Here is a 288358-nt window from a genome sequence, read left to right as displayed (position 1 = left end):
TCTGAGATTCACAGATAGTCAAATACACCTCTACTAGAGCAGGCACTGTTGTTGTAACAACATGGTCCTCAAATGCAGAAATTTCATACGTGAGCCCATGATGGACCAGAATTTCTGACAGGACTTATAAAAGCCATTAATTCTTAGTTACCTCAAGGGCCAGAACTCATTCAGCATACTGACAATAAACACATGGTGCAGCCTGATGAAATTTCTTCTAGTGGCCAAAGCCTAAAAGGCATCCCAGAAAGTTCTCTCTGATGAACTCATGGTCAAGGGCAGTGGCATCCCCAGAGTCAGCTGCCAGCTCAGCAAGGCACAGACATTACCTGAGCTGCTCCATTCAGAGTGTGTTTCTGTGGCAGATATGCAATATATTCTTTGATCTCCATGTGATTAGCTTCCAAGAATATTAGAGGTATTTTACTGAATGTTAACCTTCAGTTATTAAAGCCAGTGATGCTGCCTGCTCTGTGCATGACACTACCACCACACTGTATAGACGATCTCATCTTTCAGGGACTTTGCAAATCCATCCCAACCACCAGGGACCACTGGGTCCCTGCAGCAAATCAGAACGAAGGGGAAGCTCACTGGCTGGCTCTTCCCTTAGTGTCTGTCCCCTGGACATTTCAGTGTGTATTGAAAGAGCAAAATTGGGCAACCAGGCTCCAGCTGGCTCTGCATTATTGTAAACAGGTATTATGGAGGCAGAGGAAGACACACATTTAGCCAGAGCCACACAGAAATGCAGTATTTTTCTTTTTAAATATGCATAGACAATTTTAAAAGAAAAATACCATGATTGCTTCAGGACTGCCTTTGGCTCTGATTAGAAACAGCTGAGCAAAGCCAAATGCTCAGCTGTTTCTGCAAAGAGATTAACACCTGTTGAAGATGGAATAAAAATATGTGACAGAGTTAAAGAGCAAATATCAAAAGATCATTATTATAAAACTAACAGAAACATTGCATCCCCACCCTGTCACACTGCATCATTCCTGGGAGGGAAAAAAGCACTTAACACATCTATAGCACATAAGCAACATGTGCATCGTGTGCATGTATTTTCAGCTCTTCATCCACAGCTGGGAGAATGGCTTCTTGACCCTGTTATCCATAGAAAATTTACAGATGGTATCAGGTTGTCATGAAATAACATCTACTCAGGCATGCCATGCAGGCTTGAGGCAGACAGCTGTATTACTGCCTGTGTTGTTATAGCTCATGCTAGAGTCCCATCTGAGGCAGGAGGAGCATTCTTAGTGTTTGTTCTACAGGGCAACCCTTGAGGTACAGACTGGGGAACAAGAAGTTGGAGAGCAACTCCATGGAAAAGGACCTGGGAGTCCTGGTCACTGGCAAGTTGAACCTGAGTCAGCAGTGCCCTGGCACCCAGGAGGGCCAACCCTGGGGGCATCAGGCACAGCATCACCAGCCAGGCAAGGGAGGGGATTGTGCTGCTCTTCTTTGAGCTGGGGCAGCCTCACCTCAAGTGCTGGGGGCAGTTTTGGGGGACACAACATAAGAAAGACATGAAGTAATTAGAGAACATCCAGAGATGGTGAAGGACCTTGAGGGGAAGCTGTATGAAGAGCACCAAGCACTTGGCTTGTTCAGCTTGGAGAAGAGAAAACTAAGGGGAAACCTCACTGCACTTCCCTCACGAGGGGAAGGGCAGGCACTGATTACACCACAGAGTAGCAGTATTCTCTCCTCTGTGGTGGCCAGTGCCAGGAACCAAGGGAATGGCCTGAAGCTGTATCATGGGAGGTTTAGTGTAGGGGGATAGAACATAGACTGTAATCTTACCCCCTAAGGAGTTGCAACTGGGCCAATTACTAAGGGTTAGGAGCAGGCCTGATTTTAACAGGCCGCGGCTGTAGCCAATAAGAAGAGTGTTATAAAAGAGTGGGTTGGTTGGTTGAGGGCTCTGGAGTCAGTTGGCTGCTGTGAGGATGAGGAAGAGTGAGTGCCTAGAGGAGCTGCCTACAAGGAACATCAAGGAGGTGCAAAACTCTTGCAATATGGAACCCTTGCAATGTAATGACAATAGGACTTTTGCAGTATAATGACAACAGTTTAGGATCTTCACCCAGAGGATGGTTGGACACTGGAACAGACTCCCCAGGGTGTGATCACAGCACCAAGCCTGACAGAATTTGGACAATGCTGTCAGGCACATGGTGTGACTCTTGGGGTGTCCTGGGCAGGGCCAGGAACTGGACTCAATGATCCTTGTGTGTCCCTTCCAGCTCAGGATATTCTGTGATTCTGTGTGTGATTTCCCACAATTCTATTCCCATGTGCTGCAGGCACCTGTTGTACCTCCCTTTCTGCAGGCTGAAGGCAGCCTCCTGCCTCAGGGACCAGGGCTTCCCCTTGACCCCACAATGCCAGCCTTGCCCCAAACAGTACGAGAAAAGAAGGCCTGGCACTGCTGGAGCTCCCCCACCACTCTCAAGGGCAGCAGAAAAGTGCCAGGCCCTGAGTGCTGCTCAGCAAGCTCACTGCATTTCTCTACAGCTGATGCTGAAATTGAAATAAGTGACCTCGCATTTTGACCACAAATCAGAGTTTCTTTCCTGATGAAGGCCAGCTGCAGGACACTCCAGATCACAGTGTGCTCCCCAGTTCATCAGTGTGGAACTGTGCAAAGTAGGGGCTGTCAGGCTCACCCCAGGGTGTGGGGTTGCCCCCCTTTCCAGGAAGGGAAGCACACCAGGCAATGCAGAAGGTTTCACTCGCAGGCTCACTGAGAAGATGCCTCAGGAGTGGTGCAGACACACACCAACATGCACCACACTGCAGCTGTGGGCATGGTTCTCCTGTGCCCTGAGGTAAGGAGCCCACAGCTGTGACCTGTGGGATGGTGGTGGTGGGGACACATCCTGGGGCTGCACCCTCTGGGCACTGGTTAGACCTTCACAGCCTCAGGCATGTAAACTTTCATTTACTCCCTTCAAGAGTAAACCCTGCAATTGTACCTGAGCCGCATTTGGGTGTGTTCCAAAGCTGCCCATGGTGATGGAGAAGATGAGCCCTTGCCACCCAGGCTTCCCACTGGCATCTTTCCTCCCACTGCTAGAGATTGCTGCCACCTCTGGTCATGTAAAACCTGGCTGAGGCACAGGCCACTACTCCTGGCTTTCCTCTCCCTGCAAACTGACAAATTGCAGCTTTATTCTCTCCTGCATATATGTCATCCTTCAGGCTGGAAAAGCTGCTGAAATGGCTGTGTCCAGTGCACGCCCCTGCACAGGTTCCCCACTCCCAACGGAGGCAATGGCTCAAAGATTTACACCAGCCAAAAGTTTTGAGGCATGTCTCCTGAAAGCCAATTTATTTTTATTCCAGAAGGTATTAATAATAGAAAAGCCTGGGTTCTGTTGGTTGATCTTTATTTTTTTTTTCCCTGGTCATTTATTGCAGCTCCATTTATTTCTTCCTCTGATTTCAATTTCTGTTCTTGTTTCATTTTGATTCTAGCTTCCTCAAATATTATGCACATAATTTAAGTAGTCAGAAAAAAACCCTGGGAGTCACCTGTGTAACCCAGAAGCTATGAAAGGATGCAAAATGCAGACGTCACAGAGAATGAGAAAAAAATACTGACATTTTTATTCTATTTTCTTTCTGTGTTGTATATGGAATGTTGTATTCCTCATATTATTTTTTTTAAATGTAGATATAGGAAGGGTTCTGAAAATATACTTTGAAAGGATAAAGAAACTGAAAGACTGTCCAAAAGATGACAGACTGCAAAGATTTACAGAGAGAAATGAAAAAGATTATATGCAATGGGCATATCTAATAATGGATTTTTAGAGAAAGCAATTCAACACATCTTTTTGCTGTGCAAAAAGGGAAAGATGCTACCCCTTTGGACTAGAATTTCTTTCAAGGCTTGGTGAAAGTCTATTTATTAATTTAAATTGTCAAATTTTCACTAAGTCATTGGATAGGTCTAAAAGGAATTCAGAATAAATATCCATACATTATTCTTAGTGAATTGTTAAAGAATTGATTGCTTTATACTGTTCACCTTGAAATATCTTGCTCATACCTCTGGAACATCTGATATTATCAGCTTCATTGTTAGTAGCTGGACTAGGCTGACCAAGAATGGAAATATTGGGGTTTCTGTAATTGTGCACACTTCTCCAGGTCCAAGTGAGAAGAGTAAAACCACCTATTTATTCTTAAATGCAGTAGTTCATTACTTGGAGTACTTGGTTTAAAAAACTATAACATTTTGCATGTCAAATACTGCAAACTAAAAAAGTAGTAAAAAAAGAGGCTACTGAAACTAAGACAAGGTTAATAAATCTTTTTAATGCTTGAATAGCTAACAAGGAAGGGCATGCAAGGACAGACTTAGTGATATAATCATTACCAAAAAAGGATTTTGTGTCACCTACTACAGAAGCGTAGAATTTAAAACATTTGAAATTATTGCCTGAACACGAATTTCCTTGGGCCAAAATACCATATTTCTGGTAATTGCTTAATGCATTATCTGCAATCACAAATTATTTCACTCTGCCATTAACATGAAAATAATCCAAGGACTGCTGATGCAAGTTCAAACCTATTTTTTCTATGGGCTGTCACTTTCAGGTGAATGTTGTAGAACAGCGTTTTTCACTGCCAGGTTCCCTCAACCATATGGGTCTGCAGCTACAGAGCGCAGAATCAGAAATGGTAGAACCCTCTGTTACAGCTTTTAATGGCTCCTTTACTTCTATAATTAGCACTGTTTATAAATGAAGGTAATTATTTACCTCTCACATCCCAGTTTTAAGGGTCCTCCATTTTAGGAATCATCAGATCTCACTGCTAGAAGAGGCAGTCCTGGAGTTTTCCTTGCTGAAACCAAAAGTTACTGTATCAGACAGAAATTGCCACCTACATTGATATAATAGTGTTCTCCCTAAAACGAGTCTTCAGAGCGTCGTTTCTGTACAAAACTTGCACAAAGTAATCAAAATGAAACTTCTGTTAATTGCTGAAGCCATCCAAAGTTCCCCAGTAATTTGACAATAAGCAATTAGCTGCATATTTTCCAGAGGGACACTTGGAGAGGGAAAACAAGGCACGGCGAATGAGGTATCCTGCGGAAATGCAAGATTGCGATGACTTGCATTTTCTTGGATTTATGGATATAACCCTACAAATGTAGTTTGAGATTTTGTTACTTGCTTGTGACAAAAGCCTGTGTGTCCCATAATGGAGGATGTCTTTAGATCCCTGTTTGAAGCACTGCTGGGCAGGCAGCCACGGCAGCAAGCTACCCGAGCTCTGCAGCTGCCCAGGGAGCCAAAGGCTTGCCAAGACCTTGGCTGTGGGCTACCACAGCTACATTATCATCTGTTTCAAGCCAGGTTGGGAGTGTCCACATGAACATCAGGAGCAGTTTTGGCAAGAGAGCACACGTGGCTACACGGCTCCATATTTTCTCTTTAAAAACACACTTGAGTTATAAAGGCTGAAGCTGAAAAACATTGATCCTTTCTGACCATGCATGAAAGACAGCACACGGCAGAAGTTATTGAATCCACATGTGAAATGGAAGAAATTGAGCCCATTTCTTTGTGAGCTGGCTTGGTTATTACAGAAGTAGTCCACCAGGCAGAGCACACAACAGACATGGCTGGAGACAGTATAGTAACCTGCCAGCCCATGTCCATGATGCAGAGAGAGGGGCTCAGGTAGAACAACCTTCCCACAGAAGGCTGGGGGTGGTCATTAGAAAGCCAGCAATAGCTGACATCTCCTTTGAGAACAGCCCAGTGAAAATCCAGGATTTTTTCCCCATGCACTCAGGTAACAAGGTAAGCATCTTGGCAAGGGAAATCACATTTTTCTGAAAAATAGTTATGATCTCATTGCCAAGAGTTGGAGTTTTTCTTTGATTTTGTCTTCTTTTTTTCCTCATTTGTTCAAAGCAGAAATCAAATGGACAGGTTTAATAATTATAGGCAGTGTGCTCTGGCAAGCTCACTATCTCTTTTCAAGTAGTGGCAGCTGAATATAGTAGGCAATTCCCAACCTCCTGCCCCAGAGTGGGTAATCTCTGTCTTCCTTTGCTGTGTATTTCCTCAGCTGCCAAGTACTAAACAAACATAGAAGGAATGCTGTCAGGTCACATTGAGACCTGAAAACTTAGAATTTCTGCCTACCAGCATGAACAAGACTGCAGACACCAAAGCCTTCACTTTTACCTCTGTATTTAAAAAAAAAAAAATTTAGTTAACATGTAAGGTTGAAACCTCCATATTTCAGTATTGCAGAGGTTCATCTCTGCACAGGTTCACTTGTGCAATTGAATAAATTGCCAAAGAGAATTTAGGTCTCTCACTGTAACTAGAAGCAAGGGAATTGGGGGAGAGGGGGGAAGAATACAAAAAGGAAAAGTAAATTATGTTTTTTTAAATCCCTCCATATTTCAACCTGGGGAGTTTGATTTAATGTGGTAGGTGTTCTTGGAAGTGAGCATTCCAGATTTCATGTACTTTTTGAGCTTTAATTAAATAATTTGAAAAAGAATACCATATGTGCACAGACTTCTCAAGGGATAAGCATGTAAATTTCTACGTTGATATTTGCAGACTGTTGAGCACATACCAGCATGGAAGGAGGCTTAGGGATTTTTCATTTCTTCCAAATAACTGCCTGAGCAGCTAGGAAACTAAGTGGGCATCTAGTAATCTTTGTCACATTCTCCAAGGTTCAAGCTCCCCAACAAAGAAGCTACTGCATTACTGAGAAATTTTGCCAGAAATAAAATACACCTTTATGAGTGTTTTTGTTCTCCCACAGTAATAAGAAAAAACCATTAAAGCACACATAATGCAGCAGTCAGTACCTATTCTAGCTGTGCAGTAAAAAGCAAAAGGAGCCCGGAGGAACAAAGGGAAGGTGTGAATAAGTGCTAACACAGGCACCAGGTGGAGCGGCACGTCCGTACCCGGACTGAGTCACTCACTCACCCGGCTTGTTTTTATGTACATCAGCCACAGGACAAACTCCACTGTTATGTGCAGCTTCGATAAAACGTAATTAGCTGGTGATTTAGCAACGGTGGAAAAAAAATAGGACAGTAATCATGGCAGGGCAAAAGCATGAAACACCACAAAAAGGAGCTGAATTAGCCCCTGCAGCCAGCAATTTTTCGAACTCTTTGGGTAATTTGTCAGACTGTAACAATAGAAGTGATTTTGGTAGGAGCAGTTGATAAAGTGGCAATGCTGCTGATTGACATCCCTCTTCCAAACTAAAAAATGCTTGTGAATCTGCAGTATAGAACTCTCTTAAGAAAATATTTTAAAACCTCAATAACTCCTGCAAGTGTTGTTTCTCTGATCAGAAGGATGAGGTGAGCAACACCTACACAAATACACAAATAGAGGTACAAGGAGGCAGGAGACAACCAGACCTGAGGTTTAATTCTGAGAGAAACTCCCAGCTCTCTCATCAAAAAGAAAGCTCATCTCTATGCCTTCTGCTGAATAAAAATACAAGTATTGAAAGCAACAAAAATCAGTCCCAGACCTCATTGCAGCCAGTGTGGAACAAGCCACCAGCATTAACTGATGTAAATACCTGCTGAAATCCTGCTATTAAAAAGACAGGAAATATTTTCTGTTAGGAAGAAAGCACTGGAATTAGCCTTTGCATTCATTAGAGGTACATATTACAGGGATTCTGCATTTATTAAAATATGGAACATAATTGCAGATTTAGGAAAAGGCTCTGAGGGCTTGCAATGTGATTCCATTTTTTTAGTTTGTGATCTCTGCGATCACAAACTGGGAAGAGAGCTTTCACCCAGTCACTTTAACATCCATCTCAGCTGCCTCTGCCATAGTGGAAATTCATTCCAAAAAAACTAACCTGAAAGCTCCAATTTAACTTGCTGCTCTGTATTTATGCTTAATATGTTCCCTTATAGAAAACTGGTTTTGAACAAGCATTTTACACACTTTAAACACAGAATTTTATGCAATTTCCTTTGCAAAATATTATGCAGGAGAAATGACAGCATCATGTTTGTAACCTTAAGACTCAATATGGGCACTATTTTGTGTTTTGTTTTGGGGTTTTTTTTTCAGCTAAGCTCTACAAAGCAAGAGACTAACTCAAGTTTTATTAAAATATAAAAATGGTGTTCTGGAGTTGGAGGCAATCCTAACTTCCAATTATCTCAGATGTTGTCTCAGAATCTTGTCCTTTTTCCCTCAAAATAATTCCAGATTGTGGGATCCCTAAGTTGGAGATGGTTTTATATTTAAAATTTTGTAACATTCCAGTGCATTCTAACTTTAATTCAATAGTAAACTCAGCTTAAGAGCTTCAGTGTGGAAGTTAAATTTTGATAAAACTTATCATAATCAAAAGATCTGTCAAGGCGGGCTTCTCTTTTCCTGGCTCACTTTAATCTTGAGTTTTCACTTAAAGAAATGAAGAAAACCTCACACTTTCCTAACTCTGAATTAACTTTATTAAAATGAACTGACCCAAAGTTTATTCTCCTTCAGCTACTCTTGCTTGGGCATAAATTCTCTTTACACTCCTTCAGTCACCCTCCTCTCTCATGTTCTGCACAGTTTTGAAAAAAAATACACATATATATATCCACTGGGAGAAAAAAAATGAAGTTAAAACCTAAACATTAATTTTACTATTAATAAAATGGGAAATACACAATGTCTTAAATCTCAAATATTAAATCAGTTGTTCTTATGAGATAAATTGTTATTGTCACCCCAGCTGCACAGACAAGAGCCATGGTTCAATGGTGTAACAATTTGTTCAAAGGGAGAAGCAAGTGTGTGTGCACTCACGCTGGCTAGAAGGGGGAGAATTTGAGCTGCACAATTTCTTCCACAGTGCTGACAGACTGTTGTCTACCATACCAAATAGAAATGGGCAAAAAAATCATAACTTTATATTTAAAAATTGGGCACACATGATGTCAAATCAGGAGGTTTTGGGAGGAACCTGAAACTGCCCTTTTGGTCATGTGTTGGTCCTTTGGCATTTTAACATCTAGCAGTGACTCTGGCAATAAAAATCAAGAGGATCAAGAATGATAAGAATTCAGAAATGGTACTGTAAAAATATGAGATTAAAATACAGTTTTAAAAAAATAGTTTATATGCAGATTGCATATAAAATGTAAGATTTTATGGTAAATTTCATATTGACAAATATTGTTGTATAAAGCATATGAAGACAAAGATTCTTGCTGAGAAGCTGTCTGGCTAAGACATAAAGCAAGAACTTCTAAAATATAGCTGCGGTGATGAGACACCCATTACATTTTCATTTCTTAATTTTGCTGACAAGCAGTATTGGCACCACTTATTGCCAAGTTGTTTTGGAGTTTATTTATCCCAAACAGCTCCTTTTAAAAACCTCTTTTGAATGTTGAGAGCACTCCATAGAATAATGACATGATGCAATCTTGAAACCTCTGCCTCACCAAAGATAACGGCAGTTCCCTCAAAAGCAGTCAGCTGTGCTCCTGCTATTTAGTGATATGTATCCATATGATGCATTTGAGTCTATTAAGGTATCCATTTCTGCGGCTTTCAAAGCACAAAATTCTTATGATTTAAAAAGGTTTCTTTCAAATGATACTTGATGTGTAAGAGTGCATTTGAGCCCTGTTACACCAAATTGCAAAGCTCATCCTTGGAAGAAAGTATTACAAATGTGATTGATGGAAAACGCTATCTGAAAATTCAAACATGCTTTGACTTCAGGAGAGAAAGTTGTATTGCTGGAAAATGACTGAAATTTAGGGTCTTCTAAAAACTCTGGCTATTTGGAATTATGGCACCAACCAGCAGCATCTGCATTTCACAAGTCTTTTCCTAAAGCAAAAGTCTTTTCCCTGATTTCAAATAGGGTTGTGACTTCTTCCATTTCCCTCTTCAACTGTAGTTCTCACCACTGTTCTACAAGTGTGAAGGAGTAAGAGAGCTCAAGGTGCAGTTACACTCCTTTGTCTTAGTCATCTAGTTTTTCTTTATTTTGTTAAGTAGAAGACATCCAGAGTTTTTAATATTCTTCCGTTTCCTAGTGCTAAAATGTAGCTTTATTTCCAGATGTGCACAAATTTCTCTGAAAAAGAGAAGAGGTGGGAAGGAAAGTTCCTGAAGCTTAAAAGTTATATATAACACTGCATAAAATTGCTCTTTAATGTATTTTCTGGGGCTTCTGTTTGATCCTGAAAGACCTGAAATTGTCATCTGCAATTTCTGGTAAATAACTTTTGACAAACTTCTGCTTGACATGAGTGTCCTTTTCTGAGACTGTGCTACATATAATGGCACTTGGGAGGTGGGGGTAGGATTTACTCATTACTGAGGACCAGGATATGAAGAAGGAAGCTAGATAATTGGCTCTGAAATGGTGGTTTCACCATAAAATAACCCAGCTCAGTGCTACATTTCTGTCTGGCTCTGGGAAAATGTGCTTTTTGAAATTCCTGGCTAAAGAGACTCTGCTTTCATAGATCGTCGGAGTTCATAAACATTGTGCGTTTTCATCAAGTTGGCAATTTGGTTTCATTCTGATCCGGTGCCACAGTCAATTTGTTGACTTGATTTTGATTTGATGTCTGTAATGCTCCACTTTTACTTTCGTGGAATATTAATGCCAGATTGGCTTTGATTTCATGGTTCTATTTTACTTCAAGTTTTTTAACAAAATATATTGAACTGATCCTTCAAATGGGATTTTCAAAAGTGCCTAATCTGCACAATTTTTTCAGTATGCAGCACCACTGCAGAGTCTTTGAAGACACGGGAAAGTATGAGCTAGCCATCCCAAAGTACCAACTAGCTCTCAGTGCAGCAAGTTTACTCAGTACAGCTGTAAGCATTTCAAAAACATCATCTAATGCAGTAGGTATTGGGGGGTGAGGGGAAAAGCTCTGTTTCCTTTTGATTTTTTTTTTCTTTTTTTTTTTTTTAAGAGTAATCTTTTTCAACAATGTGCAAGACAGAACAGAACATTCATGCTTGTATGCCATGAGCCACCCGAGGATGCTTCTGGACAGATAAAAAGGGTGTTGGCACACCCAGACGTGGCTGTCTGAAGTGTCCAGCTAGAGCCCATGTGCCACCACACTGCAGGAGCAGACTGAAGGCTGCACTCGCATTCACCACTTGCAAGAACCTATTTCTTCCACCTGTCATAGACCAGTCTGCTAAGTTATATGCCTAACACTGTGTAGAGCAAACAACCCACAAAGCATGCAGAAATGCAACTGCAATTTCTGTGTTGAGCCGAGGGGTTTCTGGTGGGAGGCAGGGATGGCTGAATTGTAAGGAAAACCCCTCATGGAATGTTTTGTGCCATTTCTTTGCTCCACAGTCCAGGGCACTGGTCACACAGAGTATCCTCACCGTGCTGGTGGTGACTGAGTTGACAGCAGGACTGCAATTCCCGAAATCTTTACCTTGTGCTTGAACTGCGAGGCAGCCTTGTCTACACTTCTGCACTGCATTTGCAAGCACCCCACAGCTAAGGCTTAATTCACACCCTCTCAACACCCCCATGCACTCCTGTCTTGACTTGGTATTTTAAAAGACTGAGAAATGTAAACGTTCATGACCTTAAAAGTGTATCATCTTTTCAGTCCAGTTGCTGTTTGTCTTTCTTCAGGCCCTAAAGAGATAGGTTTTTACTGTATTATTATGCTGAAAAGCCAAGTTAGGGCTGCCACAGGTCCCCTTCTTATCACTTAGTTTTAATCTGGACTTGTCACTCATCATCCTCAACTCAGACCAAGCATGCACTTCTCTGAGTAACAGTTACAGAACCTTGGAATGGGCAAGGATGGAAGGAACCATAGTGGGTCGTCTGGACTAACCTCGTTCCTCAAGCAGGGTCATCCTAGAGCGTGTGGAATGGGATTGTGTCCAGATGGTTCTTGAATATCTCCAGTGTGGGAGATTCCACAACTTCTCTGGGTAGTCTTCCCCTGTCGCCTGCACATTAAAGATGTCCTCATGTTCAGGTGGAGCTTCCTGTGCATCAGTTCCTGCCCATTGCCTCCTGTGCTATTGCTTGGCACCACGGAGCAGAGCCTGGCTCCATCCTGCTGGCACCTCCCTTCAGATGCTCACAGACATTGATGAGGTCCCCTCTCAGGGCCTCTTCTCCAGGCTGAACAGGCCCAGCTCCCTCAGCCTTTCCTCATTAGAGAGATGCTCCAGAGCCTCAATCATCTTTGTTACCCTCACTGGAGCCACTCCAGGGGCTCCATGTCTCTCCTGTCCTGAGGAGCCAGGACTGGACTCAGCACTGCAGATGTGCCTCACCAGGGCTGGCAGAGGGGCAGGATCACCACCCTTGATGACATTCTTATGCTGGCATATTGTCCCTATAAATCAACCAAATAGTCTCTGTGGGAAAGCAAATTCACCTGGTAAACAGAAATCACGGGGGTTAACTGATGGGGTTCATTGTAGGAAACACTTTCCTATCTACTTTGCAAATTTGAATTTGGTATGTTCAGCTTCACTTTCCTCACAACCCCATGTCCCCCTGCCTTTCTCTCAACATTTATCCCCACTGAATTCCCAGGCCTTTTTGTGCACTCCCTTCCCAGGATGCCTCCCCTCCCTCTCCAAGAGAATACTCTTTCCCAAGTATTTGCCGTATGCATGGCCCCATCAGTCAGTGCTGCACCTCTCATAAGTTTGTATTTTTCAGCTTCCACAGCCAAATGATTAGGTGAGAATCTTGGCTTATGGTTTTAAGTAAGTTTCCTAGACCTCATAGTAGCAAAGAGAAACTTAAAAACATGACTCAAGTGCACCCTAAAGGCTAAGAAACCTGAAGGTAATAAACCACACCCTTAACTTATTTTATTTTTAAAATCTCCGTTTTAAGTTTTTAACCAATCTCAAGCCTTTCTCAGGCTTTTCTTGTGATTTGTGAACATCTGGGATTGGCAATGCTATAATCTGAGCAAACAGGTTGGAAAACTTATTCCTACAATCCAGCTGCTCCCTAGGGTCCACTTCCCACTGGTCCCACCAGGCTGCATCTCCTGGAATGACCTTCCTCTGAGATGCACCAGGGACTCCCCAGGGCCACATAAGGAACCACTGCATTGCCTGAGCTTCTGCTTCCCTATTGCTATCTTTGGAAAAGTTAATGACCAAGTTGGTTTTTTGAACTACCCAGGGAGAGTAGCGTTCTTCAGGCAAGCACAGATATCTGGAAGAAGGGAAAAGAGGTGTGATCAAATCCATGTGTTTTCTGTTCCCAGAGGAGTATATATTCAGCCTTCACCAGCAAAATCCTCCTCCCTTGCTTTTCTTCTGCAAAAGAATGATTCCAGGCACTCGTTCAGCTTGGTAAACATGCATAACCAGAGGTTGTATTTTTCCAAGTAATAAGCTTTTGTTTCTTTTGTTGCAATTTCCAAACATAGCAGCCCCAGAATAAAGGTTTCTATAAGAATTGCCCATCAAAGATTATTGATTTCCTGCCTAACAAACATGGCATTTCACTGCAGCTGCTTACTCTGTTTTTCCTCTGTATCTTATTCTGCTTTCAGATCCCCCTGTCATGCTAGGCAGAAGAGCCTGCCTCCCTTATTTAATCTCTAGCCTCAGTAAGTGCTTACATTTTAAAGTTAAATTGATTTTTCCCTCTGTTCTGTGACCACTGTCACTCGTCTTCTGGCCACACCAGTCCACCCACAACAGCCAACAGAATTTGCAAAGTACAAAGTATACAATTTGTAAGAAGCCTGAAGAATGCTGAATTTTAATGAAACAAGGCCAATGTAATAAAAAGCAGTGAAATTCAGTGCCGCTGCCACCAACGTCACTGTTAGACTGCTGCAATGAGAACTGCAGGGATTACTAAGTGTGTCTTCCTTCTTAATAGCTCAGTTGATGGTTTCAGTAGTGATGCACAAGTTGCTGCCACGTGCTAGATAAAAATAACTAAATACAGTATGTTCACAACAGTGCTGATCAATGTGGGTTATGACAAAGAGTCTTTTAAAGGGAAAACTCATTTCCCATCTTTGGTCTACTACAGGTTGGCTGAAAAAGGAAAATAATTTTTTTTTTTCATTTGTGAGCAGTCTTACTGGTCATGATCCACTTCTGGAGGGCAATAGTAAATAACTGATTTATTATAAATTATTAGTATAAATATACTTGAAAAACCAAATCCCCGTTATTTCAAGATAGGGATTGGAGCTTAAAGTCACTGAAGTCTGTGGCTTTTGTTGTTGTTGGGTGAATAAACAAATTACTGGAACACCCGAGGAGGCTCCATTGACAAAAACCCAGACTGGATGGAGTCACAGAAGATAGAAGATGATTTGGGGCATCTTGTCTTAAAAAAATCTAATTTCTTGATGCTCAGACAGAAAGGCTGTGTTGAACAAAATCAGACACAAAAGCATATCAGAAAATTTGCAGGTCCTCTCCCTACCAAGGAAATGTCTAAAGTGTGCCACACACAAAGCACATTAAGTAATTAATGAAAGCATTGATTATGCTACTGACCTTGAGAAAAATATGCTTTCTGTCACTGAAAAGAAACAAACCCTGGTGAAAATTAGCTGTCCCTTCCTTCTTCATATGAGCTACAGTGACCTCCTCCTTAACTCTGTCCTTCACCAGATATAAGTGGGGATATCAGGAAATCACCTTTTTACTGTGGGTTGTCAGCCGCTGAGAAAGGCTTTAGAAGTCACTACATGAAGGCATTAAAAGCTCCTTGAAATGGAAGCAGACAGCTGAGGGAGGGATGGGCTGGGAAGGAAAGTAAAGAGAGAAATGAGACTGCAGCCTGCTCCGGTTGCTGCTTGATCTGTGAAAATTGCAGAGCCTTTTCTTAATATATGCTTCTAGGCTAGGATTGAGACACTCAATAAAAATATACCTGGAGCTAACAGACAATTAGCTTTTATTGCTACTGCTTTTTGTATGTCAGAACTTCTTGGATTAACTGCTTTGCTTTTATTTCAGTATTTGAACAAATGGTGCTATTACAAGCTTCTCCTCAGAACCAGTGAGGTGGTTTGTTTTGGTAGGTAAGAGTACATTATACCCCACAGACTATCCTCTAAGCCCTAAAAAGAATAAAAAATCCTTTGTACTGTGCTAGATATTATATTAAGCAGAAACTGAAAATTTTAGAAGCAAAACACCTATTGCAAAACATGACTTCTGCAAGTGGCGTTGTTCAACTTCATGAGAAGTTGGGTTTCCCACAGAGTGAGCTTCCAACTAATTGAAATCAGTCCAAAAAATGCACACTGGGAGTTCTTACAAACTTCAGAGGAATGTAAACCAGCAGATGCCACTATGCTGGTGAACTTGCAGCCTGAAGTGCATGTTAAGATAAACAAGTTCCTCTTCTGCTGATCTTCACCCCCTGCCCCAGAGCAGCGCTCTCACCTGGTGAAGAAGCACAGCAGCATCATTTTCCTGCTGACTGGCACCCAACGCTGCTGTCCTACAGGGATGCAAGGGACCAAAGGGAAATGGTTCTCTAGAGGGCACTGCCAGCTTTCCCAAAGTCTGAGAGTGGCAACATATGCTTACATTTTCTCTTTTTTAACTTGCAACTCTTATTCTTGCAATGCCAAGACAGAGAGGAAGATGTGAGCTCTCTCTTGCTTAATCTGAAATGCAATAGACATTTTTGCTCTCTCAAACTCCCTGGTAGCTATGCTCCTTTTTTTTTTGTTCAGAAGGCTGCCTTAGAGGAAAGCCAGGTAGTGCCTACATTTACTTGCCAAGGCTGTGATATTGGCTAGATCAAGGCCAAAATTGTGCCCACATTTTCCCCTGGTAGAAGCTGATTCACTGAGAGCTCTGTTATGTGCTCTCTGCTGTGCCACATATCATGAAGTAAAGCCAACAGCCTGGCAAGGGATCAGTATTGAACAGAGAGATGATAAAAATCACTGGGGAACTGAAATGACTCACTGACTCTGCACTCAGCTCCACACCTACAGCTTTGTGGGTATTACATTAAAAATAAATTAAAGCACTTTGTATTATCTGCTTTATAAGGTAATATTAGTGACAGCTACCAGGGCACTGTGCTTCTGTAAAACTCACACTTTACAAATATTAAATTACACAATTATTTATAAACACAGCAGTTTTATAAAACAATAGAGATATGGTAAATGCAATTAAACCAATGCACTTAAGTCCAAAAATAGATAAATAGTGAATGAAGATGTCATCCCATAATGAAAAATAACTGACAGATTAATACATTTTTCCACTCATTTCAATATATTTATCATAAACCTTCCCTACGCATTTCTAATCATGACATGTTTGGATAGGATCCCTTTCTGTTTTTCTATTGAGCTTTAGCAAGTGCTTGCTTTCCCAGAAGAATAATAATGCTGGACCAGACCAGTGGTCCACTGGGTGAAATTCATAACCACAGTTCTCATGCAGGTGTATGATGAACTTGGTCTTCAACTTTAATATCCTTGTGATTAAAGGATAACTACAAATTAAAACAAGTGTATTCATAAAACTAACATTGTCAGCAGGATATTTTCTTCCACTTACTTCTCTAGAAGTAAAATATCACTCATAATTGTGACTGGGAGTTGGTTTTAATTTGTTGAATTGGTTTATCCTAGAGTTTGGGGTTTGGTTTTGTTTACGTTTTTTTTTTCTTTTAAGATTTCTAACATATTTGTTTTTACTTTGACCTCCACTTAAAATAGCAATAACACTTTGTTCTTCCTTTCTCCAGAGTAGCTGAAGCTAATTTTTTTCCAATTATTCTTTCCATGTTCTTTACCTTGCATTACTCAGGGATATTTTTCAGCTCTCACTCTACCGTGCTTTAGCTTGCTTTTGTTCCTCCAAGTCCCTCAGACACCTCTCATCCAAGCTAACCTTGATCATTTTTCCTACTGCATGTTTTTCATCTCAGTGTTCACCTACTTTTCAAGAAAAATATACATGTAAACACATGTATGCAGAGAGGGAGCCAGAGGCACTTTAGTATTAACCTTTGCCCTTACTAAGATTTAACCATTTAATCCCACTTTAGTGAGGTTTTCTTGTTTTTCAGTCAGGATGGTGCAGCACTTCAGCTCTTCTTCCATGAAAACCTATTATACTGTCATATCTCTAATGAGAGATGAAGAATTTTCTGAAAGGAAAATCCAACTTAAATGCCATCCTGTTCTTTTCTAGATTTCTGCTAACTTATTCAAGGTGTTATTTTTTTAATACAGAAGTTATGATTTATCATATGAAACACAATATGGATTAAAAATATCTGAATATTATTTATTTCAGTATCTCTATGCGTCAGCACCCTGATCTTATAACATCCTTTGCTTTTGTTCCATATAAAGAATAGGTTACAGAAAAATATATCTGCTATTAACTCACATGGTGAAGATTGAGACAAATCTTTCACCATACTGCAGTACTCATTCTCCTCAGCTACAGCTCAGCAGACTTACAGGTTTTTATGCAGGTTTTCTGATTTCACTTTATTGAAGACTTAAGCTTTATTTGGTCTTCTTTATCTCTGGTTATTTGTGTTTCCTAGGTTTCCACATTTCTGAATTCTCATCTTTTCATCCTCTATTTCATTGTGTCTATAATTTTTTAAGAACTCCAGATTGCTTAGGAAAAACCACTTGAGCCTTGCCACTGCCTCTAGGGTTCACTCTTACTATCTTGCTTTTTGTTGTACTTATTTCTGTCAAGAAATGATGCCAGGTAGTCTTCACATTGGTTTCTAATAATTTTCATATTTTAAAGTACCTTTATTTGTAGGAGTTTTTTTACCAGATTTCTTATTACTCAAAATACTTTTCTTTAAAGCTAAATGTTAGTGTGATAATTAATTTCTATTAACTTATTTATTTGGAACACTCATCAGAGCTTTTTAATGCAAGTGTCTAAATTTAGGTTGAAAATAATTTGATTTTTCCAAAGTACTGAGCTCTCTGAAACTGAATGAAACTGCTCAGCATTTTTAAATCGTTATATTTGGAAGTAAAACTTTACATACCACTTATTTTTAAAGTTCTGAACCACATCATTTTGGAGAAAGAAAACAAACTTTACATGGCACTCCAGATGTCCAAAACAAGCAAATAACATCCACAAAACTAGTTCTGCAGCAGCATTTTAGAAATTTTAGAGAAAGCTTGCCTGGTCTGTACATGCTTTAGGGCCAGCTCATAAGCAAAACTTTATGAGCAGAAATCTGGGGACACTGTGTGCTAAAGATAACAGAGCAATTTAAATCTCTTCCTCTGGAAATATTATAAATTATCAACATTTTTGCAGCACTGCCATCAACAGAACATACCCAAAGCCCACAGAAATGATTTAGTGACCTCAGCCTTTCTTTCCTACATGCCTGTACAGATTGACATATTTTCCACAGAAGCACTTGACTTCAGTTAATGAAGATATCATTCAATAAAGGGAAATACTTGAAAAGATTCTGGTTTTGTCATTTTGCTATTTTTCCAGAATCTCCCATACACAAGACTGTTGCAAGAGAAGCATTTGCGAAGCAATTGTAAAAGGCATCCTTCTTCCACACCAAGTTAGTCTGGAGCCCTCCCTGGCTTTCTTCTTCAGCTTTATTGTCAGTAGCTATGCCAAAAAATCATAAGGCATATGAAAATAAAAGGTCAAAGTGGAGCACTGTTTTGGGATTTGTTTTTAAAATAACCAATGTCAAATAAAATTTTTTAAGTAGATTAAATATTCAGTTCAATAGGAATCTCTGAACTGATTTCTGAGTCACTTCAACCTAGCTGCCGTTTTTCTACAAGTTTCACAAGCCACTAGACTTCTTGACACTTAAAAAAACTTTTAGTTGTTTAAGAAATTCCAGAGCAAGACAAAGAAAAATACCTTAAGAAGCTGCTTCACTATTTCACATGACTTAATCCAAGTCATTCTTCTGAAGTCCCCTCCCTTAATAAATCACTTGGTTAATTACAGCTCCGCCATCAAAGATAAGTGCTGTCATGCATAGGTACTAAAGCTGTAGTTTCCCTCTGTTATTCCAAGTAACAGATTAGATAGCAATCTAATGTGAGCTATTTCAAACATAGGAAAAAGAGTATTCATTTTAATTCAGCAATAGCACGTTCATGTTCATCATTATTATTACCAGTTTGATGGCCTTCTTCCCCAAGAGGCTCTTATCTTCTTGAGACTATTATCTTCTGCTGCTAAAGAGATTAAATATGTGGTGAGATGTCACGTTTGAAAACTATAGCAAAAGCAGTTTATTTGGTTTTTTAATAGTTGTTCAAATGCCAGAAAGTGTTTCCTTACAAAACCATAAAAATGTTTCAGGTAGACTTTGGTACTGAATACACAGATGGGAGCAAGTTCTCAGGGTGGGTAAATATTATGTCCTCACCAAATCATAAGTGATTTATTCCCTCTGATGTAGCCCTGCTAAATAAACATTTCTTGGTTCCTCAGTTACTACCTGAAGTAGCAAATGATGGCTACTGCAGAAGCAGACCTCCCTCAAAACACTGAGTAATGTGACAAGTGGAATTACATGGATTGACTAACTCTGGAGATAAGTCAAAATGGAAATTCTACCAGAGAAGTGCTTGAAGACATGTTGTCAATAATTTCCTCAGTCATTAAAAGAGGAGTGCCTTCATTGCTGACAAAACTTTTGAGAAGAGATATAAATCTCTTCTCAAAAGATGTCACCCAGGCTCTTCTCTGAAGATCCCATCTGGGTTTGACAGGCATGTCACTTACTTTCTTGAGCTTCTTGAGCCTATTTATAACCCCATCTTCCTGTGTATCAAACCACAACAGGATCTTCACCTACAGCCCAAGTCCATCTCCACAATAGTCTGAACAGGAAGTAGAATCTCCTTCAAAAAGAAAACCCAAACCCACAGTGAGTGACTTGATAAGAGTAGATAGGGCATGTTTCACAGGTGGCATGTCACATAGGGTTTTTGCCTTGCCGTCCCTAATGGAACTTGCTGGTTTGTCAATACTTTTCCAGCAGCAGACTTAATGCAAAGTAGATCATTTCATCTTAACTCTAATAAGAATTAGGAGACCTAGATATTGAAAATGTGAGATTTGGCATCAAAAGTCACCTGGAAATTAATAGTATTGTAAAGCTGCCTCACATTTGTAATTTCAAAAATAAAATTCCCACCAGCTGGGACATTAATATACAAGACAAAAGAGGTGAGGGTAGACAAGAACTAAAAATATTTTCCTTCTTCATTTTTGATCTGTTTGCATCACATGTACATCATGTAGGTACATGTACCTACATCTTTTTCTCTTGGGTCAAACATCCCAGGTACACAAATTGCTGAGCAGCACAGCGTCACCCTTGCAAAGAGTAAGCTTCCCTGTTCACATTTAGTGAATATGCTCTTCAGAGTCTAGTGAGTTTAAATAAAACTGTATCCATACATCCAAATGGTTTGGGTTTATTCATCACGAATTATTGCAAATGCAGCTTGCCCATCACTTCGTGTCTTCCATATTGAACTGCTTTATGGAAAATTAAGGTAAAATAGGAATTTCCTGTGGCAAAAGTAGGGGTACTTGTGGCCAGTCCAGGCTCCTCCGGTACAGGGGTGGGTACCGGATGAAGCAGTTTGCAAGGCAGAGAGAAGCCGCAGGAGCTGTCCCACTGCCGTGGCCGCTCCAGCGGGCTGGGCCATGCCAAGGGTGGGTGCCATGTTGGGGCGCCGTTCCCGGCGGGCGGGAGCCGCTGCGGGCAGTGGGCGCTAGAGGGCACTCCGGGATCAGGGAGCGCGGCGCTCCGCAATGCCCGCGGGCACGGACGGGCTGGGCGCCCATCGCTGCCGCCCGCCGGGGGCGAAGGCAGCCTCCCTCTGCTCAGAATAAAGGGAACGGGGGGTGTTCTGCTGCCAGTGAGGAGCTGAGCAGGTGACGCTGCAGAGACAAACAATAGTCACCCCAGGGATGAAGCACAGAGCTTGGGAAGAAGCAGTATGGCTCTTCCCAAAGGAATGGCCAGTGTAGCACTTCTCTGTCACTGTGCTGGGTTTCTCTCCTCGTGGGGTAGTAAGTATTTCTTTGGCTTTGTCTTCAAAACTCTGGTCTTAAAGAAGCTCAGGTTGTGACTACTCACATGTCTTGCAGGAAAAGCCACACCTGTGTGAATGAACATCCGCACCTCCTCCCCAGCAAGGCAGGGAGAACAGCACATTTCCAGAGGTCTGCTTTACCTCAGATGCTGATGAAAAAGCCCTTTAAGAAGTGTACAGCTACTGGGCTAAAATATGAAGGAGGAGAGAGGGCTACTCGACCTCTCTCCTCCTTCATATTTTAGCCCAGTAAATATGGGCTAAAGTGACTGCAAAAGACAGTCACTTTCCAGAAGGAAGGGACCCCTCACTGAGGCTCCAAAGACAGGCCATGGCTAGAACATGAGAAGAGCCCATTCCTAGTAAGCTGCACTGTTCCTAGGAAGCTCCCCTTTTTGTGCTGGGAGACTTAAACTGACCTTAAACCATCTCCAGCTGTGCTTTAGGAAGTTTAGCCTTAGTCTCAATGATGCAAATTTTAAATATTCCCTTCATGACTAATTCATATTTTTCCTTGATATTTAATCTAATTTGCTGCAGGCAAATCCCTTTAGTTTTTGGCCTGTTGACAAATGAAAATGACTAGTCCCTCTAGGCCTGCTCATTCTCTCTGTGAATCTATGGATACTTGTTAATTTTTTCAGGTACTTTTTGTTTCTCCAACAGCTCTTAAAGCATTAAAACATCTGCTACTCTTCTCCTTCTCAGTTAAAAGAGAAGATTCCAGGTGTTCAGAGATGACTGAAGGAGACACTATCAGCAAGTTTTTGGTAAATGCTACATTCCTCATACATCTATGTGGATGAAATTATTTTGTGTCTAAGTGCCTTTAACTACCACCTATAATATTTTACTGAAATACTTCTCCCTGGAGTGTTTTCCTCCTTGCTCTTCTGGGTAATATATCAAGGTTCCTTCTTCACTGCTTCTGTTTGCTTTAGTTTAACAGCTATTACATACTTCATTAATATTTTAGGTAACACATAATAGAAACCTAATGCTCGATATGACCCTTTCAAGTGGCAGTAGGTTTGGTTTTGATCCTGGACTACAATATTCCACAGACCCACTACAGAGAGTTTCTCAGTGATTGATATGTGGCAATTTGCTCAACAAAAACTGGCATGCTATAGCCACCAAGTTTCTGTTGCCTAAGAAGACAATATCTCTTTGGCATCCTAAAGCAAGTTTTGTATTCTTTCCTTTTATATAGAAAATACTCTGAAAATTCAGACTACAAAAAAGATGGCTCAGTAGTTTTTGCAGCAATTGGGATGACAGTCCAAATTCCAGCCCAAGTTTTCATAGGCAGCCTTGGGGAGCTATTTTACCCAACCTGCATCTCTCAATTTCACTTCTATAAACTGAAGATAATGTTCCTTTCCCACCTGGGAATTGCACTGATACTAGTGAGATATTTGGATGCTATAAAAGAAGACCTAGGCAAAGCTTGTGCACAGTCAAATTATAAAAGTCCTAAAAGATAAACAAAATAAATCAGACTTAATATTCTTTGCCTTTTGTTTTCCTACCTTCAACACTAGAATTTCCCTGGACTCACTGTTATTCCCTTGTGTTGCCTTCATAACTGAAGCCTTGAGCTTGCCAGATCACTTAAACTCAGGGAAAGCTTTTTCCATGAGCTGCCTCATTGTGGTAGCTGGTTTAGGCACCTCCAGCAGTGGCTGGAGCAAACGTGGATTTCTTTTTGGTTTGGAGTAGCACACACTAAGAAACATATAATCAAATGCAACAAAACTTTTAACCTGTTTTGGCTGCATTTTAAAGAAGAAATCACTTGGAGACTAAAATGGAGAATGAGAAACTCCATGTCAACAGGCTGATTTTTGTTATAAAAACCATTCTGCCTCTCAGGAGAAAGGGAGAGGCATTCCCACCTGCTGCATATGGTGGCTGCCTGTGTCCTCTGAGGCAATGATCATCCCACAGGCCAAATTCTTCCAGCCTTGGTCTTGCAGGCACCTCCTGCATGAAAGTGCCCAGTGCTGTAGCATATCTTCTTTAAATGAAAAATTGTTAATTTAAGTATGCTACAGGGAAATACACAAAGCCATCAGAGAAAAAGGAAATCACACAAACTGAGCTTAATCTCTAAGCCCTTTTTGTTTAGAATTACTTAAACACATGAATCCAAGCTTTTCCAGATAACTGTGGAGTATTCAAGCAATATAAGGCAAGTTCAGAAAGTAATGGACACACTGCTCATGCACTGCACAGTGCCAGTGAGTGTGCACAGGGAATGTGAGGGCCTTCCTGTGAATATGTGTACACTGTGAATGTACAGGTCTGCCAGGCAGAATATCTGGCACTTGCAAAATTGTGCTCATGTATGCCAAAGGGCTGCATCACAGGGCTGGAAACCCCAGGTAAAATAAGCAGTTCCTCAGTCTTCCAAATTTTTGATGGGAGAAGAAATAATATTCTGGAGAAAATGTGCATATATCAACCCCAGTTATCAAATATTTTATTTTGATTTCTTCAACCCCCTGGGCAGCAACCATCTCTAAGTTACTACACTGAACTGGATGGAATTACTCACATATTGGCATGTAAATAGGTCTCTGCAGAATTCTGAGCCTGCTTTATGATTAAACTTCACTGCCAATGGCAATAAAGACGTAATTAGCATTATTGTAATAATGGCATCATCTTTTGTCTTGTTCTTTCCCAGTCAGGAATTAGAAAAAGGAAATAAAATGGTGTCAGTCTTCATGAGAAGAGTGCTGGACCTGCAGAGTTATACAGAGCACTGCAAGCATCTTGCTAGTGCAAACAAGAGCAACTCACGATAAAATTAAGGGAACAAACACTATCCACTCAACAGCATAGAACACAATGTTGTTCTTTATTATATTATTTAAAAGGGGCAGATTTACTTGGTCATAAATTAATAATTCAGAAGGTGTAAGAAGGCACAGCCAATTAGCTGCAGTAATTTGCATTTTTATGCTCCTTCATTAGTTTCCTAAGGTTCTTCTCTCCTATTAAAGCAATGCAAATGCCATCTTCCAAAAGGTGAATAGCCAACCTGGTTTTTGTTTGCATGGTAATGAAGCCTTTTCAATTATTGAAAGACCAAACAATTTAATAATTTTTAAGACAATTTTTTGTTGCTATAATATCTCTTCCTTGTGGTTTTTTTTTCAAGAAACATGCTTTTTAAATGTAATTTATTTTAACCTGAAGCAGGGAGTTTATCAGGTGGCTGATCTTCTGAGGTTCCTAAAATCATGCCTAGCTTTAATCACTTAAGTAAATCTGTCAAAGCAAGGTATTAAAATCCTTTCTTAATTTAGAGGCTGACAAATAACTCCGTGTATGATGCCTTTGTTTGCAGCAGAGAGTCTCTTTATCCTCTATGAAGGAATGAATTGAGAAGGGTTTTTAATACATGATTTTGACTCTTAGGTGAACTTCCCTTTCTTATGCCCATGCCCCAAATATCTGCTGGCACAATTACCTCCAAAAGCTTCCTGCAGCCTGCCCCAGGGATTTCCCTTTTGGTCATTACTATCTATGGGCACAGTCTTGCTAAAGCTGACGTCCTTAGCTTCTGAGAAATACTCCTGAGGCCAGCAAGGTTAAAGTCTTCCTGCAGTCATAACTGCAGTCCTGGTCACAGAGTGCTGCAGGGCAGCTGAGCTTGCTTGCTCTCTGCCTTCCCATGCAGGGCACCAGCAAATCCCACTGGCTTCCCAGAGAGCTGCTCCTAACCTGCAGCTGGCCTGACACGTACTTATTTTTCCATTTTTACTCTGGTATTTTCCTTTCCAAATGCTTTCCATGTGAGGCCATTTGACTTTATTTTTATAATTATTTTATTTTTAATACGGCCCCTCATTCCAGATGTAGATAGTACATACACACACTCAAACACACGTAAAAGTGAAGTAATGCTGAGGCTGCACCTTTATAGAAATGTGTCTGAGGCAGAGGGTGACCCAGGAGGACTGTACAGATATTTCAGAGGGCCAGTGGGTACTAACCTCAAAAAAGAAAAAAAAAAAAAAAAAAAAAAAAAAAAACTGGGTAGGGGGAGGGAATTAAAACCTGGGAATTAAAACCATATTCTCCTGGGATATGTTTTCTGAGGGATCCTCTGAAGGGACTTGGGTGTTCAGGTTACCCTGAATGCTATCAGTTCACTGAAGAAGACAGGAGACCTGCCCCAGCCCTTCTCCATTTACATCAGCAGAATTTTTGTGTTTTGGGATGTTGGTCTTTCTAGGGGCAACCTAGAAAGCAGTGATTTCTCCCAAGGAACAAGGCACCACACCCCAGCCCACTGAAATCCACTCCATCCTGTTCCCTGGTCGCTTCAGCCTTTCCTTCTTTTAGCAGAGGTGCTGTTCACAAACTGTACAGACCATCTTGGAATTTTTTTGCCAGCAAAGAACATACAAGAAGGCACAGTTTTTTGTCCTTTCACTGATAGTGCAGACAGCATGCCTATGACACAGACCAAATGCCTGACCATACAAGAAGCAGGGTGTGTTGTTGTGTTTTAAAAGGCTTTCTTCCTTTTTTTGTTAACTTCTCAGTGAAGGCCACATGTGAAGGCCAAGCTCTGAATCACTTCAGGCAGGAAGGGCAGGGTGGCAGAGGCTGAATCAGCTCCAGTACTCAAAGACCAGTGACATTATGCCAGTGGGTATAATGAGGTGAAACTGGTGCCAGCAGGTGCAACAAGAAACAAAATGGCTTGAGGTAATATGTAAAGTAGAAGTGGCCAAAAATAAAATAACCAAAACTTTGCAAACTATACAAATAAAGAAATCTGAAAGTACAGAGAAGATTTTCTAACATCACAGTAGTGGCAGCAGCCTCTACCTATGCCCTTACTCCAGCCCCTGTGTCACCTCCTCCCCTTGTCCCCAAGCCCAGCCCTAGCTCACATGTCCTGCAAGACCCCATGCAAGGGCACAGGGGTGGCCCATGGGCAGGCTGGGGCTCTGGGCTCTAGTCCCACAGCAGGACAGAGCCTCCTGACTTGCAGAATTAACTTCTGGAGCTGCAGTGCTTTCCTCTTCCTGCATGGACAGAAATGGGGGTCTCTGACCATGGTTATGTGGAGGCAAAAGACCAGATTTCATTATCTAGGTGTATTTCTGTTCTTTATGCCAATCAGAAAAATTAGTTCTTTATTACTTAGTGGAGAACTTCAAGATGTCATATATGTCTGCTATAAAGTTCATAAATTATTTGCAAAGTACATTTTTTAAAAAAACATCACTAAGACCTTACTGCAGATCATAACAACAGAATAACATGATCATTTCATTATTTTACTGAAATATATTAATATCAGGAGGGTTCTGTTGATTATTTAATGTGACTTCTTATATCATACATCTACAGGACTCCCCTAAATAAATATCTGTATCAAGACCAATAGCGCAGCTAAGCCAGAATAGAAATTGATTGTGGTTTCAAATTTTCTCTTCAGACAAAACCCACTGCAGGCCACAGTAAGTTTTTCCAGTGGTCAGTTCCCTTCTCTGAGGTAAATTACTTCAAGGCTAAATTTTTCTAATTCCAGGCAATGGACTTGCTAGTCTTCTCCAGAAAAATTATAGATGCCTTTGTACCATTTTTCTATTCTTTAGTAAGTCGAGACTTTGAACTGTAGTCCCTCATTTTCAGCATATTTTCCAGTTCTTTAAGCTCGACCAGAGTTACTATCTAACCCTTCTTTCTAAAGAAAACCAAATAAATAATAATGATAAAAAAAAAAAGAAATTAGAAAGGAGACCAAAATCCTTTTCCACAGGGCAGGACGAGCAGTGATGCAGCACGGGGGCAGGCTGCTGGACCCAGCTGTGAGCAGCTGTGCAGTGCCTCCCTTCCTCCTCCAGCAGAGGCACAAAGCCCTGTAGTCCCTTGCCCAGGGGCTACAGTCTGTGCAGCACTTTCCCTTTTCCCTCACAGTAAATCTTCACCTGAATAATGCAAGCTCTCTGCTTTTATTCATATTCTCCTCATTATAGTCCAATGATCATTTTAGCACTTTGGCCGTGGCGCGCCGCAGGAGCTCCACGTGTATCTGATTATCCATTATAAAATCAAATCCCTTTCAGTCCCTATTTCCCAGCATGGAGTCTTTTCCGTCCTACAAGCGTGGCTCACACTGTTCCTCACTGCACAGGCTTCCAAAAAAATAACTTTTTACATTTTTTAAAGAAAGTCAGATTGCTTTATCATTCAGCAGCCTGATTTATCACTTAATCCTCCACTAGTTTTAGTGGTATAAGAAAACTTCGTGAAGAAAATGTCATGTTTTCTTGTCTCATTAAGAAAGATAAGGTGTGAGGGAAATGAACTTCATGAGGACCAAATCCTCACCATGATGGCTCCTTATTTGCAGTTATACTTATAATATATTATATTTTAGTATACTTACATTTTCAATAAAATTCATAGGTGTTAGGTTGATTTTCTATTCCTTCATTTTCTTAACAAAATGTCTTTTGGTGTGAGGGAGAGCATGTCCTTTAAAAACTTTATTACATCAACAATACCATCCTTATTGAGAAGAACTTGTAATCTTGTCAAAAGATGGGATCAAATTAGTCTGACAAAAATTATTTTTGTGAAACTAATGTTGATGCACATTAATTGTGTTTAAGCAATCTAATCTTCATAGGCCCTTAATCTCCCGAGTTGGTCCTGTTATCATTTTTAAATATTGGTACGCTTTAAATTTTTCCCAACTTGAAAATTCCCATGTTTCAACCCTGATATCACCAAAATAAAATGCCCAGGAGGGTTTTTTTCTAGTTCTTTTAAATCTGTCTAATGAAAGTTAATTAGACATGCAGATTTCAAAATGTCTAACTAAAACAATCTGCTGTGTAACTGGTTAGAATTAAAAGGACTGCATCACCATGTTGTATGATGCTACCATCTGGCTTTCCCCAAATGCAGACTCCAAGTGACTGAGATTCTGCTTTTCATGGATTCTTGTCAGTTCTGCTATCATCATACAATCATGGAGTAATAATATTACTGGGACTCCCGGTACAACTGGGAACTCCTTTCTCTGCCTTTCCATTCTAACCAGAGATATTTGTCTTTAACATTTGGCTTCACAATCTACTTCCTAAAATACAAGAGTCTTGTTACAATGATTGCTACAGCTTTTTTTTCCATGTTTCACTATGATTTAGAGATGTTTTTCATTTTACTTTGACCCATACTGTTCTCTCCTTAAGTCACTGCAACAACATCATTCTGAAATGTGCAATTTGGGCATCTAGTAAAATGTTATTCAACAATGGACAATTATCTTTTTCATGTTTCTGTTTACATTTTCTCCGGTTGATTGTCTCAATATTACTTTCAGCTTTATGAAATTGTCCTTTTCAACCCCCTGAGACTATGAATTCTTGGCAGAACTCACAATAAAAATGTAATCAAGATAAAATCAGTTTCATCTATTTTTTCAGTTCTGTGATTAACTCTTCACTTCATAAGGTCTTGAATAGAGTTCTGCCCCATTAGAAACAATTTTTGTTTATATAGGAAACTGTTATATATAAAATTTTAAAAATTCAAAGTCTGCCTTAAAATCAGCAACATATATCACATCTTTGGAACAGATGCCAACCCATAAAAATATTTGTTCTTGCTACATATTATAGCTTAATGGTTGCACAGCCAATTTTCTTATTCTCTACTGTGTTTGTGCATTTCTAGCAGACCAAAGCCAGCAAATTCTCTTGTGCTTTGATCCTACAGAATCCTTCTTGTTTTCTATCCATGGCCTGTAATTTGAACTTGAGTGAGGCCATTTTAAAATGGAATCTCTCTCTCTCACACTGCTGCATTTGTTATTCAATTTTCTCAATATTTTTACAGCCAATAATTCTAACATTATCAACATGGGAATCTTCCTATTTGTTTTCAGAACATCTAGCTTTATGCTAATTATTGAGAAATTTCCACTGTGTATATGGCACATAATAAATGAAATGCTGTATATTTTAGAATCAAATGAGTTAAAATCTAATTAATCTATGCCATTACATATTTTTAAATTTTACTGTTAGAGTTATATTTGCCATAGACAATGTCAGGTAACTGCAATGAATCAAGTGTGAAATTCCAGGAAAAGCAGATATTCCCTATTTTCTCCTCTACATTTCATTTTCTTACAATCCTTCTACAGGTTATAATGAGTATGAAGTATGACTGAGTCTAGACAAATGTGTTGAGGCCTTCTATTAGCAAATTTCTTGGTACAGCTGTCATTATTTTTTTAAGTTGCTATGGAGACTTACAAGTTTGAGGCATCAGTGTTTCAATGATTTTCCATAGCAATGCTGCTTTGGCTCCAGTACATACCCCAAAACAACTATGAATGTCCTCCAAGACAATTTATGTCCTGTTGAACATATTAAAATATCTACACAATTGCCTAGAATATGGCAGTAGCAATAGGATGTGGAAAAATGACTGACCTACTTGCTAAACCTATTGTTACGTAGAATGACTTTCATAATTGAGATTTCAGTAAAATAAAAGTTTAAAATACATAGCTGGGAGACAACAGGAAAGGCAGAGTATTTTGTCAATTTTTTTTTCCCCCAGTATTTTGGACTTTAAACCTTAAGGCCAGATCACGCCTGGTAAACTTCTGAGAAGAAGCTAAGATATTAAACTTTTTCAGGTATATTTTTTCCTCTTAATGCTTAAACAGAAGTATCTATTTTCCTTTACCTTTTTAGCTAATTGCTGCTCTTTGGAATTGTGGAAGTAATAAATTTTAAGAACTGTGTAGCTCAATGGCAAGAGTGTCAAATGCCAAAAATCCTAAACTACCTTTATATGGACGAAGCATGTAGCTATTATATGGATGAATGAAGACCTCTCTCTGCAGACATGTAAAATACTCAGAACCTGATATGTCTTTCACCAGCTGTGCAGAGATATAAGCAGTCAGAAGTAATCAGTTTTACACCAGTGGAAGTCATAGGAAATACAAGAAGACACTTCAGCCTGGAATTGAGGAAGACCTCACCTCTCAGAAGTGATGGTCAGGGCTAAAATACACTGAAAAGTTTACTTCCCACAATTTATTTTCACTGATGCTTCTCAGCCTTTTTTAGCAGCCTCCATCCTTTGCATGATGAACCCAATACAGCCTTCTAGAGACAAAAAAAGGAGAGTAGTTCAAGAGAGAACCAAAAGCAAAATCAATCAAAGCAATTTTTGCCATTGCAGTGATACTTCAGACCACGGATGAGTAATTCAAATAACTGATACATTAAACAAAAAGGCCACAGAAAAGTTCCTTCTGTTGAGAAAGAGATCAAGGTTCTCCCTCAACCATTCAGCCCCATGATTTCCACACTCCTGGTGAGCAGCTGCAGAGGAGATGCCCTCACGCAGACGTGCAGCCCTTGAGTGGGGTTCCAAAGGAGCAAGAGCAGCCCTGTCCCCTCTTATTTCTCATCATCACCAACATCCACACACCTGCCTGCCTTCCTGAAGCTCTCATGTGACTCAAGGCTACTGCTGTATTTTCTTTTTTAGTAGCTTTTCTTTTTTAATTAGTTTTCTGAAGTCTATTAATAAAAAAAAGTAATAATGACAATAATGAAAAAGTAACACTAACAACAAAAGCCTCTTCTGTGTTTCTCTTAATAATTTTATTTCACTGTTTGAAAGGAGAAACAGGAGATACCTTCAGTTTTTTAAATGTGTTCTGGTTTTTTATTTTCCTAGCATTTCACATTGAGAGTTAATTTTGTTTGCAGCTATTTTGCTTGAATTGCTAATACTTTTTCCATTAACATACTCCTTTGTAGGCACATGCAGACCACAGGATGCTCATTTGAGAACTTCTTTACAATAAAGTTGCTGCATGGTGTGTATAACTTTGAGTTTTCACCTCATATCTTTTTGTTGAAAAAAAAAAAAAAAAAAGAGCATTTTCTTCAAACAGCTTAGAGTCTCTGCATGCTAGAGATACTGGCTTAAGGCAAGCCTGCTCTGGGTTGCAAGCCTCTGCCTGGGTTTTGAACTAGTAACTAACCGAGTGGCCAAACTGGTTCTGGGGACACAGATGTGTAAGTTAATTAAATTCTGTGACAGGGAAACAGAGCAGCACTTTCATTTATAACCATGTGGAAAAGTCTTATCAGTGTATGACATATGGCTTAATTTTTTCAGGAAACAAGCTTACATGGAATACCTCTATTGCAGTGCAAGGCAGCAAAGATACAAGATTGCAGCACCTGGTGTAAGTGGGCTCCATGCAAAGAATGTATAGGAGCAGCACACATTTCCTTAGTACACAGGATGGTGACAACATAGAGCAGAACATGCAGCAAGTAAGTCAGTGTGCTTTGATACTATAGATCTTTTTGGTGTGGAGAATGAAAACAGCCTGTATTTTAAGGTTAAGGATGGACTTGCTCCCCCAGTCATCTTAGTTGTTCATACATGGACATCAAAATGACCAAACTGTGTCAGACCACATATTTATTATTATTATTATCTACTAGCCTAAAATGGTCTCTTTAAATTCATCAAATAACCCTCTAAAGCTGTGATAATATGGCAAAATTTAGTAATATTTTATTTTGAATAAAAATAGTCTGTTATACATGACAATAATAGCACAGTTAAAGTCTGAAGTGTCTATCCATTCAAACACTATTAAGAAGTGAAGAGTGGGCTTTTGCTATTTTTTCAGCCTCTCAAAAGAAAAGAAAAACCAACATAGTTACAATATGTAAAATGGTAATTATAAGAATTGAAAATAGTTCTACATTTCTGATGGATTTCTTCCTAGCCCAGGATAATAAAAGCCTTGTAGTTAAAAAGTGGATTGCATTTGCAGCTGAGAAAAAGTGTTCTTGTCACCACGAAAATCTCTTAGGAGAAATATCCCAGAAATGGACATATGAACACTTATTTCTGTCCAGCAGCTAAAACTTGTACTTTGCAAGAAAACTTTTAATAACTGGTGTGACTCTGAATTCACACAAGCAAGTCAGAGGCAGCTGGGAAAAACACTCTCATACAGAACTGATCTGAGGCTATGAACTGTCACAGACTAATTGCACCCATGTGATTGATCCCTATAGGCACAGATGGACTCTCCCCTCCCAGACACTGATATGTGTCCCCAAAGGAAACAGGCATAAATTGAATGAGATTAATCAGCCTGTGTCACAGAAAGCTCAATGAGACTTCCATGCAAAGGGAAACGCGCCTTTAATCCATCTGAGCCAAGTATGATTAAGAAGCATGAAGAAACGGCTAAAACTCTGGTGTAATGGTATTTGAGTGAAGGTATCACTCTGCTTTCACACCCTGACTTTTGGCTATTTAACTGTGTAATTTTCTGTTTGCATAGCCCATTGCTGGAGAACATGTACTGACTCTGGCTATCAGCAAGGAATACAGCTAGGACCAGTGAACAAAAAAATTGTAACTGGTTGCTATGGTTCATTTTGAGTCCATCTACAGAATATGTGGGACCAGATTTCATTACAGTTATCTCAGGAGACACCTGAGAGCCCCCGGGCTTGGAAATGATGTTTGAGCTCTGCCCAGGATAAGGGTACCTGTGGGCATTCTGCCTTCTCCCAGCTGACCTCCACAAGGAACAAAGCCCACTGCTGACTGACAGCCAAAATGAGACATCAATCACAACAAATTGTGCAGATCCTCAATCCTACCCTTTCTTAAAGGGAAAAAAAAATGAACAAAATTAACATGAAATTACTAAAACTCCACTGAGATGAACAGAATAGTTGCAAGCTCAATAAAATTGTTCAGAAAGTGGCTTGGAATTTTTTTGCCATCTGACATCTTCATATTAAAAGAATGACATCTTCATTTATGTCAATCTTTTGTTCAGTTTTGGTTTTTCATACAGAAAATCACCTACAGAGAAATCAGTATAAATGGAAAAAAAAAAGGGGGTTGCCAAAACCCACCTAGGCTTCTTTTTCAAAACAGGTTTGATATTATTTTTAACTAAACCAGGATAATCTTTTACAATATCTACAATATCTGTCAAAAGAAACTGTAACCGAATTCTCCTCTCTTTCAGAATCTATATAGAAGAACTAAATTTGTTCTGTAATGGTTAGACTTCTAACCATTAGATTCTACATTCTAAATTCTACATTATCTTCACAGGCAAAAAAGATGTTGAAATATAGACTTCTTTAAACTAAAAGGTGTTGGAAAATGCAGATAGGCATCTAATGACATGCCGAATGACATCCAGATACACAATTCTAAGGACAGGGGTAAGATCCTTTTGCTCAGTATTTCAGGACCAGCTAGCACTTCATACTGCACCTGACACAGGGGATCCTGCATTCTGTGAGTATTTCAGCTCCCTGTGGTGATGCCATGCACTTTGCAGCATTTATTATTGAGGAGGAAATGGGGAGTCAGAGGCTGCATCTTTTGCAGAGTGAGGGGTGAAACCAATCCATCCATTTGTCCCTTGAACCCAGCAGCCACAGCATCTCAGGACAGGCTCTGTCAAATGTGGCTGTGAAGCAATTCCTGAAGCTGCAACTCAGTGTTAGCTCTTTTTCTCAAGCAGATGATCCTTTGACTATAAAAACCTATGGTTTCTGCCAGCTAACGTAGGAAATCCTTTCCTTTAAGTCAGTGGTGTCTGTGCAGTGAAATTGAAAGTCTGGATCCAAACACAGCTGATGACTCACTTGGGAAACTGCTACAGCCGCACATAGCAGCACTTGTAATACCAGCCACCTTCTTTCTTTTTGGAAAAAAATCCCAACATTTCACATGCAAAAAAGAAAGCAGATTCTCCTTAATTTATGTTACTGAGGTCTATATTCACTGTTGTCTTTTTTCCTCATAGTGAGCCTTATTACTCTAAACTCTGAAGGTGAAAGAGTAAGAAGTCATTCCCACACTCATGCTATGAATACATATTAAATTAAGTGCAAATATAATTCTTACAGTGGATGTGCATTTGGTTTGTATTAATTATACCTCTCTACATCTGCCACTCAGTTAGCTCCCAATATAGCCACACAGCTCCAGCAGCACACAACCAAAAGGAGAAAATAAATCATCACTCTAATGAGAGTCCAGACCTCCATTAAAGAATTTGCTAGAAAAAATATAAAAATAATTCAATCTGGAACAACTCTGGAATAAAAGAGAATATTTCAGTATGTATTGAAACATGACCTAAAAATGCCAGTAAAGCACTCTTCTTTTTTCTATTATTTGAACTGTGAGAAGTCTCTGTACTCTCCAGAGTAAAAATATGTTTTTACTCATGGTAAAATCACAGCATGTGGATTTTTCATTGTGCTATATTTTATCTTGCTGAACCTCAGATTTTTAAATTGTCAGTTTCATTTATAAAACATCAGAATCTACTAAAAAAGTGTTCAAAATATCAACAATTTTCCTTTAAGTATATGACCTCAAGAGCACTAATTAATCAATGTCAATCTTTCTGACCAAGATCTTATCTCTTGAGAGAGTGTGTGTGTTCTAAGATATAAGTACAGGCTGTTTCTAATCAGCTTGGCTTGAGGATAATATAGAGATGGAGGAAAAGGGAGAAGCTTTCTATGTATAAAAGACAAAAACTGATAATATGCATCATAAATCCACATTTTTCTGTATTTGTGAGCTATCAGCTTGTTCTGAGATTCTGACTTTACACTGATTGCAAATAAGCACACAACTGCAGAAGTTCCAGCTTTCCAATTGCTATTGTAAGGAAGTCAATTGTCCTACATATGTAGGGCAGCCCTGGATGGGAGTGAGATATTTGCATCCCTACTTGTGACTTTCTGAACATTGCATGATGAATGACGGTTCGAGGAATCACTCACAGCTGTTTGCTTGCTTGCTTTTGAAAAGAGAAGGCGTGTTTGACACTGTTGTTATCTCTGCAACATAGCTGCAAAGCAATTCCAAGAAGCAAGATAAATTACCTTTTAAGAGATAGTACATTCTTCTGTGCAATACACAGAAGACAAGTCACATTTCAGCTTTAAATTAGCTTATGAAACCCATCTTTTAGTTATGATAAGTAAAATTTTTAACTGCAGAAACACAACAAATTAGGAGGAGGCTACAATCACTTCTTAAGGGTTTAAAAAATTACAAGTATGAATTTGGCTTTTGGTTGCTTTGTCACATGTGTCACATGTGTGATGTGTCATTTCTGGTCATACAAAGTAGGTATGAAATACTGCAACGTAACCCTGAACTCAAGGAAAGAAACCATTAGACAAAGTATAATGTGGCTTTGCAGTAAACCAAATAATCACATCAAAAAATATCACAGGGTTCATTCTTGCTAAAGTAAGTGCTATTGGCTCAACAGTAATTTCAAATTACTGATATGGCATAAACTTGATAACACTGAAAAAATCCCCCAGTGTTCTGTACAGGATATCCAATTGATTTTGTGTTTTCCGTCATTTGTTTAAACAGAGTGGCTTACTTTTGCCCAGATAAGCAGCAGTTTCAGGTGTACAAACAGCAACACAACTGAAAGGAGCCTTATTTGCAAAGGGGTAGCAGCCAGTACGCATTGGACTAGGTCAATATATCCTTTCCAAGTTACCTTCTTATTCAAAAGAGTTCTGGTTACATCCTGAGATTATCACAAAGGAAAGAGGGATAGATTCCAAAGTCATTCAGAACCTGGGGTTAAGGAACGCAATCAACACATACATTGTTTGATGTTCATACAATAAAAACTTGGAGTGCAAGACAGAAACTCACTCTCCAAAAAATCAACAAGAGATCTTCAACTATAATGCCAAGAATGTGAAATTCATGCTTTGCTTATGTGTAGTTACAGTGAATGTTTTAGTGAACAAAAGCAACCGCCCAGAAACCAGCTGTGTGCATGTTTTTATCCCTAAAACAGCTGCTGCATTTGACTATGCCACTAAGAGAGAAAGAGTCTCCTCCTCTCCCACTGGCCACTATATTAAGTAGTTTGCTGTAATTGCAACAGAGCACTTGGCAGTGGCAGGCATGGTAACAGCATTAATAAAAGTAGGAGCTGTTTTCACAGTTGCACGTCTCACAGTCTCTCTCGTGTGTGAAACCACGTTCGGTGTAGACAAACGGGATATCCACGGCACGGACGACTGCGCGTTGTGACAGAACAAATGCGCTCAGCAAAGGGGGTGAGCACAGGCAGTATAGAAGTTAAGTAATTAGGCAGTAAGAAAATATGCAAGTATGAGGATTACTGAAATCACTACTTATGTATTTCGTGTTTCAGATCTCAGTGTTGCACTAATAAAAAATAATAACTTTGAGGGACTGTTTCAATTTAAATACGCATGCCTCAGTGCATGACAAATAATGTGTCTGTATGCATGTTTAGATAGATTTTTCCTTACACCTTCATCTGTAGGGAAGGAATGAGTCAGAGTAACCAGCATATAGCTCTATCTGTACCTGTCTATTCCCAAAATATCACAACAAATATTTCAGGATCTTTTCAACTGACAGAAGTAAAGGTCAGGGTCATAGCAAAGGGCAGTTTGTGGAGGAGGAGATTAGCATTTCTCTAAGTGATTTCTTCTTCCATCTACTTTTTTATATCCTCTGTAAACAGTCCTCTAATTTCAAACACATTTTTTGAATTCTGCAGAGAAGTCAGTTCTAAAAAGGTATCATCAAAAAAACCCTGTTTTTCTTGGCTCATTCATCAGCTATCCTGTCTTTTCTAGTATAGATATGGGTGGGAGAAAGCATATGTGTGTGTGTATATTCTGTATATAAACAAATATCGGTGTAGCCTCAATTTAGCATTCTGTACTCACACATTACTTATGCAAAGGTATTGATTGGAGAGCTTTGTTACTAGGATTTTTTTAGCTTCTGTTTCATTGAAAAATAATTATTTAATAGATTGATTAGATTAGCATTTTTCTGTTTTATCTGACTGGTAGGCTAATGCCAAAAGAAAGTTCCAGGTGCTCAGCTCCTTTACAAAATAGATCTTAATTTTGCATATCCAAACACAGGGCAGCTCTCCAGCATCCCACACACACAATGAATTCTCCTCTTTTAAGCATCTTTAAACTGTGTGCTAGGTCATCTCTGAATTCATACAGACTGCATCCCCTTTTCATTTATTTTTAAAGATTGCCTTTAGATCAGACCTTGGTAAATGGCTCTGTGGAAGGGTGACCTCTCCACTGCCACCCTCTGCCTTATCACTATCCAGCAATAACCATCTGCTTCTAAAACAAAATTAAATGCAGTGTTTCCTAAAGGCTGTGACATAGAATGCTGATTTCATTTGTGGTTTGGCAAGCAGTTTTCCAGGTTTCAGACAAAATTCCTCAGTAAATAGTTTTCTTTCTCTCTCTCAATGCGTGGCCAAAAAGCTTTAAAAAATTTGATTCTTAATAGCCTTTCAGTTCAGGTCTTCACCTACCATTTTGCAAAATGAAGACAGACAGGGAAAACAGAACCAGTGATCTGACAGCAACTCATAGGCTTCTCAGACAGGTATAATTTATTCCCATTCAAGCTGCTGCCACCAGCTGCATTCAGCCCCATCCTTGCCTGGCTCTGTGCATGTAGGCACAGCTGCTGACAGACACTGAATAAGAGACTGGAGGGGCCAGGGATGCTGAGGAAGAGAAGACTCCAGAAGCACCAGACCTGGCCCAGCACTGGCCATCAGCACTCTTGAAACAGCCATAATCCATCCACCCTGCTGGCACACCAAATGGTGGGGCTGCTCCCCAAACTCCTCCCTGACAGCACCTGTGCCGTTTCCTTGCCCCAGGAATGTGGACTGCGCCCTGCCTGCTCATGTTCCTGAGGGCTCTTGGGGAATATTTCATTCAGGCCTCCCCCAGTTTTTAGCCCTGCACTGTCTTCAACAATTGATCAGTGCTAAGCCCACAGAAAGCTCCAAACAGAGCAGTTAAGGCACAGCCCAAGGGTGTAAGAAGATTTCTCTGCACAGCTTGGACTGCACATGGGACAAAATGCATAAACATGCTGAAACACCTAGCCTAGAAAGGAAAGGAACAGACTATATCAGCTTAAAATTAAGACATGCAGAGTAGCTTGGAAATTTTCTCCTGATTTCAGGCAAAAAGGTAAGAATTCAGGACTTTCTCTCCCCACATGGTTTTTGGAGAGAACAAGGAGGGCAACTATAAAGAGGTAGAAGTCAGTTCTGGAAATGAGTTTCTGCGTTGTTTGGCCGACTTTCAAAGGATCTGATCATTTTAATACTGTATGTATTAAACTGTTCTGTTAATGATGTGTTAAGGCAGTCATGGATTTACTAGAGGTTCTAGGCAGATCAAGGTTACATCTTCCCCACTGGGCATACAAAATCTTGGACAGACATCATTTAGCTATCATTTCAATCAAGGAAAACATAGTAAGTCCTTTCTAAAGCTGAATGAATTATTAACATCAATTGTCCTTTTGTTGCACATAATTTCTGCTAGAAGGATGACTCCAGGAGTGTTTCACTGCAAATTTTTCATAGCTTTTTCATCTCTGGTTGCCTTGGTGCATGGCCCTATACTTATACTATTCTCTACGGCCTGGAGAAACAGCCAAAGGCATTTTGAATCATTTCACATTCAGAAGGAGTGGCCTTTTCCAGTGGGCTAAAACTACATAGTTTTAGCCCACTGGAAAAATGAAGGTTGAAACCTACTTGTTAGCCACAAATTTTGCTGTTCCACTGAAAGAGGATGGGTTTGAGCTTTTGAGCCTGCAACATCACCATTAATAATTTACTGAAGACAGCAATCCTGTATCACCCATCAAACAATTTAGGCAAAAAAAAACGCCGGTAAATTTCCTGCAGAGGTAAAAGGACACATCACAGGCTATCAGTGGTCTCCTCCAGATGTTGTTAGAGAGTCGCATGGATACACAGAATAAAAAGGCAAAATGGATTCTGCTTTTTAGTCAAGTTCTTAGGAACTAAGATCATTAGTTTAATTCTATGTTCAACCATAAAATCAGCCTATGCTAGCATTTAGATAAGCAGGATCTTTTACTATTTACCTTGAAATATTAAGAAATGCATTCCTAGCATGAGGAAAATCCTATACAGAGAGCAGGACACCAGCACATATGGAAAGGCAGGTTTCTCATAGTTGCACACTGGCAGAAAGAAGAACTGTGCCCTTGTCTCAGCTGTATCACTGCTTTGCTGGGTAACCATGAAGTCATTCCCTTGTCTTCTACCACAGCTTCCTCCTCAGAAAAGTATAAATAATAATTTCAGGCTTCTTGGGAAAAAATTTTGAAATCTATGGGTAGAGAGCATTGTGTAAGAGCAGGGTATTACAGGTAATTTATGTCTTGTTCAGCTGTGTACATACTGGTCGAAGGTCCCCTACAGCAGTGATCACAATAAACACTACACCCTTGGCAGTTAAAGCACTTCTCTTGGATTCACTGCCCAAACTCTTGCTCCAATTCCCCAGTCTCCAGCAGCTTAAAGGCAGAAGATCCATCCCAAGTTCTGGCCCATTCTAGAGCTGGGCCTCTCTTCATAAGTCCTGTGTACCCCAGTGCCCAACCTCCACTGGCTTGAGTGCTTCCTTTCTCATTCCCACACTCCATTATGTGACATAATGTCTCACAAGATCCATTCCTTGTTGTGTCACCTGGGCAGTGATTCCCACTGGACTACCTGCACTGCAGCAGCCAGAGTAAAAACCTCTTCCTCACTCTCTCTGTTGAGGGCTGGCACAGTTTAGTAAAAAAAAAAAAAAAAAAAGAAGAAGAAAGAAAATAAATAGCAAAGCAGCAATGTATTTTCTTGTCTGGAAGCACAGCATTTGATAAGGAAGTGCATGACTATAAGCTGCTGACAGCAAACTGGATGAATGCAGATTTGCACAGATCTCCAAGCAAGCACTCACTCTGTCAAACTTGGTTCCCCACCCCATGAGAAAAGCTTTTCAAAATAAAGAGCACTCCCAAATCCAGTAAAGTTCAAAAGTATCACTGAATTAAAGGGTTTAATTAATTAAACAGGATGGTTTGCATATCTGACCATTTTTATGTGAATTTGAGTGGAGGGGTGGGCACCAGCCACCCCAAAGACAATGGCTTCATTAACAATGTTAGAAATTTGCAGTGTTAGGATGAAGCCAATCTGGTTTACCTGAAAAATAATTTCAATAATGCACAGGATAAAGCCTTGAAATTGCCATAGAAAATACTCTGGGGAGCTCAAAACCGATGTAATAATTAGTCACAGTTTCATTAGGTTTTTCCCTAAAGTTTGGTCTCCCTTTTAAACTACTACCCTTCATACGACACAGCTTAGTCACTAACAATTGAAAATTAATTATAGGTCTGATCTAAAAAAATTAAATCTTCCATCCTGTCTTTATTAACTCCCAAGGCAATTTCTTTCACTTCTTTTCACCATAATCTGTTTTCAGCCCTACATCACCACTACCTTCAGAACTGTCATTTTACTAACACAGCATTTACATTATTTTGATTCATAACACAACATCACAACAGAATCATTCTTGGTGGTAGGTCTGTGCTGCCCTCCTCCCTATTTTTTTTTAAATCAAAACAATCCTTTACCATAGCAACTTTTCTTGGCTGACTCCTCAATCCAATAACTTGTGAGCAGCAAAGACTTGACAACACTGATCAGACCACACTGTCTCTGTGCCAAATTGAAAGGCCACTCCTCTTTGGAACAGTGAATGCAATCCCAAAGTTACAGGATGAAGCTGTTGCAGGTCTCCCAGAAAGCTTGTATTCTTCAGAAAGTTACTGAACATTAAAAGTGGGCTGTGCCAAAACTTTCAGAACTTAGAAGTAACTCAAGGGAGCAACTCCTCCCTAGCCTTTTAATTTATGATAGGAAAGGAAGAGCTATCAAAGTTTACAAACTTTTCATAAACCGATTAAGGAAAAAAGTGTTTAACTCAAAAAGTATCAGACAAGGAACAAAAGCTGCCAGAAGTCATGCTGAACCAACTTCTTCCAACAATACTTTTGTTACTGCCAGCTTGACAATAGATTTTAAAGTACATGTGAAAGGAAGAGCCTCTCATTTAATAACAGTTGTTATTTCTCATATCTAATCATAACTTTCACAATACACCTTATGTAAAAATATCACTATATTATATTTTCCTTCTAAAGTTTTCTACATAAATTTTCTTGTGACTTAAAGTTATATATTAAAAAATATAAGAATAATTTCAATATTCATACTTATGTTTTCATACTGCTAAACCTTATCAAAGCTAAAATGCAAGGAAAGGGGCTTTGATTGTTATTGAAAGATTTGAAAATTATTGAGAATTATTAATTGTATCTATAGTATCATAATTAGAAATAGCACTGAGAGTCTCAGTAAGTCATCCCATACTTCCAAATCAGCACACTTAAAATAGTTTTAAATTATTTTTATTCTGAAAAGCTTGTATTTTCCAATTAATTTTTGGTCAGAAATGTCATCATTAGTCCCTGATTGCAAACCAACAACTTCAAAAAAGATTTTACCTGCCATTAGTAAATAAATATTCAAGAATGCAACATTTCAATGTAGCCAAAAATCTGTGGAGATTATTAAAAGCGAGTCATTTTGAAAAGGAAGTAATTACTATGTAAGCATAATAAACAATAACAGCACATAAACACAGAATCCTATAAATTGTATGGCAAAAAGTGGTAGGGTTTTTTTACTGGTAGGATCTTAGTGATGCCACACATTTCCTATTTTTCCTGAAAATTACCAAGGTTTTGTAATTCTTTGAGGTTCAGCTTCTAGTCTTGTTGCCAGACATCTGCATGCACCAGACAAGTGCTGCAGCAGTGGTACAGATATAGTCACAGGATATGGAGCAGTCATGCTCCTTTTTAGAGCAACCTAGCTCTTACTGCTCAGGTCTACACCTGAAGTATTTGTTCTCTCCAAAGCCACGAAAAACAACAGCTGATTCACCTCCACTTCTGAAATAAGCCTTTCTGTCTATGCTCTTTTTTATAACTTACCATCTCTCCTTTGTCCTTTCCCTTACTAAGTCCCAGACTTTGCTCTTTCTACCTCTTCATTACCTCAGCTGGAAACTTCAGTTGTTCCAAGAACAACTGTCAGTCTCTTCATGATGTATCTTCCCAATGCCTCCAGATGCACCTGATAGTGACTGTTGCCCTGGTCCAGTATAGTTTCTCTTTTCACCTTTACTTTCGCTACTCAGACCCCCCACCATCATGTGTGAGAAAGTGCTTCTGCAGGGCTTGTCCAAAAATTCTCCAGGTCTCACTCTTCAATTTAATTTTCCTACCATAAACATAATCTCTGTTAGTTTGATTTTTTTCCTCCTGTGTAGCCCATGAATCCACCTCTGCCACCCCATTTGTATTGCTTATGTAGGGCTGCTTATCCACTCTTCTTTGGCAACCTGCATTCTCTCCTGTTCTTGAAATAGAAGAGATTTCTCCTGTCTTCTGTCCCAGGGAAAACTGCTCATTGCACATAGCTTGACCAAATCAGAATCAGTGTTTTGTTAATGACATCATTAACTGGTAATCATGACCAATATCAAGAACAAAACAAATAAACCATAATATTACATACCATGAAATGCTCATAAATACCCGCAAGTTTCTAAATCGCCTTCTACAAGCAATCCCAAGAAGGTCTATTGGCCTGTACACACAACAAAGGACACATTCATGCACACACACACACAGTGGAGTGTGGATCACAAGCTCTCCTCTCCTGGGAGTCCAGATACTTGCAGACACCTCCAGAGGGAGATGTGGATGCTGCCCCCATGTCCACTTCATGAGGAACCATGCTGCACCCTACAATCCACGATGCACCACCTGCACCTGGTGAAAAAGCATCCCAGAACGGTGCACATGTATATCCTGAGTTGCTGCACCCCACACCATCAGGCCCTCAGCTGGATGCAGGCTAAAAAGCAAGTTATTGCAAGCTTTATTTAAACTTTCACAACAGCATGGATCTTATTTTGACTATTTTTTATTCAGCATTTATAAGACTGATGCTTAGGTTATCAGGTCATGGATGCCTCCTCTGCAGCCTACAGAAGTCACCTTGTCCGATTATTCCTCAATTCAGTTTTGCATTTTGTATCCTTCTTCCTATAAAATGTGACAGCTGCACGGACAATGACCAATTTGGATAACGGCAAAAAGAGAAACAGGCTTCAATCTAAAACCTCAAAACTCTGTAAAGACCCAAATCCGTCAAATCTGAAACTTGTTAGAAGAATATAGTGCTTGTCACCCTTTTTTTGAGCTGTTCCAAAATGTGAATGCTGATTCATTTCAAACTGTTTTAGACATTCCAAAGTTGTTTGGAGTTGTTTTTCTCAGAATGACAATAGAGTATTTTGGAATGAAGCCTGATCTATTTTTCACAGGCTGAGAAATTAATAAACTAATTCAGTGAGAGCTTGCTCTTTTTTTTTTTTTTTTTTTTTTTGCAAACCTTATTTTGTTTGCATTCTCTATCCCTTTCTTAGTTTGTGTATATTTCTTGTTTCAAACAACCAGTAACATAAAGTCATTTGAACTCTATGTAATGGAAGTGGTTACATTTTATCAGTGCCCTTCAATCAATCCCCAATTTTATCTTAGTTCCAGCCTCTTCTCTGACCTGAGATATTCTGCATCCTCACACATGAGTACCTTTCATAAAAATCAAAGTCTTTTACTTCAGAAACCAAAAAAAAAAAAAAAGCATCTATATTTTCCCTTTTTTTGTCTGAGAAAAAAATATCACCTTAAATCCTAACTAAGACAGAATTTTATAAAAAAATAAGATATGCCTTTTTGCAACCAAAACTTGCTTAGTAAACAGCAATTGATTCCCAACTTTAATAACAGAAGAATCTTTAAACCACTAATACTGTTACCAGAAGATTATTTGTGAATCTATTAAAAAGACCTAAAATTAGGTTGATACAGAAAACATAAAAGTAATTAGCTATATAATATTCACAGGGACTTAGTTGCAGCATCTCCTGTCTGAAATATTTGCATTATATTTCTGTACCTTGCTGATTCACAGTTTAATTTCAAGCTCCAGAAGAAAGCTTATCTTCTGTCCTGTATCTTATTTCCTCTATGCGATGTCCTAAATTGCACTTGAAGTCTTGCTTCAGAATTTTTCTAAAGAAGTTACTTCATTTGTTTTGGCACTTTCTCCTTGCAATTTTTCCAGTTGTCTTCTTGCTTTCATTAATATTTTTTAAAACATGACTCAAAAAGATTCCATCACGCATTGCAGATGACAAATAGAGATTATATCCTATCAGATGAACATTTCTGCTGAGAGAGAGAAAATATGAATGATCCTGATTTCTTTGAAAATTTGGCTGCATCAGACCTAAAAAAATCAAAATCCATTAGCTCTCCCCACAACAAATGCATGTGAAAGATGGTGCTGTTGAATTAACTATGTTTCTTTCTCCGGCCTATTGTGTGCTATCTTTTCCAGCACATCTACGTAGAGCTCAGTAGTTCAGATTTAACTCAGTGCCAGTGTTCCTTTGTTGTGTTGCATGGCACTGCTACATGGAAAGGACAAGATTTTTTCCCTGCTATTATTCTCCTGGTCACAATTATAACATCCTTTATATTGAAATTACCATTTCTCCAGATGCCTTTGAGCCATTCTTCAGTCAGGGTACCCCACTGCAGCAGGGCAGACAGGCCAGTCACTGCCCCAGCAAGAGTTCACAGACCTGCAGTATTTGTGCACACACAGAAGACCCCTGCACTGCCAGCTTCTGGCTGCTGAAAAGGGATATCCTGGGAACCCTCAACTTTCTGAGAAGCAGCATTGTTTACCTGAACATGATCGCTAGGAGTCAAAGAAAGGGTGAAAAACAACAAGCTGCAAACCTGATCAGAATGTGTGAACCTAAGATTCAAGAGAAGTCCTTTCTTCAGAGTTTTAGTCTTTCTTTTCTCACAGTACAGGACCCTTCTCCCTCCTTAGTTTCAGCCCATACAAGAGACATGCAAACATTACATTTCTCAGCAGCAGACCCTGGCTCATTCTTCTATTGACTCCTATCAATGCCCACGACTACCTCTTACATATTCACAGGAAATCCTCTGTTTTCCTCTATTTATGCTCCCTGTTGTCCCACTGAGCCATGACAATTACACTTAGACCAAGAAAGGCCTCTAAGATAATCTCCCAGACATGATGTCTGATCTAGTATCTGATCTCCTAGTCTCATTGAATGGGAAGATTTTACTCACCATCTATTCAGTCACATGTTCACTGTTCCAACTGCTACAAACATTTGAAAGGCAGAAAATCCGGCAAAGATCTTTCAAAATTCCTCTCATAAAACAACTTCCCTTCACCTGATAGATTGAGAAGAGATGCTTCACACAGTCAATATTATGTTTGTGGACTCTGTTTATACTCTTATTTCAGTGCAAAGCAAAACAGATGAGAGCATAATTAAATAGAGAGTTGAAAAGCATCACAGATTACTATAAAATGATAAGAACTAAACAATTCAGCTTCTGTAATAGTAAACATGTCTATCCCATTAAAGTTCTTAGAAAGAATTAACACAATGATAGATACAATTAGTTTGCTCTTTGCAAGGATTTTTGAAAACCAAATCTCCTACAAGTGGCTCTTAAGAATATGTGGAAATCATTTGAGAGTGCATCTACAGCAGAGCTTTAATTCAAATCTTCCCCACTTTCTGTGGTTTGGGTTACAGTGTGGAGCTGTTTCAGAATGCACAAGAAGGTTTTTTTCCAGAAAGATCTAAATCAGAAGACGCAGGCATAAACCAGACTTGTGACACTTCAAATGCTACTGTGTACGTACACTCCAGACTGTATCAGAAGAATCTAGCTGAGAAGAATCTATCAGAAGAATCTAGGTGAGTACAAACTCCCAAAATGCATGAGGCACGTACATGACAGACTCCCAATTGCTTTGGTCTACAGAATTGCACACCCTGCAAAGTTCTGCTGGCTGATGCAGACCTAGTCTGGGACTCACACTCATCCTGTGAAAATTACTGTATCAAAACTTGTTTATCCCAGGATAGAATGTCCCTTTGAGGCAGTAAAAAATCATGTGACTAATCATCTCTCTTTTGGGTGGTAAGAGTAAATCCCTCAAAGCAACTTACTATACAGGGAGAACTGACTTGTCTTGGGGAATGTACAGTATGGAAACTGGTTGTGGGAAAAGACTAAGGTGGCTCAGCACACCAGTGGAGTGAAAGGACTCAAAAGGCAGCTAATGGGCACTGGGGCAGATGGTGGGGCTGGCAGAATTTGGAGAGACCCTGGAGTCTGAGGGTAAAAGTGAGATGGAGCAATGGACCTTTTTTGAGGTGTCTGTAAAACAGGAATTTAGCAATGCTTGTCTTATGGCAAACTCTCACCCCTTTTTCAGCCACAGAATAGAGGAGGAGGAGGAAGAGGAGGAGGGGAAGGAGGCAGGAATTTGCTGTTTGTGCAGCAAGCTCTCCCCTTACAAACACTCCTTGTGTCCTTTGGCATAGGCAAAGCTGTTGGCTACTTACTACTGCTGGCTACTTACTACTCTGCTGAGCAGCAAGCTGTCCCTGTCTGTCTTGAATGAGACACCCAAAGAACTAAGTTCTTCTCTGGTGCACCAGCTTACAAGCTGCCTGGCCAGCCTTCCTGACTGAGACAGGCTCCAACTGTGCCTACTGTGACTCCTCTCTGCCTGCAGCCATATCCTCAACAGTTTAGAGCTCTAACATTTTGATGAGGCTAATTGCAACCATCAGAGGTGACAAGTGTCCTGAGACAGTTCACTGCAATCAGATCGTATCTAGCAGCTAGTCTAAAGGAGAGAGGCTGAGAAAAAAGTATGCAAGGTCAACAAGCACACCAAGCACCCCTAATACCAAGAATTTCCAAAAGTTCTCTAATTGTTATCCTTGCATTTCTTATACTTAAAATACACTTCTCTTCAGTCATTCTCAGAAAAAAAAAAAAATGTTCTCAAGACTATAGTCTTATCTTGCACATTTCCCTGGTATTTTCTGCTCTTTGGGTGTCACCTGGCAATGCACCCTGACCAGCAATCTAAAAAGAGAATTCCAGGTAGTGTTTACACTGGCCCTTTCCTGCAGCTCTCTTTTTCCCCTCTGGTACAGCTTCTCCGTGTGCAGCATCAAATTACCATGTTGTTTTTCTACTGCCATATTGTATTGCAGCCATACAAACTATCTGCATTTAGGCCCGTTTCAATATTCCTTCAGAAGTCAATATAAACAATAGTAATCATCACACTTTTCAATAATAATTCTCTATAAAAGATTTCACTAACTGCCTACACATGCTTTGGATTTCAGCCTCGTGACTCTGTGATTATTCACAGAAAATATTTTACATCAACTCAGTATACTGTCTCACTGCTTAGAGAGAGAGACAGCAGTTGAAACAGGTCTGTGAAAAACAAGAGAATTTGTTTTGATGAGACTAACCAAGAAGCTTGGCTGAATGTCCTACATCAGAATCTTTGGCACATCTCCTCTACTTTGAGGTCCTGTGACATCAGTTATTTTTTGTTTACTGAATATCTTGATAAACCAAGGTTTATTTCCTGCAGTAGTTATTTCAGTAGGCTTGCTTCAGTGAAAACAAAGGTAGAACTTGTACTTAGTGTGCTGTGTTAGGTTCCCTCATGCTCTTTCTCTCTCTTGCTTCCTCTCTATTTTTAACGTCTCCTCTTGCTGCCTGTTCACTGAAGAAGCATAGCCAATTGCAAGGTAGCTTGCTTGCTAGCATTTGAAAAAGCAAACCTGGCTGCTCTCCAAGATTTCTTATTTTCACTTACCTGGAACATTGCTTTAAACAGAACCACATGTATTTACTGGTAGGCAACCCAATAATTTCATTCTCCGCAGGAATTTTGGGATGCATACATTAATAGTATAAGCATGGGGAAAAAAGTTATTCTGAATGAGAAACCTAGTGTTTACAAAAGTAGTGTTTGATACTTCAGGGTGGAATTTGGTTTCATTCCCCAGCATGTTAAATCATAACTAGGCATGTGTGATTTAATATAGCAGAGAGATTTCCTGATTTGTTTTTAATTGCCAGTATACACAGACTGCATTTTCAGCATGAGTTATTTTTATTTGAGATGAAAGAAAATGAGAACAATAACAAAGTCTTCATGAGAAAATACTTTTCTGCAGCACATCATTTTGACTCTGCCTTGCAAAATGTGAGTTTCAAGATGTCAAGATGCCCAGAAAAGGAAAGCATCTGCCTAAGGTCCCAGATCAAGACAGGATTTAAGCACAGCTCTAAATTCAATGTGACTTAAATAGAGGCTTTTTTTAAACACATAACTCAAAGTCTTATAAATCATACATATTTAGTAAATATATTTATTAGTTACTGTTGATTGTAATGGATTCACTAATAACAGAGCCAAGTGTAACATATACCCAACATGGTTCCCATGACATGCTGAAAGCTAAATTTTATTCTGTATATGCCCTATGGCTAAAGGTAGCTTGTTAGAAAGGGAATTGGCATTTGTTCATTCTCAGCCCTTCATCTGTATTAAAAGACTCACATCCTACTGTAACATTTTCATTTGCAACCCCTTCAGGCCAATAAAAAGCATAATCATTTTCCTACCCAGTAACTGCATGGACATCAGCTTTAATTTCAGCACATTTTTCTCTTCCTAAACCTTTTTGTCTCGTAACAGCTGGTCAATATATTTCTTCATTATGCCCCTTTTTCCAAAAACAGCCATGCCATGCTCCCAGTAATATACCTTCTTGACAACACCTTCATCCTAATTGTTTCATCCTTTGTAATTTTATGCACATCCTACTGATGGATGCAGGATGTCTGGGAGGCATACATTATAGATTCTATTTCCTCCACCATATTTATCCAGTTCCTGTGCAAAATACCTGCTATCTGCAACACATTATAAAGTCTAGAAAGCCTTTGATTAAAGTTGCCGGTATGCTGGACTTTGATAGAGTTTGTATTTGCAAATAAAATTCTGCTTAATTTTCCCCAGAGCTTTTCAAATGTATGTACAAAAGCCTTGTTTATCCATTTGATCCTGGAGATAAGCAGCAGTTCTAACATGCTTTAGTGAATGTGTCTGAAATTGTTTCAAAACAGTTGTGGACTGTTATCAAACAATTTCTTCAGATAATCCAGAAACAATCAATAAACTCCATGAGTTTTTGATATTCTGGCCAGTCAACACAAAGCTATGTGCTCGGACAAGCACCAGCTATAGCTACCTATATGACTGATTTTTAATTAATCGCTGTGAAATCTAGATAATATCTATCGCATTTATGTGTCCTGTGACAAAGTGAAGGATTAATCCACAGCAGTTATTAAAGTTACAAACTGCATTCCCAGGAAGCAGTGTATCTTCTGAAGCTGCTCTTTCAAAAGCCTACTTATTCAAAGTAATTCTGCATACTAACCCATGGAACTTTTTCAGTGCCCTCTCCTTCATGCTTTAGAAGTGCTTGAACTCTTCCAGTTCTGGACATAAGAACTCTGGCATATTTGTTAAAAGAAATATTACACTGCTAGCAGGTTGGGCATGTTAACACTGCAAAGAACCTACTAGCTATTGTCATCTTTCTCAATGACCTTTTTCCTTGCTTATGACAAATCAGAGATGATGTTTAAATTAAGGCAAACAAGAAAAATAAAATTTCCATAAAAGTGCTAAAAGACTGTCCCTTTTGACTAATGGGTCAAATACTCTCACTGGTCATATCCCCAGCAGAGAGAGAAGTAATCTTATACAATTAAGAAAAAGGTAACAAATTAATATAGGCCAAAATTACACTACAATAGCTCTTTAGGACATAATTAACCTGTCTGATTTTCTGAATCAGAGTCATAATTAAGATGTTCTTAATCACCTCTTTTAGTTAGTGAAGAAAAATTATGTTAAGACCAAATGAACTGGAGATTATATCTAAAAAAACTAATAAAAATTATGAAACTGAGTGATTGGTGAAAAACATGCATCTATATTTTAAACCATTTTTAGAAACATGTTATAGATAATTATCATTTAAATATTACAATACCTAAAACCCCCCATCCTCTTCCTACCTTCCCTTCAGGCTAGCCACCATTAGTGTAATTGGCTGATTTTCTAAATGCATCCTTCCTAGGAGGAATGTTAAGGTAGATGATCTGAAGGAGTGGAGTATGAATGGCTCTCCAAATAATTTCAAGGGAGGATCTCTATAACCACAGAGCAGCACAGAGCAGCACAGAGCAGCAGAAGTCGATGACTTCTCTACCAGAGACTGACAAATGCAAACTCTGTGGGGAGAGAAGGTGGCTGTGCAGGGAACTCTCAAGGACCCATGAAAGTAAGGACAAAAAGCACGGGGAGCCAGAGGAAGTACTGAGTTCAGGCAGGAAGCTGAGGTGGTCCTTTGAACCTTGACTGTTACTGAGCCATCAGAGTTCAGACTGAAAGAATTCTGTGCATCCTTTGCAGGCCTGATGAGAGTGTTGTCCTTTCTTCCTCTCCTGTGACAAGGACAAGTTATATCTCCTCCTCTTTGCTGTGTATAAAGAAAATGTTGAGGAACCGTGTAAAAATCTCCGAGCAATTATTTTGATTCTTGTGTTCATGATAGCAAAAAGGGCCCTGAATGCTCTCATGGGTTCTGCAATCTGTCCCCTGCTGCATCTCTGGGGTCTGGCTGCCTATACCTAAAGACAGCTACATTTTGGTGCAGCGGTGTCTCTGGTCAAACTATTGGGAAAGAGCTGTGAGAGGCCTCCATGGGGCCTCCATTCCTTGCCTTGTGAGATGCCTTCAGGCTTAGGCCCTTGCTTCTAGCTGTTGCTTTAGAGCTTTATGAATATTTGTGCCTAGATCCCATAACTATCTTCTCAAACTGAAGACAGATAAAATACTCTGCTTTTAAGACAAACCTCAAGGTGCAGTAGCTAGATTAAGGAGAACACTCAGACTGAGGACTCATCTCCACATGAATGGAGAATTTCTTGACCTCTAGCTAGTGGTTAACCCAAATACCTCCAAATGAAACTCAAAGCATTTCTGTCAGTAGAGAAAGGTGTGGCAATACATAAGGCCAGACACCATACCTCTTGAAGTCATGAGGGAGAAAAGAGACCATAAAAACAAGAACTTCTCAGGGCTCCTTTCTGGATTTGTTTTATTCAAATTATCCACAACATAAGTCGATATACATTTTTGTTTGTTGGCAGGGTGTTAGATGTGTGGTAGACAAAAACATAATACCTGTTTGTGTAATAACCCACTCAGAACTGAGTAGCTACCTCTCAACATGCACACTCACCTCACCCCCATTTTTCCACCTCTTTGATCCCTGAAAATATTTACTTTATACTGAAAGCCAAAACCTCCTTCTACCCAACTAAACTAACAGCTGCACAAACTTCTGAGAAACAGCTCTGAAGTCTTTTTCTACCAAAAAAATAATAAAAAAAAAAAAGCCCAACTTGATCTGTTTGGTAAGAATTATTCTCTATAAACTTGTCTCTGTTTATGAATCTGTTCCCTTCTGGAAATATAGGCTGCATCTCCTTGTTTGGTTGTAAAGGGCTTCTGTGTGATGAATCATTTCCATATATGAGATGTATCGAAAATTGGCTTAACACTTTGGATCAGCAGCTACAAGTTTAAGTCTGACTGGGTGCTTAATACTTTATACTTTGGCCTGTATTGTATATGTTTTGAACTACTACAGAGACAAAGATAAAAATGAAAAAAAAGCAATCACTTCAGTATGTTCAATGGCATATTTAAGTGGGCAAACTGATTCCAAATAACTAAGAGTAAAATGAGGGTGTTCAGTGCATTCTGAGCATAAATGTCCATGTCCACTAAAGTCTCTTAGGCCCGGTGCCTGAAAACAAGGCTGTGCTATCTCAATCAGCCAAAAAAAAAGAAAAAGAAAAAGAAATCCCTGAAATGGCTGAGGGACTGACTAAAAGCCTCTATATTTTGCAGCAGACAAAAAGGAAAAGAAAACCAAGATGTATCAGGAAACATGGAGAACTGAAACAAGGGATGGTTATTTTTGGTGGTTACAACAGAATTCCCACTAGCAATTTACACTTTGAATTTAATAACATAAATATAAAGCATTCATGCAGTTTCATCTGCTATGTACACCATGTGGCTGTGCTGTCAATTTTGTCTACGGAAGGGATTAGACTGGGACGCCTCCACAAGTAGCAGTGATCTCTCACTCACAAAAAGCAGCATGCAGCTTACTATCAATAGTCAAGCAAACCATGTTTTACCCTTATTTATCACAGCATGGTTCAGCAAGGAATTGCAGGTTTCAACAAAAATGAATAATTTTACCAGTAAGCAATACAAACTTGAGATGCCCTTCACCGGTCCCAAAATATCTTGTTTTCCTGGATCACATCCATAGCCTGTATGTCAATGGTAGCTGTAGTCTAGCTGAAGTGACTCAGAATCAAAGCATGAAGTGGGGGGTTTAACACAGGAATTTACACTGAACCTACGATTACTTCATTTTCACATAAACTTGCGGCATTCTGGGCGTAGCTCGGGGCCAGCTCTGATCGCGTTCGCACCGCGCTCCCTTAACGCACCCCGGGGGACACCAGTTTTAAAACCAGGGCATTACGCCGTGCTTCGAGACCCTTTGCTACGAGGAGCCCAGTAAAAATCCAGCGGGGCTGGTGGAAAAACCCCGAAGTTGCTGGCGGGCGGTGCAGGCGGGGCTCGGCTTCCCAACCCAGCTAAACAAACGGCTGATAAGGCGGCGCGGGCGGCGGCGCGGAGCTCGCTCGGAGCGGGGCCGCGTCTCTCCCAAGGTCAGCTATTTAGGGACAATAACAGGAACACGCGGCGGCGGCGACAGCGGCAACACTGCCCCGCCCAGCCTGCCCGCCGGGCCCGCTCCGCCACCTGCCGGCACCGGCCCGGGCCCCAAGCCGAGCCCGGAGCCGGAGCAGGACGAGCTGCCATGTCGCAGCCGGGCCTGCCCAGCGCCTGCTGCAGCCTGAGGGCAGCGCCCGCCCAGGCCTCCCTGCCTTCAGGGTCCCCGCAGCCCGGCGTCTCCACGGCTCTCCTGACAGGCGCATGTCTTCTTTCTTGTGAAGAAATGGTGGGTTTAGATGGATTCTCATAGGCACAGTAGTTGGCTTCAAAGAAGATGGACAGTCCCGTAAAATACCTTGATGCTGCATGCTCTTTATTGGAGTACGTGTGTTGTGCGAAATGTTGGGGGTTGGCGATCCCCCCTACAGCCCATGCACACCGTGCCCTTCCTCCCATGTGGGGCGTTCTTGAACTGCCTGCTATGTCCCATGAGTTACATGTGCTACGTCCCATGTCCCATGAGTTATATGTGCTTCCCTGGCCTGTGACTCAAAGCATTTCTGTCAGCATTTCTGGCAAATTGCAGGGGCTTGCCATGTTATACCAACTGTTTGTGTGGTAGAGGAAGCCCCTCCATGGTACTGAGCGAAAATGCGCTCAAACTCAAATGTGAGTAATTCTTCGTAACAAGAAAAACTTTGCATTTCCTGGTGAACAGGATAAGCAGAGTGTTCAAACATACTTGTTTCAAAGAACTCTGCTTAATCTTCTGAATAAATGGTTTCAGAGAATAACAGCAGTAACAATCTATTCATTTTAGTATTAAAATAGCAATAATGTATTTTAAACTAACTATTTTTTTCTGTCCCAGGAAATGGCCTGCCTACCTCCTTTTTAAAATACTATTTTTATTCTCCTGGTGGCCTGGATTCAGGATGGAGTTAATATTTTTCTCCATGACGCAGTAGGCAGAACATGCTGAAACTTTATGAACCCAGAAGCATATTCTCTGTGATAAACAAAAACAAACTAAAAAAAACTTATTTCAAGAACTCTGCATCTCATATGGCTTTTACCATCTGGCATGCAGTCCTGGCACACTGTAAATCCTTGCAAGTGGTATCTCCTTTACAGACCCTAATACATAAAACCCATATGCCAGTGGCTTGTAGAGGCCACCCCCTCAAGTTGCAGTCATCATATTGTAGCTGTGTGAGATCTTCTATGAAGCCAAAGCTTTTATGGTATTTCAGAAGGTAAAAAAAATCCATCACCTCCAAACTGTAACAGTGTGGACACTGACAGTGAGGCAACTTTCAGTCATGATGCCTTTGTTTGGAAATGTCACCAATCACAACACAGAGAGCTGTGAGTTAAGCAAAGGCAAAGCCGGAGAGGGGGATTGGATGTTGAGTGCTCTAAAGATAATTCCAGGGTTATCTCTGGAAAAAATTAAAACAACTCGCATTGAGACATTTAGTAATACAAGATACCGAGGTTACATTTGATGAATACCAACCCTAATATACTCCGTGTAAATCTGAGCTCCATGACTTTTGGCAAGGATATTTGCCAGCAGCTCAAAAGTCCTGGCACAGAATATCCACATGCCCATAAATTTCTGCAGGCACAAATACATCTGTTAAATCATTCCTTCGTGCTTCCCTTCAATATATAAAGTCCTAAGTGTTGAGCGCTTCATCACCAAGCTGTCATAGGCCATCCCTGACATCCCCAGCACAAAGGGACTGGAAGCCTGAGGGGGCTCAGGGTGCTTTCCCTGGAGCAGTATGTCTTCATCTGCAGCAAATGAAAGGATACTGAAAAGCAGAAGGTCCTTAAAAAGTCAGATTACTCTGAATGAGGGCTGTCCTCATGGATTACTACTAGATTTTGATGCCAGAAGGCATAATCAGGTCTAACTCTATGAATAATACACATGTGGTAATGGATCCAGCTCATCTCCTCACTATACTCAGGATCTTTTTGATCTGCTAAAATGAGGCTAATAAAAATAAGGAATGTCTACATCTTACTGAGACCTTGTTTGCTTTCGGTGAAGAGCTGTCATCATCTCTTACCTGAACTAGGCAAGCACTAGAACTGTAGTAGGCAAAACACAAATTATTTAATCATTTACTTGATACATAGAGACATTTTTCTCAAATGTTGAGGTCACACAGCAGCTCTTACTGATGGCATCACTGATGAAGGAACATCCTGTTAGATTGCTACTCCTGCTTCTGGATTATCCTAGCAGGTGGGTGTTGAACAACGGGGCTTCTGTGCCAAACATCAGCCTGTATGCACACAGAGGGATACACATCTTAAGGAACATGTTTAGGGTGAGTTATAATAAGAAAACAAGAATCCAGTCTGGAAAAACAGTGTTTCTTTATTCATACATACACTTAAAATCTGTAATTAGTTACATTTTTGTTCTTGGATAATTAGAAAACTTGATCTCTCCTTTGTATAAATATAAAACGTTATTAGAATTCCTACAATAATAATACCAGCAGCAACTTCCATAGCCATTCATGGCCCTTTTCTTTGACTAAAATAAAAGCTGTACCAAGAGAAGTGAAAGAAAGTCACCTCTTTGTGTTCCATCCAGTGACTTTTATCCCAAGTCCATTCCTCATCATTTGCAATTTTTGAGTACAGAAACTCTACCAATGTTTTTGTGTTATTGTAATATTTTAATTGAAAGAGAGAAGAAATTTTTGAACAGATAAAGCAGTTTTTTATTTGATAAAACATTAACATTTTTCTGGTCGCAAATGTAATACTAGGACAGTAAAAGAAGACAGAGTTTGGTTATGGTATCTTATTTTTATATGCTCAAATTAATAAGTGTTAATCTATTATAATAACTGATTTTTTTTTTTTTGCCATAGCAGCCACCTCTGTCATAGCTGAGATTTCTCTGTAGTAAGTACTGTACCATAGGAAAAAGCAGGAAAAAATAACCCATTCCCCAAAGCCTTTAAATTTAAGGGTACATACAGCAAGTCTCTTGTAGTGCAGGGGTTAAAGCAGGGAAGTTCAAGAAACAGTAAAGCCAGTTCAATCAATATGGTGGATTGACAGCCTTTGACAGAATCTGGCTGCTTTCAAGAGGTTTGCAGAAAATGTCGCCCAGGGGACTCTAAAGGAAATGTTTACAGGCAGATGACATGCTAACTTTGCACAGGTTACAGGGACAACCCATGGCCTTCTCACTATGTGAAAAGCAAACTCGAAAAGGCGTATCCAAGTGTTAACAGGTGGATGATAGATGCTAGAATCTTAATGTGACCGGAAGCGGAGGCAAGATTTTAAACCTGATCTAAAGAGATGAGTGGGAGAAATGATACGGGAGGAAGCCTGAGTGGGAAGAGCAGGACACTGCTCTGTCTGGTTGGAGAACAGGGAGGTCACATGTTGATGCACAGGAGCAGATGAGTCTGTCAAAGACAAGAAAGAGAAAACCAACCTTTGCAGCAGAATTGCCAAATGAATTGCCTTCCTTTTGTCAACCTTAGAGGGGAAAAAAGAAGTAAATATTAGTAAATGTTAAAAACAAGAATAGTTTTGAGATGTCGCAGGTGTCTCACAGGGTAAAAATGAGTGGCATATTCGGAGATGCTATAATGGAAACATTTGACCGTTTAAGCACAGCTCTACAGCACATTTTTAGAGAGGCCTGAGTGATATCAGAGGCATGTGTGATGTTGAAGTGGGGCTACTTATTGTCTAAGAAAAGCATTCTGGATAAGGATGGAGAATTACCTCTGAGCCTGAATATGGGAAGGTGGTAAGAGCTTTTGTTGAGAGCATCTTTTGCTATTAAGCATTGAACTATGAGTTCTGATATTAATAGGAATATTATATGTATCAGTATAAGTCTTGACAGTAATATCTATCACTGATATAAAGAGCATCACCATGGTAAAGTGAGTGATTGGAAACAGGAACTGTAGCTGAGGAAGTGAGAGAAGGTAAATATGATTCTGGAACCTGTGTTCAACAGATGTAGCAGAAACTACAGTCCAAAATGTTCTCTATGTCCCCCTGTCATTAAACAAGCAAGAAAAGTGAATAAAAGCCTCAGTCAGAGTTGGCTGAGAAATTTCGTATCAATATTTTTTATTGAAGTGAGGAAACCAAAGCCAGTTCATATCATATTTTTTAGACATCTTGTTGAAGATCAGTTTCATGATAAATTTAGGCTGACCTAAAACCAGCCTGATACCAAGATGAATGGTCTAGGTTTCACCACATTTCTGCTGCTTCTTTTCTATTACCAAGGTAAATCAATTTAAAGTTAACCCTGGAAAAATATCATGAGTTTTAAGCAACATTAGTGTATTGACCTGATCTCTCTGAGACTGAAGAAGTCACTGTAGCTGCTGCAAGGGAGTGGGGAGAAATGATCAGTTCTGGGTGGGATGGAGAGGGAAAAGACAGGACTGCTCTTTTCCAGGGCAAAGTATTAGATCAACTTCAAAACAGCAATGTCAAAGTCAAAGCTGGTGTCAAATTTAGATGCTCTGAATGATGATTAGGACTACCCAGGCTTTGTACATTTCTCTTCTCTCTTTAACAGCTTTACAGTAAAGGAGAATAGATATGCTATATAAAAGACCAAAGAAAAAGACATGTTCCATAAATAACGTTTTTTTCATGGAAGCTTTATTTTCCATCAATTTTCTTCCACATTTTTCATTCATTTCAGTCCTTACATTCCACAGAAGTGCATACTTATATTACAATAATTACAAAAGTTTGATTGTTGGGGATTCAAAGGCTGTAGCAAATTTTCACTTTTGACTACTTTGTCTATCCTTACTGTATTTGCAGATTTAGCAAAATACAGTATCTTAGTCTGAACAATTTAATTTGCTTTCTGGTTTTTTTAAGTATCATAAAATATTTAGGATGTTGTTCATATCTTCTGTATTCTGCCTTTTGTTTCATCATTGGTGTTTTTACCCATAAATAGCTTTGAGCTTGTGCCTAGTACAGTGATCAGGCAAAAAACGAGAGAGAAAAACAAACGAACAATAACAACAAAAATGTATCAGGATATTGTTGCAAAAACTCAACAATTATTCAATCACCCATGTTAAAAATAAATAAATTAATAAATACAGCCACAGCACATATTTTCTGGGAATATTTAGCAATTAAATTTGGGACATTTGTGTTTGCTGAACTTAAAACCTGCAGGCTTGAGCTCATAGTAGACTTTAGACCATTCATTATTTTAGTAATACCTGCTTGCATGCTCATCCTATCAAGTAACATGAATAATGTGTGACTTACTCTGATTACTCAATTAAGCATACTGGTTCATATTTTAAATGTCTAATAATTATACTTGAGTGAATTATAATTGAATTTTAAAATGCTTTGAATGCATTCTCATTGTGAATAACTTGGGGAGGGCACTCTTATTTGTTTTGGATAAATCTAAAGAAAAAAAATACATTGCCTTTTGAATTCAATGTTTATGTCTATCAAAATGACACAGAGCTGACTTCAGTTATATCCATAGATGCCAGTGAGGAACAGCATTTTCCTTTTAAACATGTTTTATCAGCTTTGATTTGCTGTCTAGTCTTAATTCTTTCCCTCTTATTTTTCCTTCTCTTTTACTGCTATATATCTATTTTTAAATATTGGTATCTGAGTTATGCTGCCCAGAGTTTGCACTATGATTTTATATTAACATAAAATATTTTTTTTTATCTTTCATATCAAGATGTCTTAACCCTATGGAGGTTTTGTGAGAACCATGACATCATAAAAATTTATCTAAATTTAATAATAGGAAACCAAGTGGGAAAAAACTTAAGAAAAGTAAACAAAGGTTTCTATTGTAGTAATTGCCATGAAAAGTTTGCAACATATCTATTCTTAATGAAACAATATGCTGCACAATGTTCTAATGACACAGGCGTACACAATATCTTTCCTATTTTAAGAATCCATGCAACATCTAAAAAAAAGGTGCTCAGAAATCAAATAAATAGATTATGTAACTCAAAAGTATGCAATTAGAAGATAAAAAGTGCTGAAACAATTCAAACATAAAACAAAGTTTATTCAAACAATTCATGTATTCAGATGGTACAAGCAACTTTGTTATGAATTCTGAGCAGAATGAGAACTAATAAAGAGCAAAACCCAAAAAGCAGGATTGTTTTTGTCATGTGCTGAAGCCAGGCACAGATGCATCTGTGGCTTTGTGTTGGCTGTTGTGTTTAGTGGTTCTGGTGGTACAAGAGACACTGTTAGACATCAGCTTGTAACTTCTGCCCTGTTCTATTTGGGAACTCAGCATATTTCAGAATATCCTGTATCCCATTGTCAGAGGCCCATATTAATTCTTACAGGCCTCCAGTTCAGGAAAGTAAACTTTAAGCATGTGCCTAATAACTTTCCTGAATCAAAACCTAGAAAATCAACTTTTTTAGTGCCATTTTAAAATTTATTTTGTTTGCAGAGCATTTTTTTATCATATTAGTAGAATCAATCCACCTTGATGCCCTTATCCTTTTTAATAATTAACATTCTCATTTGACATTTTCACAATCCTATATTTAACATGAAGATTCCTATTGGAGGTGTAAAATAGCCCTTCTGAAAGACATGGGAAGGGAAACATCCCAACACTATGTTTGCTGAAGCTATGCTGATTCTGCTTTGACATTCACCAAAGACAATGAGATACAGTTACCTACTGATTTCTTATCACTGTTGTTATTCCTGAGGTTGAAGCACTTTTTCCTCCTATAAATCTTCATGTGCATATTTACATGAAATCAATAGCTTAAAAAACCCCAAAATCCAAACCTAAGTCTTTTTATTTTTAAAGGACATTTATTTTTATGTACTGCTCATGATGCAATTCTTTGGGCTTTTGTGTGCAGGGCCAGCAGCTGGACTTCAATGACCCTTGTGTGTCCCATCCAGCTCAGAATATTCTGTGATTCTGTACTACTTGACCCACTCTATTAGACTAAGATGTTCTATCCATCAATAAAATTTGTTTTATTGCCTAGAAATTATGATAAATGCTAGGATATAGAAAAGCTATCCCATGATATGGGATGTTGTTTAATCAGTCTCTGTATTACTTGAAAAGAATAGAAGTTCACCTAAAGTATTCTGATAAAATCATCCCACTGGTCTCTGAGATTCTGATCACTTTATTATTCTCAATCCTTCAAAATGTAAGAAAAATTACATCCTTTGAACAATACATAAGGAGTGTGCTTTTCTTTTTACAGAAATTCTTGCCTGTCAAACTTTGTAAAAAGCAACAAATCATCATGCACCATCCAGGCATCTGTTGCTAAATTTGGCTCTTTTCTATTTACTCAAATGTGAGGAATATTTCTAGAGGCCTACATTTTATAGAATTGACATGCCAAAAGTTCACTGACCACACTGTCTTCATAAAAGCTTTGTTTGCTAGTTAGTTGTTTCTGAGTGCACTTATTCAAAAGGATTTTGAAGCTGCTGATGTGTTGTATTTGGTTCTTTTGAAATGCTGAAAACAGTGTCTTATTATGTTTAGATTTTAGCTTACCTTTGTAACCAGTTCTAATTGTTTAATTTACTGGCGCTCTTTTAAGGTGGACAGCAGAAAAAAACCTTCTCTTTTCAAATTACTTGAATTACTTGAAATTACTCCTTCAATCAAATGTCATTACATCGAATTAGTAAATAAATAACTTTTTTATTGAAACTAAAATTACAGCGGTCAGGTAAATGTACCCAGGTGAAACTTTAGAGTTCAGGGCTTGGCCAACATTTCCCTGCCCAGCCTAGACAGGACTCTCCATCTTCTTGCACCTAAGTTTACCCACTGTGAAATGGAAAAAAAAGTAGCTCATCTCTTAGTCCCCATCTTTGTGCATTACTGCGATTTTATGCAATGAGAATCATGAACTTTCATTAATTGTACAATAAGAACCATAATTTGTGAACAAATTTAACACATTTGTGGTTTTAAGAATGAGAGTAGTCCCACTGAGATGCTCTCTGCGTGGCCTGTCTTTACAGGGTCCTGAGGATTAGTGACAAATGATGAAGACTGCTGTGGTATATTTGCAGTTAGATGCCATTACTGTGGTATATTTGCAGTTAGATGCCATTAAATTGCCTTCTTGATCCCATTTTTAAGAAAGACTTAGAGACAGCTCCTGACTTAGCCTGTATGATAATGACCAAGATAGAGTGAAAAGAAACTGCTTTTCCCTTTGTATCATGACATTCTGAATCCAGGCTGAAGGTTGGATCTAGCCTCCCGTTTTTTGACACTGAAAATTATACATGTTTATCTCTTAAGTATCAGGTGTACTTTTCTTCAGCTGTCAGTTAGATTTAATTCTGTTGTTAAAGGATTTGGCAGTTTGGGACTGTTAAAAACAGTTTGCAAAGGATATTGTTGCCCTTGGCTGAGTTTTGCATTTTAGCTGTATCCCTATTTAAAACCTCTGTATTTTCCATGTCGCATGAATTGTCAAGTGTCGTCTTTCAGAAGAATGGACAGCAGCCTTCGCTACAAGCATACAGAGTATACCTATGTTCCCAGGGTGCTGTTTATGTATTTTATAGATTGGCTTAGTATTTACTTAACTGCACATAAAAAAAGATAATATCTTTATGCTTCAACAGTGAAAAATAATCTATAAAAGCATCACAAAAATGGAAGTCAAAATGACAGAATATTCTTTGTATATGCACATCAGCAACAAAATGTAGAAATCATCTAAATTAAATCTTCACAGATCTAAAACTTCCAAGTAAACACCAACTTGGGATATTCAGCATTTCTCATTGTAAAGTAACATGCCTTCTAGGAGAACAAATAAATTTAAGCAATTTTAGTTTGGACAGAAAATTAACTCTAATTTGCAGATATCTTCTCAGAGAAACCTCTAACAGTAATGTCTATTCTTAGCAACAGAGGAAATTCTGAGTACCTCTGTGACTTATGTTATCTGATACCTAATGTTTCTGAGCAGTTTTGCGGGGGGGTGGGGGGCAGCAGGGTGAAGTCCTGCATGAAGACACCACAGGCATGTAAGTATTTGCTCCACCTGTGATAGAGTAAGTTCCTTTTAGAAGAGATGTGTCTAAAGTAAAAAGTGTGTATTTCTTTAATTGAGATAAACTAGCCCGAACAATTGATTTGAAATCATGAATTTCTGCTTGGAAAATGTGCACTATCTGCATTTGTATCTTGTTTAAATAAGAACTGACATTCTTACATTGATTGTGAAGCCCTTAAAATGAAAAACAGTCATACCTTATTCTGATAAAATACACGTGTTTACATGAGTATATTATATATATGTAAAAAAAAAATGTATATATATATATATACACGTGTGTATATATGTACATATATATACACACATATTTCCAAGAAAGGAGTAATTAAAAATTGGCTCAAAATATTTCTCCAATCTCTTACTTTCTAATATGTTATACCCTTAGGAAAGGGAAGCTTTGCAATGTTTTAATATTTAAACTGATATCTGTCAGCATTGAGTGTGAAGTTAACACCAGTTATGAACACAACCTCTCTGCTGGGCAGCCATTAGAAAGTTGTTCTTTCCGATTCCTGTGTAAATATCTAGGTTAGATTCCTAATAAAAATTCTGTGAACTTTAGCTGAAACAAAAATAACAGAACTATTTGAGGTTTGTTACAGTCACTTCTATATCCAGCTGACCTTGTCCCAATTTTAGCTTTGTTTCCCTTTTCTGTGTGGCTTCTGGGAAACCGCCTTAAAAATAAAATCTACTCAGAGGATGAAATACTGAACTTCTTACTCTGATAAAACTTCTATCTAGCTCTGCCATGCAAACAGTTGCCTTTGCACTCCTCATTTTTTTTCAGTATCAGTTCTAAAGTTCCACTGCAAAAGCAATGATAACCTAAAACAAATTAGGATATATTGAACACAGTCAATTTGTGCCAAATGAAGATTCATAATCTGGGAAAAAAATTACCACCAGTTCAAGCATACAGGAAACTTAATAGTAAATAATGGCTGTACATTGAACATTAAGAATTTATTTTCTTTTTTATTTTCAGGTGTAGAAAAAGTAGTAAAATAACTTTACCTGAGAAGCTGATATTAAGTTCAGCAAAGTATTTTCCTTTTAGACCATATGTTAAGGACTAGACTATGCTTTTAAATAGTGAATACAGAGCACTTTTCCCAGGTTTTCACCCTGAGATCCAAGGGGAAGAAAGAGATAGAATGTGTTGCTTCCCTCCTCCAAAGGAGAAGCCAAGATTGTCCAGTTTTTAGCTTTGCACTGGGCTGTAAAGCAAGATCAACACAGGACTGCCTTTTTGCCCCTTCATGTCCCATAGTGGGAGCATGAGCTACTTTGGTTACCTACGTGGCAACACTGAGAAAAATATTGGGGGGTTATATTCCTCTTTTCCTTTGTTTCTTGCTCTTCCTCTTTTTCTGCTATTATTATCTTGACCTCTTCTATAAAGTACTTTAAAATATTTCATGAAAATTCTACAATCCTTATATTTATTTTTAATTTAAACAATAGGAGACAAATGCAGGGTCACTGGTAATTGTTAGGGCAATTTTCCTTTAAATAGTAAAGACTGTCAGTCTTTTCAATGATGATCAAGTATGTACCAGCAAAGTTTAAATTCCTGTCCCTGTTTGTCAAATATGCAAAAAATTTATATTCTGTTCTGCTAAGCTAAAATAATCTTAAAACTTAACCTCAAAGGTCTCATAAATCAGAGTTTTCCCAGGGATGTAATATACACTTATTGTGAAATACAGTAATAAAAAAATCAGGAAGCCTAATTTGTACCCACCATTGCACTTGTGGGCGTTTTGTAAGCAGAAGACAAGACTTCTAACTAAGAATTTATACATAAACTCTTCTGACCTCGTAAGCTGTCACAATAGACAACACAAACACTCATGTGTGCACAGGCCTGGCCCCTGTAAATGTTGCAGTGCTCCATTAAAATGCTTGCTTGCTAAGCCTCAAATGCTGCTGCTCAGAATACTGTCAGATCTTTCACAGCCACACAAGGCCACAGCACATGAAGCCCTCCCCAGTGCAGACCTGAGCTGCTCTGTCCTCCACAGTGGCAGAGGTAGGCTGTACAGGCTCACTGGCTGCCCTTGCCCTTTCCCAAGTCAGCTTCATTATATGGTACAAAAGAAGGGAAAAAAATTGCTGAGGATTGCATAAGACATCTTTGAAAGGTATACTGTGCAAATCCTTTCTCTGTATCCTGTTGTATTTACGAGAATCACACAAGGAAGTGTAGCTTTTGCATCCTCCCCACTTTACCCAGAGCAGTAAATTCCAAAGTCTAGTAGAAATAGCCAAAGGATTAAGACAAAAAGGACCTGTGGGCCACTATGTCATCTGCATCTGATGTTTTTCTCTTCTAGTAATACAGCTGTTGATGTTGTGTGGGACTAACAACAAAAACTGGACCAGACGTTTTATCTACTGGAGTAAATGCTAATACTCACCCATAAGGGGAGCAGGCACCCAAGAACTTGTGAAACAGGTGCTACAAAACACATAGCTATATTTGGAAGAGATTTTTGGATACCACCTACATGGAAAAGCATGGGGTATTGATTCCAAACTTTTTTAACATTCATCTTGTGGAAAACCCCCACAAAAAATATTTTCAGAGGAAGTCTGCAACAGGATGGATACACAGTCACAAAAATAAGGCAACAATTTCATAAGATGATACACCACTAAATGAACAATAAACCACCTTTGCAGGATCTAACATTCTCCATGTTACATTTTATTACCCAAAAAACATTTGCAAGAAAAATACTGACACACTTAGAGTTTTGAAAAATGACTCTCTTGAGCATCCAGTAGGATACAAATTATTTCCCTAGAGCACTATGAGTTCTCACATCTTTTAAAGAACAACAATGGATTAACCTTTTAATGCATGCCACAGGTAAATTATGGTCTGTTAACTGAATAGTTTTTAAAGTATGCACTTGATTTCAAATAAAAATTGTCTTAAAATTTCCTACACTAAAGTAGGAAAATTATAAAATGTAATGAATTAAAGAACTTTGATTTGACCTACTTGAACATATGCACTGTAACAGTCTTGTTCTGCAGTACACAAAAGTTCCTGGCAAAGTAAAGCTTTTGCAGATCTCACTTTGGTAAAACTAAGTAAAAGAGAAAATGTTTTTCTTCTCTCTGTCTCTTTTGCTTCATTCACCATCTATTGCAAACTCTAAATGGCAGAGAGGAATATGGTGTAAATTAGGCATATAAATTAGCCAAATGAAGGTTACACAACATGTTATGTGCACAAAATTAATGACACCCACTTGAAGTGTTTAGTCAGGAAGAGCAAATGAGAAGTTTTGAGACCTTTATCAGTATATCTTTAAAAAACTCTACTGAGGATATAGAAATTATATCCTCAAAGGTTTATAATTTAGACAATTCTGTCTGGATGTTCCTTAGATTGGCATGTTCACTTGTCTTATTTCAAGACTGTTTTTCTGTCTCTAAAAGTAATCTTGACGGCAATGGTAGAGTTCTAGTAAATAGTGATTTGTGAGAAGAGGAGATGACTGAACATTTGCAGAGACACTTCTTTACCTTTCATTCATTATTTTTCTTTTGAATTTAACTTAAAATAAAAAATCTGCTTGGAACAAATAATAAATGTGAATCCTCTGTTCCACCCACCTGGACAGCCCATTTCTATGCCCTGTCACTCCGTCTGTGAAGAACTTCTCCCTAATACTCAACCTAAACCTCCTCTGGCACAGGTTAAGACCTCTTGTGTCCTCATGTCCTGTCGCTGGTTGCCTGGGAGAAGAGACCAACCCCCACCTGGCTACACCCTCCTTTCAGGGAGTTGTACAGAATGATGAGATCTCCGCTCAGCCCACTGATTGAGCACCCCCAGCTCCTTCGGCTGCTCCTTATAGAATTTGTGTTCCAGACCATTGCCCAGCTCCGTTGCCCTTCTCTGGACATACTTCTGCATGTCAATATCCTTCCTAAATTGAGGGGTCAGAACTGGACACAGGACTCCAGTTATGGCCCAATCAGTGCTGAGTGCTTCACTGCTTCCCTGCTCCTGCTGGCCGTGCTATTGCTGGTACTGGCCAGGATGCCATTGGCCTTCCTGGCCACCTGAGCACACTGCTGGCTCGTGTTCAGCCAGCTGTCAATCAGTACCCTCAGGTCCCTCTCTGCCTGGCTGCTGTCCACTCTGTCCCCAACCAATTGCGTTACAGAGGTTTGTTGGGGAAAAACTGCAGGACCTGGCACTTGGTATTGTTAAACCTCATATTGTTGGATTCAACCCATTTATCCAGTCTGTCCAGGTCCTTCTACAGAGCCCTCCTACCCTCCAGCAGATCAACACTTGCACCCAACTTGGTGTCATCTGCAAACTTGCTAATGGTGAGCTCAATCCCCTCATCTGGATCATCATTAATGATATTAAACAGCACTGGGCCCAGTCCTTGGGGTACACGACTAGTGACCAGACACCAGCTGCATGCAGCACCAGTCCCCAGCACTCTCTGAGCCCAGCCATCAGCCAGGTCTTAACCCAGCAAAGAGTGCACCTGTCCAAGCCATGGGCTGCCAGTTGTCCTGGTAGACAACATCCACAGCCTTTCCTGCATCTACCAGGTGGGTCACCTGATCATAAAAGGAGATCAGGATGGTCAAGCATGGCCTGCCCCTCCTAAACTCGTGCTGGTCTGACCTCCAGCCACCCTGTAAGTGCCGTGTAATGGCACTCAAGATGATCTGTTCCATAACCTTGCCAGGCACCAAGTCAGGCTGACAGGCCTGTAGTTTCCCAGATCCTCCTTTCAGCCCTTCTTATGGATGTGCATCACACTGGGCAGCTTCCAGTCATCTGGGGCCTCTACAGTGATTCAGGACTGATGATAAATGATGGAGAGTGGCTTGGTGAGCTGATCTGCCAGTTCCCTCATCACCCTGGGATGGATCCCATCTGATCCCATAAACTTGTGAGCATCCAAGTGGCTCAAAAGATCATTAGCTGCATCCTCCTGGATTACAGGGGTCTATTCTGTTCCCAAAATTGTGCTGATGGGCACCAGCCCTTTTGACATTTATTGATAACATGGGTTTTCCTGTTCCTTTGATCATCCATCCTTGCTACTTAAGGAAGTGAGCAGAATGCCACCTGCGCTCCTGTCCCATCAACAAATCAACCCAAGCCTTGAAGCCAGTTTCAATTATCCTGGTACTTTTCTTATCAACCTTATCACTGCCAATGTGGACAACCAGCAGAGGGTAATAATCAGAGGGCTGAATTAGTTGAGGGAGCCTCCTGGTAATATCCCATATCTGGGCCCCAGGGAGGCAGCATAAAAGTATCTACTCTATAATGAGGAAATGTGTTGGAATTAAGGATTTTACATTTATGGAATGTTATAATATATTCTCAATTACTGATTATTAATCAGTTCATTTAAAGATCAACTTCCTCCAAGAATAACTAAAGCAAGGTCAATTCCAGTGGTCAGTACACATCCTATTACTTCTGCAGCAGTCTTTTTGAAAATGGAGACCAGAAGGATGGAAAGAATGAGGAAGAATGAAGAAAAGACTATAAGGTCTGACACTACGAATTCTTCATTTCCCTCTTCTAGCTGGTTTAAGGACTCTTTGCTCATTCTTAAGAGTGCATTCCCCAGAAATTAAGTAAAATCATTCCCTATTTTGCTTACCAAAGGGCAGAGGGAACCAAGCCAAGGTCTGTTCCCATCCTGTTCTGGCTTATAAAGAAAGTCTTCATTCTTGGTGGAGTCAACTGCTCCCAAAGGCATGTAGCAGTACCATAAATATTTCAAATACCAACTGTATGCTGGGAAGCTCCGGGAGGCATTGGGGTCTCAGTGGAACAAGATGCCTCCTCTGGGAAGTCATGAGGTTGTGTAATGCTGAGCTGTGCTTACGGGGATAACCAGGCTTCCTGTGTTGCTTATTAAAACTTAGATTACTTCTTGTTCCTTTTAAGTCTACATTTGTGGTTTCTTATTAACCTTTCCTTTAGCATATTATCAAAGTCTGACAATACAAAGTCCAGTGTGTGCATTCCTTTACTTTTAGTCCTGTTTCCCCAGGAATATGGCTTGCAGCTATAGCATTTGTAAGCTTTCATGTTGCCTATCTGCCAGCCCCTGGAAAATCTGTTAGCTACTTCTGCCCAAATTCAACAGGGAGCTGAAAGACTCTTCTGTATACATTTCCTACAAGTCTCATGAAAATAACTGGCCGCAAAGGTCGAGGGGATACAGACATTGCTGTCCTGGCAGCAAAGGCTGCAGTGTGAGTGCAATCATGGTTAGGCATAGGAGAATCCGCATGGAAATTCACCCTCAGAAAAACAATCATATAAAAATAAAGCTTCATTAATTCCACTGTTTATGGAACTACTTGATTTAGGTAATGTAACTACATTGGAAAATCAGATGACAGGAATATCTTTGTTGATTTATGGATCATTAACAATTTTGTATACTAATGTATTTGCCTGATCCCACTCCCATCAACATCAAAGGGATCTTTCCACCAAGTTGAGGTAATTGGACTAGGCCCATGCATAAACATTTATAATACTAACATTAAAACATAATTATTTTGTAAAAGGCTCAAAAGCAGAAACAAAAGAAACATTTTAATCCAGTTTTAAATGCTGTGGTAGATTTCATTTATACAAAACAGCATAAAAGAAAACCACAAATTCATATTCTTAAAGTCATAAATGAGTGTACCATAAGTGCAAGTAATGTTCACTTCCTTCACTATTCCTCCAATTTTATTATATTTTGGAAATGAAACTTTCCATTATTCAGTAACACTCAACTTACAGAGGAGGTTTTCATTGAAGTGCAAGATGGCAAAAGTTATTCTGCTGGATGGAAAATTAATGTATATGAGGTATGGGATTCCATGACTCCTTTTTAAAAACATCTATATAAATTAACATGAGAATATTCAGAAGGCTTGGCTTTCACAGATTCATGGAAGTCCTACAGAGGCTTTGGTAAATGCCTCCATTGAGGAAATATTTCATATCCTCCAGTAGCCTGCTATTCCACCCAAGAGAGTATTCCTATTCTTTTGAACCTAAGTTAAAGCTCAGCTAAGAAGCCATTAACTGTCCACATTAATCCTGTATTGGAAAATCCTTCAAGGGGGATGGAAATTTCATGGCAAGGTCTTAGCAGATTTTCTGCTGTATTGTTCTTGTAGGGAGAAAGAGGGGTTGTGTTCTCACAGAATGATCAGTGGGCCCAGTCCAAGGGCCCCTCACAGGATTCATCAGGGTCTAGGAGCAGCAATCACACATAAAACTCCCATGTTTTCTGACGGCAGTTTTGATCTACTTCTCCCAAAAATTGCATTATCAAGTTCTCCCTCTCTTGTTGCTAAATGGCATATATAAAATTATATATATTTTAAAAAATTTAAAGAAAGAAAATTAGGTGGTTTTGCTCAAAGTGTGACCATTTGAAGTGTCTATTCTTAGAGAAAGTCCTCAACTGGTTGCTGATTCTATTTGAGACCAAATTAGTTGGGAGAAAAGGCTTCAGGTGGGAAGGTGTGAAAAAGTTATGGCAGCAGTATTTAATTTAAAATATGTATAAGCAGACTCCTAGTTTGCTCTTCTTTAATTCTGGGTAAAGTTCTTTCTGTAAGATCACTATGTCCTTCAAAGAGCTAAAGAGGACAGCATGACATTCAGAGCTTAGGAAACTGCATTACAGCTTGGTTTACCCAATATATGTGAGGAAAAGAGAAGACTGCTGTAAAGGAGGCCTGACTGGCACAAGAGAATAGAGTACTGAAACTGGATCAAATTATTACTAAAACAGCAAGAAATCAGACTTCATTGAATAAATTACCATGTCTATGAGTAGCTTGAAACAATTATATCAAGCAAGATTATCTGAATGATCATTTTTTTCTTAAGAAGGCAGAAATAGAAATGAAGTGTTATGAATTCCTGATTTATTCTGGGTGACAATAATTCTGTAAGTATTCCAATGGAAATGGTTTTCCCTGGATAGTAGGAGTGTAATGCAGTACAGTTTTTTATTTGTAGAGTTCCCTCTTCTGTTTTAACGTTTCTGTAATATTTTGTTTAAGTCTTGTTTACTATCATTCAGAGTGTATTTAGACTTCCTGTAGTGGCTTTGCTGCAAAGGAACTGACATTATATGTTAATAACATTTTGGGAGGATGTCACTAAAGCATACAGAAAATGGTCACTAGTTTGGTTTGAATTTGCCAAGCAATATTAGCAGAATAATTTTTAAAATATCAAAAAGTAGTAATTGACATATCTACATAATGGATTGTTTCAACATAATATTGTTTATGTATGTGACAGAAAAGTCAAAGAAAAGAAGGGCTTCGTCATCCAGATGAGAAAGCAAGATGCATGCTGCTCTCCAGCTTCCTGAGAAATTTTGAACTAGTGTTACTCAAGGGTGGCACTACCCTCTCACTGTTTCCTAGTACACTGTGACTGAGGCTTTCTCCAACTGATAGTGTACATCATGAGAGGCCTATTAGAAAAAGACATATAGAGAAAATATAGTGGTTGGTGGCTGGAAAAGACATGAAACATCTGGGCTCAGTGCTGTGCTTTCATACAAAGTGGAAGCATCCCAACCTAAAGAGAATGAGGATCTGCCCAGAGCCATGCTCTTCAAGAAGGAGTATAATACAGATTTTAGTCCTCTCAGGTAGAGAAAAGATCTCCTTAACATTTCCCCCCTTCCTGGGCTGATATGAGGAAAAGCCCTGACACTAATACCATTAGTATTTATAATAAATACTAATTTCTAATAAATTAGAAATCTAAGTGTCCATCTCCCTGACTTTTATCAGTGTGTACCTAAAAACCAAGATACTTTAGTGTCCTAAATGGTAAACTAATGACTAAAAGCTAACAAAATATTTCAGCATTGGACAATCAAAAATCGGATTTCCCCAATGTGGATTAATTGGGTTCCATTCAATTTTACAGATTTTCATGTTGACAACGAGAAATAAAAATGCTCAAATGGCTTTATTGTGTGTGTAATTGCTTTGACAGCTGAATAAAAAATTGCCACAAACCAAAGCCCAAAAATAAACAGAAAAAAAAACCACCAAAAAACCACTTCAGAGTCTTTACCCCCAAGCAAGGTTCTTTGTGTAATGCAGCAGAAATGAGTGTCACCCTTCAAAGACAAACTCTTTCAGATTGTGTTGAATAATTCATTTTCTGTTTTCTGACTGAATTTCATAATGGTTGGCTTGTCAAGGATCTATGTGATCATGTAGAGCAACTTGGATACATGTAAAGATGTTCAGCTTTCTCATCTGCCTTGCTGGGATATAAAAATTGTCACATTATCCTTACATTTCCAGCTAATTTTTGCTGATAGAGGTTAATGGTGACTGAGACATAGTATTATCATTGTTGCCATACCTTCTGTACTGGAAAAGATGTTATTACTACATTTTGCTGTTGTTTGCTTTTGTATAAAAAGAAGAGACTTGAGCTAAAAAACGTCATCTGTTGAGCACATATGCTTCTATTTCCAAGAATCTGGATAATTTAATTATATTATCTGTTACAAAATGTTCTTCATACAAAAAGTGGTATTTGAACAAATTATTTTAATTAATACTGAATTTTAATGCATGTCATAAAATGCCATTTTTTCCCAGACAGAATATGCTCTTGTTGACTGATGTGATATGGATAAATTATTGTAGAATTTAGCTATTAACCACCACTTCTGCCAAATGTCAACATTCGCTCTCTACCTATTTTTTGTGGTATGTAGTTTGTGCCAGAGGATGCTGGATATAGGAACTTATCTTCAGCCTCTCTTGTGAGCTACTGTTCTTCTCTCATTTACTACTACATCCTTTGCCCAATGCCTCAATTTATTTACTAAGGTTACACTTTTAGGCACTACTTTAAATAATTCCAAAAATCTTTGGGGTAAATTATACATAACATAACAGAGTTAATTCAAATAATAAATTAGCTCTGTTAAATACACAAAATACAGAAATCTTTTTATGAGTTTTTATCAATTCCATTTCAATTTCACAGGACTGTGTGAATAGAGATAGCTGCAATTCTGTGAAATCTGTAGAAAATGTGTGCTTTTAAACTTGCCTATCACAAATCTCTTCATAACAGTTCACATTTATGACAAAAAAATAAGAGAAAGAAAAAGAGGAGAGGAGAGGAGAGGAGAGGAGAGGAGAGGAGAGGAGAGGAGAGGAGAGGAGAGGAGAGGAGAGGAGAGGAGAGGAGAGGAGAGGAGAGGAGAGGAGAGGAGAGGAGAGGAGAGGAGAGGAGAGGAGAGGAGAGGAGAGGAGAGGAGAGGAGAGGAGAGGAGAGGAGAGAAATTGAAGCCAGGATGCTGAAGAAGACCAAGGCTGAATATTCAGAGGTGAGAAGTGTCTTGCAGATACAAAGGCAGCTTACAGATAGTTCCCCTAAATGTCCAAATTTCATTGCTTTACCCATGCATATGTACCTGTACCTCAGAGAAATTTTGTTTGCATTTAGTAAGGCTTTCCTTAGGCCTTAGGAATTCCTTAGCGGAATTCCAGCTAAAGATAGATTTAGGTGTTGTCTCCAAAGGTCCCAGTACCTGACAGATGAGATTAGGGACCAGTGGTGCCCCAAAGTGTGAAGGTAGCTGTACTACCCAAACAGGAAAAAATTGCCAGGTACCAGCTTCCCTGTCACATCTTGCTCAAATGATGCAAATGTCCAGCCCCCCTCTTCCACCACCGCCACTCCCTTCCTTCACCAGCCCTGGCTCTAATTGCATTTAAAGCAACACAGAGGTTAAACTAACATGCAATTCTGACAGAAAATCACCATTCTAGAAGTTCAGCATTAGTTAGTGGCCTATAGAAATTACCTTTTTCTTATATTAGCTTGAGATTATATTTATTTGTAATTGCTGATATTAAAGTTTTTGTATTTGGAATATTTTAATGGTACAGTTTTAACCCTTATATATCCTAAAGGAAGACCTACAAATATATGAAGACATAGAAACAGCCCTTTGACTAACATTAACATTGGCCACTTCAATGTTATTTTTAAAGATACTGATGATTTTATTGCTGTTCTAACAATAGTAATAAAGAGAAAGGAAGTGTTCTGCACACATTGTAGCTGTGAAATAAGCAGAAAAATACACCTAAATGGAGTCCTAGGACTACCAATGAACCATTTCTCTGCCCCTCTTCACCAAACATATTGACAGTTTCTGATTTCCTTTAGGTATTATCCAGCAGTAAAGGTCATCAATAACCTGTCCCACCTGACAGAAACTGCCAGCACATGGTAGAACTTGAGCTTTCATCTCACTCATCTGAAATACATGTCACAATAGGTGACAGGCATTGTCTGCAGTGTCCCCAAATTGTTGAAAAGGCTCATTTCATAGCCCTAGTGCAGCTTGGTATTGATTCCAATGAATGAAAGCTGTGAAGAATGAAACAGGAAAGTAACTGAGAAAACAGGCAGAAATAAAATAGTATTTTGGAATGAATGGGAAGCTTTGCAAAAGACAGAGCACCTGATTGCTCTGATTTGAACTCCAAACAGTAATTTCAGATAATGTGGTTGCAATGTAATCTAATATTTCCACATTGAATAGTGAACAGTATTCCTCAATTAATATTTTCCCCAGCAGAAGGTTTAAATAGAAAGACACACTTTGGCATTTAAAGCAATATAATCTAAAGGACAACTGTCAAGTTTAACCTTTTACATGTCACGACTATGAAATGGTTGAGACTATTGATAGACAAATGTATAACAGGGAAAAACAACTTTAAAAAATTAACCTGTAATACCTTATAGTATAAGAAACATTATAAATAACTAATGGCTTGTTCACATCTGAGAATTTCAAATGTTCTGATAATGTTCTATGTGTTGACATTTCCTGGATAAGTAGTCTTGTTTCCTATTTATTCTACATATGCTATCAATATTGTCATGGTTACAGTCCAGCTAAATTATTAATACATATGTACAAAAATTCTGAGAGTAGTTAGATTTAGAATGAAAGTAAACATTCCAGATTTGTACATTCCTTCTCTGCCTACCAAAAACAAAAAAAGAAAGGAGAAATCAGAATCGTAGTTTAATAAAGTTACATGTATTTCACATAAGTAATTATTCGGCAGAACTTCATGAAGTTAATTAGAGCATTTTTACCAGCTTCCCTAGGTGTTCTGTTCTTTAGTTACATGCATACAGTTCTTGTTAGAACGTTAGTCTCAATGGGTTTCAGGAGTGAGATAAATTAAGATTTTTCTACTAAAAATGTGTTCATCAGTTATAGTTAAACCAAACTCTTTTTGTCTCTCTCAGGCTTTAAATCTCACTTACTAAAAATTGCATTTTAGTAGCAAAAAGACAAAGAATTGAATATAGAATAAGATGTCTGTCTGAATTATTCAGGGTGATCTGGAAAAGTTAATTGATACACAGAGAATAATGAATGTCCAAGGAGTATTCCTTGTGATAATTTTCACTTTTCTTTGCCTATTTTGTAAATTTTTTTTTAAATCCTTTTCTTACAACAAATGTAAAATATCAAAGGTATTATGGAATAATTAGTAATATAAATACCCAGGTGGACTTGAAATACTTCATACTGCATAATTACAGCTTTTTAAGCTTCAACTCAAGAATTTAAAATACTTTATCTTTTCATATTTTTAAAGTTGTGTCTCAGAATTGTTATATTGAGAATGAATACCCACAGAAGTTTAAGAATTAGAATAGTTTGTTTGTATTAATTCCAAAAGGTTCTCTATAAAGCATGATCTAAACCTAATTGCATCACTTAAGCTGAATCAAGGACCACGCTTTCTTGTATAAATGAAAACAAACAAACAATCAAAAAAACCAAGACAAAAACTAAGCAAAGAAACAAAATCCCCACCAAAGTCTCTCTGTAATTTGAGAGATAAGAAAAAGTTATTAATAAATAATGTGTTGGCACCTTGATCTTCTGAAAGTAATATTGGATGACCAAGGAAAGAAAGGTGATTCAAGATGCTTTTGCCCTGCCTTGATGCTGGATATATACACAGAATAGTGTAGAGAGGACATGGACATTTTACATCCCACTGCCAGCTGCTCTGAGTCTATTTCATGTAAGGGAACTGCAGATTGTTGTCCTCTTCCTGATTGCCTGCTCAAGTTCTTGAGACAGTATCCATGGTTTTATCCTCATAAAATCTACTACAAAGACTAATATGTCAATAGGACTGGAACACCACTCTAGTCTCAGTCTGAGCACAAGATCCAGCTGAAGGCTGAGAAAATATTTCCAAAATGCACATCAGTACAGTAACAGTGCTACACTTCCCCAAGGTGGACTGTAGCTGAGACAGAGGGTGACAAAGCTGTATACAGCCTGTACAATAGTCACAAGTGTGATCTGCTTGCTGCTTGCAAATCTAGTAATGAAAAACCACCCATAGAACCAAATCAGCAGGGCAGTAAAGAATACCTTTTTACTCCTACTCTGCATGGCTGTTAAGATTTAAGCAGACACAGCATTACAGCAAATCTTTCTCCTTACTACTAAGCATGAAAACTCAAACAGCTTCACTGCCATAAAGTAACAGGAGCCCTGTAGCCGTGTTTCTGGTAGAATTCAATTACGATCTTGTGAGAGTTGATTACCTGTTTTTTTCAAACTTCTAACCTAAACTCTTTGTATCTTTCTTTCTGAAGAAAAAAAAAGATTTTTTTAATAATAAAAAAGAGAAGAGAGAGGAAAAAAAAACAGACAGACACTCAGGAAAATATATTAATTATATTAAATCTTACAAAGTCTTCATAACTAAACTCACTATCATGAATTAATGCACACTGAAATCTACCTGTATGCTCTAGAACTTAGTTACTGTGGGGGCAGGTTATCAAAGGCTGTAATCAGCTCTGGGGGCTAGACCAACTAACTAGGAAAGGAGATGGGAATGGTTACTTTAACATAATCCCAAAAATAAGGCATTTCCTTATGGGGGATCTCTCCTTAATGGGAGTCTGCTTCAGCTCAAAAGCAATGATGACCTGGACATTGAGAGAAGAACCCTTCTGATTTAAAAGGGATGGCATTGACATGACTGTTGACATTAATCCCATATATATTAAGAGGGAAGGACTGGGAGAATTATACTATATACTGTTATACACAAGATAATGTCTTGTGGTTTTATTTTTTTATCATTAGGAAGTGACAGAATTTGAGATGTCTAAGAAACTCCTAATTTATTGCAAGTTCCTACCAATGATAGGATGCTATTACCCATGACTACATCCAACCCATCTATCCCCCTGGTTCGAGAAAAATTTTCTTGTCTGCCTGTTCTCTATGAGTCTGAACTAATCAAACCATCCTCCTTCTCATCTTTCTTATTGCTGAGACTTTTCTTCTCCTCAGGGCTTGTTTCTTCTCACCATCATTTTTCATGTGAGATGGTAATTTGTGAGGCAGGAATGTTTTGAGAAGCAGGAGATGCTGTGTTCTCTTCCTGACTGCATCACTGACTCTGTTTCCAGCAAGTCATCTTACCTTCCTGCTTGTTTCCTTAACTCCCATCCAAGTGTCTGAAGTTAAGACTCCAGGGTCACACTTGAACAGGTACGTGCTGTTCAAAGCACTGGGTACTCAGCTACTTTCATTTGCTTCTTGCAGCCAAGCCTGACCAGGAAATCTACTGAACTTGTCTTCCTGCAGACTGAAAGAAAAGGTGTATGAACTTGCATGATGATGAGTATCTCCTAATGTCAGATGGGTGTATTAACATTTGCTGAAGCCTACAACAAAATCCAGATTTGCAACATCTCTCAGGGTACTTAGCAGTTTACAATATGAATCACCGTATTTCTAATAATGTACAGGAAAAAAAACTCCAGGGATTAGCAAATAGATATTGCTAATTTACTGAAATCAGCCATGGAAGGCCAATTCCTATCATGACAGGAATAAGAAAATATTAACAGAAAAAAATCCCAGTTATGAGAGCCTAAATAAGGCCTAAATATCCTTTTAAAAAAACACTTATCTGTGGGTGTTTGCCCTAAAATGTTACAAAAACAAACATAGACTTATGCTATGTTATGAATGCTGACCTATACTACCTGGTTCTCTTACTGTAAGTATACCCCAGTAACTGTAGACACATGGACTTTGCAAATGGTATCTAAGCTGTACATGGTTATATCCAAGATATTAAAAAGCTGAGCAGATAGACTGTCTGCTAACTATCCATCAAGAGAAATAAAGAAGCTCAAACAATTTATAGAAATACACATTTACTCAGGGAAAATATCTCTGTTTTGCTATCATAAGCAACATAATCTTCCTAGGATTAATGGATGAACTAGCAAAATCTGATTCCCTCAACACGCTTGGTAGATACCAGAAGACAAACTTCTTAATTTGGCATACATGAAGTTGCTATAATCAGAAGAGCTTTTCATGTTGTCCTAAACATTTTTGCTAACCCACATCCACATCATCATCCACAGAAACTGAGAATGTGATTATAAACATGAAGGGAATTGAGTCAGTAGGGATAGGTGGCTTTTATGGCCAGTTATATTTATCAGAATTAAAGTCTAGAAAGAGCTAGGAAAAATACTGGAAATTTGGTGTGATTTCTTGGAATAAAAGTTTCTATGCAGCATCAAAAACAGGTTAATTTGATAAGTAGGTAATAGGGCACTATTTGAGATTGTTGTAACAACCTCTGGCATTTGTGAGTTCCAGCCAGAATACACAATGGTGCAAAAGTTATAGAAACATTGCCAGGAAACTCACAGGGAGTTATACAGCCCTCTTGCCATAAAGCAGGATCAGCTATAATTGCCTCTCAACCAGCTGCTGATGGCTTGTCTGGGTTATGGACCGCTTGTTTTATAAGTCCAGAGACTCCTGAAGAGCTCCACATGAGCCAGCTCATATCCATGAGAAGGAGAGTTGTGTTGGAAGGACACCAACACACTGGTGTGCTTCACACCCACCAGGTCCCCCCCTGCAGTCACCACTGTCACCAGATCTCTCTTTTCCCCATTTCATTCTCATGGGGGGATCCCATAGACCTTCTTGCATTCATCCTGTACTTCCTGGGGTTTGAGGTAGGGCTGGGTTTCAGGTGTCTTGTTTCTTTCCCTTTTCAGCATTTGATTGAGCTGAAAACCAGAGGACAAGCCATTTTGCCCCTATTGCAATCAGTCATTTGAAGAGTTTCAAGCTCAGACAAGTTTTGATGAGTTTGAACTGAAGTAGAAAGTACTACAGCTGGGCCCTCACGTACCAAGGCAACAGCTACCCATCAGCTTTGTCTGTACCCACCAGCCTCAGAGCTCCTGCTTTTCCTTCAAGAGCTCAAAACTGTGTTCAGAATAGGAAGTACCTTGACTAGAATGCTGCGAACTTTCTATGGACCTACCTAGCTAGGGCATTAGCTATGACAAACCCTAGTTCATATCCAGTGTATCCCTGATCCTATTTGATTTCCTCTATTTTATACTGCAGCTATTGAAACACAGCAGATTGCAGTGAAATAAACACAGTATTTTCAGATTTATATTCTAACATTTTAAATCTTATCAGTATGCAGCACTACGAAGAGGATTGTGGATGCTGATCTAATCCACCTACTTTTCTGGTGGCCAGATTTTCTGTAATAAAAATGCAAATAATCCCTAGAATGACATACCAGTTTAAAATACTTCTACTTTTCTTCTGTAAACTGACAGCAAATTGTCTTTCCTTGCTAAGTATGCTTATTTGTTACGAATATTTTCTTCATGATAAAAAAGCTAAATCCAACGTGACCTTGAGTGTGATCAATTTAAATACAACACTGCATTTCTAGATATAGTAGTTATTTCTTCCAATATGCTTCTGGTACATATCCTTAAATAGATATTGACTCCCTAGTTCCTTAACTTTGCAATTTTAAAGTTATATTTTCTAGCTTGTTAAGGTCTGAAAAAATCCTTGGGTTGAATTCACAGTTTCAGTGACTTAAGTGAAATGTGAAGATCTACACATGTAAATGGCCAATCCCATTCATTTATAGCTTATTTATTTACAATTTGTATTAATTTATGGCTTCTAAATTTGAGAAAAAATATTCAGAAGTAAATTAGTCATGATTTTAAAATCACTTATGCAGTTGCTCTGAGGCCATTAAAAAAAGCAGATACTTCTATGTTCCACATGAGGAATCAAAGATGTATTAAGAAAAAGCTGCATACCTGCTTGTTAGGTATTCCAGACTAAATTTTGAACTACTGAGCTGTCCCAAGCTAAGGATTCAACTGAGAGGAAAACTTTGCAGGGCTAAAAAACACCACAGAGACTTCCTGATGGGATATGAAATGGTTCAAAACAATTCATACAAAAATTGTTTGTATTAAAATGAACTCTTCTATTCACTTTCTCAATTTCCCCCCGTTTTGCATTTAGAGGTTTTGAAACACCTTGCAGCTACTAATGTAATAAGCCCATGATATTTCTGTGAAGATAAGAGAAATTATTCTCATGAGGTTTAGTCTGATTCAGCACGGCTTGTATTAGTGGCAGGTTTCATCTTGATCTTTTTCTTTTCTGGTAGTAGAGATTGCTCATGTGAATAACCTGTTTATGAAAGAGTTTATGTCAAGAGACTGCTACAAAGGAGACATAAATGATCTTAACGAACTAAATAATGAAAAGAGAAAGAAATTTAATGTGCAACAAAGACACAATGAGGTACAGAATAGAAACAAAACATTTGTGTAGGAAAGAAATACAACTTTGGTATTAAAAACACCAATGTTCCCAAATTCAGAAATATATAGGGAGTTACCAGCATGTATCAGCACAATGGAAACAGCCTTTTGAATTGAAATGAGGACATTTTGATATTTTATTTACTGTTGTGGGGGCGACGGGGGGGATGGAGGGGGGTGAGATGGGGTTTTTTTGGTAGTATAAATGTCTTCAACCATGTAATAAAATGAAATAATTTCAGTTATCACTATTGTGAATTTCAGACTCACAGGAAATTTACACTGAACATGTATTTTTCACGTAGGGAGATTTACCAGAAGGAAGAGCAGTGAGTACAGAACTGAGGAATCCATGAAGGGAATGGTAGTTTTCTCACATCACTGTGTGGATTCACAAAAGCTCCACATTCCATGATGACCAAGAAAGCCATAGAGTTCCACTCAATTACTGCTGCAATTTCATCCATCCTAGATGTGGCTTCAATATAACACTAACAATTCAGGAGAACAAGCTCAGGAAATTTCAGCTGCTACAGCCTGTATATCAGAATGCCTTTCTTCCTCCCACAGTTGTATTCAGCAGTATTTACTAACCTGTTTCTAGGGGAAATAAGGAGCTGGGTTTCACTTCAGTAGCTGAATCCACTTACTCCTAAGCTATTTGGATCAGTAGAACCCTTAATAAATCAAGAAGCAGGTAGGAGCAGGGATAAGTGAATTTCCCATCTTCCAGACGGATCCACTGCTTCTTGCTGGGGAAAGCAGGGATATTCACTTTCCCTGTAAAGTCATCAGGTATCAGATTTGCTGATTTCCAAGGAGTACCTTATTGTCCCCGTGGACTCTTAGGCTTGGGGCAAGAGAATTATCTGCCTTTCCTGTTGAATCTGTGTGAATTGTGCAATGAAGTATTTTGGTTCCTGGGGCCAGAAGATGGAAACAAAAGCATAAGCATGAACAATTTGTGACTTGGATCTAAAGGGCAAGACCTAAGGAGACAAGAAGCCTGAATTTTGGTCCTTGTTCCATACATATCTCTGTATTTTCCTCTCTTACATGCAGCTATCTCAGGATAAACAGTGCATGAATCAGGGTATTAATCCTGTTCACAGCTGAAGCCTCTCTCACTTGGCAGTCAGCTTAAAAGTTTGCTCTCTTTTTCTCAGGGCCCTACAACATTCTTATCTAAGCTGTCCATAGCTTTCCTCTTCATCTGTTTTTGTACTGCTTCTAGAGCTTCTTTGTTCATTCCCACACAAGCAAACAGGCACAGTAGGTCCAGTGAATTCTTTGTGTGTTGAATATACTGTACATCAGTACAGTACATGACGGGTAGGTCTGGCATGTCTGGGAAATATTGAACTGCCTGAGCATGCAATCCAACATGTCTGGGATTTCCATGCTGACTATGAACATAAGTCCTGGAAAAATGCCTACGTATTTTTCATAGACCAGTTCATTTTTTCACATGAGGGGATTAATACATTGTAATCAGTTCACTTTTCATCTTTTGATAAACTAAGCCTATTAAATTCAAGCCTCTGACCACGTATTGTATGGTGCAGCATCCTCCCTAGCACTAAAATCACTGTTGTGATTCCTTTCTGCACAATCTCAGGTTTGTGAACAGTGTTTTAAAAATACAGTCGCAGGAACTGTATGCCTCATTCAAAAAGCAATCTCAGCAATGCTATACATGGAAGGCAAAACCCCTTCATGCGCCTCGTCAATAAAATACATGACCAAAAGGCAGCGTTTCCAGGCTGTAGGAAACAGTAGCTTTTTACAAACTACTCTCATCCAAATCACAGCAGCTTTTTTGGTGGAATTTTCTGGTGAATCAAAAGTACTCTGACCCCTGCAGGTGCTTCGGCAAACTGACACGAGAGGGCTGAGGATGAGGGGAGGAAGAATTTGCCTTTTTGAGGAAACGGCACAAAACTTCTTACTTGGTGCGTCACTTCGCCAGGGAGTATCATCCATTGGCATAACACTCAGAGTTTGAGGCTTTGTCTAATATGACCTTCAGGGTGTTTTCCTGACCTACTGCTTTCCAGAACGCAGAAACATAAAATGTTTTTGGTTGTCCTCAAACGTACACACTGGCTTCGTTTATACCAAAACACACTGCATTTAGCAAGACCAGCTTGTAATTTGCTTTCTAAATCTCTTCAAAAATATATCACAGTATTTCTTCAGATACTCTTGTCCAGTAAATCGCTGTTTATCCATTCATTGTTGAGATATGTCAGCTGAATGGCCCTAATCCATTTAATGCATGCTGTACGCTATATATATATATATATATATATTATTCTGCTATAATAAAACCATTATTATTTTTTAAACTAGACAAATCTCGAAAACACTTTCTTTTAGACAAAATGGAAATGCTTTATTTTTCGACATCATGTTACATGGTTGCACTGTTTCCATTGCCCATGGGCCTGTTCTAGCAATAGGGAATCTTTGCTATAGTAGGTATTTAGGCTGGAGTCAACAAGAGTGAATTACAGAGCTTTTAAAACTCACCTATAAGGTATGCTAGTGCTGACAGAGCTTTACTCTATATAGTGTTGTCTATTCCTGGTGGCAACTCTGTATTGCCAGTTGGAGCTTTGCTCTTCCATAGCAACTCCTCGGCTGACACGAGAACTGGTTGTGCCAAAGTGAACATGTGTGTGGGACTAGAGAAACTGTAGGAACCATGACTTGGCCTCTCTGTAAAAGTCTCTATTAAGGTTCCAGACCCTCTTTCCCAAACTGCTGGCACCGGTACACGCAGTCCAAGCCTTCCCAGGCTCAGCACGCTGCAACTGGCAAAATCCACTTGCGGAGCCAATGGTTTCATACTCTAAATGATCCCAGTTCCGGGCATTCCTGACTGCAGGACCCATCGTTCCCAAAGCTGCCATCGCACCTTGAGCTGGGCAGGACACGGCAGCGGCAGGTCCCGCTCTGAAATTGTACCGAGGGGCTGCCTCGGGCGGCCAGCTACCTCCTGTTTCCTGCCGTCGCTGCCGCCCGCAGACAAGGCAGCATTTTGACCTCCGCTAACACCGTCCCTCTTGGTTTCCCTCCCGCCGCCCCCTCGCCCCGTTCGGGGCAGGCACCCTCCGCCGGAGCGAGCGCCGCGCCGAGCGCTGCCGCCTGCCGGCCTCGCAGGGCCAGCGCCGCCGCCACAGCGCCGCCGCACCTCCCGCCGCCGCCCCGGGCCGTCCTTGGCCCGCGCAGCCCCAGCGGACCGGGCGGCGGCAGGGCCGCGGCTGCCCGGCCGGCTCGGGGCGGTGACGGAGCCGTTCGGTGGGGAAGAGCGGCCGTAGCCGCGGGCGCCTTTGCCCGTGTGCCAGCGAAGAGCACCAGGCGGCCCGGGGTCGGCTTTCGGTGCCGAAGTCGGCGGGCGAGAGGCGGCACCGCCGCTTGTTTATGAGCGGGCAGAGGGGCGGCCCGGGATAGCGCCGCGCCGCCGCCGGAGCGGGACAGCCCCTCCCGCCCCCGCCGAGCGGGTCCGCCGCGGCTCCCCGCACCCGCGGGGCACCTGGGCGCGCCCGGAGCCCGGCTGCGGGAACGGAACGGGGCGGGGCGGGGAGCGACCGGCTCTCCCCTCCCGTGGCTCTGGGGCTGAGAGGGCGCGGAGCCGCTCCCCGTCCCGGATCCCCGCGCCCCTCGAGGGAGCAGGCAGAGGAAGAGGAGGAGGCTCTCGCCGCCACGGCCGGGGACGGCGAGGCCCCGTTTACGGCTCCCCGCAGCATCGCCCTGCCGGGGCTGCGCCCTTTGCGGGGCCCTCTCCCTCCCCGCCCCCGGTGTCCCCCGGGCCGCCGCCAGCCCGTCCCCGCGGTCTGGCGCCGCCGCCCCGCTCCGCTCCGCGCCCAGAGCCCCGGGAGGGGGAGGGGAGGTGCAGGGGGAGGCGGAGGCGGCGGCCGCCGTGGGGCCCAGGCTGCTCCTCGCCTCCGCTGCGCCTCTTCCAGCCCCAGGATCTGGGGCTGGGGGGGCGCGGGAGGGAAGGGGGCGGGCCAGCCCCGGCGGTGCCCAATGAGAGAGGCGCGGACGGGCACTCGGGGCGGTGCGGCGGCGGTGATCGCCCAATGGGGGCAGGGCAGAGGGCGCACTTGGAGCGGGGCGAGAGTGAGGCAGGAGGCGAGTCGGGGCTCGGGACGCGAGGGGGACACAGCCAGCCGCCGCCGCGCGCAGCCGCTCGCACGCACGGTGCCGCCGAACCGGGAGCCGCCGGGCGAGGGACGGGCGGGCTGAGGGACGCCGCTTCCCGGAGGGGACAGCGGGCGGAGCCGCCACCCGGAGGAGAAGTTTGGCTTGAGCCGCCGCCGCCGAGAGAGGAAACTTTCCTCGGGGGGCCGGAGGCGGGGGCGGCGGGAAGGAGCCGCGGCACGCTCGGGTCCGCCGCCCGGCGAGGGGGCTTCCGAGAGGCTCCCCCCGGCCCAGGCCGGGCTGCGGCGGCTGGGATGTACCTGGCAGCGGTCTCGGCGGGGAGGAGACGCCCGGGCGGAGACGGCGGCTGGCACCTGGCGGCCGCGGGGTGGCTGTTCCTGCTGGCCCTGCTGCTGGGCGAGTCGGGGACGCGTGCTCTCGTCTGCTTACCCTGCGACGAATCCAAATGCGAAGAACCGAAGAGCTGCCCCGGCAGCATCGTGCTGGGGATCTGCGGCTGCTGTTTCATGTGCGCTCGGCAGCGGAACGAGAGCTGCGGGGGTGTCTATGGGCTGCACGGGGCTTGCGACCGGGGCTTGCGCTGTGTCATCCGACCGCCGCTCAACGGAGACTCCATCACCGAGTACGAAGTGGGCGTCTGCGAAGGTGAGAGGCGGCGGGACACCCCCATCCCTCCATCCGTGCCCCGGGGTCGGGGCGCCCCATGGGTGGCGGGAAAGGAAGGAGGGCGCACCTACGAGGTCTTGGGCGCCCGTGCGCCTTCCTTGCCTTCCCTTCCCTTCCATCCCGCCCGCCTGTCCCATCAGCGAGCGTGTCTTCCAACCTTCCCTGCTTAAAAAACCTCACAGACTCCTACTTAGAAGTTTTGCCCTTAATTTCCTTACCCTAAACTTTAGGGTTCTATTGATTGTCCGTAGCGTAGTGTCACTGGGTTGCTGATAGCGTGTATCAGCTGCTGATGCCCAGCTAAAATTCCATGATAAAGGACTCGGGAAGAGTTTGGCAGATGGAGATCGGCGGAGGTCAGTCGTGCACACATGATGCCTATTCCGGATTCCCTCCTGTGTAAAGAAACAAGGAAGACAGATCATCTGTTGTAACGTTTTGTTTCCTGTTCCTGTCACTTAATATCTCTCTGCCTGTCCTACTCGGCATATAATGATAAGTATATGCCTTTTTTTTTCCCCACTGGAGCATCAAGGGCGGTAAATACCCACGGTAGAACTCCTCTCAAAGTCTCTCCAGCTTGCTACCGTCTTGTGAGGCGATAAAGTGGTACGAAATGCAAAAGGAATTCATCCCCCTTCAGTTTTTTATCTATCAGAATTCCTAGGATTTATTTTTTTTATGTGTTATAAATTAATGAAAGCCCAGAGACAAATTTTTAGTCTTTCCTTCTCTTGTGCCTCCAATTGCTTTTTCCCCCAAGTTGAGGGAAAACATGGCGCTGTAAAGAGATTACAAATAAGCAGTAGTTTGGGATATGTATAAATGTATATGTGATTCGGAGTGGGAGCTTCGACAATTCTGGAAAAGGAGACGGAGGCGGTCTCCTCTCGGCGGGTAGAGGGCAGTAGAAAGTCCAGAGAGCTGGTGAGGCAGCATCTGTCCAAAAAACTTGCATTTAAAATTATGCACTATTTTAAGAAAACTAAACCCGGTCATTTTTAGTGGGCAGCTGACTTTTGTCCTGGCGCTCATTATTAGTTTAAAACTCCATTTGCCTCCATAACAAATAAATTGCAAACCACAGCAGAGCAGGGCAGTGCATCCCGCCTGTGCTACAACCAGTGCTGTCAGCCTCGGGAGTTGATGCTTGGGTAGGATGAGCTTTAGAATAAAAGCTCGATTGTCAAAACAATTTTAAATGGCCCTGAACTATTTTGACGACCTTGGTTGAGACTATGTTGCTGAATATGTACATTGGAGTAGTGTCTTATTTTTAATATGTATTGGAAAAGTTTCTATAAATAGAAAAGTACAAGTAAAGATACTTGAGAAACTTACCTGGTTTTGCAGGAGTCCCTCTTGTTGTGTGTTTTTGAGTAAAAGCTGGGCTAAAATAGCTTCCCCCCTTCTCGGTGGTTAAAGGAACTAAGAGCCTACAGTGATTAAAAGCCTTAATGCTCCGATTTCCTTACTGTATCACAGTATGGACATCTCTGGCAGTTTAGGAGTATTTCATTCCTTTGAAGTGATGCAATCTGTACGTTGCTGTAGTTCAGCTCATAACACGTCCCATCTACTGTTGAAAATAGTATGAAGCATTTGTTGGCAAGATTGTGTTTCAATTAGTGTTGTGGTTAGAAACTAGTTCCAGCTGTCCCTATAGGAATAGTCCTAAGGGAGGGAGATAACAATCTATTAACTATAACTAAGGGAGATAACTTTCCTATTTAATTTTCTTATCCTTACTTATCTATTTAATTTTCATTCTCATAAATGAAAAGGAACCAAGCTGAACTGTCAGCCTAATAAATAATCATGGAATGCCTGTTAGTGAGTTGTCAGGAAACTACCTCATTCTGAGGAACAGAGGTAGTGTGTTGTTCTTCATGGTGCATGTTTTGCACGTGAGGTGGCACCAAGGATAAAAGGGAACTGATTGTACTGCCTCTGATCACTAATATGAGATTGAATAGCTCTGGTTTTTTGATTGTGATGACCTAAACAGTTGTTCAGTTTACAGGCACACATGCAACAGGCTAGGCTGGTGATGCCTGATGTGAGTAGTATTAAGTCATGCCTTTTTTCATTAACGGAATAAAGGATGTGCTTTTTTTGTTGTCATGCACATTGGGAGTGCAAACCCTTTCCTTCCCCAGTACAGGGAGGAGGAAATGCAAGTGTTTTACAGAACTGTGTGAATAGAAATTCATGTTTTTATGCTCCTTCCTGTCCCTAGTCTTTTCTTTCATTGCAATTTTTTACACTGAAATGACCCCTACTGGCTACAGTTATAAGCATGGTTTTTTGTATCATTTTTGAAGCTTCAGCCCTGTCTTGTTTCAGACTATCAGCGTATGCTAGGCTGCAGAATACTGAGAACTGGAATAGCAACAGGTAGAAGTACTTGTCTGTTAACTTGTTTCTAGCATTTAACGCACTTGACATAAATGAGTTCTGTAACACCTGACAGAGAAGTCTCTGTGGCATCTGTTGCTGGTAGCTTCTCTTTCTGAAATTACAAACAGATTATTCTTTGTTAAAGCACTGCTTATAAATGAAATCTGTTGCTGCTCCTGAGGGGTTTTTCCCTTTATCATTCCAAAAGCTGAAGGAAGTTCTTGTTCATCTCACCACCTTAACAATTCACATCTCTAAGCAGTTCTAACACTCCATTTGTGTTGTTATCCTGAAGTGGGTAAATGCCTTTCATGAATGAAGTTGTATTCTTAGTAAGTAATAATTCTGAGTAGTAAGTAATAATTCTGAGGTCCTAGTGCTGGTAGCTACACCTCCTAAATGGCATTCTTGAGAGACTTTGCATACATCCAGCCTCTGTTGACTTTACAGCATCCTTTACAGGGATTTTCTGGATTGGTTGTGGTATGAGGTTTTGAGAGCCTACACCCCCTTTCAAAGACTCTTAAGCTTGAGAAATTTTAAATCCAAAGCAGGAACTGTCCTTACTCTCTACCTTTAAAGGTCATTATGGGTCCACAACTGAATTAGACTGAAGTTCTTCCAAAACACCTTAGCTTTGGCTTCTGCAGCTGGGTGGGCTCTGGCTTTCCAGAGGATTGGAGAGCCTTGAAAAAGCTCTGCCAAAGAAGTTAGGTTACTTTGTGAAGGCATTTCTTGAGATTACGCTCTTTTGTCTGTTTCCCTGCTTCTCCACTTTCTGGTGCTGTTAGATGAAGAGGCCTAGATTGCTTTGCTGAACTCATCCAAGTCTTGACAATAGCAAATAAGATAACACTGAAAATTACTGGAAATTATTTTTAACTGTGTAACAGAAACATAAGAGTTTTTTTGATACATTTGAAATGCATGCTTAACAAAACTGCTAGTCTGAAGGTGTTCTTAGTTTCTCTTTAGAATATACTTCCTTATGAATTAGCCTCTAGGTAGACATTGAAAGAAGGTATCACTGTGCTTACCAATAATGTCTGTTACATTGTTTGGTGTTGGTTTGGTTTTAATGGGGTTTGGGTATGTTTTTTGTTTTAATTGTTAATTTGGTCTTTTTTTGGTGGGGGGGGGTGGTGCAGTTATTGCTGTATTTTTTGCTTACTGCCTAGCATATAATTTCTGAAGTTCCCTTGGGACCAGGAGCAGGTTGCTGTAGCAAATTTTAGGCAAGTATTGGGAAGTTATATGCGTGTTAATCTCCTAGGATGATGGCAGAAGCTTTCCTTATTGTGGCTAGTCCTAGTCTCATTTACTAAACTGCATGTTTTGGGGAGTTTGGAGCATTACAGTCTGTCTGACCCCTTGCTGGGGCAAGTTGGGAGACCTTGGATGTGTCTATTGTCTTCTCCCCACCCATAAGTCTTCCTAGTTTTCATCCCTGAGGATACTGTATGGTATGCAAGTGAAGGTCAGTGAAACTGGAACTGATGAGAAGAGTCTAAACCTTGTAAGCCTAGCTTTTTTATTTTCAAAATTTGGAAGAGGAAAGCTGAGCTTGTTTTTTCTTGTTTTGTTCAGGCATTGGTTTACCTGTGTGCTAATGCAGTTCTCCCTGCTTTACTGAAGTAAGAACAGCTTGCCTGCAGGCTTGATAGTATTTGTTATCATTAGTAACTTTGGTAGCTAGTACCCTTTGGAGAGCCTTGTTTTTGGTGCTGTGCTCTATAATGGGTCAGTGGACACAAAGCCCTCCCCTTGGTGCTCTGTCTCCAGACAGACTGCTGTACTACATGCTTGGCTTCTTGCTTGTGATGCTACCCAGACCCCTAAAGACTCAGGCAGTATTTTGCTTTCTGTACAAGTTACTGAAGTTCAAGTAATCTGGAAGTTGCATGTGTGTAACCCAGTTGTTTGCATCTGTTTGCACTGGAACAGTGCTGCCCAAATATCTTAACTTTTTGTTTGGTTGGGTTTTTTCTTTGTTATGTAGTGAATGGCTGGGGAAATGTCCAAGTGGTTCTGATGTCCATGTGTGTGCAGAGAACTTCTTTCAGTAACATCAAGTGTTAGAACTGATGATCTAGCTGGGGACTTCATCAATATTGGTGTACCAACGGCTGCTGTTGTGAAAACAGTCAAAGTACTTTGTTCAAAGGTTGTCAGCAATCCAGACTATCAGGGAGACAAACAGAAAAATATTTATGTTGTCGAAAAAGAAAATTATCAGAAAAATTGCTAAAGTTGTGAAACTGGAATGAGAAGTAGTTCTTTAATGAATATTCAGGTTCTCATATGCTAGTCTTGATCAAATTTAACAATCCCCTTCCCCTACTCCTCCTCCCTGCCACCCCCAAAACCACTGACTAGGAGGATGCAGACTTCTTACACACAGACTGGATAATTTATAAGCTATTTCTGCTCTGTATTCCATCAATGCTGAAATCTCAACATCAGTAAGAACATGTAACTCTGAGTGTGGCATGGAATTTGAATTGGATCAGGTGCTTATTTGACTTGGAAATGGTTTCCTCTCTGTTTCTGGGCATCATGTTTCAATTTTAGAAATGACTTGGTTCCAGTATTTCAGTAAAAATTAAATGGAAACATCTAACAGATATGATGCAGGAATTAGTAGGACTTTGCTATTGTGGATCAGCACAGTAATTTTAAAACTAGAAGTCTTGCTGTAGATTACTAAGTTTTTTAACTCTAGTAAAAGGAATATTCTCTTTTTATTTATTTTTAGTTTTTAAAACTTTGTATAAGCATCCTTTGCTTATGTGAATTTTTCTACACAGAAACTGATTATTTTACCAGGTTCCCTAAAACCATGGTTTTTATAAAGATATTTTTTCCTTTTTTTTATTTTTTAAACTACCTTTGAACTTGCCCCTAGGCATCTTTGCTGGTTTAAGCACCCTCTAGCTAATTCAAAGATTCTTGCATAATTTAACTTCTTGCCTGGTACTTAGTCAACCAAAATGTCATTTCACTGACAGGCATATTATGCAATAATTAACCCATTAATATGGTTCAAAAATGCTGTCCTCTTCCCCTCCTTACTTTGTGCCCCCCTTAAGAATTCTTCATCTCAATAAGTTTATAGGACCTTGCAGACAGAACCAAATGTTTCTGTTTTAATGGATTAAATACTTTGTAGAGGTGACCTATTAAGTATCTCTTGTGACTTATAAACTGCTTTTCATTTGAGAATGCATTTAATCCACAGGGAATGTAAACTTGGAAATCATGAACTCGGGGTCTTGTCTGAGACTTTGAGTGACACTGGTTGTGTCTGACTATACTGGAATTTGGAAAATGACTGATACTGACACAGAAAGCTTATGTGTGTGGAGAAACTTACCAACATGGAGAAACTTACCAACATAAACTAACATGGGAAAATAATTTAGCATAGATTAAATTCCACATAAGTGTACAGATTAAAAATAGTCCCTGGGGGAGCTCTTGTCTAAACAGACTAGTTTGGCCTTGTTTTGGGGAAATAAGCCCTTCCTAATGTTTTGAGAAGAATGGAAGCAGTTCACACCTTTACCAGAGACAATATTCAGTCCCCAGCAGCTTTCACTGGGTATACTGGGTACCTAACTCGAGAATCTGCATGATCATGACCCTTGTGGGTCATGATCGTGCAAGTCCTTTTTAGGACTGAATAAGAAAACAAACTGGGCATAGAGGGATTGTGGACAGGAGGAAAAACAGTGACTGGCTTATAGGCATGCACCAATTCCCATGTTCTTACTCATTTCCTAAGCTTTAAGCCTTATATAGCCACTGTTAAGCTTCAGTTGTTGGTTGGTGTTTGTTTGTTTGAATGGACTTGGGTTTGGTTTTTTTTGTTTGGTTTTTTTTTGGTTTTTTTTTTTTTTTTTTGGTGAAAAATCTAGCAAGTGTAATGTTTCTGAATCCAAGAGAGCCCATTCTGTTGGGTCATTTGTCCTTGAAATGAATTAAATTTCACTGTTTTGATACAGGCTGTATTGTATTCTCCTCAAGATTTTTTTCAGAAGGGCTGGATGTTTGTGGAGGTATTTTTTCCCCTCGCTGATGGGTGGTTGATAAAAAGCTGGGGTCATGCTGATAATGGTGTTACATGCACTGATGTAACTTGTGCTGCTTTCACAATAGAAATGCCGAACTTGATGTCTATCTCTAAGTTAGGTTTTAGAAAATGAAAAGAAGCCCTGAGGGTAATTCTAAATCCAGGCTTGAGTTTTCCCTGCAGTCTTCTGTGACTAAGAGATGGGGTGGAATTCCTCTGAAATATGTTGTAATGATGGTGTTCAGTGGTCCTGCATTAATGACTGGGGGGGAAAGTGGCAAAATATTTAGGATATCAGATTTCTTACAATAGTGTGAACTGTTCTTGGTATAGGTTGCTTTACTCACGGCCCTGTTCCAGAATTTGTCTTTGACACAACTTTTCCTACTCCTGTCAGCTTTGCCTGTGCCTAGCAGCTCCAGCAAGCTGCCAGCCAGCTACTTGTTTGCAGTGAAGCTGATGTGTGCTGCTGTACATGCAGGCCTCTGAAGCATGTGGGTGCAGAGTGCAGCTTGGAAAAAAAAAATTGGAATTTTAGACTGCTTTGGAAAATGGTTATGAAGCTTTGGCCCTTTTCTGAGGCTTTAGCAATTATTTTTGCAATGAGTTTTCTAGAGCTAGAGGAAAAATCTGCTATGACAGCTGAAACACCGCTGTCCATGCTCGTTCTAATCAGGGGAGTACTGGTAGAGGCTTTTTCTGACCAATTAAATCCAGGGACACAGTGCAGTATTTTCAGTTAGCTTTTTACGAACAAAACATGTTTCTGGTCATCAGTTTAAGATCATTTGCTTGTAAGTCTTATTTTCAGGTGTGTAAATGTAAAACTCATTTATTATTTCAGACCATATTTGGGGAAGAAGGCTTTTGGAAGTATATTTTATTTTTGCCATGGGGAACTCTGAATGAAAGTCATAAAAAAAACAAAAGGCAAAACACATTCCTCCCCATTCTTCCTTCCTTCCATTCCCCCTTCCTCACCACCCCCCCCCCCCCAAAAAAAATAATAAAAGGTGGAGGTGGGGTACCTGGAGAAGCAAAATATCCCAGACAGTGTGGGGAAAACTTGCAGTAGTTGTCCATGTCACATGCTTCACTTAACATTTCCACTTATCTCCTTGCCTTCCTCAAGACTTCCGTAGAGTTTCTGATAATTGACTGGAAAGTGGGTCTGTTGAAATACTTGCTGCATTCCTTAGTATGAAATAACTGTCTTCAGACACAAGAAGAACTGCTGCAATGGAAATCTTTCTCACTACATTGGGGATTTGATCACCTGAGATACATGCTGAGATAAAGCAGGCAGTCAGGTTGGAGGCAAGCATTACGTGCATGTGTTCCTGAGCTATGTAAATGTTGTGGTACAGTTCTGCTTTCTAGCTTTGGCTAGAAATTTTCTCAGGAAACTGCAAAACCCTTTTGTATTGCTGTACATTCCACATGAAGATTTGATCTTGGAAAATGGACCATTCCAAGATGTGGGAAAAAATGCTTTCTCACAAAACTCTCAGCTGTGTGTCTTGCCATAAAATATTCTGCCGGCTCTAGTCCTTGATTCATGACTTCAGTGGAGGAATAAGTTGCAAGAGGGGAAAGGATTGAAGCCAGTGTATGATCTCAAACTCACTTCAAGGCTAGTCTTTCCTTTGCTGCTTTTCAAGGTCTGGGGCTGGGTTTCAAGCATTCTTTAGTGGTAATTAGTCATTTCTATTGTTCAGCTCCTCCAAAACATGAATTTCCTTTCCATCATTCTTTTTTCCTGTTCAAAGAGAAGCGAGAGTCTACTGGCAAGAAGCATTTCCTTTTTTTATTTTAGCAAGTTAGAATCTTTTCAGAGTCTCATACCATCTTAATGAATACCACTGATTTGAAAATGCTCTTCTGTATACCAGTGTGCTGGAGTGGTGGTGCTCAGACCTTGGATCTAGTTTCATGGGGGAGTTTCTGAAAGGTTCCCCCCTCTGCCTCCCAGTTCCCAGAGGGCAGTACCAGTCTTAATAAGGATTGCTTCTCTCTTGTCTTCAAATGCAGATTTAAAAGGATGCTAGAGTCTGTAAGATGTGGCTTATACAGTTTCACTTCCAGTCATCAATATATTTTATGGTGTCTTTTCAGCATCCTAAGAGCTACCTGGGATGCTCAAAAAAAAGGTGGAAGTAGCAGAGCAACATGCTGCAGTTAAATGTAAATTATGGGAGTTGACTCAAACCACTCCAGTTAAATTGCAGTTCAAAGGGTAGGGTGGTAAACATGAGATTATTATGGGCCAAATGCCTTCTGCATTTGTTTTCTACAGTGGTACTTCAGTGATCATTTCAGTGTGTTTCTTGCTGTTTCCAGATGATGCATTATCTAAATATTGAAGGTGAACAGTATAGCATTCTCCAAACTATAGGTGATAGTCATTAAATGTCCAGAAAGAAAGAGGTGTTGGGGCACAAAACACAAGTTTCTGTGGCAGGCAGAAGGAATTGAGAATTTTTAGGAATGGAGAGCAAAACTTTAACTTTAATGGAGAAGCAGGCTCTGAAAAGGTCTTTCCTTGTACTTTTAGTTTGCACCTGTTTTGAGATGATCCTTTGGGTAGTAATAAATAACAAATGTACCCATAGCAAGTTAGTGTGTGCCTTGGAAGTAAGGCTTAAAGTTAGTTTCTCAGCAGCATGCTTTTCTAAAAACACAGGCAGCTCTTCAGGCAAATAAGATGAATGGTTCAGTTGTGACCACTATGCCTTGCATGGTGCTGTGTTGTGAGTGCTGGTATGTAGGATATAGTATGGAAGAAGTGATGGAATGCTGCTTACCACAGACATATTTCTCAGACTGTTTCCCAGACTAGACCTGTTTAAGGATCTCTTGTTCAACTTCTTAATGCCTTAATCCTCTTCCTTACTTTAGGTGCGTGCTATGACAGGACTTGGGAATTCAGCAACCCAGAGCAGTATGTGCATTTTTAGCAAGCTGAAACATTTGCTTTGCAGAAAGCAAGTGATTATATGAATGATAGAAAAGGAAAAAAATTTGGGATTAATGTGAAGTCTCCCTTCCTGTGGCTTCCTTTTGGTATGAAAGCACAGTTGGAAGACTTAAAAAGGTACTATGTCCAGGACTTAACTTTGATCTGAGTAAATGCAGAGCTACTTTATTATCTGAAACTTTATTATCTGGAACTTGCCTGAATGAGTTGGAAGGAGTGGGGAATTGCATGTAGATAGAAATTATTTGAAAGAGAAATGACTTTGAAGCTGTAGTTATGAGCCTGCTGGGAGCATTTGAACTCTTTGAGGCTTGTGTGCAAAATGTACTTGAGTGACTGTATAACAAGACTCCAGTGACAACTCAGGATGGCTAAAAAGTGCAGCCCTTTGATTTTTTGCCCTTACCTGATCATGCCAGCACAATGAGGTGGTGAAAATCTCAGCTAGATAAAGATCCGTTTGGATGAAAACTAGTAGTTTACTTGGGCTTTTTTTTCAGCTGCATTGCTTCTAAAAACTCTGGAGTGTTAAGTACACACTTGATTTTTGTGGTTTTAGGTGTCCTAGAAGTAGCTGGGGGTAGGATGTGTGTAGCAAGGTCTGAGGCATAGATTGTTATATTTGGGGTTTTTGGCTCTGCTTGCAGAGAAAAAATGCTTTCACAAATTCGTACATTTCACATTTGTTCACATCATCCAGATTTGAGAGGTTGGCATTAAAAACCATTCTTCTGGAAAGGAAGCCATAGAGGCCAAGCAGAGCGTGCAGGAAAAGGTATACAGCCTGGAATAGTTTGTGAACTGTCTCAGGTCCCAAATCACTGGTGTGTACAAGTTGTATTTTTAGGATAGTCCCCAGGACATGATGATCTTTTTGAATAATAGAGGCTGGGTTATATGTTTTGCACAAGATATCATTCTCTTATCAGTTAAAATATTGCTGACCTCTAAAGGTGTGAGCATGCTGTACTGGACCACTGTTTATCTGCATCAAGGAGAGCACTAGATGTCTTTGCATCAAGTATCCAAAGCTTGGAATTGAAGTGATAGGCTAGGTTCATCCCTTTAGCTCATGTGAATACTTTCATGTGGTTGTACCTTCCATTCCAAAGAATTTTGTTCTGCCTATATTTATGTGACTTCTGAGGGTTTATTCTAAGTGGTAAACAATTATTCATCTAACAGGACTTTGAAATGATGTTCATAAAAGGACTAAATCAGCTAGGAAAAGGAGTCAGTCTTTAGTCTGCATGAAAAATTATGGTAGACTTGGCACTGATTTACTGAACCTAAATAAGCTCTTGCTACATGTTTGCTACTTCATTGATGGAAATCTTGTTTCTAAATAAAGTTGTGTGAAAAGCAGGCTGGTAGAAGATGTACAGGCTAAGACTGAATTTGCATTCTTCCTGTCTGAATGTTACTCTTTTCTATTATCACCCAGTAATGAAAAATAAATACCTTGTTTGAAGATTCAACACGTTAGAAGTATAGCCTGAACAAGTATTACTGAGGGATTTCTCTTCTCATTAAGACTTTAATGTCTACTGAGCTAATTTTTGAGGTGTGTGGCTGTGAAGAATTCAGGTGCACCTACTACTGGGCCATGTGCTTCCTGTGTACCTCCTTTTCTGAAAACTTGTGAGGGCTGGCAGATGTGGTAGCAAGCAGTAACCTGTCTGGAAATCAGCGTGTGTAGTGCCACACTGTGCAGTGCACGTGCATTGAGGTGTTTGCCACTGGCAGGGGACGAGTCTGCTCTCTGTGCCAGCTGGGTCCCACCTTAAATGGGGTGGGCAGCTCTCATGGGACAGGATCCTGCTGATCTGTTTGCCTGGAGAAGATGTAGTGCTGAAATACCACAGGGCAAAGCAGCAGAGATGCTCTAAAGTGGTTTGCTAGAAAAGCAGCAGAGCGTTGCCATCTGTGTGTCCTTCCAGCCTGCACTGCACTGGCCTGGGGGCGCAGGGCTGAGAGCCCACACTCTGCCTCTGGGCTCCTCTCCTGCACCCAGGAGTGCAGAAGGAATGCTCTTGTCACAAACAGGGAGCGCCACAAACCCTTTAAGGCTGTTGGGCTGGTGTGGATGAAGCTGCTGTCCTTGCTGTTACAGAGTTTCAAACAGCAAGTCTGGGACCATAGGTGTAGCTTTTGTTCTTGTCCTTACATGGATTAATGCTGTGACTCGTAAAATACAAATTGTCCTGGCTGTATTCCGGCTTCTCAAAAACAGGATGTATTATTGTTCTCCAAATTCTCAGGGTTTTTTGTTTGTTGTTTTTTTTTTTTTTTTTTTTTTTTTTTTTTTTTTTTTTTGCCTTCTGTATGCATGGCCTCATCACAATGAGAGTGTCCTAAGCATTACAGGAGAGGCATCTTCCTTTGAAAGAATTTTAATCGTTTCTCTTCAGGAACTTCTGTGCTTCCTTTGACTTTCATTGATACAGCTGCTGTATTGGATGATAGGTTAACCTAAGGAAAAAATTACTTCCTGGGGTTACTGACTACTCTTCCCTTGCTATCTTTATGGAGAAGAGCCATGAGGTTCCCATGGAAATTCCCATCTTCACATCTAAAATGGACTTTGTTGTTTATCAGTGTTTTTGTCAGCAGGGTACCTTGCCAGCTCATAATAGAAGGCAAGGATTTTGTTGTACAGGGAGAAGTATACTGGTGAGAATCTGCTGTGGCACTTCCTGTAGGTCATGTACAGTACTGAACTAGTAAACAGCTCTGTCTAAATACTTTTTTTTTTCCCCCCCAAAACAGGAAAAACTTCAGGTTAGCGGATATTCTACATATTTCTATGAGTGGAAAGAATTTTCTTGCCAACCTCAGCATGTATGTGCATGTACTGTTATTTACTGTTAGTTTTTAGGCTTCTGTTGAGCATCAGACTACTGAATGACAGTTTTGTATTGGCTGTGGCCTCTCATACTGGATATGGAGAACAGCCTCTGATAACCCCAACAACAAGAGGAAACCCACCATGCATAACTGTAAGATACTTTAACTTTCTTGAAGTGCTTTTTGTCAGGATCTGTATTGGAAACTTGCTTGTTGATAGTAAATAAAATTGAACTATTTAGAATGCACAATGTGAGTGCTGCTGTTGAATGTAAGGAAACAAAGATTAAAAATATCTATTTTTTCTTTTTGTCATTAGTAGAAATCAGTGGACTCTGTGCAACTGTTTTGTAGCACTTAATTTTCCAAGCTTGTCTGTCTATAAAACATCTGGCATTCTGTAGCAAAGAATACCTGATGTCTAGTTTAGTTTCTTCAGTCTTGCTTAAACAAGTATGTGATAGGACTAGGGGGAATGGTTTAAAACTGAAAGAGAATAGGCTTAGATTTGATTTTGGGAAGAAATTCTGTACTGTGGGGGTGGTGATGCACTGGAACAGGTTGCCCAGAGAAGTTGTAGATGCCCTGGAAGTGTTCAGGGCCAGACTGAACGGAGTTTTGACCACTGAGGTCTAAGTGGAAGGTGTCCCTATCCATGCAGGGTGGTTGGAACTGGATGGTTTTGAAGGTCTCTTCAAATCCAGGATGTTCCATTTTTCTATCTTGATTAATCTTCTGACTCATGGGATATTGCTGTATGTGTACTTGACCTAAGAAAACGGAGATATTGTAGGACTGGTAATCTTTTGGAATTCTGGATTGACTGGATTTGTATTTCTTTCTGGAGGGAAAAAAAAAATCTTGTTGCATGTGGCCTCCTGAAAGGAAGATGGGCAGTTACAACTGGAACACCAGTTACACACATTTGACAGGACTGATTCAAAAGGAACAGAATTATTTAAGCAGAGAGACTCATCCTGGTCCCTCTATCCATAGACCCTTGACAGCAAAGAATGCAATGTGCTTGATCAGTTCTCCAGGAATATGTCTGATAATTGAGGACTGCTGGAAAACTCATTTTTGGTCATATAATGGAATCAGAGGTCTGGCATCTTGCAGCTTTTCTGTAATAAAAAGTTATCTCCATGGAGTGAATTCTGTGTGATGCATTTTTTAATCATCTTTTAAAATGCTGGCTTTCTGACTCAATTGACTTCTGTAACAGCTGCAGATTCTGTACAATGCTCTCACTTCCATTACAAATATAACTTCAGCTATCTGCAAAAGTTATTTCTGTTAGAATAGCACTCATTTGTACTACAACTATGCGTATTCCTGAGATGACATAGTTTTTCATACAGATGGAAGTAAACAATGCCAGTTTCTTTAGCAACATGGGCAGTAGAACAGCTGTGAGATATGGTGTTTGGGGTATTTGGCAAATCCCACTTTTGGATTAGTCTGTTATTTTTTTAAATCTGTTATCTTCTCTTTAGCACTGTGTTGACCTTGAAGTGAATCCCACCCAACTCCAAAGCAAGTGAATATTACCTACTGCAGCTGAAATCCAATATGAGCAAGTTTGTTTGTTTCTTTCTTTTAGATGAAAACTGGGATGATGATCAGCTTCTTGGATTTGAACCATGCAATGAAAACCTTATAACAGGTTGTAACATAATCAACGGGAAGTGCGAATGTGACACCATTCGGACCTGTAATAATCCATTTGAGTTTCCAAGCCGGGATACTTGTCTGTCGGCCTTGAAAAGGATTGAAGGTAAGCCCCTGTTTTCAGTATTTCAGAGTTAGAAACTTTTTCTGTGCAGTGGGTTAAAAACTAGAGTGTAATGTATGTTTAAGGATGACTTGTGTAGTTTCAGATCCCTCTGGTCTTCTACATGTCAAAAAACAGGTCTGTGTTTTAGAGGAAGATAGTACTTCATAAGCTTATTATTCTAAATGCTTAAGTTTAAGATAGGGAAAAAACATGCTTTGTGTCCTATGATGTTTGCAGATTTTAAGGCTAAACAGTTCTGTTTGTAGTTTGTGGTAGCTACATTTGCTTATCTTCAGCTGCAAAGCCGTGTGGAATACCCTTTAGATGTGTTGATGTGACTGAATAAACACATTAAACACAAACATGGATTGTAAGAGTAAAGACCTAGTAAAAGAGTAGTTACTGATTATACTTATATCTTTTATTATATGAATGTGTGAATTGCTATTTTCTTTAAGTTTACATGGTCTTACATTACCTTACTGTTCGTATTTTACAGTTCCTATATTCCTCTGATTAGATTTGTATTAGGCCCCATATGTTTATGCTTGTGCATACTTCCATATTTGCTTTGCTTTTTTTCCTTTTTGTTGTTTATGGTCAAACTGGAAATGAGTTGGCTAAAATATATTCAGCTGGAATTAAATTTACATGGTGTATTTCTGGATTGTTCTGAACAAATTAAAAGAGTGATCTTGAACCATTTTTTATGATGCTGTAATTACTGTTTATTCTTCAAAGTGTTCAAGAACATGCAGAAGTTGATTAGTGGTGCAGACCTGCTTAATTAGACTACTTTGGAAGAAGTTAATGTATTTTAAGGCTACTGACCATATTTAAATTAGGGGGATCTTATACTTAAGGAAGTGTGATGTGATGTCATCTGTTGTACTTCATTTGTGTTAAGAAAATTGGTTTTATGCTAGATACTTTAGATAAGGAGATGTTATGAGAAACTGAAGAAATATACTCAGGATTGTTGGTCATGGTGTTGCTTACTAAAGGCGTACAAGTGCTTAGTCTGGGATTTTTGTGGGTTTTTTTCCTTATGTAACTCTAGGAAGAGTAGAGGCAGAACCTTTGGTCTGTTGGTGTGATAGTGGGCAATAGCATGTATGGATTCTTCAGTCTTACCCTTCTCTTTTTACTTGTGAATATGTGACTAAGTCTGTAGTATTTCAGCAGGACTCTGCTGGTATGGCAGCTCATCGTGTATTTGCTGTGGGTTGTCTTTTTGTACTTTGCAGCCTTGGAAGAAATGGACTTAGCTTGTAGAATAGCACAGCTGAAGCAGGTTGATTCTGAGTCACTTGCTTTCAGCAATCTTTTTTTCAGCTAAATTTTCATTTTAAAAAAACAGCATTTCATAATTATACATGAGGTGACAATATTCTGCATGTAAACTGACTGGTATAAGAGCTGTGGTGCAGTTATTTTTTTCAGAGGTGTAATTTTCTTCTTTTTCCCCTCTGTTTTATTTCTTTGTGGAGTGGGGAAGGTGTTCTTCCAAAGCCTCAGACTGTGGGGCACCAGTAGAAGTGTTTAGGGCCTGTTGACTTTTTAATTTTTCACAGTTGGAAAGGATGGCTGATGCAAGTGTTGAAGCAACAGCGGTACCTTTAAATAACAGAAGTCTGGCAGTTACAACTTGAGTGTTAAAACAGTCCAGCTTTTACTCCTAAGAATGTGCATTTGCATCCTCAGACTATCAAACTGTACCACTGAGGGATGTTGGAAGGTAAATACCTTTGTATTTCCTAATAGACAGGCAGATGTCATAATGTAATTTTGATTTCTGCATTTTACAGATATTGTCTGTGAAATTTGCCTACTGGATTTTGCCCTGTAAATGTTTATTCCCTCTTTCTCTGGCTAGGATTGGTAATTGAATGCTAACTGCTAATGGAGGTCGTTTCTTTAAATGCATTAGTTCTTGTTTTGGTAATTAAAACCAAAGTAATGCTTCATCCTGTACCTAAGCTAATGGAAAAGAAGAATAACTTTTTTCCACTGGTGCTTGCCACGTCCCTGTTTGCTAAGCCAGCCAAGTCTCTTAGGTAAAATGGAATAGACACTTTGGTGTGTCTGAGCCAGCATTTGCTGCTTGACTATTTCAGGTTTTCAGATTTTAATAGTCTGAAAATAGAATTCAGCCACTAGGAAAGTCCACCTGAAACATGGCTTAGGTAGCACACAAACCAGAGGGGTCTATGAGCATGTTAAAATATAAAATCTTTCAGTTTTTATAAGGCAAGCTGAATCTTAAAGTGTAGTGTCATGTAAAAAGGGATGATTCATAAGATCTGTTAAATATGTCAAATTAAGATTTTCCTGAAATCCAAAGTACTGATGTATACTTCACTCTTTTGGCTTGTCTGTTAAAGATAATAGCAGGAAGATTTGAAACTAGTAATTTAAACCTTTAGATACTCTAATAGAATCTGTTGCCATGGAAAGTGGGACTAAGGGAGGGTAGTCTAACTTCTATCTCCTCACCACACTTTACATGGATAATTAAATACACAGTGTGATTAAAAAGACAAGTTGAATACCTGAGTGATGGATACACCATAATAAGAGTTTCTGAAGAAAACTGCCCAGCTTGCTGCAAGCCTGCAGATAAGGAATCTGTTGCATAGATACAACCTGACAAGTAACAAACAGTGGACTTAAATCTGGAATCCCGTTTCCATATGGGAATGTGCTAAGGGATTGAGGCTTTTGCATGTACTTCATTTTCTTGTGCCTTTTTCTACTAGTCCCTTCACTTTCAAGAGCCTTTTCAGTCATCTTCCTTCTTTATCTAGTTTGTCTTATACTTCAGCTTTTCAGCTTGTGTGTGGTCTTCACCTCCAGGCTTGATGTCAATTCTAGCTTTCTTACTCTGTTAACCCAAAGTTTTCTCATGTTAGCTTCGTGTAGGATCTTTCTTTTCCTATTGGCTTGGGTTCTGCCTGCTTCCCTGGGCTCCTCATATTTCATTCCAGCTTTACCTCTCTCTATCCCTTTCTTTTCCTACCTATTTAATTCTGTTTGTAACCCAGTTCACTTAAAACAACTTCTATCCCTCCTTCCCAAAATGAGGTCACCTGGGCTCTAATGTCACGTTGCTCAGATGTCATTGACAGGCCCTGAAGCCATGTTCTTTATTTTGTCTCCCTGAGTGTTGCCCTACCCTGTACTGGGAAAGCCTCTAATGAGAAGAAATTAATCTCTACTCAATCAATCTCTACTCTTCCCAGTGTCTACTGGGAAGAAAGTATGGCAAGGCTAAAGTGCAATCTCAAGTAATGCAAGTACTCAAGGCAGTCATCTCCATCCCTTGCCCTTGTTTTCCTGGAAAACAGTAGGATTAGATACATTTGAAAGGATTGGTTTGCTCACAGAACTTGGTAGCCAAATTCTGTCTAATTTTAATGTAGAAATGCTGGAAATATTCAGAGAGTTCTTACTTTCATAGATTATATAGCATAAAGCACATTTATGCTTAGAGGCCTCCCAACTTCATCACAAGGCTTGAAGTGCCTGTTTCTCCACATGGACTATCAGTGATTTTTCATAGAGAAGGTTTGTATAGAGGTCATGAACCATCCTTCTATGAGGAAATGCACACATTTGGGCCTAGAAAGAAACTGTCTGGAAAAGCTATTGCATGCCTGGTAATAATAATAGATTACTGTGTCAGGGTATTTGGATTTGGTTTCATTTTTGTTATTGTTGTTTAAAATGCTTTTGGTTATTGTCCTGATGAGTGCCTGTTCTGATATGGTTCAGGAAATCCTGTGTTCTTGAGCTTGGAAAGATTGTTTCTATTCAGGAGCCTGCTAATGATGACAGCTTGGTTGAACCTGGACTGCTGGAGTGGACTGTGAAAAATATGGCCAGGGTGGAAAGTAGCAAGATGCCTTCTGTCTGAGTCGCAGTTAATGGACAGGAGACTTAATAAACCGTATCTATGCATTCTTGCAGTCACAATTTGCAAAGAATTAGCTGCAGCCAGCACAAGAGAGTCAGTTCTTCAGACTTGGTGTGAGATGCTGGGGATAGGGGATGAGGAATTAAGATAAATCAAGATAAATTTGTAGGGCAGTGAGAGGAAGTAGCATGGAAAACTTGTAATGTAGTGCCTGTTCAGTTAGCTGAAAATCTAGGTTCAATGGCTGTATTCCAGTTCTGGGGTCTTCTGCTTTCTCTTCCTCTCTGCCTGACTGACACCAGTTCAGATAGCCCTATAGAGCTTTAAATGACAGGAACCTAAGGGTGTTTTTGGGCCTGCTCCTCCTCTACTAGAGTGGGCCTGAATCTGTGCACTTATGAGCTGCTGCTTCAGAGGCATCATCAGGCTCACTTCTTAATAGAAGTTCCCTGCTAGAACAGCCATCTCCTCTTCCCTCTGCGAAGTAAAGAGAGAGCTGGGGGTGAGTGCATCCATAGGTGGGCTGTACATTAGGCTGCGTTTTCTTCAGCTGATTAATAAAAACTTCAATCTGCAGGTTCTTTCAAAGAGTTTGCTTTGATAATGCCAGGTTGTGCTGTGACACAGAAAAACATGTTTTCCAGAGTGAGCATAAGTGCTATCAGTCACAGCAATGATAGTAGTTTTGCCTCATAGCTTCAGTGTACACTTGAGCTGTAAGAGGAGAAACCAGTCAACTTCATCACTTCTACTGTATCCAAACCATAAGCAGTTTCCATGTCGACAATAAACTCAGGCTTTATTCAGAACAAATGTGAAGGATAAAATTTGTGCCTTTCCTAGTGAAAGATGTGATTAATGCTTTAGGTTAATGAACTTCTTTCGCTTCTGTCTCTGTCCCATGTAAAATGTGCTGCTGATACTAAATTATTGAAACTGTTGTTTCAATAATTTAGTTTAAGTAACAGTTTTAGAATTGTTATTCAAATAACAGTTTAAGAATTGTTTCTTGGTTACCTGGCTTGCACCTTTCCAAGCTATTCACTGCTGTCCTTCATAGGTGAAAGGCAAATGCCTTTTAAGTTGCTGGTATCTATTAAGCTGGCTTATTGCAACACACTCCTTGCATTCCATTATTTTTTACATGTAACTGAATAACTTTATCCTGACAAATGTTGCAATACCTGTTAGACCAGTCCTGGAATAACAAATATGAGAAGGTAATTTTATTCTGAATGCTTGTTTGGTTGTTGTTAAGTTTGATTTTGTGTAAAACTTCACCTGTGTGGTCTTAATGGCTTTATTGAAAAAATAGAAGGGAATAGATCCAGCTTTATGCTGTATTATCAAGCAAAGAGTGGAGCGAAATACTTTCAGATGTGCTTAATCTGATATATTTTCCACTCCCCTTGCACAACAGTTAACGTATGTTTTTGCTCAAATAACTGAACTTTGAAGGTTGGCATGTATTTGCAGTAAGGAATGCAGTTGTGGCAGAGATCCAGATTTTATCCTTGAACATGCTTGTGAGAGCCAAGTAGGTGCATTTGAAGGCAAAATTTCACATGAACACAGAGAAAACCAGCAGTGTAGCTTTTGGGCTTTTTTACTGAATACATAGAGATAGAAGGGAAAAACACATTTGATATGGAAATAATACTAATACAAATACTAATACAAACTTCAATATACAAAGCAATTTTCCAGAACAAAAAAGGAAGAGATCTTGATCATTAACTCAATAAGAGGGTTCTGTGACAGTGACACATCTGGCAGTGCAGTTGCTTTCACAGCATGACAGTGCAGCCTCTCATTTGCAGGACTTGTCACTTTTTCCTGACTCTAGTTCCTCAGAGAACTGTTCCCTGATCAAGGAAGTATGATCTTTTTAGCCAATATATTGACTATTTTGGCATGTCCTGTATTTTAAGGCAAGGTATCACACAGACAAAATCTATGCCATGAGATTTCAAGCTAACCAGAGGAAAATCTTGTACAAGTTTCAGAAAGATATCAAAAGGGAAACCTGGCTTTCATATTTCTGTATGATGTGGCTGGATACCTAATTTTAGGCTTAATTAGATTATGAATAATGCAGTTTGTATTAACAGGGAAAAAGCTGCATTGCAGGAACTGTTAGGATGTTAGGAGAAAAGATTGAATATAGAACACAAAACTGAGCAGCTGGTTAAAAAACCCTGAAGTGTTACTATTGCAAAAATTGTTTGCAATTATTTTGTTATAATTCAAATATTTTCTCTTTTTCCTTGCCATTTTATGTAACTGTGTGGTGTTTTTGCTGTGTAGTAACTGAGCTTATTGCCTTGCTGTGCTACACTTGCTCATGTGAGCTGCTGTACAGATGCCATGCCTGCTTTTCCACATCTGTGTCCTCAGGCATGTAGTGCATATGGAGAGCGCTGGATCTTCTATTTGTGACACTTCAGTTTCCTTCAAACTTGGCAGATTTTGAGATGGCTGAGGACAGAAGTGTAACCTTGTACTGTGCTGGCCCTGGGATAGAACTGAGGGAGAAATGCCTCCTACAAAGCCAGCAGTCAGATGTAATGGTCAAAGCAGGCTTGTTCCTAGAGACAAAGGAGCATTCTTCTTGCTTTTTTCTGCTTCAAATTCTTACCTGCATTCACCTGAAACTGAATACAAGATAACTGATCATACCTGGATCTTCTATGAGACTAGGAAAAAACAGGACAGGGATCTTGCAGCTGGTCGGATCTCGTGCTGGATAAATTCTGTGCCTCCCAAAAGCTCTTTTCCATGTTGGCAACTAGGCTGTGCTTGAAGTATGTCCGCTTTAACTGTAGTGGCAAGCTATAGGTTTAAATGAATGCTTGACCTTACTTCTGTTCAAGTTGAGGAAGAGAGTGAAAATAGAGCAGGTGACTTTCAGCAGAACGCTTCCAGATGCAGTGTTGATTTTAACGATCGAAAGTTAGCTACACGTGACAGAAGAGACCTGAGCAAAGATCTCAAATTGAATGGTGTGTAAACATTAGGTTAATGTTGTGTAGTAGCAGGAAGCTATATTCCTGTGGCTGGGTCACAGGTCTTGTTTTGACAGGGCAAGTCTTGTTTGGATATATGTGGCACTGATGCTGACAGAGATAACTGAGTGTTGAATGAATGCATGCAGTGATAGTGGTATCAGTGACATACTGGTCAATATGACAATTTTAGTACAGTGGCTAGGTCTCTATAATTAATAAGAAACAGTTTATTGTAAATCAACTTTTTTTTTTCTGTTGGACCACTTCCAGTAACTTCACAGTTGTCTCTTTAAATGAATGATATACCAATATTTTGTGATTCTGAACAGTTGTATGGTATGGGACAAACTATTTTAGCCCTTTGTCTCCGAATTTAGGCCTTGAAGTTGCTGTGGTGGTGTTTTCTAAATAAAACAAACATTATGCCACTTCCATATCATCAGACTGATTTTTCTTTTTAATAGAATGAAGCATCACCAGCAAAGTGTTTGTGTCCAAGATGTATGTATGGAGACTTGAATCGAAGCAAGATCATTTGTACCAGTTGGCTTTTAGGGAAACTTTGGTTTTAAATGAGAAGCCTGACCTTGAGATTGTTTGTATTTTCTTTTGAGAAAGCTATTCAAAGACTTTCTTAGCTCTAATGATGATAAAAAAGAGATTTACCCATTCCTGAATTCCTGAATATGTTCTCTTCCCTGTTGTTTTAGATTCCCTCAAGTGTTCTATATTCCAAGTATTTTTAAATTATAGCTATTCAAGTTCATGGAAACTTCCTTTTTCATTCAACAAGTAACTTACATAGTTTGTCTAGAATCAGGTGTTATGTAAGTTCTACCTTTCTGTCCAGAAGAGGTAAATATTTCAATAACTCTTGGCTTCAGTAAGGAACAGAAAAAATTGTACTTTTGTATGTTTTAGACATGTAAAAATTGTTGTCATAGTGACAAACCACTCTACATAATTTAAGGTGCTAGAATTTAAATGGCTTGTCAGATATACATGCCAAAATTGCAGCTTCTATAAATGACTGCGCTAATAATGTTAAATGTTGAACATTTTTGGCACTAGTATATAACTTTAGAAGGATAAAGAAAATACTCTTTTGATTTAAGACAAATATAAAAAGACCCCAAGCCCCAAACTGAAGACTTAAATCTGCTTTTGACCCCTGGTTAGGAGGTGCAGTCATACACAGCAGCAGAGGAAATGCTTGACATTCTCATCATGTGAGCTGGGGCTTCCAGTCCTTTTGGCACACTTATATGAGTATGTCTGAGGTCTTTCTTTGCAGTTGTCATGTCAGGCTTCTTGTAGGCATAAATAGGGAGCAGAGTAATGCCAAAAACAATATGTTTCATCTTTCTGCTTTGGATCTTTCCATAGTTTGTATTTATTGCTTTATGGGAGTTTTGAACACAAGTTGCTAAATTCTTGTTCATGTTTAGAAGTCAGGATAGAGTACTAGTATCAAGATTTTACAACTTGAGAAACAGTATATATTTTTTAAAAGCTAATCTGGATGCTTCTGAAGAAAACCACTTCAAACATCCAAAATGGTTTAACAAACTTGTGACTGATATACCATACTACAATGATGGATAGAAAACAAGATGTAAAGTGTGTTAAACAAAATGTTCTAATTACTGTGCTGCTGTATTTTGTGGGCAGTGTGGGTATTCTTTACCTGGGTAGATCACATGTGACAGAAAGCTAAAATAGCAGTCTTGATGCTGTTGCTTTTCAGTAGTCTTGCACTTCATACTGCCATCTCAGCTGCAGAGTTAAGGCTCATACTTCAGTCTGTGACATCATGCTGAGCATCAGGTCCTTACCAACGGTGCATGCCGCTGCGCTCAGCTGCCAGCCTGCAGTAACTGGATACCTTCTGCTGGGGCTTTGGATGCCCTTCAATGTAGGGATACTGGGTAGGAAAACAAACACCTTGAGCCTGGAGCTTATCTGCTAGAGCTGAAGAGCTGTTGGGAGTTAAATGCTGTCAGTCTCCTTGAGCTGGATCTCTCCCTGAACAAGATGACGGCAGCTGCCAAGTCATGAGTAAGAACAGATTAAGGCAGGACTCCTCATCCCAGCTTTACTAGAAACTGGAAACTCTGAGCGAGCCAAGCAAGATCAAAGTGCAGCGTGTGTGTTTGGAGGTGGGGAGGAGGGGAAAATGAAAAGAGAAAAAAATACCCATCTTTTTTTCCCCTGACATCTCCTCCTAGTAGTGGAGAGTTAAATTGCCTAACAGATCAGCATGCTAGTGCTGTTTGTTGTGTAACCTTAGATGTGTTAAGCAAGAAACTGGGTGTTCCAGGACAGTGGATATTTGGGAGAGCATACAGGTAACCAAGGGTGGATGGGACTCAGATCCTGGCTCAAGGGCTGTACCTGGGTAGCAGGGACATTGCAAAGAAATGTGTGATCTGACTGGTTCACTGGTAGGTCTGAATCTCTTACAAAACTTGATATACATTTCACCTAATGAATGAGTCTGAGGCATGGTAGAAAATGAGGAGAAGAGGAAAAGGTTGTCATTTTCAACATGTAAAGTCTACTGTTTTAGAACTTTTCACTACTGCATAAAGTTATTCTAACTTTAGCAAGATTTTTGTTTTCTAGACATGTGTTTGCTTAGTCTTTTCCAAAACTCTGAGGGGTGTTACTGAGATTCCTAAACCAGGTCTGTAGGAGCTAGCATCATATGTTATCTATTGGTACTGCCTAAAAATGGTTTACTCTCTCCTTTGCTGTTGTCTGAGCAGGACAATGCTCAGACATTCATGCTCAGACATGCTTCATTCTATTACAAAGACTCTGGCTAACCTAGTTAACAATCCTTTATGTGGATTGTCCTGTATAGGGAACTGTGCCTTACTACTGTGTTCTGCAGGTTCCTTACACTGCAGAAGAGTTTTGACAGATCTGTTCAGTATTGATGTGAAGTGAGATTAAGTGAAACTTGAAAACTGAGTTGAAGCTGTAACTTCACCATAACACATCCTTAACTTCTTTTTAATGACACTCTAGCATTCCTTTACTCTGAGTAGCTGTCCTACCTGCAGACCAGGGCACGAGTGCTCATTGTAAGAAAGTTCCACACTTTCTGTAAGCCACCACTAGTTTGGTTCAGGAGGCTGCAGACAGAAGTGTTTGTGTCTGACGTTGAGTTTACTGAGTCCTGCATTTGTGAAGCATTGATTGCCAGTGTTCTCATTCCAATAATCTTTCTTCTCACTTGTGGGGACTATTGCTGTAAGAACTACTAGCTCATTGAGAAGGGAAAGAGTGCTTTCCTTTCTAGCAGAAGTCTAGTCTGTCTTTACAAAAAACTTATCACTATGTGTTCAAACATGGTTTCACATCACGTCACTCACACGCCTCTTTCCATCGCTGTGGTAGTTCTTACTTGCATGGTAGTTTACATAACTAAAATTCAAATCTGTGGAATATGGAGCAAGAAATAAAACTTACTGATATCTTATTTTCTCATAAAAGCCCAGTGGAAATCTGTGAATCATTGCCTGGTCTTCAGGATTAGCTCACCTGTGAACCCTTTGTGGAAGAACTTCCCTTTTTTGTTTTTTTTTTTTCTTCTCTCTTTTCTTCCCACCTCTTAAGGGCAAAAATTTTCATAGGCCACATACAGTTAAGGAGCTTACTGGGGAGTACAAGGATTGCTATGGAGTTGGAGGAAAAACTAGAGAAGGCAAAAGAAACTTGTCAAAAGGATAAGACAGCTGTATCATGTTTGTGATTCTGCTTATGGTTTAGGGCTTGGGGGTTTTGTCCTTTTTGTTTTTGTAGCATGATGGTTTGTTTTCTTTTGCTTAGTGAGGGTCTTTGTTCTTTGGGGTTTGTTAGTTTGGTTTTCTGGACTGAAGCTAATATACCTCAAGCTATCTGTTATTTACTAAGGTATGTGTTGTGGATACAGACCAGAAGACCTCATGGTGTTCCAGGCTTACAAAAGTTGGCAAATAATAGCTGAAACCTAAAGTAACTGTAAGGTATAGCCTAATAAGAATATGGTATCACTTTAAATTTCTTTGTCAGTTTTCCCACAGAAGAAGCATAACTGTCTTAAAAGAATTTGTTACCTGGCTACATCTGTGTGAAGTGTGTTCTCTGAATGTGCCTTTGATAAGGTTTCTTTTCTTAAAAATAAATAAAAAACTGGCAAGCTACTCTGTGCCTTGTAGTCCGGTGGTTTTGACCCATCCTGACTAAGTTGAATGAATTGATACTTCCTTTCTCATCCGTGTTTTGTGTAAACAAAGACTGACCTAGTTTAGGCATTAAAATGCTTCTGGCTTTGAATCTCAAGTGGAAAAGGGGGCTTTTGAGTTTATGGCCTGGTGAAAAAGGGGATTTCTGCTGCCTCTTGCCTTAAGGAGTTCATATCTCTGCTCCTTTGTGTCCCTTCTCCCTGTTCCCTTGACATGACATGCTGTGTGTCCATGCTGTGACCTGGGGAGAGAAATCCCTGAAGCTATTGGGGCCAAGAAAGATTTTTTTTATTGACAAATTGTGATTCAGATGGTGTTGTGAAGAAATGAGGTTTTTATCATTCTGCTGCCTTTGCCTCTCAGTTTCTGCTTTTCCCTGTTTCCTGCTCATGGTTTCTTTTGAGATTTATTAGATTTGAACAATTTCAACGAATGGGTAAGGACTTCAAAGATATTACTATTCTGCAAGTACTGAATATGGGCAGGTGACTGTGAGACTATACAGCAGGAAATCCACTTCAATATGAGGCAGCAGAGAATCTGGCAGCTGGAGGAATGATGAAGTGAAGTATACTATTACTATTTGAACAACTAGAAAAGCTTCAATTGAAACTCTCATCATCTTGTGTGCTACAGAATGCACTTCTGAAACGAAGCCACAGGGAACCAGGCTTAGTAATTTCAGTGCTAGTGAAGCTATGTGCTCTCTATTATGTCCTCTGCTGTCAAATGCTTCCAGTAAAAAAAAAAAAAAGTAATAATAATATGGTAGATACAGTCATTTGAGGCTCTAGATGCCACTAGGTGGCAGAACCCCTGCATCTATTATGTGAATTTCTTTCTGTGCCTTCATCTCAATATATTGAAAATATTTTTCAGCTATTGTGTAATGAGACTAGACGTCAGTAAGGATGTTTAAATGCTATCCTAATTGAGCTTATATTGGCTGCTGTTGTGGGAAACACGGAGGGCTTGCAACACACTCTTACCCTTACTTGTTGAGACTGCCTACCCCTTCTGAAAAGCCTGCTACTCAAAAAGCAGTTGCACTTAGATGTCAACACAACTCTTTCTGTTTTTTTTATTCTGTTGTTAATAGATTAGATACAAGGAGATGACAGTGGCATTTAAGAGGAATGCTTTGTAAAGAATACAGTGGCAGGAACAAGGAGATGCTAAATGGCTTGACCTGTGGTAGTGAGTTTTGAGTGTTGGAAGCTCAGTGTTTTGGATTGACTCATTTCTGTTGGTGAGACTCTTGTAGCTGGGTAGTTATCAGCTGGGAAACAAATACATCTTGAAGAATACCAGTTAATGATTCTTTTCAAGTAGTTCCTCTTCTCTTAGTGCTACTCTTTGATTGCAATGTGCTTGTCATCCTTTCATTGTGGGAGATAATTTTAGCTTTGTTTTATAGTTGTTTTGCCTTATAGAGCAGCTGGGATTGGGGCTGAAACCAGTACAGGAACAGGGCCATTGCCTGCCTCTATTTATTAGTAGAGGGCTATGTGGTTGTGGGTGTTGGGGACAGGATAAATTCTGCAGTTATGTATGTTTACATGTATTAACTGGGGTACAGCCCTCATCTTGCATTAGGGGCTGCAGTGCTACTAAGGCAAGAGAAATCCATATCCTCATGATCTACTCATAAGTAAGCCATCTCTTTTAATGAAGATGTGCATGCTTAGTAATGAATCTGATAAATACTGATTGATGAATCTAAAAGCAGTATGGGTCTGTTTCTTTTGGTGCTGGATTTTAGGAACATGACATAGATATTTCAGTTTGGAGTATTAAAACTAAAGTGTCAGATTTCAAAGCAATTTGATTATGGATTTCAAAAAGTATTAGAATCAACATTTAATCTCTAATCAATCTGTTAATTAGAATTAACACTGTGTAATATCTACTCAGCATTTTGTATACAGCTGATCCTGTGTTACATGAGGGAGGTTTTATTCAGATGTTTCTGACCACCTATAAAGAAATATGAAGGGATAACCGCTTACTCCATTTTTTGGGTAAATATTGGCTAGTTTATAACTTTATTTTGCTCTTCTGGAGTAATCACATGAAAGAGAATCACCTTTTGAATGTAGTGTCTTGGAGGAATTGTACAAGTCTCTTATTTCTCAGTGAGTTCAAATAGAAGTTTGCATGCAAATGGCCTTTTCCCACTTTAGTTTTCCTTCAGTGCTCCAGTCAGCTGTGCAAGTCTTCTTCACCTTTTTTAGTACATCCTGCTTCTGACTATCTCTTCTCCAGCTACCCTGCATCAAATCAGTCCTTGCTTCTGGTGATCTTCCTGGACATGCCCACACCTCATGAATACTTAATTCCTTCCTTCATTCTCTGTGGATCTGCTCTGAACAGCTGAATAAGAAATGCAAGTGCTGTTGCAGCCACTGTCCAGCTCTGCAGTACCACTTTGGGAATGTGGTAGGGATGTTTGTGAACTTGTGGTCTTGGTGGTGTTAGATGAAACTCTAGTTCCAATCTGGACAAGGTGGGTTTGGGTGGGTCTTTTTTGTTTAAGGAGGAGATTTTGGGCTGTCAGATTGCAGGCAGCATGGCCTTTTTTGAAAAGCTCTTTATTTGCACACATTTCTGGAGCTCATTTTTCTTCACAGCTCCTTTTAAAGTCACTAGTGTTTATTTCTTCTTGAAACGTGTATGGAAGTGTTGAAGGATGTACTGTGAGGGGAAGAAATTCAGCCAAAAAAAAGAGAAGTGTTCAGAAAGGTGCTACTTTGGCTCTCAGTCTCTTTATCATAGAAAGGTAAATTGAAATAACAACCCCAAATACCAAAAAGTCATCTGTTTTTAATTTAAAAATATTTTAAAAAGCACACTATGCTGATAGAAATGCCTGAAGCATCTTGGTTTTTGAGAATTAGGTGTATAGTTTCTTTTGTATCCTGCTAATGTCATCAGCTCTGTATAATTTCTACCTACAAACCAATACCATGGAGATCATTCAACGGGCTTTATTTATGGTGTAACAGCCAGGGGTATTTATGCATAATATGCCTTCCAAGTTATGCTCAAGTTATTGCTTTCCTACATCATATAGTAGGAAAGATGGTGTTTCTTCAAAGTTTAAGGTTGGTTGTTATAAATTACATTAAGTTTTGTTTTTCCTACTTTTAAGTAGAACTTTAAACTTTTGCATAGAAAGCAATCTTCCTTTCAGAAAGGAAGTTTGACTGTATGTTTTTCTGTGACATGTTGAAAATGGCTGATCATTGCAACTTGAGAGCTCCAACACACAAGATCTGTGTAATGCCTGGTGAATCTTGCTACTGTCATTTGAGACTGTGTAAATGTAGCATACTGATCTGATGATGACAGCGAGTCTCTACTGAGCAGAGGAGCAGTGATGTCTGGAGGTAACATCCCAATTTTGTTGACTGTTTGGAAGTTGTGGTGATTCCTGATGAAGCTATTGCAGTGAGGTAGGGAGAAAATAAACTCCTTAAGCAGTTTTGGCAGACCAAAGATGCTGAAGAGTTCAGTGTTGGTGAAGGGGGTGACTGAAAGGAAATGTAGCAGGCATGTGGAAACACTGAAAATACTATTCCGAAGACGGCTGTGGAGCATGCATTAAGAACAGCACTGTTAGAGATAAGGGTGTATATCTGTCCTGTTGATGAGACAATGGACATGATTTTCTGAAGATATTGAAGAGATGTTCCCCTTTGTGGTAGAGGTCCTGCATGGGGTCTTGATGGGATTTTGTTTAGAGAGAGAAGAATTGGAAATGGACCGTGAGGGAAAATATCTTGTGTAACTCATCAGCCTTGGGTTATGGTAGACCTTATTTTGAAATACGTCTGAAACACTGTTTGATATCTGCCTATGAGATTGGGTGACACTCTTGAAAAGAGGCTTGACTTTAAAACACTGTTTTGTCCTGATGTATGAGGTCATACTGAGGCTGTATGAGTGCAGTGAGCTTTATTTAGAAATTCCTGAAATGATAATGGTGATCCTTTTAGACTTCTGAAACAAGATGCAGAGAAGACTGGCAGTGCTTGTTTGAATGTCCAGATTGTGACTATGGTTTGAATGAATTTTCTACTGACTTCTGCGTGAAGAAATATAATTTTATCCTTGCAGTTCATTTTTTGTTTTATGGTAGATATAATTGCTAGCTGGGATTACAAATGTTTTAATTCTCCAGTGTAGCTTGATGTGGGATATCGTTTTTCTGCTGATTTGTGAGAGTGTCTGGGGAGTGATGCATTGCTCTGATGTGTCTTGTGCCCCTTAGGGACCTCAGTGACCTTGGGCTGTTGGTTTCAGAGGGCTTCTGTGACTCTGCCTGGCCAAGAAGCTAGGCAGTAAGGTTCTCTGGAGATGTCACACTGTGTTAAGTGAATTAGATTTGGACTGTGCAGCCAGTGGTTCTTACCAGCTCCAGCATGATCCTTTTTAGCAGGTGGATTAAGTCTATCAGCTCTGCAGTCCCTGGCTTCCAGCAGTGTTGAGCCTGTGGATTCATTTGCACTGGAAAAGGTAAGTCCCTTAAAAGGGAATTTTCTTTGTAATAAAACCACCCCATCAAACCCAACATCACTTTCAGGTAGTTTTTGAAGAGGCAATTGTAAGAATTAGTGCTGTGTATTTAGCCTGTTATTACTAATGCTGCGCATGCCAAATTACCATAACTTGGAGCATAGCTCTTGTGTTTCTCAGTGTAACTTTTGGAGTCTGACAGAGTTCTGCTGGATCCAAGGGCATCACAGAGTGCTCAAGAGCAGTTCTGTGGCTCTTCCTTGTGTGGTCCTGTTTGGACAGGGTGGGACACAAGTTACAGACTGCAGTTGCTGGCACTGAGCATCTGCAGAAGCTACTGAAGGATGTGCTCACTCATCCCACTCTGCAGTAGTGGGGCTGCTGCTGATCCAAAGAACTATGCAGGAACAAATGCACTGAGCAGGAGCCATGCCTTCCAAATGTTTTGAGGCATTCTTCTTGTGTGTGTGAAGGTGCTGACCTCTTTTCCAGAAGATTATGGTAGAATTACCATCTTTCAAGTGCAGTGAGTGGTTATTGTCTTCACTGCCCTGTTAAGACTTAGCAAAAGGAATGTTAAGCGTGCAAATGTTTGATCTGTGGAAAACATTAAGTATCTCCCAGGTACAGTCAGGTCATACAACTTTCTCTCTCTTGTTTAGAAGTTCGTCAATGGATTGTGGTTTTTAATGTCCAAAAATAATGATGTGGTTGAGACTTCCACTGTCTGTGGCATAAGAGGATATCTAGATATTTACAATTCTTACTGTTCCACAGTGAGCATTGTGCAGCAGTGGAAGGAGCAATGACCATTGTCTGAGTCAATTCACCTGCCCCCACCACATGTCTTGACCACATAGGAATTCAAATGCATTTCAGTTTTTTAGTTTTAATCTGTAGAACTATAAATAGCAGTTAAACAGACAGAAAAGGAGTAAGAAAACAGTAGTAGAACAAGAATTTAAAAACTGGAGAAGCTTAAGTTAACAACTTTCCGGACTTGCTTTTTAGACGATAATGAGAGATTTTCAGTTTCTGCTCCATTTGAAGCATCTGTGCAGAGGATACTGAAATTGTCTTGCCATATTTCCATCCTTTTTGCTTGGAAAACAGGTGCTGAATCATACATGAGCATTCACTGAAATATAGTACTGGTGCACTGTAGTTTTCACCACTGAAGCTTCTGATGTTGCAAATAGGAGTTGTAATCCATGTTATATTGTAGGTAGCTTGACCTGGAAACTTCCTCTTGTTAAATAAACAAACATGATGGTAACTGACTCTCTCCTACTTTTCTCACTTATTTTGCTCTTAAAGTTTTCAAACTGTAGTCACTTTCCTTTTTAGATGCTAACATTTGTGTTGATTTTTTCTCACCTAGTTGAGGGAGCTTTATCTTCCTGCATTTCACCTAATTTACTTCTAGGATTAACATTTTAGGGAGAAGTTCATTGTTTCTGATAATAAAATTCTTTCTCTTCTAGTCAAGACATCTGCTTTGTTCTGTGCTGTAATCCCCAGAAACTGTGAAATGTTCCCACTTCAATATTGTGCTAAAATTGCTCCTTGCTAATTGCATGTGAAAGTACAGGATAAGTTTTTATCACTGTTTATAATACTTTCATTTCTGTATTTTTGTAGTCAAGGGAAAAAAAATCTGAAGTTTGTTTTAGTAATGAAAGTTTTTAAAATTATATGTAACTAAAAGAAAAACCCCAAAACAATAAAAAAATTCTGAAACATCCCAAAACAAAAAAAATCCCAATATTTAGACAAGGTAGGAGAAGTGACAACCACTGTCTTTTTCTTTCACTGTCTTCCCTATAAAGAGGAGGTAGAATCTAAACTGCCTTAATTTTCAGTCTTTTGCTCTTGCATAGTCATGTTTAGATTCTGTAGTATTGTGCAGCCTGCCTGTGTGCCAGTTAGAATTGGGGAAAAAAAAGTCAACTTCTTAATTTCCCCACGTTCCAGGTTATATAAGAAGCAGCTTACTTTTCCTAGGTCAGCAGACATATAACAAATACCATGAAAGCCAAGTGCTTGGAGAGCTTCCTAACATTTAAGTGTGGTGGAAATTTCTTTAGTTGCAGTCTTTAGCTCAGACAAAACCTCATTCTCATGCGTTCACAGCATGCTTGTCCTTTTAGTATGAAGATGAGTAACATGAATGGCAGTACTCAATATTGACCCCTTGCTAGTTGTTTTTAATTCTTGTGTGAAGCATTTCTTCAATAAGATTTATTTTTGGATGTTGGAAATAACTTTATTCATAATTGTTACAGACTGCAGAGTCCTTTAGCTTTTCTAGTCACTTTTGGAATATAAAATATTTGATGTGAATATTAAATAAATCTCAATTTTTCTCTCTTTGGTAGTTCCCCTCTTCCTTTCTTCCCCACTTTGTGAACTTTACCAGCTTTACACTTTACCAGCTGCAGTCTTCACCTTTAGTATTTCCATCACTGTTGGAATTCTTTTTACTCTGATGTGTTTATACAGATATAATAATTTTCTGTAATTCCACATTCATAACATTCCTATTACAATGTGCTCCCATTAGTTCTTAGTTCCCACTATTGATGCTGTTTTATTTAGTATTGGGAGTTTTCTAATTGTTTTCTGTTATAACACAGCAATGATTTTATTTCCTGAAAAGAATCCTGTTTGCTTTATGTATTTGTGTATATAATGTGTATGATTTCAGATTATCTGTTCTTATATTCTTGTCAACTGATATATTGCTGACTGAATTCTCAAATGTTAATTTAAAGAGGTATCTTTTAAATAGTATCTAAAATCTCAGTTAAAACAATAAAAGGACTGTCTGTCCCTGTAAGATTTGCAAAGCAACACCAAAATATTTTTGGAGTAACAGACTATTGTACTCAGCCTCACTCCTGTCTCTGCATTGCCTGCCTGTTGCCTTTTACTTTCAAAGCTGCTGGTACAGGTAAACACTTCAAAGATTGAGGAAGAGGATGCACTTGAGCTCCCCTCAAAGCACTTTAGAGAGGAAGTACAACTGACTCATCAATGAAATTGTCTATACAGCAAATGCTGGTAAGTGTACTAAATGAGCTGGAAAAACATTGTCTATGGTCTTTTAATTTTAGCAGTCCTGTAATAGGACTACTGTTTAGATGAAAATGTATGTTTGCTTTTCAAGTTGAATGATGCTAAGTTAATAATTCTGTCTTTAATACATCTCTCATCTTGGATCTAGAGTTGTCCATTTCTTTCAGACAATACAAGTTACTTTCTCTAGTCCGCTGCCTGTCTTGACTGGCTTTTTTCCTTAGGCTGTATTCTCCTGTTCCTTTCACAGGAAGAGAATCCATGGAAGCATGTATGACAATGCCTTAGATCTGCACTTAAGTCTTGTTGGTTATTTGCTAACATGTTGAGTGTTAGTTACACTCAAACCATTTTGAATCCTCCTGTAATCAGATGTATTTTGTCTCTCTAAGATATGGGGGAATACATGATCTGATAATAGGTAGGTGAATGTTTACTGATTAAATTGTAATTGCTCTTGTCCACATGCTTAGCTTACTGCAAATGCAAACTCAAATTTATAGACTTAGTTGGAATTTGCAGTTGGGACAGAGTGAGCACTGTGTCATTTCTTGTAACCAATTAGCTGATAAGTGCTATCATTGTAAGATAAGGTAATATTGACGTGATTTATATAGCATAATTTGTGTTCTTGATATCACTGGAAGTGGAAATTTAAAATTTGACCATTATTATCCATCCTTAATTTCTATTCTCATTGTGTATGCTTTATGCACTACTGCTGCTCTACATTAAACTTTTGTTTTGTAAGCCCAAGAGAGCCCTTTAGTAACAGAACAGATTTTTGTTACTTATTTTAGAGAAACTTTCATTGTGGCAATTTTCTGGAAAAATTTACACAGGCATTTTCAGATGCATTGGGTTTTGTTAGCTCTGAATTGATCCTCCCTACCCTCCTTACCCCTACCCCACCAAAGTTCCAAATACACTTTTTAATTAGTTAATTCTGTCAACTCCAGACACCTTCAGGTGCATAGTTCAGAGTAGCTTCAGCTGTTAGATGTTTGCCATTGACTGAAAAATTTTGTGGAAGTTATGCTTAGACCACTATTGATTTTATCCCAGTGAGACTTAGAACTTTTGTGCACTTTTTTTTTTTTCTTTCCTTTTTTTGCGGGGAGCTGCATGTAGCAGACTTTCCATCAGTATAGGCTGGAATCCTTGTTTCCCTTTGTTGTTTTCAAACATGGTTCTTAATGGCTTGAGAGACTGTATTTTAAGCAAATCTCTGCTTGTTTATCTTACAAATTTTGCTTGCATTAGCAAAAGCAAAAATACTTTCTAAAATACTAGTTGCCCCCTCTGCTGCACAGCTGTTAAAAACATTAAAAAGCATTTTGCTTTTCTGGTGCTGTCATTCCTGGTAAAGCTTGTCCATGTTAGAATTACTGATGTAGTTAATAGTGAACCTTGAGAAGCAAAGAGGCTTTCTGTGGCAATCATTTTATTAAACATTCATAGAAACATCTGTTAACCCCAGTAAGGACTGAAGTAAATGCCATGCTGTCTCAAGGTAGTATTTTGGAGCTTAAGGCTCTAAGGGGCTTCCATCACTCCAAGTTAATTTTAGCTATAAGACAGAAAAATTCAAGGGACAGAAAACTTAAGGCCATCTATTTGAATATTGAGAGACAGATGCTGATTCACAAAAGTTCAGTTATGAACTGCTTTTGTCCTGAAATGCCCATCTTCAAGATGTGAAGTGACGCCAGGCAAGCGTCACTGTGTGTATGTGGAATTTGTTAACCTGCAAAGGGACTGGAAGCTCAAATGGAATAGAGTAAGAAATACAAGGATGCCTTTTGATGGGAACTTTGATTAAAGACAGACAGTGGTGTGACCAAAAATTGGATGATTCAGACATAAAAACAGAAGGGAGAAACTAAATAGATTATAAAGTTGACAGCTTAAGGTCTGAGTGAGTATCAAAGAAGAAAGACTGAGGTCTGGTGGTAGCTGGTGTGGTACACAGGAAGGTCTAGGAATGGAAGTAACAAAAGAAGTGTTAATCATGTAACTGAAACACATAACTGAGTGTGTGTAAGTTATGTGCAGTTTTGAGAAGAGGAAAGGGAGAAGGTGAAGAAGGCAGTAACTAAATAAAAGCCTAGCTCTGTGGCTAGGTGAAGATAAGACAGTCTTGAGAAGGCTGCAAGAGGCTTGAGCTGCTTGAAAGTGGTTGAGAAAAGTGCCTGTCACTGCAAGTGGAAGAGTGTCACTCATAAGCAAAATTGTCTCACTGGATGATGAATCACTGACAGGGAAAAGTACAGAAGATACAACTGAGCCAAGGGAAGAGTATTAGGGGCAGAAAGGTCAGCTGTGGATTTGGAATTTAAGGACTCTTTGCTTTTGATTTTGACAGAAACATGACATCTAACAGAAGTGATACTGCCATCCTTTAAAGTCATTGTAGTGTTAAATACCTATTGGAGGGCTTTTGGCAGCCTGGTGGTTTACAAATGTGTTCAGAGAGCATTTGATGAGATAGATACTGAATAGTGGCAAGGTACAGTCTGTCAGGGTAAAGAACTGCACTATTGCCCACTTAAAAGCTTGTTTTTCTAGGTCAGTGGATCTGTGTGAAGAAATGTTCCTTCTGTTATTGTAATTAATTTTTATATTGATGGGCAGTGTGTGAGTGGGAGTAGCACTTGAAGCAATGTTAGAAGCATTGGTTAGGTGTTTGAAGGTGTTTTGAGCACTTCTTTGTAGAGTATATACTGTGTCAAGATTTTTGATAGTGTGCATAGTGTGGGTTAAATCTTCAGTGCCCTGGAGTATGTTTTGTTTGTTTGTTTGTTTTTAAACCAGCTGATCTTCATGCTTAAAGAGACATGTTTTATTAAGCTTTTAAGTTTTGGAGGTACTCAGCTTCTGACTTCAAACTGGGAATCTTTAGCTCCTCTTCTGTTATCCTAGCTAATTCCATGTGCAAAGGTTCTTCATTTTCATAGGAGTTGTGTGTGTGTGTGTTGGAATGGCAGGAAGGTTGGGTACATTTCTATGTTCCTTCTGATCTTAGACAAGCTTAATGCTTGTTTTGTTCCCCATTTAATGTAAGTCCTAACTTTCCTTTGCCATGGTTTTTCTGCTTGTATTTTGCTGGTAAATGTTTTACCATATTTCTGATTGAGTGGTTTTTTAAGTGCTGTCTGAAAAATACAGAGGCCCAAATGTAAACTTCTGTCTCTCTTTCTGGAGAAATGAAACTATGACCTTTTCATAGAATCAGAGATTGACCAAATGGTTTGGGTTGGAAAGGACCTTAAAGATCATCTAATTCCAACCCCCTGCTCTGAGCAGGAACACCTTCCACCATCCAACCTGGCACTGAACAATTCTAGGGATGTACCACTTCCCTGGGCAACCTGTTCAAATGCCTCACCACTCTCACTTTAAAGAGTTTCTTATATCTAATCTAAACCTACTCTCAATTTAAAGCAATTCCCTCTTGTCCTGTCACTACATTCCTTTCTAATTTATCCCTCTCCATGTTTCTTGTAGACACCCTTCAGGTAGGCTGCACTTAGGTCGCCCTAAAGCCTTCTCTTTTCCTGACTGAACAAACCATATTCTCGCAGCCTTTCCTTATAGCAGAGGTGTTCCATCCCTTTTGTATCCCTCCTCTGGACTCAGTCCAACAGTTCCAAGTCCTTCCTGTGCTGGCACCCCAGAGCGGGGTGCAGGTTCCAGGTGGGCTCTCACCAGAGCAGAGCAGAGGGGCAGAATCCCCTCCCTCCCTGCTGCCCACGCTGCTTTGATGCAGCCCAGGCCACGTTTGGCTCTCTGGGCTGGGAGTGCCCATGGCTGGGCCATGTGCAGCCTCTCACCCAGCAGCACCCCAGTTCTGGGCAGGGCTGCTCTCCATCTGTTCATCCCCAGCCTGTGCTGACACCAGGGGTGCCCCAACCCAGGGGCAGCACCTTGCACTTGCTCTTGTTGAACCACATGAAGTTGCTGTGGGCCGGCTTTTCCAGCTGACATTTTGAGCTATCCCTGTGAGTATCCCTCCAGGAATACCCCTTGACAGTCTATAAAGAAGAGATTCCTTCAACTCTTTCCTTCAACACCTTGGTGTTAAGGTGTTGTTTGAGCCATGCTTACTTTGAGTGAAGTGAGCTTGACAGGTATCTCAGACCAATAATTCTAACAGTTGTAATTTCATTGATGTGTTGTCTTTATTTCCTACACAGGATGTTTTCTGTGGTTTAATTTATTTTATCAGATAATGACAGTTTTTCTCATTTACTGTTGTTTCTCATTTCACTCCTGCTTCCTAGGTAGCTGTAGCTCCTAGATGCTTGCAACTACATGTAATATGATGGACAGAGTTTAAAAATAAAAAGCTATTTTTTGAGGCTTTTGAGTTAGAGAGTGTTTTCTGTAAAAGATAGTAAAATGTGACAGTCCTTGAAAACTTTATATCATTTGTGGAATCAGTGGGTTATTTTTGATTCTCAGCCCCTAAAAGATGGAATTTCAAAAACTTTATGTAGAGAAACTTTCTTGTAAAGAAAGTTAACATCAGAGGAAGATGAACCTCAAGTAGAAAGATGATCTCATTCTTGTTTTCTCTCATCATCTTATGTATCATCACATCAACCTCTTGTCTGTAGTGAAGCTTTTTATACCTCTAAATTCCACAAAGATTGAGTTTCAAGTGTGATAATGCCAGTAACTCTGGCAACTGAGATGCCTGTCACTTTTACTTTAAAATAAAAGCCACCTTTTTTGATAAAACAGTTGTAATAGTTATAAAAAGCATGTTAGAAGCATGAAATTTTATGACAACTTTGTCATGTGTCCTCATTTTAGACAGGTAAATTGTCTTAAATTAGCTCACACAGTTCCTAAAAACAGTGTTTTGCACTAGTCAATACATTTTATATTCCTCCTCTTCAAAGACTTCTGAGAATTGATAATTTTCCCCTCTCAGTACAAAGATTAGATCAATTTTTGCAGATACTTTCCTAAATTCCAACAAAGGGAATAGGTAAGTATAACATGCCTGTCCAGGCCCTTTTTAAAAAGCTGTGTGTATACCATGCAATCAAAGAACTTACTGATACACTTGTACAGACAGAGTTGTTTAATATAGGAGTGATGTTTAGGGGATATATAGGAGATCATCTTTTTGTGATCATTCTCTGGAGATTGCATTAGTAGAGAAGCATAAGTCCTTTCACATCCTTTGTCTTCAAAGGGCAGTAGCCAATGCAGTAAATACTGCAGACAGTTGAAGTTTTGTTGGCTTATAGCTCATGTTCTTGCCATAGCAAAACCAGTAAGTGTCTGTAATAGCAGTAGTAAGTTCTATTCTTTGTAACTTGCTACACTCCATTAAGCTTCAACAGTTCCCCTAGTGTTTAGATTGCACAGGTTTGGATGCATGCCTCAAGTGTGCATTATTAGCAGTCTTTCTTTTCTCTCTGATTTCGTCAGCAGAGTTTCCTTTGTAAGAAATATGAGGCAAGGGAGAAAGCTTGTTGATATCTCTAATGCCTCTCTCTGGCCTCCTATTGCATCAAGCAGTTACTTTCCATTTTTCTTCTTCATTATGGGTTGGTGAGGAGGTTTTTCTGGATTTTCACATGCAGTTTAGGTATCCATGATATGGAGGTGTGGCTGAGATAGAAGTGCACAGGCTGGTACTTCCCTGATGACCTTGATTGACAATTCTTTTGCTTCCTGGTAGGTGGGAGCCGTAACTCTTAGTATAAGGACTCTGTTGTAGGCTGGAGGAAGAGGAAGACTGCAATAAAGAGGATAACTGGTAAGTAACAATTATCTCCGTCCCATTAAAGTCCTCCCAGTTTATGGCAATTATTCTGGAAAAAAAAAGTTTGATTCTGGATGAAAAAGGCCCATTCCTGAGGCTTCCCAGAAAATGTTCTATATTATCTGGTGGCATATCTTAAACACTCAATGTCAGAGTAGCTGAGAATAGTTGTTTCAGGCTTTGAAGGGTGCAAAGGGCAGTCTCAAAGTGAAAGGCTTCAGAGTACCAGTTATTTCCATGTATTTCTGGATTAAAAGTGCTCAAATACAATGTTAGGAAGTTTATTAATTTTTGGTGCAGGTGAAGAGCATGGTTTACCTGCAAAAGGAATATAGGCATTTTAAAGCTGTATCTGCTGTTGATCTGTACAGCATTTTGATGTTGTAGGCAAACATATGTTCCTTAATTGAATTGCCTCTGGCATGTGTTTGGAATGATGTGTTTCATTCTAGTACTCTTAAAATCTTTCTGGGTGATGGTAAAATAGCCTTGAGGATGGACTACTTGGTGTTTAGATATAGGTATCAGTAAATCCAAATAAAATAGCAAATGTATTTGTAACCAGAGGAAGAGAAGGGTGGAAAAAAGCTACCTGTCTTTGACAGCTGCCTTCCATCTGTACTTGAGCCAAATGAGTGGTGCCACTTAAAATCAGTAATTAGGGTAGCCTTGAAAAGCAGGTAACTTCCCAATACATTGAAAAGGATTGTGTTGAAAATGATTCTGAACTTCTTGATGCTGTGTGATGAAAATTACTAGTTTTATGTACAGCATCAACACTGCAGGTTTTTTTGGTGTTAATTTTCAGTGTAAAGTGCATGAGCATGATTACTGTGCCAGAGCCGGCACTAAAAATTACTGGAGAGGTTTCAAGAACTGTCTTGATTGCCCTTGGCTACCTGATAAGTTTCACAAGCACATGGTAAAAAATTGGTCACATTAAACAGGGAAAGTTACAGTCCTTTACAGGTAAATTTTTCAGTGTTTTTGCAGGTGTAATCACAAAAACAAGTTGTGGAATGCTCATTCATTGAGTGATGGTTGCCATCCTTCTGAGTGGGCAATGAGTTGGGTTAAATTTGTGTTTTCAGAACATAAGTCTCCAGAAGGCTTTGAGAAGAGTTGGTAGGGTAGTTATGCTGACAAAGAAATCTGCTTAGGCAAGTAATTTTTTTTCATTATTTGCTGGAATCTGCATGGTGATAAAAAACAAGCTATGTGCAAAGCAGGAGGACAGATGGATTACAAATGAGTATCATATGAGTTTGCCTTAGGGTCTTGAGTATGCAAGGATAAATGGTTCCTTTCTACAGGATAGAATAAAGCATTGTTATGAATTAAAATTGCTGTTCCTTGCATCTTTCAACAGTACTTTAAAAAGAATGGGAAACATTGGAGGATGAGATATACTTGGTTTGGTACTAGGCTTTTTGTTAAATATGTAAATATAAACTAATCTTGTAGTCTTTGCAAATGTCAAACTTTTACTTGACCTTCAACTACATGGAAGCATTGCCTTCAAAGAGTTTTACTTAAAAATCAGTTGATGATTCATAATTTAATACTTCCCTTGGTTTTATTGTCATCAACTTTGCAAGAGTTATTTTTGGCAACATTACTGTGCTGTCATAGATTTCCACCCTTCATGCCTTGAAAGCATATTAGTGCCTTAAAACCATATTAATGCTAGATCTGACTTTCTTAACTTCAGCTCTGTATGTATGTAGTCTGGTAGCTCAGCAAGTATAGAAAGACAGAATACATGAAGTTTTCTGTAAGTGTGGCAGGGTTCCTCCTAAGCCCTTTGAAATAGAGCTATTCTTTCTGCTTCAATTTCTTAATCTGAGAAACTGCTATGTATCTTTGTGAGCTTAAAAAATTAGAGTGTGCTCATGTATTTAAGTGTCTCTAATAACCAAGGCAGTTGAGGCTAAAGGGCCAGGCTTACTGGGCTGTGAAGATAAGTGGAGTTATCCCACAGTTGATTTTAGTGGACAGTTGCATTCTAGGGAGGTTATTGAAGCTGAAAAGAAAATAGTGAATTAGTACTGAGAACTTACTGGCATCTTCTTGGAGCTATTACAAGTCATAGGTATTTAACTTGTATCCACTTTTAGATGTCTTGAAGGAGAAAGAGCCACTTTGGCTACACATTTCAAATAAAGAGTGTGTTAAAGGCTGACACGTATGTCTTTAGCCCTTAGTTTGCTGAAAGTCTCTTGCACTGATGCTGCTGGGAGAATGTTCATTAGTAGTTCTAGCTGTAAACAGCATTGATTTCTACTTTGATATATCTAGTTGGTACTCATGCCATCTTACTGCTTCTGATTGGGAGCAAAGGGCTTTATAGTCAGCTGCAAGAAGAAGCAAACAGATTCAATGCAAGACGGGTCCTTTTTTTATTTTCTCACTTTTTTTAGAAAACATGAAAAGTCTGCTTAATTGCTTTCTTCCCTCTTCCTACTCCTCTGAGTTTTTCAGAAAATTGTAGTGGTAATATTCTTGTAGGTTTCTGTGCAACTTTTATTTCCCATTCTACCTTTTCCCTTATGATTTGGAAAAGTGACATTTCCCTACTCTGGCAACACCTGATTTTCCTCCTCAAAGGCATTATATGGATATAGTGAATAACTTCTACTTATGTGTTAAATTTCCCATATGGAGATGATCAAAAGACATTAACTACAAAATAGTGTATGATGTGATGTGGAAGTGCCATAGTTACTGGTACTCCATTGCATGCACAGGGAACCATTAGCAATCTGACTAATAATTGATAGCTTTTAGATGATTATAGGTAATGGTGGTTGTTATAAATTATGCATGGACCTCAAAGTAAAAAAAAATACTCTAAGGCCAGAAATTGTTTCAGATATACATCCTACTTGGAGTAAGGGAGAAAAGACGACTGGTTAGTTAGAAAAATTTGAAATTTTGCAGAAAGCACTAGAAAATGGTTGGTGACTGATATGGAATGAGAAGTCCTGCAAAGTGATTTAAAACTGAAAAAAAAAAAAAAAAACACAACAAAATCCAACCCCGAAGTCTTAAGTGATGACGCCTGCAGCCAACTTCCTAAGAAACAAGAAATGCCCACTGTAACCCACTACATTGGGCTGAAATGATGTTTGTTCAAGAAAAATCTCATGCATAGCACAGAAGATTTAGTGCTAAGAAGTAAATGTAGCTGAAGTAACATTTTGAAAGTGTTATGTTTGCAGGCTGCTTTCCATGCAGACAGATGTGGTGTTTGACCACACTTCTGTGAAGCATGTTTTCCATGTGTTGAACTGGAGTGGCACTTGCTGCAATTTGTGACTCTGTTGCACCCACTGTCCCAGTGGGCATCTCTCTGAAGAGTTGTGTTCTGCTTTCCTTGTAGCTCCAGTCAGGCACCTGGAGCCAGCATTAGAGCAGCACTGCCAGTGAGGAGTCATCTGCTGCCATCAGGGCTGTAGCCACCATGCCTTGAGGGTGGCAGTCTACTGTGTTATTCGTTGGGTTGCTGCTCTTCTTTCCTTAATCTTCTCTTTTGCTGTCATTGTAGCCTTCAGAACTCCCTGTGGTTTTTGCCCCCACTACCAGTTTCAAATACAGCTTTGGTTTTCTTGATGTCATCCTAGTGTATCTGAGCAATTGTCTCTGAGTAGCCCAAGTTCACATAGACCTTATTTTGAAAGGTTGAGTTTGCTTAGACTGTTGGTTATTGCATACTGAATATGTGAACTGGTCTACACTAGGGGCTGAGAAAAACTTTAACCTTTTTTACAGGGACAGCAAATTTTAATAAATATTTGCAACAGTGGAGTTAGCTATCTTTCAGGTACACAAGAAGAGGGGAAGAAGCTTTTCTAAAACTCAGTATTAAAATTTCAGTGAAAAGCATTATTGTAGTTTGTCTGTGTTCCCAAGATGTTATGATACATTTTCTTCCTTGATGACATTGTATGGAGAAAAATATTCATGGTTGAAATACATTTAAGAGCTTTAGAAAAGCATAATTTGATAAATTTTATCAGTAATACAAACAAAAGGCCAGATGATGAGCATTTGGGAGTTACTTGCTTAGTACCAGTCCTAATTGAATTGGTTTTGGCATTGACAAGGAACTGGTCTTATTCCAGCATATGTGAAAATCTATGAAAGAAAATGACAGCTATTGTCTAAAAGTTTAACTATCTTTTCATGCTTTCCTAGTAAATTCAAGCATTGAGAAAGCTTTATTAACTGTTTTGAGCAGAGGATGTGCAAAAGAGCTGTGTTGTGCCTGAGTGTGTGACTAATAAACACTGCAGGGCAGAGCAGTACTTCCCACAGTGAGTTGCTCAGCAAAAAGTTCAGATTAAAGCATTTTTTTGAGGCTTCTCTCATGGAGGTTTGCCACCTTGTGTGTACACTTGAGGGAAGAACTCTGTGCTTTGTAGCTCTTCTTCCATTTGATTGTCTGCATCGACTTAGTAATCTGTAGTCTCCTCATTGTTTTCATTTGCTATAATTTACTGCAACAATTCTTCATACCTGCTTTATTAAGTAGGCGATAGGATCTGTACAGGTGGTTCATGAGTCATATACTGTTAAGTAAGATAGGAAAGAAGGATGGCAGAAAGTGAGTTTGTTTTCATAATGTTGGCAGTTATTCACTTTGCTCTTCAGGAATACTGAGTAATTAACACTTGCTTAACACAGACTTATTAATATAATGAAGCAGGACTTCAAGTGCACTAGAAGCTGAAACAGAGGAATTGGACAGCAGCAGAAGTATAATGAAGGGCAATGCTAAATGCTAGAATGTTGGATGCTGCAGTACCCATACATTGGGATACTGTGCCATTAAAAGAGTAGATTTTTGTATTGCAATCAGTTCTGGAAGTGGCAGGATACATATTAATGCTTGCACATGATTATGAGAGTGCAAGAAGTAAAGTCCAGAGAAGCTAGGAGTTTCTGGCCCTGCTGCTTATATTTTGGAGGGAAGCAAAAGAGAAAGAAATCATTAAGGGAGGGGAAGGGGAGACTAAAAACTGATTATTTAGTGAACAGTAATGTCCATTGGGATACAGCTGGAAGGGCATAATGTAATTAGATCGTTTGACCTGGAATAAAAGATCTTCCCTGAAGCTCTGCTGAGAGACAAGGTTTTCATCTTCCTTCCTTCACTAGTTTTTCTTTTTTCTAAATATATATACATGGCATCTATTCATATTGAGAATTCAGAAATAGGCATTTTAGCTCTGGTAAATCATAGTCGTTACTTCATGTATCTCCCACTTTTTATAATCAGTCTCTTGTTGCCATCTCTGCACAGAGAAGTAAATGCATTTTTTGCAGTTTCAGAGCTCTCTGTTTTTAAAGCAAGTATGTTTCAATGTGTGTATCAGTCATATTTTTAGGATGTGAAAGAACAGTTTATGCCATTTAAAACTTTCTGACTTGGACTGTAACAGAGATCTAGCAGTAGCTTACAGGAAAATAGTGTTCTGGAAACTGCATCATTCAAGGAAATTTGGCACTTTAATTTTACTACGTCCTTAACATTTAGTTTTTCGTGCAGTTGCATTGCTCAATAATTATAAATTTCTACTTCTGTGGTTTCTTAAGAAGAGGTCTTAAGATTTTAATTGATAGTTAATCATCTTAAAATCATGCTCCAATTCTTAGTTTCTAAATTTTTGGAAGAATGTTTATGAATGGAAGGAGAAATATTTTCAGCACCAAATGGAACATTTTTGAGAGGGCAAGCCAAGACACAATGGAGAGAATGCTTAGTACTCATTTTAAGGATTCTCCTGTTAAGTTGCTAATCATGTCAGGCTTCACCTTGTGCTGCAGTACAAATCTAGAGAACATAGTGCTGCCTATAACAGGTTTAACTCTGAAATAGTAGAAATGAATGAAACCCAGGCACCTATTTCTTGGATATTACTCTAAAAGAAGGGGAGGTCTTATATTTGGAGTAGTAGTTCCAGTAGGGTTATTAATTATGCCTCATCTCCTACGTAGTTTGTTGGTAGAATTCAGCATACTTTCAGGTTACTGTGTTTTCCAACACCAGATTCTTGTATCTTAAGCCAGAAGATACCATCCAGTCTGACCTCCAGCATAGAATGACAACTCTAATTTTAGCCAGTGAAACTTAATTGAAGAGACTAATAGCAGGATTACTCATATGCAATAACCAGTGAAAATACTCAGATGTAGTTCACACCATAAACCATAGAATTCATTCTTTCCCAGAAAATCTTTAAACTGAAATTTGCCCCTTCCTTACTCTAAATCGAAAATGGGCATTCAGGCTAGTTGTTTTCAGATTATGTAAAAAAAGCAAGGGTGTTGGATAAAAACTTGCATGTTTGTAACATCAAAACTTAAGCTCTTAATAATTTTAACATTTTGGAAAGAGAAGCAAAGATCTTTTTTTTACTTGCTGAAATAGGTTTTTTTGTTTGGATGCTTTGAGGTAGAACTGTCCTGTACCATGCTTATAGTAAGTCTCACAAAATGCTATGTTTTAACTTTAAAAATAGATTATGTGAGAGTACAAAATATGAAGTCAAACTTCACACCGCAAGAACTCATGTCTGCATGATGAAATATTGACAGCAATGGTTTAGAATCAGATCTATTCTGTCTTGCAGAGTTTTGCTTTCCAGCCTGGCAGTTTTCACAGGCTTTCTGATTTGTGGTAAGCCTTCCCAAATCCCTGCCGAGACCTTGAGAAGGTCCTGCTATCTTTTCCACATCTGTGGCTGGTTTGTTCACCTGTTGTGTGCCTTCTCAGGGATCTCCTGTGCACTGGGATGCTGGGCTTGCTGTGTCTCTGCCTGTCTGCTGTCTCAGCCTGAGACTGTGGCAGCTTCCCCTGGCTGGATATGGTTAGCTGCCTCCAGGGAAAGGGGAACTTTCTGTTTTTCATAAGATCTCACCTGAAAGAGTTCAACACACTGGACACAGCAAACATGCAATCTTCTTCATGTTCTTTACCAAATGCTGAGTGTTTGTTTAATTGATGAGTAGCTCACTCAGCGCTGAGTACTACAAGTGTAGTGAGCTCAGAGTGAGCAGAGCACTGACCTGGGGATACCCCTGCACATTCTGGGATACCTCACTTCCATATAGGAAGAGCATAGCTGTCTTAATGAGCACTTGACAGGTTAATCTGTTGTGTCTCTTTTCTGATTGTTTGGGAACCTGGCAGAATTCCCCAGCGATTGCAGTCTGCCTTGGGTTGCTGCAGCGGCCCTGCAGCACTGCAGCTTATGGTTACAGTGAGACAGAAGTAATAGATCTGAATAATTGTTCTAATTGAATATTCATTACTTGAATATTAAGCAGGTCATTTTAAATACAGGTCATTTGAATTATAGATTGCTTTTGCATGGCAGTGAGATAAACCTTTCCTTAGGTATTGGTGTTAGATGTGCATTCTGCTTGTTTGCTCTTAGTGCATAGCTCTTGTTTTTTTAATCAGTTCAAGAACCTTACTAATGGTAACTAGCTTGTGATCTTAGGAGAAGATTCCTAGACATGTTTGTAACTTTTTTAGAATTGGAAAAGTTCATTCTAACTTCTTCAGTGGGTTCAGTGTATAAAGAGAAGTATTACGGTTATTTTTGTTACAATTCTGTAACAGGACAAAAGATCCCATTGAATGGGGTACATACATGGATTTTAAAGATGAAGGTGCAAAAGATCTAGAACCTGCAAGCTAAAACTTGAGAAAAAGTTCATTAATGTTAAGGCTGGTTAAGCATTAAATTAGTATTTTTCCTATCACTTGCAGTTTTAAAGTCAAACTCTGGGCAACTTTCTAGAAAGATTCACTGGCTTAATTGGAGAAATCAGCTGCTTTTTTATTTGTTTTGATTGGGTGGTATGTGAGTGTTACAGAAGTCAATTTATATAATAACAATTCTTCCACTTGGTATTGAAATAGTTTGGGGATCCATATGTATGAATGATTACAAAATGTATTTGAATGGAGTGTAAAGCAAGGGAGTGCTGGTCTACATTAGTAAAGACAGTCATCTAGACAGTCAGCATGGATTCACTGTGGTGAAGTCATGCTTGACCAACTCAATAACCTTCCATAATGATAAGACTGGCTTGGTAGATGAGAGGAGAACAGTGGACAGTTGCCTGCCTTGGCTTCAATAAGGCTTTTGGCACTGCTTCCAATAAGATCCTCATAGAGAAGTTGATGAAATACAGGCTGGCTGAGCAGACAGAGAGGTAAAAACTGGTTAAATGGCCAGGTCCACAGAATGGTGGTCATTAGTTCAAAGCCTAGCTGGAGTCTGGCAGCTATTGGTGTACCCAGGAGTGAGTACTGGAACCAGTCCTGTTGAACATCTTCATTAATGATTTGGATGATGGGGGCAAATTTGTTGGTGATACGGAACTGGGTGGACTGGCTAGTAAACCAGAGGGTCATGCTGCCACCCATAAGGGTCCTAACAGCCTGGAGAAATGGGCTGGCAGGATCAACAAGGTGGAGTGCCAAGTCCTGCATCTGGAAAGCAAAAACCCCAGACAGCACCAGCATATGCTCGGGCCGCCCAGCTGGAAAGCAGCTTGGCAGAAAAGGCTCTGGTGTCTGGGTGAGCAGGGGCCAGCTCTGAGCCCTTGCAGCTGGGCGTACCTTGGGGCTGCATTAGAGTGTTGCCATCAGGTGAAGGGAGGAGATCCTTTCCCATTACTCAAGCCTGATGAGGCTATACCTGGAGTACTGTGTCCAGCTCTGGGCTTCCCAAGAGAGCTGTGGCCGTAGCAGAGTGTCCATCCAAGAGGAAAAAGATGATTAGTGACTAGAGTGTGTCTCATGACGAAAGGCTTGAGAAAGCTGGGACTGTTCTGTTTGTAGAAGAGGAGGCTCGGGAGTGGTCTCCACAATAATTACCTGAAGGGATGGCATACAGTAGACAAGGCCAGGCTCTATCCAGTGATGCCCAGTGACAGCACCAGAGGCAATGGTCACACACTGAAACACAGGAGATTCCCTCTGAACATCAGGAAACACTTTTTCATTTTGAGAGTGACCAAGTGCTGGCAAAGGTTAAACCAAAGCCTTTACCCTTAGTGATACACAGAAGCCATCTAGATGTGATCTTGGGCAGCTTGCTCAGGATGGCCCTACTTGAATAGATTTGGACCTTGTGTATTTCTGTCTTCCTGATTTAAATAAAATAATACAACTGACTTTGTTCTATGGAAGGAAAAAAAAAGAATATTAAAAATAAAAAGACTGCTTGCAAGGGCTTTTATGCTCTCATCCACACAACTGTGAACTTCAACATAGGTCATCAAGGAACAGGATGAGTGATATATTTATTGTTTGGCTGAAAAAATGCAGTGTTTACTGCAGGGAAAATTTTCTAGGGTAGGCATGTAAGACAGAAAGGCACTGGCTGTATCATACTGTTCTTTCCTTTGAACAAGGAGACTAATCATTCTTGGCAGTCCAACTTTTCAAATAAAGCCTTAAGGATTTTTTTCTGTGAAACAATTGTAGAGCAGTAGAAATAACATCCAATTCAGAAATTGTTATAATCATGAGCTAAATATTTTAATATATTCTTCTGTATTCTTAGCATGCTTCCATCTTAGTATTGCCCAACTGTAAGTGTTCTAGTATGTAAAAATATTAAAGCTGCATTCTACAGTAAATTATTGCTTTAATGGTTGTATTACAATGCCAAAATATTGCAAGAAAATGACCATTTCCCAAATAGCTTTCATGTATTTTTTGAAAGGTTATTACTATCTCTTGCCCTAAAACCTTGGGTGAGAAACATTTAATTATTATTCTTTAGAGTGTGACTTGATTTTCATACTATTACCATTCAGATTTGGAAGAAAATTGACTCTTGGTAGTGTGTCTTACCTCACACACAACATCCAGATTTTAATTTCATAGTTCAATTGAGATATTCTTTTCATTTTTCAGAACTGTAGAAGAAGTAACCATGAAGTCATGAGAAATCCAGCCTTTAAGGCAAAATGTTTGAAAATATAGATCAACATTTTATCTGCATGTGTCTTTTCGGGATGGAAAAAGTCCAACAACAGTTGATATCCAAAATTAATTTTTCCAAGAAAATTGGTTGCAAGTAAATATGGAGTAACAGCAAAAGCTTTTTTTGTTGTTCGGGTTTTGGGGTTTTGTACCTCTCTCCCTGCTGTTTTTCATGAGTTGTCCTACTTTGCCTCAGCAATCTTTTGGTGTTTTTCTGGTTCACCAAAAATGTTACGGAGTTTCGCATTTTAACAGGGTCAAAATTCTGTCTTGCACAGTAGACTAGCTGCTTTAAAATCAAAAAGATGAAAGATGCTGTAGTTTTTTAGACTATACTTCCCCATTAAGTGCCCAATCATTTAATTCATGGAGCTAATTTAAAGTTAAGAAAGTATTGTAACGCTACAGTATTTCTTTTTTTCAAAATGCTTTCCATATCATGCTGACTTGTTCCAGTAAGAGAACTTCAGAAGGACAAAAATTATGTTTTGTAAGAAGTGCCTTAGACACCTTTTTTCTGAACTTTCTTCATTTAAGTTTCATTGAGGAAGGTGTGAAGATCAAGTTGTACTCACTTGCTTTTTTTATTTGCTGCTTGCAGTATAACCTTAAAAGATGTTCTGAAATTATCATCTGCCACTAATCTGTATTACAGTATTTGGAGGTTACCAAAACTTCACTTAGTGAGGGCACCTGAACTTGCTTCTATGCCTGAAGTAAAAGGCCTTCCAAAAGCATTCCTGTAGAAGAGCCATAAAGAGTTTAAAGCTGTCCCTTTGACTAGTAGTTGCAGCAGTTTAAATTGCCAGATGACTAATGGTGAGCCTTCCAGCATGGAGTTTCTCTCCTCTGCTGGCTGAACAGCTCCTCTCAGCCCTCTTCCAGTTGTCTCTCCAGATCAGCCCTTTCTGACCCCTCCTGCAGTGTCTCTGCTACACTGCAGCTCTTACCTTCTCCCATACTCTTCTGTACATGGCACAAGCAAAGTTCATAAATAAAAAATACAGTTATATATTTTCTCACTATTTCTAGATTACTTAAAACAGTCTCTTTCATAGCAGACTTATGCTGTCTAGCAGCACTGCAGCATTTCTTTTAGCCTTGATATGGTTATTAGCATATAAACATAAGTTTAGTGCACCGATTACTCATAATACTAAAAATATGAGCAACTGATTAAACTGTTCCTTTCTAGAGTGCTTTGTTCTTGCATCATTATCTATTTTACCATGTCTCTATTTGAAGAAAAGCCCAGAAAACCTACACATACATACATAGTGGTACATCTGTTCTTTGAAAGAGTTGAAGAATATTCTGGGCTGTTTGGATTAGGATAGTTTCTGGTAGGTGCAGTTGTGATACGTTCTGCACATTTTTTAGTGCGTCAAAAGTGTGGATATGTTGCATTGTGGTTAACAAGGAAAGTGGGGAAGATGATCCAGGTCACCAAAGGTCTGAAATGCCTTTGCAGATATCCAGACTTGTCCATAGTGTTATGTCAGGATGGGAAAATTGGGTTCATAGGTCAGATACTTCAGCTGGATGCCTCAAGTTGAGCATGTGTAGGTGACACAACCTCCTTTTCATTGTTAGAAAGGCTCGTGCTGTGTTTTACATTTTTCTGCCTCTTTTTGCATCTTCCGTGGCACCTGCACTAGGCAAAGAAAGATGCATGATATGTAATTAACAACTAAACATATGGTGACTGCCAACTATTCCTAAAGGCAAAAGAGTATTGAACTAAACAAAAAAAACTGACAGCAAACAAACAAACAAAAAAATCCTTCAAACCCCCCACTCACCCCATCCCTGCAAAAAACCAACCCAAACCCAACAACAAAGAAAAGAACCCACCTTTTCTACTTTTCTGTCTCTCAGGTTACTAGATAATGGCAATAATCAGATACTTTATTCTTCCTTATCCTTAACTTTTAAGAGTGTATTTTCCTGTATTTCGAACTCCATCCTTATTTGACTGGAATTGGCAACCAATTTAAAACCTCTCAGGTAGAGATGCTAGCAGATTGCACAAGCTTGAGAAATTCAAATAAAAAAGGATTAAGTTGCTTTTAGCACTGGCAAGAAATGCCAGTATTGCTTCTCTTCTCACATTTCCTTGAAGAAATCCAAGTTGACATTGCTGAAATGTGATGTTTTTTTCTCCTTAATAGAAAATACTGGTGCTGAAATACAATGAGTTCTGGGTTAAAGGGCTAAGTTTGCCAGTTAGAGGCAACTGAAATACAATTTCAATGGGAAATGATAAAAAGTGTTAGTTACAATTTCTAATGATGAAATGTAATCTAAACCAGAGACTTTTAATGCTACCTTATTTTGTTGTTTTGTGGGGTTTTTTCCCCCTCTCTATATAGCCTTTCAACATAATGTGCTTTTTATTTTAAAAATTTGAGCAATATCTGTGGCACTTGTGGTTTGGTTTCAAAGAAAACCAGACGTGTGGATCTGAAATGTGTTTAAAATCAAGGGTTGAATGGCAGTGTGTTGAATGGGCTGCAGACCTAATGGCTGGGTGTCAAGCAATATAAACAAGCTATTTTAAGGCGCTTTTTTAAAAATAGAATAGGGCAATGCTGCTTTAAAAAAACCAAATTATATTAAAAGTCTTTTATCTTGACATTTCCAAAAAGTGAACAGTCTCCATTTGTAAAAGAAAGTCATTGGAGTGGACTATCCAGACCTGAAGAAAAGGTTGAGAGTCTGTAATAGGCAAGTGTGTAAGGTACTGCATTGGTCTCTTGAGAACATGAAGCACATGTTTATCACTGTTCCCAGTGTTATACTGGGGCAAACCTCTGCAGATGAAAGTGAAGGATTAATGCAGCAAGTAGGCAAAATAAGAGGAAATTAGCAAAAACCAAATAAATTGGGGAAAAATATTTTTTCACAGGGGTCAGTGCTAAATCAAAATAAACTTGATAAATTGCAGTGAAGAAAATCTAGCTTTTGCTCAGAAGTAATATATACTTTTATATATATATATAAAGTAAAATTACTCAGACTATTGCTCAGGCTGCTTCAGGGTAGGAGAGACAGATGAACTTTTGGCTCTGGAAAGGTTGACATGAGCCTTTTGAAGTAAAGGCTGAACCAAGGTGCTTGTTGCGCTTGACAATCTGTTTCATATTCACCTTTCCAGGTGACAATATGAGCAGATCTCAAATGGAGTATACCCAGGCACTTGAGAAACACTCCAGCCAGAGTGCTGTGAGCCCAGCTGCTTGCAGATGTAGCAGGGCTCCTGCCTGGCAGGGGAAATTGCCACTTCCAGAGGGCAGTTGTTTTTCTGGAGTAGGTGAGAGATTGTACAGTTATAAATGCCTTCATTTGGCCTCCTGTTTCTCTTGTATTTTACAATTGCCTGTTTGTTCGATATGAGAGATAATTAAGTAATTTAAAAGATTAATTGGTTTCATAACTGAATTTGCATTCCAGGGATTCTGGAATTGCAGGAAGCTATTCATGCAAAAAATGCCTTTGTGTTAGTTCTAAATAGCTCTATAAATGTGAGACCTCATTGGTTTTATGACTGTAGCCTTTAAACAAATAACTCATCTGTCTTCAACATGATTAATTATTTTAAACATTTAGGGTGAGATTGATTGTCAAAGGTGATTAAGATTTTTTTATCTAATATTTTTTCAATACAGGATTTGCAATTTAATTAAGATGTTGCTAGCCAGCTATCTTTTACATGGAAGAAAATATTCTCTTTGTACACTTGTTTAATTAACAGCCTTCAATGGATCTATTACTATGGCTACTTACATTGTAGCACAAACAAAAAAAGATTAGTAGTTGAGTTCATAATTTTTTGTGTTTAAACCAAATGCTATAAACAAACTCATAAGTTCCTTGTCATAGAGCTTATATGGGCAATTTCATCAATTTTTTATTAATATTGATAGATCTCAAGGCCCAGACTGGGATACTATTCTGTAATGAGTGTCACTTTGTGGTACAGTGTAATCCTCTATAATTTTCTTCTGATGTAATAAGAATTTTGAAATTGGGGAGGGGAAATATTCATATTAAAAAATACCACTTGCATTTCCCTTAAGTCCCAGCCCTTTTCAGACAGAGCATGTTTGCTTTTATTTTGCTTTTGCCCTAGATGACAGTAAGTCATTACAAAGACATCATTGTTTTTCTGTAGATTGACTTGTGTGTGGAAATATTAGTACATGGAATACTGATTTAATTTACTGGATGCAGGTTTCTCATAGTTTCTTCTAATTAGGTTGTGTCTCTTGTTCCTGAAGTTAGTTTGTATGTAAACTGAATTTCTCATATAGTTCTTTATAGTCAGGATGTTTCCAGGAATTTCTTTGGGATAAAATCTTCCATTTTATTAAAAAAACACTAGACAGAAGTTGCTAAGCTTGAGATATGTGATTTGATTTCCTTTCAAGTTTCAAATATATTTCCACAGAATTTAGAATTCAATGAGCATTACCTATCTCATCTTCCTTAAATTCAGTTTCACATTCTGTTCCGTTTTGTTTGTAGGTGCTCTCCCCACTTTCCTGTTTGCACAGTGGGACTTTTCCCACTGCTGCTGGTGCCCAGATGGTCTCCTTGCGGGAGGAGCAGCCTCAGCCGTGCTGTGGGTGAGTAGAGGCCATTGGGATGGAGGCCTGGACAGTAGTGCCTCTCCTCCTACTTGCCCCTGTTCTCTTCTTGCCAGGCAGCCTGTGAATTCCTCTCAAACTCTATCTATTTGGCATGCAGCATTGGAATTTCCCTCCAGTTTACAGGCACGGTGGAGGAGGTCTTTTGACAAAAGTTTTTATCTGGAGAAAAACTCTTAATAGCCTCCCAGTGATGTGGCAGCTCCTGGTTAGTCTGTTAGCTGCAGTGAGAAAGAAGCATCCATTCCCATGGACCTCTCAGTGTCTGTGGTTCCTGCCATCAGAAATCTTGGTCACAAAGCTAAAAGACCACCAAGTGTTACAGGTCATGGGTTGAACATATTTTGGTGCTTCCTCTGTTTCTTCTTCTTCTTCATCGATGTGTCACTGAGGAAATCTGGAGTCCTGCTTTGTTAGTAGGAATTGGTGGAGATGTGCAGGACTGCTAGTTAGCAATGGGTGTGGGAAGAACCAACAAAACTTCCTATTTTTTTAGTTTGGGTGTTTTACAGTGGGGCTCCTTTAACCTGTATGTTTTTGGAGGTGCCTAGCTAAAATAAAATCATAGGTTGAAAATAATATATTCAGTTCTGCTTCTTCCTAAAGACCAATTTCTTATCTTTTGTCTGAAGTAGTTCAACAAGATACTTGATCACTGATCATGAAGTTTTTCATGTTGGTTGGAAGTGGTGCTTTGAAATGGTGCTTGATTCAACAAGTTAGACAAGCTTTTTCAAACTATCAAGGTTTTGCTTTCCTTAAGTGGTGGGATTAAGTCACCTTCATGCTGAGCATTACTCTGTTAGCTACTACCTCCATTTAGGATTTGCATAATGCTGTCTTTAAAATAAACCAGTGTAGTTCAAAAGCTATATAGGAGCTGTTAGTACTAAATGAGCATCTGCAAGGTTCATATATTCAAGATTTACTGACAATAATCTGTTAAAGCATTTAGTAAATGGGTGCTTAAGTTTGTGGACCAGCACTAGATAATAGTTTGTGATGACTGCAAAGCAACCTAAATGAGAGTCTAAAGAAGGCAGTGGTAGAAGGACAATTGCCATTCCTTAGCATTTTCCATTACTTAAAATAAGCATCTCACATCTACAAAAAACATGTAAGCAAGCAAAGTAGAATAAGAGGAGACTTCTGAAGTAAATATACTTTGAGGTGGAGAAGGCTTTCATGACATCTGCATAAGTATTTTTGTACTTTTTACAAAGATTATTTCATCTTTTTTTAAGACAAGATCATTAATTAGAACCTCTGTTCATTTGCCTAATTAAATAGTACTCGAATTTAGGCACTCAACATTTGAATTGACTACTCTGTTATAGAATTCCATGTTATATACAAGGGTGTGGTCAATTAAAGTAGACTCAGTGAATTCTTATTCAGTAATAAATGTTAAATTCAGATTAAAAACTAATGTATTGTTTAGCAAATGTGATTAACTTTACTCTTGTTCATTTGGAGCTTTTCTCATTACAAGTTGTAGTTGATGTGAAAACTTTGAAGAACTTTTGTCTTCAGTTTCTTGAAACTTCTTATGGCTGATGTTTCTTCAATGCTCTCTTGATCTTGATTGTACATTACTTCTTGTTTTCCTTTACTTTTTTCTCTTTTTCCTTTATTTTGTTATGAAAAATCCTTCCAGGAAAATAATTTCAGTTAACATGTACTGTTTGAACTGTTGTCAAACTGTTGTCAGCAGTCCAGTGTTAAGCAGTGTATTGCTGCTGTTGTATTAATGTTAAAAAGTACAGGAGGTTAAAAAAAATCAATTACTGATAGCACCCAGGGTGGTAAATCATAACAGATACTATTTGGTGATGCTTGTGTCTTGTTCTTTTAATGATTTCTGCCGACAGCTGTAGTACTGTTTTATGTGTTAAATGATGAGTGGTGGTGGTGTTATAGTAAGAGTGGCTAAGTGGTGACTTGCATTTTTGGGCTTGTTTTTTACATGTTTTGATCAAAAAAGTCACTTAATACTAATTAGAGACTAAGCATTATCAGTATGCAAATTACTATTATATTATCATTTTTATCGGTCTTTTTGCTTGATATTACTACTGATTCTGGCTAATTGAATTTTATTTTAGATAGATGTAAGACCTGGGGAGGGGTGGGATACTCTTATGCATTAAAGCTGACCTGGTGAATAGACAAATACCAGATGCACATAGTGAATATAGATATTTGGTGTCAGTGAAAGGAATCGTCTCTGTGTTAAGTGTCTGATGTGAAGGTTTTTAGAATTCCATTTCAAAATTATGTCCCTTTGCTCTGTGTGGAAAGATCTTTGCAGTATGAAGCTACATACTACACATTTGTCAGAAATGTATCTGGAAAACATTTTTCACTATTAGAATGAAGGCTGAAGGTGGTATGAAAATTGCCTTTGATGCATATATTTTCAACCTCCACCATAAAAAACTGATCGAGAGAGAAATGGTAGTGCTTGTGTTTATCTGCAGTGTTTGACTTCTTAGCGAGCAACAGGAGTGATTTCTGCTGCAGAGAAACTGATAGTGGGCAGGTGGCCAAAGCTGCCTTGGCTTGCTGAGACGCCGCTGAGGAGCAGGATGCTGAGCGAGTCCAGCTCGGGATTGTTTTGGGATAGAAGTGAGCAAGCAGCTGAGCCAGCTTTCCCTCTGCTCCGTGCGAAGCCGTGGTGCCAGCTGCCCGCAGCAGCGGTGTGGGCGGTCAGCCGCCTTCCCTGGCACTGCCTTCAGGTAGAGATGTGAGCCGTGGCGTTAATCCTCTTCTGTTTACTCTGCCTCGCACCCAGGGAGAGTTTTCGCATTTACTGCGTCACTGGATAAAAGCCATTTACACAGTGTGATACTCCTCCTCAACTTTATCACCTCATCCACTCCTTTAAACTTCTCCCAAACTAGGCTTTTGCACATCTGATGGTAAATGTTCTTGGTAGTACAGGACCTTTTTTTTATATTGATTTAACCTCAAGACAGAATTAAATCAGTTTCTTCAGCTGCCCAGTTAAACTGTCTGGTATTCTAGTCAGTTCTGCATATTTTTTATCACTATCATCATTAAAAATCACAGTAGAAGTTAATTTGAATGTTTCTTCTTGTATGTGTGCTTTTATGGACAAGCTGGATGAGTTCATTGCTTGTTTGGTTCTGGCAGTAGCATTTAATGCAGGAAGCTTTAAATGGAGCAGGCGTGCGAAATGCAGCTGAGGGTTGCTTGTGGGGAGAAGGAGGCTGTGACCTGCTTGCAGGTTTGTTTTGATGTGTTCTCCATTCACGGCTTCCAGTGTGCTACTGAGCACCACACTCTGTGCCAGGCTGATCAAAACATTGCCTTTTTCTCCATAGCTTCATCTTTTATTTCTTAGCTTCCTGTGGCTTCTGTGGTGCTGTTGGTCCTGTCAGGAGGCCAAGCCAGGGAAGCTTGCACAAGGAATGCCTGCGGTCAGCGCCAGTGATGCTCTCTATGCAGCTTTGCCTGGTTGAAGGATTATTCTGAGTCTTCTCTGTGTTCTGCATTTGTGCCGTTCCTCATGATCTATCAAACATAATGAACTCTTCCCAAATTTTTAGTATCCCCAAGTAACCCTTCTGTCTCCAGACAAAACCAGTGTTTCTTGTTCAATTACTTTTAACCACTTCAGTGATGCTGCCCCAGGGAGGCGTTCTTGGTGTTCTCTGTAGGTCCAGTGCAATAGCAAACACCTTTTCTTATGAATACAGTAGAGTTCTTTTAATTGATCTTGATATGTGTTTCTTTCTCATCCGCATCTGTGGTGATGCAGAGAAATTAGAATATGACTGAAGAGATTTGAATACTCAAGAAATATATTTTTCAAAGAGACAGTAGCATGTTTTTTTCTGAAGGTACAGGTCTGCTAGCTCTTTCTTTTTCCCAGTGATTTTTATGCTTCTGATTTACTGTTAACAACAATAGGACTAAAATCCACTTGTACATTTCCTAGCTGTTATCAGTAGCAGAAGATATATGAGTATTATTATAGCAAATTCAATGATGATTTTAATGAGTGGGTTTCCCATAATGTCATGATGTTCTGGGTTATTTTTTGTTCATATGCACACGCATGTCTGTGTTCATATATATGAACATAAACTAAACCTACAGAGCCATCTGACTGAAATTACATAATGTGATGCAGCGCTGTTACATAACCTCTCTAAAGTGGCCCATTGCTTCTGTACCATTTCAAAGAACAACTGCATGTACTACAATGTTGTGCATAGTTCAGTATGGTCAGAAATACCTGGGGTAAACCAGTATGCTGGTGAAAAAAATACACTGGTAATGGTAATGGAATAGAGGTGGTGTCTGTTTTACAGATATGCCCCAAAGATTAACAGTCTTAAATTAGTAATATAGCAATTGCTTTTTTATTGTTGGTATTGTAATCAATGATAGCTTAATTTATTGTACAGTACTAATAAGGCAGGCTTCTTTATATGTAATGAAGCTGCTATATGGTGATGCTGAAGGGATTATATATCCAGGATTAAATACATTTATGTTGTAAGCCATGGGCATTTCCAGTTCTCTGAACCTCTGTTTGTGTAAACAGAGTGACAGTTTTACTGATGAACATTTGTCTCTGTACAAGGTTTAATAATTTCTTTGTTTTCTTCCTGTAGTATAGAGTAGAATATTAAACATTGTTTGTATGTAACATTTGTTTGCAATTTGAATTAGTAAATTTTTTCGAGGTGACTGTTTGTGTGTTGCACTTACATTTGTACATATATTTTCTTTTGCTATTTATGTATGAAGAGATGTTACTGGCCATGCAAATGAATAATTTTGAAGCTTGGATTTTTATAATTAATCAGAAAATTATTGGCAAAAATGTTTAAAGAGTAAGATACCACACAGGAAAAATAATTTTAAGACAAATGAAACTCTAAAGTAAACTTAAAAAAAATTAATTTGAATAAGCTTCCAATGTAGCAATTTTTTTCTTTTGTACTGTTTTGATTTGCTATTCTTAAACAGTGGAGAAAAATAATGACTATCTTGTTTGGAATTTTTGTTACAAAAATTTCAATTTGACTTGGTATTAAGATGATGACTTCTGGTATGAGCTTGGAAACTTAGTTTAAGTAGGTTGATTTGATTGTTCCCATATCCATAGAAACTCTAGCGCTGTGTCCATGGGATGTTTATAGCCTCTGTTGCTGGATGCAACAAAGAAATAGCATACACATGGTGTAACATCCAGCCAATTATTTTAGGTCTGTGTACTCTTTCTGCTCTTTGCTTGTTTATTATTCCAGAAGGTATTTCCATACGTTTTTCTTCTCTAATAAAAACTTAGTTTATACTATCTGATATTAGGGAACAGCCCTTCTTAGTTATCATTCTTATCTATGGCATTTTTACTTTTTCAAAGAAATTGCTGTGCTTTGTACTTCATTGGATTAAGGATTTTGCTTCTGCATTCAAACATGTGCGTAGTTGCTTTCATTATATCATGCCTGGTACAGTAACTAAACCCATAATGTAATGGGGAGGGTGCATTTAGTCTTAAATAGTCTTTACTTTTCAGAGCTACAAATTAACTTTCTTGAAATCTGATCCAATTATGTCAAAAGCTTCCTTTTTAATTTTATGCTTCTAAGGATCTCATTTATGAGCAGTGCTTCTCTATGTATTCTCTTCTTACTACATTTTTTCTTGTATTTACAATAATGAGTCTTTTACTCGGGCAAATTTGGGCTGGAACCAACAAGAACTACTTTTTAAAAAAAAGGTAAAGAGGAGTCCCAGCAGAAAGCAAATGACACAATTCTTGGTGTTTGTTGCCAGCTAGAAGTGTAAACTTACAATGTTTTACTTGTTAGGGTGGGACTGCATGTGTTTACTTCTCTGCCATATGATCTCTAGGGCCTAGCTTGTGATGTAATGTTCTTACAATTAACTTCTACTTTTTAAGAGCACAGTGTTTATTCCATGGCTACCTCAGCCATGGAATACCTCAGGTGCAGTACGTAACCTTAACAACCTAGTTTTGTTTATAATAGTTATGGCTTTTTTTCTGTCAATAAAAAGTTCATCAGGATTTAATTTCACATCATTTTGTGCTGTTCTATGAAAATGTCTTTGTATGAGAACTGAGTTGACTTTGACTGTTATATGACGCTCTGAGAGTAAATGTATGGTTGTGGACCTGCCTGGTTTTTCTTGAAGTTTGTTGCTGAACCACTGTGGCAATTATAAAGTACTTATTCAAAGTGTTACATTTTTAACACACTTGCCTCAGAAACCATGATCCATATGTGTAAGCACAATGAAAAACTTTGCTAGTATAATACCAATGTACTCAACAGAACCAGCAGCAACTGAAGTTGTCTGAATTGTGGTGGGTTAGGCCATTAGGGCACTGGTGTGGTTGTTTTTGGTACAGCTGTGCTGTGTGTGACAAACACGCAGGTACACTGGGTGCTTAGTTCTCTGGGTATTAGTGACTAGATCAGGACCTTGTTTGTGAAACATGCACCTGCATGTTTCAGGTGCAAATTTAGCATCACTAGTCTCTCAGTTACATTATTGTCTCCAAAAGCTATTTCAACAATTATTGGGTTCTGTCTGCCTGTTCTATATCAAACCTTCCTTGAAGCTAAGGATGAGTTCTAGTTTTTGTGCTTTAGCATGTATACCTTTAAACATAGGTAAATGTACCAGTTCAAAGTCTTAAGAGGGTGAATGAAGTGTGCTTCCTTCTACTGTTTTGTTTCTTTGTATGCATGGTATGCTGAGGGGCGAAAAGGCCATCACACCTGCCCTGATCATTGCTGTACTCTTCTCCTGCATTCTTGGTGGCTTTTCCTATGTGAGAGAGAGAGCAAATTAGACTAGTGTTGAGATTATTTAGCAATTCAGGTATTTTTGTTGCTGAACTTTAAACATGTACGTTTAAGTGCTTTCTGCTACATCTGCTTCTGGAGAATTTAAAACCAAAGTAAAAACAACAAAGTGCAATCCCCAGTTTATGTGGTTTTGGGTTTTTTTATCTTTAAGGGTTTTGTATTAAGTACATTTTAATGTTCATGGTTAAAAAAACCGAACTCTGGTGAACTCTGTACCTCAGATTTAACTTTGACATTGATGGTTTTTGTACTTTGAGATAACCAGTAGGGAATTTGTATTCATTATATGCTTTTACCAGCTGTCTCTTTAGTTTCTGATATGACAGTATCTGTCAAAATAGACATTGTTTATAGTTGGCCAGGGTATAAACCATTCAAAAAATGTTTGCAAAAGTTCAGTAGAGATTTAAGAAAAAGCTTTTCCATCAGTGGGCTTTTATACATGAGAAGGCAAGGAAAGATTTCATGCAGTCTTGTAACTCTGTGTTGTCAGGTGTAAGGATTAAAAGCAAGGACAGACTTTTGGGCCCTTTCTTCTCCCCTCAAACTTGGACAGTGCATTGGAAGGAGATTGTTTGAATTAAATGGAATAGCGATGGGATCTGAAGAAGGGGAGGGAGGAGTATGGAAAAGGGAGAGAGCTAGGGAATTAAACATGAGCTGAATGAATGATGAGGGAGACAGGGTGGAATTTAAAAAGGTAGAACTATAACAGTTGGGGGAGTGGTAAGGGCTGACGTTGGAGAGGAGGTGGAGAAGGAAGATATGCAAAAGTTTGTGGTTTTGTACTTCCACTCTCTGCAATTCAAGCTTGGAATAATTGACAGGTTTATTGTATTTACCATTTGCTTACCAAGTTAGTTAGGTCTTGAGTCACTATAATGTTGATCCAGATAGAAATTAATTACTTCCCCTGCCTTACAAATTATTATCATTAGAAAATATTTGCAAACATTGTAAATCTGTGGTGAATCTAATAAATATTCTTCTTATTTGTGAATTAATGCAACTCCAAAGGATGCATATTGGTATTCTATTCTAAAAAAAACAAATAAAACAAATGCAACTTCCTGAAAGAAGCGTTGTCTCACAAATCCTTGAATACATGTGGTGCATGTGGAGTTGCATTCAAAAGGATCTGTAAATGCATCTTGTATTTTATGTTTTTAATAGTCTTCCAGTTGCTGTCATGGAGTAAAATGTTTCTGCATTTAATTATTTACTAGGCAACAGTAGTGTGGCTTGGAAATGCATAAACTAATGTGGATAGAGTTAGTCTGGAAACTGAGTTGTTAGGGAAAACATTCTGCTGAAAGAAAATATGGTATTTAACTAAGTTCTAATTCTCTTTGAATATGTCAGAATAATCAGAAAGGGTTAATCTGTTAAAGAGCTGTACTTAAGGGTGGGTAAAGCTCTGTGAATTCTTGTGTGCAAGATAGGATGCTATCTTGCAAGTTGACTTCTGATGTTACCTTGTGCTACCTTAGAAAGGGAAAGAATTGCTTTTCTCCATAGGAGTTTGTATGGGACTATGTTATGGATTTGTGATGGAATAGTTTTGGTAACACACTGGTGTTTTAGGAATTGCTAAACAGCAATTTGGAGTTGGGGCCTTTTCTGCTTTTCGTGCTGCTCCAGCACCCAGTTATCTGGGGGTGCACAGAAGACGGGAAGGGACACAGCTGGGACAGCTGACCCCAACTTCCCGAAGAAATGTTCCACACCATACCACCATCATGCTCAGCAACAAAGCATGGGAGGAAGGGGAGAGGTTTGCCAGCACTGCCTCTTCTCTGGGACTGGCTGGTTGGCTGCTGATGAGCAGTTGTGGGATTTTTGCATCACTTGTGGTGGTTTGGTTTTGTTTTTCTTTGAGGAGTTTTGTTTTTCTTCTTATACTACTCCTTTTTCCTTATTAAGCTGTCTTTATCTCAACCCATGAGTTTTTTGCACTTTTGCCCTTCCAGTTCTCTCCCCGTCCCAGTGGTGGGTGGGCAGTGGGCCAGCAGCTGTGTGGTACTTGAGCTGCCTGCTGGGATTGAGCCATGACATAAACCTTCACAAATGAACTGAAGTTATCAAAGTGAAGTCTTGAAAAGTTTGGCTGGTTGTCTGCTCAATGTTTTGAGTTAATATGAAGTAGTAATCTAGATGCTCACATGCTTTCAAGGTCTGCTAGTGCCTGTTGTATAGATTCCTCTGTACCTGCTTTAAGGGTTTGCTTACTTATTTGGAGACTTCACCATATTTACGTTAGGTTTGACATTTTGCTTCTCTATTTCACTTTGACTTCTTATTCTGGAATCTAAAGTATTACAGGAACTACTTGTTTGATACTACTGCTCATGAAGTTGAGTCACTGTAGTGAAGTTGAGACTGCGGTGAGCCTGCTGCAGTTGAAATTTTTCTACTCCACACACATGTATTGAAAGATGATGTCTGGGTGTTGTTTAATATGCTTATTGTTTGGTTTTTAATATACAAGATTGTAGTGTCCTGTTGCTATGTCCTCAGTATGTTTTCTTTTAAAGTCCAAGCGGTATTTATTTTCTGTTTAAAAAGAAAATTTTAACTTTACAGGAGAGAAAAAATGTTCCAGTATTCTTGTTCCTCAGTGGTGCATTCGCCATTCAGTCTTGTTTAATCTGTGTATAAAAAAAACAAATATATTAATTAATACACTAGCTATGTTGTATTAAATATTCTAATGTTTAAGCATATTATATACAAAGAAAATCAGTACTTGAAATCTCTGAAAGATCCAGAGGTATTACAAACTTACCAAAATAATTTGCATTTTGCACAGCTGTAAAATAGATCATTATTTTTACCTAACTGTAACACGATAGTGTTATTGAAGCACAGAAGTTATGTAGCTATAGCGTCTGAGCCTTGTTAGCATAACAAATGTCACCCACTTACTGTTGGCCACTGTACAACTTTATTTTCAGATGATTACTACAGTGCTATGTTTTGTAATAATAGCTGCATCCGCAATTGGAGCATCTGTATGACTGGTATTACAGGGCAAACACAGGGCTGTGGCTATGGGCACAAATGAAAGTGTATTTGTTTTATTCCTGTGCTTGTCACAACCAAGTCTTTTTTGAAAGCAAAAGCTTTGTAGTGGAATTGAAAATTATTTTTGAAAATCTCGCACTCTTAATTTTTACTTCTTAGAAGAAGAGAAAATGTAACTGCAGGCTAGTCATTTGTGTCATTAAACAGAGTGTAGGTGTAAATAATATGTATCTGTCTAGTTATTCTGTGTGATCATTTTGATTTACCACAACATGTGTGGTAAACCTCAAATGCAATCAAAAGTTTGTGATAGCTGCACTGTGGTTGTTAGTGAAGGTGGGAGTGTTTAGATGGAAGAATGCAGCCTGCTCTATGGAAGTTTGGTGTGTTGGGACTGGCCTCCTCCTTGACCTGTGTACACACGGCTGTGGTCCTTTCAGACCCCTGTGGGCAGGAGTGGGCGTCTGAAGAGGGGCTGCAGTGAGGGAAGGTGCAGGGCATGGTGACTCCTAGGCTGTGCCACCCTCCAGGGTGTTGGGCTTTTTGCTTGGAAACAAATGAGCTTCTAGGATAGCTTACATTTCTGTTTAACAGTTAGGGACAAATTGGTCTTGGAGTTGAGGGGAAGAGTACTATTGTTTCTCCTCAGCTGTTACTCAGTCCAGCACACACCCTGCACACCATCCTCAAGTACTAGAAATAGCAATGCTGAGATGAGAGGGAAGGTTGTCATATCTCACTGTAATGCTTCTGGCACTATCCCCTTATGCCAAATCAAGTCAGTAAATTATTGAAGAGCGTATGTGAACTCTAGGAGGAAGCTTATTGGTACACTAGTGTCTATATGGCTCTCTCAACTAATGAGTTATGCTAAGTTCACAGTTAATATTTAGATCAAGGGCAGAAAAGAGTATCTGATCTGACTCTGTGGAGATTATATTGCATACCAAAACTGTGAAGGGTGGATGACAAAATACTAGGCAGGATTGTTTCCTTCATAGCCCAAACAAGCTGAAGTTCCTAATAAAAATAATAAATACTTCTATACAAACCAAGCAGGAAATGTAGTGAAGTACTATGAAAATTTTCCTCTTCTTTATTCAGGATTTGTCTACTATTGGTAAAGTGAAATTCAGGTCACAGTTTCAGAGATGCAGAGTGCCTAAACTCCCCACTGCAGTAGCAATTTTTGGACAATATTAATTTCTATTTTTTGCAGTGCATAAGCCTGTGCTACTTCTGAATGCTTGAACAGCTTCAGGAGACATAACTGAGATAGATGGAGGATAAAAACTGAATGCAAGGTTAAAAATACAGGTCTTTAAACTTTCTTTGATCACATTTGTTGGCCATAAACTTCTAGCTCCAAAGTAAAATAATTAAAGATTTTGAAGTTTCTGTTTGACTGTTGCCAATGATGGGAGGGAAAACCTACCCTATAGCGCTTTACTATGCTAAATAGTATACTATTTTACTATACTAAAACGCCCCACTGGGGCAATGTGTTACTAGTTGTAGAGATTTTGTCCTCGTGAAAAGCTGATCGGGACAGGAGCGTGCCTGTGGCTGATCGGGCAGGAGCGGCAGCGTGTGGCGCCAGGGGCAGGCGGTGCCGGGTGCGGGGTGCATGGCGAACCCGCAGTGTGCCCCGGCGGTGTGCATGCATGGTGAGCCCGCAGTGTGCCCCGGCGGTGTGCATGCATGGCGAGCCCGCAGTGTGCCCTGGCGGTGTGCATGCATGGCCAGCCCGCAGTGTGCATGCATGGCGAGCCCGCAGTGTGCCCTGGCCGTGTGCATGCATGGCCAGCCCGCAGTGTGCCCTGGCCGTGTGCATGCATGGCGAGCCCGCAGTGTGCCCCGGCGGTGTGCATGCATGGCGAGCCCGCAGTGTGCCCCGGCGGTGTGCATGCATGGCGAGCCCGCAGTGTGCCCCGGAGGTGTGCATGCACGGTGAGCCCGCAGTGTGCATGCATGGCGAGCCCGCGGTGTGCCCTGGCCGTGTGCATGCATGGTGAGCCCGCAGTGTGCCCCGGAGGTGTGCATGCATGGCCAGCCCGCAGTGTGCCCCGGCGGTGTGCATGCATGGCCAGCCCGCGATGTGCATGCATGGCGAGCCCGCAGTGTGCCCCGGCGGTGTGCATGCATGGCGAGCCCGCAGTGTGCATGCATGGCGAGCCCGCAGTGTGCCCCGGCGGTGTGCATGCATGGCGAGCCCGCAGTGTGCCCTGGCGGTGTGCATGCATGGCCGGCCCGCGATGTGCATGCATGGTGAGCCCGCAGTGTGCCCCGGCGGTGTGCATGCATGGCCGGCCCGCGATGTGCATGCATGGCGAGCCCGCAGTGTGCCCTGGCGGTGTGCATGCATGGCCGGCCCGCGATGTGCATGCATGGTGAGCCCGCAGTGTGCCCCGGCGGTGTGCATGCATGGCCGGCCCGCGATGTGCATGCATGGCGAGCCCGCAGTGTGCCCTGGCCGTGTGCATGCATGGCCGGCCCGCGGTGTGCATGCATGGTGAGCCCGCAGTGTGCCCCGGCGGTGTGCATGCATGGCCAGCCCGCAGTGTGCCTCGGCGGTGTGCATGCATGGTGAGCCCGCAGTGTGCATGCATGGCGAGCCCGCAGTGTGCCCCGGCGGTGTGCATGCATGGCGAGCCCGCAGTGTGCCCCGGCGGTGTGCATGCATGGCGAGCCCGCAGTGTGCCCTGGCGGTGTGCATGCATGGCGAGCCCGCAGTGTGCCCTGGCGGCGGCGGCCGCCAAATGCAGCCCGGGCTGCGGGAGCAGCGCTTCCAGCCCGCGCACCTTCCCCGCCGCGCTGCTGCACAGCCTCGGCATCCCTCCGGCCACAGCCGAGCCTCGGCAGGAGCAGGGGAGCACCGTCTACAGCCAGGAGATATTTTGTTGTGTCTAAAAAAAAGGAAGAGGAAGAAGGGACTTTGATGCTGTCTTCAACGGCCTCGTATTTGGCCGCAGAGAAGATGTAGGCGGGCGCTGCACCAAGGTGTGCAGTGGAAGGATGAGAAGCTGCAACAAAAAAATGCCGAATACATGGTGGGAACTTCTCATACCGTGATCCGAAGCATGAGAAGGTCCCACCATGTATTCGGCATCCCAACTTCTCATACTGTGATCCACTTCCCAAGAAGTGGAATTGCCATCCTCAGGTCTGAACTCACCTGGATCTGAGCAGTTGACTAGCATAGGCTTTGCTCAGTGTAGTAGGGGTGACCAACTGACTTTATGATGTCCAGCTGGACTGGAATTACTCTGCAGCTGGCAGACTTCAAAATGATAGATCCTCACCAAAAGCAGTAGAAGGTCTCAGACTTGCCTTGAAAGTTATGAAAGTACTTGCCATGGGGAAAACGCTCAGAATTTGACTTAGTGACACCATTCTTGGGGGCAGTTCTGGACTACTGGTTACCTGAAAGGGTTTGTTTTTCTGTGTATGATGTCAGTTGGAACAGATAATTTCTGTGAGATGTAAATATATCACAAGGTGATACCTATGAGGCATTCATATATTACATAACCTGATTGGTTTAGCTGCTGTCTTTATTTCCTGTATCGTTATTCCTAGGATGCATTTGAGATAGGTTGCAAATTTATTCCATAGAACTCGCCCTGCTGGGACAGAGGTTGGCTCTTCTGCCTTTTCTTAGAAACAGCTCCCTTCTGAAAAAATATGTTTGGGAGTGATAGACCAAAAGGTGTTTTCTTCCATTCTTGTTTTGTTCAGAATAGCCTGATTCTAGCAAACTCTCTAACTGCGTATGAGTCTATAGCTTGGGGCAGAATGGTTAATTTAAAGAAGAGGAATGGAGGCATCATGCTTTGGTTTAGACTGAATTTTGCCTGCTGAGAACTGAGTGAACTGAAGTTTCTTTGCAAAACATCAATTCACAACTACTTGCCAGTGACTGAATAGTGAATATGCATCTGTATGACCTTTTCAACTGCATCTAGTCAAGGATGACTACTTCAATGCGATTTTTCTACGGAAGAAAAACGTGTCCATTTTTTTCTTCAATACTCACAATTTTTAGCTGCTGTAAAGCATTTTCAGGTACATACTAAAAGTAAGGATTTTGTTTGGTTTGAGTGAAGTAGTTTTCTTTGTAGCACCTAAGAATCTTGACTGAAAAAAGAATCGTGTGTTACACAAAGCAGGGTATCACATGCAGAACAAGTTGTGAAGAAACTGTGTTGCTAAAAATGATGGTAAATTGGGAGCGAAACAATCAAAATAGCTTGTCTGAATTTACTGAAGCCGCAAGTAGAAATTCCATCCAGTTAAATGTGGTTCTGAAATTTGGTCTTTAGTCTTCTGGATTTTCTGAGTATCCTTTCTGTATATGTTATGTTTCTCTTGGATTCAATACTTTGTTGTTATATAAGCAGCTCTATTCCTTTGGGCGTGTTTTTGTTGACGTTCTTCTCTTTTTATGATGCATTTTTTAAAATTTGGTTTTGGGTGATTTTTTTTGTTGTTGGGTTTTTGGGGGGTTTTTTTGTTTGTTTGTTTGTTTTGTTGGGTTGTAGGGAATGGCTTTGTGGGGTTTTGTTGTCTGGGGCTTGTTTGTTTTTAAATCTGTGCTCTTAGTTACCACATTGTAATGCACAGAACAAGAGACAGAATGAATCCACACAAGTACATATAAGTCCTTTCTAAGTCAAGCAGCTAAGGCAATTTATGCTAACTGAATATTTGCTCTCAAATCTTGCCACATAAATAATTCATTTCATAAGACAGTCTTTCTACGTTTCTTAAATGGTGCATTTACAGGTTATTTAAAGTTATACTGTCCACTCTTATGTGATCTAACTGTTGCCTCTTTTTGTGGCATAATAGAAGTTGTAGCGGAACTTGACATTTACTCAGCTTTTTATTTTTAAATTTTTTTTCTGAAATAGTTGGTGCTTAAATTTTTTTAATATCTTAAAATCTACAGCATAATTCAAGAAAATGTTGTGAAATGGGAGAAGACCAGTTTATTAAAGGTGATAATTAAAATCCTGCTCTATAGGACATTAGTAGTGTGAGGTTAAGTGCAAGAGATTTATTCAAGTTAACTTTCTTTCCTTTTAAGCATTCATAGATTATCGTGCATGGGAAGGGTGTGCATGTAATAAGAAATCTGCAATAAAATTTCAAACTTTCTTATATTGTGTTTCAGTTATTCTTTTTATGCTGGTGAGATTCTGAAGGCATGTTTCACAAGGCATGCAGGTGACAGAACTGAATTTTTGCATCCTGTTTTGCTATTATTGATGTATCAGTATTACTTAATCTTGTCTTTCCTGCTTGGTTATATCACAGAGATTTTGGATAAATGTTAGTAAGTCTTGATCCAGGTTTCCATGAAAGCAAGTACTTACTCTGTGTTGAGAAAGTGCATTCATTGCATAGGTTGGAGGAAAGATTAGAGCAGAATTGTTTGATTGGCAGCAGTAAAACTTAGTGTCATGTTTTGCACCTTATTCTTTTTGTTGAAAAAAAGTTAATTTTGAGTTGTGCTAATGAAAAGTCTCCTTTAAAACTCACCTCATTAATATTGCCTTTGTTAGCCATTAACACCTATAAATGCTTTAACTAAAGTCACAATTTTTTCATTTTTTCTCATTTACTTCTGTGGCTGCTGCTTTACTTGTGAGGACTTGTGCTGTTCACTAAAATGTAGTGTGGAGATATCTTAAGTGACATGCGAGATACTTCCTCTTGTAATACTATATTTTATTCTCTCTGCTTTCTTCTTCCAGCCAAGGAGGGGAAAACAGTGAAATCTCTTCTTTGAGATGTGTAAGCATCAGTGGTTGTGGTATTTGATAAGGCTTTTTGGTGGCTTTTGCTTTCTGCTGTTACCTTGTTGAATGTCAGCAGGCTTTCCTGGTTAGCACAGCTCAGGCTTTGCTCACTTCTGCAATGCTTGGCCTATAGGAATAAATAAATTGTCAGCCTTGGGATTTTTTGAATGTATTGTGTGAGTTTATAGGGTCAGTGCAGTATCATGGTTGTAAGGATCATTGCATCTTTTGAGGAAAAAAAATTCTTAGTGTTTGCTAGTAACCTCAACTCCTTTCTTCTAGTTTCATTAGTCTGTTTCAAGCACACCAAACTTTCATTTTGTTCACAATAGCTCTCAACTAAAATTCTGGTCTTGCTGCTCACATTGCTTACCAGGGTGTGTTTGTGAGGTAGAATCCACTGTCATTGTAGCATGAGAGTGTACAGAGCCAGTCTCTTCCTTGGGGCACTCAGTAGATATTGTTTAAAATTCCATTTGTCGTCTTCCCACTCCTAGAGTTTTTCCAGGCTTGACAAGGAGTCTGTCCTCATCAAATTCAACATTGGTGTCTCTTGATGTTTCAAAGATGCTAATAACTTTTGTGGATAATGTGCCATCTTCATACTTGACCAATTTATTAATGCCTTGTTTCTGGTCACGGAACCACATACTCTGCAATGTGTGCTGCATTATATATAGAATTAATGTACACTAATGTCTCCTGTGCCATGCACTGCACTGAGTTTGGTCTAAAAATTGAATGGCTTTGGAGGTGACTGAATCCCAAACTTGTGCAAGGGGTGCCATCATGGGGATCTTGCTGGAAATAAAACTGATTTGCTTCACTTGGGAAGTGCAACTGTATCTGCATTTCCTGGCAGTAGCTTTTTTTACATTGCATAATGTTCCACAATGGTATGTAACCTGTATTTTAGGGCTTGTAATTTTAATCTGCATTCAAGGTTTAGCCAAACTGCCCCAAGAGATTATACTAATCTAAAGCTCCTACATCTGAATTTCCTAGTTTGTTCTTTTTCAGTTGTGTCATGGAAGTTGCTGTGCAAAATGCCACAAATATGCTTTTCCTTAGTGTTTAAGAGAAGGTAATATTTTGTATTAAGGTAGATTTTTACACAAAACGTGTGTGTTGCTGTGTATTGTACTGATGGAGATGTACAGTAAGAGAGACAGGCTGGAAAAGATGTGAAATAAGTAGCATTTGAGGTTTGCTTTAAAGAGGACATAAACAATAATTGGATAACTTAAGAGGAAAGGTCAATAAAGAAGAAAGAGTAAGAAAAGTGGAGGGCGAAGAATCAGAAAAAATGTCTGAGTGAGGATGATTTGTGATACTTTTTGGTAGCTATAATTAAAACAATACACTTGGGAAAAAGCAGATTATCATGCTTGCAAACCTCGAGATCATTCCCCTTTAAGCTGCTCTTGGAAGCAAACTTTGCAGGTGGTTAATACACAACTGTATGCTTCAAATGAGATCAGAAACTGAATCTAATTAAAGAACATTGCAGCCAACAGCATTCTGAAACTGAGAGATTATTTTTATATATTTGGCATAGGATTGTTGGTCTTTTTCCAGACTTGCTGTCTTTTGTTTGTAGTACAAGGTGTTGGCTTTCATCCAGTTTGAAACAGAGGGGTCCGAGTTTAATGGCTACTGAAGTCAGCAAAATACTTGTACTACTGTTAGCAGAAGCTCAGTACTGTGTAAACACTGGTTTCTGCTTTTTTGTAATTTTGATATTGCTGCTTTAAGGTAGAATAAGGGATGCTGCAAGAGGGTGGTGATACCCTAGTAGCATTTAATAGTGGACTTGAAGCTGTATTTAATTGGTATTGTCAAATATTTTATTTATCTACCTGCATAGTCCTGTGCAGTGACAATCTGAGGAATAAAGACTGTGGATATTGCATGACTCTCCGTTTTTCTTAAAAGTAATCTGACTTCTTACATTTTGTGCAGCAGCACTGCAGAGAAAAACAATCTTCTCACGCTGTGATTCCTTGTGATCTTACTGCGTGTGAGGGCTGGTTATGGATCCATGTGCATATGAATTGTACATGTGCCACCCCCTCCACCCCTGAGATGTGTCGGTATTTCTGGTTAGGACACTACGTAGTTTGAAAGCAGGACGAGTAAGATGATTCTCAAATTTCCAGGTGTCTGTTCATTTTTTCAATCAACTCTCAAAAACCTTTGGTCAAGCAGTTGGGTAGCTGTCTTCTCAAGCTTAAGCTTCTGGACCTTAGAATAAAATTAAAATTTATTGTGCTTCTTTTGTCTTGTTTCTTTTTTTCCCAATAGTTATTTTGGTTTTACTTTTTTATTTGTGTGAATGACAGTTGTAAAAATGCAGGAGCACATTCAAACTAGCACTGAAAACATGTATTGCAAGCAGGAGCTTGGAATTTAGCAGAATTGCTTGCGTGATTTTTAGATGCTTTATTTAATTTTATTTTGCCTAGTGCAAATATTCTCTGGAGTCAAGAAAGCACAGTTTCTATTATAATTATTTAGTCCATATTTTACATGGTATATGAGAAGTTGCCTTCAGTGTAAAAACCCAAGAACAGAGTGCTTTAACTTCTTTTACATTGGAGTCTTGTGATAAGCTGCTTATTTCTGCATTTTGCATTTTAAGTGTCAAATATGGCAGTTTATTAGAAGACTTTTCCTTTAGAGAAAAGATAAAATATTATGTGGAATATCCACCATTTCTGTTTTCAGTGAAATGCTTCTTACTAGACTTTTGTTAAGTGTCATTCCTCAGAAAAAAATAGATCTGATAAGAACCAATATTTACTTGTTCTGGAGGACTGAGCTGTTTAAATTCTTTCAGGTTGACAATTTCTCTTCTCTTTGGAAATGTTGTAAAAAGTTTGTAGAATCCCTTCACTGCAAGGCATCAAGAATTTCTGCATCAGAATTCTTTCTGTCGGTATAGATTTCCCCTAAAATTATAATGGCCCCTTATTGCTTTGCTGTCATATTTCTTATTATAGATAGAGTTGTTTTCTGTTGTCCTAAGCAATGAATGCATGGACATGTTATTCAATAATGATGCAGGTTTGGTAAGTGATGAGTAACAAAGGAACAGTTAGTTGGCATTAAAACTCATTCTGGGGAGACAAACTTAACAGAAATGTTAAGGTAAAAGAAATAAAGGGGAAAAGCAAGAATTTTTAGAAGAGCTCTTGTTTAATGGAAAATCTTGTATGATCAAAATGTGTTTAAATTTTAAATTAGAGAGATTATTTTGAAGGGCTTAGGAAGAAGCTAACCCAGAGAAGTCAAGAGAGATGGACCATAGCAGTTGGAGTGTGAAAATGTCTTGAAACACTGAAGTGTTGGCCTTCTCCATTGAAAGTGTTCACTTTCTCTTTGCCTAAAAGAAGGAAACTGTGCTTCTCTTTGTAGTTTCTGACTACTGTGGTATCTTAGGTTAGTAAAGAGAAGACCAAAATATTGAACAGAATTTATTTCCCTTACGTCATGCATCTTGACTGTTCTTGTGAAAGAATTTTAGAAACACGTGGTTAAGCCTCTAATAAATATACAGAGATTAAGCTGGTAATAGACAGAGGTTCTTTGAACAAAATAACTGGGAAAACTAGTTTGCATACTGTAGTTTACTTGCCAGAAGTGTCTTAAAGCATTTAGGTCATTCTTTTACTGTGCGTGGGCTTGGGGTTGTGGGTTTTGGTGGGGCTTTTTAACATTAACAATTATCAGCGAGAACTAAAAGAAATCACATACCTTAGATTTATTTGTATTAACAAAGCAAAGCATTAAGGGCAGACAGGAGTTGATTCAATTTTGCTAACAACAAAAATTGCATTTCTTTGAAAATCAAACCCCTCATTTCTAAGTTAATGTTTACAAGTCTGTTGCTTTTGTTAATCAGCTCTAGAAAACTGATTGCCCTCCCTGCTGTTCAGTCTCAGTTGCTAGCTTCATACATATGTGAATTCTTATTATTTGTAAACTCATGTATGTATTTTCATTGTAATTTGCATTTATTGCAAATGCAAGTGCTTTCTAAGTCCTTGTTCTGCTTATGCTTTTAGACTTTTAAGTATCAAATTACTATTTGCTTCTTGCTCAGTCTGAGTGTGATTGTGTGGTAGAACAAGTTGTTTGGTGCTCCTTACATCCTGAGCTGCCTCCAGAGGTTTGTCCATTGGAAGGTATATAGTGTGTCCTCAAATTCAAATCCCTTTCTCCTTGTCACATCAAACTGTGCCTTACAGTGCTTCTCCTTCAGTGAATATTTGTGATTATTTCTCCAGATATCAGCTAGGTTCATATTGTTTTCTTAACCTGTGTTAAGCAGAATTGTTCCAGATAGTTGTGCTTTATCATTACTTTGGTGCTCACTCAACATTACCTTTGGTTTTGCAGCTAAATATACTCTTGCAATAAGTAATACTTTCTGCTTTACTTATATCTGCTACTGGTGTACATTTTTGTAAGTCATCAAATTTTATGCAGTTTATACTGACTATAAATCTAGTATTTCCATTTTTGGTTTATTCCCAGAGTTATTTGGCATTCTTCAAAGTCCGAACTCCCTAGGTGAGACCACCTCATTACTATTTACATACTCTTTCTTTGAAAATTCCAGTTGATTTGCCAACATAAAGACTGAACAGTATTAGGAGTAGTACCATTCATCCAGCATAACAGGTTTTCTTATATAAAGAAATTACACTGTATGATGTTATTCCAGGCGTGACAATATTGAATACATTTTTAAATATTATTTTTCAATAGAGGCAACACAACTGTAAACCTGACTAGAGCTATCTGCTCCTTTCTCCAACTAATTTCTGAAGGATTCTCACTGCTGAAGTTTAAAGGTGCTTTATTTCTATTGAAAGCAGTGCAGTTAGCAGTAGAAATGGATCCTGTCCCAAGCATGGCACAGCCTCCTGTGTTCTGTGCAGTGGGCTGGGCTCAGTCCTTCGTGTACAGGTCTTTCAGGTAACGTTATCCATTATTAATTTGGATTGACTTGTTGGTGTCAAGCTAATAGGTATTTGTTGAAAGCAGATTTTGAGTGAAATGGAGGAAAAGTAAAATTACTTTGGAGTTTTCAAGACATGGTTTTTTCTAAGCATAACAGAGGAATGCTGTGATCTGGGAGGTCGAACCCAAATGCAACTACTGCCACCAACACTATTGGTTTTATAGAATTGGCACTTCCATTTAGATGCAGGTGTTTGACAGATACTCAATGAGTCTGTTAACTCCTTCTTTGGAAGACATCAGTTCGGGGTCAGGATTGTTTGTGATTCTGGTGTGGTGTTTTTTGGGATCTGTTAGCTTTGAATTACCACCATTCTTTTTAATATTTCCAGTACAGGAAAAGAAACTAGTTCAGGAAATGGAATTACAAAATTAAAATAGCTTTGCTGTCTACCCAAAGGGAATTATTGTCTTCCTTGTCTGTAGCTGTCTTGAGTGATATAACCCTTTTTCTGGTTATTTGGTCCTCAAAATGGAAAATCTTTGGCAAATCTGTAGTGAATACTGTATTGCAAAGATATGTATCAATGAATGGATGTTTCTTAAAACTGGTGTCTGTGACTGTCTTTTTGTGTGTGACTTTTTTAACCCAGGTTAGTTCCAGGCTGTTATATTATGAGAAGATTAGGCCATAATGTGGGTGAGACAGGTTGCCCCACTGTGTAGTACGTAAAATGTGGAGCACCAGAATGCTGGGAAATGTAGCAAGACTCATTTAGAAAATAGAACAGATTTTAAATAAAGTTCAGTTTTAGGTAAAAGGTCAGGCTCTTGTTCGCTTTTTTATTTGTAGCAGTTCATCCGTATACATACTGTGCATATTGTATGTGTAAGTTAATCTCATTTTTTAATCTACTATAACTGCCCTTTTGATTCTTGAAAATCCTTTGGGTGATTTTGCATTCCAATATCGATCCCTGTCTGTCTGACTGCTTCAGCTGGGTAATCATTTTTCTTGTTTATCCCTAATCCTTTTAATATTTCCTTCCTGCCACTGTATTACTGTACAGTATGCCTATTGTTTGGAATAGTCATCTCAATGATGACTGTAAGACTGTACAATAAAAGTGACTGTGTTTTAGCCTGGATTTCACAAAAATAGTTTACAGTGAAACAAAAATGCAAGGCTGAACACATGCCTTCCAAGTACGTGTGCCAACTGTAGTGCATTGCTTTGTTTAGTCATGCAAAATGTTCATCTTTATAAACCATATCCTATTCTGAACTGCTCAGAAAAATGAAATATGAAGCCTGCTATTTCAAGTGCTTCTTATTCTGTGTTCTTTGTATGGACCTAACAGAAAAAAAATTATTCCCTCCATCTCTGTGTATATCTATATGCATATGTATTAAAAATTTGACTTTAAAGAATCAACTGTAGAACCATTTAAATATCTCAATGGAAACATTTGGACCTGAGAAATACCAATTTCTCTTCAGCCATCTCCTTCAATGAAACATTCTGCCCTTGTTTCTATGGTGACTGAGTAACAGCATCACATGAAGCTCTGACAAAATGATAAAAAATCCCTCCTGAAGTGATTTCCTGAGAAGCATGGATCTGTTCCGTTTCACCTGAAGAATGAGAAGACTCTCCCATCCCTGTCAGGGATTTTCTTCTCTGTTTCTCCCACACCAGATTATACCCTAACATCCTTTCACTGTTCTAGCCAATGTTTTAACTGCTCTGCTTTTTTCATTAAGTAAACTTGGCATGTACTTTCTCTGCGTGTCAAAGCAGAGCATGCAAACATAATGAAGGAAAAGAATTTGGTACAGAGGTGAAAGCAAAGTGTTTAATTTTTCTTAAGGAACTATTTTTATTTCCATGCTGCTTTGGTATTACCAAAGATGAGGAGAGTTGGGGGGTGGTTTGGCTTGGTTGGTTCTTGTTACAACTGATCTGCTTTAACAAAATAAATGGAAAATGCCTGAGATCTACACTTCCTATATTCAGTGACTGTATTAAGGAAAACATATCTAACTAGTACCCAGTTTGAGTATTCCATAAACCTTTCAAGAAGGTAAAGAAGCTGCCTTCTTTCAAAGTGTTGGTTGCAACATAAGTGCTTCAGTAACTTGCTATCTTACCTCCGCTTCCCCCTACTAACTTTTTACAGTCATGGGAAGTATAATTTTAAAAATACATAGTAGTTTTTGACATGGAAAAGCTTTGTGACAAAGTTCTGGGTTTATGGCTGTGGCTTTATGATAGACACTTTCTAGAGTTAATGGAAAGAAAAAAACCCAAATCCATATCTTGGTTTCTTGTTATTATTGTATTCTTTGAAGGTTGTTCTCCTCCTCCCCATGCACTTTATAACAAGTATGCTGTGGTTGCAATGAAAACTCAGTATGAATGTTATGCCTCAGCTTCCGAGATGCTCAACTTCCCTGTGCGCTTCTGAGATGAAAGTGAGAAATTTTTTTGAGACATCCTAACTTTTAAATGAATGATCGCTGTTTAAATAATAAAGCACACTGTGCATTGTACCTTATTTAATTATTATTTTTCAGTTATACATTGTAACTTAGGTTATACTAATAATTTTAGGGTGTACTCTCTCATGTGCTCAATAACAGCAAGTTCTTCTTGCAGGCTATTAACAAAGTAAAAGTAAGCCTGAACCTTCAGACCTACAGAAAGTAAATTTTGTCTTGAAATGAAAAACTTCTGCCAGTAGTAATTTATATCTAGAAATAACCCTGTCACTGGTAAACTGAAGAACTTTATTTGAAATTATCTCTAGAGCTGCCTTTTAGAGTAGTTACTAAGTTTGTTTCCAAGGCTAGAAGTCTTATCTGGAGTTCATCAAAATGTTGGTTTTCCTGTGTAGATTGTGTTCAGTTTATTAAGAATTTCTAGCTGCATTTCTGAATTCCTTAAGAAAATTGTCTGTCTCAGAATAGATAGTTTGCAAAACCTTGATTGATCCAGAGTCTTCCTTTATCTCTGTAGAGATTCTTTGTTGGCTCAGGCTGCTGAGATATCAGGGATACCAGAACACTTTGGTGGTGTTTGATGAAAGGCTATAAAGAGAATGTGTCCCACAGAGAAACCTCATCAGAAAACCAACTAATATTTTCTGTTCTTTGTGTTGCTATTTGAAATGCTACTTTTTTTGAACAAAAAGGCAGCACTTGCAGCCAACTATGTTTTTCTTAGTGAGTTGTAGGTTATCAGTTCATACTTTTATCAGAATGCATCCCTGAAAAGTGATTGTTCTCTTTATTAATGGTTGGGATATCTTTTTAAAGAATGTACTGAAATGAGATTGAGATTTATGCTATAGCAATTTTACTGTCTCCACAGGCAGTTAGGTTGTAGAAATTCTTCTTGCAAAGGAATTTGCACTTTGTGTGAGAACAATGTGACACGAGTATCTTGTGTAATCTGTTTAAGATGCCCTATTATTCAGGAATATGTATATATTTGCTGTATTATTTTGTTTCATAGTAAGTCATATATATAGTCCCATGTATAGTTCTCCCTTTTGTCAAAAGCCTAACTTTTTAGGTTCACCACGGTGCTTTGAAAAATGAAGTTCTTCTGTTTCTGGACACACATAATATTTATTTGTTTATATTCTATTTATTATCAAAATGGAGTTTAAGTCCTGATGCATTGTTTGACTGTGAAGATGTTGGTCAGGATGAACCTGATTTGTGTAATAGGTAGTAGCTTAAAACATCCAGGGGACAGGTTGGTGCTTTGTGGTGTATATGTCTATTTGACAGAGAGGCAGTAGGCTCCTGTGAATCTACTTTGGTCTGCTGAGAAGCTGCTTTGAAACAGTCTGTCTGGTATGTAAAAGGGATAAAGTAGCAGAAATAGCACTGCTGAGTGATTTCACAGGGTTTTCTTGTGGAATACAGCTCAGCATTATCCTGCTACCTGTCTTTTGAAGCTGTTGGTGTATTTTTAATTATTTTGTTCTTACATGGGTTTTTTTAATGTTCCTTTTGTAAGGGGTTGAAATGTTGGTTAATAAAGGAAAAAAGAGCTATTAAACAGCTCTTGTTTGATGAAATCTTAAATAGCTGTATATATTGGAATTAAATCAGGAATTCTGCTAAAGCAGTGACATTTATGGCTGTATTAATGTTTATAATTTATTTTGAGAACAGATTAAATTTCAGTGCCTTCCTCGACAAAGTAATGAAAAGGTAGAACTACTTTAGTGTAATGGATCTCTATGGATGGAGAAGATTTTGTCATTTGCTGAGATAACAAGAAGTAAAACCTTGAAACTTTTCTGAATGATTGCTTAGAAATAATGTCTTTTATGCAAACTTGGTGTCAAAATGAGGAGCCCACATCAGCTTTTACTGAAATGCAGTAAAACTGAACTCCCATCTTCTTCCATTGCAGTGAATTCTGGACTTGGAGAGCAGTTACACTAGCATGGTGCTAGCTGATAACCTGGAGCTGCTGCTTTTTCATGTTTTAGATGAAGATGATGTTCAAGGAAACTCTTAATATACTGCTCATCACAAATTGTTTTAGTCAGTAGCTGCTTTCCATAAAGAAAAACAGCATCTAAATCGAGAAACAAATTGTGACATAGTCTGTAAAAATTTTCTTGACCTGCTTTTGACTATGCTGGGGACTAGAGTTTGGGAAGCGGAAAGATAATTTTCTGTTGGTTGATCCAGCTGGGGTGAATATGTCTAACTTTCCTGTTGCTCAGTTGCATTTGTGTATTGGGAGAGGAATGTTTCAACATGTACATAGTTTGAGATGTAATTTGGAAGCACAATATTTACATGAGTATTAATAGGAAGTTATTAGTAGGGTTTTGTCTGTTTATTTTTTAGGACTCTGAAGTACGAAAGTAATAGTGATGCTGGATTAAGAAGAAAACCTTTGGTTTATAAATATCTACTGGTGTTATATTACCTGGTATTAAAACATAAACGTGCCTTTTTTGAGGCGGTGGTTAGGTTTAAATAATTTTCTCTGAAAATGGCACTGGCTTTATATAAGAGTCCTGTCACAGTCTGTAACCTTTAACTCCATTAGGCACAATACTCTAACGTGGAACAGACTATCAAAAATAACTGCAAAACACTGAGTGAATATTTCATACAAAAGTACTTGTCATGGTTCTCTATTTTAAATTTCTTTCTCCTATTGCCTGTGATGCTTCTTACATATTGATAGTGACACATGCTTGTTTTCATATCATTGCTGGGTGATCTTACCAACTCCAGCAGCAGGCTTTGCATTGGTCTTCAAAAATGATAAATCTAGAGTCCTGAATAGTTTGGATTCAAACTTGTATTGCAGTTTGATGTGCATTTCTGACACACCTTGCCTTTTGGAGAGTTAGCCGAATTGGTCAAAAATAGTTTTTATTGTATTTGACCAATTGTTTTGCTCAAATTTTATTTGCATTGAATTATATGAGCAGTCCTTAAGGACTTACATAGATACATGTACGTGTGTAAATGCAGTCAAGTGAAAAAGAGCAGGTCAACTTTTTAAAATACTTATAATCCAAAGTTTTCATGGGAGAGATTGCATGAGGATGGGATTATCTATTAGTCATGGAAATTAGAAGATTGCTAGATGCATAATGCTAGGGCACATAAAGTAATGAACAGTGGGAATTTAAGGGTCATCATGAGTACAAGTGGTCTATCAAGAGCCTACCATGAGTATGTACTTCAAGGGCTGCTACTGCAACAGTTCTATCTCTCTGTGCATCTTGAGGAAACATGCAGTGGAAAATGAAAATAATTTTAAAAGCTTGAGTGTCAAGCCTTTTATTATGTGTATAAACTAAAGACTATCCATATAATACAGAGACTAGTGTGTTATGTATTGTTAATACAGCTCTCGGCAGTGAGCCTCTCTAACCACTAATGTTCTGTCTGAACACTGTATTTAATAAAGCAGATAGGAACCTAAACATAAGGGTAGGTTTGAAAAAAAACCCAAAACAGTGGTCTTAAAAATGTTATTTAAAGGTCTAGGCAAAATACATATCTAGTCAAGGCTGTTTTAAAGATAGATGGAAATAGTAGGATTTTTAACTGTAAGAAAAGAGCTATAATGCTATTTAGTAGCACATTTAGGTTAGTAATCTTTGATGGTAAGAAAAAACATAAAGTACTCGTATGGGAAGGAATCGTAGAATATCCTGAGTTAGAAGGGATGCATAAGGACCATCAACAAACCTCATCACCGTAGTCAAACCTTTTATCACTTAGTATCCAGGCTGCTGAAGTATGTAGGAACACCACTTCTAATGTAAACATTGGGAACATGTACAGGAAAAATCCTCTTCTGCCAAAGTATTCAAATTTGTTAGCTGTTGAACTTTTAACTTGTTTTTCGAATATGTGAGAGCTCGGTTCAGGTTAATAAATCAAGCCTTTAAATCAGTCCATAATGGAAGGTCTTAGGAAACTGAAGGAATAGGTGTGAACATCGGGACTGACATAATATGACAAGCTGTTTCTTAACATCGTGGCCAAATGTTAAGTTCACAGCTCTACTTGAGACTGTGTGGGTTCAGCCATCACTCACATCGCACAAATTAGAAATTTTGTAAAATATTTCATAAGACACCTAGTATCTTGCAAATAACTATAGTTTTTAAAGGATATTTGGTGATTGTTGCTAATCAGTTCAGCGGCAGCCATTTTCTTTTCTTTTTTATTGTTTTGGGAGCAGGGAGAAGAGAGGGAGCTTTTATCTGAGTTTATCTTCACAACTTCAGTGTTTTACTGACACATATGGCATGATGATTTTTCTCTCCCTTTCAGAAGAGAAACCTGATTGCTCCAAGGCTCGCTGTGAGGTCCAGTTTTCTCCTCGATGTCCAGAAGATTCCATCCTGATTGAAGGCTATGCACCTCCTGGTGAATGCTGCCCACTCCCAAGCCGTTGTGTGTGTAATCCTGCCGGCTGCTTGAGGAAGGTTTGCCAGCCTGGCTATTTGAATATATTGGTTTCTAAGGCATCAGGAAAGCCAGGGGAATGCTGTGATCTCTATGAATGCAAGCCAGGTAAAAGTAGATACAATTTATTTTCCCTTTTTTCAATTTTTTTTCTGTCTGACTAGCAAAATAATCCACATAACTGCGTCCAGTAAAGCCTGTAGAACTTCTAAATTTTTCTGATTATTCTTGAAAGTTAATTATTATATGCAGGCAATAACCATTAAAATAACACAGAGTAAACATATTATGGTAAATTTTACTTTCTTTTTTCTTTATACATTAATTTAAACTGAGTAGCAAGGGAAAAGTAACCTAGTGAGAACATTGCATTTCTGTGAATGTTACTAAGTGCAAGTGACATGCTTTATATATTGATTAGATTATACATAGGTTTTTCGTAGTAGGAATACATTGTGTATGAACAGGGAATTAGGATTTCTGTTTCAAGATCTCTCTAGATTATCGAGTGTTGGCCCTTAAAAACTGCAGAGCAAAAGGATTATGCAGGTATTCTAAAAAACTGTCCAACGTTTTCAGTATTTACTCATCTTCCATTTCATGAGAACACAAATCACCCTCTCTTGTGATTTATTATTCCAAGTGAAGTGGAAGATGTAATTCACTCTTTGATCTGGGCTTTGGTAAAATAAATAGTCAAAACAGAGGACTGAAAGCAAGCATATAAAATGGTGTAATCCAAAACATTATATGCAAACAGTGCTATATTTCAGGTGTGATTAAACAGTGCCTTTCCTATGCTTGTTTAACATTTTCTTAAATCTTCCACAAAAGAAGGTTGTACAGTCTTTGTATCATCTAGTGCTTCTCTTTGTGTTTTTTCCCTAAAATTCAGTGCAAATCTTTGTGGATATTTAAACAAACATTTTTGTACCCTGTTCTGAACATATAATTTTTTGCCCTGGAACATTTTGACAACCATGGGCTTCTTTCATCTAGAATTAGCTGTAAATTCTCCTGACATGGTCTTTCTTGACTCCTCCCTGGTTATATTTCCTTTCTATAAGGTTTTTTCAGTTAATCGGCACTTTAACATGTGGTATCCAAAAGCAGACTAAGATTTTGGGAGACTCTTCATCAGCACTAAATACTTTAGAATAATTGCCTTCTGTTTCTCATGCAAAACTTTAAATAAGACTGTAACTGTTTTACAAGAGGTATTTCTAGTTGGTGAACTGCTGTGATTCCGGGATCTTTCTGTAGTATGAGTGCTACTGAACTACTCATATATTTGTACATTTTAATTCCTCCTATGTACTTCAGTTATGCCATTACTGAATTTTGTCTTGCTGACTTTGGATTATTTATCATTTTCAGAAGAAATTTTAGCTCTGATCATGCCCTCCCAAATACTATTTGAATTCCCATCTTGTAGCTGGCAAATAAGTCTGTCCAGACTTGCCCATGGAAATTTCTCCTTCAAAGCTGTTTTCAGCTCGCTAGTTTTACAGAACCTTCAAACTGAATACAATTCTCTGTCACAATTATGAATTTATGTAACTCTGTCTGTATTGTTTTCTGAAGAGGTTTGGGGTTTTTTTTGCTGTAGGGAGTTGTAAGAGGTGAAGGTACATGGGACTGGAAAAATGAAGGTGTGTGTTAGGAGGGTAGAAGAGCAGAGGCTTTGAAGAGATTGGAGAAGGAAAGAAACTAACAGGATTTAAGGGAAACTTAGAGCTTTGTGAAAGGGGCTTAGAAATTGAGAGACCTGGTAATAAACCCTGCATCTTCAGAGTTTGACTTGGTATCCTGAAGAAGAGTTAGAGAGGAACTGAACTATATGAATTGTTACTGAAATGCCATATTGCCAGAAAAATATGGGTAATGAACAGAGTAAGGTCAGGGAGGTTGGTGTTCATGGAGAGACTCTTGTGGGGCTGCTGTCATCAGTTTTACTGAATGTGTCAGCAACTCTATGGAGTTAACATGTTGAACATGGAAAAATATGTTTCCATTATTTGCCACAGACCTAAAGGCTTTAGTTCTGTGAGTAATGCTTCCAGAACATTCTTCCTGCACTTCCATGTCTGTATAACCAGCGTCAATAAGGGTTTTGCACCAGCAAGGGCTTTCTGGTGGAAATAAAGCTGGGAGGACTACTTCCTATGACAGCAGTGCTGCTGTATGCCAAGATAAAGGTCTTGTGCAATTAAAGCATAAATTATGTTTATTTCTGTTCTTTAAAAAAATATCACTGCTCTCTAGTTAACTCTGGCATTTGAGTTGGGAACCTTCTGCTGAGAACTGCGTATGGGCAAGTGCTGGGATTGGCAGTGGAGTTAGTGAAAGGAAAATAAAGTGTTTCCTCAACAGTAAATATTAGAATAAAAATAAAATTATTCATTTTGAGATCCACGTCCTCTTCTGCCCCTTTTACTTTAGGAATACAATTGAAGACATTGGTGTTCAGTTAAAATGAATACTGAAGAAACTTCGTAGCTTAGTCATACATGTCTATTAACCTCCAGCTTTAAATGTTCTTACCTGTTGCTTCACCAAGTATCTCATCACAGTTGTGGCACCTACTGAGAGCAAGTGTGTCATGCTCATTGTTTTACTGTGGTTGCAAAGCTCAGAGATGAGATAACCCTGGTTTGGTTCCATAAGACACCTATTTTATTCCTAAAAGATGTGTGTAACTGTTCATTCACAAGTAGGGAATTTAGTCAATGTGTATTGAATTTAGTTTTAAGCTGGGGATTACATTTTGCAAAACATGTTTTGAATCTTTTTTTCTTAAAGATAGTTCGAATGAGCAATTTCAAATGGAAATGCATAATGAGTTAACAGCAAAAATAAAAATAATCCAAAACAAGATTTGTGGGAGTGTATGTGCTATGAATATGAACTATGAACAAGGACGTTTTTAAAATCATGTTTATTTTTTTAAACATGATTGAGTTAAAATCTAAATTAAAATGTATTTTGCTGAAGTGTTGACAGGAACTCTAGCTGTCACTTCTGAATAAAACAGGGTAAATAGTTAACTTTGGCAGCTGTCTGACAGATGTTTGCTGTACCTTTTTTGCCAACTTTTGTTGTTGCATATGGTGCAATGGAGAGTGTCGTCTTTTAGTTTCTGACATCTTCGGGAAAGCACTGGGAAATGTCTGTCATGATAGACATAACCTGTGTTGAAAAGACTACTCATCTGTCTCATCTGTCATTTTTTCAGAAGTCTTTTTGGCAGAGCTTTCATTCACTCATCTCCAGCATGGCCTGAAAATTACTCGTTTTTTCCTCTACCAAATACTGGTTTAAACACAATTGTAAAGAAAACGTTATTGTTTGCCTTACTTCTTTGGGGAATTCTGTGCAGTCAGGGTTGATGGAAAGTCTGCGACCAGCAGCATAATTTAGTAGGTATTGTGTAATGACGCACAGGGAAGGAGCTTGTGCTCCACCCTGATCCAGCTTCAGCACTGAAAATCAGATCTGGAGCTTATACAACCTTGCACTAAGGACAAGGGTCAGCAAAATCAAGTTTTTATACAGAGCCCAGAGAAACAGAATTCTATAATGTTTTTCTTTTGTCCTCTGTTACTTACAGAATAGTACTTACATTGTTTTATTGCATGATTTGTTAAAAGCTTATGTTGACAGAACTTGAGATAGGAGTGGGAAAGGATTGGAGAAAAAGAGTGAGGAAGAATTATAGATACATTTCTAATGAAGCTGGAGAAATGGCTTTTAAGTTGGCAGTGAAGGTGAGGGAGGGGAAAAAACTCAGCAGATGTGGAGATCCATGTTGGGAAATACCTGGGATAGGGCATTTAAGGAAGCGGTTCAGGCAGTGATACCGCTGCATTGAAGGTCCAGGAATGCTGTGGTTGTATGTAATATGTTCTGAATTTCATGGAAAGTAAAAGGGGTAAAGCTTTGTCATGGGGAGATACTTCCTTTCTACTTCTCCTGTGGCAGACAGTGTGACTGCCATTATCATGTGTAGTTGTGTTGTGTTGCACTGTTCATGAGTTGAAATGCATCTGAACTGAAAGCAGAGGTTGTCATGTGGTGCTCCATGCTGTAAAAACGGACTGTGTATCCTTGTACTGAACCCTCAGAAATTTGCAGCTTTTGAAGCCTTAGCCTGCGCTGAGCCACTGTTTCATCAGAAAGGCAAATACTGACTTGCTCCTTCACCATTAATGCATAGGTATTTATTTAGATCTTGCCCTAAACTGTACATTGTATTAGTTGAAGAGCCAGCCATTTTATTAGCTGAAATATGTCAGGGTGGAACATAACACAGTATACTTTGATAACTTACTCTACTAGAAAGTTTTATTGACCTGGTTTCATTAGCAGTTTCAAAACCTTGGTTTTGTAGTCTACAAAGGAGGTAGCACATGACTGCAGATAAGTCTGCAACCATGGCAGGATTTCTGCTACATTCTTGTAGAAAAGTGGTAACTCTCAGGTGCTTCTATATACAAATTCAGTGAATGTGAAAATTCTTGAAGACTTGTAAGCAAAGGTTGATTGGGTGATAGGAAACTGTAACTCATGTTTATGAGTTCTTGAAGACACAGATTTGTCAAACTGTATTTAAAGCTTAAAGTTTCTACGAGAGACAAAAAAAGAGTTTAGAATAAGATATATAACAGATTTTATCATATATAAAAATAAAAGATTGAAGGCTTGTACCTCCTGTTCATGAAATGTATTATTGGAGGATGTGAAAAGAAAACTAAACAGTCAGTGGCAAATGTTTGCAGTCTTATTTTTCAGGACAGTAGTGCAGCTAATCTGGGAGATACCTTTTAAAGAAATTAAGAATCCAATTACAGGCTGTTCTGTAACTTCAGAATATTTTCAGCTTATCTATAAGGTTCTGTCAATACTTTTTCCACTTTGAGAAACCTGTTTAAATCTGAAAGAAAGTAGAAACTTTTTTTCCTTTTTCAAGTATTTTTCATTTCTTGTCTGTCTTCATCTCTCTCCTGTGAGGCAGCTGTGAGAGAGATGGGCCTGTTCCACCTGGAGAAGAGAAGGCTCAGGGAAGATCTCATAAATACACCTGAAGGGGGATGTAAAAGCAGAGCCTGGTTCTTTTCAGTGGTGCCCAGTCATAGGACCAGAGGCACAAATAGAAACACAGGAGGTTCACTTTGAGCATCAGGAAGCACTTTTTTCACAATGAGGGTGACTGGGCACCGAAACAGTTCCCAGAGAGACCATGGATTCTCCACCCTTGGAGATATTGAAAAGCCACCTGGGCATAATCCTGGGCAGCCAGATCTATAGGGCCTGGCTTGGGAGCCTCTAAGGGGTCCTGTCCTACCTTGGCTACTTTATGATTAATCTAATAATGTAGTGATTAAGAGAAAAAATTTGAGTAGTCTTAACTTGGGGTTTGTTTGTAATGTTTTTGAAGTTTGTACTTGATTAAGAAAGACAGACTGGGCTGCTTTTCAGTGTTAATGAGCCATGTACTATCACACTGTAACCACTGCAGTGGAGATAGAAAAAGCAGATGTAATTCTGAGACTGATGTCTCATGATGACAGAGTCAGTTATTGCTATGTACCACTGAGGATCAAGCTTGGAAAATGTAGGATCAGAAGAGGAAAAATAGCCCTTTGAAGGTTATGAGCTCTTGCAAAAAATGTGGATAGCATTGTCAAGCTGCTTTAGTGGTTCTGTAAGCTGCTGTGGTAGTGTCAATATTGCAGTGAATTTAATCAGTAATCAGGGATATTGTGCTGCATAATTTCCAGTCTGATAATATTTTGTTCATCCTTCATGGTCAATCAGAAAGTAACTCATTTCTTGGAGAGGGAACCATGTTTTATTCTGCACTTTCTAAGTATAATTATGAAAAGGCATAGCAGATACATGTTACCTGAGCTGGTAATGTTTGTTACATGGAAGACTTAGGACCAAATAAGAGCAAGATGTGTTTTAGCTTTCCTGAGTATAACTTAGAACATTAAATATATATTTATCCTGGTTTGGGTTTTTTTTTCTTTTGGATTTCTAGACATTTGTTGCTTTCTAAAAACTGTCAGTCAGTCTTTCTTGTTAAGTAGAATTCTTCATCTCACTAATGAAGAAAGATTTTTTTTTTTTTTAACTTGCATTTTATTTTTGCCATATATAAATATACAAACAAGACAACCTAATAAAATAGCCTTTTAAAATGTACATTAAACATGCAACAGATATATCTGTAGTGTATCTCTCTTTTTTTCCTATAACCCAAGTATTTTGCTGTTTAAACAGACTTTAATTAGTTAAAAATTGAACAATGAATTGTTTACTGTTTCAAAAGCTGTAGGGAATATATATTCTTCCATAACTAGGGTACTTCTATTAAATAATATTCACGTTTTTAATGATTGTGTAAGGTTGCCTAACTTCTGTAAATATTTTTAGTAACTATTATCAGTTCAGTTGCTTCCTAATAATTTTAAAAAGTGAATCTTAAAGAGAAAAGGAGGCTTTTTGTAGTGCTACCTAGCAAGCACACGTTCATCGGATCATTTTTGTGACTTAAAAGCTGATGCATAAGTGGTTGCTTATGAGGAAGTAATTTGCAGAAAGCTTCTAAAGCATGAGTAAAAGAAATGTTCTTCTTCCCTTCCTCCGTAGTGTTCAGTGTGGATTGCAGCACAGTCGAGTGCCCTCCTGTTCAGCAAGTTGTTTGTCCCCTGGATAGCTATGAAACCCAAGTCAGGCTGACGGCCGATGGCTGCTGCACCCTGCCCACAAGGTTGGTGTCTCAATGGCTCAGTCATTTTTAACTTGTTCGCGACAATTCAAGCACTGTAAATACAGGATAATAACGTGTACTTCTGTGACAATAAATGCTGATACTGAATGTGAATATAACCTACATGAAGTAGGTTATGTCAGTCTGGTGGAAATCCAGAATCTTGTATTTTCAAAGCAGAAAAAAGGTCTTCACGGGACAGATGCATGAAGTTGGTTTCTGCTAAAATTATTGGAGGAGTTCATGTCTCTAGATTGACTTTCAGTTGACTTCTGCAAAATTAATTGAATTCACTTTTGAAGGTGTTTGATGGTAAGGAGTTAAGTGATGGAGATGACAGAGGACATGCTAGAAAAAATCTCATCTAGCTAAAGGAGAAGAAAAAGTCCAGTTTTTTGCATGACCACTTTAAAAAGTGAAAGATGGAACACTCTGGAACTGTAGGGGAAACAGAAATTTCAAGTACTTACATTTTAACTTCTGTTTTTGTTCAAGCAGGTGTAACTTACTGCGATTAAAAAAAATAAGACAGTTTTAAAGTTGGTTTTGTTCCACAATTATGCAACACTATTTGAGCTGATGTTTTTACAACAAATTTCCCAAAACCCGATTCATGCATATGCCAAATAAATACATATTCAAGCAAAAATTAACATGAATTAAAAGATTTTACACCAAAAAGAAAATTTTTCTTGTAGATGTCACTGGTTGGCTTACTTAGTGGAAGGTCATTGCAGTCATAGAATTTTGTCATATTCTCAGCCCCTTGTGTGAAGTAGTAAAAAACTTGCAAAGTAAGTCAAGGATGGCATAATCAAGGTTGTTCTCTTTTGGGTACCCTTTGGGTGCACATTTACTGTGGCATCTCAGTATCCTCCCTTTGTTCTATGACATATTTTCTGTAAAATTCCTAGGAACTGCGATGATGTATTAGTTCAGAGCTGACCTGGCTAGCTGGGACTGTGCAGGAATCTGCAGATTTTATACAGTCATCATACTGCCATTGTTGCAAATACAATTCAGCATGTTCAAGACAACTAGAATAAAATGCTGCTAAGGACTGTATTCAGAAAGATAGATTATAAAGTCAAAGAAGCAGTCGCAGATTAATATTTCATAAATTTAGAGTTTAGATTAACATTTAATAACATTGATACATAAGAAAGATTAATGGTACAGGTTTATTTCCAGATGTGTTTCAGCTTGTTGGATTAAAAAGTGATATATAACCTGAATTATTTTTGTTTCACAAAAGTAAAATTATGTTCTATTTTTATGCAGTCTAATATAACTTGTGGTTTGCAAGTGCTTGGGTGAAGAAAATGAAAAATATCCACTTCATTCTTTGTCAGTGATAATTTCAATGTTCCTTCTATCAGGAAATACAGAGAACCAAGAAAATAAATCTTCATTTACTTCAGAAAAATCACCAGTTTGAAATATCTTCTATTTCTAGGACACATGTGTGAACTGATCTTAAATAGAATACCTAGAGTGAGGACATTCTTGAAAGAATCTTTTTAATTTGTTGAGAATGTTTAAAAATAAAGTTGGTTTGCTGAGCGCCAACGGGTGACTGAAGTGTCCTTGTCAGTGATGAAAGCAGTGTTCCATTCTCCTGTGCACAAAGTCCCAACTGTACAAGCAGGCTTACAGAGTGTGAATTACTAGATAATTGTGGATTCCTGAAACCTCTTTGAAATCAGTCGTTGCACATTCCTGGGATCAGAGTTTAACAGGAGGTCAGAGCTAGGATAGAGGAGTACTTAGCTCCTGGAGCCTTAGGATCTGAAGGGAGTTTTGTGTTAATACCTCTGCCCTCCTTGATGTATAAAACTGCAAAATACCTCTACAATTAGCATAACCTAGTATGTCTGCAGGCAGGTAGAAACAACTGTAGATGTCTTGTACTCCTCCATTATTTTTTAATTTCATGGCTCAGTCTATGTTGATGTATATTGTTATAAAGTGGGTTGCTATTTGGATTGCCTTAAATCAGCCAAAGCAATAATCCATTTTTTAATGGAGTAGGTGAGAAAGAAAGAAGAAGAACTGAATCTGGCAGCGGATTTACATGTTGTTTGCCTGCTGGAAATATATTTAGTTATTTTGATTTTCATATACTGCTGTGCTTCTTAAAGAAGACAGTGCCATAGTCATCATTTATGTGCTGTAAGTAAAGATTTTATTTGAAGGGAGGAATGAAGGAACACAGACATGGGGGTAATAGAAAAGAAATAATAACAAAGTGCAGTTACATGGAACATGAGAATTGAGCCAGTTGACTTCAAGTTCAGTGTTTCCTCAGATTTTAGGAGACACCCTTTATATTTGAAGGGTCTCTGTGAAACTTGCATGCTAAAATTACAGGGGAAAAGTGCCAATTTATGGATGATTGAGTCTTTGGTAGGAAAACAGGATGGTTTTCCTTAATTTCAAAATTTCCTAATAAAATATTATGAATAATGGAATACCAGCATTGCCTTTTCTGAGATTCAGTTCAGAATCACCTAATTGCATATCACATCTCTTTTTCATCGTTAGAATTAAGTTCAGAAGAAGTGGCACTGTATTTTTTTGGTTTACATTTATTAAAAGCAGAGAATAATTTATTAAAAGCAGACACATTGTTCTATAAGGTTATGGACTTTAGATAGTCATTTAGACTTCATGAAATTGGTTTTTTAAGATTATAAACTCTTGGATGAAATTATGATTGTCTGTTTCATTTACTGCCACTGAAATAAAAGCGTCATACAAACAGAACCAGAAAGCAATTAGAGGAGAATGCCATGGTTAGGGACAGGTGGCATGTTACTGGGCTGGTTAACAAGTAGTTGATAATTTCACATACAGTAGGAGTAGATTGACTTTCTGCTGCACCTCTTGTTCTTGGCCTGTTCCTTGTACACAATATGCTGGGAAAATGGAGGTCCTTAAATCTGATGATAAATTGGCGTTTCTTTTGTGAGCAAACTCTTGAATGCATACTCATAACAATGAAAACTCCTTGAGCAATGCCAGGGGAAAAGTGGGGATAGTAAACATCTTGTAAACATAAATTCTTGTTCTTGCACTCAGAGGTTACATTTAGTGTCACAGTGGTTTCTAATGCAGTGCTTCAAACAGAACAAAACATACTGATTTGGCATCAACATCAAAATACCAGTTGCTTCAGCTTTCATCAGGCTGTTATGAGACACTTATCTTAAATTTCCAGCAATTATGTTAGGAAAGCTAAATGTTTGGAAAACAGGAAAACAGCTATTATGTTAGGAAAGCTTAGAACAGTTTGTCTCTGGTCTTAGTAAAGATGCTTGCTTCTCCAAGGAGGTTGTTGAACAAAAAATGTATTAGAGCTCTTACAGAAAACATTACTACATTTAAAAAACTACTGTTTTTTAACGTAGCATTGTGGTCTTCTATTAGAAAGTTGAATGTGTCAATATCAGCTTTACAGAATCTGTTCTCTTTGAGTGTTCCCAGTTTTTCTTGTTGTAAATGAAGTTTCTTCAAATCTACAGATTCCTTTGGGAATTTAATTTTAAGTGTAAAAATCTTTATCAAAATCTGTTTTATTTTTTTATCTGTGAAAAATGGAACAGGACAATGATTATAAACTGCTTATATTTTTATTACCCACATAGTTTTGTGCACATTTCATAAGATTTTTACAACATAGTATATGGCCTGTTTAGATAGCTTTGCACCTAATATTTTATTATCTTTTTTTTCTTTGTAGTTGTTAGAATAATTTGGAAGTTTAGTCTTTATTAGGTCTCTGCTTCTTGCTACTGTTTCATACTCCTGCTTCTGTGCTTTCATCTGTTACAGACTTTGTAATTCCAAAATTCATTCAGTGCTCTGTTCTCAGAGATATTTCACACAAACACACTCCTCCCCCTGCCCTCAGCTATTCTTGGTCAGTATTTTAATAAAACCAGATAACCAAGAAAACTCAGAGAGAACAGCGAGATGTTAGCACTGTGCCAATATTAAGAAGAACAAAGCCTAAGTAATTAAATGTGGTTGTCTTGTTATCAGTTCTGAGAAAAAGAGGGGGAAAACTGATAGAGGGTTAAATTAAGGATTAAAGGATGTAATTATAGCTAGAAGCAACCAATGTTGCTGCAATCTGATTTGGTCTCCTGAAGATACTAAGGTTGCCTTAAAAACTTGACCATCCGAGTGCCTTCCTTTTCAATTTCTGTCTTCCATGGTCAGTAGTCATTTTTTTTTTAATTGGTTTCTAGCTTAAAACAAGCAAATGAAAAATAGCTAGGACTTATTGATATTGTCTCACAGGGTTTACTTTATGAAATGGAAATGTATCCTCTTCCCCAAACTATTTACCATTGAAGGACATTTCCCACACCTTCCTCAGATTTTGGGAGTGACTCAGTCTCAGTGAGTCAGCATCATCATTGTCCTTTAGCTCCTGAGAGGAACTCTTGCAGCATATGCATGCTGGCTTGAATATCTTGCTGATAATGTAGGATATAGTAGTATTCTTCTGAGAGGAGAGAAACTTCCAGGATTAGTATGTTCACTAAATCCCAGTAGTAAGTTTCACATGCTTCTTAAAAAAGTTCATACCATTATCCTTAATATGTTGTAGATTTGAAAAAGTTCAGAAATAATTGATCTATGTTTATCTATCAAAATTTCCAGTACTTTTTTTCTACCTGAGTCCTAGCTTTAAAACAAGCAGTTTCAAGAATGATATGGTGAGATAAGGAGAAGATAAAGCAGTTGTAAGTTAAGCATAGCAGGAGCAGGTAAATTTCATATGTCAAAAAAGTGATTAAAAGCTTTTTACAGATGCAATCTTGCAAGATTGGAGCCCGAAAGGCTTGGGTTTGATGGATAAGACTCTTTGAATTGGCCCATTTCACTATCACTTTGTTACAGATAGCTGAATGGCATTACAAATGCAGCCCTCTCAGTTGGCTCAAGTAGCATAAAGGAGTAGGATTATATTTGTATTGTTTAGAAGAAAACCTCTGAAAAAATTCTTAAATGAATTAGTCATAGAATTCCTTTTTCCTTGTTTAATGGTCTTTGCCCTGTCATTTTTCCCTTCTGTGTGGCTAAAATGTCTCAGTCTGGGGCTGCTCTGAATGGCAGTGCCACCATTTGGCCTGCGGTATGGTAAAGAACTAAAGTGTGCTTGGTCAGCAAGCCCAAGTGCTGAGTCTCTGGATGATCAAATCTTGTTTTACATTTTCATCATCTACTCAGCCCCTTTGGAGGGCCAGAGGGGCAATTAATAAGTGCATTAAAGATTTGCTTAGAAAACAGCCCTGTTCTTCCCCCCACCCCAATTTTGTAAATATTTTCATTTTTATACAGCTCATGACAATGAGTAATACCTTGATTTAGTAGGAAATAATTTTTTAGATAAAGTTTAATTTAAACTATATCTGGATAGAAATGGAATATAACTTGGAACAGAGCTAGACTAGAATTTTTTATCATATTTAATTGCCTTTCAATTTATAGCAAAGTAGGAAGTTAGAGTAAATCTACAAAAATCTACTTCACTTCAAGAATCTTCTTAAGAGAATGCTCTTTTTTATCTGTCCAGTACTAAAATATTTTTAACATGAGTGTGCATCATTTATCAGTTCTAAAGGCATTAAGGCTAAGTAGCAATCTAGCTTTAAAATTTGTATATACCATTGCTGAATTTGTTTTGATTCCAAAGGAAGAAATTACCTATTTTATTACTTTAGTCTTTTGTTTCTAATAAAAACTTATGTTGCCTTGGGCATAATAGATATATCATTTGAGAAATTCACCATTAGCAGTTTCACTTGTACTTTTCAGAAAATCTAGAGATATGTTAAAAGACATGCTGTCTTTTCATGTAAGTGAATTGAAACAAGGGTCCTGTGGCAGGTGATTATGCAAAAATCACATCTCTTTAGAAAGCATTTAAATTTACTTAGGATTACTGTAGTGATAGGGCAAGGGATAATGGTTTTAAACTGAAAGAGGGTAGATTCAAGTTAGATATTAGGAAGAAATTTTTCACCATCAGGGTGGTAAAACACTGGAACAAGTTTCCCAGAGAACAAGTAGATGCCTCGTCCCTGGAAGCGTTCAAGGCCATCTGGCTTTGACCAGCCTGGTCTAGTGGAAGTTCTCCCTACACATGGCAACTGTTCTATGATTCCATGATCTTTAATCCTCCTAGATCACTTTGTTCAGTAAGAAATTGCTTTTGCTGTACTTTATCTGCTTTTATGGCACTTGGACATGTTGTTATTGTATCATATATTGTGTCCGCAACCTGTCACAGCATTTGCCAGTGTTGTGTATTCCATGATACATCAGTGTCTAGGCAACCTAGTGCCAGCAACACAAAAATCAGCACAGTTTTTTTCCTCTCAATCTGTGGCAGCCACCAGAATCATAACTGGGAAATTTACTGTTGCACGTCCCCTTTTAAGCTATTGTCAAATAGATTTCCATTGTATTTGAGAGCACCCATACACAGGTAGTTGTAAAAACAGAATAATGTTTTTATTCTGACAGAACCTGTAGAGGTGGCCTCTGAGTCCCTGATTAACTTTGCCGCTATCCCATTTAGTATGAAGGGTATTGTGCACCTGTTCTGTTCATTCCTCTTAGCTTTTTGGTTGTTTCAGATCTTCTCTATGTCATTCCTTGTGAGTCTCACATTTGTCTAGATTTTCTTAGGTCTTCCTGTCTTTGGAACACCTTCATTTCATTAAAATGTTTTGGTGTTCCATACAGCATTCACCACTTGGATCCCTTCAGCTTTCTTCAGAGGACAGTCATGATTTTGCAGCAAGTGTAACTTCTTCCTCATTTTCCCCTGTACTAGTAACCCCTCTTAAGCAACTTTTGCTGATACAGAGGTCTCCCTTGTATTTAATCTAGAATTTCCCTCCTTCTCCTCCACCCATCTCATCCTCAAGAATTGGTATCCAAGAGAAAGTGGTAGTGGATCCCAGTTTTTGCTAGAGGAAGGTTCAGCTGGAACTGGTAAGACCAATCATGGATCCAAGACCTGTATCTTCCTGAGACCTCTATTCAGGGATTGGCTCCTGAGTAACCTGGGTAGCTGGGTCAAAGGTCTGTTTTAAGGACTCTGCAGAAACTTTTTTATGCCTTCAGTTCTGTCATCATCTTCTCAGAAACTCTGGTTTCTAATCCTGGCCAACTTGCTCTGGTTGTTTCTCCCACACTTCAGCTCCAGCAGGCCACTTTGCCATCTCAAGTGCATCACTACCGTGGCAGTGCAACACTTGGTGTTGAGTTGGAGACTCTGCTCCTTGTCGAAGAGGCAGGTTTATATTGAAAGAAAGCTCTGCATTGATGACATTTGAACCCATCCCATGTTCCATTCAGGCAGTAGGCTTTTGTTTAATCGTTGGTGAATAGAACACTATAATCTTTTGGAAGATTCATAATATCTGGAAAGAGGTGTTTAGGCATTTTTATTCTAGTCTTTAAAATCCTCAGAAGTTAGGAAATGGTGAATATTTTTCCCAGGAAAACCATTTTGCTTCATTCAGCTCTGCTGAGATATTCAGTCCTGCTTTTACAGACTTCACTTTACGGAATATCCACAAAATGCAACGATAATAGGCATGTTGTGTAACCTTTCTAGGTGACCCATGTTTCATGTCTGTCTTCTCCTGATGTCTTCCAGGAGAGGTAATGAATTGCTGAACTCAGAGTTCAAGCATCCCCCTTCTTCCCTACTACAGCTGCCTCAGGAATTCCCATGTGTTCTCAGTGTGATGGTAGTTATTGCTGCCTTGGCGTTGAGCCTCACCGTGTGGGTTGTTTTGGCCAGCAACCATACTTTCCTGAAGTACAGAAATGAGGAAAAGATGATATGTTGGTTGGTTGTTTCTTTAAAGCCATCTCAATATAAAACTTGAACAGAAGCTCTTGAAACACAAGGCATTTCTGGAGCCCAATGGCTGACTCCCGAGTGTCAGAGACCTCAGACAAGGAGAGGAAACATGAGAATGTTTGCAGAAGAAATAGCCTGTAAATCTTTTGCAGAAGAAGCTATAAGACATTGTAAATACAGAAGTCCCTGCTTGCATCTTTTATAAGATCAGCGTTTTGTGCCTGTATTATCTGTTAAAAATACACATCTGTGGTCTTCCACCAGCTTCTAGGAAATGTTGAATTGGAAAACCTGAAAGGCAATAAGGCAATGATACTTAAGGAAGAAGCACATTTCTCAAGAGCAAAAAAAAAAAAAAAAAGAAAAAAAAATCCACTGTGAGACTTTAAACCAGATAAATTAAAGTGACTCCTAATTGCATCTACTTTTAGGTGGTGTTTTATGCTTGAAATTAGAATGAAGTTGTAGCGTCTATAGAATTTGGTTTGTTTCCATTCTTTATAAGCAAGCTGGTGTTTGAACTCTTTCAGCTTATAATAAGCTGATAGATGTGTCTCTCTGTTTCAATTTTTGTTTGCACTTGTTGACCTAACAATTAGTATGTACCTTGATCACACTGAGTATTGTTTTTCCTCTTTCTCCTGAGACTTCCTGCTGTGTTTTCTGTCATTTATTCTACTTAATCAGCCATTAGCTTGTTTGGAAATTGAATAAGTGATTTAGTTGAGAATAATGTCTGACTTGAACAGGCAAATTTCTGTTTGTCTCACAGGAATCAATAATGTCTGACTGTTTTCTTCAGTCTCACAAGTGCACAGATGTCTAGGGAGACCCATGTACATAATAATGTAATAGAATTATAATTTGGATGCCTGCATTTTAAAAGTGAAGTAGATATGAGAATTCCCCAGCAGTTTCCAATGGTACTTGGAGCAGATATAATATCAACATTACAGAGGTTATGTGAAAAGTGTGAAGTTGTGTTTCCTCTAGAAAATAGCAGGAAATGTCATGTCAGAATTCAGCAGCCACAAATTCTCCTTCTTTCTTCCTTCTCAAATTATTGAATAACTAAGAAGTGGAACTGAAGGTTGTGGATCATTTTGAAATGAAAAGTGGTTTCTCGCTGCTGTTCTTGGAAATGTCATTGGTGAATTTCAGTCTGGTTTCTGCAAAGCATTGCAGTTCTTGCATGTATGGTTTCTACTACATGGAAGGGGTCTCATTAATTGAGTAGAGTGGTTTGGTCTCAAAACCACTTAGATTTTAGAACAAATTTTGGTCTTCGTTTTTATTCAAGATCAGGTTGAATGGGACTCTGAGCAACGTGATGCAGTTGAAGATGTCCCTGATCATTGCCAGGGTGGGACTGGACTAGACAACCTTTAAAGGTTCCTTTCCAACACAAACCTTTTTTTTTACCTTCCCTAAACTTGTACAGCATTGCCTTCAGGGATTTGAGAAAAGTATTTAATAGCATGAATGGCATGGAAAAACTAAGCATGAAATAATTATTAGGGGTTGGGGTTTTTTTCTTGCAAAGAGGAGAAAGTGGTCATGAAATTAAATAGTCAAATAAGTTAGTAATGAATTTTGGAGAGGTTTCTGGAGTTTTTTCCTTTTTTATTGGTTTTCAGGTTTTTTTGTTTGCTTATGGCAAAGCCATCTCTGATGGCTTAGTTGTAGAGAAATATGTCATTTAGGAGTAAGAAAGTTTGGAGTTAACAATATGGAAGTTTATGAATTATTTATAAAACTATCATCTGTAAGTGATTTTTGACCAGAAGTCCTCAGGAATTGTGTTTTATTTTTTAATTTTTAATTGTGTAAGAAGATGAAATATTTATAATTCCTCATTAAACAGTAGTTGAATAAGAAAAGAAATAGCTTTTCATAGTATCAGAAAACTGAAATCTTAACTAGTACCTTATTTTTAGATTTGAAGGGTGAAGCTGATAAACCTAAAAGAAGAGTAGCTGAGGTACACAGTGGTAAAAACCATAGATTCCATCAACAGAAAAAAGCACCTGCTGCTATGGCAAAATGTGAGAAAAATACAGGCTTGAACTAGTTTATGTTGTATTTTATTTCCTCTGCTGATGAATTCAATACATATATTTGTGTACTTAAAAAAAAATCAGAGCATTTGAAAAGTCAGTGTGTTTGGTTGCTGGTTGTATGCCTGCTGCACCTCTGGCATCGCTCTTTTGTGTCTATCCTCTTCTTCTGTCTCGGCCCTCAGGGAAACAGAGGAGTTGATTTATATTGGTCAAAGGATGAAAGGAAGTTTTTTAGTCAGATGAACTCTTTAGATCCTGATCAGCTTTGGAATCTACTTGATGTGAATGCTGATTTTTATGACAACTTCCCTTGCTTAGCATCTGTTTGCTATCTCCTAATGCTAATAATATGCAAAAGATGCACAAAAAATGTTCCCTTTCATGGTATCTTTTAATTAAAAGCTAGATAGTTGACTTTTGTACTATTTAAAAGCCCCCTGTGTGTAGAGCTTACTATACTCATGGAAAAATTTGCTGTTATGTTGGGTGTCTCTAACAATATCTGGATTTTTAAAAGGAATTCTTGCTTGGGAGCACACTAACTTTAATTTCTCAATAAGTAAACCCCCTGAAAAATTAAAATATGAAGAACTTCCATATAAGTCTGTTTATATAGCAGTGATGTAAAACTTCTGAGCATTAGCAGTCTCATAGTAAGTGCTACATGCATCTTCCACAATTTTTATCATCTCTATTTAGAGGTTTATTATTGATCTTTGAAATAAAATATTTAAAGATTTGCATGAAAAAATATTTTCATTACTGATGTTCTGAATACTATCTTTAAAACCAAAAATTCATGAAAAAGTGATACTGAACTTGCGAGCAAAAACTCTCCAGTCTGTCTGACTTAGGAAAATTCTAGTTGAAATTCATGTATGGTGGTGTCCCAATGGCTTTGGCTTTGCCTGCAGTGCAGGCAGTGGCTTTGTCCTGTCTGCTTAACTCACCTTGTGGATTCAGGTGTGAATAACATGGAAATAATTCTTCAATTATTTCATGAGATTGTTATGTCAATATTTAATTTTGCTGTATCATTACTTATATCATGTGCTTGATGGTAGCCAGAGTCTTGCAGTTAAACTTTCCTTTGCCACTGTCAAGCTTTGATAATGCTCTTCTGAAAATTCCTGATTTCACTGTATCCTTAAGTGCTTATATCATTAACACATATGTGCAAGTTTTATCTACTAATAGAAGTGTTAATAATGTTAATGTAAATTGCACTAGATTGCTGCAAGGGGGCAAAAAAAAAAGGTCTGTGATAAAATCTCCACAGGAATGTGATGTATGTTTCAGGAATGCTTTTCTCTAGTCTCAATGCTCTAGACTTTAATTTTGTTTTGATCCTCAAAATAAATATCCCTCTTGTCAATACACCCCTGCTTCAACCCTCCCATTCACTGATACTAAATCTTTTTTTCCAGGGTGCCTGTTCTTATTTTCATAGCCATTATGCCTTGTGCCTGGAGAACTCTTTTGATCCTACCATCAAAACAGCTTTTCTGGGGCTAAGCAAGCCCTTCTCTCTTTAAATCTGTTTAATAACAGAAGTAAATGAACCAAGATAATTGGATTTGAAGTAAAAGTTGTCATTTACAAGTATTCAATTTGAATTTTTTTTTATCTTCTACCTTTTCCTTTTTGCACTTTTGGGGACATAAAGAAAAGAGCTATTAAAAAAACCCCAAACAACAAAAATTAAACCAAAACAACCCCACCACCAACACACCTCAAACATAAACTAAATTAAACTTACTTATCTTCTGAAGAACTTTAAAAATTTATTTTAAAAATCAGGCCATTTGTATTACTGAAGGAGTCACCTTCCTCAGTCTATAAAGCATTGGTTTATGTACATTATCTCATTTCTGCTTCTTTATATACTGAAGTTTGCCTTGCTCAGTTTTTGAAATTTATAGGATCACTGTTGTTGGGTGGGTTTTTCTTGGGGTGGTGATTTTTTGGTGTTGGTTGGGGTGTTTTAGTTTTTTTTGTTTGTTTTTTTAGCCTGAAGAATTGGAGATAATTCTGTTTATCATTCAGGTTGATTTTATATTTGCAAAATTTTAGTATAGCAAACCTCTTCCTCAGGATTCCTGGTTCCTTCCAGGCCATGCCACCACCCTTTCAGGTGCCACAAAGGCTCTTACTTTGCTGTTTGACTCTTCTTATGTCCTTCTGGGTCCTCTTGTAAGGTAATGTTGTACCCTGGTACAGGACTGTTCTTCCTTGTTGAAAGGACATGTTGTTGGCTTGACTTGAGTGCTGTTATGGTAATAATATGCCAAGAGGCTTGTTTCCTTGCAGCCTTTGCTAATAAGGTGTGTCAGGGGCACATACTGGGTGCCAGCTTCCTGGTACCTCAGGTATTGCCCTCCCTTTAGTGCTGGAACTCTGGGATGGCACAATGCCCTCTGAAGTTGCAGTGCTGTCACTGCAGGCCATGTGCAGGGAGAAGGTGCCCCACAGGGCCGGCTTCTCTCGGGGCAGGTTTCCTTGTAGCAGCTTCTGCTGGGAATGCTTTCCTTGGGGATGCTGCAGTTGTGGGGGCAGCAGCTCAGGACCAGCCTGGTGCCTTACTGAGCAGTCTGAACAGCTGAATTTTAGAGAAATCAGCCTGAGAGGGACCATGGCCACTGTCAACAGGCTTAACTCAAACTGACCTGCTGAACTTCCTCAAACCTAATGTTCCATTACCAAGGGTAAGATATACACAGGTGGATATCTGCCTGTGGCAGAGCACAGACCTGGGCTGCTCCATCCATCCCTCCGCTCCAAAAGGCACTTCACAAAAATCTAGTTCTATAAAGCTCATCTTGCTCTCTTGCTGAGAATGGGATCGCTTATTCCAGATTTCCAGATGTTGTTTTGGCAGCATGACAGCCATGCTCAGCTACCAGAGTTCCTTTCTGACAGACTTCTGTCTCCAGAACAATGTTTTCCATGCTAATAGCCTGGACAATGGTCAAAGGTTTTCCTAGCAGAGCTGGCTGAAAAGAATGAAGACTATTTAAAGTCCATCTGAGATAATTTTCTACTTTGACATTCTCTTATGCATGGATTATGTTTTAACCAAATGGGAGGTCAATTTATAAAATTTTGGAGTGTTTGAGGTTTTGTTTGCTTGCACTGTGCATATGTGAAACTTTCATTACTCTAAATCAGAGGGAGTCTTTTCTGGAGAAAAGAATGTTGGCTCCCACCAATCTTTTAAATATCTCTTTCATCCCTTTTTATGGAAGATTGTCCTATCTTTAGTTATTTCAAGTGGTGATTCATAGTTTGTTGTGGTTTAGTTTTGTATTTTGGTTCTTGTTTGGGTTTTTTTTGAGCTTGAGTTGACTGGGAAAAAATGAGCGGGAAAGTACAAGTTATTAATCTAATCATTTAATATTGCAGTTCTGTGAGTTACAAGGAATATGAGACAAAAACAAAGATGATACTTCTGAGAAAGCTTGTTGTGAAGGCAGTAGAACTAAGTGTGGTAATTTAAGCTCATGAAACTTGAAAAATCAAGATCCACAACTATTATCTGAATGTGTTCTATTTTCTCTAAATTTTCAGGAAGTTTGATTTACCTATTTTCCCAGAGGAAAATGAGAATCCTCATCAGGATGTTTAATACCGTGCTATTGAAGTGAAATTTCAAATTTTTTTGGGCTTTTAATACCACTTACAGATTGTGCCTGCACTTTTTTTCTGTCATATATGTTTTAAAAGATTTTTTTTTTCTTTCTCATTAGTAACATGTAGGTAGCTATTTCTGGGTTTCATTCTTCTCAGAAAGCAAAAACATCTTTCAAAACAGTCTGCTATGTGGAATGTCCTGGTTTTGCATGGGAGCTACCCACGACCCATGCAAAACCAGGACATTAGGTTAAGGTACAAATTCCATGAACCTGACAGTGCTAATTTTTCTTTTTCATTGATTACTAGAGCTTCTTCCCCCACCACCACCATCTTCCTGTACTATTGGGACAGCAAAAGTGAGAGACATTAGTAATTCTGTAAAAATATTTACAGTAATCTTAAAGGGAAACTGCTGTCACAAATCCTTTGGATTTTTTGATCACATGAGTAGAAGCCAGAATGCCTTTTCTTCCTTCTACATCTCTGATGGCAAACAACACATGGTAAAGAAAATAATTAGGTTCCCTCTGTCTTTGTATTTACAAGTAAGTTGAGAAGAAAATGTCACAAGCAAAGATGTGATAAATAAAACTTTGATTTTTGTACTCTTACTTTTTTGTTTACTCCATTGTCCTTTACTCTCATGGGAAGCATAGTATTATTAAAAAACAAACAAAAAAACAACCAAACAAAAAAAAAAAAAAAAAAACACAAAAAAACCAAGCAAACCAACAAAAAGAAAAAGAACACCAAACCTTCAAGTGCCTGCTTTAAAGCTGTTGCTATACTGTAGCATATATGTGCACATAAAGTTATCTTGATGTATTTAGCATTATTTGTGAAACTGACTTTATCTCTTTACAGTAACATGCTTCTGTAAAGCAGTATTTAAAAAATCCTTTTCAAATAGTTTAATAAAGGTTCTGTGAGATTCCTTGACTTAACTTGTATTTCTTGCAAATTTCATTTTGAGTACTACCTTACACTGGAGAACATAACAATTTTATCTAACACTGATGAGGTTATAGGGAAAGATATTAAAAACCTCTCTGTTGAGAGGTGGTTCTTCCTCATTCATTGGATGGTGATCTGAGATGAAATGGCTGTTGGGCAGTTAAGGAGACATGCATGGCGCAGAAGAACCAAACTTCTTGCTTTTTCAGCATAAAGAGTAAGAAATGCAGTAAGGGTTGATGCCACTTCTTGTTGTTTAATGTGGGGGTTACTTAAAATATTGGGATACTTGGGATACTTAAAATATTTGAAATGTTTATTAACAAGTAGAGTTTTTAGTTCTTTAACTCATAATTGCAGGATCTTCTATTTCTTAAGCAGGAATCTTAAGCATAATTATATAAGCCGGAATCATTGCTGCTTATCCCTAAAATGTGCTCATTGTTCAGGGCAAGAACTCTGTTAAATGTCAACTTATCAAAATTCTTAAGTGTTTGACTTTTAAACTGTTATGTTAATCATAAAGCAAAGAATCTGGAAGCAAACTTGACTATTGTTTCTCTACATTTTATATCTCCCAGTTCATTAGGCTGTTTTCTTAAACAAGCAGATAAATACTACTTACATGGAGAAAGCAGTCCTTTTAGAATGATCCAAAACTAACCACAGTGTTTAATATACCTAGCTTCCCACATTATTTGGCGTCACATGTAATTGGTTTCACCTTCTGCAAACTGCACCACCATCAACACCAAAAGAGAACTTCCAATTATTTTCCTTCAGCTTAGATTTAATGATTCCAGTCTTCCTTTCTCTTTAATTTTTCCCAAGATTACGCTGGATATAATTTGGTTTCTTAATGAGAGAACACCCTTCTGATGAGTGAATGCAATTTCTGTTATTAGCGTTTCATCAGTTTTGGTAATTCAAGACAGAATTGGAGGAGAAGCCTTATTTTGCAAGTCTGGAGAACACAGTTATTACAGTTTTCAAAGTTTTACACAGAGCAGAAGACCGCCATTGGTGTTGCACACTGCCACCTTTTTGTTTGCTTGATAGCCAACAGAGTTTGGATAGTTAAAAAGAACCCTTCAGGTTGATAAAATATCTTGGTTGTTGAGTTAATAAAAGATGATTCTAAGACATGAACATGCCAAAGCTCTACCTTGTGCTCTGACTTTATTTTTCTCTTGCTTATTCCTTCACCTTGTACATGGCTTCCTTTATTTACAGGTGTTTCCTTGCTGTTCTTTGGTTTCAGATGCGAGTGTCTCACTGGTCTCTGTGGTTTCCCCATGTGCGAGGCGGGCTCCGTGCCCCAGATCGTCTCGCGTGGAGACGGGACGCCCGGCAAGTGCTGCGATGTCTTTGAATGTGTCAATGGTATGTGAAACTTGCCCTAGCACCTCAGCAGGAGGGGGTTTTGTCTCTCTGGGGGATGCTGGGAATTTGGTTTTTTTCTTATTATGTTGTCAAGATCTAAGAGAATAAATGTTCTTGAATTTCATTCAGTAAGAAGGAAGTGGAAGTTTAGGTGAAGAGACTGATGTGGGAAGCTGTAATTTTGAAGTTGTCACGCTGCTTTATTTTCTGAAGCACTTTTCTCTCTGACTCAGGGAATTACAGTTTTAGCAAGACTCCCTCACTGCATGTCTTTAATATAGTCTTTTGCCAGTAGCAAACACTAGAGGCCTTCTAGAAGTGAAATTTTTGTTAACATCACAGCTGCTTGTGGCAGCACTCTTAAGTGAAGGCATGCTGTTTAGACTATGGGGTTTGCTTTAAGAATCAAATTCAAAGTAATTTTTAACACACTTGTACAATTTTTAGAAATTATAAGACAGTGTAGGAATATATTTGTTATCATTCTTTGCTTCTCAATCTAAATGTTAAGAAAATAGTTAAAAACCTTAAATTTTTCATGTGAGTGACTCTTATCTAAGGACTGTTCTGTATATAGAGCTGTATATATATGCTATGTATATGTGTAAATGCTGTGTATGTGGTGAATTGTGCAGAAATGGCATTTTACTATTGGTAAGGGGGAAAATACTCTTGAAGGATTGCATAATAATTTCTGACCATTAAAGATTACAAACTGTTGCAGTATTTACTAATTAACATTTATCCAGCAATATTTGATCTTGTTTAGTGTTATGTGTATCAAATGTTTGAAGCAGCCTTTATTTTGCAATTGTTATTGAAAAAGGAGAGAGAGAGAGAGATTTCTCCAGGAGAAGGTCTGTGTTATTTACACATATCAATATTTGAAATACACAAATGCTGATTGAAAATAATAGTATATATAATGGGATATTATATATAAAAATTAAGTTTTCCCATAGGAATAAAAGAATTTCTGTCATGAAGAGTCACAGATTCATTAGCTTTTAGAGTAATTCTTTCACTGTTTGGGTAAGATGATATGAATGCAACTTATCTACTTTTTGTTTATGTACACTGAAGTAATACTCATCTTTTTTCATATTTGTTTCATTCTGATAAAGTATCATTTCTGAATCTGTTTTACCTGTGTGAGACACCTCAATGCAATGTTTAATTCAGGATTTACTTTGGTAGTTTGAGCAAGAAATAGAGAGCCAATTTCCAATAGGCTGTCTCAAAGGTACAAACCACCGTGCTAATTGCTTCTCTGCAACCTGCATGTTATTTTTAAATACTGCTGACTAAAATGTTGCAATCTATATAGTGTAGCAGGTGTGAGATGGAGCTGTTTAAGTTTCCCACTTTTTTTGGTGACATCTTCATGTCCTATTTCCAAGTAGAAGTCAGGTTAATTTTTCATTGGTAACAGTGAATTTGGACTGTCTTTAGCACTTTTGCCCTGAGCATCACCGCCTTATTGTGCAGTGTAGCCCACTCCAAAGATCCAAGCTGCTTTTGGATCAACATACCTTTTTACCTCTCAGGCTTTCCTGTACTTTAATAGCCTATGAATACAGAGTAAATTGGAAGAAGAAATAGGAGTTTTTGAAGGGGAGGTGGTGCTACAGAGGGAAGCAGAAAGGGCGGCTTGGAAAAAAATTAAGATTTTTAGGTTTGTCTTATATATGTCCTTAAAAATAATTTTTAATATATCCCCAGTCAGTATCAAAATTATCTTCAATAAGTTCCTCTTTAAAAAAAGGAAAATAATCCTGAGAAAACTGGTCAGAAAAGTGAATTACTTTTTTTAGAAAATCACATTTGTCATTATGTTACTTAGTGCTACCATCACATTTTAGAAACTAATGCTGTATGACATGATTTTAAAGTGCTCCAAGCAAACCTTCAGGTGCAGTTATTAATGATGCTCCATTATAGAAAGAAGAAATAATTACAAACCTGAAGATGATCAATATTTTTAATAACAATCTGTGAGCAATTGTGAAACTACTCATGAGTGTGGGACATTTGTATTTTGTGGCGTATCATTGGTAGAGAAGACAGAATAGTCATAGAACATAATCTGCATTGCTTTATAATTCAGGGTTTTTTCAAATGTATTTTACCGTGTTTAGGAGTTTTTTTTTTCTGGGACAACTACTACAAATAAGCCCTCTGCAAGCTCTAAATTCATAGAAAACTAATTCTGACAAGAACTTCTAGATTCATGTTTAATGCAATGACAAACTGGTACATGTGTGTGTATGTGTGCAATAAATCCCTACCATTACTTTTGTCAGTTTAAGATGAAGAGGAGGGGGGAAGGTTCTCAGTGAAACTGATAGTTGAATTCAATATTCAGTTCTGGGTTTTTTTTTTTTTTTGCAGTATTTTGAAATACTAACAAGTGCAGAGGAAATACAATTGATATCAGTAACAGATGGAGAAAATATCTTGCAGTGATAGGCTTAGATCAATTTCTTTGCTTCATTAAAAAAAATGCCTTCAAAGCAAGGAGATTCAAATCTGTAAGATCTGGGACAAGCTGTTCTCAGTAGTGAGGGTGGCTAGCTGTTGGCACAAACTCCTGGGAGGATGCTGAATTCCTTATCTTCGTCCTTTCCAATTAGGATTAGATGCCTTTTTAAAGCATGTGTTTTAATCAAATGCAATTTAATGAGTTTATAGATGGTAAGTGGGGAAGTTGTATAATCAGCATTACCAACAAGTTTTGTTAGTTACTTCTGTGTTTGAAAACCTCTGAAAACAAGCAAGAGGATGGAATAAAAAAGAAATGTGCATACTCACATTAGTATTGTTTTCCTGCTATTGTAATATCTATTGAACTAAGTTATTAAAATAATTAAATAATTCCTTTGGCCAGAGGTGGGGAGGGAGCAGTCAGGAAGAATACTGATCATCATTACCCTAAAATAAGGGTATCCATTACAAATTACTGTATGTAGACTGCATAAAAATCCAATTTTTATATTTCGGTAACCCTAATTATGGTCAGAGTGTTAAAACAGGCTGGACTTCTGCAGTATTTATTGCAATTTTGTGCTAATGTGATAGATGCAGAATTGCATGTTCACAGTATGCGTAGGCTGGCTTTACTGTGTGAGATCTGCTGTAGCTGTAGAATAACAGTGGCCAATGTTGAGGGGATAGTTAATAATGGATGCAAAATACATGTCATGGAGAGACTCTACAGTATGTTCTCTTTGTTGTTTGTCAACAGTTTGGGGACAGATCAGTTATTCTTTTGCATGTGTTTTTCCTGGATTTAATGTAAAAGTGATGTAGGAGGTCTACAATATATATATATATATATATAGATTTTGTGTGGTTATCTTTGTTCCTGATACACACTGTCTCAGACTAGCTTTTGGTTGGTCTTTCTAAGAAAAGCATATTAATCTGTGGCAAAATAAGCTTCTGCAGTAATTACTTCTTTTGCAGATTGTAATGGTGGTGTTATTTGATCATAAATACAACAGTAAGTCAATACTCTGGTCTTTATTTTCCTGCTTCAGATTTGTATTGGGTGTGTCCGTATGTTTTACATCATATGCAATCTGCTGCTTCTCATAGTTTATTCTATAATTATATAGACATTATAAATCACCGAAATAACATTTATTCCTGCTTGGAAAATGATCCTTTCATTTAATTGGAGCTTTTTGTTAAGTAGCTATTGTCTGTAACTGTCCAATCTTTGCATATGTCAAACTTTTTTGGGGATTTTTTAATACCAAAAAAAATTTATAAAGTCCTGAGAACAACTTTCTTATTGGTGAGAAGAAAAAAAAACTATATTGCAGATAGATTACAATAGTTCTGTGTGATATTTTAAACATCATGAATGTATGCAGATATCAGAGTATTCACATAAAACTGTTACACAACTAGAGACATAAAGTTGTGCTTTTTAGAGCACTGCTATATTTAAAAGTTTTCACTAATACAGTTAATGCTTGCTGTCATTAGAATGTGATTCTTGTTCCAAAGGTCAGTCAATTGAGAAGGTCAATTTTAAGGCATGCATTGATTCCTTCATTTTGAAGGGAAGCATCTTTGTAAGGAAAATCATTCTGTGTTGTTAAATGGTGGTAGGAAGGAATCCAAAGTTCTCTTTTGACACGATCAAGTTCCTTTGTCATGATTTATCTAGGATGAGTATATGAGCCATCCCTGAGTATACCCTGCCTGGTCCTTGGATGTCAAAATGACAGCTCAGACAACAATGATGGCTGAAACATGTTATTTCTTTATGCTTCTTTTTCCTTGTCAGGAGAAAGGTCTTTACTGTTTAATTTTTAACTCAAACCTTGCAACTCTATGGAACTATTGGCAGTGATTTAAAATGCAGTAGTGATATGATTTTGTCAGTCATCTGTGCTTAGATGGCTGGCTGGCTGTTTTTCCTAATCTTATATTCTTGATGACCATCAGTGCAAGCCCTACTTCGTGCATGTAACACAATTCTAGCCTGAAGCAGACAGAAGTATGAATTTCTAAATTTAAATCTCTGGCTGCCATAAAATAGTGTCACTAGAGGTATAACTGAATGCCAACTGAATACATCACTGCTTATTGCATATGGGAATCAGAGATTTGCACAGTGCTGTTCAGTAGTAAAGTTTTCAGGGAAGAGAAGACTACATCCATACTCAAATGTACTCATTTCAGAGAAGTGTGAAGTCGATATAAAGGAAATAAGGCAACATGGGAACTCTATAGCAAATAATTTCATCTTACTGTATGAAACTGAACAAAGAGGTTTTGTCTGTTCTGTGGTTCTACTGCCCTGTTTCAGGGGAAGTGAGAGTCAGTATTGCTTTTGTATAAAGGCAGACTACGCCATGAAGTTTCCCCACTTGCACTTACCTGAAAACTGCTTTTCATCTAGAGAATACTAGATAGTATGTGATACTTATTTGGGGAGAATTGAGTGAGAGATTCCCAAGATATGTAGTCTTCCAAAAACTCCTGTATTTTACAGAAGCTAGTTTCTTCTGATCCATACAAAATATATTATTTACCAGGACTTCTGTCTGCTAATCCTGGTGTTCTGCTTTTACTCATGGGGAGCTTGTAAGGAAAGAAAATTGATTCTGCATTCAATTACAAGCATCAACAAGTGAGTCTAAAGAGATTAAAAGCTGCATGTGCAGCAAGAGTTCAAGCGCTTGGAAACAAGAGTGAGTATCCAAACTTGCCTGTTCTCTAATTAGGTATTGATGCATAGATCCCTTGAATGTAAGTTGCACTTAAAGCACATACTGACTGTGAGCTGGGCCTTAGAAATTTGAGAGAGCAATTACCAGGCATCCTGCAGCTGCTGCCTTCTGTCAGTCAGAGCTTTCACTTCTCAGTAAGTTTCCTTGAAAACAACGGCTACTTCAAAATATATTGTTGATTGGTTTGTGAAATACGATGCATTACGTGTTTGAGTGGTCCTCATCAATGTGTCAGCATGGTTCAAGGTCAAGGGGACCATGCTGCTTTCTGCAATGGCCGTGTGTGAGCTGTGATTTTAGAGTCCAGCTCTGCCAAGGATGGCTGTGGAGTCCCAATCCATTTTCCCTGGGAGTTGAGGTGTGGACTTTCATTGCCCTATCCATTGAAAGTGGGACTACTGGATGGATGATGGATGCATGAAAATAACTGGCATTGGTCCTGGGAAGATCAAATCACACCTTCCCCAGGACTTGAGACTTTGACCATTTCTATTCTGCTGGTTTAGGCTGTATTGATGATTCCATGGTGGTACAGAAGTGATCTCCTACATAAGTAAGACCACTTGATGTGACTCGTAATCAGTGTTTTATAACTGTTTCTGTGAATTTTTTTTTCTTATTTGAGAAGATAAACTGACTAAAGTTTATCTCCTCAAATGAGAAACTAAAGGAGGCATTTCTTTTTACTCTGTGCCTTCTGGCTATTTTCACACTTGCATCTCTATACAGTGGTACTGCATTAGAGAAGAGATTAAAAATCCTCTTTAATCACACTTCTTGTCACCTGTTGGTGCACTTGCTCCTCACAGCAATTGCATTATTAATATCATGGTGCAGAAAAGGATAAAGGTAATTCCATTATTTCTAAAAGGAAGTAACAATGGCCTGTTTCTAAGGAGAGAATCCATGAGTACTGAAAGGAATTGATGGGGAATATAGGGTCAGCAAGGAAAATATTCACCTTAGAGGGAGGAATTAAGTCCAAGTGAAGTACCTCAGAAACACCATCTACCATTTTATTACATTAATTTTGGCAGTCATTATTGCACTTTCATTAAACTTACTTTGTGTGTGCTCTAAAGAAATAAGGATTTGAGCAAGGTAATAGTCTGTCTTGGAGCAGAGAACTAAACAGTCCTAATACTAATTGAGCAGTACTGCATATTTTTCTTTGGCCATCCAAAACCACAGATTTTGATGGTGGACTTCAAATAGGCAGCTGCTTAAAAAATTAAATGCAAAATGCATCTTGTGAGATGAAAAAGATAACAAATTGTTTGGTACGTAGTAAGGTTAACATTAAAGGAGGACAATCTGATACCAAAAAGGTAGAGAGATTTAGTTGTTGTGGGCTGAGGTTTGGTTTTGAGGTTTATTGTTTTTAGTTCAGTCAGAACATCTGAAAGGTATTTGAGAATCATGGCTAATCACAGCTGGATGGGAATTTGGTCTAGTATAATGAAAAAGGCGAGTCTGCCAAACCAAGTCAAATGTTTTAGATCCTCTGAACCTGTATTATACTTGCCGTAGTCAAATTGGGAAAAGTGTGTGAAACAGTGCAAGTCATTACCAGTTACCTTTAAAACAAGAGGGAAAGGGAAAACAAAGAAAACTGAAGGCCAGGCAACCCAAAATTCCTGGTGAAAAGTAGTCTGTAGATAAATAGATAAAAGAGACAGGGTAGAGAATGTCAGGACCACAGCTGGGTGTGAAACCAGACTCAAAACCCTTGAGTCGTTCACTAGGAGCAGGAGGGTTTTTCAATGGGAAGTAGAGTCTGAGTTTTAAAAACAAATTTATTTTTTAAAATAAAAAGGAGAAAGTCTATTTCATTTATTTATTGTTGGTTAATGAAACACAAGATGCTGTATAGATTCTGTGAAATGATATGGCATATACAAAAAATATTAGATGTCAAATGGTGCAGTTCTGGGTTTAAAGTAAAAAAAAAATAATTAAAAAATTAAGTATATACTTCTAGTGTTTACTTTGGTGAAATAGTAATGGTTTTTTGCCAAAGTGAATTGTCTTGGTAGACTAATATCTTCAGTAATATTCTGGCTCAAATACTGCTGGAGTTTTAAACTTGGATGAAGTTGCCAATACTTTAAAGGACAAGGTTAGAATTCAGTATTTTTCTCAAAACATGGAAGACATGGCTAGACCTGTTAGAATGCCAGACCATGCCCTGTGTTACAGGTTTGGAGATTTTTTTTTTTCCTCCCCCTGCAATTTTAACTTCTCTCAAGCACTGGAGGCTTCTCACAAGTGTCCTGGCAATGCTTGATGGGCTGTGCCAGTGCCCAATAGTGGTGCTGTTTCAGATGTCTGTGCCCTATTGACATGCCTATGGCTAACCTGATCACAACATGTATTTTCTCCTGTGGTGGACTGACAGAGACCACTGGGATTTAAACACATTCCTCTGTTATGAAGAACATGTCTTGCTTCCAAGGATTGTTTGGCAAATTCATCAAGAAAATCTGTCACTGTTTTAGAGCATAGCCACCACCCTCTGTGGCCCCAGCTCCTCCTGTGTTCTCCTGGTATTTTCCAGTAGTAGCACTGCAGGATGTTAAAATGCAGCACTTAATTTTCTAGAAGGAGTTAAGAGAAAGAAGAGGGATAGCCTTGTAGAAAATCACAGAACCAATCAAACACTAAAACACATGACTTGATGGAGAAAAATTAAAATTGAAAGAAAGGCATACATTTTATTTGTAAGAGAGGATGTAGGCAGGGACACCCTGAGGTGTCCTGAGGATGACTCCTCTTAGCAAGAAATTTGTGTACTGGAGGATAGAAAAAAAAATGTAGAACATGAGACCTCAAAGATGAGAAATGTAATGAAACTTAGGGGACGCTTCCTTTCCATTTGTTTGTTGTTTCTGTCTAACCTGAATTACCCCTTCCATGATTTTTGCTGTGTTACAGTCGATCAAACTGTGGAGTTGTTTAATAGGTAGGTTGAATTCCATTACTGGTGGTTTTAAAGAAAATATTAAGGCAGGGATGTATCAGGGAGAGCTGAATTTGTGTTTTCTCAGCATCCCAAGTATCTTTTAATTTCTTTTACAGACTGTAGTTGCCACAAAATAGTATTTCATTCCTTTAAGCTGAGAAAATATTTTTAAGTAATTGTATAAATAAATGCATTCATTTACAAATAATAGTTTCAGTTTTAATTCTGGTTTCTCTGTTTCTGGATGACCTTTTTAGAATATGCACAACCAAAGGACTTTCAGAACAGTTCTGTAATTGTGTTAATAGGGAATATGCTGCAATATAATATACTGCAGTAGTAAGGAATATGCTGCTTAGGAAAAACAAGCAGCACAACCTGAAGGGCAAGAATCCAAAGTTTTTTCTACCTAGCTTGTTTTTATATGCTGGCAAGGCAGCAACAGCATACAGTGGCATTATAACATTATTATGGACCAATTCCTATGACACGTAACCTTATCTTTTTTAAACTCCATCAGCTCAGCTTTGGAAAAATGGAAATCTTTTCTGTATTTTGTTTATACAGACACAGGATTCAAATTTTTCTGTTTCCTTCCCTTTCATTTAATAGAAAGTTCACAGCACTTACCCAAGTTCTTTCCAGGGCTCTGGTACAAATACTTCTTTATGCTGAAGGAACATTTCAAGTCCTGGAATCATGAATCTTTTAATCCTTGGAACAACAGAAAATTGTTTTGAATCTGGCTTCCGGTTTGGGAGAGCTGGAATTTCTGATACTACAGAAGAAAATGCCCAAACTTGCCGACAGAGGCTGATGCCCTGAGGCATCTCATGTGCTTGGTGTGACCGTGCAGAACTGCTGCCTTGCAAGGGATGGTTTGCCACACTTGCATGTGTTTCTGAGCTGTTCCAGGACTTGAATTAAAGAAAATCATAAGTATTAGGAAACTACAGAAATCTCAGTAACAGAATTTTTACTTTTGAGTAGTTCAGCCCATAGAACTAATATGTATTTCATTAGATTTACATGCAGGAGGTAAAGTACCATTGAAAAATAATTTAATAAAACAGATTGTGTCCCTTTGCTGTTCAGATTGGTGATAAAGGTTTGAGAAATTATCACTGTTTATGTAGTGTGAGGCTGTGGGGTTTCGTGCCACCTTTTTGGGCTCTCACTCCCAGAACAAAAAGGCTGCGGCCATGCAGAGCTACATTTGTGTCAGAACTATTTTTCTTTTAACTCTGTGGCAGGAACTTTAATGGCAAATCAAGTCAATTGTAGTCATGCTTGACTTTATATAGAAGCAGAGATGTCATTTGTTCTTCCACTGCCAGAAAAAACCCTGCATCTTTCTGGAGAACATCCCCTCTGTCCTGGCTTCTTTCTCAGATGGGCAGCTGTGTGTCAGTGCTTGGGCTGGATCGATCTGGTATTACTGGGTTATCTGAGAGCTAGCAGACATTGAATTCATGCTCACTAAGCCATGGCCTGTGTCTCATGCCCATTGCTTTGTTGTGGTAGTCTGCATCACAAACAGGATTTGGAGTCTCAGATATATTTAACTGCTTTGTGCTATGAGGTTTTGGCAGTTTGAATTCCTTTGTGACACACTGAAGCTTGAGGAGTCCTACCAGCAGTCTTCTCTTTTTTGGCAGAACAATGAATTAATGAATTAAGGAAAAGATGCATTTATTTAATGTTACCTTTATGTTCTTTTATCCCCTGGTGCCTGTCATACTTACATCAATAAGGCAATAAAATTGGCACTTTAAAAAAAACAACAAGAAAAAAATGGGAATTGGAAGATCTTTCAGCATATTGTGGTGGAAGAAACACATTATTATTATTTCACTGTGTGTTACTCACTCAGGCTTCCACCTGGAGTATCTAAAGCTAGAGTTCTTCATTTTAGTGCTTGTTTTGCCTTGACTCAGTCCCAAGACTGGAGTCTTACAGATGGTTCAAACAAAAGTAATCCTTGTCTTGTAGCTGGATGCATGGGCTTAGGTCTATAGTTAGTCTGGATATATACACTTACCATAAGAGAGGATGTTAAAAATACACACGTAGTGAAATTCTACAGTGGTTTGCATTGTAGGAATAAAACATGCTGTTTCCCTACAGGATTTTCAGTTACTTGCATAGTCTTGTTTGGACATTTAAAAATAACAATAATTAATGGGAGATGATGTTTCTACTTCTGATGAGGCAGGAATTCATCTCTACTCTTCAGGTATGGGGGAATCAGTAAAAATCTGGAAAGCTGCAGTCAAAACAGTGAAGCCAGAAGCAAATGGATTAAAGGCCTTTTGTGTTGGCACTTTTCCTTTTTGAGAAGGTTTTTAAACTAACAGCTTGAGCTGCATAAACTTGAAATATTTCTCAAGTGTTTGTTTATGTGAATTGCTTTCTAATGAGGTCATAGCTGTTTTCCTGGACACAGTGGTATTTCCTCCTCTTGCTTTTATTTTTTATGCTGCTTTCTACATTATGCCTTGAAGACAGAACAGGCATGTAAAAATCAAACATTGCTCTGGATACTTCCAAGTTTCAACTCTAGTGCTTTACAATCATTTCAAATAACTCAAGGCTGGAGCACAATATATGTTGAAAGAAGTCCTTGAAATGCTTTAGAGTTTTAAAGAAAAACTGTGTCATTGTCAAGAAAAACTCAGTTTTTAGCTCCCAGAAGTTCACGAAACTGTGGTGGATTGAAAGGAATCTGAAAATGCTGATTTTTCACTTAAATATATTTCATCTCCCATGTGAGATTGATCATGAAGCAAAAGAAAAATCACCTGACCATAAAGTGGTCACAGTTTTCAACTCTAGGTGACTAGGCATTACATATATAAGTAAATAGTCTTTACCATCTGTTCTACAGAAATCAGAAACATGGACAATTGTCCCTTTTCTTTGCTGTTTGCTTCAAATGCAATGAAACATGGTGGGTTTACCTACGGTATTTGATGTTATTGCTGAAATAAATAGCTTCCTGTTTGCAGAACCTATGTTTTTTCAGACTGCTAGATTTACAGCTTCTGAAAGGAAGAGCATGGTGGACTACATACTGCTGTACTTTGGGTGGCTGCTTTCACAAATTTTGGGCTAGTGTCATAGGAGGCCAAAATTTTATTCTGAAGTGGAGAGGAGGGATGGGGCTTAAGTAATTGAGTAATATAATGATGATAGTGTGAAGTCATGATTTCCTAATGACTAATGTGGAGTACTATAGTTGAACATAAATTTGGAGTGTTTTTCCTAGTGTCTTGAGTCACAGTGATTCAGCTCTAAGCCATGGAGCTGCACAGTGTTGTGGAAGTGGGGGGATCAGTTGGCTGGTTGAACTGAGTGGGCTTTGAAAATGAAATGAAACGGGCAAAATGAAAGAAAAATCAACTGTGTCTTTTACATCTGTTTTTGTTAATAGCAACATAAACTATTTCCTGTTTAACAGTATCTGTAAAATAGGTGATGGAGGAGGGTTCATAAATGTGGGGTAACTGCAAGGTCAAAACCTCTGTGAAGACCTTGTGATGTATACGTGCTGTGTAGATTTTTCCATAATCTGGAACCAAATGTCTTTGGTATAAAATAGTAATAATGATGAGAAAAAGCTGATTACATCTGCAGACTGTTTCATTGGTTTAATTAGCATCTTTTTCCTTTTTTTGAATGTTAACAAAGTAAATGAGCAATGTTTTACCCAAAACACTTAAAAATTTTGAGAAACTCTTAGTTTCCCACAAAGTTTGGCTTTAATTTTTTGTCAAGGCTCTGCTGTAGATGGAGGCATACAAGAACTACTGACCTTATGTTTTTGAAATGCTAAAGTGATCATGTAACTATTATTACAATTGAGGGTTGGGATTTTTTTTTGTGAGAAGTTTGGTTGTGAGCTGGCTATTACAGCTCCAGGTTGCCTGAAAAAAATAAGTGTTCAGTTCTGCCTAACAGATCATAAAGTCACAAAATGTTTGGGTTTTGATTGGTTGGTTTTTTAAACTATCAATTGGACAGCTTTAGTGCAATTTATCCACCTGAGTACCAAGTGCTACAGAGAGGAGGATTACACTTAACATCAGAAACTGACTTCTTAAAACAGAAGGGCATATTTTTTCATGTGCTAAAATTTGAAGTAGCTTCAGGTTCATTGAGGATGAAAAATATTTAGCACCTACAAAGAAGTACCAGCATTGCAGCCTTTTTCCAGGATTTAATTTTTCTTAACTGAGATTTATAATTGTAGACAGATGCTCTGAAGGTTATTTTGAACAGCATTTCATTTTCATCCATTGTTGAACAGAAAATAAAATATACCATGTTCTTAAAATGGAATTGTATTTGAGTTTACAAAATGAAAGAAAAATCAGCTGTCTCTTTTATATCTGTTTTTGTCAGTAGCACCATAAGCTTAACTATTTCCTGTTTAACAATATCTGCAAAACACTTTTTTTCTTTTTCTTCTTTCAGAAGTGAAGCCAACCTGCATATTTAACAGCATGGAGTATTATGATGGAGACATGTTTCGGATGGATGCTTGTCGATTTTGTCGGTGCCAAGGGGGAGTCTCCATTTGTTTCTCTGCCCAGTGTGGTGAGCTACACTGTGACAGGTACTATGTGCCAGAAGGAGAGTGCTGCCCAGTCTGTGAAGGTACAGTCTCTTGTTAATCCTCTCTGCTTTTAATTCTGCTGCTTTTTTTCTATTTGCCTGTTCAATGGAAATGAGCAATGAGCTCATTGAGCTTTCATTCTTCTGGAGTTTGCTGATTCCTCCATAACTCAGTTTATTTCTACATTTGTGCCTGAATGTGCTGTCATGTTCTTTGCAGTGCTTCTCTGACCTTGACACTACTTCTTAGACATGGTCAAGTGTGCAGTGCTTTTTGGGGGGCCTTCTTGACAAATGACATAAAAAGCTGGTTTTAATTTCAGTACAGACATTTAGACAAGTATCCCCAGAGATGCAGTTGTGACCCTGAGACAAATTTTGTTTGCTTTGCAACCTCTTTCTTATTCTGTTTAGCTAGAGTGATACACACAACTTCTTTCCTCTACAATTACAGCGAAGCAATAGGGCAGCAATCCGATGTCAATGTTTTTCTCATCCTCCTTTGCTCTGCTGAGAGCTTTGCTAGGCCTGCAGTCCTCCTAAAAAAGGCTCTGTGGGAGCCTATCACATTGACCCTCTTGCTTGTTCTAGAAAGCATTGGAGTAGTCTTCTGCCAGAATACAACCAGAATTCCAGCAGAGGAAGATAGGGGTGGTATTGGGCACTTGGATCTTGCCTCAGTGAGGATCAGGTTATGGCCATCAGGTAGGCAAAAGGCCTGTGAAACACTTTTAGTCCCTTAGTTTAAATGTGGACTTAGGAATATTTTCTCAATTAGTGAAATCACCTGTGAAATCACCTCTCCTCAGAGAAAAGGACTCTAGCAATTACTGTGACTTTCAAACACTTTGCAGTCTCCTTAACTTCGTTATTCCTGCAGTTCTTTGCAGGAGCAAATAAGCCAAAAGATCCAATATAGTCATGCTTTATTCCAAGCAGAGAATTAGAATGTAATGCACCTCATAAAAATACATCTCATAGAGGCAGCTGTAAGAGCTGGACCTTCTCACTCAGCACAGAATCTGGTGAAAAATGGCTTGTTTTGTTACAAGCTACTGAAAGCTTCAGAGATTTAAACCCTTAATCTGGATAATAAAATATCGGGTGGGAAAGTTTGGAAATAATTTTTAAAGAGTATTTGTAATTTTTTTTGTTTTGGTGTATATTTTGCATATTTTAGTGTTAGTTTGTATCAGGTTAACACTTGGTGTTCACATGTAGAGAAACTGAAATGCAAATGTAGATTTAAGTATGCCAGAGAAGTACCAGTCCATGTTTGCCCTGAGTTTAAGACCTGGCTAGACATTCATTGCTGACTATACTTGAAGGCAGGATCCTAGATTTTGGGTCTTTCCTGGTGCAATTGTACCTACATTTACAAGAGCCTTCATGCTCTAAGAAAAAAATAAATCTCTGCTATCCTGTCATTTAATGACAGATTAAAAAAGTCTAGAGAAGTTGTGTCTGGTGTGGTGAACGCGCCAAGTAAGTGCAGATCCACTCCTGAACAAACTGCTGTATGAGCTGCTGACTTCATAAAATATATAAAATCTCTTGGGTTCATTTACTATAATTACTATTTTTTCTCATATGTGAATATTCCAAGATTTGGCATTATGAAATCATAGTGACTATATATATATAGATATAAAAATGTATAAATATATCTATATATCTGCTCTATCTGTCCTCTCTGTCATACTCAGATATAGGTGCTGATTTTCCACATTGGACTTGCAGATGTAGATATGTCCTTTATCCTCTTTGATGATTTAAATATTCAGCTACCTTATTATTTATCAATAAACTGTTCTGTCATATCATCATACCACAATAAAATTTTGATTTCTCCGTTCTTGCAACGGTTCAGTTAGACTAGAAAAAAAACCTGATAACATTTCATTTCAGGTTGATGAGTTCGTGTGTATTAGTCTGCAATGGAAATTTCTTCTTTAAGACAGGTCCTTAGTAAGACTAAAATGGATAATGTTATGCCATTATTGTGTAGTCTTTTTTTTTATATCTAATAATAACTGTGGCTTAATACCAAGTTTACAGGGTCCTTCATCAAATCACTTGGTGCTATTTGGCTTGCTTCTTTCTGTTGTGTATTGTTCTGATAAGGGTTATGGCACTAAATGAAGGAAGTCTGACTCCTGAATTCTGAACAATTGGATAGTAAGGTACATGGTGGTTTTTACTAGAAATCCCTCTTGATTTAGTGCATTCTTTTAAGTGAGCCTAGACAGCTGGTTCCATTAACATATTATAATTGTCCTGGTTCCTTTAAACACTCAAAAAAAAAAAAAAAAAAGATGGCTCTGGTCTCTTTTTAAATAACTTGGGTAAAGTTGACACTTGAATTAACAAGGTCATGTATTTTAAATGGGCAGAACAAATCAGCCCACTCATTCATGCTTTTCTAGTTGTTGAAGAAGTGGCATTTTTTTCTACCTGCTCTTCTTCTGTTGAGTATTTCATGGCTTGTTGTCAAGGTGATTAGTTGCTTCCTGCAAATATTTACTTGATTCTAGAAAGATAAAAAAAAAAAAAAAAAAAAAAAAAAAGCTTTTTTTTCCCCAAGAATTCTAAAATGGGAAGTACTAAATTTGGTGTGAATTGTGTAGTACAGGCAAAAGCCCTTCTTGGCTTAACTCCAGGAGGAGTTCTTTCTCAAAGTTCTATAGGCTATATCAGCATTAGCAGATGTAATTTATAGCTTTAAATGCTACTGACCTTTTAAGGGTACCTGAAACTTTGTGCTTTGAGCTGCATAGAAGACTATTGCAAGTAGCACAGGTCTGCCTTTTCTGTGTTTTTTCTGTATTCCTCTGTCAATCAGAATCCTGTACATAGGTTGAATGGTAAAATTCACTTCATTTCTTTGTGTATGATTTGATTTTTGACAAGGTCAAAAACCTGTATGTTGGTTTCTACAGATGCAAGATGATTCTACAACATCAAAGGTGCAAAGTTAAGAATTTAGGTAGCGTTTTAATTTTTTAATTTTTAAATGCATTATTTTCACAACAACCTGGTTTCGGGCTTAATCATAATTTTACTAAAATTCTGAATATCAGTACAGCTCAGGTGGGGATGACATTGTGTGCCATTTCACCCCAAATGTTTGGAGTGTCATAAAGTGGCTTTGAATAAGACAACAGCTACTGGCACTGCCACAGGTTTTATCTACATTCAAAATGCATTATCTTCCTTCCAAAGGGGACTGATGAGACTCTAAAGAAATAATCCAAGTTTCATTCAAGCCTTTTTTTTCCTTCAGACAGGCCATCTTATTTCTCCCAAGTCCTTCCATATTAACACTCCAAGAAATTTAACTTAAAATAAATCACTTGTGCTTATCTGATGTCTGCTAAAAATGATGTTTTCAGGTATATTTGTTGTTTTTAATATATTAAATTTGCTTCACTATGTAATTTGTAGTGTTGCTTGCTTTGCAAACCTGACCTACTCACTGTGCACCCTCAGATACTTCATTTCTGAGCCTGACAGTTACCTTTTCTTAGGCACCATGATAATCTGTATACATTCACATAATGTATATATCTTTTTAACTATTAATATCAGTGCAACTTACCACATCTCTGGAGTACTATTATTTCTGAAGACTAAAAGCTGCTGTTATTTCCAGAAATGGGGTAGCATATACAGACTTTTATGGAACTTAAGGAGAAATCTTACACGAAGTATGCTTCCTAAAATTCTGTTATTTAAATACCCAGATCTTAATTTGACTGCTAGCAGGTAAGTGGGAATTGTGGCTTTCAAGGGACAAGAACTTTAATTGAAATGAAATTGGAATCTGACTCTATTGCAGTGACTTGTGAGGGTTCTTCAGGGTGAGAGAGATAGACGAGAATCTTGCTTCATGATCAGAAGGCTGGATTTATTAATATATGATATATAATACATTATGACTATACTAATAGGAATAGAGAGAAAAGTTTCAGAAGCTGCTAAGCTAAGAATAACCTAGAATCTTAAAAACAAGAGAGCTCTCTGAGAATCTGTCCCCGAGCTTGGTCCTGTGATTGGCCCTTAATTTTAAACATGGAACATGAGCCAGTCAGAGGTGCACCTATTGCATTTCACATCAGCAGATAATTATTGTTTACATTTTTCTTCTGGGGCCCCAGCTTCCCAGAAGGGACAAATCGTAAAAGAAATGATTTTTATGAAAAGATGTCTGTTACACTGACTCTGTTCAAAAAGGTAGTATATCTCCAACACTAGGATGAGGTGCAGCTTATAGGCATTCTTCCTGTTCCAGCAACAAATGTGCCAGAGGCCTCATCTTTGTTCATAGTGCAAAAGAGTGTTGCAGTGCTGACAGGAGTCATTCCAGTGGGTCACTTAGAAATGTTGGTACAAAAACAAGAATCAACAGATCCAAGAACTATTTTGTCCTGAAGAACAAAACCAAAAAAATCAAAGCATTAATTATAACACACATTCTCTTGCAACTGCTCTCATTTCAGACCCACTTTATCCAGTCAGTAACCCTGCTGGCTGCTATGCCAACGGGCAGATCCAGGCTCACGGGGACCGCTGGCGGGAGGACGACTGCACGTTCTGCCAGTGCATCAACGGGGACCCGCACTGCGTGGCCACCGCCTGCGGGCAGAGCTGCCTCAACCCTGTCAAGGTGCCCGGCGAGTGCTGCCCCGTCTGTGAAGGTAGGAGTGCTATTCCCCCTCCCTTGGATTTGGTCTGCCATGGTCGCTGATTTCCTGGCAAGTCTTGGTTCGCTTTAACATTTTGGAGGATTGAAGAAACTGGTGTGGCATTGGCTGGTTACTGAATAACTACAGAGGGCAGAAAACATCAGCGTGGTTTGACTACGCCTGTATGCTGGCAATCCTGGCACTCTTTTGACATAAAGGGGTGGTTAAGATCAGCATTATTTACAAATTTTTCTCTTAGCTTTCCTTAAGCATTATTAATAAAAATGGGAGAAGTTAGAAGGTCAAAATGTTTGTTACGACACGTATTACTGTTAATAGGATTATTCATGTTTTCTTCTTCATCACTGTCATTTAGTCGCAACTAAAAATCTCTTTGTACAACATAGTTGGATATTGGACATAATTATTTCAGTGAAAGTTACAAAATGGGATATTACCTGGGAGATAGATTAACTCTTCAACTTTGCAATTATTTTTTCATTTGTTTGTGGAAATACATGTATACGGTATAACTGACTGAGATTTAACCTAACTATAAGGTAAAGTGCTTGCCCGCCCTGACGATGAAAATGTGAAGACTTGCAAACTGAGACATTAAAAAAATATTTTGAATTGCATATGTAAATGTGCATTTAGAGCTGCATTTTATGGAATAACTGTTCATCAGGAAAAACACCAGATAAATTTAGAAATGGTTCTTCTAGACCTAGAGCTATATTCACAGTAAACAAACACTTTTGGGTGCTGAGTGAGTTGGCACTTACAAGTTTTTCTCATTCCATCTCTGATTTAAAAAAAAAAAGAATTTTGTATATCTACATGTGTCTCGGGGCCCTTCTTGTTTGCAGTATCCATCCAAGTAAGCTCACTGTGATACTTAGTTTTTAGGAAAAATCTGAGGAGCATAAGGATTTCTTGCAGGTGCTCTTTAACTCCAGAATTCACATCACTAGGTATGAAGAAGGTGTTTGATACAATGTGTAAAAGCTGCAGTGAATTGTATAGAATTGCACTATTTGCACGGAATTACTGTCGCTGTGAGGAAGCAGGTTATCTGCTGTTAATCCCCAGTGATCACCTTAGGATGGGTATCACAGAGCCTGTGCTGTCACCCCTCATTAGCCAGGTGTCCGAGCCAGCTTGGGAAGGTTTACAGAGAGAAAGAGAGGCTGATGGAAGTATTCTCAACATGTTAATACACTGAGAGGATTCTTTTCCTCTAATGAGGGAAGGATAGGCAAATGTGTCTATTTTCCTATTTTCCTCTTCTAGACTGGAGAAAATAAATGAGAGATAATTCAATTAAATGCATATATATATATAAGCTAATTATGAAGAACCATGGGAAGCAAACACAGGATCAAGCATAGGCTTCCATCCTTCATTGCTAAAGGTTGCAACATAAACGAGCTGGTGCTTCATTAACACACCACAGTAATGCCTCTGCAGTGCTCTCAGAACATAATTTAGGTCCTCTGGACTAGGCTGCAAAATTCTATGCAATAACATGTTTGTACTTTTAGAAGATGATGTAGCTACAACTGTTTAAGTCCATAAAAGTTGTTTTGGTGCTTGGGTGAGTGACATATGAAGTACAATCATACTTATGGTACAAATGGATGAAAACTGACACAATAGAATTGTGGAATCAATATTCAAATGAGGTCCTTGTGTCATCTAAATTATGTCTTATTAAAAAATAATCCGCCTTCCTATTTGTTTGTCATGTTAGCCTTTGTATGATGTATGCTTAATTGTAGTCATCTAGTTTTGAGGGTATCATCTGGAAGGCAGTGATACTGAATGGTATTTTGAGGAACTTTTTAATTGTTAAGCTTAAAAGCATCACATTTGCCTTGGTGTTTTTTGTTGGTTTTTTTATCAAAAGGTAATGAAATTATCTAAGTTGTGAAACCTACAATTAGTAGAAGTGCTTCTAGTTCGTGCTAGATCAAAGTTTCAGCTTATTTAGGTACCAGTGGTCAGAGAACATCTGAAAACACTTGAATCCTGTCTTTTTTCCCTTCCCTCTCCCACAGCGAACAAATACAACCAAACCAAATTATTATGATCTATTATTACAAATTATTTAATTCCAGGAATCGAGATATGGTATTATTTCAAGGATCAAAAAAATACTGGACTGTTAAAACACAGTAGTGAGTTCAGATGCTAGAACCCAAGATTTAAAAAATTAAGTTTGCAAGAATCTCCTCTGAATGATTTGGTGAGAAGTTATTCAGAATTTTAGACTTATTAACTTATTTTGCAATGATGACAAATTAAAAAATCTAGGAGAAATGAACCATCAAGGGTACCAGCAAATCTCTTGGAGTCATGTTTTGGGGCATTAAACACGTCCAAGGCCATTATGCCTTGTGATGAGCAGCCTGAATAAATGTATTTAGACACATGAGAGCAAGGTGTTACCTGATTTGGAGTATGAGCCCTGTGCATCTTTCTGAATCTGTTAACATTTTTCTTTGAAAGCACACATTAAGAAAATCCCAGAACATTAGGAAAAAATAACAATGTTGGATGTTCACTGTCTGCCTTTAACATTAAGAATGTGGATCTTACAATTGCTTTTTTTTAAAAAGGTAATGTTTGAGCTGATGGCAGCAGGGAGTTGTGTGTGAGCTGTAGATTTCTGGCCCACCTCCAAGGTCAGATAGCTTCATGTGTCTTAAGCCTTAAATCTGAGATTAGTAGTGTTTCTACTTGGAGTTTAATGTGTGGGGTAGGAAACAAGTACTGTCTGCTTTCATTACAAAACCGCTGTTGCTTGCTAACCCAGTAGGCAAGGACCTTCTTTAGATTTCTGTTCTCTGGTTTTCTCCTTGTTCTAAGGCTGAATTGGAGAAGGATGCATGCCCTGGGAAGACAGTTAAAAACTTTTACTTCCTTCACTCAACTGATTTTTCCCAAATTTTCGTTTGATCATTTTAATGACAACCTTGTCCCATCAAAAATGCTATTTTGTTTCTTCCATCATCCAGCCACCTGATATCTCTGTTCTCTTAAACAGGTAAGCTGCATGGAGCAATGCTCCTTCCCATTTTAAATCAGCTTCTCACTCTTTTTCCCTGAGCATTGTTTCTGTTGATGAAGTTCTGCTGCTGATGCTCACTGTGCTGTCCGTGACCTGCAGGGGTGGTGGGAACAGGTCCTGGTTGGGAAGCTGGCTGAGAAATCAATCCCTTGATTGTAATGATTCTAATGAAAAAGATGTGCAGTACATTTTAATGGAGCTGCAAGCAATGAAGTACATTCCAGGCTCATTTTTTCCTAAAGAGGAATTTAAATGGATTGTCAGCCATTTGATTGTTTTCTGCATACCATTTCATTGCACTTGCATATCCACAGCTTAACCTGAATTTTGCAGTGCGCTGTATGAGCAGAAGTGTTGCCTGTCTGTGCTCTCCAGTTTGGTTTCTCCATCTTTCTGCTTATCTAATTTCCAACTGTTAAGGAAAGAGAAGCAGAATTCTTATCTAGTGTGGGTAAAGGTCTGGCATCAGTGATACTATGTAAGTGTCATATTTTCAACTATGTAAGTTAGTGAAGCAGAAAAAGCAGTGTGCTTTAGTGATATCTTCTATAAATTGCCAAAAATAATGTAAACTTTGCAGCTGATTTTGAAATAGTGGTTTACTAGTGATTGTAAAGGTAAAAATACCTCATTTTGCACTCCTCTTTTGAATGAACAACTTCCAGTTCTCATTCACGTCTCAGCCTATCAGTACTCTCAACAAGAGTGTATGCCCTAGGGAAATAACATCATTTTTGCAGATTAGTTTAAATTTACTTCTTTTCAAAAGTTTATGTAATTGCATCATGAATATACTTTGCTTTTTAACTCTTACTTGTATATTGCATTTCTTGATTCAGCTGTAGCTCTTACTTTCTGCATTAATTTTTCACTTTTTTTGTGGAGACTAATGCAGAATGTAGGAAATAATTACTTGATGTTAGAATCTTAACTATCCATCAGATCTAAAGCAGAAAGAAGAATGGGACCTGCTGAAAACCCCCTACTATCTTAATCAGTTTAGTGGCTGATAGACCAGTTCAGGCCCATATTTCTATTTAGAAATAAGTACTAGGTAAAGAATAATAAGACACTTTATAAGCTTATCACGATTTTTAAGCATGCATTTATTTCTCATTGGACTTCTATTTACATTTGAAAGAGAACCCACTTCCAGCAGCCAGCTTCAATTGTGTGAGCTTACTTTAGGCATGTCAGATATAAGCTCTTTAATATGCAAACCAAAGCATTTAGTCAAAGATATTTCTGTCGTATATTTTGGTTTGAGTGTTGAGGGATGCAGGGATTTGTGAGACAAATTTAGGATTTGATGAGAAAATTCTAATCAAAACTGCTTGTGGATCTGGCCTGGCTGTGGCTCATCCAGAGTAAAAGGTAATTAGTATCAGTCACTCCTGACTCTTCCTCTCTGGCTTTGATCTAAATGTTGCTGCACCTGCACTTCTGCCAATTCAGTTATTTCTTGGCTGGTTTATAATCAGTTTCAATGAAGGACATATTTGTTCCTCTAGATAAGTTTACATTCCAGCAGCTTCATAAGGATAAATTTTTTCTTGGATTAACGAAAAAAAATTTTCCTGCCAGAGATCGCATATAACATACTAAAAATTCCATTTACAAAGATTCTTGAAATATGAGCACAGTATGTCAGCACACAAATGTATTCAGCCTTTGAATACAGTAAATTCAGAATAAACTAGAACATTCCCATTCCCCCATGAAGAAAATCCTGATGTTCTTTTTACCACAGTGAGAAAACCAGGCTGTGAGGATTGTAGAGACTAAAGTTACATAAAATCAGCTGTTGACACTTGTCTAAATTAGAGACCAAGATGGAGCAATTGTGATATTTCAGTTACTGTATAGAAGTGATTTGTATGTGTTCTCCTTTTTAATTCTCCCTAACATGCTGCTGTATGTGTATCCATGGTGTATATCCTGTATGCGCTGTGCAATACGTGTCCCTATGTTGATTGGATGCCCAGAGTGGTTTGCAATGTAAACTTTTCTGAATGCTTGCCTTGGGTTTGCTGGACCTGGGGAAGATGGTAGCAGTCGCTCCCCTCACTTCAGTCTTGCTGCTGCTGCTGGAAAGGGAGGCTGAGTGAGGTGCTTGAAATGCTTTACACTGGAGCTCCCTGGGGAGATTGATCAGGAGGAAGAGACAGGAGCATGGGGGAGTTAGGCGCATGAAGGAGAGGGGTATTTATGGATGTGGTGTCCCAATTCCATGGTTTGTGTATGGATTTAATTTTCAAATCTGTGGGCAGCCTCTCTTGAGTTGCACTGTAGCTGGTATCCACTAGTATCTTTACCAGCTCTGTTTGATGTTTTTACTGGCTCAGATCAAAGCTAAATTTATTTTATCTATGGACAACAAAGCTAAAAAGAACAGTCAGTGTCTTAGAAGGCAGAGTATGAATTCATATGTTTTAAAGCAGAGAACTGACAGAAAGATGCTCACCAAATTCAAAAAGAGAAAATACAGCATGCTATGCTGTGAGGAACCAGATTAATTTTGATTTTTGTCTCAACATTGTTTGACCGGAGGAATATGGGGGAAGGACTGCACATGTGCCACTTGCAGGAGGCAGCTAGGAGAAGATGGAGGAAAGCCCTGTCTTTAGGGAGACTTTGCCTGACAGCCTTTTCTTGTCTCACATGGAATAGGCAGTCAGTAGGAGACCACCAAGGACACTGTGTCCTCCAGAGAGGTTCTCCAATTGGGCGGCAAAAGGTCTCCAGGAATGCACTGCAGTCAAACACTGAGCTGGGCCAGTGGTCTCCTGCCAGCAAGCAGACCTTGGGAGGAGCTGGGGACTATAGAAGTAACTGTGTCACAAGCTGCTGGCCTCTTTTTTGCCCTCACTTTTTGCCCTCGCTCTTTTTGCTTGCTCTCACTCGCTTGCTCTCTCTCTTGCTGGCTGGTCACCTGTTGACCACCTCCTTTTCATTACCAATAAACGGTTCTCAGATATAATATTTGCCTCATTTGGCTTAATTCTGTCCTAGACCATCTGTTTTAAAAGAACTTCCCGCAGTTTCCCCTTAGTGGGACGTGACATGCTTGGAGGAGATTCTTCATGAGTCCTGAAGCAGAGTGATTGTTAAATAGCAGCTTTCCAGGAGAGGTTTTGTGATTAGGGGAAAGAGCATGTTGAACATGGATTATCAGGGCCTTGAGAAGGCAAATACCATACTGAAATTAAGATCAAGAGGAGAATTCAAAAGACCTGAAGTAATCTTTTTTGCTCTCTTTCCAGTGGGTGGGTTTGCCCCTGGATGACATAGTACATACTTGGTTCTTTTCCATACATTGCTTTTCTGATAAGGGTGGAAGCTGGAAAGCATTGGAGAGCTGTCAGCACAGTCCAAAATTTGTAGAAGACAGACTGAATAAATTGGATTGGTTCAGCTTAAAATAAAACTATGAATTCAGAATGTGAGTATAGCAGTCCTCAAGTGACTAAAAGGTTGTTGGAAAGGAAAAGATAAGACAAAAAAAAATGGAATTAGGTAACAGAAGAGAAAGATGGGATTTAGAGGAAGGCAGAAAGTTGTTGAGGAAAACAAAATTCCCTCTGTGGCATGTTGTGACTAAGATTGTCTTTTTGATGTGTTTGGGGCATGGCAGTTGTGTTTTCAGGCGTAGTGAAAAGAGATTTGCTCAGGAAATTGCTTGCATAACTGAAAGCAGTAATGGTATTTCACGTGTAGTGTTCAGTGTTCGTGCAAGTGATGGCTGTAGCTTACCAATACCACATAGCTGCAGTCCAGGGGGGCAAGGGTGTTTGGCGTCTTTTTAACTACACTTCAAAGTCATCAAAACCCTTTTGGCAAGACATCTTGATACAATTTATCCACTTGAATCACTTCTTTCCACTTACCTGACACACTAAAGCCCATGGGCTTAATAATAAAATCCCAATGTATGAGGCAGGGGACTGGGTACTTTGTGGTGGCTGTTTCCATAGGGAGAGAGGCACAAAGCCTTTCCACAGAAAAGGCATGAAATTGGAGACAAAGGCATATTGAGACATGATAGTGTGGCGGGGAAGACCTTCCTTTATCCTTAGCCTGTCCCCAAACTTAAGCTCTTCAGTTTACACAGCTTTTCAGGGCATGCACCTCCTTTCTCTGGTGACAGCTGGGAAAAGAAGGCCCATTCCCTTCTGTGGATCCAGCACAAACAGTTAGTTAGTTTTCAGCTCCTGATGGATGCTTCTATATAGCTTCTATAGCTCCTGTAATGATATTGGCCCTCTGGGATTTGACTTTGTTTATTTAATCTGTTGTCTATTTATCTGTTTAGTTTGTTTTCTCTTTAGATGTCTCTTCATTAAGAGCCAAGGCTTAGGCAATCATACTGGCCTTCTGTGCTTTCCCCGTGGTTTTAGAGCCAATGGCTTATTTTTGCAGCACAAGGAAGGGATCACATTTCTTCAGATTAAAACAGACAGCTAGGTAGAGGGGAGAAAGGGCTTTTCAAGCACCATAAGGGACTGCAAAATTTTTATATATGCTCACACTTCTTTTGGCTCAGACCAGCCCTTCGTGGGGACTGGTCATGGTTCCTGTTCCATTGCAGCTAACCAGATCCATTGGCAGTCAGCTAAATTGGCAGTTAGTACTGCTGCTTACTGCTTCCTTCTTGCTGGGCAACAACTTTGCTTTCTAAGTAACATTACTGTGGTTTAAATAGCAATTCCATTTTTAACAAATTTTACAAAAAAAGAGAGAATATACCATATGAATATATAATAGCATGGGAATAATACTAAAGAAGCTACAGCAATAGAAAAAACTTACCTTTGGGCCATCTGCAGACAGCCGTCTGCAAATTGGAATAATAGCTGTGTTCACAGGAAGTAAATATTGGTTAGGATAGTATGATTTTATTTTTTTTTAACAAGATAATAAATACAAGCATTCAGCACTGGCATTGAGGCCAAAAATGTCCTTTAGGGAGGTCTGTGGTTGCTTCTATTCCCTTGGATCTCTCAGAGGCTCAGGCTATTCATAGAGAAAGCTGATACACAGTAATTGGTTATCTCACAGCATGTCCTTCTGCAAGAGAGCCCTCAGGTACAAGTGGCTGGGTGCCAGCATAAGCTGTGAATGAGAAATTAAGTGTTAAACAAAATCCCCTCAGAGGATTTTCATGAATAAGACCCACAGTACTTTGCTGTCATTATGGCTGACACTTTATCTTCACAAAAAGAAATTAACATTTTCATCAATAAAGGAATCCAAACTCTAGCTGAGATGTAATTCAGTTCAGTTCCTTTAGCGTGTCTAGCACTTCATTAAGTAAAAACAGGCAGCAGAGTCCAGTGAAAAGAAATTTGATTCATTCAGGATGAAGTCAGTGGTAGTGAGCAGTGTTCACTGACACGGGGTGTGGGCCCAGAGTCCTCCTTAGAGCATGAAATGTAAGTTATTGTTCAGCAGCAGTGCTGGAGCTCCCAACCAGCCCTTTCATCAAAGTCAATTAGGGGATGCAAACGCCATGCTGCAGAGAATTGGGCTTCTCTTTGCCAGATCATGATTTAGTACAGTGGCTCTAGAGAAGGCAGCTGAGCCTGTGGAACCACTGGATGATGTAACCAAACTGGCCAGGGCAAGCCAGTGAAATTCAGGAAGACTTTACGAGTATGGAATAACGTTTTCATGGTTTTCAGTGATTCATTGTTGAATTCAGTGGAAGACTGCTGAAAGGATAAATAACCAGAGAATCCTAATTAATATGTGTCAGAGGATGTCTCACTTATGAAGAACCTCATGGATCCTCCTAATTTTTTTCAGCACCAATGGTTTTCATAGATTTGCCTCAGATGTACACTAATTTAGTGTTTATCTTCACCTATTAAAAATAAGTGAATGGCCTTCTTAATGTATTTTAACAATTCTTGAGAGACTTAATTGATTCTGCTTCAACAGGGTGGTTGTTTCTAAGTGTCATTCCACTGAAAATTGTCAAAAAAAGTTCTTAGCAACATTAAAATTCATTTGACATGCCTGTTAAACCAAAAAGTTCTAGAATTGATTATTACAGACAAAAGGTTTTAACTTCACATTTTGAGAGTAGAAAGTATGTATTTTGATTGCATCACTGCAGAAAAAGACATGTATGTATACCCCCAGCTTCTTTACTCTGCAGCAATAAATAGTCTTTGATTATAATAGTTACTTTCAAAGAAAAAAATACATATTTAGTACTTGCAGGTTGGCAGCATGAATAACATTTGAGACAAAAGGCTGCCAAACTGAAAAACTGAACTGTGTGTTTAGAGTTATCGGTGAATGTATTTTCAGAGTTACTTGTGACATTAGAAAATTGTATCACCTAAGTCCTTGCATACATTTATAAATTGTTATGTGATGCTGAATTGTTGAACCCCAATAGCCGACACAGCTTTAATTCTGGGAAAAAATTTCCTGTGAGGCATTAGGTATTTCAAACCCAGGAAGGAAATTCTTTAGCCCAGGACTCAGGACTAATATTTTTCATGTAATGAATTGGAGGGGCGGGGAGGGCTGGAATGCGAACTATGAGGATGGAAAACATTTAGTCACTCTTGGAATGATATGAATGTTTTTACAGGAAGCTTAAGTAAACACACATGCTGCTGCTTAGTAGGCTGCAGTTAACTTTTTTGGACAGTAGACAAAATTTAAACAAGTATGCAGACTTGAATGAAAGGCTGTTGAGCAGCACACCCTTCAGGCCCAGTTTTGAGCCAGTTATCGCTTAAAACATTAGGTAAAAAGCTAGACTACAGTTTATTTGCGGTTTTTTTTCTTTTCTTGTTTTAATGGTAAATGCTTGAATGCACTGATTTTTAATTTCTTTGAGTCATTTGATACTGGTTTCATAGGAACAAAACATCTTACTTCTTTTAAAGGTGTTGTCTGTGTTATGAATTACTACAGAAGAGGGAGCTATTTCACTTTCCCCAAACATGGGCATGTTCTTTATTATTCATGCTGGAGATCTTTCTCCTTATTTACAACATGATTTTTGGGTTTTTTTCCCAGAAGAGGTTTTCATTTTATGAAAACAAAAGAGATGTTGGTCATCCTAGAATCCTATTCTGTTGCACTTACTCAGAAGAAATGTTGTGCAGAGGAAGAAGCTTAGAATACAATAGTTACTTCCCTACTTACAACCAACTTTGTAAAACCATGGAGTAGCTATTTCCCTCACATGATATTACTGAAAGCATGAAACAAAACCTTTTTGCAGATAAAATATTTCATTCCAAATGAAACAAAGCAAAGAGATTGTTTTTCATGTAATATTAATAATAAAAATACCTTGCCGAGAGGTAAAGCCTGCATAATGTATTAACTTAAAGGAGAACAAAAAAATGAGACTGATTAAAGCTGGTTGTGGCTGTTACTAAATAAAGAGAATTGCTCTTACAAACACCTGGAAGAAATTTTGCTTCCTGAATAAAAAAGCTAGTTTTTAAGTCATGAAGTAGATTCAGATAGATAGTGTTAGGCAAACGTGTACTTATTTTGCAAAAAGTAGGTAATCAGTACTTGGCAAAAGCATACAGAAATCATCAGAAATGGAAATATTTGTCATCTGGTTTCAGTTCCTTGATTAGGATTCATCAAGGATATTGCTGCTTTAACTGGTAGTGTCCTGAATTTCTATGAAAGTGAAATTCATGGAGTCATGCTAGTTGGAAAGGACCACCAGAGATTTTTCTACTCCTATGTCCTTCTTAAAGCAAGTCCTGTGACAAGGCCTTGTCCCAGCTAAATTTTGAATATTTTGAAGGATGGACATCACACAAGTCTCCATGACCATGTCATAGTTTGATGATCCATGTGGTTTAAAAGAAAGATCAAAACAGCTTCTATCCAGCTGTCATTTCGTGTGTGTGTTTGTTGCCTCTCATCCTAGCTTGGAGCCACCTCCAAGATTAGCCAGGCCTTGTCATTGTTGTACCTTGGGGTTAAGGAGTGGCAGAGAGCAGTGGGACACCCCTGACCCTCCTTCCCCAGGCTGAGCACGCCCTGCTTTGTCTCTCAGCCTGTGCTCATGAGCCCCCTCTCCAGCCCTGGCCCGCTCAGTGGCCCTGTCACGCACTTGCTCAGGTGTGTCCGTGTTTCTCCCCTACTGAGAGCCCAAAGGTGCCCACTGCTCCAGCTGTAGGCTTCAGGTGCTGAATGGAGGGGAACCATCACCTCCTTGTACCTGCAGGCTCTGCTTCTGCCGGTGCAGGTCCCTCTTGTCCTTGACACAATCCAAAACTGAGCTCTTGGTTCTCTCATAATACATTTGGCTTTGCAGAAGGGTAGTTAAGTGTAATCTCTCTTTGTTTTCTGATACAAACTCTATGGCTACAGTTCAGATTTTGAACTAAGAATAAGATAGGAAGACGGGTATAATTTTTCATTCTGGTTCCACACTTAAGAAGGATGCTATTTAGTTAGTTAGTTGTCCTTTGTAGAATTTATATAATTGTAATAAAATTTTATTTAACAGTAGAAGTTAACAAGATTGCAATAAATTTTAAATTGTCCCTGGTTTTTTTCTTTATTTTTATTTGTTTTCTAAGGCTTTAGCAGTGAATGGTATATTTCAGTTTTCATTCTCTTCCTTTTTTAAAAAATAATTTATCAAATTGTGTATATAATAAAATTGTAGTCCTGAGAAACAAATTTTCCCTGTTCCCACTGAAACATGGGTGCACCAATTTCTCTCCATATCTGAATACTTGAGCAGTATCTTAGTACCTCAGTATAACAAATTTAGGGCTCAGTACTAGACCAAATTGACCATCCTTTGTTCATGTGCATGTATTTATAGTAGTTCACATTGTTAACACAAGAAAATATCTGTTCTTTGCACTGCAAGCTGTGTCACATCACTCAGGAGAAGTGGGAGGTCTCAGAAATTAAAGAAAGAGGGATGTAGGGATTGTTTTTGCTCATATTAGAGAAGTATTCTACATGGAAATAATCAGTGAAAATACTATTCTATCTTGATATCTTGATACCACCATCTTTTTTTTTTTTTTTTGAAAACCAGTTTTTGTGTTGGTATGGTTAATATAGGTCCTTAAGGACAAAGCTAGCTCCAGACATTACTTGAATGCCACCCTTCTTTCATCATAAATGCAGTTTGATTTCAAGCTGGAATGAGGAGCTTCAGGGTTTGATCACATATTGTAGTATTTTTCAGTGGACTAGTCAGATTGAAGGTCCACCAACAGCTGAAATATCTGTTGTAGATTTTAAAAGTTGTTTTTAAGTAAATGGTGTTGTAAAGACTTAATTCTAATATTTTTATCAACCTCACAGCAAGCAAATTAATAATCTTCACCAGATTATTAAAATTCTCAGCAGAGAAAATATCAGAGAGGATATATGGGATCATGGTGTTCTAATAGGAATCTGCCTTTAAATATAAGTGCTTGACATCAGCAAAATCTGTGCTCCATTAAATAATCCATTGTTTTCATCCAGACTCTCTTCAAACCCCCTCTCTTTCTTTCCTTCTCTCTTTCTTTCTATGGTATATTGCATTGTTGGTAGAGCACACAGGCAGAAACAGCACCCGTTTTTCCCACCCATTGTCTGTGCATTTGTGCACTGGATCTTTCTTCAGCCCTTTCTACCCAGAGCAGCAGTGAAAGCCCAGTTCAGATCGTGTGGTGGTACATGCTTTTTCAAGCTTAGCTACTGCTTGCCTATTCAAATAGCCAGAAGTCTGGTAGAGCAGATCTGGCTTTATTTGTTGAGTCTTGTCTAGTGAAGTGAAAAGGCCTGATTTTTTTTTTTTTTTTCCTGGCTGCATTTTTGCACATGTGGGGGTAGGGAATGAAATTATTTCTTTTGTCCTCTGTTTGCAGCTCATTGAGAAGCAGGCATGCATATAAAATTACTGTATCTCAGGGCTTACCTTTAGGGAGAGAAGGGAAAAAGAAACAGATTTGTAAGCTTGACTGGAAACACTGAGGATGCTGAAAGCTGGCCCAAAAGTGGAAGGTAACAGAATAATAAAATACAATGAAGAGAGGACGAACAAAAACTTTTCAAATTAATATAACAACAGTTTAATTTAATCCTTTATAAGAAATACCATATACTGCATGTATCAAAGGCACAAAAATTTTGTCTGTGTGTCCAAGGCAAAGGAGCATCAAAATACAGATGTTGCGTTGTGGAAAGTCACCAAAACGGATGGATGGAAGGAAAGGAAGGGAAGGAAGGGAAGGAAGGGAAGGAAGGGAAGGAAGGGAAGGAAGGGAAGGAAGGGAAGGAAGGGAAGGAAGGGAAGGAAGGGAAGGAAGGGAAGGAAGGGAAGGAAGGGAAGGAAGGAAGGAAGGAAGGAAGGAAGGAAGGAAGGAAGGAAGGAAGGAAGGAAGGAAGGAAGGAAGGAAGGAAGGAAGGAAGGAAGGAAGGAAGGAAGATGGTTTCCTTAGATGTTAAGCTACACCTGCAATTACAGGGAAGTTATTTTGAGGTATAGACTTTAACGATAGGGAGTGAAATACAGTCCTCTTTCTCTCTAGCTTTAGTTTACACCCAAGTGGATCAATGAATATAACTAACCTGCATCTCAACTTTCAGTAAGGCTTTTTTGCTTTTTTTATTGACATGTTTTATCTCACATCTGCAGTCAGATGGTAAAGCTGCAGACTCCTTCAGTTCTCTGGCTTGTGTCAGTGAACTTTTCTCTGGGCAGCAGTAATAATTCATGTGATTTGTACTGGTTTTAGCTACCTGTGAGTACAAGATTCCTTTGGCCTCTTTGTCATTTGAAGTGTAAGGTTTGTGGGGGCTGACCAGTGACCTGACTGTAGCTTCAGGGTAGCTCTTGCATTCTGGCCTTGTGCATGTTTAGGATATTTTGGGTAGAGAATGGAGCAATGCTAAAAATCAGTTTGGTTGCAGAACTAGTTTATATACTCAGAGGCCTAAAATAATCAGGATTAATTAATGGAATTTACCATGTTATTGGTGTGTATTGATATATAGCAATATTTACATGATTCCTAAACTAAAGGCTTGGTGAAGTTGCAAATGTTAAGTATTAGACATGAATGTGATTTAGTCAGATACTTTATTAAATTAATTTGAAAAGAACTACAAAGACTTAATTTAGACTAAAAAAAACCTGTCACTTGAAAATCTATGGATTTTGAAATAGTTTGCTCATTATGACTGTTCTTCTACACTACACGTGCAAACTCAGAGCTGTGAAATGAAGAATTGATGGAAACCAATCCTTTGATCTCCAAGCTTGTTATTTATATTAAATCCCTACCAAAAAAAAAAAAAAAGAAAAAAAGAAAAAAATAAGATAATTGAGGGATCTAGAGAGACATGTTGCCATTATGCAACTTCCAGTTTGTGCATGAACAAAGTTGTTGGCACTGTTCTATATATTTTAAAATGTATTGCTACTTTTCTAATAGAAATTATACAAGCAAGAGAATTTGAGTGTTACTCAGCAAGTGCATAATCTGAACCATGACCTCTGAGATAAGTTTGAAGTTATCTAACTTAATTGTAGTGTCTTTAATGCAGTTTTTTCATTCCAAACTCTAGTTATCCGACCTAATTTTAAAAGGATTAAAAACGTTCATTGCCTGCATAAACTGTTGTGCTGGGAAAAGCAAGTCTGGAGAGAATCTATGAAAGCTGAAAATTGTGAAAGACAAAGAAAGCAGAAACGTTTATTCTTGTAATAGGATAATTTATAGTTGACTGGAAGGCATGGGTGCAAAAGCTGTGTGCTGGAATGTAGCCAGTATGCACAGGAATCAGTATTTTGTTTAAGAGTGTATACTTCTAGCAAGTTAATCTGCATTGAATAATATTTTACCCTTACTCTGAAAGTAAAGACTAGCTGCCTATAGGTAAAAGTGGCAACATCTGTGGTCTGAGGATGAAAGCTGGCAATATGTGGCCACCTCCACTCCATATAATTTCTCCATATTTTCACAATTTATCACTTTAGATATGGAAGGCTTTTTAAATTTAATTTTGTATAAATCTTCATTTTTTGAGATAGAGAAGAAGTGTACACTTAAACACTTGAAGCACTGAAATGGAAACTCACAGTTCTTTAAATCATGCGATTTTTGTTTCCTGACTATTTTGTATAATGTTAATAATGCTTATAACTGTGAAATCATTGGTTCTTCAGTACCTGAGTTCTACGAAAAGCACAAGAAAGACAAAATTAGTCTCAGAGAGCAAAAAGTTGTTCAAGAAAAGATAGGTATTGCTTTCCTCCTGAATCCTGCTTTATGATGGTCATTTTGAGGTTTCTTGTTATCTTCATAAGTGTCTGGATTTTGGTTTATTCTAACAACTTTCTATACTACAGCATGTTATTTTTTCTGTCTACCCTATGTATCAAAACAAATTTCATACTCCAGCATATTTAAATGGTGTTAAAAAGCAAGTATTATACTGTTGATAAGTAACTCACAATCGACAATGATCTCCTTAACCTCAGAAAGCATAATCTGGCACAGCAAAGTATACTGTAAAAAGTAATGTTTTCGATAAATAACCATGATAAATGCTCTCCAGAGGTCTTTCACATGCAGTGCATCTTACATTCCCTTTTGGTATTCAGAGTCTCTTCTGCTGTAAATTTCAGCAGAGGGGATCTTGTTCACATGGAGAACGATTTGACTTCTGAGTTATATGTTTGATGTGCAGCTTGGTAGTATCAATCAATTCAGCTTCAGAGAAACTCTGCTCAGTTTCTAAAGCAAAAAAATCTGCATGAAATTTTGATTAAACACTTCTGGAGAAATGTGGGCAAAATAAATATTTTGTATTTAGTTTGAAACTGCATGAGCATGAAAGCTGATTTCATAATGAACAAAAAAGTGGTAATCCTTTTCTGTTTAGATACTTCAAAAATTTTCTGCAGCTTCATGCTGTTTTTGTTGACTGTACATTTGAAACAAAGTCCATTTATCGTTTCTTTTTTTCCTAAATTACCCAGAATATTCATCAGAAAAAAAAAATTAAAATTACTCTCTTTACTGTTATGTTGTGTGTGGATTTTTGTGAACTCAATTAAAATATTCAAGAATCGCAAATTTATGTGTTTTTTTTCTTATCCGCAGAGCCAACGTATATCACAATAGGTCCGCCCACCTGTGAGGCTTTGGTGAACTGCACTTTGACTGAAAAAGACTGTATCTATAGCTTCAAACTGGACCAAAATGGTTGTCGCATTTGTCAGTGCAAAACGAGTGAGTATGCAGAAATATGGTGGCTTCTACCTTTTATACCAAATTGTATGTGAAAATGGTAGTATGCTGGTTTTTTTTCCATTCATAATGTTGGTTATGTGTTATGTTGGTACGTGCGTGCTTTATAGTTGTTCATCTTTAAAGAATTGGTTCCTGATTTCTGACGTTGCTTTCTTGCTTAAAATGTGTGTTGAGGAAAATGTACAGTGCTTAACTTTTGAGGTAAAAAATTAACAGCTGGCTAGAAAAGGTAGTAATTTGGGACCTAATATTCATATAGACTTTGAGAAGTCTTATGAGAATTCCTCATTTCATTTTCCTCTGTTTACAGAATTTTAAGAGCATCTAGGTTTCTGCAATTCAAAAAATCCTATTGTCAAGCAGCCTATTTTCAACTTAGGTTTTTTTGTCAAAATTTAGATTTTGAGGATAAATGTTTGAAAATTATATGCTTGGGAGTGCGTGTTTGTATATATGTGAGTGTATCCCTATTTATGTTTATTTCTATAACATATTCCTATATTTATTTATATACATATATAATATTTTAGTTAGCATTTTTGCAGGCTTTAACATCTATTTCTTCCCAAAGGAAAACACTGTGTCTTGTGAGAACTTTGTGTGTATCAAGAAAAACATTTTTTCTCTATGTGTTTCCTTGAGACTTCAGTGTTTACAGGTGAAATATAAATCAGTATCCAGGTTGGCTTTTGGAATTGGCCAACAAAGGACCCCTGTGGAGTACTAGTCTCAGCTGCAGGATGCATCTCTGTAGCTGCCAACCCAAACTAGGAGCTCTTTGTAATGTTATTGTAGTTTTTCAGCTTTCTTGCAGCCTCTAAGGCTTCCACAACCAAAGTATTACTCTGTTTCTCTTCTTTTAGTTTGCCCTCTCATTCTCAGCCACTTTGTAAGCCAATATGACTATTGTAGGAGTCTCAAGTAGAAATGGTCAAAATAAAATTCTTAAGCAGTACAAACGAAAACGTTTTAGGAATGGATTGGTGTTGGAGAGGACATCCTAACAAAAGTCAATATATGGCAAGCCATAACAATATAATGGCAAATAAGAAATAATACCTTTGGAAGGGTATTCATGGAAGGATGACTTTCCTTAGGTTACATCCAAGCTATCGCATACTTGCCTTACTTCATTATTCCTAAGGAAAACATTAGAAATGTTAAGATCTGCTTTTAATGTTGTAATTTGATTTTCCTTCTCCTTCTGTTATTATTAAATTAATTGGGGAGCTTTGATCCAAACAAGAAGATGGACATTCATGACAAGTTTCATCATCTGTGCCTGTGCGTGCAGTCCTTCCCTCCAGTTTGGCGCGCTGGAGACACACCACCACTCCAAAGGATGATTTTTTCTGTCCTAGGTTACCAGCCTGCATATGGACACAAACCACATCTCAGGATGTTCTTGATTAGAGTACTTCTGATTAAATAGTGCAAAAGAAACTTATTCAGGGGAATTTTTCTTTTGTTAGATTTGCTTGAAATTTTCTTCATTTTACCGTAGCAAATTGTCTGAAACAAAGTTAATAGTATCATTTATCATCTCTTTTTTTCAGTTAAATAATGTGACTAGTAGATTGCTTAAAAATCTCAGTCATTTAGAAAGAGGAAATCTTTATTTTCTAAGGAAGTGAAGAAAAATAACAGCTTAGAAATCTTCATCATTTGGTGGTTATCAATCAAAGTGAGAGAAATTGAACTTTTCTGTCAAGTAATGTCTGTCACTTGCAAGGCTCTCCACTGGACAAAAGAGGGTGTGAGAAATGAGAAGAGAGAAGTCTTAGGTCAGATATGCTGAAAATGTACTGTGCTAGCTCTCTGTGTTTTGAGATCCTGTGTACTTTATTGTCCAAACCCATTCAGCTGCATCTTAGTTCTCTTAAGAACATCAGAGCTTGTCTTTTCTTTAGCTCGTGTAGCCTCATGTGGAGTTTTGGGAACATCATTGTCCATGCATCCATTTGCTTTTTGCTGGTCTAAGCTGCTCAGCAGAGTCAAATTTAACTGCCTCAGTAAGGAAGCCCCCATGTCTACACTAACATTTGAAGTCTCATATCCTAATTCTATTAATCTGTTTCCAATAAAGTTTCATTCTTTGTTAATTTATCTTTAGATAGCTCTGCTGAAGGTTTGTTATACTTCAGTTATTTCAGCCAAAATAAAAGCAAAATGGTAAAGTGGAAGAACATAGTGAAGGTGTAATTTGTTCTTCTTTATTACCTGTGTTTGCATTCATGTTACCAGAAATAAGTACAACAGGTTTATTTGGAATGATTCTATAAGTGCAGTATAATGAAATTTGTTTGGCGCTTCATTGTAATTTAAAGTCTAACCCACCTCATTCAAGCCAGCTACAGAATGAGAAGGAAGAGAGAAGCAAATCAAAACATTTCTAGAATATTATTTTAATAGAAGTAGTTTACTTTGTCTTTTATCCTTCTTTTCATTTCTGCAGTGAATGCAAAAACATGCTGTAGCAACATGCAGTGAAAACATACATGCTGTAAATAAAATAAAACAGTTTTTAAAAGTAGCAGAGCCAGATCATAGTTGTAATGGGAGGAAAAAAAATCACTGAGCAGAGCATAGACTTATATGGGAAGAAAGTTCAGGAAGTACACATGGAACCACAAATGATGACGGAGAAAGAATGATCATACTGACCAGAAGCACCTAGAAGCCAAAGCAGCACTACATAGCAATAAAAGGTAAAAACTAAAATCCAGAATCTAGGAAGTACTGCTGCAGAATACCAAGAATAAAACTAAAACAAGTAGGACAAACAGGAAAGGCATTACCAAAAAAAACAACCAAGAAAAAAGAAAAAAAATGTAGCGTGCAGCAATTGCTCGTGTGCTTGCAGTGTCTGGGCCTTTACTTTCATTGGGAGAACTGGGATGGAATGAAGTCTTTAGGAAGACAAATCCATTCGGAGGAGCCCTTGTGGAAGACCAGTGGTCTCCTGTTTGTGAGGCAGGACTCCTCTTGCCCCAGTGAAGACTAATGGCAGGATTAATAATGCCTGCTGATTGAAGGAATGTAGGATTTAAATCTGATTGATAGTTGTGCTGCACACAAAGTCATTCTTCAGCAACCATCTGCACTGCGGGCCTTGTCTGTTCCCTGGATTAGTTTCATGGAAAAAAAACCTTTAAAATCTCTCCTGTGACTGAGACTAGTATTTTACTCCAACTGAATTGAACATGTAGAATATCTTCAGGACATAACTGTGAACATGTATGAGTTTAATATTTTTTTTAACATTTCTAATCTTACTGAAATTGAATTAGAGTGTCGCTGTTAATTTAAAAAATTGTTTGCATAATTTAGAAGGCTTATCTTTGTGGTTCCAAGATGCAACTGTCATCCAGTTTCATTAATTTCAGACTCCTTATGGAGAGATGCAACTGGAGAAGGCTGAGATGAGTCATTATAATGCATCACTTTTCACTTTGTGTCATGGTCTCTTTTGTCTGTCAAAGCAAGTCATGCAATCACTATTCAAAAATAAGAAATCTTTGTATATTATGTGTTTGCACAGTCTCCTCAACATGAAACCACCTTCTCCCCAAAACACATCCTATGGATACACACAGAAATAACTTTGGAAGTCTTGGTCTTGGTACCTTTTCTTTTAATGAGAACAACATGTTTTCTACCATGGAGTTAAAAGGAGACATTATCATTCAGTCTGTACTAGCACACACCAGAACCATGGTCTTCAATATTCTGGCAAGTCACACCATCTCCATTTATAGCTGATGAAGCAGAGTGAAATTCCAGCATGGACTTTGGGCTTGGCAATGTGGGTCTTTATTTAGTTGCATAGGCATTCAAAAGCAGGATTGGTAGGTTTGAGAAAACGTAGGTAGGTACAGGCTGTCTGTAAATAGCAACAGTTAAGGCTCTGAAAAAGCACAGGGACTGATGATTGGAAAATGCCTGAGAAAACTTTGTAGGGACTGCAGCAAGAGAACACATCTCAATTCCTCATTTTGTGTGTTAATTCTTCAATAGTTAGAGTTCCAACCTTTCAATCTTATAGCCAAAATTTGAATATTTCATTCCCGTATTTCTGTACGTTGTCCATACTGAGAGATGTGTGTTCTCAACACTTAAATTCTCACAGTTTTAATTTTTTCCATTTAAATAAACTTATTTTGTGTTCATTTCTATGTCAAACTGAGGTCAGACAGTAATTGCATATTAATCATACAAAATGGACTTCAGGCAATGCAAAATTCCTGGAAATAGTAGAGTAAAATATTAGTTAGGTAACACTTTTCTGTTTTAGTAGCAATTGTCTTCCAGTGTTACTTTCATTTCACAACGAATTCCATGGAAAATAAAAGTTATAAAATAAAAATCCAGGTAATCTTTCTTAGTGCTGAGGAGAGCATATGTTAGATTTTTGAGTAATTCTGAAAGAGAGAAAAAGGATGTCTTATTATCTTTCTGCAGTGATGTAAAAGGGAATAGCTATTACAGGCAAGACTTCAGTTAAGGAAATGCAACCCTAGAAAAATCAGGATGAAGCACGTTTCCTAAAAATTTAAGGCTCAGATCAAGAAAAAAAGTACATGTTCTTGTAGAACAAAAGTAGTAAATCTAAGCACACGTGCAAGATATTGGAAGTGCTCCCTGAAGAGGATGGAATCATGATGAACAACTCATGCCAAATAAATATTATCTGTATTGTCACTAGAATGAGTCTTTGGCAGGATCTCTGAAGATTACAATATACTGGAGTTAGTGCTTACAATATATCTAGTGCAACAGAAGCAGATAAGAATTTCACCTGGCTTGCCTTGTGAAAAAAAAAGAAAATCAGCGTGCTTGAAGCTTGATCATTATACAGTAATTCCACCTTTGAGATGGCACTGCTACAATTTCATTTTCATGAATTCGTGTGTTGTATGCAAATCCTAGATTTGTTTAGAGCACATATCCAAGTGGTTAATTTGCCTCAATGGGCTCACAAGATGATTTATTTAAACAGAGTTTTCTAGCATCACAGCGCCCAGTCCCTTCATTTTTTTTTCCAGCTTTTGTGAATCATGATTTAAGTCTAACAAAAGGAGGGAGGGTTAGTGTGGATCTGTGGAGGCAATATATTCAGAGAATTCCAGTTACTGTTAAGTAACCTAGTTTTCTCCTTCATAAATTTGCCTCCCCAGATCCCCACCCCCGAAGATTAAGCAGCTGTAGCAATCCACACCGAGAGGACGGCTGAGGAGTGCTTAATTGTAAAGGTACTGTGAAACAGTTCTCCTGGTATGATCTGTCCTCAGCATCAAGAAAATTATTCTGGTTAAGGTATGTAGCTAGCTTTGTGTAGCCATGCTACAAATTTGTAAAAATGGACACCAGCCTAAGCCGAGTTGAAATACTGACATAATTCTTGTCATGTATCTGTTAATATTCTCTGGCAGTTGTTTTTTTATCTGTGAATTACTGGACTGAAAACTAAAAGTATTTCAACAAAGAATGCATTTTCAAAACTTTGTAGAGTAAGATGATTTTCAGTCCTTATGATGCAAACATCAGTGTGTCCATATGTAAAATAATATTTTGGAAAAACATAAATATCCCAGTTTAAGAACCTAGATCTTTTTAAATACCATATATATGCTAGAAAAAAGAATTATTTTTTTTAAAGAGCTGGAATTACAAACAATCTATTAGAAATTCAAGCAGAAGACCCTTTTTAGAGTTAACAAGCAATTCATGGAATTGAATTTTATTTACTTTTTAGAGGTTTTTTTGGGCAGTATTTTATAACACTCCAAATATTCATAGGTTCATGATAGGTAGGGATGTGAGCACTCTGAAATCAGGAATAAATCATGCATACAGTGGTTTGAGTTTAGGACAAAGACCTGTGATTCCTGTTGCGCTGCATTGCCCCTGAGATGCCATACCTGAGTATGAGAAGAGGTTGTGTTGTATCTGAAATATTCCACTGCTAAGTTAATTCTACCAAATGCAGGCATTGCTAACATATCATGGGACAGAATGTTTTTGTTGTCCTGTTTGCAAGGTGGGACCTCGACTGTAGTGGGTCACATCAGTGTGTCAGCTGATGCTGATTTTTGAACATGCTTTTCTTTCCTTCAGCAGCCAATTTTACCCAGTTTTACAGATATCGGACAACCTTTTAAAACTAGAGTTGATGTTTGTGTTGAGAAAAAGATACTTACTGGAAAGAGTCTTAAAACACTAGATAGTTTGTGTGTAGAATGCTTGCCATATCTTGGTAATCATCAGTTCTCAAGGCTTTTTTTCTACAGTGGTGTCCCATCCTCCATATCCCAAAGAGATTCCTCTTAAACTGTGTAATGCTCTTCTGAAACTCTCAGTATCTGTTTTATTATAGTCTGCATGTATGAAAGGGTTTGTAAATGTGTAGAGAAAGTGGGAAAAGAAATCATTATATTTAGAAGGAGTTTATGGACAGTGGTGACTAGGCTTAAATACCTCACCAATGGGTTTTTTTGGAAGAATAATTCATCTTCAGCTGTTCTTTCTGCTTGTATTTGTCCAACAGCATCACATTAAATTGATCCAAATGAATCCAATAATTTGAAATTCCCATATGCAGGTTGGCATATAATGTGTTTGATTGTATCAAACTACAGAACAAAGTATTTGCTAGTACTGCAGTCTTTAGAGGACTCAAGTCTGTAAGCAATAGCTTTTGCCAGTGTGGTGAGGACTAGTGAAGACTGTGACTAGACTGTGAACTACCAGCTGCACCTGTTGGAACTGGCTTTGCTGCTGCTTTTGCAGTCATGGTTGCATGTGGCAGAGAAAACTGCGTGATCTTGTGTGGGTGGGATTCACTGCTGTAAGTACTCAGTGCTTGTTAGTCCTCAAGTATTAGTTCTAAGCAGAAGTTCTATTTAACAACAGCATTGGTTCAGGACAAACAACCTTTCCATGTTTAGTGTCCTAGCCTTCTACTGTACTTGATTCTCTCAGCATTTTATGTGATATTTCAGCTAATGTCACATTCAAAAGCTAAGTATTTGTTGTAAAAATACAGTTCTATGACCCTGAGACATTGAGGAACACTTTCATCTTTTCTTAAAGTCATAGCTCATTAGTATCATTCTGGAATCATCCAATATCCTCCATCTGAACTCTGAGCTTGTCATGCAAATTGTTTTCTGGTTCATGTTTTATAAGAAAAATTAATGAACATGTTTCTACTCACCATGTAGAACTCTACTCGCAATCCAGATATTTCCCTAAGCAACACAATGAGAGATGTTTTCCCTTTAATTAATTTGCTGTTCATCATTTTGTTTCTGTTTTAGTCTTCTACTTCCTATCTAACCATCAGTTTCATTCCCTGTGTGATGTCACTGTAACTAATCAGTCACAAAAATCAAAAAAAAATAGCTTATACTTTGTGTTTAAAAGCTTAATCCCATTCTGTTAGAGTTGCAGTGACGTGCAAGTGCATAATGCAGTTCTGTCAAACTCAGAATGGTAGTTTTCTTCTGCATTAGCTTTTAAAATGTTTGCTGTATCCTCACTGCAGTCTGTCTGGTTGCCCTGATACACTTTTGAAGCAATTATGAGATCAGGTAGGGCTGGATCTTTTCTCTGCAAATACATTCATGATTTGGGATTCAGTTTCCTCATGAAATTTATCTAAGCAGAGGTGCAAAACATCCTCAAACAATTACTCTCCTACCATTTTGTCATTATAGATTTCCTCAGTTCATTGCAGTTGACTTTCATGAACTAGTGAACTAGTTCTCCTTGTTCCTTAGTGTCACTTGAAATGCAAAACCTTAGCAAAAATTCTAGTTTTACTTATCTTTTCATAATGAATTAGTCATTCTTTTAGTAGTGATAAATTTAAACAATAGCTAAGGCTATAGAAAATTGTTAGGATGACAATTGTATACATATGAATATTTAGGTTTGCAATCTTTTTCTCTTCTTTCTTTCTTTCTTTCTCTGATAGCTATGCTTTGCTTTGTGACATTGGTGATTCACTTAATTTTCTGAAAAAAACACCTGGCTTAAAATGCTGGACTGTGCTTTTCATCAGGCCTGTACAGTGGACATAAACTCTGTACCAGATGGTACTTCATTTAGAGACTGCCTGCTGTTGTCATGTTTTTAATAATGTTTTAATAGGAGACATTTAGAAAATTAGATGTAAATTCAGAAAGCAGACCAGAATTCACATCCTTAGTTTCATGACACTACATTTCTTCATAGAGATTTTTTTTCAAAACTATTTAAAATCTATTTCCACGGTTTGTACTGTCATACTATCAAAAATTTAAGTGCAATAACATGTTAATTTCAGTAAAGAGCATCTTAGCAGAATTTAATTTTCAGCATCTTATTTGAAAGACTGTGAGCAGAGGTCTTTGGAGATTATCCTAATCACCTCATACATAACATTGACATAGCACTAGAAAGTTTATACATTAACAGTCGTCTGCACTGACTTCAGCAAAGTTTCCCTTTATGCTTGACATAGTCAGACTTTTGATGATTTCTCGTACGCTGTATGTCTGTTCCTGGGAGGCAATGGTGATTATTAGTCACCCACCTCAAGGCTCTGAAGTGCTTTTCTTTCTCGGCCACTTACAAAGTGAAAATTCTTTTGAGGATAACTCACTATGGAAAGGATTAAGCAAGGAGGATATTGCTTCGAGACTGGATCTCCTAGTTAGTATGTCAGCTGACTATTTGAGTTTTAAGTATATTTAACATCATAAGCTACTTGGGATGAGACACTCGGGATGTCTTCCTGCTTTGTAGCACTGCCCTTAGACACCCTGAGCCTTTTAATAAAGTATATTAACTTTACATGTAACAAACTTCTTTTTTGCCTCTGAAAATCAGTTTCACTAGCCAAATCAGAGCAGAATAGAAGACTGAAAACAAAGTTTAGCTGTGGGACTCTGAGTCGTCATTATTTTGCCATCTTCTATATCTTCACGGTCAAACCTGGATGTTGTATTTTGATACCTCTCCTTAACAGATAATCTGGATACAAATAAAATAAAGAAATATGCCAAGTAAAAAAAAAAAAACTTCTTCTTTTTTTTTGAGATTTTTTAAAATTGTTGTTTCCAGCTCTTCATTTTACCTTTTTAATATACCTATTTATTTCTCCCATGCCTTTGCATGTGTATCTTTTTTCTTCACCTGTCTTCATGATCCTACTGTCTATAGACAACCATGTAAACATTTCATTTCCCTGACAAAGTATGCTTCAGAAAAGGAATGGTTCTGCTCACTTCAACCTGTGCATTTCCAGGTTATTCTCTGCTTAGATTAGTTCTGAGCATCTGCAGGAATTGGTCATAACTTACATTATATCAAAGCTCATAACTGGACTTACTTATTTTTAGAGACATCCTTCCATACATCCTATCCTATCCTATCCTATCCTATCCTATCCTATCCTATCCTATCCTATCCTATCCTATCCTATCCTATCCTATCCTATCCTATCCTATCCTTCTCCATGAATTCTTTATAAAGTTCAAGCCTAGCTTTAAAAATTGTGACTACCCTTTAAAGTCTTGCATGATGAAAAGTTTAGTTAATTTTATTATCACTGTGTGATGCTAGGGAATAATCCTGTACAAACATCCCAGTATAAAAGCTCATAAATGAAAAACAATTTCTCATTATTTTGACTTGCTTCAAAAAAAGTCTTTGTATTACACATAACTCACTCTTTACCAGAGAGGAATATCAAAGTTTCCTCTGCATTATAATGTTTTAAAATCAGCATTAGTGACTACATATTAAAAAGATTATTATTCTTCGTAGATCAGCCTGACTTAATCCTCCAGAAATGTGTAAAACTTCATGTAGATCTTTGTGTATGTGTTTCTCTCTAAAGCAAGAACCTAAAACAAGGGGTACAGTTGCTGTGCAAAGGTTAGATCGGACCAAGAGTAAAAGCTTAAATCTTGTGGTATTGATTCTCTGCTTCCAGACACAATCTCTAGCGGTTATGAAAGGATCTGGCATTTTTTTTTTCTGTATTCTGAATGGCAAAAGCAAACCCAAACTTGCACTCCCTTTTTGCTTTAGACACCAAATTTGCATAAAAGGGGAGAGGTGAGAGCCATGACCCTGATTGTATTCATCCTATTTAAACTGAGCTCTGTTGTTTGGAATAAGGAGACTGTTATGATGTTCTGCACTTGCATACCCAAATTCCACCTCAGAAATAGGCAGTGGATTTGCTGATTTTTTTCTGAGGTTTTGGTCTCATTCTGACACAGTAAGGAACAAATGCCTTCTTTACCAAGTGAGCATTAACTTGGTAGAATAGATAAGGAAACACTTGGCTTAGCCACATCTGGTTAAGTCAATATTTTGGAATCTTAAATACAACATTACAAAAACAGAAGGAGAAGCATTTAAGTAAAGCAAGATTCCTTCTGTAGTTTTCCTTCAGTAAATTGCCATTTTAGAGAATAAGTCACTATTAATAATTGATCTCCTCTTTGAAAAAACCATGTCCCTAAATGTTCATCCCCCTAAAGGAAAGGGGTCTTCAGGTCTCAAATGAGGAGCACATCTGGAAGAATAATCTTCAGCTGACCTCTGTCCAGCCAACACTTCGTAGTGGTGTGGAAGTTCCAGCTAGAGATCAGCCATCCTTTATATAAATATCACTCTTGAAGTCAGGCCTTTGCATATCACCCATCATATTCTTCAATTGAAGAATCTTAATTATATGTCCCTCTTTTTCTATTTTGATCTCACTTTGGCTATTGTAATAATAGGCATTTCTTTCCCTTGTGTTTTGCATCCTTAGTGTAAAAAACCCCATAATTCTGTTTCCTCTCACCTCTGCAACCAATAAAAGAACATTGTATCCCAAAATATGTTAAGAGTGGTCTTTCTAGAAAAGCAAAAGGAAACTAATCAATTTCAAAATAGTAAATTGCAATGAGGGGATATAATGACCTTTATTTATCTCTGTACTAGAAAAATTGAATGCCAACAGTTCAACATCTTCCTTATGCCACCACAAGAGGCGGAAAACTTGGTACTGGATTTCAAGAAACAGATCTTTTAGTCTCGCATCTCTAAGCTTCAGTCACATCTTAGGGTATTGCAGTTATATTTTTAAAAAGCAGATCTTAATCAAGTTGATAGCAAACAGCATAAAAAATAAAAGTTTTTAATATATCCCACCCTTTCAGTACTTACTTTAAATAAGTAGAAGATAAGTAAAGATTATCTATATTGAACAAAAGCCTACTAAACCCACATAATGTGTGGCTATTATATGTTATTTTAGATGTGTTATTAAAAGCCAATGGAGAAACGGATGTTGGACTCCATTGGCTGTGCATCTGTTCATAAAACCATGTTAGTTTGTGGTACCAGGTCGTACTCCCCAAGATGCTGACAGGAGCTGAAGAATCCTGTAGTGTCTGCTCATACAGTTTGGGTTGTTACTGCAGAATTCTGTCAAATATTTTAAAAACAGGACAGTCCGAAGGTAAGGCCTAGCAGTATTATGAAAGTGACAAAGGGAGCAGAAGGTTTATTGTGCTGAGGACATGTTTGTATGAGCAGTGTTCATGTTGTGATGAGCTGTGTGTGTCCTTGCAGGGGAGGAGCTGTGCACCGGCCTCATTGCGGGCTGTTCCTTGGACTGCTCCTTCGGCTTCCAGACTGACGCCCACAACTGTGAGATCTGTCAGTGCCGGCCGCGGCCCAAGAAGTGCAAACCCATTGTATGTGACAAGTACTGTCCCTTTGGATACTTGTACGTATTCTCATCCCGAAAGCACGCTTCATGCAACCCCCGTCTGCGGGAAACATGCAAAAGTCCAGGCGTATCCACTTGGCTTTGCTTGGGGCATAGCAGGGTGGTAGGAAAATAGAAACGGCGTTACGGATGTGGGAGTGCAGTGTTCTTCAAAATGGATTTTGATCAACACATTTAGAAACGGAAGCTCAAAAAACAGCAGATTATAAAGGGAAAGCAGTGTTAAATTGTTGAAGAATTTGACAAACAAGATGAGAAAGCTACTTACAAGTAATATCTCTTACATGTAGCATTTTGAAATTCTTTTGGCATGTTTTGAGGAACTTCTATTTTATAGCCCATTTATTTTACTCAAATTATTATCTAATATTTCAAGTATCTTTTAATCTCGATATGACAGCAGACTAGTTTTAGTAAGACATTTTTGTTAATTGCAGGATTTGTGAAGAATAGAACTATATCTTATCTATGTTTTTGTAAATGCATTCAAAATCTATATTTGTGGTAGACTTCTTTTTCCATAAAAGTAAATATTTATGGTTGTGAAACAGGTGACGAAAACTGAGTGGGTCTTTTGTTGCAGAAGTTTCTTAGTAATTAGTTTGAGTGGTGTCTATATATATCTCTATATATTTTACCAGTAAATTATATTTTGTATGGGTTCATTCCATGTCACTGCCTCCTTTTCACAATACTTTAATTTCTACCTCATGACAGCAGATCTTCAGATAACATTCAAATTTTTCTATTTTTTGCAACTCGTAGTCTTTGATAGTAATACTCCTTAAATTTCTGCTTCATTTTAGAGTTCTCTTTGGCCCTTGTTCATAAATGTTGCAGGCTTTTTAATAGCCATTTTTACTGTGGTGTGTCCTCTTAGTACACTGAATAGTAAATGAGAGAGGAAAACAAGGGATTTTAAATTAAGGAGTCAATAAAATTATCATCAGGCATGTTGACTTCAGGACTGGCTGAGACTTACTGTCAGTTTTGCAAGTGAGAGAAAGTAGAACCAGAGGGAAGTTACAGAAAAGGAATCCTGTAAAGAGCAGTAATTTTATTCTTTATGTATCATGAGTTTAATACATTGACCTACAGAGCATAATTACAATTCATGTATGTAATTTTTTTTTACTTAGATGAGCTGAACCACACTTTTTTTCTTTTTTTTTTTTTCATTCAAGTGTATGCTAAACAGTTTTATTAGAAAATCTCTGTGAATTATATAGCAAAAGCACTTTAAAAATGACAGCACATTTTAATGAGCATAGTATGGTAGTTGTAAGATTAAGATGTTTTAAAAACGGGTTGATTTCAAGCTGATGCCAGTGTTTTCAGGAACTCTGTCTTTGGGATGATTTTTCCCATACAATTTTGTGCACCTGAAAAATATATGAACTTTAAACCGTTTCACATTATTTGGAGAATAGTTTTCAATTTAAATTATGGGCTTACATCCAGAATATAATTTTATTATGCACAATGGCTGATATTTTTAAATAATTAATGTTTAACAAAGTCTTCAGATGATTTTTTAGAAATTGGAAATGAGCACTCTAATCTTGTCATTTTCTACAAAATACATGAAAAATTACACTGAATGAAATTAATAACATTTAAAGATATCTTCATATGGAACTATTGGTAATATAAAGGGCTAAAGTTGTGTCAAGGACTGCTTTAGGATCATTTCACTTCGAGTTTTACTTTGGTGTGAAAATTATTTAGATTTGTGGTTGTATAGCATATTTGTTCAGTTTACTGCTACTGTGCCAAATTCTTTTTTAAAGCACCATGTATTTGACTTCCAGGTGTGTTGTGCTCATTAAAAATATGGGGTGTAATGGAGGACAAATCTCTATTTTAATGTAAACATTTAGTCACAAATAGGACACAAAAGAAAGAAATATTAAAAGACAAGTATATTAGAGAGTGAGCAGTTAGGGATTAATCATCATATTTATGACCTTGTTTTAAGACTGTTACAAGTTAGTAATTGGAAATATTGAGTTGGTGCATCTTTAAAGAAACAAAAACCTTTTCATAATTGTCTGAAAAAATCTGCTAGATAAAGCTCACTGTTTAAAAGCTCTGCACAATAATGTAAAGAAGCATTCCTTTTGATGGGATAGGAATACATAAAGTCTTCATTCTCCACTCTACTGTATTGCAATTCGCTATTCTCAGCCTTTTAACTAAAAATTAGATAAAGTTTTCTACAGCTTGAAGCCAGGCTTTCTAGAGATTTACATCATTTATTTCTCCTCTATCCTGCTAGATCATTTTCTATAAGTTCCCATGTCTGTTCTTTGTTTTTGTACATCTGTGCCAAAAGCTTGAGTAGTGTTATCTGCCTTTGTGAAAAAAGACAAGGAAACATTGAGCATAGGATCCACTGAATGGAGGGAGGGTATGCCAGGGATGGAGCCCATAAAGCTTGTACAGTCCATAAAACCACTGTATCTAAAGGTGACAAGTATCAATAATTTTCTTTGCTCATCAGTCATTTTTAGGGGGGATGCTCTTGCTTTAAAGATGTAGATATTTAAAGTGACTTGCTGACATTTTGCAACTCATTTTGCTCATCTAGGAAGAACAAGCATGGCTGTGAAATCTGTCGGTGTAAGAAGTGCCCCAACCTGCCTTGTGGTAAAATCTGTCCATTGGGCTTCCAGCAGAACAGTCATGGCTGTGTTATCTGCAAGTGCAGAGGTACGTGCCCCTGCATTACCACCTCTAACTACAACTTGTTTGCAAAGCAGGTGGAAACCAGGGTGAAAGAAAAGCAACACTGCACAGGATATTTACAAATTGAAATATGGTAAATGGGGGGGAACCAGTTCAACATTGCTCAAAGAAATGTATTGGTTTGTGGTATTTGTTATTATCTATTCATCTGGGCTTCAACAGAAAGCTTCAGCTCTGCTTTTATCTCCCACTGCAAAGTCACAAAATGTTTGTTATCATTAATAAAAAGTGGATCAGGCTCTTAATAAGCAACTACTACTAATGAGGAAATTTAGGGCATTTTTTTCAGTAGTGATGTTCATCTTGCCTTTTTCACCATTGCCTTTTCTTTACAAAGAAGTGCTGGATTTGATAAATATCCAGTGTATCACATAAAATTGGAGTGCTATTTCTTGGATGCTTTTCAGGCAATCTTAATGAGCAATGAGTACAGAGAACAGCTGCCCGGGAGAAAGGACTTGGTGTTCTTAAGCTAAAAATTTCACACATGCCACATCCCCAACCTATAACCACCAAGTTCAAGATGGACCTTGAGATCAGATGTTCATTTGCTTTCTGCCATATACTTGTGCTGCTTTCAGCATCTCTCTTCCTTACAATATTTTCAGGTTATGTTCTCAATTAATCTGGGTATCAGACTTCCTTCATTGTTCATCTCCATGTGTTGCTTTTCATAACTTTTGGTTTTGCTCAGTTTCTCTCTCATCCTAACTGCTTTTTCATGCTTATTATCTTTGACTCTTACTTGTGTGGTTTGAGTAGTCAAGTAAGTTTTATTACTTTCCATTGCTTTGTCCAATGACCCTATTTTCAACTTCTCGCTATTTCTTCTGCATTTAAAAAAAAATGTAAAAGAACAAGCTATGGGAACAAAGCACTGGTAGAAAATATATGAGTTCTTGAAGTCACTCTCCTGTAGTTGAAGGCAAACATGCAATTATTTGAATCAAAAATATCCAACACTATCTTTTTTCTATATAATATTTTACAAAGCAGACAGTTTAAGAAACTTTCAGACTTCTAGCAAAATAAAAGTTGAATGTTATAAACATATTTTGCAGATGTGAGAAGCAGAAATTTCATTGACATAAGCTGCATTGTATGACTTTTACTATAAATTAAAGTTTTAAAAATTAAATAAGAAAGGGTAACTGCTGAATGGTGTCCCATTGTGATAATTCTTATTATTCAGTTTGTCATTTGGCTCACAATCAGAACACTTTTCCTGATTGTCATAATGCTGTGACTAAATACACACAAAGTGTTCCCTTAGATGTACTGTAATTGCCTCCCAGACTATAAACTTTGGTCACTAATTATGTGTATGCACACTTTTAAGTGCTCTCCTTAACAAGTATGGATTTTAAAATGTGCACAATTATTTAGTGAAATTAACTTGATCCATCTTTAACTAGTATTTACTGTTGTCATGATCATAAAGATACCAAGCCATGAGCATAGCACTTCAACATCCCTTCATTTGCAGTTTTGTCAAAGAATGATTGGAACAATTACCAGTATGTTCTGGGGAAAATGTGAGTCCTTGTTAAAATTTTGACCGAGAATCCTTAACTTAGAGGAAGGGTTGGGTAAATCCCCTGCCTGTGAATTAGCTCCACTTTCTAAATTGCTTCTGCCAGAAATAGTTTGTGCTAGGATTAATAGAACCATAGAAGTACAGGCTGGAGTAGTATCTGACAAACTGAGAGCCCACTTCTTTACTCATGCATGAAATAGGGTGTATCTGGATAATCCTTGACAGATGTTTGTCTAAGATTTAATTTATTAAGAATCTCCACTTTCAAAAGACACAAAAAACCACAACAAAACAGAAAGAGAAAAAACCAAACATTTCTAAAATAGTGTTGTCCTGTGGTTAGAAACATATGACATTTTAAAATGAATTTTCTAAAATTAGTGTCTCATCTTATACACATTGAACTGGTTACTTGTTGTCCTGAGCTTAGCAGACATATGGAGCAACTAAGCACCATTCCCTTTAGAATTCTTGCAATATTTAAGGGGTTACAAATGCAGGCTTGTAAACATTTTTTGGGTGGGAAAAGGGTTTCTAAGTCAAACAAACCCAGTTACTGCAGTTTCTCATCGCTGTTCAAAACTTTGATACTGTGCTTTAGCCATAGAAAATCTTCAGACTAGTAGAAGTAGTAGTGCTGTATTTAAATTTACAGTGCTCCTGTACTTGTGTCTTATATTGACCTTGCCTCTTCTGCAGTGGTGTCACATTGCACACTTTCTTTCCTTGTGAACTGCTGTATCTCAGATCATTTCAAAGATACTTCTAGTTAGCTAATTACTCCCATTTTGCATTTACACATTGGATTTTTTCAAATATTAGCTTTTGTACTGATTGTTTTCACTTTCTAATTTTTAATTACAATCTCAGTTTGTGAACTTAATTTTGAGTACCCGCTTAGGTATGTTTCTCCAAATTATGGAGTGTACTTTAGAATATTTTAGGAAAAAAATCTGGTTGCTTCAGAAACTCTTTTCCCTTGCTAAATAAGCACAGTCTTACTATGTAGGACTTCTGAGTGTCAAAAATTATTTTAATATAGAACAATATTCCAGCGATAATAATTCAAATCATAATTTAAATACTTTGATGCTAAATTATGAAAGTATAGTAACTGAATTTAAGTTTTTTCACAGTATTTCTGTTCATGCACCAAGATGAAGTCTGTTCAAAGTATTTTATCCTTATGCAGCATTTTTGTTTAGTTCACAAAATGGTGTACTAATGTAACTTCTGTGCATTGACTTTCTATTCTGATAATGTGCCTCAAATTAACTTTGTACCATCTGCTTGTGAAATCATCTTTGATAGATCTGCCACAGCTGAAGTGCTGACCTACATACTAGTGTGCAAAAAACAAAAAAAAAAAAACCACCAAAAAACACCCCAACCAACCAAAAAACGAACAAGCAAAAAAGCTGAGTGCTTCCTAAAATTACATGTAAACATTACTGCTTCTCATACATTATCCTTTTTTAAAAGAAAATTAATTAAGAGCTTAGTACAAATGATGTTATATGTATGTCAGCAGAACATGGTTGGCATACCACTGGAAACAAGTCAGTTCACTGAAAAACTGCTCCTGCATCCTTCATCATAGTAGTGATGTGGATGAGGGAGTGTTTGGCTCTAAATTCACTCTGCTGATTAACAAAGAATATATTGAGGCTGAATCCTGCAGCACTTAAATACCCGTTAAGATACAAATGAAACTTTATCCTCCCTGGACCAACTGCTTGTGTGTTCTGACAGAATGCAAGTAATACCACAGTCTAAGCTACTGTATTCTCATCTCAGTAAAAGCTAAAAGAAATGAGGGATGAAATTCTCATCTTTCTCTTCCAAATATCTCATTTATTGTAGTTATATAAACAAATAATTTCTCACAGGAAGTACTTTATGGCATATTTCCAGTATCTACCATTACCCTGTTAGCACCTGATAGCAATTTTTATCATTTGCAAGACTATCCATAGCTCATTTAAATGTTTTTATATTCCACTTGCTCTCAGATACATTATAGATAATCTAATGTGCTATGATATTTAAATATTTCATTTTAAATATGCTTCATACTATGTGCTATTTCCCTCCATTGCATTTCTCCTTTTTCTTACATTATTTAGACACTACTGCATTTCTGGTTGATTAAAAAAGTATAGGTTCATCAGAAGAAAGTGATTATATTTTCCAAGGAAATACTACAGGACATCCTATTGCCCCTTTCAGTGTACCTTTTAATTGTTTCCTGTGTGTTCTTTTAAGTGTAAATGATAGGACTGTTATTTACTTGATCTAATTTGTGCTTTAAAAATAAATGCAATCCAGTCACGAAGTTGGTGTTTCTTCCTAACCAACAGATGCTTATCAGGACACCTCATTTTTCTTTGGTTTTTGCAGAGGCAACAGCTTCCCTTCTGCCTCCTGTTAAAACAGGCTCCTGCCTGTCCATGGATGGACGGCGGCACGAGAACGAGGAGAGCTGGCACGACGGCTGCAGGGAATGTTACTGCCACAACGGGCGGGAAATGTGCGCCTTGATCACCTGCCCCGTGCCCAGCTGTGCCAACCCCACCATTCATCCAGGGCAGTGCTGCCCATCGTGTCCAGGTAACACAAGGTCTCTTCCTCATGCTTTGTAACCAAGTTTCGTTTCACTTGTGTTCTGTTTCTTAAAACATTAAAGTAATCTCACACATACTTCAGTAGTAGGCAGAGATGAAGGTTTCTATGCTCTAATGTAACATGATGAGTTGCTGTCATTAAGTTCTCGGCTGTGGAAAATGGGAACTTACATATTTAAAGCATATGCAAGTTGTGGGTCCTAACATGTTAATCTTTGACACATTGGAATCTTTAAGCTAGTAAAAGTGAAAGTTTCTAGTTTGTTACCTATAATAGCAAGTATTGTAATAGGCCATTACATTTTCATTTTTGATTTTGAAGTGGAGTTTTATTAAAATGTGTGTTGTACAACCCCTCAAAGATGTACACAAACAGATGTCTTAAGTAATTGAACATTGTGATTCTGTGTCCTATGCCACCAGCAGTAGATTATTTCAATACTTTCAGTGGAAAGGGCAAGTACAGTTTATGTTGCATTCCAATATCATTTTAGTAATATGAGAAACATCTATTAAGAAGTATGGGTAGAATGTAAGATTAATGCCCTCTGTTTTCAGACTTATTCCTACAGTATTTTATGTGCTAAGTAGATTAATTTGTAATACAGTAATATTGTCTATGACTTTATTGAGACTCATGGTAGGAGTAAGAACAATGAGGCTCATGAAGCTTCTATAAATAGAGAGCAGCAAGACAGTATTGGCAGGATATAAGCAATTATGAACTTTTTCTAATACTTTGTAAAGAACAGGAAATCCTAAGGGCAAAATAAACAGATCCTCTTTCTGAAAGTGACAGAGAACAGTGCATCCTCCCAGTGACCTAAGATAACCAATCTCTTTAGATTGCTTAGACAAATGGTGATCTCCAAGCCAGCTCACACCTTGTGGTAACTGGAAAAATCAGTCAGTCCCCAGAAAGATGGAAGATTCCAAAGGGTCTCTCTCTTTCTCTTTCAGCCTTTTCAGAATGATTTGTGTGGTATTGTAGGGGATGATATACTTCATATGGATCAGGTTAACATCAGTCTTGTCTTATAAAAAAAACAAGATTCAAAATTTATAATATATGGTGTTTTTTCCAATTCCAGCAGTTCTCTTGTTAGATCCCCAAGAGTCATCCTTGACTTCATTCTAATGTCAGCATACTCGTGCATCTTGATTTACTGAACATGTGCAGAATACCTCAGAGCATTCAAATAAGAGTAATGGGAATTTTGGTCTTTCAGCTGGCCAGCAGCTAGTTACTTTGTGTATGGAGAGGAAGTTTGGGTAAATTCATTCACAAGCCTAATGTTCAGTTTGTGGAAGAAAGGTCAAAATAAAGTTAGCAGAACCTATTATCTCACACTATACATGTCTTGTGGATGAGATCAACGTTTGATTCTGAGCACCAGCAATGTTGGTCTCTTTTATAAAAGCAGTTGCTTAGCCAGCAGTGTCCATTCCTTTAGGAGAGAGGGTCTGCATAGGTTTCTGTGTCTGACATCAATCCTGCTTTCAAGCCACTGGTCACCTAGCTTCTGTTTAAATAAAGTCATACTTCGTGTAAACTCTTACAATGCTAGGGCAGACACAGCATTTTAAAGATGGCATATATAAGGGTAGGAATTACTGTGGTCAAATTAGTCTCAATGTGGGGTTTTTTCCCCACTGAGGTCTTATATTTATTAGAAGTGTAATTCTGATTTTATTTTGAACATATTGATTACCCTCTGATGATGTTTAATATATATCATGGCTTTAAGTAGATTGGAATACAGTGTTAAGTAGATTGGAATTATGAGACTGAGAGCATGTCACTCATATGTATCTGCCATAAGGTTATTGAAGTAATTAGCAGTCCTGAGGTACTGGGTTTGGAATTGCACTCTTAACTCATCCACAGGGAAGTGGCAGCTCTCATAAATCATTTTGTAAACTGAAAAAAAAAAAAAGCGGTTACATTCAATTCCACATTTACTTAGTTTTCAGCAGAGCAAGATATTGAATGCTAAAGCGTCCCTTATAATCATGTTTCTATATATTAAGAGGTTTATATGGATCATCACAATGCTTGTAAAAATCTTAAGGTTTCCTGTAAGGTTTAAAAGCCATTGGTTGCTACTGTTCCACAGAACCATGGTATGTAGAAAGTGTATATTTGTTTGACCAATTGTTTCCTGAGGTAATGTAGCTGCACACTTGTGACACTTCAGTTGCAGTGATGCATCATTATCAATGCTGCTGAGGGAGCAGTAGGCAACACATACAGCAGTGCTATCTGGTTGTGCTTTTTTGATCAGGAACAGTAATTAGCTGTAGCAAGACAGGCCTGTGACTTTGCAGAAAGTTAAATGCAAAGGAGATGACTCAGAAAATATTAGTATTGCTTTTGCCATGGTGAGTTAAGATGCCTTTGCATAACTTGTAATATATTGTTCCAGCTGAAATAAAAATCTAACAGTGACAAGGCAGCAGACTAGCAATCTTATTCAGGTAAATGCTGCTGAATCATGTATGTGGTTCATAAATGTGAGCAATTGGAAAAGCATGGCATAAGCAAATTGGTGAAAGATAAAATAATTCCCTGAAAGAAAAGCACAGGACTTTGTGAATAGACTAAGATCAGTCACAGTCAGCTTCCTTGAGTTCTACCAATCATTCTACAGAAATGAAAACACAATTGAGTGGCGTTTCCTCTACGTGGCAGTGTCATAGAGCAAAGGGCAGAAACGCCGTTCTCCAGACAGGGACAGTGGTGCTAGAAACATGGAGAGAAGCCACAAGCACTTTGTGAGCCTTGGCCTGCCTAAATGCCTAGAGGAGCTGCTGTACACTTAATTTTTCTCTCCTTAACCAAGATATTTGGGTTAGGATGATGTTCACATTGGGCATCATTATAATGAAGTAGGTGAGAGGCACCTTCAGAAAGTGGTTTAGAGATGTAGCACAATTAGCAAGTCACTTTTTTCTTCTTTTCCATTCACAGCATAGGAAACCTGAAGAGGTTCGGTTCTTAACAGAGGCACCTAACTTAGCTGTCTGTTATAAAATGGGTTGAATTCAGGCTGAAGGACATCACTAATAAGCCTGAAGCTTCACTTTCAAAGCCTGTAGCTTTCAAACTCATGGCTTCCACAGCTGAAAAAACGTGATGTGTGAGGCATCTTGGTATCTATGCATAATGCGTGGAAAAAGCTGGTGGTATTACTCCAGGTCCAAAACAACCAGCATGGTAGGCAGGCAACTATTACTGCCCTTATTGTCCCTAGTGGGGGATAGGCTTCAAAGGATTTTAAGCAGGCTGAGATGGTGGCATAACTATTTCTTGATGGTAAATGCTTAAGTACTCAAGCTACGTGATAGGTTTCTTTATTTATCTTTTAAATCACCAAGAGGTGAAGAGTTCCCCCATTTTTTTAATACCCCAGAGGCTGGAGGACACTCATGCTGACAAAGGGAAACAGTTTCAGTTCCTTCCTTAACTTCAAAGAGGTCAAATTTGTTCTCTAAATGGCCAGGGTGAATCTTTTAGCCAGGGCTGCAGAGGTGATGTAAATAATCTTTTGAAAAGAAAGTAAGGTTCATTTGTTGAGATACAATTACTGGAAGGATAAGGCTACACATTGTGGCATTTCTTTATATCCAGATGGGGGGTTTTTTCAAATTTGGCAGGTACTTTTTTTTTTAATGTAACAGTGATGAAGCACTTCCACTGATGTTAAGTGCTTGTACATTTTTAGGGGGCTGGGGGGGGGATTCTGTGTTTTGCTTTCTCTTTTCTGGTGGATTGGGGTTTTGGGGGGGGGGCTGTTTGGTTGTTTTTCTAGTGTAGCATCTAATGATACAGATGATATAGACACATATCTTTTGGGAAACTTAACCTTTACCTAGACTTCCTAAATCCCAGAGGAGAAGCTTACTTATCCATCCTTTCAGGAATTGTATCTGAAGTTAATATTTAGCAGTTAAGAAACTGTCTGATCATTAGAATTTTTCAGAAAATGATAACTGTCTCTTGGAATTCCCAAATCACAAGTTAGTTTGGTTTTTTTTGAAATGCCAAGAATGCTTGAAGTTACCTCTGATTTATATTAACTAGTGTTTATTCAGACTGATTCTCACATTTTTTCCTGCTTATATATTTCCCATTTTTCATGAGATGCAGGTGCCATAAAGTCAAAAGAGCTTCATTAAGAATAATGTATATATGTATTTTCAATAATAGCAGAAATTCTTCACCTTGTGTACGGTTGTTAATTATAAGATTCACTGTTGATTTTGCCTCTCTTCCAATTCTGTTTTTCCCAGATGAAATAATAGTGCAAAAGCCAGAGCTCACCAGTCCATCAATCTGCCATGCTCCTGGTGGGGAGTACTTTGTAGAAGGAGAGACGTGGAACATTGACTCTTGCACACAGTGCACGTGCCACAGCGGCCGTGTCCTGTGCGAGACCGAAGTCTGCCCACCCCTGCTCTGCCAAAGCCCCACCCGCACGCAGGACTCCTGCTGCCCACAGTGCCCAGGTACGTGCTGACATCCAGCTGTCATCAGAGCCCTTCCTTGATCTGAGCATGTCTGGTGTTTCAGTGTGAGAGTGCTCAGTGTGTGCTCCGTGGTGGTTGTCGTGGGGCCTTTGTTCTCCTGCAGTTTGCAGTGACAGCCTGCAGTTCTCTAATTCAAGTGCAAAACTTGACTGTGTGCAAGAGAGATCTTATGTGTAAAGGGAGCTGTGGCCCTGAACTTGGAAAATCTTGAAAGCAATCTAATAATGTAGGGGTTGTGTAAGAACCAGAATCCTTGGAAGGTTTATGAAATATGCACTCCTTTATGGAGACATGCAGGATTAGAGAAACTTTGAAAGCAATCAAAGTGTTAGGTAGATACAGGCTTGTTTCTTTTTCTTTCTACACAGCTTGGTTTCTATGAGCCTTTTTATTACTGTCTTGCCTCTTTGGGATTTGGTCTCAAAAACTGGTCTCCGTTCACTTTTACCTTCACATGGTGTCATTCTGATAGTGATTTGAAGGCAGCTGAGTAATATCAAAGCATTCCAGCCTGGCAAGCATGCCAGACTCCTCCTAGACTGCCTCACAGTGTCAAGAAGATAACAGGATTTGCTTTCCCCCAAGGAAAGATATTCAATTATAAATGAACATAAATTCCTATTTTACATAGCAAATGGGGAAGTTTATTGCAATGGAAATTTAGTACAAACCTGTGAATTGGATGTAAACTCACGAAAAAATATCCCTTTATTCAAATCAAAATTTTAAAATTTACTTTAGGAAAAAACAGAGGTTGATTTTTGCCATTAGGTTTTGCTACAAGGTATTTGTTTGGGTTTGGGTGTGGGGCTTTTTCCTGACAAAATATTTTGTAATTTTTTGTAATATTTACCTATGTAAACAAGGTAGCCAGTTCTCCTGACTTATATTTTTTTTGTTATTAGTAATGAACATTTGCTTACTTCAAAATACTCTTTCAGAGGAGCTGATCTTTCCTCACAGGCTATATAATAAGCTTAGTCTCATAGCTTAATGCAGGTAGATTGAGAACCTCATCTCAGTGCTCTTATGAATCCTTTCTTCTCTTTTTCTTAGTCCTGTTTCTTGATCTGTAATGTCTTGTCACAGACATCTTTTCACTAAAAATCCTTTCTTAGGACTTTTTCCCTTCTGAGGAGCTGAGGCCTCAGAAACAAAATGTAGACAATGTTTCTCTGCTGCTGTGGAATGCAACAGGTGGATCCATGATTGGTCTCCTGTGGATGTTTGGATTTGGTGACCAGTGACAGCAGAGCTGGCTCTCGCTCTCTGTCCAAGCCATCTGCCTTTGTTATCATCCTTTCCGATTCTTAGCTAGCCTTCTGAGGAAACCTTTTCCTTCTATTTCTTTCTAGTATAGTTATGATGTAATATATATATATCATAAAATAATAAATCAAGCCTTCTGAACATGGAGTCAACGTTCTCATCTCTTGCCTCATCCAAGAACCCCTGTGACCACTGTCACAGTCTGTTAAGGTACAGCTTCATTGCAGGAATATGTCTCCCCCATGGATGGGCATGAGAATTAAAGCAAACCATTGGCATCAGGCTGAAGCACGGTCAAGTTTCATTTGTTTCTCAAGAATTATAATTAGCTCATCTAAGGCCTCTAGTGAAGGTGACAGCAGCATAATAGCTTTTCACTTTGCATCATTCAAAAACTTGGGCTGACATGGTGGAAGATGGGATTCAGGTTTTAGATTTAAAATTTAATCTCTCTTGTTTGAGATTAATCCCTATACACCATGCAATTTAGAGCAGAATCACTTTCTGAGGGGTTGCTTCTGATGATGATTGTTTTTCTCCTTGCTCTCCTTTTTCCAAGCTTTTTTTCTTTTTTATTTCTTGCTTTACTTGTTTTTGTTTCTTTTTTGAGTAAACTCAATAAAGGTCTAAACAAGCATTATGCTAGAGCATATCATGAGCTCTTCATCCCATATAAGAGCTAAAAAGGCATAAGGCTCTGTCCTTCCAGTTCTTCTGAAGTAGTGAAGCAATGTGTAACAATTCCATTGTGTTCAAGAGTGAACCTTCTGGTAAGGAGCTCTGAGAGAAGTTACCCACTGCAAGTTAAACAACCTAATCTCTTTATATTTACAGATGAGACTCTTCAGCCCCCTCCATCAAGCAATGAGAGCATGCCCAGTTACTGCAAAAACGATGATGGAGATATTTTTCTGACAGCTGAGTCCTGGAAGCCCAATGTCTGCACTAGCTGCATTTGCATGGATGGGGTGATTAGATGCTACTCTGAGTCTTGCCCACCAGTGTCCTGTGAGAGACCTGTTTTGAGAAAGGGACAGTGTTGTCCTTACTGTATTGGTGAGTGAATGAAAGTAGTTGCGAACTTGCTGTTCCCTTCTTAGGAATAAGACCGAAGTTTTATTTCCAAACTGAAATGCTTTCCCTGAGATGCAGTCTATGCCACCAATCAGACTGGAGAGTGAAGTCTGCATGGGGAGCTTTGAGGATCATGATTTGGAGTTTTTAGGTAGAAGAGCATAGAGATATACATCTAATTTGCCTACAAACTCCAGAGGCCATCCTCCTGTAATCTTAGTAAGACACCTTATTGGATAAAGACATTAGAAAAAAATTATTTTTTTTAAAGGAAGATCTGTCAGGTAGCACAAATGTTATGTCAAGATTTATGTGATTATAATAATATGAGGAAAACATTAATTATGACTGCAGAAGATGAGCTGAAGCATTCTGAAATTTCACAGAATGGAGAACTCTTAATAAGGCATCTAAATTAAAATACAGGAAAAATGGAATTTCATTAACGATAGTACCTTTGAGATAAAAACAGGGAAAATATATATTTTTTAAAACACTGAAAATGCATAAAGACTGGTGTTGAATTTGGAGGTGAAGTAAATGGTGGTTGCTGTAGACAATGAAAATTTCCAGGCATTTTTAAAGTAGCAAAATTGGAGATCACTTTTCCATTGTGTGTTGAATAGGAGTATTTATGTACAGATGACTTCTTTTGTGAGTTCACAGTAAGTACAAAGGCTGTAGAATGGAAGCTGCTTAGAGAGAAAAATCACATATTGTACTCACTGAATTTAATCTTTGTAGTATTGTTGGAAGGCATTTAAAGGTTACTTCAGTTGCAAAAGTAGTAGGGAGAGATACAGTAGAAAAGAAGAGCAAGAAGGAGTATAAGGAAATTGATGGGTTTAAATATTTAATTGAACATGTGAGTCAACTTGCCTATCTATAAACAAAACAGTCCTTCATCAGAAGGATGGTAGAAAGATTGTGAAGTGTGTTCAGACATCGATACAACTCTTGAAATCTCTATGTCCTTTCAGATAGAATAGCTTTAATAACAGGTGATATAGTTTTATTTGATGTACAAGGAATTCGATGGAAGAATGCCAGGCAAAGTTACAAAGCATCCAAGCTTCAGTTGCCTTTGGAATTCTACTTAGATATTGAGGACATTTTGAGGCAAAAGTGCAATGTTAATCCTATTACTATTTCTTCTCATTTTTTGCATACAAAATGGGGAGAATTTAAAGTTTCTTTGACAACTGTCTTTCTGCAGGTTTTTCTTCCAGTGAGTTTGAACCATAAAATAATTTTAACCCAGAAAACATTTTAACATTAAAAAAAATATATAGAGTGTTTGAAAGTTGGGTAACCAAACCAGTAAAGTCAGAACACAAAGAATACTGCACTGAAGAATTCTGTGGGTGAGGAGGGGATGCACCAGGGGTACTTGTGCAATATGAGCTACAAAAATGAAACCTTTAAAACCCTACATCTTGCATGTCAGGTTTGCAAATATATACACAGAGCATGTAGACATAGCTTTAGTTAATTTACTTTGAATCCTGTATAGTTGTATAATATCGCAATACTTAAATGTGTGAGCTATGAAAACTTCATGGTTTTTTTAGTATCAACTACTCAGCAAAGCAAAATGCAGTAACCAGATTTTAATTAATACTCAGATATAAAAATTTTCAGTGATGCTACATTTTATTAAACCATGTTGTCCTGTGTAGTCACATGTTTTGTGGTTTAAATAACAGAAATTCATGGTAACTTTTTTTATGGCTTCCATTAATTATATATACCCTTGCATGCAAGACAGGTCATGCACTTAATTTTCATCTTTCTGGTTCTTACTGGTTTACTCTTCATTTTTGAGAACTGTGAAGCACATCTTTGTATAGATTCTTTCTAAATATTTTTATGCAATACTTGATAAAATGTTTAGAATCATAGAATCATTTAGGTTGGAAGAGACCTCTAAGATCAGTGAGTCCAGCTGTTAACCCTGCACTGCAAAGTCCACCACTAGATCATGTCCTCAGATGCTGTGTCTGTATGTCTTTTAAATACCCCAAGGGATAGTGATTCAGTCACTTCCTTGGGCATAGGCAAACTCTGTGGAAACAGGCCTGCTTAATTTCTTGGAATTTCAAAAATTATTCAGGATTTTAGCACTGCATTATTTATTCTGCTTCTTTCTGGGTCCAGTTTGTATAGACTCAACTTCAAAATTTTAGTCGTGGATGCTTTGTTGTTTGAATCTTCATCCTGTGTGTTCAACGTTTGTCTTTCTCATGCAAAGAAAGATTAATTTGGATAGATAACCTTCTAGTTTAGAGAGGATAAAGGGATATCTATTTAATTAGAGACAAGATTAGTCTTCTGCAGAAAACAGAGCAATAACTGTCCAGTCATTTACCAGATGAGGCTGATTTTCTGGTGGAGCTAGAAGAAATTTGAGAGAAGTGGGTAGAGCTAGACACTGAACTGTGTTTTTGTATGTGGGTTTCTTACTGCAAGCCTGTCTTGTTTCCACTGTTCTTGAGCACCTGTAGTGGCTTTCATCTTCATCCTTGTATATACTTTCATAGAGATGGACACCAAAACAGGAAACTCTCACAGGATAGTACCTTAAAATTTCCTCTTGAGGTACAGCACCATAATTGTGATTTTACCTTTGCTTATTCTTCTAAAAAATATTTGCTGAATAAAATTGTGATGTGTTCTTCAGAAATTTGGAAAAGCTTGAGCAAGTTAAAGGACTTTTCCAGACAAACTAGCTGCAGAATTGAAGAAGGTGTCCTAAGTGAAGCAAAGTAACATTTTGGGAGCTAATCTGAACAGGCCAGAAGTGCTAAGGTTAGATCTGCATAGGTAACGAGCAGCAGAGGGGCGCTCAGGCAGTGTGCCTCGTCCTGTCCCCAGACACACCCTCCTGACACACGGTTCTGCTGGCTCTATGTGCCAAATGCACATCAGCTAGGGAACAACCTGATGCCCTTCCTGCAGCTGGCTGCCATCTTTTCCTCCCACTCTTCCTTTCCCATGCCCACACAAATCTACTTGGAGAGGTTGGGATCCATACTAAAAGCCATGCAAGCCATGAGATACCAAGGACCTAGGGAACGATTTGTGCTTTTCAGATAATTCCACTAATTTTTCTCAATAGTACTTCTTGCTGGTCCTCTTTTGTATTTGAATTTACTCTCTCAGATCTGTTGGACTGGTCTGCTGACTGCTAGCCTTGTTATTCCAGATTATGTCTCTATTATGTTGTCACTAATTAAAACCTTTGCTCATGGCCAAAGTATATAATAAGGCTGACACAGGGTAAATATGTCTAACTGGGATACTTGGAGATGTAATCTATATGAATGTTAAACCAGTATTTATCTGAAAGTTTAAAAAGTTTCATTCTATTATCTCATTCATATGTTTAATGTGCAAGTTCATGTCATCAGCAGGTTTCACAACAATTTTTGCCTCTAAGAAACAAAGACAGGAGGAAGCTAAGATAAAAATTAAGCACCACTTGGCTTTTGGAGTTTCTGCTGTGTTGTTTTTTCACTATCCTTAAAGTTCTTTGGCTCCAAAAAACATCCTAGGCTAAGCAATTCATTACTTCCTTCTCAGTGAAATAGGTTTACTGTAGACCACCTAAAAGGCTTGCACAGGATGCAACATTAAAAAGTGGTATATTGAATGCCTAGGCAGAAAGATCACGTAGATTTCCAATTTATATAATATTAACCATTAAAAAATGTACTGAGTTTTGTTACTTGCTCTTTTCCGGGGGTTTTCCATTGATGCAGTTGTAGGGAATTATCAAATCCCCTTCAAATAGGTTCTATCATTACAGTCTAAGCACTTCTAGTTATTTCACCTGAGAATCTCTCCAATCCTTCTTGGCATCTTGCCTAATCTACTTTTTTAAGTATTCTAGACAGAGTTCATCATTCTTGAGCTTTGGTAGTTAGAAATTTAGGTAGTTAGGGTTTGGGGTTATTTTAGCTTAATAGGATTGACTAGGAAACAAGGAGGAAGATGAGTAGTTGGTAGCCTCAAAGAGTCAAAGAGAATGATTTTTTCTTCATTTTCTCAGCACTTTTGATATCATCTTTTCATGTCTCAATCATCCATCCTCTAGCCTCTTGCATTAAGAAAATGAGGAGAAGCAGCCCAGGCTAATTATGTACTTCATAAAGAAGCAGAAATGACATCTTTCCCGCAAAGATTTTCTGGACGATGAAGAGAGGATCTTTTCGTTACAGCTGGGATTTCCTTGTGGCAATTATTTCACTTTTGTGTCTAGGAGTGAAATCTGGTTTGTGTGTAATTGGCTGCTAGCGCAGGCTCACAGCACTGTTTTCCTTCCACAGAAGATACAGTTGCAAAGAAAGCGGTGTGCCACTTCAGCGGAGAAACGTACGCAGACGAGGAGCGCTGGGACATCGACAGCTGCACACACTGCTACTGCCTGCAGGGCCAGACCCTGTGCTCCACGGTCAGCTGCCCACCTCTGCCTTGTGCTGAGCCCATCAACGTGGAGGGAAGCTGCTGCCCCATGTGTCCAGGTAATGTGATGTGACAGCCCAGTTTATTGTCATGCTGCTTTCCTAGGGCCCGTAATAAGGTTTTGTAATTGGGTTTTGAATGTCAGTCCATGTTTGAACAGCATCACAAAGGCAACAGACTTTTAGACTTCAGGAAAATTAATATTCTTAACAGATAGGCAAAACTGCGCAAAAGCATAGTTTCAATTTCACTTATTCTGAGAACTGTGAACTGAAAAATTACTTACTTGCCCCTGTTTTGTCCTTTCACAAGGCTAAGGAAATATGTTAATGAAGTGGGAAAATTAATATCCTTACATCTCTGCAGATTATGTTATAGTGATTAACATTTCTGTCTTTTCTGAGGGCGTTGGTTACTTTTCAAATATCACATTGCTTTGTTTTTCATTTTAACTTGGCTTAAAAGCAATGTGATATTTTCTTAGCTATGGGCACAAGGGGCATAAGAATTGCAAGTGGTTTTTAATGTGAGTCCTGATATACTTCTGCAGAAGTTTGCTCGCCTTATTCAATCAGCTGATAACTCCTTCTGACAGGACAACTGGGAAGATTCAGCAGTACCCCTTCTTGCAGTTCCTCTCTGAGGATTACAAAAAAAAGCAAGGCAAAGAAACCAGTAGGGACTGTTTACATATCAGCTGGGAAGATACAGCCTTCCCTTCATTTTTGGGCAGGGCGGGGGATTTTGTTGAGTATCACAGAGGATACTCTGTGGAGTATCTGGAGGAGCAAGCCTGTAGTTAAGCATGTATTCTGGGATGGTATTTTCAGAAGCAAGTTTGTCCACACCAGTCCTTTGTCCCATTCACATTATGGTAATGATAATGGCAACAGGTATGTATCCTGTGTACAACATGGAATAAGTTTTCAAACAAAATCCCAGGCTAATGATGAAAATTATGAAACAAATCAGAGAATTCAAAGGACAAAGCACTGCAAATGGGCAAATATATTTCCTCAATTATAGCAGCACTAAGAAGAAATTAAGCAGCCTGCAACTTGTGAAAGACATTTTTCTCATTTCACAGAGATGTATGTACCTGAACCCACTAACATCCCCATTGAGAAGACAAATCATCGAGGAGATGTTGAACTAGAAGTACCAAACTGGCCGACACCGAGTGAAAATGATATAATCCACATTCACAGAGGTCAGATCTGATATAAACCAGGATAACTTAGGACTGTGTTTATTCCCCATGTTTTAATGCATCTGCTTTTCCTCTTCAAGTAGCAGTTGTATCTGAGAATATTCTTCAGCGCATAATTCAGTGCAGTACATGCATTTTGCTTTGAGTAAAGATGAGTCAGTCGATTAAATTATATTTGTACATTTTGGTCTCATTATCACTCCATGTTCTGCATAGAAGAAACATCTGCGTTGGCATGATGGAGTTCTATAAAATTAGGAATACAACAAAATGATGAATCAGAAGTGATTCTTGGGTGTCTTTTCTGATTCAAAAACTAGAAAGCAGGCCATTGGAGTTGATAGACCTTCATTTGATCCATTTGACATTCTCAGGAATAGATAAACAAAGGTGGAAAAACATGTATCACAGCCCAATATATACCATAGCCATGATATCAGACATGAGACAAAAAACCACCTCAGGTATAGTGACACACAGCCAATAAGGTTGTCTAAGGATGTAAATACATCTTCTGTTTAAAACTGCACTGTAATATTATTCCAGCATAGAGGAAACGCTGTGCCACAGTTTTTGTCAACCTTTTCTAACTGAAGGACAACCTAAATTATGTAATTTTTTTTAACCTGAGGATTTCTTTTTAATCTGAGAATGTCCTCATAGCATTCTATTTTTTGGAGAAAGAATGCACGAAATGTAACTGCTTTACAAAGTTCTAAGCTTTTATAACTCCAGCATTTTAATTTCTCAGGCATTAGTAGCTGGCTTGTAACTATCCTGCCTGGGGGTTATAAACACCCACTACAAACTGTGAGGGAATTTTGTATATGTCATTGAAAGTTACCATTCCTTGCAATTACACACAAAACTTGCTACAGTCTAGTAGACTGCCAGCAGTTTGTTTTCACGGGCTGAGTGCTGCAGGAGTGAGTGAACACATCATACTTGTCCTACCAGTACAAAGTAAAAGTAAACCTTTTAAAAGTCAGAAAGAAAAAATTTCTTTCATCCTAAGATTTCCAAGCTCTCCTCAGAATGGAAACACAGAGTCTGATTTTTTTACAAGTGGGAATTTGGTTGTGATCAGATAAGATCATGCAAACACAGATGAGTTAAGAGGTTGCTGTCAGACTTGGTCGTTACTGTGCTTTAGGTTTCCTTCTATCTCCTCGCTTTTGATGGCCTTTTCCTGACTAACATAGTCCCTCTACAAGATACAAGCTGTTCTAATTTATGTAAATAAGGTGACATTGCAGGAGAGAAGGTCCAGTTCTTATGAGTGACAAGATGTACAAGTGAGACATTTTCAATTACATTCTTCCTTGTGGCCAAGGGCCGTTTCTAATCACAACCAAATGCTCCCAATTGCCCTGCAGACATGAACCATCTCCAGGGGGAATACCGGAGTGGCAGTGGGCCCCGCCCCAGCGAGGATGCATCCGTCAGCTCGGTTGCCTTGGTGACGATCCCAATCACGATAGCGCTGTTACTGATCATCGTGCTCCTGCTTATCAACCAGAAGAAGCAGTGGATTCCAGTGTCCTGCTACAAAGCTCCAACAAAGGTGCCGTGTCTAATTCCAGGTTATCCCATTTTTACGAAACCAGGAACAAAACATAGTGGAAAATGTTAAGCAATAAAGAGGCTGTTAAAAGTCTGGGAAAAAAGGTACTGCACATCTAGGGCAAGCAGGTTAAGCCTTTGTGTGGTGCTGAATTAACAGAGAACAGTTACACCAGCCCAGTTAGGGTATGGGAATACCAGAACTCCATTCAGAAGGTGAAAAATGGTGACTCTGAAAGGGAGTGTTGGTCTGTTACTATGTCTAACATAGGCCAACTTTAACAAAAGTCCAAACCCTTTCATTGCCAGTTTGATTTTGTTTTATGCTTAGGGATGTCAGGAGCCAGGACATCCTTCTGGCTGTCCTGAGCAGCCAAGACCCTGCCAGAGGTCTCAGAGACCCTTGCACAGAGCCCAAAATGCCTGTGGTTTTGATTATGACCCATGGAGGAAGTTACCAACCTTAGATGAAGATCTTGCAAGCCATGACAAATTAAGTAGCATGATAGTGAATTTATCACAAGGTAAAAAAGTAGATTTTGGGGTGTTTAGAATGGGGATTCAGGGGGGCAAGATGGAGGGATCTGGGCATATCCTGCCTTTTTTCCTTGGCCTCCATCTTCTGCTGTGATGTTGGCACTTACAGATTGGTTTAGAGTAGAAGCTCACAGTCTAACATAGGTGATAATAATTGGGAAGTAATTGTAAACATTGTATATCTGGTTTTTAGTATAAAGACTAAAAAGGGGCAGCCTCGGACTGTCTTGCTGAGTGGACCTTGGCAGGACAGGAGAAAGAATTTTATAGATAAGATACAATAAACAACCTTGAGACCGAGAAATGAAGAGCCCTGACTCCTTCTTCAAGCACCAGGCTGGGAAAAGAGACTTTCGAACTCTTCTCGGGGTCACTCTGACAAGCTAGAGATCCCAACATATGGACTTGACCCAAACAGACTTTAAAAGTAATGTGTGAAATAGAAAAACTGTATTATTTACTCAGTATTTCCTTTCTGTTTTAACAGCCTTCTTGCCTAAACAATCAACTGGTATATGTGGACTGCGAGAAAGGTACCAGGGTCCAGGTGGACAGTTCTCAGAGGATGCTAAGAATTGCAGACCCAGATTCAAGATACAGTGGATTTTACAGCATGCAGAAACAGAACAACCTACAGGCAGATAATTTCTATCAAACAGTTTGAAGAATTGCACCCTTGCCAAGGATTTAAGAAAGAGAGAGAGCGAGAGAAGGAGAGACAGTCTGCTATTAAAATAAAACTAGAATTGTGCAGTTGCTTAGTGGATTGTATTGGATTTGTGACTACATGTACAGCTCTAAGACCTTTCTGGGATGAGCTCTGACTCCTGCAATGTGCCAGAAAAAGCATTCCCACTTTTCCTTGAGATAACTGACCAAGTGTTTTCTTAGAACCAAAGTTTTGAAACTTGTTAAGATGTATTTGCTTGTAACATAGCTATAGAGGTTTTTTGGGAGGGGGAATCAGGGGCTAGGGGTAGGCAATGAAGTAAAAGGAAGCTTCAGAGAAGAAAAGCTGGTCATGCTTGGCTGGAGACGAAAATATACTGCTGAGCAGCAGGATAGTGGTTTATCTTGTTGCTCTGAAATTGCATCTGTTGCAGCAAAAGCCTAACCCCAGGTGAAAAAAATATGAAAAGGTCTGATTATTTTTTTTCCAGCTGTTGCTACAGTAATATACTCCTAGAACAGAATTTGTCACATCACAGGTGTGGTGTAGCTGCAAATATTTTTCTATATGATGAGAAGCTGCAGTAGTTAATGAAATAGCAAGGAAAAGATTATAGCAGAAAATAAAGGGTGGGTTTATTAAGGATGTATAAAATTATACCTTGTGCTGCTTTTTGGTTTTATTTTTTGTTTTTATTTTTTTGTTTTCTTCAAAGCTGATTGGCTAGATTAGCCAGACTTCAGCAGAGTTAGCAAATGACTGAGGCCTAAGTAATTCCTGATATGAGCACTGGATCTTTTGACAGCAGTATTGAAAGGAGGAAGGAAGGAAAGAAGGATGGAAGGAAAAGTCAAGAACACCATGCAGTTCCAGGGGCTTTTGTTTGTTTGTTTTGTCTGTTGTGGTTTTGTTTTGTTATTTTATATCAATCTCTGGTTGTTCATACAGGAGAAGGAAAAATATTTTTGTTGGACAAAGCTCTTGCGTACAAGAGAGTAAAAAAGAGACTGTTTTAAGGTTGTTTTTTTCCTGTTGATGTTCTTATTTACTGGTATGCAGATTTAGAAACTACTTCCATGCTAGGAAGCTGCTTAATTTTAATTGTATATTACTCAAGCACCTTTTTTGAAGCTCAGAAAAAAAAAGGAGATCATGCTTCTTTAAACTTTAGCATTATAGGAATATTTATGTAAATATAATTATGCTAAAAACAACAAAAAGTATTTGTATGTTTGTGTATATATATGTATATACAAATGCATGTAGGTATACATATGTATATATACGTGCATGTGTATATACACTATACATATATATACTGTATATATAAAATACTATGTATACAGTATATATTTTTTCTATTTTTTTTCTTGTTGAATGTATTTTTATCTGAGAGAGATTTTACCCAGAGCAGAAACAGATAACAGGCATTCCATATCAATGCTTAATTGCTTGTGAGTTTAGGAAAGACAAGAAAAGAGCATCTCATTCTACCTACAGTTTGATTTGATTTGATTTGAACGTGTTTGTGTGTGTGTGTGTGTGTGTGCACTCTTGTGTTGGCGTGTGTTCAGTTCGTGCACGATTATAGCAGTAAGCGTTGCTCTTGCTACTTGCTACATTTCAGGGTGTTTCTTATTTTTCTTTTCCTGCTTAGCCTTAAAAAGGCTTTTTAATGAATGCATTGGCTAGAGACACTGATGACAATATACATGCAGCACTAATCAACTCCATGAAATAACACAATCAGCTCCTGGATTTTGGTTGGTTTTGGTTTTTTTTTTTTCTTTCTTTTTTTTTTTTTTTTTTGCAAACAATTGTTTGAAACAACTACTGGAATATTGTCCGCATTAAGCTGGAAGTTTGTTGTAGCTTGCCTCATTTATAACTCTGACTGTATAATACAATGTTAACTTTCCAAACAGGTCTTGGCACTTTTATACTAATTACCCATTTGTGCATTGCCTTTTTTCTTTTACAAATGCTTGTCATAAGAGACACAGATACCCAGTATGCTTAATGTGAAAAGAAAATGTATTTTTTGTAAAGGAACTCTCAAGTATTGTTGTAAATACTTGGTCAGAGATTGCTGAACTTTAAAACTGAAAAAAAAACTAATTTATTATTATAATGACCTAATTTATTAATCTGAAGATTAACAATTTTTTTTTGTTTTAGAATATCAAAAAGGTGTTCTAGCTGTTTGCATCAAAGAAAAAAAATAGGTGTATCATCAAGGGTCAACATTTTTTCTGCTTATATAACTTCAGTTTCCAACCATCAATAAGAAAAAATGTAGTCTCCCCAGTGTTTTGTACTCAACCTGATAATGAAACAGAGATGTTTCTGTCCAATAACTACAGAGATTTTGTCAAGACAAAACATCCATTCCTTGCATAAGAGTAAGCAGTCTTTATCCAGAAATTGTAAATGCTTGCTTTTGTTTTACAATCAAGGCCATATTCTGAAAATATTAGCAGGATATAGGACATGGTGTAAAATGTTTTTATTATTATTATTTTATTATTATTATTTTAAAGATATGATTTATCCTATGTGCTGTATCCATTACACTCTTTTACTTTGGTTCCTGTTGTGCTCTTGTAAGAGAAATGCAGATATAATTTTCTGAAAAATAGATGCATATGTGGCACTCGGAGTGCACTGCGGTTCAGCAGATTGCTTGTTTACTTTTTTAACTGTAAGGCGGTTTCTTGTAATTTGGCTCTTGGCAGCACAATAAAAAATTTTAAACCTACGGATGCGTGTCTTCTTAAATGTTTGTGTTTATCATTTCTGGGCACTCGTCCTTGAGACACTGGTAGTTTGATATTATGGTGAGTAGGAGTTTGTATTATTGTCATGCTGACCTGAGATCAGAACAGTTCAGAAAGTACTGTGGGTAAAAAAGAGTTTGCATGCACAGAACATTCTGCATATTACACTGAAGAATTTTCCCATTAGAAGCTTTGTGGAATTCCAAGTAGTTCCAGTGTACAGTAAAGATGAATCAAATGCAAAGTTAGGCCTTTGCCCTGCCATGGAGTTCATGGGGTCTGGTCTTACCTGACAGAAAGGCAGGATTCTATTGTGAGGATTAACCATACAGAATTCTAATGTGAGGTCCTACAAAAAGTGTATGGGATCAGAATTTGCACTTCACGGACTTCCTGAGCTGCAGATCAACTACTCATCTATTGGGCTATAATGGCTTTTTTTCTTCTACTAATTTGTAAGTTAATTAACTTGATGTCCAAGTTCTGGTATGTAAGATCCTGAGGCAAAGTAGTTTTCATCTTAACTACTTGCCTCCTTTCTTTGAACTTATTCTTCTAATGGTTTAATTAAATATCCCTGACACTGCATTCAAAGCAGCAGTAGATTACTATTTATATGTCACCCATTGATTTAGAGACCTGTATCTTGTTTCCATTTTTTCTCAAGAATCCTGAGATACAATTCTTCAGGAGTAGTTCCGTGCCTTATGGCCGACCTTGCCAGTCCTTGCACTTCCATGTACATCCTTTAAGGTGAAGGGTCAGGGGACTGAAAATGTCCACATTGTTCACACGTGGTACTCCCTGGATGCAGCATGGTGTTTACTGTTTAGATTGCTCCTGAACTGCTGAGTCAGTGTTCTTGCAGAGAGCAGGCTGCAATAATACAAAAATGGCCAGTAATTATTGCAAAGCTCATAACTGACTTTAACTAGGATAGATCTGTATTTATGTGCATTCCTTTATATTTCCATACACTGAATTTCTTCTCCCTTGCAAGTTACATGATCCAGCATTACTGCTCCCTCCCAAGACTAAGGCTATGGAAGACTTATGTCTTCTAGAAGAGCATCTTCAAACTCTGCAAGCATTTTGGGTTTTAATCAGAATGAAATAGAGAACATCATGTATAAAATAATGAAAACATCAAAGTATAAAACAAGTGATGCATCCACATTTTAACACTCATAAGTAGTCCTGGTCTCCTCTGCCTTACAATATCTGAAAGTTTCATATTTGGAATGCCTTTTTACACTAGAGTTTATCAGTCTGTCATAATCCAAAGTAGGATAGGATGCAAATCCTTTCGATGACCTCAGTGGCACTCCAGTGCTTAACTAGGAATGTGTTTTCCACTTGCAGTGTTGCCAAAAATCAAGTAGGAAGTACAGAAAGAAAAATTAAAAGAAACTCAAACTGCATCAGGAAATTAAGCTGAGAAAATTGCTGGTACGTACTTTAGGATATCAAGAATTCGTGGCTTCTCAAAAAAAAAAAAATCTAAAAAAAGCCCATCCTAAGCTACTGCACGTAAGGCCACAATATAAAGGTGGCAAAGAATGGACATGGGAGTCACAGTGCTGGTAAGAAAAAGTAGATTCTAAGAAAAGCTTAGATTCTTGTGTACTGGGAGACTAAATGGAGGCATCAATGACAGTATAAAAACAAGTTACAACAAAACTGCTGCAAATACTCCTACTACGGCAGGAGTATTTGCAGTATACTGGAACGGGGTGATCTTTAAAGGTCCCTTCGAACTCAAACCATTCTACGCCTGCCTCTCCTGCCCGATGAGCCGCCCCTACTCGGTGCGGAGCTGTGAGTCAGTACGGACACCGCTGAGTGCGGCTCCGCGATCGCTGCCCCAGCCCGCCTCCGCGGGCACTCCCTCAGCCCGGCCCGGCCCGGCCCGGCTCTGCGATCACTGCCTCGGCCCGGCCCGGCCCCGGCTCTGCGATCACTGCCTCAGCCCGGCCCGGCCCAGCTCAGTCTGGCCCGGCCCGGCCCCGGCTCTGCGATCACTGCCTCAGCCCGGCCCGGCCCAGCTCAGTCCGGCCCGGCCCGGCCCCGGCTCTGCGATCACTCCCTCAGCCCAGCCCGGCCCAGCCCAGCTTGGCTCTGCGCTCGCTGCCTCAGCCGGGCCCCGCCCGCCGCGCGCCGCCAGGAGCGCGCACCGCCGGGAGCGCGCAGCGCCGCGTCCCCAGCTATGGCGGCGGCGGCGACCTCGCAGCGAGACCCGGGCGATTGGCAGGACTTCTCGGGATTCCAGCCCTCCGCGGGGAGCGGCCCCGAGCCTGCCTGCGACAAGGGCGGCTGGGGCGGCGGGGATCTCGGGGCGAAGCTGTCCCTCTGCTTCGAGCCCCCGCAGGCCCGGGCTGGCGGCGGCGAGAGCCGCGTTCCGCTGCGGCCGCTCACGGAGCAGAGCGCGCTGCAGGACGACGAGTGAGTGCGGGCCGGGGGCGCGGAGATGGAGCGGAGGGGAGCCCGGCCCGGCGCGGCCTGAGGGCACAGCGCGGGCCGCCAGCGTTGCCCTGCGAGAGCGCTGCTCCTGGGCCTTGCGGAGCCCAGCAGGGCTTGTGGGCTGCGGGAGCGGAGCCTTTCCCCGCCCCGGGGCTGCAGCTGGGAGCGCCGGGCCTCGGCGAGGGGGCGCGTTCGGCCGGCGCGGCGCGGGTTTGACGGGGAGCCCTCCGGCTTTATCCCCCTGAGTGCCAGGGAAGCGTGTGAGCATCCCAGAGCCTCTTGCCCCGCCGAGCTGGCGAGAAGTACTTGTTCTGAAGTGCAGTGGCCGTGGTTAGTATTTGTTTAGCTTCTTGCAAAGTGTCCGCTGTCTCACTGCTTGAATTTCAACATGGAAAGTGCAGAAAGCAGGTGAAGAACAAAATTGCAGCTGCAACTGCGAAAATTGTTCAGAGTTTTTTCCCTGGAGGAATAGAGCCTTTCTGGGCCATGCTGCTGTACAGTTTTTAACATTATTTTAAGAATGCTTCTATTACTTACTTTATAGTGAATTTAGTCAGCTTACCTTCATTAAAAATACTGCTGTCTTACTTTAAGGTAACTCAGCTGTCTCTCCGTTCTTCCAAGATAAGAATAAAATAAAGCCTGTTCGCAAAATACTAGATCAGTGGTGTAAACAGTGGGGTAAGTTCAGTGAACCATGAATCACGCTGGGCAGTGACGAGGCTCTGTCCGCCCCTCTGTGTCTGCCTCGGCCTTTCCTCCAGCCTCCTGTGAGCCTCAGCTGGGCAACCATTGCAAACATCCACCCAGAGCACAGCGCCTGGAGCGGGGCTCGGCTGGGGACTGGGGGAAGCAGCGTGCTCACGGGGCTGCTGTGGCTACAGGCTGAGCTGCGGCTTCACCAGCCTCCATCTGCCTTTGCAAACCTCCAGGACAGCCAGAGAGGATACGCACCCTACGAACAGGAAAGACTGACCGAGGACAAGAGTGGTGGGCTGAGCTCTCCTAGAAAAAAAATTGATTCTCCCAAAATTTTAGTGTGATCTGTACATTTTCATTATTCTGTGATAAATGGAAAGGAAAAAAAGAAAAGGTTTGGCTCAGAACTCGGAATTTGCTACTCAGCCTCTGCTAAACATTAGGAATGTAATTTATAGCTCAGCTCAAATTTCATTGACGGAAAGGCTCATCCACCCCCAGAAAGGATTTTGAGTGTAGTTACATAATTAGTATAGAAGCTGTGTCTTCATTTATTGGTTTCTTTCACTGCTGTGCATACATTGTTGCTTAAAACAGGAAGTCACTTACATTTATCAAAAAAACATTTTCTCATAGCTTTAAAACACTAAAAATATTTTCAGTAATTTGCAGATGAATATTTAGGGAGGAAAATACAGTTACTGAAAGAGGTATATGCTCATTAGGAATATGGTTATTGCTGATTCAGTTGCTGCTTGTTTTGAGGTCTGCATTTTTGTTTCTTTATTCTTTTCCTCAGGATTTGGAATGCCTTGACTGATAATTATGGTAATGTGATGCCAGTTGACTGGAAATCTTCCCACACCAGAGCTTTGCACTTGCCAACACTGAATCTTTCAGAAAAAGGGGTAAGTTCTGATCAGCAGAAGTGCCCTCTTTGGATCTTTGGTACTCGGCAGGGAAGTAACACTGTTTGCATTTGTATAAAAGAATGTTGTTGTTAAGTGGCTGAAAATATTTGTAGTACCTGCCATTATACATGAGAGCTTTTCAAAAATCAAAGAACCATTGATGTATGTTTGTATCACCCTGGGCTGGAATAATTCAGGGTTAGTTTTAGATGACTCCTCATTAGAGCCAGAGCATGACAGAAAAAAATGTAAAATGAGAAAGAGTTTCACATAGAATCTTTCTGCTGTGTGATTCATGTTGAGCACTGTCCTGGGTAAGAGAGGAAAAGAAGCAGGAGTACTCTGATTTAGTAAATCCAATGAGGACTTCCCAAAGTTCATCTAATTCCACAGTCAGATGGCTTCTTTAACAAGAAGGGTGGCCCAGGAGACTCTGAAGTGCAAGAGCTTGTTTTGTTTTCCTTATTTAAGAGTTAGAATAGTTCTCTGGGGTGGGAACAGGGAATTAAGAGCTTCAGAGAGGTTTATAGAAAGGGTTGTCCTCTGATGCTCTTCAAAGTGGATTAAAACACCTCGTGAAGAAAAGCTGGGAGGAATTCCCATCTCACAGGTTTTCTGAGGAAACTAGTGGCTTATCTTTTAAACATAGTGAAGTTCAGTTATGTGGTAAAAATATCTGCCAAAAATAATTGATTATCATTAAATAATCAACAGATGCTTTTTACTGTGACAGGAGCAAAGATTGTTCTGCTGAAGAAGATACTTTGGGGTTCAGTAGAGGAAGGTGCAAATTTGGAACTCCTTTTCTTGATTTGAATATCATGGTTATCCCTTGAACTTGACTTGTGTTTCTTCTAATTTTATTGAGTTCTTATTCAGATTTATAAATGGTTTTAGAGTAATTAAAGTCTTATGGTTTAACTAAAAATACAGCCCTGCCATGCTGTGACCTTGTGTCAGGGAAAAATAGACTGGAAGACTAATGGATTTCTTGATAAGGAACTAAGTTTAGAACATAAGAAAATGTTTAGTATAGTTTTCATAAGTTACTTGCAGGAAGTGATGAAGAAAGTACATCAAAAAGTGTAAAGTGGTGTTGCTGGATTAGAAAGAATCTTGAGTGTGCTGCCAGTAGAGAGAAAACCAATTCATGGATTAAATGTATCTGAAGTTTTTTCAGCTTTCACTCCACATGGAATGCCTTCTGATGTGCAAAGGCTGTGGGGAGTGTTTGACATACTTTTTTTCGGCTGCTTTGTGTTCAGCAGCATTGCTGGATATGTGACAGCACATATGGACCAGCTAGTATCTTGTTTTATCTTCCTTACAATGAAAACTAACAGCTAAGCAACACTTCCCTGATGTGTTTGAAGCTAATAACATGCTACCAAAATTGTGCAGTAAGCATTTCTCCTCCTGTTTTAGCAGGGAAAGATATTAGGTCAATAAGGCTGATTCACCTGATCTTGGTTCTTTCACATGACAGTCTATGCACACTTTTATACATCTCTGACAGTGAAAGAAGTAGCTGGGTGGAAGTTTTGTGCACAGTGGTATGAGGAATGGGATTGTGCAATTCCTTGTTTGTTTTGTTTTCACTAGATTGCTTTTAAATGGCTCATTCCCTGCTAGCAGGAGGACAGCAGGTATGGAGTGTGGCTGGGTGGAAAGCCAGGTGTTCCTTTTAGTGCAGGTTACAGCTGATGCCATTTTTGGTGGTTTATTAGTCTGTATTATCAAAATGTTTCTGAAGGTCTCTCAAAATGTTTCTGGAGATGTTAGGAGTGAAAGCAGATCTCCTTCTAGATAAACTGTTATGCTTTCTTACTCTCCCATCATTGTTGTCATGTCCTTTGTGCATGGAAAAATACTTGAGGACAGCAGACATTTAAAAATTCCAAATTGGAGTGTATCTGTGTAGGAGGTGAAGAGAGAGTCATAGTGGAGCCTTGACACTGCACAGTTACTGGAATTCAGATTGTGGAAAAAAGTGGACATTTGACCTCATTCTGAGGGCTGAAGAACTGCAAATTGTGTGTATGTCCCTGCAGGTGAGCTGTCTGGGGATAGCAGTTGCAGATTCAAAATGAATCTGAGAACTATTAAGGTTTCTGAAGAAACTGAGAAAATTGGAGGAATTACAAGAAAATTTGAAAACTAATATTGTGAGGCCAAGGACTTTTTACAGCTTGTCATGATGCTTGTAAATTAGCCCAAAGATGAGTTAAAGCAGTTGAGCTCAAATAGCAGATGTTGGGCATTGCAGCTTTGAGGGGCTTTTCTAGGCAGGAATCTAGCAATAGACAAAGTACAGAAACAATTTTGTAAATAAACCAGGATATATCACTGTGTGAGAGTAAAATATGCCTGACTTATTAAGGAGGGGACCTATGTCTCTTAGTGTATGTATATCTTTGGTTTGAAAGGATGAGTGTCATTTGGTGGTGTATATATGGGAACAGTGTTGCTTCTCTTTCTTTCTGAAAAGACCCTGAGATATTCAATGACACATTTTTTTTAAATAATCTGGGGTGATACCAGTGTTCTGATACCACCATTCAGTATCAACTCTTCTCAGCTTTTTTCCATGTCTTTTATTATGTGATGAAGTGGAACCATAAAAGCATTTAAAGAGGTTTGTGTAACATTAGACATAATAGGCAAGTTTTCCACCCCCCACAGACATTTCTCAATCTTCAGTTAAGATTTAATTATTTCCTTGACAGCCTCCCATGTAGATGTCTGCATGTCAGTGTGTGTATGGTCTTTGTATATAGATATTATTTAACAACATTAAAGATTGACAGCTATTTTAACTTTGTCCAGTTGCAGTTTTGATTTCTTTTTCCAGGCTATTTGACAGAAAGAACTATTGATTCCATTATTATGGGCCAAGATTCAGTTTCATTCTTAAAATTCAGTGATAGTTACCCATTTGTTTTTTGTACATGTTGCATGCATGTTATACCCTCACATTAAGGGTGTGTGTATATATTTATATAAATGCACCTTTTCATGCTTATTAGGTAAATGACAACTTGAACCTTGACTTGTCAGATGATGAAGAGCTGAGAGAACAGTTGGATATGCATTCTATCATTGTTTCCTGCATCAATGAAGAGCCACTCTTCACAGCAGAGCAGGTAAAGTGTTCAGCAAAGACAGTCTTGTTGGTGTAGAATGTTTATTATTATTATTTGTTGTTGTTGTTGTTCTTGCTCTTCGCTGTAGCTAAGCTTTTTGATTGTTCTTTGTTTAGGGTTTTAGTAATGTGGGAGAGAGCATTACATCATTCAGATATGAAAAGTGTTTCAGTACTTCAGGTGAGGGTGATAGTCCAGGGTCTTTGAAATCTTTGTGTATTTCGTACCATGAATTAGTCAGGAGTGCTACTAAATTAAATGTGTGTCTAAAAAGCAAAAATATTTTAGAATCCTAGTAGTATGGTGGAGTTTTGAGTTTTCCAGCATAACTGTGTGGCAGTTCATAGTTTCACAGGGCTTTGCTGTTAGAGAGAATTCTTTGAAGTTTTGACCTAACATGAGGGCAGATCAGTGTTTCTACTATTAAGATTTCAAATTACTTGGTATCTAAAGTCTTCAAGTCGATGGATTTACTTCAGTTATCTTAAAAATTGCTCTTCTGAGTGAGGTTAATTAGCGTAAGGTCTATTAAGATCCTGCTTTAGTAAGCAAACAAATAATCTATTTTGTTGTTGCTTAAATGGTTAAGCAATGGTTAAGCTGTGAACTGTGATGAACACGGTTATTAATAGTACAGGAGACAGGACTGCTTGAACTGCCTGGGCTCTTTTTACTGTGGGTTAGATCTCAGCACTGACTACAGCCTTTAAACATCTTGAAGTTGCTGTGTTATTTATTCAGATGTCTAGTTAGTGAGCCTGTAGAAATGTAATCATTTATGTGATGTAAAGTAAGCTATCTATGCACAGAATTTCTGTTGTCATACTTTTTGTCTGGCTCAGGTCTTACACCTGGGGATGCAAATCAGCTTCGGGTTATGGTGGATGATGTGAGAAGTTCAAAAAACTTCTCACAAGCACAGTAGATTTTCAGGCTGTTTAGAGGGCTTTTTGGTTTTTCAGAGTGTTTTTGGTGACTTTTTCTTTGTTGTTTTTGTTTGTTTTCATTTTGTTGGTTTTTGGTTGGAGGAGGGAGGGGTGTTTGTTTTACATAGAGAAGTGTAGTAAAATAAGGAGTGGAGGAGGTAATTGATTTTTGTTGTTGTGTCTTCCTTTAACTGAATATTCAGGAAAGATACTCCAGCTTACTCTTTAATTTAGTTCTCTAAAGCAGAATCATGGGTACCTTCATATAGAAATGACCCCATAGTTTCAACACTTCTTGTTATGCCATCACCATTTTACTGTTACAAGGTGTGATTATTCTCAGAGCAAGGATGGGGAGGAAACGTCAGTATAATTTTATTGATCCTCTTCCATCTAGTCTTGGTGGTGATTTCATCCAGCTTTGCTTCAAATTGCAAGCTCTTCATGTAGGAGGGTTTTCATAAGGATTTTCATTTTCCAAAGGTGATTGAAGAAATAGAGGAAATGATGCAGGAATCACCTGATCCAGAAGATGATGAAACCCCCACCCAATCAGATCGGCTCTCTATACTTTCCCAGGAAATTCAGACCCTCAAGAGATCCAGTACAAACAACAGCTATGAAGAGAGTAAGTGGTATTTATTTAGCATTTTTGCTCTTATGCTTAATGAAAATATTTTAAAGGGTAAGTTTGCCATGTGTTTGATTCTTAGCAAGTCCTTCTTATGAAATATCTGCATTCAAAAAATATTTTCAAAATGTTCTGAAATAATAGCATAGATTTAGTGCATAGAGGACTTACCTTTACCAGTTTCTGACTAAGAACAAAAATAAGACTTTATAGAATGTAAATTTAAAGCAAATATTCTGAAGGTTGGTACATTGAAATGAGATTCCTTCATGAGTAAAGTGATAAGTTGGTCATTTTTTATTAGACTTCATTATTTTCTATAAAGTGAGATATTTTCTTGGTGCTAGTACACTGCTTAAGATCAGCTAAAGCTCTTGAAAGCTATTCAGTAAATAAAGCTTACCAGTACAGCTTAAAGGTACAGTTTCAGTCATTGCAACATATCTTGGTAGACAGTAACACAAAAGTAAGGCAACCATTTCTTTTTTGCCCCATAAGGACCATGCATATTTTTCGGTCCTCCCTTTCCATTCCACTTCAGAAAGCTTAAGAGTGAAAAATATCCTTTGGGTCTTCTACTCAAATTAAATCATCTGTGCTTCCCTATACAAATGCAAAGCAGAAATTAGATTAATAATTAAATTGTAGTAGGTTGAATTGCATGTAAAAAAACCTGTGACTAATCAGTTTTGTGATGGTAAATTTTGTGTAATCTTTACATTTGTCAATATGAATTCTAGAAGGTAGTAGGGACATAAAGAATATTTGATAGATGATTTTTCTGCTTTGGTCTGTCTTTAAAAGTTTGATGCTCTCTTTCCTGTAGTCTGGGTTAACAATACAAACTCTGTAGAAGATTCAGAAAACTGGCTGACCTCTTGTGGCATGACTTAGAGTTTCTGCTACATTTCAGATTTATAGAAGAGATTCCAACCATGAAAATGGTCTCTTAACTGTCTCAACACATAAATTTCAGGAATGTGAAAGCAAAATGTATTGTGTTCAGCAGGGCTTCCTGGTTTTCTGACAGTTCCATATGTCTTAAGCTTTGGAGCTAATCAAGCTTGCTCAGTATTTCATATCATGTCAATTTTGCTTTGCCTCAGGAGTCCATCTTGTCTGTTGCATCTTTACAGTTTAAAGGTCAGTCTTGACCAAATAGTGCCTTGAGTTACTTTGGCAGACAATTTAACTTTGCTTCAGCAGTTTCTCAGAATCTGCTTTCATGTCTTTCAGGTCACTATTTTATTAAAAACTCTTGCTACCTATTTTTAGTGTGTGAAGGTGCTTCAGAATTGGTCTGCATGTCTCTGAAATTTTTACAGGTTTTTCCTAGGAACTCTGGTTTTCATAGGATAGATCAGAGATTTTCATTCATTTAGGATTCAGAGCAGGAAATCACTTTTATTTACTTTTTTCTTGGATAGGAAAAGACATACATTAAGGCAGTCCAAAAATCAAGCTCTGGTTACACAAGTGAGTTCCTCAGCCTGCTAAGTTTCAGCCTGTGTAGTCTTCTGCATTTGAATTGCTCTGTCTCCACTCATGTGTGTTAGCTGAGGATTTCCTATGTAGCCCTTTCAAGACTTTGATAATAACAACTGATCTGACATCAGTCAGGACTGCAGTTGGGTAACCTACACCTGTGGTTTTAGAACAATTGGTTTTTAGGCTGTGAAGCAGATTTTTAAGCGTTGGCACTTACAAGTGCCCTCTCTCAGTGCTGTTACAGTGTTCGAACAGAGTTTAAGGCCTAAGCTACCTGGAAAAACTGTGGCTCCTTGACACAGAATTGTCTTAACAGATTTCATTGCCTTCTCTTCAGTTAAGTAGGTGACAAGGAGCTTTCTCCAATCAATTTTCCCTGCTGTAATTTAAGAGAAAAAAATTCACATTTCACTTACTACCTTTGATGCTTCTAAGAGCTGCACTTTTTTTGTAGTTTGTGGCCTTATTTGTATTTTTCAACACTTGTCTGTAGGTGCTTTCCCTTACAAGTATTTTTGTAGACAAGATATTTACTAGAGTAATTAAATGAAATTAAATAATTGCAAGCATCTATGCAGTGTCCTTAAACAGATTGTATCTGTCAGTGTAATCAGGACTAGCTGTTTCTCAAGTGCCAAATAAGATTATGTTCTTTGACACAGCAGCTGCTGGGACTTGCCAGCTTCCTAGGCATGTCAGATCTAAACTGGAACAGAAAGCAGGCCTCAAAGATCTGCTTTCTTTTAACCCAAGCAAGCCTCAGAACATTTGCTTGGTCATAATTGCACTATATGTAGTGCATCAGCCAATAGTTCAGAAAATAGGAAGCCCTTTTCCTTTGAACCATGAGTGCAGAAGAAACTAATAGTTAATAGTTGTGTCAGAAGTTTAGTACTTACTTCAGCTTCCAGCATAAACTACCAACACATTCTTCATATTTGCAGATTATCCCAGATTTCTCAGAATTAAGAAAATTTAACCGTCTTATTGTTGCTAATCTTGTCACCTCTGGGATGTGTTTATTCCTTTAGGAATATTTTTTTATTCTATGTGGTTTTAAAACTGAATTTTTTGTTTTGAGAAATTTCAGAGTACATTTTTCTTGTAACTCCCACAAGTTTACTCATGCTTAAAATCTTGACATATTACTTTCTATATAAACTATTTGTAGGAGTCAAAAGACTGTCTGTTGCTGAATTAAATGAACTGCTGGAGGAAATTGAGACTGCTATTAAGGATTATTCTGAGGAACTGGTGCAGCAGCTGGCTCTACGAGATGAGCTGGAGTTTGAGAAGGAAGTGAAAAACAGCTTCATTTCTGTCCTCATTGAAGTACAGAACAAACAGCGAGAACACAAAGAAACAGCAAAGAAGAAAAAGAAGCTGAAAAATGGTAGTCCTCAAAATGGCAAACAAGAAAGAGGTCATATGCCTGGAACAGTAAGAAAATTTTTATAAGTCTTCATACATTTAATTTTTTTTTGTTGGTTTTTTTTCCAATAAGGGAAGTAGTAGTCCTAGATTATATTAAGATACCTGGTACTCCTGCTTCCATACTTTCATTCACATACAAGGCTTAAGCTTTTTGTGTTGAGAATTTTTTTTTTTTCACAGGGCCATATATTTTACTCTTCTCATATTCAGAAAATATTTTTTAACTGTTTGCAAATCATCCTGGAAATAGCACACCTTTCTTGCAAAAAATACTATCTTTGGATGTACTTCTCTGTGTTCTGTTGTTAGGAGGCAAATTCATTAATGTGTTTGGTTTCACTGTGTGAATTTTAGTATGTGTTAGTCTTGCAGGAAATTCAGTACTGTTCTTGCAGTAGTTGCACAGATATTTATTGATCATGCTGGTTTCTAGGTAGGAAAAAAGTGCATGTCTTACCCTGGATCTCCTACCTGTGGCAGAGTTACTGCATTCAACAGGAGACAGGAAGGAGGCCAAAGTGTAGTGCATGTGTACAGGGAGGAGATAATTTGTTTTATTCTTTACAGAACATGGCAACAAAAGGAAAAATGTCTTTCAAGTAGAGTTGGATGAGAGAAGTCAAAGAACAGAAGAAATCAGTTATTAGCTTGTCAATGCAATTTTTTCTTTCTTATCTGTCTAGTATAATTTAAAATTACTTAAGTGGGATATTAATGTTTGAATTTCTTAGTGATTCTTATGGGATGCAAAAAATGTGCTTTTGTATCTTGGCTAAGTCCCAGAAAGTATGCTTCAGTTCAACATGAGAAGGTTTTTGGGGTTTGCTTTTCAAATATAAGGAATAAACATTTATAATAAAATATTAATACTTCAGAATTTATTTCTAAACTTACAAGCATAAGATACCTGTGATATACCCCAAATAGGGTTCTGATCTCATCTGTCAAATGAGAGATGTTTGTGTGTGTAGCTAAGTTTTAGTGGAACTTAAGGAAGTATATGTCTGGGAAACCATACAAAATTGTCATCCCTTTACAAGAGCACTGTGAATAGTTCCTGTTTCCTTCCCAGTCATGGAAAACCAAAAAGGGATATTCTACCTAGAAAGAAAAATAATTACTTTGTTTTGGAACTTGAGTGAAGTGATTCAGAAACTGTTCTAGTTGGTTTAAAGATCAGAAAATTGAATGATGCTTTCAGGTATAACTTACATGGTCCCAGGATAAGACATTTTGGTATTTGGTCACTTCAAGATCCAGATGTGTCAGATTGCTAAGAGGGGTTGAACAGACTAGCTCACAGGTGAGACTGTAGCTGCATATGTGTGATTCCTTTGAAAATAGATTTCACTGTCATCAGGGACAGATTTGAGAGCCATCTCCCAGAAAGAGGTGCAAGGTTCCAGGTTCCTTTCTTCAAAAGTCTTTTTTTTTTTCTTTTTTTTTTATCCCTTTGGGCTGGGAATGCGCATTCAGATAGTATGTTCTTGTAGCTTTGTGAAGACTGAGTTTCTGCTAATAAATAACGCATTAGTTGATTATTTGGTTAACTGTAATGAAATCTCATTTAAATACAAAGATTGGAAGTTGAGTTAAATTGTCATACTCTTAAGAAAATGAATTTTTCTGTAGATACTGTAACTGAATATTTTTAAAAAACCAGAGTTTTGAGTTTTTTGTCCTTGATACCATCCTTGGGTAAATCAGTTTCTTAGACTTTTAAACTTCAATCTCTTTCACAAAGGAAAACAGGGGAGCAGTTAAAAATAGTCAGGGCTTGAAGATACCAGTTCCTTCAACTACGATATCTTAAAATAGTTAAGGTGGCTTTGGCAAAATTTATGACTTTACTGACCTTGTGTGCTTTAGAAGGTAAAATAATACTGTATTCCAGCACATTTTATTCCTCTGACATAAATAAATACTTTCAGATAAACATGCTGAGGTGTGCTCATCATACTGCCCTGTGTCAGCAGCTTAGCTGTTTCTTCTTTTTATGTTCATGTCCCTTGCTGATTTTATATCACATGCTAAACATCAATACTGTTTTGATTTTGATTTTCTTTTACTTCTCCAGCAAGTTAAAAGGATTACAAAGTTCAAGGAAAAATATGTAGTTGGATTATGTACTGCTTTTTCTTGACTTGGATTCCATGATTCCGTGCAATGGAGCTTGAAATCAATATGGGTTCATTATTATCTAATTGTGTATATTTTATGATATGACAGAAAATAGGAAATACTAATTGTTGCTTCTGTTGTGGAAAAGGAAGCATGAAAGCATAAAAAGTTTTAAAGAGGTGGAGCTGAAAATGACTGCCTCTGAACAGTGTTTCTGGTACATGCTTAAAATCTGAAAAATTGGTTTCAGTAGTGTCTCTAAACATACACTGTTCAAACACAGATGTTAGAGGGGATTTTACAGTGAGCTGAACTTTGAAAAATGCTATTTTTTTACATTTTGAAATTAAACAGCCATAAAAGGCAAGTTATCTCAATTATCAGGTCTGCAGTGTGAAGATTTCGTTTCACTAAATTTTGGTGTAGAAATACTGCTTAACTGCCATTATAAGGTTTGCTTTTCAATTAAAAAAATTAAGTAGGTGAGTGAAGAAATAGAAGTGTGCTGAAATACACCTTCGAGCTTGTCCTTGCTATTTGTCTTTCAGAGTCTTGATAAATGCTGATTAATAGTCTTCTGAACTTTTCTCTGTCCCTTTTTTTTTTGTCTTTCTGCTGTGTTTTCACTACTTTTAGCGCTTCAGCATGGAAGGGATCTCAAATGTCATACAGAATGGCTTCCGCCACACGTTTGGAAACTCGAGTGGAGAGAAACAGGTGCTGGGCTATCTTCTCCCTTCTTTCTCATTCCTTGCTTGCACTTTTGGGAGGAGCTGAGATCTTGAAAATTGACAGTAGCTGAAGATAAATGCTGAGAAAGGAAAAAACAGGATAAAATGCTGGAATCTCTGCTTCCCTACCTCAGGTTTCTGATCAGCCTACAGTCTCTTTCTCTCCTCAGCAGCTCAAGAGATTCAAGACTTGATACCCTGATGCACTGAGCTAATAACCTGTATTTCTTACCTCAGACTAAAAGTCTGTTTTAGCATAATGCATGCTTTAATTGCATGTCTGTAAAAATCTAATAACCAGTCAAAGAACGTGTATAAGGTTAGATGTAGTGTTTCAGCCTTCATCATTAGCAACTTGCGTAATGGAGAAAGGTTTTGTTTTCTTTTTTCTTCAGATGTTCAGAGCTGATACATCTAAAAACAGAGTAGCACCTGGAAAATGTATAGACTGTACTCTTTTGCCTTTGAAAACTGCATGATTTTAAAAGTAGCAAAAATGGGCGCTGCAGATTACCAATATAAAATACAGGCATAGGCAGGTTTGTATCTTCTAGCTGGTTATTTAAATACTGACATGTAGAGCAGAGACAGCTTCTGTGGGCTTTATATAGATGTTGTGTGTACTTAAGAAGCATCATATAGATGTTGTGTGTAGCTTGGAAGCAAGATTCTTATGCCTTATTTCAAAGTAATAACCTGCCTGCTGTTTCAGATCTGTAGTATATATTTTATTAACTGCATTCTGAATTTTTGTGAACTGCTAATGTTTATGCTGTTTAGTCTTTTGGCACACTACAAAATATTGGCATTTCACATTATTTAATGTGTACCCACTATTTTAGTTTATGCAGTTTTGTCAGAGGAGTCCATTAGAGTTATTTTTTTCCCTGGTGAGAAGTCCATTGAGGCAATAAATTGACTGGTACTTTAGAAGTCAAGGCTGATGAGGCTTTTGTCTAGAAGATGAGTGTTGTATCCTGCAGAGGAGTTTAGAAGGTAAAACAGCTCCTCTCAAGTCATTCTGCAGTCATGACACTAGAAATCAAAGGCTTGCCTGCTTTCTCAGGCAAAGTATATGTATGAGATTTTATGAATACATTGATCCAGTTGTTTGTTTGTCCTCAGCTTTGGGGATCTTGAACACGTGCACAGAGCTTACCTAACAAGACTTTTTATCATGCTCTGTTATCACACTACTAGTAAAGCTGTACCTGTGTGCTGTTTTGGTTTTGGGGGCTTTTTTCCTTGGCTATCTTAACCATAAATTACAGCTGTTTATACCCATATCTTTAGATATTTAAAATATTATATATTTTCATAAAGTGATCTTACCTAGCTATGCCACCCCATCATACTTTTTGTTAAAAGACTTTCACTGCCTCCTATATAGATGTAAGTAGCATAATCATTTGTTAAAATGACTGAATAACTCTTCCAGTCATTTTTTGAGTTAATTTACTAATGTTATTCTTCATGTTGATCATACTTTTCTCCTGATTGATCTTCTTCTATATCTGTATGGATATAGAAAACCTCTTATGGGGTTTTATATTCCCTTTCCTGTATCTTAAAGCAGGTCATGGAATATGACTTTAAAATAGGAATTTAAAATTAAGTGTAGAGTAGAATGTAGAAAAGATACCAGCTCTGTTATGATTAATGCCTTGAAATCCATTTTTCTATGGCATTTGTTTTTGTTTCGGAGGGTTTTGTTTGATTAGGATTTTTTCTCTCATAGTGGGTACTTCCCTTTTTAAAATCTTAGTCCCATTTTCTGTGCATGTTTGAGACACAAGTAAAAATTACTTAAGAGATTTTCACCATATAAAGAGAAACTTCCAGTGGGAACTCCCTGTTCCTATCTGGTAATGTAGTCAAAAAAAAGACATTGAAATGTTGGTAGCTCTTTCTGGGATCGTATTTCCAGAAGAAGATTGAAGACAGTCGTCTTCATTTTGATTTTCAGGCATATCAAACACTTTTCATAGGTGATGAAAAATTGCAGTGGGAATTGCTGCTTTATCATGTCATCAAATCTGCTTCAAAAATTTAGAGGTCACAGCAGATTTAACACTTGGTCTTGTCAGTAAGCTACACTTCAGTCACTCCTTCATTCTTTTCATAATATGTTATCTTCACACAGCAATTCAGGAAATGAGTTTTTATAGTGCTTTTATAGAGACTGATTGTTACAGCCGCAAAGTTGATGAGTAGAAGGAAAGTATTTCTGGAAACTAAGAAATTCCTTTTTCTGTTTTTAATTGCTACTGTTAGAGATGAAAAATGGAAGGTGAAGTTTACAGGAGAAGGGAAGCAGGTTTAGTTGATACTTGGTACTAAACAGGGTTAGTTGATATTTGGTACAGTGAAACAGGGTTAGTTTATATTTGGTACAGTGAAATATCCTAGAGTTTTATTGTGCAGGTAAAGGGTAGAATGCCACGTAGTTCTGAAGGCTGGAAAAGACAGCCAGAAATCTGATTTCTGTGTTAGTAGATCTCTTTCATCTCTGGCATTGGCAGATGCAGCAGCCTTATATTTAGCTATAGATTCTGGTAATTTTATTAAGAGCACAGTTCTCTGGTGATGCTTGGTTACATCTCCTGGAAAAGAAATTGAAAATTGATTGTTTCCTGAGGAGCATTGCATACTCTTTTCTGCTGTGCTGAGTGAACATGAAAAAATGCCAGAAGAAAAGGGAGGGAGAAAAGCTCCCTGTGTTTGCAGAAGGTCGTGGGGAGGTGTCAGCACCACCTGTACAGTGGGTTCAGTGCTGCTGAGCTGAGTCTGCTTGGCTTTTAGGCAGCTCTTGTGCTTGGGTGTGAGGTGTGTGATCCTGCTGCAGACATAGCAGTGTTATAGCTCTGTGTGGCAGCCCTCAGCCTCCCCCTGCCAAGTGCAGCTCCTCGTACCTTGCTGGTCACTGGAGAACTACACAGATGTCAAGCTGAACGAGACATTGAGGGTTAACTTTGCCTAATGCCTTGTAGCTGTAAAACCAGAATAAAGTTCCTCTTTAATTCTTAAAAATCGACTTGAGGGAACTTTCAGGAAGCTTTTCCTTTGGGGAAAATTCCAGCTATTTTAGTACTTTTGTAATTCTGACCTCTTTAAGGAGAATATGCATTCATATAGGCTGCAAAGTAAGGTGTTGCCTAAAATGCATGTAATATAAGACCCAACAGGGTTACATCAAGAATTTGAAAATTAATCCTAGTTGCACTGCAGGTATGAAAATCTTGAAAGATTTAAGAAATTTTGTTGTGTTTTTCTTTTAAGCAGACAAAAATTAAAGATTTCAGTAAATAAAATTAAAAAGGAGTTGGTTTGAAACTATCTGTTAGTGCACTCAGCTATGAAAACTGATAATTTAAATTGAATTCTGTATTCTGGGGTATTTTGTTTCATTAGGCTTGCCTTGTTCTTTTTGGTTAGAAGTGTGTAACAGCAGAAGGTGAAAGCCATCTGTTTTCATTTTCACCTAACTGTGGGACAGCATCATTTTCTTTGCAGGGAAGACAGTTAGCTGCATGACTTCTAGTAGCCACATAATTTGGAAAAAAATATCAAAAAACTTGGTTTCTGTGATAAAGCTCTGAGATGAGAAGGTGGAATCTTAATCTATTTGAAATATGATTATTTGTAGCTAGCAATTTAAATTGCTACAATTTTTACAAAATAAAATACAAACAACAAAGCTGCATGAAAGGACTGTCAAGTAACTCTGTTTTTCATTTGACAGTACTTGACAACCGTCATTCCTTATGAGAAGAAAAATGGACCCCCATCTGTTGAAGACCTTCAAACATTAACCAAAAGTGAGCATATGAAATTCCCCTGATCCTTTCCTCATTGTATATCCAGTTGTGGCTGCTTAAAGCCAGTGAATCCATCCAGTTCTCTCTTCCCTCTTACTCTAGGGCATGTATGTAAGGATGAATGATTTTAACTGTGGATTTTGGCCAGCTTGTTTCCTGAGCCTTCATGTTAGGTTTGTTTTCTAGCTGCTGTCTGAAACCCTGAAGGCCAGAAACCTGCATGAATCAGGAAGTAAATGTTCCCATGTTTTGATGTTGGCTGCATATCATGAAATCTGGTCATACAGTGCCTGATAGATCCCTGTTTGTTTACATTTGCTGTGCTTAACTGAGGTTATTGTAATGACTTCAGTAAAATGGAGTGGATGTCAAGATACTTAGGACTAGTTCCATAATGATTGCATTGATTGCCTTTAGAATAGCCTGCTTCTCTCTATGGTTTTGGTGGGGGGATTTTGTTGTCAATAAATTTTTATAATTAGGAATTCCAAACCAAACACAGTTTTTACAATGCTTTGAATTCCCTGCTCTTCACATCTTTTTTAGGTCAGATCCTCAAAATTATTATGAGTTCTAGCTCCTCTAGTTGTTTGATTTTATTGGGCTTTTTTTAAAATTGTAATTTGCAAGAAATCAAGGTTGTATTTAAAAAAAGTACTTCTTCAGGTGGTTTAATACAACAAAGCATCTTTAGAAGTCAGGAGCATCTCCTTCATTGGATGTTTATAGGAAAAGTTAAAAATAGGTGGTAGAGTGCATCAATGCATTTGATCAGGTTTCAGTGGAGAATCTCACTGTGTCTTTAAGGTGATTTTCAGCAGCAGTTCTATGATTCCACAGGTGGCTGAGGGGTGGTAAAAGGCTCATTGGTTGTTTTCTGGAAAGAGAAAATTCATATTATATAAATTCCAGAGTAAATGAAATGTTTAAGTAGGAATTAAAGTTCCCTTTATTTTTCTACAGTAGACAGCCTTTGGTGTTAATTCATACCTACTTTGTGACAAAGGATTTCTCTTTTTGTGTTTATTCTTGCCATGAAATTTTATCCTCTTGCCATATTTAAATTTCACTTGACACTATTAAGCACGTATTAAAACCACTTGAAAACATTTCCTGTTGTTTGATGGTTTATTAAAAAAATGTCTTGCACAAATGCGTTGTAAAGAGTATTAACAATATTGATTTCTGTGGGCTGGTTGGAACTTGATCCTGTGAGTCAGTTGCAGGTTTGTGACTCACTGTCTCTGCTGTTGTTCAAGCAGGCAGTAAAGCAGGTGTTTAGGGTTGTTCAGTTGGTTTTTCTTTCAAAGCTCTGTACTACACCATAGTTATGAACGCTAATGTCTTCCTTCAGTGTAAAAATGGAAATAAAACACTTGTTATCATTTGAGTTTAGAGTCTCATATGAGGAATTTGGAGTTTATTAAATACTGCTTTTCAGTAGAATTTTGTATTTTTGCTTCTTTCAGATGTGTCCTGAGCACTTTACAAAATATAGTCATTGTTTTTCTTTATGTAGTCACGGACCAGTTTATGGTTGTCCATTCCTTCTTCAGAAATAGGCAAGATGGACATGATCTACTCATGTGTGTCACAAAATGGCATTTTTGCATTATTGTAAGTTAATGCTGAATTAAGTAATGTAGTTGAGATTTTTCAAAGGTACAGCAGATAACATTCCCTATTTCAGGGAGGGGAGAAAAGCACCACTAATATTTCCATAGAATCATTCACAGCATTTTCCATTAATTGAGGTAGTGATCAAAGATATTAAGTAATGGAGCATGCTTTTCTGTCCTGAGATTTCCAGCTCAGCAATAGTTGTTAGCATACCTTAGTTTTTGGATGTCATGACTTCCTTCTGGTGAGAATCTTTTATAGGGAAGAGGTGCTTGTTGTTGTTATGACTGATGGCATTTTACTGTAATATTAACCACATGGAATGGGACTCTTGCATTCAGAAACTGTGGAGCTCAGTGAGAATTACACAAGTGAAATGTGGAGAGGATGTGATGTCTCATTGTATCTTCTCATCTTTCACTTAGGAGATTTCTTACATTTCATAGTGGTATCTCTATGAGTACTTGGAACTGCTCCAAGGTATTTGTTTTATATGTTGTTTTTCATTTATGACTAAATATCTGACTTGTTTTTTCTTTAGTTCTGCATGCCATGAAAGAGGATAGTGAGAAAGTGCCAAGCTTGTTAACAGACTATATTTTAAAGGGTGAGTATGCTTCTCAGCAGGGATTTTATTTGATTCTAAATTAACTTGATTGACTTAAAATGTGTTTTTGAAAATAGTGATCCTACAGCATTCATGAATTATGTTGTCTTTCAATCAAACACAGCTCTCATTTATGTTCTGTTTTGTCCAAGCACTCTGAGGTACAGCTCATACATAAAATATGTTTGTATTGTTTTTGTTAGTAAAATATAGCAAACTGCTGAATGACATCAGGAACAAAGGAGTCTGGCTTATGAATTGAAATGGGTATAGTTAAAATCTTCCATCGTACAGTTTTTTCAGTGATTGGAACTCAGACTACCCATGGTAGTAAAGCATTTGCTATGCAAAGTGCTTACAGCACTGATCAATAGTGAAAAGTATTTATTTTACTTATTATACCTTCTTTAGATATTCTTTTATACGTTTTTGTATGAGTCATTTATTTGCCAGTCTTACACATTGGCTGTGTTTAAAGAATGTCAGACATTAAAAAATACTGTTTGGTTTAGCTTTAAAGAAGTTGTTCCAGGTAGTGCCCAAGTTGTTTAATTATTTTGAAATGTTTTTCATCTGATTTCATTTTTGCCTAGATCTTGCTAATGCTTATGTTCTTACTTAATTCTTGGCATATGATACAATTTTCTTAAGTGATTAAACTTTAGCAAATGCATCAAACTCCTAAGGTCTGAACAAATACCTGTACAGAAGGATTATTGGTGCCATTTTATTTGCCACCAAAATGTGTATAATACTCAGCTTTTCATATGCTGCAAAAGCTTTTCTCTCCTTTTGGTATCATGTGTTTCAAGTCTCATCTTTTTTTCAAATATACTTTCTTTTGACTTCACTCACCCCATATGATTTTTAAAGGTTTTTGTATTTCTTACACAAATTTACAGTCACTCTCATAATCTCATCTCACAGATACCTGAAAGTACTTTCAGATTTGAGTTATGGATGACATATAGCGTGCTGTCACTTTCGAAAATCTGAAAAAAGACATTCAATATTCTGGAAGTTCCAACAGACTTCCTGTTGAAAGAGATCCATTTCTAAGTTTTGTGTAGGGTTGAAGAACTGCCACATACAATAAGAATGCAGAGATCCTTTCAATTGATTCCTTTGATTTTTCCATTGTTTACTTACTCTTTGCAAAAATTCTTCCTAAATTAGACAGATGTGTTTGCATGTGAACCATGTAGGATCATAGTCAAGGTTTTTTTAGTCTTGATGGCACTAAACTGAAATTCTGTGAAGCAGAATCTTTGACCCAAGAGGATGAACTGTTGTCAGTAATTAAAACTTTTTGCTCTTCATAATACATCTGGTAGTAGATGACTGGATTTAACAGTGCTTTTCACAGTGTCTGCTCTTATTTTTAGATGTAGCTACCCAGAGGAACTTTCAGATTACAGAGATATTGAGGAGAAACTGGCAGCTTAGAGAAATGGAGAAATCTTTTTTAAAAGCAAAGAAGGCATATAAAAGTAGATTACCTGAACATATGAGAGGATGAGGTGGGAAGCTTGAACTGAAGTTCCTTCCTGCCTCATATGTGCTCATTACTTGAAAATCACCAAGGATGTTCTACTAGTGAGATGCAACAATTGCAAAAACATCATGCATTGAAGTGTCTTGGATCAAACAGGTCGTCCATCATACGCAAACATTATTTCCTTTAAATTGTGAAACACAAATTTTGGGAACATGAAGAGTAATCACATCACTCATAGTGAAAGGAAAAGTCATTTTCCCTCCAGCTACCACTTCCTTAGTGAACAGAACCAAGCCTTTCTTCATCCTGTGTGGATTTGTGTGTTCAGTGGCAGATAGTTGTGAGTGCAGAGCTAGTGAGCATGGAATTTTACTCTTCCTTTCAGAATAGCCTTAACTAAGCTTTTATGCTATGTTGGCATGATGTTAAATATTTATAACTCAGCTAACGCTGTTACCTTGTACTGTACATGTATTCTGTGGCACAGGCAGTCTTCCAGTTGTTTCTGAAGTTGTAACCTACTGCTCTTTTTCTGCCACTAAAACTTCTGACCTGAAACTCCCACGAGGCTTTAATGGCACAAAATACTCCCAGCCACCAGTCTATTGTCTGCACATTATTTTTAAAGCTTGTTAAGAGGAGATTGGTTAAATTCTTTACAACCACTTAGATCAACTTTCAGCTGAGCTTTAATACCTGAAATTCTAACTTTTTTTTTAAATTCCAAAATAAAAAGAGTGACCTACTTTTTGAGGATTCTACTCTTTTCACTGTAAAGATTAAAAGTGTCTTGGCAAGGTAAAAATCTATAAGAAGATCTAGGGTTTAAATTTGTTTCCTGAAAGAAGTCCTGGACCCAGTGGTATAGTCCATATGATGTAGTGGTAATTGTATTCATTTTACACTGAATGGATTTTATTGCTTTTTCTTAGCTTTAATCAAGAAATCAAATTTTGAAATGTGTGAATTATATCACCAAAGGTACTTGGTTCTGTTAAAGCCTGTTAAGTACATGTTCCTTTGAGGATCACTTTTTTCCAGTCTTGCTACAGAAAAAGCAGACAGTAAATTACCTGTGACATTAGGAGATGTGTAGCTTTATGGGAAATCCAGTTTGGCATATGACTGCACAGAGGTAAAAAATTTTTTCAAACTTTATATTCTGTTTTACAGAGCAGAAAAAATAAATCATACAAACATGCCCTTGATTATTTTTTTTTAAAGCAGCACTGTCTTGCTATTCTGTGGTATGTAAAAAATTGGGATAGCAGTCTTATGTGGGTGTTATAGTTGTCCACAGAATTATTAACGGACTTGCCCAGATACTAGTGGTCACTGTTGAAAAGTTACTTAAATTGTTCAGAAGCAAAAACTGAAGAAAAAAATGTCAGGAAAAATTATTGCCAAAGTATTGTCAGTACAATATAAAGGAACAAATAGAAGAATGCTGCAAATGTGGAAAGGTGAATGGAACCATAAAATTGAGCATAATTGTTGATGTAACACAAAATCTTACCACATGACTGGTGATCTGAGGATAGTGAAATAAGTTTATATTTTCTCTGAATTCCAGTGTGTTTTGTAGAATTCACAAACTCTATGTAATCTTAAATAACTTGAACTAAATGCCCAGCAATTCTGAAATTTGGATTGTAGGAAGACACAGACCCCCTCTGTGTGTGATAATACTCACTATCTACATTTGATAATGATTGGGTAAGGTTGTTTGGACAAAAGCTGGAACTTCAAGGACAGTTCTGCAGCCAGGTCTGCTACTGACTTTCTGTGTTACCATGAATCATTCTTGGATTTTTTTTTCATAACCAACTAATCCTTCTGAAGTGCTGGAAGTGGAAATCTTCAAAACGTGGTGTGTGCAAATCCAGTGTAATAAAGAAATTGAAAAGAACAACTCAGGTCATTTTATGTTAGGGGATAAAACTACCCTTATATGCATTTCTCAGTAGGGTTATTAGTTTTGAAATTATTTCTGGTGCTTGCTTTCTTTAAAGCATCTTCTTTCCCCAATTTCTACTGCCCCCTTGTGTCCCCCAAAATGTTAAAAATATCATCATTTTCCTTGTCATGCTTAAGTCCCTCTTTCCAGGGGTCATTTAGCTCTCCCCTGGATCTTTTCTGTAAGGAATATCTCCTCAAAGGTAAGTATCCCAAAGCCAGACTAAGTACATACCCTGTGAAGAGTCTGGTACAGTGTAGCAGCTTATCTTCTCTTGTTCATGTTGCTCTTACTGCTGCCTAAATTATTTTCAAGGGGATATTTTTCCTTTTGTGAGGTTCTGTGTGATTTTACTTCTCAGTGAACATTTTTATCCTGAACCTGAAGATAATGAAAGGGAATTAGTGATTTGCTTTGCAAGTGAACTCCAGTTCTTCTCTCACTAGCGTATGATTCATATTATATTTTTTAGATTTAGAATAAAAATAGCTGGTAACATGAAATTGATCAACATTTGCAATTGTGCTTATTTTTTTCTGAATGTATTTTAATATACCAATATTGTTATTATATTTTATCACTAGGAATCATGAAGGAGAAACTGGGATTTGAAAAAGGGTAGGGGAATGAATTTACTGACAGGGAAAGAAATACCAAACCAAGACTGAAATTCTTTATCTTAGAAAGTACACTTCTGGACTGAAGCTGGCAGCTTAGTAAGGTCACAGTATTTAAATGCTGTTTATTCTCATCTTTCTATTGGCCTTTTTTGATGGTTGAACTAATAGAGTGTGATTTGAAAACTCTGTGCTTAGGTCCATTGAAAGACCTAAATAAGCTTAGTGTTTTGTGCACAAGTTAGGCTGTAAAGCAGATGGAGATATTTGTGTCATACCTTGTAGCTGCATTGGGTTTAGGTGTTGCAACAGTACTAAGTACCATATCCTTTGATGAAAGTGTGTTGGTATGGACAGTGCTCATTGAGTTTTTACTTTCTTTTTAAAGCTTTCAGTGTTTCTTCTTGTGTGTATAATGTAATGACTTTCTGCATAATGATTAATTTGCCAAGTGCAATAATGCAAGTAGTATTTTATATATATTATAAAAATTAATATTTATATTATTAGTATTATGTATATTCTATATAGTGTAGTTGCATCTGTCATCTTTGCACTATGCAAGTTTAGGTTGCTTTCTGAAGAAATTGCCTCTGTGCAGTTGCTTGCCTCTTCAGTCTCACAAGTAGAAATTTCAACCCTACAAGACAGAAGCAGGTGTTGTGGAAATAACAGAAATGCTGTAGGGAACAGCATCTATGTAGAAGAGGGACTGGAACTGCTGTTTGCATTGAGCTGGTGGCTGTTGCCTTGAAAAGCCAACATCTCCTCGAGTCTGATGTATGCACCTGCTTGAATGCCCATACAGGGGCTCCTGCTTCTTTGGGGCATGAGAACATGGAGAGAGCCTGCTGGGATGGACTTCACAGCAGGTTTAAAGTAGAAGCTCTGGACAGCATTGTGGGAAGGGGAATTATCTTGTTTTATTGCTACATGGGTAGTGAAGAATATCTGACAAAATCTGCTGGAAGCATGAGTTCCTTAATTTGTACTTCCAGAACAAATCAGTGATACATATGAAATGTCAACCAGTGTATACACAGAATTAAGTATTAGGGTAGGTTGTCTGGTATCACATCTAGACATGTTATTTCAAGATTACTACTTTTAAACTTTAGGTTTTTACAAAATGTGAAGATTTAGCTTTGTGTACAAGGATAATACTTACATAACTATTACATAAAATATATAAGTATGTACTTACAGCTGGAATTATTTCCTTTGAAATCAGATGTGTTATTACAGTAAACTTTATAAGATGTATTTACTGCTAAGTTTTGTGTTCTTTTCCAATAGTCCTCAAACATTAATTGTGACAAAAATAGAGTGCTAAAAATAATATGCTATGCATTAGTAGTTAGTAAAATGCATGAAGTGTCTAGTATTGTTTTCTTCTTTTTTCTGAATGTAGATGTCGTGAAAGCAGGAAAATTGCCCGTCTTTCTCCTTGCTATTTCATTCCTGATCTTTCAAGTAAAAACTTATCATTTCTTTTATTTTAATTAAGCGAGAATTTGCACCTTGTTCTATTTTTAAATTATGCAAGTATTTCGGATAATGAGAACATTTATTTTCTTGCCTTTGAAGTTTTTGTTTTAATCGTTACACCTGACTTCTTTATTTGCTTTTGTGTTGTGCTAGCATTGGTTTGAAAGCTGGATTGCTCTGAGGTTTGTGTCTTCCATTGAAACAGGAATGAGAAACATGTGAAGGACATGTCTTATCTTGCCACTGTGTGATTCTAGTACCCACACCAGAATTAGAAAGTAGCGTTAGAATCTCAAATTGTCCGTGCATATTTTAAAATATAACTGCATGCATCACCTGTTATTTAATGTTCTGTTTTCTGATATAACACTTTAAAAAGCACTATTTAAGACATGACCTTTAGTTAACTCATTTCTGGATAATACTAGTTAAAGATAGTGGGTTGTGTCACTTCATTACCTTTTGAGAGAGGCTGAAAACTTAATTGCCAAACTAGATTTGACTGTGCTACTAATAGGGTAGAATCCAACACTTAAATATTTTAGTATATACATTACATTTTTATGCAGATCAACTTCACGGATATTTATCAATGTGTATTTGTGGTTTTTTTGCAGTTCTGTGTCCTACATGAAGAGGGCTGCCTTTCAGAATTAGCCATGCTCCTTTCTGTGATGAGAAGCTTTCCTTGGATATAACTCATAGTATTTTTTCATTTGGCACTATACCTAAAGCAGTATTCATGTACCTCCTCCGTGTGTGTGGATTTTCTGATCCTACAATAAGTCATCTGGGCATGACAACTCATCCAGTTTAATTTAATAGTGCAATGAACTGGAGCAGGGAACAAACGTTGTACAGTTTTACTTGCATTGTTCTGACTTTTTAAAGTCTATTTTTTCATTGTATAGCATGTAGTAAATCCTCCTGCACATTTTGTTATTGGAAGGAAAGGTAAACTTTGAATAGTGTAAATAAAATAAGCTTCATTTTAAGGAATCCATATTTAAAAGCATCCTTAATTCCTAAACAAAGATGAAAAAATGATGTTAGTCAGACTTGGAATTTAAGATTCAAGTGAGTTCTCCAGGACACTCCAGAAAGGTGATTGTGAAAGTCAGCAATCAACTGCTTTGTGTACAACAGATTTGTTCATAGATGAACAAATCCAGATTTCTTGGTTTGACATAAGTAATTGTGTGTTACTTGTTCTTGGTATTAACACAAACATCTGACTAATGTAATATTTCATGTTTGGTTTTATTTTAATTAATAATGTTAATGTGGCTTAGATATTCTCCCATATTGCTGCTATAATTTTACTGGTTTTAAAAGGTGTTTTATCTTAATGAAAATGCTTCAATATATAAACATTTTAAAAGGCAGTATCTTTTTAAAAATACATGTACAGTTTGAAAAACTTGCACCTGGCTTACAAGTTAGTATTATGTTGAGATGCTTGTTGTTATGTATCTCTGAATTTTACTACAAATATCTCTTGTAAATTGTATGCACTGTCTCCTCTGTGATGATGTACCTGCATTCAAACAGATGAGAATGTATTTTATAAATCCTGTAAAAGAAACGTATCCCATATTCTCAACTTTATATACTTGTCACAAGTAATTTTGCCAGCCTAAAAGATGAGATTGAAATGTAAGGAGTGCTAATTTAAAAAACAAAACCCAAAAAACCTGCTTTTTTCTAGGTTGAATTTCTATTGATTCTTCATCCAAATGTATATACTGAATATCTGAAGGCGTTGGAATATGAGGTTCTAAAGAGATAAACGTGTTTTCTTCAGTTTTTTTCCATCTAAATTCTTCAGGGGTTTTGTTAGTTAAAGAGAAATTTTATCCTGAGTACCTTGCATCATCTTTAATGTTCAGCTTTATTATCTTCACCAAATACTGTTTTGATCAGTAAAACAATATGGTTTGAAGATAGTTCTCATAATGTTTTTCGGGTTTTTTTTTTTCTCAAGGCCTCAATATTTTTGTCTTTTGTGCCTTTATCAGCTTAAAATTCTTTTTCTCCTCCCTCTCCCCCACTTGACCACCAATGTATACTTGCCAGCCTGCTCAGGAATAAATAGATCCTCTCCATAAGTGTGGCATATGTGAAGAAGTTTTTTTGTTGCTTTATTTTAATTCATTTGTGGTTTCTCTAAAAAGAATCAGCCATTTATTTCTGTAGCTGGTGTTTTATAAATTCATTATGGCATGCGTTTTGTGTAGAAATTCTTGATGTTGACTGTTGATGCCTGGAAATGGGCAAAGGGGATGACCCTGCTTTTTTTTAAAAACGGTGCACGTGTGAAACCCACCATGTCTCTGTGTGAGATTATTCAGAGGTGCTTCAGTCTCCTGGTGAGGCTTGAGGTGACAAGATGGAGCAAAATAAAACAACAAAAATTAAGAGAAGAGTAAAAAATTGGAAAAAAAAAAAAAAAACAACAAAAAAACTTCTGTCAGAGTTAATGTCACTTGTAACAAATCTTGGATGACTTAAAGTCACAAACTACTAAAAGTAATGAAACTGGAAATAAAGACCAGAAACAGCTTTAGTGAGCTAAGCATCTGCTTGGGAATTTCATGCCTCTCATCAGACTAAACTAAGGTTTCATTATGAAAAGTACCTGTTTACCTTGTATGCATTAAACAACAACTGCCAAATGTGGCAAGTATTGTATGTATACCTATATATGTACATAAACAGATCTCAGAACATTTGAATAAAAAGAACCATGCTAATCTGCTTTTCTGACGAGTTCTATGTACGTTGTATTTTCTATTATGCATCCTTTTTTTCCAAAATCCATTATTGAATCTCGCATTCTTTCAGGGAGATGGATTTCATTATTCTTTTTAGTTTTAGCATGTGAGATGTGTAAATGGCCACCCAAAATCAGCTTAGAGAGATATATTAGCAAAGAGTTTGTGAAAAAAAAAAACCACTGTTTTTGATACAAAGAGTCCTGGAAGTGAAGTTGCCCTCGAGTCATTGAATTTTAAGGTACTTAATTTATTTGTATCACTTTCTTACTTTGTTTGTTTTTATCTTACCCTTTTCCGTGTTTTAGATATTTTGTTTGAAGTTTATTCAGTTCATTAATAGAGTTAAAATTTTGAGTTGGGGTCTCTCTGGACAGGATTTTAGAGGTAGTCAAGAGTCCTAAAATGATATGGTTTTGGTGAAGTGAAGAAGCTTGAAA

The 288358-nt window shown here is 38.3% G+C and overlaps 2 protein-coding genes and 2 long non-coding RNA genes across 6 annotated transcripts; 3 read left to right on the top strand and 1 right to left on the bottom strand.

Moving 5' to 3' along the window:
• Positions 1–36181: 36181 nt before the first annotated feature.
• LOC134416765 (uncharacterized) lies at positions 36182–50776 on the top strand. Its single transcript, XR_010027375.1, has 3 exons — positions 36182–36309; positions 45886–46050; positions 50670–50776. It is a non-coding gene; the product is annotated as an uncharacterized LOC134416765 (long non-coding RNA).
• A 4357-nt stretch (positions 50777–55133) lies between these two features.
• On the bottom strand, positions 55134–67996 carry LOC134416764 (uncharacterized). The gene is made up of 3 exons (XR_010027374.1): positions 67804–67996; positions 56503–56546; positions 55134–55324 (listed from the first exon to the last, which is right to left on the bottom strand). It is a non-coding gene; the product is annotated as an uncharacterized LOC134416764 (long non-coding RNA).
• Positions 67997–84007: 16011 nt separating this feature from the next.
• On the top strand, positions 84008–258976 carry CRIM1 (cysteine rich transmembrane BMP regulator 1). Its single transcript, XM_063151875.1, has 17 exons — positions 84008–84734; positions 98655–98828; positions 165532–165774; positions 172321–172441; positions 188244–188365; positions 201050–201232; positions 205690–205887; positions 222064–222192; positions 233833–233989; positions 236583–236704; positions 240678–240887; positions 245195–245410; positions 247535–247756; positions 252103–252297; positions 253326–253448; positions 254825–255012; positions 256036–258976. Exons 1-17 carry the CDS (start codon positions 84008–84010, stop codon positions 256210–256212), a joined length of 3507 nt encoding a protein of 1168 aa, XP_063007945.1. The 3' UTR covers positions 256213–258976.
• Positions 258977–261167: 2191 nt separating this feature from the next.
• Positions 261168–287897, top strand: FEZ2 (fasciculation and elongation protein zeta 2). Of its 3 annotated transcripts, XM_063151872.1 has the most exons (10): positions 261168–261437; positions 262954–263062; positions 266092–266208; positions 267618–267762; positions 270425–270693; positions 273445–273525; positions 277282–277357; positions 279519–279584; positions 285298–285326; positions 285762–287897. In XM_063151872.1, exons 1-9 carry the CDS (start codon positions 261202–261204, stop codon positions 285306–285308), a joined length of 1110 nt encoding a protein of 369 aa, XP_063007942.1. In that variant the 5' UTR covers positions 261168–261201; the 3' UTR covers positions 285309–285326; positions 285762–287897. The 3 variants fall into 3 exon arrangements, with proteins under 3 accessions (XP_063007942.1, XP_063007941.1, XP_063007943.1); XM_063151871.1 differs by lacking the exon at positions 285298–285326; XM_063151873.1 differs by lacking the exons at positions 273445–273525; positions 285298–285326.
• The last annotated feature ends 461 nt before the right edge of the window (positions 287898–288358 follow it).

Source organism: Melospiza melodia, chromosome 3 (genome assembly GCF_035770615.1).
Source record: "Melospiza melodia melodia isolate bMelMel2 chromosome 3, bMelMel2.pri, whole genome shotgun sequence".
Classification (NCBI taxonomy): Eukaryota; Metazoa; Chordata; class Aves; order Passeriformes; family Passerellidae; genus Melospiza; species Melospiza melodia.
This window is presented reverse-complemented; position numbering and strand designations above follow the sequence as displayed.

Excerpts from the sequence above, each read along its gene's own strand:
- FEZ2 (XM_063151871.1), top strand. The coding sequence starts at position 261,202 with ATGGCGGCGGCGGCGACCTCGCAGCGAGACCCGGGCGATTGGCAGGAC. Across the intron at positions 261,438-262,953 it reads AGCGCGCTGCAGGACGACGA|GATTTGGAATGCCTTGACTG; the intron begins GTGAGTGCGGGC and ends TCTTTTCCTCAG. Across the intron at positions 270,694-273,444 it reads GAGGTCATATGCCTGGAACA|CGCTTCAGCATGGAAGGGAT; the intron begins GTAAGAAAATTT and ends CACTACTTTTAG.
- CRIM1 (XM_063151875.1), top strand. The coding sequence starts at position 84,008 with ATGGGGGCAGGGCAGAGGGCGCACTTGGAGCGGGGCGAGAGTGAGGCA. Across the intron at positions 201,233-205,689 it reads GTGCTGCCCAGTCTGTGAAG|ACCCACTTTATCCAGTCAGT; the intron begins GTACAGTCTCTT and ends CTCTCATTTCAG. Across the intron at positions 255,013-256,035 it reads GCTACAAAGCTCCAACAAAG|CCTTCTTGCCTAAACAATCA; the intron begins GTGCCGTGTCTA and ends CTGTTTTAACAG.